This window comes from Callithrix jacchus, chromosome 3 (genome assembly GCF_049354715.1).
Source record: "Callithrix jacchus isolate 240 chromosome 3, calJac240_pri, whole genome shotgun sequence".
Classification (NCBI taxonomy): domain Eukaryota; kingdom Metazoa; phylum Chordata; class Mammalia; order Primates; family Cebidae; genus Callithrix; species Callithrix jacchus.
In genome coordinates, this window is record NC_133504.1 from 167,071,395 (window position 1) to 167,276,727 (window position 205,333).

Below are 205,333 nucleotides of genomic sequence, written 5' to 3' on the forward strand. Positions count from 1 at the left end.
GAGAATGGATCTGGGAGTGCACAGGGAGGATGGAGAGACAACGAGGGGGCAGGTTGACCAGTAGGAGGTCACTGTAGTTGTCAAGCAATGAGCTAATGATGACCTTGGAGTTTAAATCTCTGTGAATGGGGCAGAAAGCACTGCCAGAGAGGCACCACATCTGGAACAGGCTCTACCCCACAGGCTGACTCAGGTACCGTAAAGAAATGCCAGTATCAACCTATCATTTCCCATATAAGCAAATGATTTTAGGAATTATTTGAATAGAAAAGTGAAAATATTTTTGCATAAAACTCCATTTGGCTGAAAAACATGTTTTAATCGTCTGTGTCACATAAACTATATCTGTTTGAGGAAAGTGATAGTCTTCTGTTTTTCTTTAGGAAACATAGGAAAGTACTAGTAAACGGCTCAACACAGTTTTCTGTAATGCTATCTCTTGCCTCCCAAATGCAAACTTCACAGCTGTACTGTAAAATCTACTATAATCTTGGTAATTAAGAAACAAAATACTTTTTTGCCAACTGCCTTTGCAACCCTTAAGCCTAATTCTGTCTCTCAGTATCTATCTGTTTATGCATCCAGCTGTCCATTACGGTAATATCAATCATGGTCATAGCTCATTAGGTATGTTCCAGACACTGTTCCACTTCCAGTCCCATGTGTGACTTCATTTAATTCTTATAACAACCTATGATGCAGGTTAACTGCTGTAAACACTCACCCTGGATTCTCAGTATCTTAACACAAGAAAATTTATTTTTACTCAAGTAACAGTTCAGTGATGTTCGGAAGGCAGCCTTCCACATGGTGATCCAGAGACCCAGGCTCCTCTTGTCTGGTGGCACCATCATCCTCCAGGGCCTCAGAGTCCTCTGAAGTACCCTTGGCCAGCAGATGGGATAAGAGAGAGTATGGAGGGTCACCCAGAAAGTTTTGTTTATTATAAAGTTAGGGGTACAGATGCAGTTTGTTACATGGCTGTATTGCCTAGTGGAGTCTGAGTATTTAGTGTGGCCATCACCTGAATAGTTTACATTGTACCCATTAAGCAGTTTCTCATCTCTCACCGTCCTTCCACCCTCTCACCCTTCCAAGTCTCCAGTGTCTACTATTTTATTCTGTATGTCTATGTGTACACATTATTCAGCTCCCTTTTATGAGAATGTGTAGTATTTGACTTTTGGATTCTGAATTATTTCACTTAGTAGTCTCTAATCCCACCCATGTTTCTGCAAAAGACATGATTTTATTATTTTTTATGGCTGCATAGTATTCCATGGTATGTATACTTCACATTTTCTTTGTCCAATCATCCATTGATGAACACCTTGACCCATGACTTTGCTATGGTGCATAGTTCTGTGATAAACAAATCTTTTTGACATAATGATTTCTTTTGCCTTGGGTAGATACCCAGTAGTAAGATACTGGATCAAATGATAGATCTATTTTTCATTCCTTGAGACAGCTCCATACTGTTTTCCAGGGAGATTATATTAATTTAAATTCTCATCAATCGTGTATAAGCATTCCCATTTCTCTGCATCCTCGCTAACTTTTGTTATATTTGACTTTTTAATAACAGCCATCCTGGCTGGTGTAAGAGGATATCTCATTGTGGCTTTCACTTGCATTTCTCTGATGATTAGTGATGTTGAGCATTTTCGGGTTTTTTTTGTTTTTTTTTAGTAGAGACGGGGTTTCACCGTGTTGACCAGGATGGTCTTGATCCCTTGACCTTGTGATCCACCCGCCTCAGCCTCCCAAAGTGCTGGGATTACAGGCGTGAGCCACTGCGCCCGGAGATGTTGAGCATTTTCAAATGCTTCTGGGCCATTTGTTTGTCTTCTTTTGAAAAATGTCTGTTAACGTCTTTTGCCCCACCCAGAAAATTTTTATGGGCCAGGTCTGGAGGTGACACATCATTCCCCCCACCACCCCCATTCTATTGGCTAGATAATGTAATGACACAGCAAGTCTAACTGCAAGGGAGGCTGGGCTAGAAAGAGCAGTCTGGCTGCGTGGCCAGGAATTGGTTTTAATTGGCTCTTATCAATCTCTGCTGAAGGTCAGGTACTCAATTCTACTTTACACATGGGAACACCAAGGTATAGAAGGTTAAGAAACTTGCTCAGTTAAATTAGCAATAAATGATGGAGCCAAGATTCAAACCCAAGCTGTTAGTCTTCAGACTATGGGCTCCTTACAACTATGTTGAAGATACACCAAGGTCAATTTGAGGTGATGACCACTCACCTACATAAATGAAAAAAGGGAAAAAAAGACAATAATAACTTTCAGCACCCGCAGCGTGCTCCTGTTTACTTGCTTACTCTCAATCTGCTGTTTCCCCTGAAATGTGCCACCAAGAGGGCCAGTAGCTCAGTGAGTCCCACCCTAAGTGCTTGAGAATTTGAGAAGCAGCTTCAGGGATTCTCCAACATGCTCTAGAGCATGTTGTCCTCTTAACAGGAAGCCAACTTGATAGGTAGGTAGGGTCATGGGGGAGGCAGAGGCTAATTGGAAGGAGGGATGGGGCTGGTAGCATAAAGGTTTTCAAAGTAGTCCTTCTTGACACATGTAATTTCTGTCTAGGGGGCTATGTTCAGAATGTCAGAGCAGATCGCTTATTGTAGGTTCTCTCATGGGGCCGGGGCAGGAGAAAGGGCCCTGACGATTTTGTTTCCTCTCTCTTCTCTGTTATCCACTGGTGGTGCGGCTTTGAACAAATCACCGAATCATGTTCTATGGGCAAAATGAGTCATTTAGATGTCAAGACATAGAGGATCTTAGAACCAAAAGTGTCTGATTAAAACTATGGGTTCTCTTTGCACAAAATGCATGTACCCACCTAATTTTGCAGTTTGCAAACTTCCTGATGTGTATCCCGGAACCTCCCATTAAGAAGAGGTGGATTCCAGGCACTTTTCAGCTCTAATGCTCTTGCTTTCCAGAAGCAATACAGAATCGCTCCCCTTGACTCTGCTGCCTCCTATGGAAGGAAGCCCAGGCACCTCTTGCTTCCTGTGTTAGCCTCCCTGTGTGGTTTGCTTGGTGGTAAAGCACAGTCCCTCCCCAGAACCCAGGGCCCCTGGGAGCCCATAGTCACCTGGAACTGTGCCCTCAAAATCCGCTGGCAGCCGGCCTTCTCTGCAGAGGCTTGTGAAAGGGTGAGTCATAGCAGATCGCTTTTCTGATTCACAGGTAGCATTTATTTGACAAAGGACATTTAAGGGGACTTGCTTCCCTTTGTACCATCTAATCTTTAGAAATCACTTGCTTCTTAACTGTCAGCTGAGAGTTTCTGTAGGCAGCAGTCTTTCAGCTGCTCCCTGGGGAGGGAGGAGAGTGCTGGCTGCCAGAGTCCTGGAGCTGTCCTGGGCACAGGAAGTCCACAGCTACTTGTAAAAGGTAAGGGGAACTATGAATACTGTAAGAAACCAGGAGCTTCCAAGTTCAAAGAAAGCCCGGATGTTGTCAAGGTCAGGCTCAGAGGAAAGGAGGTCCAGAGGGAACGTTCCTACTTCCTTCTGAACCTTCAGTAATCCCCTTGAATCTCCAGGGAAAAGCCAGATCTCATGACCTGACATGAAAAGCATGTCAAGTCCCCTAAACTCAGGCATCAATCTGCTTCTCCAGCCCCACGAACCTGTGGCTCTGGTAGCCCCCTCAATGACACCAGATGCAACTCTAGCCTTTCCAGGCACACTCTCTCGTAGCGCTGCTCTTCCGTCAGAGACCGCCCTTTTCCTCCTTTCCATCCCTCTCAAACCAGTCCTTCCTTCAGGCCTGGCTCTAATCCCATGTCTACCTGGAAGCTTTTCTAGACCATTACTCCTATTAATAAACCTAGTTTTGGCCAGGCGCGGTGGCTCACGCCTATAATCCCGGCACTTTGGAAGGCTGAGGTGAGTGGATTGCCGGAGCTCAGGAATTTGAGACCACCCTGGGAAACATGGTGAAACTCTATCTCTACTAAAATACAAAAATTTAGCAGGGCGTGGAGGTATGCACCTGTAATCCTGTAGTCCTAGCTACCTGGGAGGCTGAGGCATGAGAATCGCTTGAGCCCAGGGTGCGGAGGTTTCAGTAAGCCGAGATTGTACCACTGCACACCAGCCTGGGCTACTTAGTGAGATTTTGTCTCAAAAAAACAAAAATCAAACCTAATTCCTCTTTATTGTGTGTCTACCACATGCCAGGTCCTTCACAAGCCTTATCACGTTCAGTTTTCTCAACAAGCTTGCAAGGCAAGTATTATCACTGCTATTTTATAAGTGAGAAGATGATGTTTGAAGGGGTTAATTAAATCTCCTGAGGTCATGTAGCTAATAAATGGCAGAACAGCAACTCTTATCTAATTGACTTCAAAGATACTGTGTAATGCTGCTGCACTCATGCACCCACCCACCCACCCATTCATCATCTGGCCATGCAGCCACCCGTCTGCCTGCCATCCATCCATCCATCCATCTACCCACCCACCTATCCACCCACCTATTCATGCTACCATCCTTTCAACTGGCCATCTACCTATTTACTTGCCCTCCCCCAAAAACCTCCATGTGGCAAGACAGCTCTCGCCCTCCTTCAAAGCACTGTGGCGCTCAGTGTTTGCCGCACCTCCCCTCCACCCCAGTGTTGGCCAGTGAAGCACTTCTCCTTTCTAGTGTAGGCACTGCTTCTTCAACTACACTGGAGGTTCTAAGAACTAGGAACTGGTGTCCCTCACAAAGCCTAGCCCAGCACTTTGGCAACATAGGATGCTCACTGACAACTGGCTAACGACTGAGCACTCACTCTGCTTTTATGGGCAGCCCTGTCCCAGGAGCAAGAGGCAATGTCTTCAGGTGGCCAGGCTTAAATGAAGCCATTCAAGAAACGTCAGCAGATGAAGGGTCTTTTGCCAAAGTCTTGAGCCAGTGCCTCGTGGAACCCAAAGAAACCCCAATTTCAAACTCTTTCAAAACCATGTGACAGGGACACACTGATGTCAAGCAAACCCTGTAGTGAGTGTGGAGCTTTAGCCTTGAGATTGTAATCACAGGAAACAGCGTTCAGTTTCCTAAGAAACCATTATTCTTTTTTTTCCATTCTGCCTGCCTGCTCCTGTGTATTACAATGGAAATCTCTGGTGAGTGGAGTACAAATCCAGAATACTCTTCAACAGCATCCAAAATGGTATTTGTAGAAAGCTCCTAAAGAGCCTGGTTCTATGTGGCACAAAGAAAAGGAATGATAAAAGCAGCAGTTGTCTGAACCCGAATCTGTTCCTGTTCACAGAGATGAACAGACAAGCAGTTGTATCTGCAGTCATCTCTACACACACACACAGTGTATGTCTGTGGTGCATGCAAGGCCGCGGTCCCCACCCACACATCTGCCCGTCTAGACTGAGTTCTCCTCTCTCTAGTTCTGGCCACACTTTGTGCATTATTTTTACCGCACTGTACTATGATCTTTTGTTTACCTGAATACTTCCTCCATTAGACCGAGAACTTCTTGAGAGCAAGAACTCTGTCAGCATCGTCATCATCGTGGTCATCACTGTTATTGTAGTAATAGTTAACATGTGACACTGCCAACTATGTAACAGACATGGGTTTTTTTTCCTGTGTACATCGTTGGACTTCATTCTGCCAAAACAACGCTGTGTTCTTACAGTTCTTCGGTGACATTTTGTTCTCTGAAGTCCCTTGCATAGTTGGGCAAGGTCTATCTTACTTTATTTAATTTTTAAAAAGTTTTATCTAAAGAAGCAGCAGCAACTATTTGGGAGAAATGTTAGAAGTGTTTCTTCCGTTATTGAACGTGTCATCCCAGAGCAGCTTTGAACTGGGTTGTAAAAATGACTGATGCCGTGTCAAAATAATAGCTAGAGTGGGCGGGGAGATGAAAAGACCTGGATTTCAAATGTCTTCTAACATTTCAAATGGCCTGTCCCCTCGCTACTCCGAGCCTCTGTTTTAACACGTGTGACGTGGTTTCTTTGGTGTTGGGAGCAGGGAGAACCTAGGCCCAGTGTCTAGAATGGCATGTGGTACCAAATGAGTATTAAATAAATCGTCATTTTTGTTACCATTATTTTCATGGTCAACACTCTTTGAAATTGGAGGGTCATATAAGCTAAGATTTAGTATGAATGTACATCATGGCAGTTTTTAATTATCTAAAAATTATTAGCCAATGCTCCCCAAGGCAGAGAACTGCTTCTCATAAATTCAGAAAGTGCTTAGTATTAGAACATGAACCTGCTCTCCGAGAGATATAGGGATACTGAAACATGTTGTCACTGGAGGCCTTGGGAGCTTGGTAGGTAGAGGAAAGCAGAAGAAGATAGTCTTGGAAACGTCTCTTTGGTATGTCAACAGGGAGAAGAAACTGTGGGAAGATTTGAGAATGTTCATGACAAAGGTTTCTGATGGGCAGTTGGGTGGATTGCTCAGTGTTTCACCAGCCCAGCATACACTGGCAGCCTGAAGAAGAAAGGTGATGATGAGGCCACCTAGAGCCTAAGGTCTGAGGTGGGCTCCAGGGCTCCTGCCAAGTGCCTTGGGCAGTCACAAGATGGCTACGGGCCTGAGAGATGAGAGGCTGACACAACAATCTTTAATGCCTCACTGCCTTCTTAATACTGGACTTATGGAACAAAGAGTTGGTGGAAAAGATCCAGTCTCCAAGATTCTTTTCTAGGAGACCCACTTGGTAGAAGCCCACTGGAATCTCCTGGGAGTCTGGGTAGCCCTTGTTGTAATGCCGTCAGTCACCATAGCCTTTATCTCAGCCTGCACAGTTTCTCTACCCCTACCTTAAAGTGAACAAGCTCATTCGGGTTGTTTTGTAAGCCTGGGAAGGATGAAGAATTTTTTATTGAGGGTGAAAAACTGGAGAGGCAATTTGAAGCCACAGCCATTGAGTGGCCAAAAATCTCAACAAGATTAGCATACAGGGCTCCCAGGAGGATGGAGTATAAATTCAATTCTGACCTGGTTCCCTGGTGACCAAGAAGGAAACGTGAAGGGGGAGTTCTTGAGATGGCAACCACCAGAGGCACCTCCAAAACATTCCCAATGTTTTGAACGTGAACATACTTGGGTGCTGCTCATATATCCCCTAAGATACGTGGTGGCCTAAGATACATGGCTGCCACACGTTGTTGGGAAGGTATAAGCAGCACCCATTTCTCCCAGTTCAAAACCATGAAGAATATTTCTTCTCATCCCCACCCTCATCCTCCTGTCTTATATCTCCCCCATCTAGCTATTATTTTGACACTCTATTGCCATCTTTACACTTCAGTTCAAAAAGCATACCCCTTTTATTTCTCAGAGAGGACAAGTTGTTTTGCATAAAAGTGGAAAAGTAGGAATGGCTAATATTTCTACCAAATAGCTTTTTTTTAAATGTGCTTTTATCTTGCAATAACACATTCCAAATTGTTCTGATTATTCTGTTCAAAAGGTTTGAATGCTCAAAATGTTTTCAGGAGACCTTCAATCTGAAACCAAACATTTTCCCTCATGCATTTCAATAGGTGTTTGTCTTACATATGGCAAGTCATTGTCAGTGATGAGCATTTAGAATTAATCACTCCTCATGCCTTTACTTAAATCTTCAAGTTGGAAACTACAAGATACTTTATTGAAAATACCAAGAGAAAACATGAGCCGGCTTCATTTCTTGTTGTAACAATGCCAGTTTTCCATAATCTGACCTTCACTTGACACCAGTAGACCAGAACCTTTCTTCAAAGCAGTGTATATATTTTTATAACCTAGATGCTCAAGATGACGACAGAGGATTATCTTCGGTCATTAAAGATGCTGGAACATTCTTTATTACAGAAGGAAAAAATAGCCCCGCGGTTAGTTATGATCCGTGCTTGAAGCTGATTTGAGTTGTCTTTTGTTGTCACAAGGTGTGGGCTCCAACTGTGGATTGTATAGGATTATAAGTACCTATGTTCTTTAGGATCAATATTTAAAAGCAGATTAGCTACATGACTCACACATTCTGCAGTCATATTTTGCAGTAAATTAAAAGTCATGTGTGATCACAAAAAATTCAAATATGCTTACAAAGAGAAAACGATCTGTGTTTTCTTTCCTAAGCAAGCTGTTTTCCCCCGACCAAGGAAAATTTTTGGATACATTGTTTTTGGGATATATAGTATGCTATATTTTCTTATTCCATACTCTTGTTTGTTTTATTTAAGAAAAGTCAATGTTGTTTTTAATCCATACATCCTTTTCTTCTAGAATATGAATAAATAAATGGTTACAAGGAACACTGGCATAGCCACAAAATGCCAATGTCAAAAGCAATCTAGTTTGACAGTAAAGCTTTCATTTAAGCTTTGTCTCTTAAGCACAGAATGTACAATGCTAAATTTAAGACAAAGATGCAAAACTACATGTAATTAAGAGTCGAATTCCAGTTTTGACGTTTGGCTGCTGACAACTTTCAAACCCCATGCCTGCCCTTTCCTTTTGGTTCCACATCTGGACAAGCTGATAAGAAAGCCCCCGTGCGCCAGTGAGAAGTTCAACCCATGAAATGTGCAGTCTGTGTGCAGGGGCCCTCCACTCAGCCCCACACTCTAACTGCAATAAAAGCCCCAAGCTAGTCTCCTTTCCCTGCTTTCTCAAGCCGCTTTGGACTTCCTTAGGTTCCTACTCTGCTCTTTCTGGAAAGCCTCATTACATAACAAACCTTTCTGTACCCTCTTGATATGTATGTGTGGCATCATCACTTTTGACATCTGTTGGGGGGATTCCATCCTGCCTCTGCAGGGTGATGAAAGAGTGTGATCCCATTAACCCATCTTAAATATGCCTTCATATCAATCATTATAATATGAGCAGGAAAAAAGCCACAAAGAAACAGATTAAATCATTCACAGCAATTATCTGGGCGGTAGGATATGGGTGCTTGCTTTCCTCTTCACGTTTCTCTGTATTTTCTAAAATTTCTGCTATAAAAAGCATATTTTTATAAGCAAAAAGCAATGTAACAGGGAAGCGAGTAAAAAGTGTTCTGCCTTAGGAGAAAATAATTAAAATGCTCAAATCATTTTCATTTGTTTTTAAAAATTTACCTAATCCTGAATTACAAATAAAAAAAAAAATCAACCTTACATGACCTATTCTTCCTCTCTCTCTTAAAAAGAAAAAGAAAACAAAGGAAACTTAAGTACAAGTGACTTTTCACTTTTGAGTCAAGTTGTAATCTAATCTTTGAAGCTATTTGGATGTAAGTCAGCATGGGAAAACATATTTCTGCTAAAAATACCATTATCCTCAGGACTTAAAGGCTGAAGCAAACTCATTTAAACCTAGAACTATTTAAAATCTTAATTAAAAAGGTATTAACGTCAGCATCCTGCATGTGGCCATTCCTTGTCTTGCAGATTTTTACCCTAGGAACAGTAGGTCCTGTTCTGTAAATTTCCTTTTAAATAGATTGGGGTGGCAAAAAGACAGAAACTATATAGGCCAGACACACACGACCGCCCAGTAGAAGAGGTTTTATTTCCCACATCTTAGAGGTGAGAGAACTGACATCCAAGGACACATTGCTAAGAATTTGCAGAGAACCAGGCAACCTGACTTGAAAGGCTCACTTCGTTACCCAGCCTCCCTCACCTCTAGAGAACTCTAATTCAACCTGATTTTGGGGGCTCAACAAATAATGATTTGACAAGAGCAATGGTCATCAAACTTGCACCTGCACCAGAATCACCTAGAGAGCTGCCGAAACACAGAATTCTTATCCCAGCACCAGAAATTCTGACTCAGTAGGTCTGGGATGGTATCTGAGAATTATTTCTAACAGGTCCTCAGGTGATGCTGATACTGCTTCCCAGGGACTACACTGAAAACCAGAGAGTGAGAGCAGGAGCCTCAACTCTGGGGCTTTCCAAGGCAGGTAGTTAAAGACCTGGATCCTAGAGGCCCTAGGTATTTATCTAATTTATTTGATGCCTAAGGTTGCCAGAGGGCCTGTGTAGCCACTGGGCCTTCCAGTCTCATAGATGCAGATGTTCACATGCCAGGAAGTTCCCTCCAGAGATGCCAGCTGCCTCCTTTGTCCTCTGTTGGCCAGGAAGCTCCCCTTCGGTGAAGTTTTACTAGGCCAGTGACTCACTTAAGAGCCAGGAAATTTCTTCTCTCGTTTCAGCCCTCAAAAGCCTACATAGAAATAGTACTCTCAAGGGAGATGTTACAAGGCTGGAAAAAGTAAAGAGAGGAACTGAAGTCTACTTAGACCAGTCGTGGGAGACCAGAGGCCTGTCCCGAGGGCTGAGCAGATTGCACTGTGGGTCCCTGGCCACTTGCTAGCTGGGGCAGTAGTCTTGGGCAGTTCGTTGAGCCACCTCATGTGGGAAATGAAGCTTTTCCTTGACTGTCTTTTGGGAAACAATGAGGACTAATTATCGACTGATGCTATTAGTAGGGAGGAGAAACGTGCTTGATCTCTGAGCCACATTACCGCTTTCAGGTCCCAGAGTGGTTTTCCTTAAATAGCTGGAAACTGGCAGGAAATTAAAGAGAGTCTCAAGAATCTGGGGTAAAAGTGTTATTCCAGAGGGTAAAAAGGTTATGTTCTGACAACCAGTTTTATCTGGCATATGCCTTGTTAAGCAGCGCTTAGGAAAATGTCATTGAATAAGCCCCAGATAAATGTGGGACAATCCCAGTTTAGAAACTGAGATTTTAAGAATCCTCTAGTTGGCTGCCTTCATGTTGAATATTCTAAGGTCTCAGTTTTTCCGTTCCCTTTCTATTCTTTCTTATCAAACCTAGAGACAGTGAATTAGTTTGTTTTTCTGTAGAGGTTAACTTTTGGCCCAGTGGAATTCTGGGTAAGTGTTTCACCATCTCAGAAATGGCCAGCTAAGGCTGTTGGGGATTCCTTAGCCCTGGCACATCCACAGGGAAGCCCTTCCCTAGCTACACCAGCAAGATTTCCCACTCCGCCACAGACCAGGGGATGAGTCAAAACTCTGGGTTACAGCCAAACTTAGCATGTACCTGCCACCACACTCGGCAAGTCCCACACAACCTGCTGATGACAGTTGCTTGGGTCTTGCCAAGGGAAAAAACATGTAGATTATAAGTTGGAGTGAGAACAGTGCATGTTAAGTCCTGCCAAGCTGCAGTCATCAGACCACATCTTGCGTGTCATGAATGGAGCTGTGATGAAAAACGAATCAAGTTCCATCATGCTGTATCTATTAGGTACTCATCCCCAGGGCCCTTCTTGTTCCACCGGCTTAAGTTCCTCTGTTATGACCTGAGACTTTGCAGTTTTGACTTACTCTAACACCCAAGTAAGCACCTAGCAGACCAAGCAAGTGCTCCAGGTACTACTGGGAAGCCTGGAAACAGTAACTCAGGAAAAGAAAGAGAAGGATGGGGAAAAAAAGGTAGACAGATGGGAAGGCACAGGCGATGAGAAAAATGTGTGTGTTTGTAAGAACTCTTGCCTTGGGGCTGCAAACAGGAGCCTGATCTTAGCTGTCTGGCACACCTAGGTGGGTCTGCCCAGCACCAGGTGTGAAGTAACCCAGAGAGCCTAAGCACCTCCACCCCTTCTACCAGAGTTCCTTTTTTGCTCTCAGATGGGGTTAGAAGGCCAAGACTGTGCCGTAGAGAAGCTTTCCTTGATTAGATACTATTTGTGTTTATTGATATTGTTGAAGGAGGTTCTTGGTAGTTTCATTTTACTCCAGAAACTCTTTGGAGCAGTAGAAACTACCATTCAAGAACTTGTGAGAAATGCAGAATCTTAGGCCCCACACTAGATCTACTGAATCACCATGTGAATATGAGAAGCTCCCATTATTCTTAGGAACACGGAGGACTAACAGTATTGTTTTAAGACCTAGCTCTCAAATGTGGCTAGACTTTGGATCACTTGGGGAGTTTTAACATATGCTAGACTCCATCCCCAGAGATTCTGATTTGATTTAATTGATAAGGGTTGTGGCCTGGGTATTGGGACTTAAAAATGATTCCAAGAGATATCAGTATGTCATAAAGGTTGAGAACCATAGCCTAAAATACCCTTAGATCTTTCTCCAGATCAGTGTTTCTTAAATTGTAAAGGATATTGAAATAACCTGGAGATCTTACAAAAGTTCGCAATCTCATCCAGTAGGATTGGAGTAACTGAGATTCTTTAGTTCTAATGGGGTTTCTGGTAATGCCAATTATGCTGGTCTAAGGGCTAGATTTTTAGAAGCAAGTCTGTAAGTCATATGAGAGTGACCATCTGAAGGAAAGGCAGTGAAATAAACACAGAAAAAAGGACCCAGGCAGCAGGATATGGAAAAAAGACCTCAGGATTCATAGTTGAGCAGACTTTGGTTCTGATTCTCCCCCTACCACCCATGGAATCTTGAACAAATTACATAATCTTTTCCTTTTCCCTCCCCTCTCCTCCTCTCCTTCTCTCTCTCCCTGCATCCCCCACCCCGTGTCTCTCTCTCTCTTTCTTTTTTTCTTATAGGGCCTTGCTCTGTTGCCCAGGCTGGAGTGCAGTGGCGCAACTGCAGCCTCAACCTTGTGGGTTCAAGCAATCCCCCCACCTCAGCCTACTTAGTAGCTTGGACCACACACACGTACAACCATGCCCTGTTAATTTTTTGTAGAGACAGGGTCTCATTATGTTTCCCGAGCTAGTCTTGAACTTCTGGGCCCCAGTGATCCTCAAATGCTGAGACTATAGGCATGAGCCACCATGTGCAGACACAAAATCTTTCTGATTATCAGTGTCCTCAATTTAAAAATAGGGGTAAGATGCCAAGAGCAGTGGCTCAGGCCTATAATCCCAGCACTTGGGAGGATGAGGCTGGTGGATCACTTGAGGCCAGGAGTTAGAAATCAGCCTGGCCAACATGGCAAAACCCTGTCTTTATTAAAAAATACAAAAATTAGCCAGTTGTGGTGATACACACCTGTAATCTCAGCAATCCCAGCTACTTGGGAGGCTGAGACACAAGAATTACCTGAATCCGGGAGGCAGAGGTTACAGTGAGCCGAGATTGTGCCATTGCACTCCAGCCTGAGGGACAGAGAGACTGTCAAAAAAAAAAACAAAAGCCAGATGCCACTTTAGAAGGCCCAGGCATGCGGATCACCTTAGGTCAGGAGTTCGAGACAAGCCTGACCATTATGATGAAACCCACCTCTACTAAAAATACAAAAATTAGCCAGGTGTGGTGGCAGGCACCTGTAATCCAAGCTACTCAGAAGTCTGAGGCAGGAGAATTGCCTGAACCCAGGAGGTGGAGGTTGCAGTGAGCTGAGATCACGCCATTGCACTCCAGCTTGAGCGACAAGAACAAAACTTCATCTCAAAAAGAAAAAAAGGAGGGGTAAGAATGCTTAATAGAGATATGTAAAGTTATAAAGTGGCCTATTACAGTGTTTCCTGTAGGATAACACCAAAACAAGGAAATAAAATAAATTCTACAACTAGAGTTATACAAACTATAATTCAATAAAACATTCTTGAAATTAAAAAAAAGATTTGAAATTATGTATTGAAAGAGCACACAATAAACCTTAAAATATGAACACAAAACAACAAACAGAAAGATATATTTTAGTTATTACTTGGCTTAAAGAAAAAGAAAAAATATACTTAGAAAATCTAGGCAAAAACAGCAAGTGATTTATAAGGGAAAGGAAATTAGATGACCATCTAATTTTAAGCCAAAGAAAAACAGAACAACATATTTAAGACACACAAGGAAAGAAAATGTGAGCCAAGGATTTTATATGTAACTAAACTTACTTTTAAGAAAAAGAGTACATACAAGCTGTTATCAGACTTAAGAGATTATTGTTCTCCCATGAGCTGAGCCTTTCTTTAGATATCTAAATAGAAAACAAGCTTCAGACAACCAAGATGACTAGGATGACATTGACATAAGTACTGATAGTGGTTATTCAATATAGTTACTTGTAGAACTAAGACTAAAGAGTTAAACGGACTAGGATAGAGTCTCTGCTCTGGCTATAGGCTTTGACAATGTAGACAGTGCAGAAACGAGAAGAACATGTGACACAGACATTTAAAAACTCTTCTGTTGGGGTGAGTTTTGTTATCTTAAGAATATTATATGTGAATTGTTGGATAAAGCAAATAAATGATTATAGATACTTTATCCCATCACCTCTTATATTCTTGAAAAATATGATTATTAGTATGGAGAAAAATTTATACACACACACACACACACACACACACACATAAGCAATTAAGTAAAAACAGAAAGTCTGTACTTGAATTTGAAATTACTTAGAGCACTTGAAATTACTTAGAGTAACAATGACCAACCTGCTAGCAATGATTAGCCCTAACAATCAGATTGTGGCCTTAAAATATTATTTACTACTAAAAGACAAGATGACTTCTTCAAGAATTGACTAATTTCAGGTTTCGGATAGAAAGTGTATAAGATAAACTTGGAACATCTTGTTATACCAGATGGCAAGTAAGCTTTCAGTGATGACTAGAGTTATATCAAAAAAACTTTACCCTTGAAGTGGCTGTCACTGACTGAAGATTGAGAAACTTGAACCTCAGTAAGGATAAAAACTGCACTGGAATGAAACCCATAACATATCATGTTTAAATACATGAGTTCACAATGATATTAAAAAAAAAAACTGACTACCTTTGAAGAATAAGAAACCAACTCATTGCCTTGAAAACGGACAAATAAAGGGCTTTCCATTTAATTGTCAGGATCAAGCAAATCCTGGCTTTCCTGTATGTACCTGTCTTAGTCCATGTTGTTCTGCTATAACAGAATACCTGATACTGGGTAATTTCTAAAGAACAGAAATTTATAGTTCTGGAGGATGGGAAATCCAATATCAAGGTGCTGGCATTTGAAGAGGAGCTTTTTGCTGTGTCATCTGATGGTGACAGTTCTGGAGGCTGGGAAATCCAATATTAAGGTGCTGGCATTTGGAGAGAACCTTTTTGCTGTGTCATCTGATGGTGGAAAGGCAAAGAGTGCTCACCCCTAAAGCCCTTTTAGTAAGGCAATAAACCTACACATGAAGCTGGAGCCCTCACAGCCTAATTACCTCTTAAAGATCCCACCTCCCATACCATTATATTGACAATTAAATTTCTTTATTTCTTTCTTTTGAGACAGAGACTGACTCTGTTGCCCAGGCTGGAGTGTGGTAACATAATCGCAGCTCGCTGCAGCCTCCAATTCCTAGACTCAAGTGATCTTCTCACCTTAGCCTCCTGAGTGGCTAGGACCCTAGGCATGTGCCACTATATCTGGTTAACTTTTTAAAAATTTTTGTTGAGACAGGGACTCACTATGTTGCCCAGCTGGTCTCAAACTCCCAGGCTCAAGTGTATCTCCTGCCTTAGCCTCCCAAGGTGCTGGGATTATAGGCATAGGACACTACACCTGGTCTGGCAATTAAATCTCAACATGAGTTTTGGAGGGTATAAGCATTCAAACTATAGCAGTACTGTCCTAAATTATTCAAATGCAATTTACCAGTTCACAATAATAACATACTAAAAGAGGAAACTTATATGGTTATCTCAATGGATACAGAAAAGTCATTTTTACAAAATTCAACATCAGTTGCTAATAAAAACCCTCAGTGAACTTGGAATAGAAAGGAAATTCCTTAATCTTAAAAAAGGTTGAACAGCCTGCTGCTCAGCTGTAATGGAGAAAGAATGAGTGTTTTCATTCTTAGATTAAGAACTTGTGAGGGATGTCACTCTTAGAACATCTACTCAATGTTTTCTTGGAACTTTTAGCAATGCAAAAAGAGGAAAAAGAAAAGGCATTGATATTGGCAAAGAAGCAGTAAAACTGTCTTTATTAACAGACAATATTATCAGAAAATATTAGATAATTACAAAAAAAGCTACTAGAACTAATAAGTAAGTTTATCAAGATTTCTGGTTATAAGATCAATATAAAAAATCAATTGCATTTCTATATATTAGTAACAATCCAAAATCTAAATTAAATAACAACACTTATAATAGCATCAAAAATATGAAACCTGGGGAAAACTCTGACAAGGGATGTTCAAGACCAGTACACTGACAACAAATGCAGAGATATATCATGACAACGTTGCTAAGTGAAATGGAAAAAGACCTAAATAGAGAGATATACCACGTTCATGGATTGGAAGATTCAGTATTGTTAAACTGTTTAGACTTTCTTGTAGATATTGTCAAACTGCTTCTATAATCATGTGTCAAAAGCTGAGCTAAGAGAGTGCTGAGCTGTCAAGTATCAGATAATTAAGGCAAAAAACTAAAATGAAAGTAAGAGTCAAGACATTCGTCTCTTGCTGTACTATGATAGTATAAGCAAGAGTATAAGTATAAACTGGAGATAGTGCCCCTTCCCTTTAATTTATTTTCCTTATAAAACAGCTCTGGTTGAGGATCAGGTGGATCAGTGCAGTTGTGGGGAACTGTCTCAATGCAAAAGGAGCCCTGTCCCCTAAAAGGCTCCTGATGTACTATGGATCTGGGGACCAGGAGGTGAGAGAAGGAAAGGGGTAGGAGAGAAAAAGTACTGAATACTGGGTTAGTGTGGAGAAAAGCATGAAGTGTCCCTTCTGCCCACCTAGATAAGGAGATCTTGGCAAAGGCACCTGAGGAAGGACTCTGCAGAAAGCCCCAATGGAAGGCTCCTAATAAAGAGGCCTACAGGTATCATGCTACCCATCTTCAAACTATGTCACAAGACTACAGTAACCAAAACTGCATAGTACTGGTACAAGAACAGACGCATAGACCAATGAAACAGAATAGAGAACTCAGAAATAAAACCGTACACCTACAAACGATCTGATCTTTGACAAACCTGACAAAAATGAGCAATGGGGAAAGAATTCCCTATTTAATAAATGGTGCTGGAAAACTGGCTAGCCATATGCAGAAAATTGAAATTGGACTCCTTCTTTACAGCTTATATAAAAATTTACTCAAGATTAATTAAAGTCATAAATGTAAAACCCAAAACTGTGAAAACCCTAGAAGAAAATCTAGGCAATACCATTTAGGATTATAGGCATGGGACAAGATTTCATGACAAAAATGTCAAAAGCAATTGCAGCAAAAGCAAAAATGGACAGATAGGATCTAATTAAACTAAAGACTTTCTGCACAGCAAAATAAACTATCAGCAGTGTAAACAGACATTCTACAGAATGGGAGAAAATTTTGCAATCTATCCATCTGACAAAGGTCTAGTATTCAGAATCTACAAGAAACTTAAACAAATTTACAAGAAAACAAGCAACTCCATTAAAAAGTGGGCAAGGGACCTGAACAGATACTCCTCAAAAGAAGACATACATGTGGCCAAGAAACATATGAAATAAAGCTCAATATCACTGATAATTAAAGAAATGCAAATCAAAACCACAATGAGATCCCATCTTATGCCAGTTAGAATGGAGACTATTAAAAAGTTAAAAAACAACAGATGATGGTGAGATTGTGGAGAAATAGGAATGGTTTTACACTGTTGATGGCAGTGTAATTTAGTTCAACTATTGTGGAAGACAGTGTGGTTATTCCTCAAAGACCTAGAGGCAGAGATGCCATTTGACCTAGGAATCAATTACTGGGTATATACCCAAAGGACTATATAACTTTCTATAATAAAGAGATACTCATGCATATGTTCACTGCAGCATTATTTACAATAGGAAAGACATGGAATGAACCTACATGTCCATCAGTGATGGTCTGGGTAAAGAAAATGTGGCACATATATGCCATGGAATACTATGCAGCCATAAAAAGGAACAAGAGCATGTCCTTTGAAGGGACATGGATGGAGTTGGAAGCCATTATTCTCAGCAAACTGATGAACAGAAAACCAAACACTGCATTTTCTCACTATAAGTGGGAGTTGAACAATGTCAAAACATGGACACATAGTGGAGAGCAACACACACTGGGGCTTGTCAGGAGTGGGAAATGGGGGAGGGAGAGCATCAGGAAGAACAGCTAATGAATGCTGGGCTTAAAACCTAGGTGATGGGATGATCTGTGCACCATGGCAGACATTTACCTAAGAAACAAACCTCACATCCTGCACATGTAGCCCTGATATATAATTAGGTAGGGAATGCAGACATGTGTAAGAGCATGGTTAGCCAGATGGGCCTGAGTCTGTGACTGCAAGTCCCTTCAGAGACTGCAATGCTCTGGCTGTGCACCAAGTCTGATGTTGGGGTGGTCAACGTCCTCCCTTGAGACCTGCCAGGTAAAGCTTTTGTAATTGCCTATAGTAGGACCTGAAAAATCGCATGTAGACTTTTGGCCAGGAGTCAGACTCCGTAATAAAGAGATGTAGATAATCCACAAAAGCCAAAACAACTCAAAAAAGTTGGAGGGCTAAAATTACCTTATGTTAAATTCATAGGCATGAAGTTATCCATAGTATTTCCTGCAGTTATATTCTCTCTCTCATTTCTGACACTGGTAATATTTGTCTTTTCTTTTTTTTCCCCTTAGTAGTCTGGATAGAGGTTTACTAATTATATCGACTGCATTGAAGAACCAAATTTTTGTTTTATTGACACTATTGTTTTTGTTTTCTATTTCATTGATTTCTGCTCTGGTCTTTATTATTTCCTTTATTCTACCTATTTTTGGGTGTATTTTTCTCACTTTTTTCTAGTTTAAAAAATGTGATGACACTTGACACATATCCTTTGAACGAAATTTTAAGTGCATAATACAGTATTGTTGATTATAGCACAATGTTGTGTGGCAGAGCTCTTGAACTTATTTATCTTGCATAACTGAAACTTTACGTTAATTGAAAAACAACTCCTCATTTCACCCTCCCCCATTCCCTGGCAACCGTCACTCTGCTTCTGAATTTGATTATTTTAGATACCTAAGTGGAATCATGCAGTATTTGTCCCTCTGTGACTGGCTTATTTCACATAGTGTAATGTCCTCAAGGTTTACTCATGTCATAGATGGCAGGATTTTCTTCTCTTCTAAGGCTGAATAATATTCCGTTGAATGCATATACCACCTTTCTTCTCTTCACCCATTTAGACTGTTTCCACATCTTGGCTATTAGGAATAATGTTGCAGTGAACATGAATGTTCAAATCTCCTTGAGATCCTGATTTCAATTCTTTTGGATAAATATCCAGAAGTGAGATAGCTGGATCGTATAGTAGTTCCATTTTAACTTTTTGAAGAACCTCCATACTGTTTTCCAAGCAGCTGCACCATTTTACATTCCCACCAACAGCATACAAGGGTTCTAATTTCTCCACATGGTTGCCAAGACTAATCTTTTTTTTTTTTTTTATAACAGACACTTGTCAGGTAGAAGGTGACATTTTACTGTGGTTTTAATTTGCATTTCCCTGATGATTAGTGATGTCAAGTGTCTTTTCTGTTGACCATTTGTATGTCTTCTAGTTTTTTAATGGAAACTAAGATCATTGATGTGAAATCTTTCCCCTTTTCTATAATAATATAGGCATTTATAGTACAAATTTCCTAGGAAATACTGCTTTGGCTGAATTTCAAAAATTTTGATGTTTCATTCCCATTTTCATTCAGTTCAAAATACTTTCGAGTTTCCCTTTTGACTTATTCCTTGACCTGTGGGTTATTTAGCAATCTGTCAGTATCCTCAATAGTTCAAGATTTTTCCAGATATCTTTGTTATCAATTTTTAATATTACTTATTGTAATCAAGGCTCATACTTTATATGGCTTGAATCCTTATTAATTGGTTGAGACTTGTTTTGTGACACAAAATATGTTCTATACTTATAGAAGTTCTGTCTGCACTTGAGATTAATGTATATTTTGCTGTTGTTGGATGGGGTGTTCTATAAATGTAATTAGATGTAGTTGGTTAATAATGTTGTTCTTTTGTATCTAAAATTAGTCAGATTTCAACACCCCTTTTATCAGTTATTGGTGGAATAAGTAAAAAATCCAGAAGAAATAAGAACTATAGATTTTTCTACTTCTAAAAGGAATAAAAAGAAGAGAAAAAACGGATGGAGAAAATAGAAAAGTAACAACATGGTAGATTAAAACTCAATCATATCGATACATTAAATAAAAATATCTAAATGCACAAATTTCAATTAAAAGGCAGAGATTGTCAGACTGGATTAAAAAAGATGAGACCTAACTGTATACTCCTTTCAAGAAATCTCTTTGAATATAAAGGCACAATAAGGTTAAAAGTAAAAGGGTGAGAAAAGATCCATTTTATCAATTATTGGTGGAATACGTAGAAAAATCTAGAAGAAATAAGAACTATAGATTTTTCTACTTGTTCCACTAACAATTGATAAAAGGGTATTGAAATCTGACTAATTATAGATTTGTCTGTTTTTCCTTGCACTTCTAACAGAAACTCTATTATGTTCATAAATGTTTAGATTTGTCTGTTTTTCCTGGCACTTCTAACAGAAACCCTGTTATGTGCATAAATGTTTAGGACTATGCCTTCTTGATGAATTCACCTTTAATGTGATAATGCTTGCTGCTTTGAAATCTCTCCAGTTTACTTTGGATGAGTGGTAGCATGATCTTTTTTCACGCTTTTACTTTTAACTTAATTGTGCCTTTATATTAAAAGGGGTTTCTTGAAGGGAGTATATAGTTAGGTGTCATCTATTCTAACACAATCTGACAATCTCTGCCTTTTTTTTTTAAGGAGTCTTGCTCTGTCACCTAGACTGAAGTGAAGTGGTGTGATCTCAGCTCACTGCAACCTCTGCCTCCTAGGTTCAAGTGATTCTCCTGCCTCAGCCTCCTGAGTAGCTGGGACTACAGGTGCCCGGAACCACACCAGGCAATTTTTGTATTTTTAGTAGAGACGGGGTTTCGCCATATTGGCCAGGCTAGTCTCGAACTCCTGAACTTGTGATTCACCCACCTTGGCCTCCCAAAGTGCTGGGATTACATTCATGAGCAACCATGCTCAGCCAATGTCTGCCTTTTATTTGAAATTTTTGCATTTAGATTTTTAATTTAATGTGATTATTGATATGGTTGAGTTTTAATCTACTATGTTGTTATTTTTCTATTTTCTCCATCTGTTTTTTCTTTCCTTTTTATTCCTTTTTACCATTTTTGAAAACGTATTTTTTAATTCAATTTTATCTCCTTTATCAGTTGTAACTCTTTGTTGTTTTATTTTAGTGGTTGTTTGAAGATTTAAAAAAATATACCTCTTTAACTTATCACAGTCTACCTTCAAGTGATATCATACCATACATATAGAATAAGAACCTTATGGCTGGACTTGGTGTCTCATGCCTGTAATCTCAGCCTTTCTGGAGAATAAGAAAGGTGGATTGCTTGAGCTCAGAAGTTTGAGACCAGCCTGGGCAACATGGCAAAACACTGTCTCTACAAAAAAATACAAAAAATTAACCAGGCATGGTGGCAGGCACCTGTAGTCCCAGCTACTTCTTGGGACACTGAGATGGGTGGATTGTTTGAGCTGAGGAGGTTGAAGCTGCAGTGAGCTGAGATCGCATCACTGCACTCCGGGCTGGGTGGCAGAGCAAGACCTTGTCTCAAACAAAACAAAACAAAACAAAACAAAAACCCTTAAACTATATATTTACATTTCTAATCCTACTTGTTGCACTGTTGTCATACATTGTACTTGTACTTCTATATAAACCTCATGATTTATTATTTTTGTTTTACATTGTTTATTTTTAAAATAGATTTAAATAATAAGAGAAAAAGCCTTTATATTTACCCACATGGTAATTATTCCTAGTGCTCTTCATTCTTTTATGTAAATACAAATTTCCTTTTAGGACCATTTTTCTTCTGCTTGAAGGACTTTGTTTACCATTTTTTTGAGGCATGTCTGCTGGCAATAATATCTTTCAGCTACTGTTATGTGTAAAAAAATCTTTATTTCATATTCATCTTTGAAAGATATTCTCACTGGATAAGGGATCCTAGATTGACAACATTTTTCTTTCATTGCTTTAAAGACATTGCTCTACTGTTTTCTAGCTTGTAATATGTTGTCATCCTTAATCTTGTTTTTCTCAACGGAGTAGAACTTCCTGGGCTGCTTTTAAGATTTTCTCTTTATAACTAGTTTTAGCCAAATTTATTATCACATGTCTTCTTGTAACTTTCTTCATGTTTCTTGTGCTTGGGGCTCAATCTTCTTGGGCATGAGAGTTTTATTTTTCATCAAATTAAGAACATTCTGCCATTACTTTTTGAGATATCCTTCCCTGCTTCCTTTGGAGATTTCAATTACAAGTATATTATGTGGTTTTAAAGGTGACATACATCTGATCGACTATCTTTTTATTATTTTGTTTTCAGTTTTTATCTTTCTGTATTTCATTTTGGATAGTTTCTATTGCAATATCTTCATGATTCACTAATCTTTTCTTCTAAAATGTCTATTCTGATGTTAAAATAAGCAGCTCATTTTCATCTTAGACACTATTTTTTATATAGAAGTTTTTTAATATCTTCTATGTCTGTACTTAACATGGCCAGCATTTCCTTTGGCTTCTTTAATAAATAGGACAAAGTTATAAAAAGTAATATTCTTGTTTATATATTCTGTCAGCTGTGTCATTTACAGTCCCTTTTGATTTATTAATTTTGTTCCTGTCATGAGTCTAATTTTCCTGCTTCTTAGAATGTCTGATAATTTTTTATCAAATGCCAAATATTGTATATTTTACTTTGAGAGCTGGATATATTGTATTCTTATAGTCTTGAGTTATGCTGAAACAGGGTTAAGTTACTTGGCAGACAGTTAATCCTCTTGAGCCTTGCTTTTAAGCTTTGCTAGGTAGGACCAGAACAGCATCTAGTTTACAATTAATATTCCCTCCTGAGGCAAAACCCTTTTGAGTATTCTACCCATGAATGTTGGTAGGAACAGCCACTCTTCTTGGCCTGTGTGAGCTCAAGAGATTACTCCCTCTAATCCTTCTGAGTAATTATTTTTCAGCCTTGGATAGGTTCCTCGCATGCATGTTCTGAGAAAAGCTCCCAGCTGAAAAGCTGAGGGGATCTTTTGCAGATCTTTGGAGTTCCGTCTGCACATCTCTCTCCTCTCTGGCACTCTGTCTTGTGAACTCTTGGAACTCCCAATCCCATCTCTTCAACTCAGCAAGAATACCAGGTTCCTACTGGGTTCTTCCTTCGTATGTTGCATCATGGAAACTCCACAGGCAGCAAGTTAGGGCAATTGTAAGGCTCATCGTCCTTAGTGCTTGATGGCCTGTATCTTGAGAACTATTAGTTTGTAGTCTAGATTTTGAGTTGTTTCAGATAAAGGGTAAATGGGCAAATTTGATTTTGGTTTTTCCATTGTCTTGATCAGCTCAGGCTGCTAGAACAAAATTTAGCAGCAAGGTGGCTTAAACTACAGAAATTTATTTTTCACAGTTCTGGAGGCTGGGAAGCCCAAGATGAATGTGCTGGCATGGTAAAATTTATTCTGAGACCTTTAGTCTTGCTTTACGGTGCTGCCATCTTATTACGGGCTCACATGACCTTTTCTTTGTGTGTAAGAAGAGTGAGAGGGGAGAGAGCTTTAGTCTCTTTCTCTTCTTATAAGGACACAAATTTCATCATGGTGGCTCTACCTTCATGACTTGATTACCTCTCAAAGGCCCTGCTTTCTACACCATCACTTTGGAGGTTAGGGCTTTAACATATGACTTTTTGGAGTGAGGCATAAACATCCAGTCCATCTTGGACAGAAATGGAAATCTATTCAAATGGTGTTTTGAGGAAGACTATCTCTGTAAGATATTAATAGTTTGTGTATATGTGATGCTGAGAAACTGTGAGTTAAATAGAGTTATTCAGGTTATTTATTGCAGGAATTTTCAGAGTCTATAATGGACTAATGTGCAGTATAAATCTACATGAGAAAAATACAGTATAAAACATTTTATTTATTTATTTTTTTATTGATTGATTGACTGAGATAGAGTCTCACTCTGTCACCCAGACTGGAGTGCAGTGGCATGGTTATGGCTCATTACAGCCTTGAACTTCTGGGCTCAAGCAACCCTCCTGCCTCAGCCTCTCAAAGTGTTGGGATTATAGACGTGAGTCTCCATGCCTTACCTCCCAGATTTATTGATCATGAAACCCTCAAAATGGCAGAGCACTTCTGATGGGTCTTATTGTTCTGAGCCTGCTGTTTTGTGCGTTATTTGAATACATACCTATTAATTGTATGTACCTTGATGATAAGAATGGATTCTCTTTTTCTTAGTGAAGTGTTTAGTATTAAATATTCTATATGCATTATCTCATTTAATCTTTAGAGTAACCAGCCCTATTTGGAACTGATTTACATTTTATAGATAAAGAAATAAAAGCGTACAGGTTAGGTAATATTACCAAGGTCACATGGCTAGCAAATAGTGGAGCTGGAATTCAAGTCCATGCCTGGTAGAAGCTGGTAGAACAAAAATATGAAAATATTTATTTGCAACAATAGTGACTATTCCTTTTGTTTTCAGTCCAGGTGCTAGTAATAAGCATAGTTGTCTACAAAGCATGGATATAGAAACTCTCCCCTTCCCTTTCAACTACCTCCCTCACATGGAATAGGTGTCTGCTGGTTACTTAGGAGTGGAGAAAGACCTGAGAATCTGGGAGGTGTCCTCACATAGCGGTTGAGTATTTATGTTGGTAAGAGAAGTCTGGAAGGTGAAGCAAGGTGTTGTTCCTTTTTTCTGGTTGAGGCCACATTGTCTTAGGGCTGAAACACTAGGTTGGCCTTCTGTTGAGGAGAGTATAGTTTCTATTGCTCATACAGTGCTCCATTTCATTTCTGTATTTGGCCACTGTCAAGTTTGGCTGGCAGACTTGGGCTGAATGATGGATGAAAGGTATAGGCCAACACAGGTTTTTTGCCTGGTCGCAGGGCTAGAGGGCTTGCAGCTTACTGACCCTGAGGGAAGTGCTGTGGCCCCCAAAGTCGGTGACCCTCATATTTAATAAGTACAGGTTTAATGACAAAGGTCCTGAATAAACACCATTTGTGGGTAATTAACCTTGCTGATCCCCTGAGTAGAGAGCAGTCATGCCCATGGATGATCAAAGGTTGGTTTCCGGGCAAATTGGTAAACAAGCTATTTAGATAAACTCCTCTACATTCCCTTGTTATCTGCTCTTTGCTATTAGCTCCAGGTAAGAGGATTAGGCTGCCTTCAGCCATAACTCTCCTGAGGCTTTTGCAAAACCTTTCCACCTTCCAAGAAGGTTTGTATTTTTCTATAATTTTTTCCCATGACCCTGACTGATCTCCTACAGGCCACAAGCCTGGCATTATTCAGACCTCTGACAGAGTTGGGGACCACTCTCAGGGTGAAGTTCTATTTGCCATCCTTAGACCCAAATCTTTCTTTCCAGAAATGTCTTCAGTTCTTTCCATTTTCATTAGGCTCTCACACATGAAATACTCATTCACCTAATTTTCTCCTACACTAGGGGAGGAAGCCCATCAACATAAAAAATAGTATGACTCTCTCTCCATCTCTCCTCTGTCTTTCCAGTGCACTGTCCCCACCTAACCCTCCCATGGATCAGTCCATCACCCAATTCTTTGGTGGAGTATCATGAATGTGTTATGGGTGCAAATGAAGTTGTATATCAAAAGTAATTTGTTGCTTTATATTTCAAGAAAACGTTGCAGTGATTCCACTTAAAAAGGAGGAATTATTTTGTCTGAGTAATTAAAATAATCCCTCCCCATGCCAGAAGTAAGTAAAAACAATAAATAGGTAGAAGTCAGAAGAGGACAAGAGGAGAACCAAATTCACTAGATGAGAAAAAAATAGGTGAGTTACCAAACTAACATAGTAATAGCGCAGAGACTACCATAACTCCTCCTGTCTAAGAAGCAACTGACTTTAATTAGACCATATCAGGCTTCCTGAGCCAGTAGGTACCCCTCCCCAGAGATAAGTGATCTAAACCACAGCAGTAGAGTTTATTGCTCAGTCACTTCTGAGGGGATGGCTCATCTACCCATCCCTGTTTATTCTACTCCTTATCAGAACTTACTCTGCAGGCATCAATTACCTAAAAACTTTTTTCCCTTAATCTGACCTAATTTGCCCCCCACCTCCCTCATCCCCAAATTCCTCTCCTTGATAAACTATTCCCTCCTACCTCTTTGGAATTCCCAACCCTCAGTATGAGATCAATAAAATTCTGGGTTTTTCAGTCTCTTTTCTGGAGATCTATTCACAGTCTCACTTAACTACAAGCAGGCTATATCTTGGGAACATGGTTTCTCTGAAGCCTTTTCAAACCTTTTTTTCTCTCCTCCCCCAAAGTGCTTCAGCACCAACCTTATTCCTCAATGCCAATTTTAGAGTGTTATTCCTCCTTCCCTCTTGCAAACCCCTTCTGCTCCTTTGAGGCTCATGCCATCTGGTTACACTGCTCTTCCCCCTCATGCTGCTGTCACCTACTAGTAGTCTCTGGGTCTTTCCTCCTCATTCTCAGGGAAGTGAGCTTGTAACTGTTTTCTTCTTTTCCCTACCCTACTCCTGCTGTCCTCTGTGACTTCAGCATGTATGCTAATGATTCATCTAACACCATGGACTATTGGTTTTTTGACTTCCTCATAGTTTCAATGATATTTTCTTCTACCCTATTTCAGCTATCAGTATGCCTTAGATTTTTGCATCAAGAAAAATGGCACCATCTCCAAAATTTCAAATGCAAATATCACATTCTGACTACCAATATTAACCTTCCAGGTCATATGCCTTCAAAATTACCCTTCTCTTAGAAATGCTTTTACTTTTTTGTTGTAACCTTTAATCCATCCCCCTCTTTATCCATATCCATCACAACCCCCCCTTACCTTTTATTTCTCTTCTTTTATAGTTTACATTCCATGACCCATTGTTATACGTTCTTCCTTGCAAACCTTGACTCTGTCCTGCTGAATGAAATTTGGAGTCCAATAAATAGCACTCTTCTTCCTGCCTGAGTTCTTGAGAAAGAAAATGAAAATCTAGGCTGATGAAAGAAGATATGTATCATCTTTCTTACTGATAAAGTTAATCCCAAGGGATGTGACTTAGTTTAACAGCAAGGACTTTTAAAAACTGAGTTAGTCACAGGCTCCTGAACAACTACAGCCCCTCCCCACCCCCAATTCCATACTATGGGATCTAGACTTGGTAAAGGTCAGGGTCTGGAGGAGCACTGCAGAACAGTTCACTGTGGGCAGCCAGATTCCAAGAAAAAGATGAGAGAATGAGGTTGGCTTTAAAAGCCCACTCTCATATCCTGACCTCATCAGTAATACGATTCATTCTTCTCCAGGGGAGGAGGGAGTGAGGACCAGCTATCAGCCAAAATACTACATTGATAAAGATCTTAAAATACTTGTTAAACTTATTCAAAAAAGTACATTTCATTTAAAATTAGGTGAGCTGTAACCCTTTTATATTTAATTGCAAGTTCTAGTCAGCAAATAAGAAATGAAAGAGAAACAATAGGCATACATATTTGAAAGAAGCATACTTTTCTATTTATAGATAACATACTTTACATCACCCAGGGAAGCTGCGAAAAAGGATAGTAGAAGTAGTAGGTTCAGCAAAGTCTCAGGATACAAGGTCAATTACACCAGTGAGATCCTTCCACATGGAAGGAAACATTAGGACTTGGTGATATTACTTCCAAGGGTGTTAGACCCCTCTTCCTCCATCACACTTCCCCAACTTTCTGTGGTCTTTTTCCTGTCAGCACCAGAACAGTAGAAGTTAGTATTCAAAATACTTTTATATTTTATCTTACTTGTGTGGACCCAGAAAATCTGAGACAGGTTTCAATTAATTTAGAAAGTTTATTTTGTCAAGGTTAAGAATGCGTGCCCATGATACAGCCACAGGAAGTCCTGACGACATGTGCCCAAGGTTGGGATGCATTTTAGGGAGGCATGAGACATCAATCAAGTACATTTAAGGAAGCCATTGGTTTGGTCCAGAAAGGTGGGACAACTCAAGGTGGGGATTAGGGAGGCTTCCAGGCTATAGGTAAATTTAAACATTTCCTGATTGACAATTGGTTGAGTTTGTCTAAAGACTTGGGATCAATAGAAAGGAATGTTTGGATTTGTGGAGACCAGTTTTATCATGTGGATGAAACTTTTTAGCTAGCGGGCTTCACAGAGAATAGGCTCTAAAACGTTTCTTATCAGACTTAAAGTCAATGTTGGTGTTAATGCTGGAGATGTATAATGAGGCAAGTCTGACCCCACTTCCCTTCACGGCCTGAACCAGTCTTTCAGGTTAAAGTATAGACTTCCTGGCTGAAGAGGAAGTCCGTTTAGATGGTTGGGAGATCTTATAATTTTATTTTGGCTTACATGAGATCATTATCAAAACTGCAGAAGAAAATTAGACAGGCAGAACCACCAATTTTATAAAAAAGGTTATTAAAACAATGTGAACTTATTATTTTTATATGTTACGGTTAATACAGTAAACACAATTTAGCTGAGAGGAGATGGATTAATTGCCTGTTATTGCTGTCATAAACTATCACCCACACAGGAGCTTAAGATAATACAACATTATTATCTTACAGTTCTGGAGGTCAAAAGTCCTACAATCAAGGTGTCAGTAGGGATGCATTTCTTCTGGAGGGTCACATGGAGACTCCATTTCCTTCCAGCTTCTAGAGGCTGCCTGTATTTCTCGGCTCATGGCCCCTTCCTCCATTTTTAAAGACAGCTGTGTGACACCTTCATATCCCTCTGTGACTCATACCCTCCTGTTTCCCTGTTTCACTTTTAAGAACACTTCCCATTACCTTGGGCCCACCTAATAATCCATGATAATCTCCCCATCTCAAAATTGTTAATAACATCAGCAAGTCCCTTTTGCCTGTAACGTAACATATTCAGAGTTTTCAGGAATTAGAACATGAATATGTTTGAGGAACCATTATTTTTACTATCATAGGAAGGATAGCACCATTACTTTAAGAAAGAGGTGCTAAGATTCTATTGTTGTAGGGGGTACTGTCTCTTACCATATTTGAAAAGCAATCACATGAATATGCATACATATTGAAGGCCCAGCACAATACTTACCTTGCTCAGAGTAAGTATTCAATATTTGTTAAGTGTATGTATACTACATACCTAAGAAAAAAGTTTTAAGTATAAATAATAGATGAAGAAGTAATTTAAAAACCATTTTCTAATTAATATGACAAAGGCATTGATAATACCTGAAGCCAACTGTTTAAGTTAAAAGGATAATTTTAAGAAGCCACGTGAATGATCAGCAGCATAAAACTCAATCTATCTACTCTGTATGTCAATATTTCTCCCCACCTCCCTCTGAATCTGTCTCACTTCCCCCTACTGTTTTTGTATGTATGTATCTATGTATGTATATTTTTTTGAGACAGAGTCTCACTCTGTCACCCAGGCTGAAGTGCAGTGGCACAACCTTGGCTTACTGCAACTCTCATCTTTCAGGTTGAAGTGATTCTCCTGCCTCAGTCTCCCGAGTAGCTGGGATTGATTACAGGCATGTGCCACCATACCCAGCTAATTTTTCTTTTTCTTTTTTTTTTTTTGTATTTTTAGAGACAGGGTTTAGTAGAAACAGAGATTGGTCTCAAGCTCCTGACCTCAAGTGATCTACCCACCTCGGCCTCCCAAAGTGCTGGGTTTATAGGCATGAGCCACAGTGCCCAGCCTCCCTACTGTTTTATACCTAAATTGGCCAAACTATTGTTCATAAATACTTAAAAATATTTGTGATACTCATTCAATAAATAAGTAAATTTCATTTAAAATTAGGTAAGCTATGACACTTCTGTATTCAATTGCAAGTTCTAGTCAGTGAATAAGGAAAGAAAAAAGCTTACGGATTTGAAAGAAACAACATTTTCTTTATTTATGGATGACACACTATATATGTGGAAAATCCCAAGGAAGCTACAAAAAAGGATAGCAGAAGTAGTAAGTTTAGCAAGGTCTCAGGATACAAGGTCAATAAAAATATAAACTGTATTTTACATCTTAATAACAAACGATTGGAAATAAAAAGAAAATACCATTATTTAAATACAATGGCACCAAAAATGCGAAAGAATGAGTGATAATTTTAACAAAATATGTGCAAGAACTGTACACTGAATACTATAAAATATTACTGAGTAAAATTAAAGCAGATCTAAATAAATGGAGAGAGATACCATGTTTATGGGTTGGAGGACAACATTTGTTAAACATATCAATTATTTCCAAACTGAGCTATAGAGTCAATGCTATCTCAGTAAAAATCAAAGCAGACTTTTCTTTTGATACAGATTAAAAAGTTATTTAGAAATGCAAAGAGGCTAGATAGCCCAATAATTTTGACATATGTAAATAAAGTTAGAGCACTTATACTACCTGATTTCAAGATTTACTATAAAATTACACAAATCAAGACAGTGTAATATTGCAAACAGGGCAGGCAAAAATTCATGGAACAGAATAGAGGGTCTAGAAACCGGCCTGTATATCTGATCAGTTAATTTTATACAAAGGTGCTGATGTAAAAGGGAAAAGACAGTCTCTTCAGCAAATGATTTATATCCATGTGCAAAAACAAAACCTCAGCCCTTAATTTGCATCATATACAAAAATTAACTTGCAAGAAAAGGGATAATAAACCTAAATGTCTGAGTTAATCTTTGAACTTTCTAGAAGAAAACATAGAGAAAAAAACTCTTTGTGACTTGGACTTAAGCAAAGATTTCTTGGAGAGGAAGAAAAAAATATAAACCATAAAAGAAAAAAATAGATAAAATGGACCTCAATAAAATTAAAACTTTTTCTCTTTAAAAAGACCATTAAGAATATTAACTAACTTATAGTTAAGAAAATCAACTATCCTTTAGGCTGGGAGAAAATTTTGCAAACTATATACTGCATCCAGAATAAAAACTTCTTACAACTTTGTTTGTTTTAAGACAAGGTCTCACTCTGTCATTCAGGCTGGAATGCAGCGGCAGGATCATAGCTCAATGCAGCCTTAACTTCCAGGCTCAAAAGATCCTCCCACTTCAGCATCCCACCCCCCATCCCCAGTAGCTGAAACTACAGGTGTGCGCCACCATACCTGGCTAAAGTTTTGTATTTTTTGTAGAGCCGTGATTTTATCACATTGCCCAAGGTGGTCTTGAACTCTTGGGCTCAAGCCATCTGCCTGCTTCAGCCTCCCAAAGTGCTGGGATTTTAGGCACTGAATCTGAGCTACCATGCCCAGCCTCTAACTTAATAAGATAATTGATTTAAAATGGACAAAGTATTTGAACAGATACCTTACAAGAGAATATGTATAAATGGCAAATGGAAAATATGCTCAAAATCATTTGGAAAATACAAAGTAAAACCACTAATATGACAACACCAACTGTTGGTAGTAAAGACTGGGAAACACTGGAACTCATCTCCTGTTGGTGGCAATATAAAACAGTAGAACCACTTCAGAAGAGTCTGGAGGCTTCCTTCAAAGTTAAAAACATGTGCATGCACACAACCCAGAAATCAATACTCCTAAGGTATTTACCCCAGATAAATGAAGATACATGTCTCCATGAAGGCTTGTGCACAAATGTTTACAGTAGCTGTAACCATAATACACCCAAACTGAAAACAACATGAATGTACATTAACAATGGTAAATAAACAAATTGTGAAATACTCATACAATGTAACCCTAGGCAGTAATATAAAGGAATGAACTACTGATCACACAATATGGATGAATCTCAAAACATGTTGAGCAAAAGAAGCCAGACACAAAAAATGATTCCATTTACCTGAAACTAGAAAAATGAATCTAATCTTTGGGAACAGAAGCAGATTAGTGGTGTTGTATGTACGTATGGGGGATTAGATGGGAAGGGGCAAAAAAGGAACTATTTTGGGTGATAGAAATCCATATTGTGTGATCAGTAGTTCATTCCTTTATATTACTGCCTAGGGTTACATTGTATGAGTATTTCACAATTTGTTTATTTACCATTGTTAATGTACATTCATGTTGTTTTCAGTTTGGGTGTATTATGGTTACAGATACTATAAACATTTGTGCACAGCCTTCATGGGGATATATATCTTCATTTATCTGGGGTAAATACCTTAGGAGTTTACCTAAGTTGATTTTTTATACCTTGATGTGGTGGTGGTGACATGGGTATATATATTTGTTAAGCCGTATAGAACTGTACACTTAAAATGCATTTTATTTTACATAAAATTTACATGTAATTTTATTGTACATAAATTATACCTTAATAAAGTTAACTTAAATGAAGAAAAAGGAGTGACTGAAGTATTTACATTTTTTCCTCTGAAAATATTCTTTCCTTTTGGATTTCCAAAGGCAACTCCACAAGTCAACTTGGTGAATATAATATCTGTGTGACACTGGATAGGCAAATTCCTTTATCAGTAAAATGAGTGAATTAGAATAGGTGACTTCATTTGTTCATTCAATAAACATTTACTAATGCCTATTATGGGGCAAACACAATGCTATGTTCTAGAAATATATGGCTGAAAAGAATCCAATTTTGTCCTCAAGAAGTCACAGTCTAGTGGCAGTGAAAGACAAGCTAAATTAATTATAATACATCTTATGTATATGTCGGGGTTGAGGATTCATTAGAAAAGTAGTCTTCCCTGATGATGCAGCACCTGAGATGGGTTTTGATGTACAAGTAAGAGTTAGGCAAAGAGGGAAGAGAAGGCATTCTAAGCAGAGGAAGTTGTATGGGCAAGGGGCCAAAGGCAAAATACGTACCTTGTATTAGGTACTTTGAGTAGTTCAGTTGGTCTGAAATATACAATTTACACCTGTAAGATCATGGTTGTGTCTTGACTAGAAGAGGTTAAAATATACTACTCTAGTTTGAGCAGTGTGTAGACAGGGATTCCACACCAAATAATGATCCTTCTATTATTGCGCATCACCTAAAAGGAAAATAACTGCCGTCAGTTAGGGTCCTTTCTGCTGCAAAGAAAATCCTTTGGGTCTTGTAAAAAAATTGCCCAGAGGTAGATTGGTGCAGCACGATCTGGGGATCAAGAAGGCCAAGAGAGCAGCTTTTCTTTCTCTCTATTCCTAGATTGCAGCAGCTACAGACCCTACATCCTTTCTTTTTCACATCCAGTTTCCCTGAAAGATTAAACCAAAGCTTCCTAATTAAGTTTCACTAGCTCTCATTGGTCTCAGATTGCACACTGGTCCTGAAGCACCCCCCATGGCCAGAGGAACAGTACATGGTGACTACTTGGCTAGATTCCGGAGGTCCTGGGAATGCAAGTCAGCCTCACTGATGCACATGGGGAAGGGGTAGATCTCTAAAGAAAAATCAGGGCATTTGTGGAAGATGGAAGACTAGATACAAAGGAGAAATTATGTTTTACAGAAAACAGATCCCAACAATTTCTGAGTAGGTCAAGGGATACAGACACGTATGGACAAATTTCTGCTTGTATATTCCACATTTAGGACAAGTCAATGAAAACTGCCTTGAGAATAAAGTGCCAAAATCAGAACCATATGGAAAAAGCTATTACTTAATACTATAAGCATTATATGAGTGGGTGAGCAGTCTTATGAGAACAAAGAGAAGGGCATAATTAATTTTTAGGCTCCATGGTATCTTCACAACAGAGAAAAATTTTTGAGGGAAGCCTTAAGAAATGGAGATTTTGGCAGAGACAAAATGAAAAGCCATATCTGGTTGAGAATTAGCATGGAACCTGGTGATGCTGAGGTATCGGATAATGGATCATTGTGGGAACATAAGGAATGAAAAGACCAAGTCGTGAAGAATTTTTCCAGTTATGATACAGAGCCTAGCCTTTATCCTTTAAGCAATGAGAAGTTGTTTTTCAAGCATAGAAGTAGACAACCACATCTGCATTCAGAGAACTATAGGACTTGACTAGACACTTCTTAAGTCAAGAAGGAAGAAGATGAATCGGAGGGAGAGACAAAGCTAAATTCTGAAATAGAAGGCTGAGACAACACAAGCTTAGTGGTCTCTATTTTTCCCTGCAATATAGGAGGAGAGAGCAAATGCTGAGTGTGGGGCGCTGTGAAGTCAAGACAAGCTGAAAATTTCAATCAGTCAGAACAATGCATTACCAAAGCATTCTCAGCAAAAAGATTATTCAATAAACTCTTCCATACTATAAAGTCATAACATATCACATTAGTGGGTGAACTGACATCCTGAAGAACCAAATAGAATTTGCCTATTAGGCTACATTAATGCCAGTGTATCACTGTTTGCTCCAATCCTTGTGATCACTGTCAGAGCAGATGTGAAGGGGGTGTCAGGGGTTGATAGGAGATGGCACAGGAGGATGGAGGAGGAAGCCAAATGAGGGAGCCTAAGGAGGTGTGTTTAAAGATGGAGTGGACAGGTCCATCGTGGTGAGTCACACCTGTAATCCCAGCACTTTGGGAGGCTGAGGCGAGTGGATCACCTGAGGTCAGGAGTTCGAGACCAGGCTGGCCGACATGGTGAAAACCCATCTCTACTAAAAGTACAAAAAATTAGCTGGATGTGATAGCATACGCCTGTAGTCCCTGCTACTTGGGAGGCTGAGGCAACAGAATCTCTTGGACCCAGGAGGTGGAGGTTGCAATGAGACGAGATTGCATCATTGTACTCCAGCCTGGGTGACAGAGCCAGACAGACTAGGTCAAAATAAAAAGTGGGCAAGATAGTCTGATGACCATCAGTGTAGTGTTTTAACAAGTAGCCAAGAGCAGTGCTTGGCAGAGAGGGGTCTGGGGAAGCAGCAAAGTGGGTGGCTGTCAACCAGGTCTAGCTTTGGGATTCAGATTCAGATCTACAGCCTAGAGCCACCTGGTTCAAATGAAAGGATTACTATGGCATGGCCCATTCATTTTATAGACACAGTCTTAAATTATCAGGTTAAATGATAGAAATGCTAATGAAGTTATGTATTCTTCATATATCATCTTCGACCACTTGACCTCAAAACATCATATACAAACTAAGTCAACAATATCTTTCATTTGCTTGATGCTTTGCAGTTTAAAAAGTTACTTACAAATACAGTATTTTCTCATTTGGTCCTACAGGTTCTCACCTACCTGTAAGGTAAACGGAGCAGATACAATAATTTCCTACCATTTGTCACCAGCTCCTCAACCCCAATTACAGATAAGAGACATTAAATTATCTAAGGATTTACAGGAGGACCAAAATTCCCCCATCTGAGGACCACAATTCTCCAGTGTAATGTACTAGACTATTGTATTGCCTGTTTTAAAAAAGCTAATGAATATTCTCCTAAAGAAAAAAGCCAAAGATGGGCATATTTGTATGCATTTGAACCAGATCATTTAAAACTCACTCTCCTCCTAATATTTAGCCATTTTCTCAGAGTAGATAATAGTCATGCGTGTGTACAAACAAAGCATGGCAAAGCATAGGATTATAACTGCATCTCCTTCAAAAGCAATAAAATGGGGTTTGTTAAGAATCAGTCACAGAATAAATTGTTATTCAGCCCTTCGTAAATCAACAAGTGTGTTTCCTAATATATACTGCCAAAATAAAAGACTCATAAAATACATTTGGGTAAAACTTAATAAAATTCTAGGTAATCAATAAGGGTATCAATCTAGATTTAGAGTTTTAGTGAAGTGATCGGCATCTTAAATTTGAAACCAAAATCAAAGAACAATAGTTTTTGGACTTTTTTCCCCATATACTGTAATATTCCATATTACAGAAATGGTAGGTCTTTAGGAAGTAATATAAAATAAGACCCTTTCTTTACAATAAAGCCCAAAATAAGGCTGCTGCCTTGCATAATGTCTGCAGTTCTAGAATGAATGCCTACTTTCTACTTTTAATCTCTCTCAGCTGTTCTGTCCTAGAAGTAAACCTTGTTAAACCAGGCTTCAGTAAAAGTGAACGTGGTTTTGTCTCTTCATTCTCTCGGGTGTCTTCCTTATCTAGTTACAGAGCAACAGAAGCAGGCAACCGGCCTCAGCAATGTCAAGTCTTCTAAGCAAGAGAAGCAACGTTGAGAAGTGAAAAGGGATCACCATAATTTTCTGACTCTCAGAGAGTCAAGCATAAAATATTGTCAGATGGAGACAATTGTATTTGACCTTTCCCAGTAGAGATATTTAAAGAGAGAAATAAAATGAAGAGAAATGTAGAAAAATCCCTGGGGTGTAAAAAGTTACTTAAAACATCATTTGAGCAACTTTTGGATGCCTACTTAAAAGCAATATATTTTTCAAGTGTTCTCACACCCTACCCCACCCCGGCTCTGAGTGAAGAGCAATTTATGAGACAAAACAATACCATATCTAGAGATAAATTTACAAACTGGCATAAAAGAATTATCCAAGAAGCTACATTAGCTCTTGAAGTTTATTACAGTATCTTTAGTTCTTATTGCATATATTATTGCATGCCATTTACAAGTCAGGATTATATGTATATTATATTATATATATATATATAAAATGCTCAATTTAGCAGAAGTTGTGTTTATTGCTTCTCTCTTGAAAATCAGCAGCATGCGATGCAGTATTTGGTGCAGAGTTATTGTTTCAAAAAGTGAGAAACTACTTAGGTTTAACCGAAGAGGGAACATGATCTTTATTGGCTTATATGCAAAGTTTCATTTTGGTTTTATGCAGAGTTTGCATAGTTCATGATTTGTTTCTAATGAAAAACTAGATGTGTTGTCAGTGACTGTGAAGATCAGGTGACAGTAGCAAACAGAAAAATTTGAAGAAGAGGCATAACTTTTAAAGTAGAAAGGTCAGCAAGAACTGCCTGAAACAAAAAATAAAAAGAATTATTATTAGCAAAGTCTATGAAATACGATAAACATCTTTACAATGTAATTTTGACACTAAGCTCTTCAAATTTGTTCTAAATCTTAGTACTAAAACTACAACCTTCCTTCTCTTTTCTGAATATCTTAATGTTAGTACATGTGCAAAATGCTAAAACGTGCTGTAGAAAATAACCTGGATGTTAGCCTCAGTCTTCTTCAAATATCCAAGGTAGCATGAGTTTATAAAAGGTTTAACATTTCAACTTGCTTCTATAAATAAGTGTACATTATGAATCCTAGTCCTGTTATTCTAGTGTAAGGAGTAACTGACTGCAGGAAATCGTTTGGAGATGGAACTAATGTTTATTCAGTTGCAAAATGGATAAACATCCTCTTTTCTTTAAACAAAAATGCAGGCAGCTATTTTAAGGAAAAAGTTATATTTTTATAAAGATAACAGAATAATACAGAAAGCACTATTTAATTGAACCATATTTTAGATATAAATTATACCACTGAAAAGAAATCAGCTTTAAATAATTAACTCGCAATTTAAAACAACCAAAAAGCCCATGTATCTTCACTGTATCATTCAAATATATGCTCTTTAACTCTCTCAAGTAGTTTTTCTTCTATGAAAATAATGCATGGACATGAACCATAAAAAAATGCAACATAAACTCCAATCATTTCCATTAAAATTACCAGGTGTCTGGTTTCCCACATGGTTATAATGGTTTCCTACAATAATCTTGTTTATTACTCCTTCATAAGAAGACTTTTCTCAGGTAATTAAAGCAATCTGAATCCTTAAGTATTATTAGTTCAGAACTTACATGTTTCACCCGAGTTTAAAAATTTGGCTACAAGTAATACGTGTCCTATGCATCAGACACTAAAATGACAGCCTGGCAATCTCTCAGAAACTATTTCCATCCCATCTGAGTGAAACTTATCCTTACTTCAGCTGCAGCCAGTGATGTCACCTCCATCAGGTTCACTGCTCGGAAAGCAAACACGGCAGCTGCCAGCACTGGAAAGGAATGCACACTATTTCAACTGCTGGCCTACTCATCAGCCTGGCACGGTCACCGCTATGCTTTGCCCAAAACCCACTGCAAGGAAGCTCAGAACTAGTGCTTTACACAACCGACCATACCCCCGCATTCTGAGTTAAGGTTTGGTGATGAACGGGAATTGTCTGCTCTAGAGACCAGTGCCTGATAGCTAGACAAACTGAATACCATAGTTTGGAGAAAAAGGAAAAATCAGTGGTCTTAAAAAAGCCATTTTGTAAGTTATTTCTTTCAAACCTACAACTTAAACCTTTTTAAAATGGAATGAAGATCTCATGAGTCTTTTTTTTTTTTTTTTTTTTTTTTTAAGAGACAAGGTCTTGCTCTGTCTCCCAGGCTGGAGTGCAGAGGCATGATCATAGCTCACTGCAGCCTCAAACTTCTAATCACATGCGATCCTCCTGCCTAAGCCCCCAAGTAGCTAGGACTTACAGGTACATGTCACCAGCCCAGTTAATTTTTCTTTATTTTTTGTAGACATGGGGTCTTACTATGTTGCCTAGGCTGGTCTCGAATTACTGAGCACAGGAGATCCTCCTGCATCACCCACCCAAAGTGCTGGGATTACAGGGGTGACCCACTATGCCTGGCCTAATGACTGTCTTACCAATTAAGGTTTATCATGGTGTAGGTATTTCTTACTAATGTAGTAGAGAGGCTTCTGAAAAGTTATATGGATGCTGAATTTTTTTTTTTTTTTTTTTTTTTTGAGACGGAGTTTCACTCTTGTTACCCAGGCTGGAGTGCAATGGCGCGATCTCGGCTCACTGCAACCTCCGCCTCCTGGGTTCAGGCAATTCTCCTGCCTCAGCCTCCTGAGTAGCTGGGATTACAGGCACGCGCCACCATGCCCAGCTAATTTTTTGTATTTTTAGTAGAGACGGGGTTCCACCATGTTGACCAGGATGGTCTCGATCTGTTGACCTCGTGATCCACCCGCCTCGGCCTCCCAAAGTGCTGGGATTACAGGCTTGAGCCAACGTGCCCGGCCGGATGCTGAATTTTTAAATAGATTATGTTTCATATGTACCAAGGAGGTGTCCTAATAGAAACATGGTTTTAAAGCCTTTTCTTAAAAAATATTTTTATAATTTTTTGCTATATTTTTATATACAGCACTGACTTTTCTTAGAGTGTCACAAATGAATATATGTGTAGGGAGGGCTGCTGTGGGGTTGATCCTGACATTTAATTCAATGTTGGCTACAGAAAAAATCCAAACATTATAGGACAACTTAAAGATCAATAATATATATTAAGTAGAAAACAGCATTGGAAGCCAGGCATGGTGGTGCACACCTGTAGTCCCAGCCAACTGGGAAGCTTAGGCAGAAGTGTCTTGAGCTTAGGAGTTTGACAGCTTTGGCAATATGTCAAGAACCTGTGTCTTAAAAAAAATTAAAAACAACCTTTGGGTTATTGTTTCCATTAAATATATGCATATGAAAAAAGAATAATGCTAACATACAAAACTTAAATAACTTACTGTAAAACTCCATGTGAGGGAGCGAGTCATAAACAACAGAAGGACTCATTTAAGAGGCAGGTAACTCTGATATAAGGAGATGGTACTGCTTGGAGCTAACTCTTGACTTATCTCCTTTTCTCTCCATCACCAGTGATGGTAGTGCATTCTCTACCCAACAAATCATTGAAGTCTGGGAAATTAATGGTAAGAAATATTCAAATTACTGGGCACAGTGACCCATGCCTGCAATTCCAGTGCTTTGGGAGTCTGAGATAGGAGGACTGTGTGACCTCAGGAGGTGAAGACCAGACTGAACAACAAAGCGAGACCCTCATCTTCATAAAAAATTAAAAAATAAGCCAGGGATGATGGTGCATGCCTGTAGTCCCAGCTACTTGGGAGGCTGAGGCAGAGGATTGCTTGAGCCCAGGAGTTCTAGGCTGCAGTAAGCTATGATTGTGCCATGCATTCTACCCTGGGTAACAGAGTGAGATCTTGTCGGAAGGAAGGAAGGAAGGAAGGAAGGAAGGAAGGAAGGAAGGAAGGAAGGAAGGAAGGAAGGAAGGAAGGAAGAACAAAAGAAAGAAACATTCAAAATTATTTGGAAGATTGCTTCCTAGTTATACTGCATACCTAATGCAAACACATATTTTTTTTAAATATATTTTTACAATGAGAGTAAGTAATTCTCATACCAATTTTGTGAGTTAAATATTATTAGTAGCCTATTTTACTCATATAGAGAGTGAGGCACAGTGAGTGGGGGTGATACATTCAGAGGCACACAGGTAGAAAGTAGTAAAGCCAACACTCAACCTTGGCTCTGGAGTTTTGCATCTAACCACTATGTGAATACACTATTGAAACTGAAGGTAAGCAGCAACCACTCATCTCTGACATGAAAATCTGTGTGCTTTCCTAAGAACCATAGGCTTTGCTGTCTATCAGAATAGCTTTCCAGAGATGGCATGAAGGATGCTGCTACAGTCATTGTGTGTAAGTCAGGAGCCAGGCTTCTTAATTTCCCCAGAGAGAGGCAGAGTGCAGCCAGAGACTGGGAAGCACAGGCACTTTTCTAGGGAAGAAGAGATTTTGGACAGTCTAGCAAGAAAGCATTAGAAGTCGTTAAGAGAGAAAGATTCTGGAGAAAAAGGATGGTAATGGTAAAAAGTAAAAAGTCAAGTCAGCTGGAGTTACTGAGTACGTAGCAGTAGGTAGAAGAGATCCGTGACAAAGGCTGTACTCCTTAACTGAAATGGAGAAAACACAAATACTTTAAAGTCACTGAGTTTCACGTTTACAAGAATATCAAAGAAAACTATTTCTGTAGACCAACAATTTTTTACAGCTTCCTAATATCTGGAATCATATTTTGTATCATGCAGGCATTTTAGCAGTTAAGGAATATGATTATTTTGTGTATAAGTTAACAGAATTGCTGAAAGCTTGACAGCCTGGCCAAATTTTCTGCTCTAGCAGGAAAGAGTTTTACATAATGGGAAACTGTTTTTCCAAAGGTAGATAGGAAGGGGAAAAAAGGAGCAGTTCACTAATTGACCTCAGCATCCAAAATGCTTCTGTGCTCATAACCTTTATTTATCTTGGTGTCACATCACAGAAGTTCCTCTCCATCTGCTTCATGTTTGGTTTGCCCAGCCCTTCCACAGAACAGATTTGTTTGCCAAGGAGGAAAGATCTACACTTTGGGATATTTTCAACTGAAATTACGCTTCATATAAAATACAGAGACTCTGATATTTTCTTTTGGTCTTATTACTTTAATTCTAAGCAACTCTATTAAGAACATTAAGATAACTTTGCTTTAAACTGTTCTTCAAAAGGCTCTAATTAATTCACAATTAAAGCCAGTGATATTTATGAAAATATTTCTCAAGACTACATAATAACCCACTTGAACAGAAAAAGGTGGTTCCAAAATACTCATACCAGCTGTGTACCAAATAATCAAATAATTTGTATACATTTACATGAAATTGCCCTGTGGTTCTTTATCTGAATTCCTTGGTAAGGAGCTTCCTTCAGTCTAGTTCCATTTCTAGATGTTCCAGAATTCTTCCCTGTAGATTTTCTTAAAGCATTCAAGGAAAATGGGTGAATGCAATAATACAGATGACGTTTCTACCTATTCCTCAGTAACCTTTTTATTAAGTATTGAGCTCACAGAAGAGTACCTGGCTTAGAGCAAATACAGTATTCAACATCATTTATTTCTCTTTTCCTTCAGTTTGCTAAGGGGTGATAAGGTACAGAATGAAAGAATTCAAATTGAAAGAGGGCTCGAAGGCTTTCTAATTCAACATTTCTTTCAAGGGATGAAACCTCTTGACCCTTCATTTAACAGTTAAAGAACCCATTCTAATTTTCAAAAGTTCTAATTATTAGAAAGTATTTTCTTACATTGAGTCTTCCATTTTAACATGCTTTAGTGGCTTTTTAAAATGATACCAAATACTATATACAGTACTCTTCAAATCTTCTGGCATAATCAGAGGAGAGACATTTGGTGAAAAGTCTACAGTCCTTTCACTTGAGGAATGACAGTAGAAAACAAGGCTACTTAGCTTAGAAAACAGAAGACTTTGGGGAGAGATGAAAATGTGAGGGTAGAGAAAACATGATAATTACCTTGGTTTAACAGGAGTGCATTTTAACAAGCCATATTATCCAGAAATGAAATGGGCCAGCAGGTAAGGCAGGGGTTACCCAATACTGAAGTGTCCCAGCAGAGGGTGAGAACGGCTTGTGAGCAATGTTTAGAAAAAGCTAAACCCAATGCCCTTGAGGATTCCTTCTCTTGCTTGATTATATATAGTGCTGCCATTCAGCCAAAAGAAATGAGGGCAGACCCTTATTTCCTAACTCATATTTGTATAGGTTTCTAAAAAATATTGAGAGACAAGGATACTAGGAGTTGTTAAAAGCATTAATCAGCAATATCTCTGATTATACCAGGGTAATTGCTACCAGGGACCTATGCTACCCAGTAACTATAGACCTTTCAGCACTCAAGAATATGTTAAGGCTGGGTGTGGAGGCTCACACCTGGAATCGCAGCACTTTGGGAGGCTGAGGCGGGCAGATCACTTGAGGTCAGGAGTTTCAGATGAACCTGGCCAACATGGTAAAACCCTGTCTCTACTAAAAATACAAAAATTAGCTGGGCATGGTGGCAGGTGCCTGTAATCTCAGCTGTTTGGGAGGCTGAGGCAGGAGAACCACTTGAATCCAGGAGGTGGAGATTGCAGTGAGCCAAGATAATGCCACTGCTCCCCAGCTTGGGTGACAAAATGAGACTGTCTTAAAAAAAAAGAAAGAAAAAAATCCCTGAATATGTCAATATGGTACCTAGAGAATCTTCCTATCATGTTTTTCTTTAACTAAGCTTTATTTCTACAGCAGCCCAGAGAGGTGATTTTATAATGCTATCCATTTAAGGTATGGAAATATCCTACCAACTCTTCTGATCCCTATCTATTGTGAAAACATTGTAATTATTATTTGAATTTCCTGATAATCTCAATTATAAAATAATTTAGTCTATTGTGCACAAGGGAAGCAAAATAATATAATTAAAAAGAAATATATGCCCTATTTATAATCATAAAATTGCCTTGGGTGTGTATCTGTTGTAAGAAATGCTTACTTATTAAATAAAAGATAAAATTGTGGCTTCCTGAAAAAAAGATGAAATAGTTTTTGGTCTGAGAGAATATCTAAAAGGGGAAACTCAGCCACCAGGGCAAGAAGTCAGAGAGTGTTAGTAAAAATGAAAAGATTTCAAATTCATCTGTAAACAGATACAGAAGAGCTGAGGCTTCAGCCATGTAGGGAGGCTTAGCCTCAGTTTGGATATTAGGTGTTGAGATGGGGCATAGAGCAGAATGCTAAGGTAGCCAGGGGAGTCCAGAGTAGAGGGAAGTATATCTACACTCTGCTGCACAGACCGCATGGGTGCTGGGAGACAGTGAGATCTGGCTGGACTGAAAGGGGAGAGGGTAAGGGAAGGGAATATAAGCTTTTCTGGAAGCTGGGAAGAAAGACTAGAAGTAGGTTGGTGTGCAGTTACATAAAAGTATCAAGACTGCAGTTTTTGTTGGTACTTATCTTCAAAGCCAGCTATATCTATATTAATTGTTCATGAATTAGAAATGACAAATAAATTCCAGTTACAGATGATAAATGTTAGGAAGAAAAGGGGCCTTATTACAGAAACAGCATGTGTTTTACAGACAAGCATTTTCCCTTACCAGCAAGAATTTCCAGAGAGTTGTATCCTAGGATTCTGTCCCATAAAAGCAAGAGTTGATCTGTAGCTAAGTATCCAGAGAAAGCTCGAACCATCCACTTAAATGATATGCGAAGTCTATAAGCAAGGAAAAATAAATATTCACCGCTGAAATTTTTCTTATGAAAATACAATATCAGAAAAGCCCAACCAATTCTATTGTTAAGGTAACTCCTTCAAGAGTCTTAGAAATCACCCGGGCATTTAAAACTCAAGTACTTTCTTGAAAGCTGCAAAAGTGCAGTGGTGAGAAACCGTAAGTCCTCAAATTAGTGGTCTTAAAGTATTAAGAGGAAAACTTATACATGCTGGGTCCTCCTTTATTATACAGGTCAGCCTTTATGAAACCCACTTCTACATTCTGTTTTTCAGAGTGTATACTAATTAGCTATCTATGAGCTGACCTCCTGATAGTCTTAACAATTCCAGGCAATCCATAATATTTTGAATTTTTATTCAAAATACTTGAAAGATTGTTCAATGAGTTTATATTTTCTCAATTCAATAAATTATTTTTCTACATTTCAGTCAAATGTCTATGTGGGATAAAAAATAAAATAACAAGTATGTGTATGAAGGAAAAAATAGTTCTAAACATATGAGACATTAGAAATAGGTATCTGATTTCAAACCCTTCATTTTAGTTAGGAGGTTATAGAACTCTGAAATATCAACCAGAAAATTCAATTAAATTCCACTTTTCTAAAAAAATTCTAAGATGTATGAGATCTCACTATTTGCAAGTAGGTTATGTTACAATAACAATTTATCTCTGAGATCAGGAAATGAACTCTTTGGCTTTGGTGCCTTAAGAGATCAACTAGTCCCTCAAATTTCTGTTTTATGTATTAGCATCTAAAATCACTTGACTGTCCCTGAGAGGTGCTGAACTGTTTGCTGGAATTATCATATTTTGACAATAAATATCTGTGCTTAGTCTCTTAAAAGAGAGAAAAGGACCCAGAGGTTGCCTTGGTTGGTGTCATTGTATTAATTATCTTGAAACTAAAAAGGATCCTCAAGTTTCAGAAATTCCTCAATACTGGATAAGTATTGTTCTACTATAACAAAGTACAGGTAGGCACTAGTATTAACTAATTAAACTTTCTGGGTGGTTTTAGAATATCTTTTTATAGATACAAAAGAAACTTTGGGCCACTGGATATTTTAATAACTTACAAAATACATTTGAATTTAATGTCAAAATTATTAACTTCAACTAGCTCCATTTTACTCAAATTCTCATAGTGTTATATTTGAGGAATAGTCCCACACATCCCCACCCACCAATATAGAAATAACACAGCATAGCTTTTTAGAAATAAAGTTGATTGTGCTATAATTTATGTACAGTATTACCCCCTTATCTATGGTTTCACTTTTTGTGATTTCAGTTATCCATAGCCAACTGTGGTCACCCACAGTTCAAAAATATTAAATGAAAAATTCCAGAAATAATTCATATATTTTAAATTGTGTGCTGTTCTGAGTAACCTGAGAAAGCTCGCATGGTCCCACTCCAGCCATGAATTGTCCCTTTGTCCAGTATATCCATGCTGTGTATGCTACCCACCTGTTAGTCACTTAGGAGCCACATTAGTTATCAGGTCCTGGTATCACAGCACCTGTGTTCAAGTAACCCTTTTCTTTTTTTTTTTTTTTTACTCTTGGCTCCAAAGAGTAAAAGTAGTGATGCTTGCATATTTTTATAATTGTTCTATTTTATTATTAGTTATTGTAAATCTCTTGCTGTGCCTAATTATAAACTGAACTTTATCATAGGTATGTATATATAGGGAAAAATATCATGGTGTATATATAAGGTTCAGTACTATCCACAGTTTCAGGCATCCACTGGGGGTCTTAGAATGTATCTCCCACAGATAAAGGGAAACTACTTTATAGTAGAAATTACCCTTACTAGTGTACAGTTCTATATGTTTTATATGAAGAAGAACCAGATGAAAATTGTAGAACTGAAAAATGCAATAATCAAAAGACCACACAAAAACATCTCACTAGATGGATCCAATGATGGAGGAAAAAGCCAGAGAATTTGAGTATAGATCAGTAGAAAATATCCAATCTACATCATACAGAAAAAGGATGAAGAAAAAGTGAAGGGCTGTGTGTGGTGGTGGCTGTAATCTCATTACTCTGGGAGGCCGAGGCAGGAGGGATACTTATTAACAAAGTTGATTTCCTTGACATTAATATAACATTCTGCCGGAATACTTGCAGAATATAAATCTTTTCAGGTGCACATGGAACATTCACCAAAACAGATCATGTTCTGGATCCAAAAACAAACTTCAACATATTTGAAACAACTGAAATCATATGAAGCATGCTGTCTAACTGCAACAGAATTAAAATAGAAATAAATGCCAGAAAGATACATTTCCAAATAGGCAGAAATTAAACAACATACTTTTATACAATCCATATTCAAAGAAAAATCCACAGTTGAAATTATGAAACATTTCTAATTAAATGAAAAAGAAAAAATAACACATCAAAGTTTGTTGAGTGGAGGTAAAAAGGTAATTTGAGGGAAATCTGTAACATTAATGCTAATATTAGAAAAGAAGAAAGGTCCCAAATCAATAATCTAACTTCTACCTTAAACAAGTAGAAAGACAAGAGCAAAATAAAACTAATGCAAGCAAAAAGAAGAAAATAATAAATATAAGAGTAGAAATAAATAAAATTGAAGCAGAAAAACAACAGAGAAAAAGAATCATTGGAACAAAAAACTGATTCCTTCAAAGATGAATAAAATTGATAAACCTGTAGCCAGGAAAATCAAGAAAAAGTGGGAGACAATACAATTACTAATCTCAGGAATGACAAAGATGATGTCACTACTAACCCTATAAATATTTAAAAGGCTAAGCATAGAGAATATTATGAATAACGTTATATGTATAAATATAACCTAGTAAAAGTTATAAACTACTGAAGCTCATTCAAAAAGAAATAGATAACCCAAGTAGTCCTATGTTTATTAAAGAAATTAAATTCAAAATTAAAAACCTTCCAAAAGCTTTAGTTTTTAAAAAATTGATTTCTACTTTGAAATTAAAATTTTTATACTTTCCCTACATAGGAATTTTAATGTTTATAATGTCACTGAAATAAATTTGTTTCTTTTAATGAGTAAAATATATAAATAGGCTAGAAAAATACCATTTTAGTTTCTAGTAATGAACTAAATATCTTCATCCTTAGTAAAGAAAAGCCTAATTATACACCAATGTTCATTTCACAATAAAAAGAAGTCAATTTACTACAAGTTTACTTCTTTTTTAAGCAAAAAAGAAGTCAATTTACTACAAGTTTAAGAACAAAAGTCTTATGCTCAATATAAAATATTTCTGTCACATTCTTGTTTCATAATCTTAATCATGAATAGAATTTTGTTTTTTAATGGCTACAAAGGAAAGAGTATCCGTTCAGTATTATCAATGGATGATATGAGGTATTATTTTATAAAGGCCATCTCTTCTAAGATGGCTGAAATTCAATGGTACTTTACAAAAAGGAGATTATCTGTCCATCTATCTATCTGTCCATCTTGATCGGTATCTCCATCTTTATAATCATGCAATCTTGAAACAATTCTGCAAGGTATGAAGTCTCTTGATTTTTAAGAAAAACAAATTGAATTACCTTAATATAAAGAAATTGAGGCTTTGATAAATTAAAAAACTTCACCAGGATTACAAAGCTTAACAGAAATGGAATTTGAATCTGTATTAAATTTCTACCCACTCAGCTATCTATTTGCTATGGATGCAAGAGTGAAGAAGACAAATAACTACACTATTCTAGCTCCCATTAACTTCTTTTGTGGCCTCAAGGAGTTAGTACTTTTTTCAAATATGCTATACTTAATAGAGGAAAATAGCTGCACAGAGAAGACAGGAAGAAAACACTGATAAATCATTTGGAATTTTCTCTTGCTTTAGACATTGTTATTTTAAAAGAGAGAGAGATAGAACCAATAATATTGAAGTCCAGAGTTACTATACATATTCACTTATACTGAGACCAATGAACAAAATTCAAATTTTAGGAAGGAGAAATCACAGTGTACAACCATTGGTAGGTACCTGATTTTGCAACTTCAACTTTTATAGTTTTCATAGGTTATTCTCTGATAAATTTGGTCTGTACTGACTTAAGTTTACTATGATCACATTTCTCAGGTAGTATTTGTTTCCACAAATGTTTGCTTCAGTTTGGCTAACACCTTTCATTATGAATAGAAATTAGTTCATTTTGGTGATTCTTGTACCAGACACAAAAATCCTACTAAGACTTTATTAGGATTTTGGTAATTCTCTCAAGAATTTTTGGCACAATGTTATTATAATTTACTACTTGATAATTATAGTTTAATTACAGAAATTGTTAGCTTAATTTCTCTGAAAAATTACTACCTCTATGCAAGTGCTCTACAATGAGGCAAAAAGAGCTTCTGTGAAACTATGTATTCTTCAATTAGGAGAGAAAAGTACTCACGGTTGAGCCCCAATTTCTCGTAGATGATAAAAGAGTTGGGGAAGATAAGTTTGAAGAAGAGTTTCAAACAGCAGACAGAGTGACACAATACCCTGGATACAATAATGAATCATAAGAGAAATAGAGATTTTAATATTTAAAAAATAACTATGCCAAAAATTATTCAAATATAAAATGAGAAAGACTATCAACATAAATATTCTTTATACTGTTTAAGAGTCAAAAACAGGAAATGTATCAGTGGATCTCTAACATTGTGTTTAAAGATAAACTTATCCCTTTTTTTTTTTTTTTTGATACTAAGTCTTGCTCTTGTCACCCAGGCTGGAGTGCAATGGTGCAATCTCAGCTCACTGCAACCTCAGCCTCCCCAGTTCAAGTAATTCTCCTGCTTCAGCCTCCCGAGTAGCTGGGATTACAGGCACCTGCCACCAGGCCTGGCTAATTTTTGTATTTTCAGTAGAGATGGCGTTTCACCATGTTGGCAAGGTTGGTCTCGAACTCCTGACCTCAGGCAATCTGCCTGCCTAGGCCTCCCAAAGTACTGGGATTACAGGTATGAGCTCCCTCACAGAGCCAACTTTATCTCTCTTTATGTATACTCACACATAAAGATATGCTAAGGAGACTCCCTTTTTACACAATATGCTCCCCACATAACCCAATATGTAATATTTGGAGATTCCAAGGAAAATATCACCTTACAGAAAACTTGCTACTTTGCAAGCCACATATTATTACTTAGCCCCAGCAAAATTAGTTTTTTTCTGAATGCATTCCAGTTTCCAATTATTTCCCCGGTGCTATATAGCCACCTTCACTCTCCCTCCATATGTCCCTTCCCCTCCAGCTTCACTCACCAGGGAAAATAGTTGCTGCTTTTCTCATTCTTTCTTTGAAATCTATCCCCAAGAAAAGACTAGCAGCTAGCTGCTTGAAATTTGCATCAGAAAGTTATTAAACAAGAATGTTTCATCACTTAGTATATACTTTTTTTTTAAACTAAAATCTACTGTTTTTAAAATGGCATTATTTGTAAAGTACAAAACTTAACCAATTTAAGCAGATGGTTTTTCAAGTACATTTATTATTTGACAACTCTGAATAAAGTCTTTCTTGCAGCTTAGCATTCCTCAGAGTTGATCTTTGTAAGGAAGTTTTAATCCTCTTTTTGAGTTTCTAAAGAAAAAAAGACTGTCATGGTTCCAAATAGTTCAGTCTGGCTGCAAGCCAAAAAAGGAGGGGACTGCCTGTAAGTTTTTATTGCACTGAATTAAAAAAAAAAGGACAGAAGCAAGGCTGGCCCAGTCAATTATCTGAAAAGGATACCTCAGGGCTACCAGCATGGAGAGAGAGAAGAAATACCCAGAGTTGCCCAGTGTCAGGCTTCAGTGCTCTGCACAGGGAGAACACCATAGGTGTGTACTGTGCAGCCAGTTTTTTTTAAGCTCCGAAGCATAAAATGGCATAGAATATGAGAGTAAAAATGTAGTATTTAAAATGAGTATTAGAAAAGAATTATTAATCTTAATTATTGGTCATATTTCTGATTATTCCAGGTTAAATATTTAGGTAAGATAAGAACAAAACAATTCTCTTATAGATAAAAAAACCAAGATAACCGGTGTTGCTTCACTTGTTTATCTGTGACATCCTGGAATTCTGTGATTTGCCAACTTTCACTAGCAATGTATGAGAGCAAAACTAGAGATGGAGGAAGGTGAAATAGGAATACATAGGCTTAGAAGGGGGGATAAAAAACAGCTATTGAATTTAGTAGCAATAATACAGTTGCTTCTTTGGGGAAATTTAGTAGCCCTGACACATATTCCAGTTGAATGTTTCATCTGAAGAAGCAGTCAAGTTACCCACAGTAGGTCCAAAGTGGGGGAAAAAGGCATAACTCAAATAAAATAAATACTGCTTTAGGTTTATGGGAAGGGAAAAAAAAGATATGATAAAAGAACATAAAACAGATTAAAATGTTCAACTTCTAAATATTCTTTTCCTTGATTCTTATATTGTAGGCCAAAGGACCATTTTATTGAATACAAAGAAAATATGTAGTTTATAATTGATAATTAGCCATATACCAAATTGACAAACAAGTGACAAATCAATGTTTGATTTTCATTAACAAAGAATAATAACGATGATAATTATAACAACAATACTAATTTATTCACTGAACACCTGCTAGGAGCAAAGCACTGACTACACTGAGTACTCTGTAGACTTTTCTACAGCACTAGAGATAATAAGAAATCAGAAAAGAAGGTAGGCATTTTGGTTAAGAATAATAATACAGACATTCTAAGTTTTTTCTTTTAATTTGTAAAAGAAAAAATCATTTAAATGTAGTTGACAAGAGTCTTTTGCCTTTTAAATTACTACCAAAATATTTAAATATCAATCTCATCTCTGTCATTTTTCCAACAGAAACACATTGCTTGACATCACAAATTAAAATTTGTTGCTTTAGAATTTGAGAAGACTTTTTCTTAACAGAAAGAAAGAACAGATTATGGTCCAATCTAATTTGATCCAATTTTTCTTATGAACTTACAGAAGGATGAGAAGAGATGGAATGAAGTCTGAAGAAAAAACGCACATACATCTCACGGAATATTTGATACAATTTGGAAGGTTCATGGTACAGAAAACAAAGTGGTGCAACTGTAATAAAAAAATTTATTTATAATATTGCAGAACTACTAAAATTTTGAGATAAATTTGTAAAATATGACATAATAAATCACGATTTTATAGTAATCATACACACTCATAGACAAGTTTAAAATCATACTTTTTTTTCATTTGGAGAGGAGAACATATGCACATGTAAAGTTCAAAGAGCCACTAAACATTTGATTCTAGAAAGTAGTATATTACAAACTACTATAATCCCAATTTAACAGATGGCTAACATGACATTATGGAATTATACAGAAATATGAAACATTCCAAGTAACTTATAAAAACTAGATATGTCAAGTCTCTCCTTTCTAAAATTTAAGTATTAAGAAAATAACAATCAGGTAGCTCGTTTTTACTTTCGCTCACAAAGGATTCAAGCTACATTTCAAAATTTTCAATTTTGGAAGTCAGGTAAGTAAAATAAATGATTTATGACTTTTAGAATCATATATGATCTTCAATTAATTCAATTTGAAAATAAAGATTTTAGTAATAGCTGTACACTGGTCTTTATTGCTATATCCCCACATATATTCATCAACTGAAAACAATCTTTAGGCAGAGAGAATTTATTTCTCTAATGAATGTTGAATTGATTGCACCCAGTTTGTAGCAATTAAGCACAGCTGGGTCAACTCAACCAGACATCCCACAGTTGAACGTCAGAAAGTCCTAATCTTGGATTGGAGGTCTACCTGAGCATGTGATTATTCTACACTGAGAAAGGTGGTCATGCTTTCCATCTTTTTAAGCCTCAAGTGTTTTAGGTAGCACAGAGACAAATTTATAATGCAGATACATACAACTGTGTTACCTAAATATTAATTTTAATTAAAAATGCCTTACAAGGTAATTTCAAACTATGTGTATTGTACAAGTAAGAATTTCTGGGGCGCTATAATCTGTTGGTCATGCTGTGAGGGCAGTAAGCAAAAAGTAAGCAAGGAAATCAGTAGGCCAGTTTAGCTCTCTTCTTTTTGACAAAGTAAAAAAGGAAAAATAATAAAATATTTTAAATGCTTTCAAAGACAAAGGTTCAATTTTCTGGGATAAAGGGCAATGCACAGTACTACTGTTGAATAAGTCATTAAAAATAAGCATTGTAAGTGAGAAATTTTAGTTTTTCCAAAGGGCAAAAGAGAAATCAGTCTTGGGGGTAAATATCTAAGTATATATAAAAGTAACTACTTATATATATAAAGAAAAACATATATACAATATGTAGCATATATAAAATTTTAAAAATACATGCATGTCTATTTCAAAACTAATTTTTAAAATTTATTTTATTATGAAATAAATTACTACTTATAAAAATAGCCCAAATTAGGATATTACATATATTTACAAATAGTAACTCATGCTCTAACTGCAACAATAACCTAAGAAAAAACAGTGTGGTACAAATATATGTCAATATTATAAATCTAAGATGAAGGTTTAGAATTTATTTTCTTTTAAAACATGATGCATTTCTTTCCTCTAATTTTTAGTTGTTATGTGAAAACCTATAATCTGAATCTGAAGATCTTATGGATTCAATATTCCTAATGAAAATTTCCGGTGAATAAATAAAAAGAGAATTTTAAAATAAGCAATTTTCTACAAATATATACACTATAAAATAAATTTACAATTAGTTTTTGTTCAAGATACCACAATTGTTTACATTGAATTCCCTTTTATAGCTATAAAACGGAAAAGTTTTAGTCACTATAGACTTTATGTAAAAAAGATTCTACATGACTTAGTTTTTAATTTTAAGCACCTTTCCCTATTTAGTTCTTCCATAAAAATAAATTTAGCTAATTATCTTTTAAACCAATTAAAGACTATACTGTAGGAATTTATTTATGAACCATAATATACTATACACCTACAATAAAACTTCAGTATTTCGCATAAATAGAAGAGTAGAAGGTATTTTAAATTAGAGTTCCTGAGTAAATTTTTAAATAAATTACTATCATTTTGGTTTCCTTTTTAATGACAGCCTATCATTAAAGATCTGTATCAATGTTTAAAAGAGACAAGTATTATAATTAAAAAAATATATAGTCACTAAAACTGAAGTGGCAAAGTACTAACTAGAGTTCCTTAGGGATGATTTGTGATTATTCTTGTATACTGGTTCTAAATAAGTGGTTGCTGGGAAAGTTTTTGTGGATGCTTAAGATAGTTTCCTAAAATAGTATAAATAAATTCTATATCAAACATTTTGCATCATTGTTAACAAATGCTTTCCCCTTGGGTGTATAAACTGTAGCCTATTTAAATGACCATAAATATGAATAGGCAGAGGCTGAGTCAATGATATATTTTAAATACCAGAAGATCTTTCTAGAAGATTTAAACTTTCATGACATCAAGTACCCTCCAAATCATTAAAGTACAAGTTCTAAAAATGATTTACTTGAAAAATTCTTGCAGTTGTAACTATTAAAGTAGAAAGATAAAAAGGTGAACATTTTTATTAGATGTAAAAATTTGTATTATTAATCTTTTTTGGTTTTCTATTTTAAATTCCTCACATTTATAAGAGAAATATGCTGTAAGATCACTGTAACATTATGTGTTATATTATGAAATTGTGCTTGCCCAAAAGAATAAAGCTGAGTATCCTATAATTCGAGCCTGTAACTAACACCAAATATAGTATAAAGTCCGTAGGTACTTTGAATTTCTTTCATTGAATGATAGTTTTATATTATGTAATTCAACATGACCATCTGATGTTGAACACTGAGGTTTTTTAATAAATAAAAGTGTTTATTGCAGATTCTTGGCACAAAGGCAAAACATAAATGTTTTTCTACCATTAAGGTAGAGTGTAGAAATAAAGGGGACAACAATTTTTAACACTTTATATGTAACACTTATAAATTTAAAAATTAAGTGGCATTAAGATGTAGAGAGTTCTTCCTTTTGCTAACTTTCATAAGTTTCTTGCATTCCTCACTTAATGACACAGGAGGCCCGGGAGGCACTAAGAGCTCTCAAGCCTGCACATGCATCTTCCACGTGCACCTCAGGTGACTGAATGCTCTGATGTAACTGTTGTGCATATCAGTAGCCTGGAGAAATCATGAGCTCAAACTCAGTGTTGTCCCTTCCTTAGGATTCTTTCTCACTTATTATTTTTTAAAAACTCTTGTGAGAATTACTTTAGGAATTTAAACAATCTGATTGTATACCTATTAGAACTGAATATTAATGTGTATCTCTAGTTTCCATTGGACTAAAAAATGATAAACCATAGGACCATTTTCACAGCATGTTCTAATTCTAATTTGTCAAGCAATCATCACCTAACCAATTACGGTTTTATTTTTAAAATTTTAAAATTGGACACATAAAAATACTAAACTCAACATTTTATTTTATTGTTTAGAGATAGGGTCTCGCTATGTTGACCAGGCTGGTCTTGAACTCCTGGCCTCAAGTGATCTTCCCATCTCAGCTTCCCAAAATGTTGGGATTACAAGTATGAGCCACCACTCCTGGCCTACTAAACTCAACATTTTAAAATGTTCATAATAACTTGTGGGTGATTAGAAATAAAGTGGTGTTCTTTTTAATTTTCTAATATGTAATAAAAACATTATTTTTTAAAAATTAAGCCCCTATGGGAAGCTAGCGTGCATTTTACTTTACTTTTTCCTTTATTGTCTTACTACAATAAAACAATTATATTTGTCAGTCATTATTTTTTTAAATTTACAGATAACATTGTATGTTTTTATGGTATACATCATGATGTTTTTAAAGCCCAACTTACCATACATTGAAAATCCATGAAAAGGGATAACACCTAAAAAAAAAAAAAGTATTTCTTTTCAATAAGTAGTAGGCCTACTGATTATTAGGTAAGCTTTACAGGATTAAAACTGAAAATATAAAGGTTTTCTTGTTGCTTCAACTTTGTTCATAAATGTGAGAAAGACTTAGTGATAGTAAACAATAAAAAGATATTTTAATAACTTCAGAAAAGCAAACTAGAGGTTTTAAAACACATATCCAGTTAACATTCTATTGATAATGTTGAGAAATCAAAGCTTTGAATATATATATGTATGTGTGCGCACACACACACACAAACAGGACAAAAACATTACAAGACAGATCACAGAATTAAGTTTAAGAACTAATTATAATGGTCTCAGAAAGTCAAAAGATTATGTCCCTTCTGAAACAACTTCACTGTGTGTATTAGAATTGAATATGCTAAAAGATAAGGGCCTTTTCAAGGCACTTCTTGAAAACATTTGCTTTACAGAAAACACTATGGGTGTTAAGTAAACTAAATGAAAATTAATCATGGGATATGGCTTTAGAAGAAATATTGGCAGAAATATGATACAAATTCAGCACAATCTTTGGCAATAATTATACACAAGTAAAGTACACATCCTTTTCAAAGAAATACTCAAAGCCTAACTTGCTGTGTGGAACATCTTGTCACATTCCAAGTGAAAAATTAGAATTTGTACAGCTTAGTTCAAAACAGAAGTTTTGTAATATGTACCATCATATAGCTAACACTACTAAATCAGGTTGCAAACACGGTACAGAAGAAAGCTGCTAAGTTACTTTTTTGCAAAAATAATATAGAAATGCTCTTTATTCATCTGACGTGCAGAGGCAAAAATGTTGTGCTGGCCAGGGCTTTAGAGGTCTTATAGAGTGAGTTCTAATGAATGAGAGTTCAGTCCCAGTTTAAAACACATCCAGTGATAGGAGGAGCATTAATTCCCAAAGCAACTCATTAGTTTTGAATGGGTTTAATTTGGAAGGAGCTATTTTCTCACAGTAAGACAAACTCTGGCTCCCTGAAATTTCTACTTATTATTCTTAGTTCTGACCACACAGATCACACAGAACAAATCTAATTTATCTTCTATGTGAAAATGTTCAGAAATATTTGAAGACATTGCTCTCTCTCCTGCCCCATCACCATCATGGTTTATTGCTCCAAGACTTTATGAGTTTCTTTAATTTTTCCTTCAATGATGTCATCTTGAACAGCTTCCCTGTTTTTTTTTCTTCTGAACAAGTTACAGTTCACTGCAGTCCTTAAAGTGAGGTGACTAAAACCTATAATCATTTTCCTCCCTACAGACCCAACAGCTAAGACGGTATACTTGGACAGTTGTTTCTGGACCTCAGTAAAGGGCTATGTTTCTATCTTTATTACATTTCTTCTTTGGTGAACCACTCCAGTTGGAGATAATAATCCTAAATTCTTATTCTGTTGGCTAATGCATTCTCTTTCTCCTGGTTCTACAATACTGAAAAATTTAATAAATACACTGTGCCTCATCGAAAGCAATATAACAATGCTGAACATGACAGGGTGAAGACTAGAATTATCAGTAGACACTCCTTTCATATTGATAGCAATTAATCAGCACCCTACTGTGATAAGAGCATGGACTGGATGTAAGACAGACTTGGTTGGGTTCATCCAGTTCTGTTACTTCAGAGAGAGAGAGAGAGAGAGAGAGAGAGAGAGAGAAAGAGAGAGAGAGACAGAGAGAGAGAGAGAGAGAGAGAGTGTGTGTGTGTGTGTGTGTGTTGTGTCTTTGCATCTCGGCTCACTGCAACCTACACCTCCTGGGTTCAAGCAATTCTTGTGCCTCAGCCTCCTAAGAAGCTAGGATTACAGGCACGTCCTACCACATCCAGCTAATAGTTTTTTAACTTCTCTAAGCTTTAGTTTGCTCATCTGTAAATCAGAGATGCTAGATAATCACATATAACATGTAGCTAAGCCATTAATAAATGAATAGTTTGGGGTCTACACTATTTAAATAGCTTAGGCTATTATTTATTAAAAAACAAATGTTAATTGTTGATGTTATGATTTACAAATTAGTTTATACTTCTTTGTTGTTTCTAGAAGCAATTTTATCAACAACAGTATAAGAAGGCCGGGCGAGGTGGTCACGCCTGTAATCCCAGAACTTTGGGAGGCCGAGGTGGGCAGATCAGGAGGTAAGGAGATCAAGACCATCCTGGCCAACATGGTAAAATCCCAGCTCTACTAAAAATACAACAATTAGCTGGATATGGTAGGACGTGCCTGTAATCCCAGCTTCTTAGGAGGCTGAGGCACGAGAATTGCTTGAACCCAGGAGGTGTAGGTTGCAGTGAGCCGAGATCGAGCCACTGCACTCCAGTCTGGCGACAGAGTAAGACTCTGTCTCCAAAAAAAAAAAGAAAAGAAAAGAAAATCCAAATTATTCTGAACTGGTATGCCAGGCCAACCATCTTGAGAATTTTGTGCAGCATTGCTTTAAGCTCACAAGTTAAAATTCTCAGGATCAACCTTTTCCCTAGTCTTCTAGCACACAGATTCATGTTCTCCAACTTTTGCTGAATCTTATGTTGCTTACCAATTTTCCTATTCATCTCTATATGATTAGCCACCCCGTTCTTTCAAAATTTCCTCACTTTTCAAGTGTTTAACACATAATTATAGACTTCACTTTTTCCTCACTAGGAGGTTGATGCCACTGACATGAACTCCTTCCTTTGTTCTTTGTATTTCATCTGTTTTCTCACTCACAGTCCAGAGGAGGATGTATCCTTTTTCTTTTTCACCCAACATCTTCACATGTGCTCTAAATCTTGTTTCCTTGACTTTCACAGTGACTGACAAGCAGCGGTCAGGTTTGCAGCTTGTTTATGTGTGGCCTGTGAGCTAAGAATGACTTTTACATTTTTTAAAGGATTATTTACAAAAACAACAAAGAATAATATGGGACACAGACTGTTTGTGGCCAGCAAAACTTGAAACATTTACCATCTGACTGGTGACAGGCAAAGTCTGCCCAACCCTGCTTTGGCCTCCTGCCCCATTCACCACGCCTTTCTCCTTGCTGCACATGCGTCATTCCACACACATGTGCTGTGTCCTGCTTTGTGCCAGGGACTGTTCTAAGAACTGTAGCTGCCATTTTATTAGGGCCAAAACAACCATAATAACAAGTGAATACATGTCAGACAGTTATAAGTGCTATGAAGAAAAATAATGGAGGGAAGGAGGACAAGGCCAGGTGAGGGCGGAGGAGCCCTGACGTTGTGGAGGTGAGGATCACCTGAGAAGGGTGACCTGGAAGCCTTAGCTTCATGTGATGATTGTCATAAACAGGGTTACCTTTACTCAGGACAGCTGGTCTTCAGCTGGAGCGTGGTGGCATCTGCTCTTTACTCCTCTAACAAAGCAGAGTAGAGGCAAGGGGTGGGTGTATCTTATCAAAGTAATCATATCTTTAGTCTTTCCTATTTCACTGCATCCTTTCAGCCAAGGATATTACAAATATCCTTACACATAATAAGAAGAATAAATAAGAAAGAAGAAGAAAAAATAATAAGGAAAGAAGAAGGAAGAAGAAGGAGAAGTCATCAGTTTTTTTTTCCTGGGCCCTACTTTTCTGTCAAACAAATCTCTAATCTCACTCCTTTTCTGAAAGCCAGGCTTAATCTTTTTTTTTTTTTTTTTTTAAACTATCTATATTCACTTCCTTTACTCTCTTACTATGTATCCTCAAATGCTTGCAAATGGTTTTCCATCCCTATGGATGGAAAACTTCTGATTGCTAAATCCAGGGGTTTCCCTTCTTTGTATGTTATACTTAATGACCTCACAGTCAAGCTTGACTCTACCGACATTGACGACACTGGGCACATCAGGATTCTTGTGCCACAGAAACTTTTGCTCTCCGTTTTTTGTGAGTGCTTGTTTTGTTTTGTTGCTGGCAGTTCCCTCTTCTGCATACTCCTTCGATATAGCTCCAAGACTCTGCACACTTGTTTTTTCTCTCACACTACCAGCATTCTCATTATTAACCCATAATACCAACTTTAAAAGCCCAGTATCCCCCCAGGCTCCTTCTGGTCTCTATTTCTGTAAATAACTCACCATCTCCCTAGTCATTCAGGGAATAAACCTTTGAGTCATCTTTGCTCTCTTGTTCTCCCTTAGCCCTTACACCTAAATGTGATTATGTACCTCTCCTGTCCCTTTTGGATAATGACCGCTTAACTCTTCCATCTTCATTCCTCCTGTGTAGCCCATAAGCACAGCTCTAATTCTGCCAAATTGATCACCACCCCTTCAAGCCTCTGGGTGCTGGACAAGGGCTGTAGGCAATGTTGTCCTCTACCTTTGGCCCTGGCCCTGCCCTACTCCTTCAAGATTTTAAACAATAATCTTCCTAGAAGGATCTCCCTGATAGCCTTGATCCCTCACCCCTAAGCAATTCATTAATCAGTCCTCTTGTTTCAGCTGATTTGGCCTGATTGATTGAGGTACTACTGCTTCTCGCTGTGCAGTTCTGACTCTGCCACTTTCTACCTGTGCACACTTAGGTATGTTACTTAACCTGCTTCCTCATCCAAAGCTGCTTTTAGACTAAGGCAGAAGGGCTTGAGCTGAGGGCCCTACTGTGGCCCTCCTCTGGCTGTACCCCTTACCCAGAACCCATTTTTCTCCCTCCAGACCATATCCCACGCACCCAGGACTCTGAAATTCTGAGCCCAAAGGCTCCTAAGACAACTTCCAGGACCTACATGTTCTCTTTGGTGGGGAAGATAAAAGAAAAGAAGGTATACACCTCCTCATACAAATGTGTACCTTAGGACAGCGAGGTGGCCAAAGGCTGGCTATTTGTGGAAGCTCTGAACAGAGATTGGACCTGCAGACTTCTGTCAATGAAGCCTTTCCAAGGTGTGAAGTGGAGCCATAGATGAGAAGTAGGGGTATATCACATGCTAGGGATGGGTGAAGAGTCTGAGAACTCTGGATTCAGACCTGGCCTTCCAGATGGTTATCAAAGTATAAGTGTCAAGGCAGGTAGAGTAGACTTTATCAGTTTATGAGTCTAATTTATAACTTATAAATATTTTGACTTATGGTAGGTGGGTCTCTATTTGTACTCCTGCTCTGGGCCTTGAAAAGGTTAAAGATAAACTTGTCTTCATCAATTAAGTAGGAACAACACCAATGAAGTGGTGAGGATTAAATATTATAAGATATGTAATATGAGTAGCACAGTATTTGATAAAAAGTCAGTACTTAACTATTGTTGTATTCCTTCTCCTATCTTACTGTCTTTTAATCACTTTTTGATTTTTTTCTCTCCCAGTAGAATAAATCCTTTGAGCATAGAAACTATTTTTTATTTATATATCTCTATCTCCAGAGACCAAGCACAGTGCCCAGAATATAACGGGTACTCATTAAATGCTTGGAGAATGAATATATGCATCTGCAGGGAGTCTACCTCTATCATTTTTTAACCTTCTATTTCCTTCCCTTCTGCCACGATCTGAATCCTGTCCCTAATAAACTCTTACCCATGGTTCTGCAAGAGCCTCCTAATTGGTATGCCTTCCTCCAAACTCTCAGTTCTCTAACCAATTTTTAAAATTGGAGAGCTCAAGTTATCTTTCAAAAATACTAATGAGACCATGAAAAAAATCTCTACATCCATTAAGAATTTTCCTCTATTTATCCATCTACTAAATATTTGCTGAGCTCCTATTCATCTAATTAACCAATATTTAAAAACCTACTCTGTAGCCTGTGGAGATATTAAAATGAATATTACATTGTCCCTGTATTTTTAGAGCTCACACTCTAGCCTTGTAATATAGGCTAAGTGTATACACAGCAAAATTTAAGACCTTTGATCTGGCCTTATACAATCATGATTATTTCCTGCAACCTGAGCTACATCTGCCTCCCCTTTGGCATACTATCCTAACTCCATACACCCTGTGGTATAGTCACACTAGACTATTTATCATCACCAGTATCATTACAGTCTGACAGCTCTGAACTTGATAATTCTGTATCCTACCCAGCCATCAAAACCTTACAAAGGTCAGCTATAACCTCAGACAAACATTTTCTGATCTCTTAATCATAATTAAATGGTCATTCTTCTGCATTCTCATGGCACTTTGTTCATATTTCCAATACTATGATTTCACTGTGTTTTGTATTATAATTAACTGTTTAACAGACTGTTCCAGAGAATAGGAAGTATATTTTATTCATCTGCATATACAACTCATGGTGCCATGTACATAGTCGATGATAGATATATTTGCAGAATGAAGAGATGAGTAAATGCTGAGTACAGGAGCAGCAAGAGAAGTACTGGTCTCTAGCTAGGAGATCAAAGTTCCATTGTGGGCTTAACACGAACCAGCTGGGTAACCTTAGAAACATTATCAAACCTCCTGAGCTTCAGTAACCTGCCTGACACACAAGGGGACTAAGATTGCCTCTCACGTATCATCTAACTCTAAAATTGGATGTTTAAAATTAAGACTAGAGTAAATGTGGAAAAATTTGTGAGATTTGAAGAAAAAAGTGCCTATAAAGATTTTCTGATAGTAAGATTCTTTAACAACTTAAAGGTCCTTTGCCTTCTAGAAAGCAAAAAAATTAAAAACCAGATTAGAAGGTCAATGTTTCCAATGACACTGTAGCCACCAGCTTCAGTTCCAGGGAACACTAGAAGGAGAGCTCAACAAACATCTTTCTTCTTCAAGTCTTTCTCTATATTCTGTGGTTGAGTCTCTTTTTCTTCTTGTGAGCACCCTTCTTTCTTTACCTTCCTCCCCCCTCTGCAGTTTCATGTTATTTACTAATTATAAACTTTTAGCAAATAATTACAAAGTTTGTCTTTGTTACAGGAAACATGTTGATATGTGAAAGAAAAACTCCAAAAAGTAAGTTAATAAATAGAGGTATATTTTGATGCCTTATAAAGTGTAAGTACATATTATTTGTTTCTAAATACTAAATCTCAAAGCAGATTCCTAATATATAAAAACCTTACAGTCTTAATTTAAAAACACTGTTGCCTTCCTCTTTTAAGCCACTGCAAGGCAGAAATATTTCAACAAGTGGTTAAGGTAGTCAGCAATGAAGACCTTTATTATTATTATTATTATTATTATTTTCATTTTATCAAAGTATTTATTAAGGATCTGGTAAGTGTAAGAATATCCCAGTCAGGACAAGGCACTTTCAATAAGGAAGCTTACAATAAATGAATTAGTGAACTACTAAGCAGCAAAAAGGGATGCAAGTATTAAGACAAGTCATGTTTCACAACTTTTACTACATTTCCCCCAACTCCTGAAATCTATAGCTGCTCTTTATGTAGCTAGGCTACAAGCTACTGAAGAAAGAAGTATATTTCATACTGTGTATTATCTTCAGCATCCAGCACAGTGTCTTCTACAAATGACAAGCTCAGTAAATGTTGTTATTGATGGAAATTTGAGCATTTATAAACATAACCAAGGCTTATAAATAAAATATTAAAATATAAAATTAAAATATGGGACAGAAAGCTATTGATAACTCAACGTTGAAAGAATAAATGACCAGTGAAGTCATATAGACATGAATTTGAATCCTGTGTGACGCTGGCCAAGTTACAAACCCTTGCTGAAACCGTGTTTTTCATTTCTCCAAATAGAGATAAACAAGATCAACTTCATTGGGTTGCATGACAAAGCACAATGGAGTTAATTTATTTAAAGTGTACCAGTGCAGTGTTTAGTACACAGCAGATGCTCAATAACCCATAGCTATTTTATGCTCTCAGAAGGGAAAGTGCCACATTTATGTATAGGCTTAAACCTAAGAAAATCTTTTTTTTGTCAGTATTAGATAAAGGTACACTTCAGCTTAGCCAAGATTAGCCCAGGCTTAAGGATCCAAAAAAAGGCTACACAGTCTGCTTTGTTGAAGGACAAGTCAGATTCTGGCAAACAAAATCCAGAGGAATAAGAAGTAGTGAAGAATCCATTAACACTGTAGGGTACATACCACTTAGAACATTTCTTTGATCTTAGAGGTTGTCATGTTCTTGGCTAGTTTTTCAAAATCCTTTCCTTTGCCTCTCATCACTTCAGCCTTTTAAGGGTCAAGTTTCATTCACCTGGCTACCACCCAAGAGCGTGTTTCCAACAGGCATCAGGATGCTTGGGGCACATCTGGTATCTGGGCTTCGAGTTCTTCTACAAGTCTGCTATGAGTAATTATTTTCAGATTCTAGCCTTTCCTTATGCATCTGACGAAAGTCTAAAATGTTAACTGCCTCTTCCACTCAATGTGAATAACTTTATAAAGTGATGATTTACGGGCCTTTGACAAAGCTCAGAATGGCAAACATTGTCAACTAAAATAAATCTTGAACTAGATGAGATATAAATAGTAAATATGACTCAGAAAATACCCCAAATGTTAACATGCTTTCCACTTATTAAATATTTTCTCCTCATTTCCTCATTGTCTCTATTAATACATAGTATTTATTGTTGTACCATAACTTGAACATCTGATTCACTTCAACTTCACCCCAGTTGAAAGCACATTATTACTTAGTACGGTTTATTTGATTCATTTGTTGAAATAATTGTTTCCTCTGTTTATTCTCATTCCACATGTAGCCGACAGGTCAGTAAGAATAGAGATTAGCACAACGATTAAATTGTTTTCTAGTTATTTCCATTATCTTTCTGAATTAGAATGTCACATTATGGTTTTGTTACTTTATGTTAGTAGTTAAAATTCCACAAAACATTGGAACATAACCATATTTAAACATTAATCTGAAAATCTTACTTTAAAATTTTAATGAGGTTTTCCATTTATGTCTAAAGTTATACCTCAAATGAATTTTAGGATATGAGATATTTTAAATTTATTTAATATGGATGACAAACTACATTGCTATTTATTAATTTGACACTTGTAAAATTTAAGGTGATATAGTTTGATATTTTTCTTCTAAGAGCCTCATCTAATCTTTGTTGAAAGGGGCTGCCCAGTGTACTGTAGGATATCAGCATCCCTCTCCCCTGGCTGACAACCAAAAATGTCTTCAGACTGGTGTGTGTGTGCGTGTGTGTGTGTGTGTACGCGCGTGCGCAAGCGCACATGTTGGGAGAATTGCCCCTGGTTGAGAATTACTGTTTTAGAGTCCTGCAGCTCCCCTATCCAATATTCACTGGCAATTAATTGTTTTCTTCTGTCATGTAGGAAACAAATGGTATTATAAATTTATGATGGTTGTTTAACACTTGTAATTAAGTCAGATATATGTGTATTTTTCCTACAAATCTGGTTTCCTTGCTTCTATTCTTATTCCTCTGTATTCTATGTTCATTCTGTTATTCATTCCCTCACTTATTCAATAATGTTTACTGAGCACAGACTTTATGTCATGCATGATTCTAGGTGCTAGATATGTTAGTCACCAAAACTAGTAAGGTCCTTGTTCTCTTGGAGCTTATATTCTAGTGACATTTTTATTCTACACAGTAGAAAGGATGATCATTTAGAAATATTAATCAGGGCTGGGCATGGTGGTTCACACTTGTAATTCCTGAAATTTAGGAAGCTGAGGTGGGCAGATTGCTCGAGCCTTGGTATTTGAGATCAGCCTGGCAACATGGTAAAATGCTGTCTATACAAAAAATACAAAAAAAAAATCAGCCAAACATGGTGGTGTGTGCCTGTAGTTCTAGCTACTTCAAGGCCTGGCTAAGCCTTGAAGGAGTGCCCCAATACCCAGCCAATCTGCAAAGACTGGGAGAGTGTTTTTAATTTTTGGTTCTAGATATTTGATAAAATACCTGTCAAATCACTAGCTAACTGTTACTCTAGTAGAATAGACTTCAGTGAGCATACAGGACAAAAAAATCCAATCTTTATAAAAATAATTTAGCAAAGTCACTAAACAAACACCTAGAACCCACAACAAGCAACAACAATGAATTCTTGGGTAGGGGGACAGGAGACTCTCATTTCCAGTGATACCACAGTCTAATATTCAAAATATTCCATTTTCAAAAATAAAAAAATTACTAGTGTGTGAAGAAATAAGAAAGTATAACCTATTCGCAGGAAAAAAAGTTAATAAAAACTCCCTGAGGAAGCCCAGACATTGGACTTACTAGACAAGACTTTAAACCAACTATCTCCCTAACTGACCTAGCTCCATCTACTTCTTGTTCCTCAGCTTTTATCAGTCTATGCTTTGCTCAAGATTTCCGGTCACAGTGGCCATCTTGGTGAGCTTCAGATCATCAAGCGTATTCCTGCCTTGAGACATACTGTGTACTCTCTTCTGGAACATTCTATTTATTTGCATAGCTTACTCCATGTAGTCTGTCTCTGTTCATATTCCTCCTCAGAGGCACCTTTCCTGTCTACTTAATCTAAAATGGCTACGCCCATCCCAACTTCCTACAATTTCTGCTCCCTTTCATTGTTTATTTCATTACTCTCTGAAATTACTTTCATTCATTCATCCTTTGTTGATTGATTGATGATGGATTGATTTTATGTTCCCCTTACCAGAATGTAAGCTCCTTGGCAGCAGGTATTTTATTTGTATTTGTATCATTTACTGTGGATCACCCTTCTACGACAGTGAGCTAGGCTAAATAAATACTTAAATGAATAAAGATAATTTGTATGTGTTGAATAACAACAAAAAATATAAAAAGCTTATAAAATTCTTGTGAGAAGTCTCCCTCTGTTCAGAAATTTTGCTCACTAGCTATTTAGTAAATCTACTAGAGGAAATCTGTCCACTGGTGATGCTCCAAATGAAGTAAAAAAGCAAAATGTCTGATATCACCATCGCCTGCCATTTTCATCCGAGGGAAAATAATCACAGGAATGTTGGGAATAGTGGTGAGAAAACTTCTGTACCCTCCCCCTCCACCGCCCATAATCACTGGCCTGGTCAGGGACTGAGAGTGTGTTGGAGAGCTGCAGGCTAACCTCTACATGTAGTCCCCAAGACCAAGAAAGCTGGGCCAGTTTTGGTGGCAGTAGTGATAGAGGTGTCCTTAAGATTTCAAAGTAATACTATCTTTGGCAGAAGTTCAAAACAGGATGGGTAGTATAAAAATGCTGCCACGTATTGCCTTGAGTCAAAAAGAAAAAGAGGGACAGAAGATTGACTGGTCTTTGTTTCTTCTTGTTCAGCAACTTCTGAATCATTGCCCAGAGACAAGAGTCCTCCTTGATTCTGGCAAGTTCTAAAACAACCTGAGAGGAGAAATGATTCTGTAGAATTAAATTTATTAACAGCTGTGGGCTTATCTTATTAAGGATTAAACAGTTTTCATTCTGGATGAAAATCTTTCTAGAATCTATTATATACATCCTTTACTTTTTCCTTATATTAACTACTTTTCTTTCTTCCCAAATACACTATAATGAGCTCAGCAACAACTTCCGTGGCAGTAGGGCATCCTGATAAGAATGTTGCTTCTGAAGCCAGACAGCTTGGATTCAAAGCCTGGCTTTGTCACTCACCTGTTGGGCAGGTTAACATTCTATGCCTCAGTTTCTTTATCTGTAAATAGGGATAATATTAGTCCCCTCCTCATAGGTTCTTGTAAGGACTAAATGAATTAATACATGTCATATACTTAACACACTGCCTGGGACATACCACTGCTTGGAAAATGTTTGCTGCTGCTGCTACAAGTACTGTTACAATTATCACTACGGTAAGATTTTTTTTTTTTTTTTTTGCTGTCTTGAGCTCATTATAAAGATGTTAAATTATAATATGCTGCAACCTAGTGATACCTTCTTAAAGGACACAGCATTATTGGCTTTCACATAAAATGGTCCCAAACTGATTTGCTGGAGTGGTCTAATACGCTGTTTTATAGCTCTTGTATTTTCCTTTGTGAAGTCCCCTTTTTACTTCTCACTGTTGTTGGTCATTTTTCATATCTATATCAACCTCTTTCCATGCTTCTATTTTTGCGGGGGGCATAAAAAAGAGTTAATCAATTTGTTAGACATATGTGCTAAGTAAAAGCTAATATATTCTAAGCTAAGTTGAAAAAACTCTTTTATAGATAGAGAGAAGGAACTTGAGTCCACGGACATCTATTTGGGCTATTCATGTCTTTAGGCTATTTTATTTGTTCTCATTTCTTGCTTCTTAGATAAATATAAAAAGTTACTTTAACAGTAAGTTTCTGGGGTAATAGAAATAATAATGGTAATACATAAAGTTAAAATTAACAAACCTCTAATTGAGTTCAAATAAATATTCATTACAGTCCTATTACATGCTAGATACTGAAGGAACAAAAATGAATGATATAGCTCTGAACTACAAGCAGCTTGTAATTAAGAGGAGGAGATAAAGTATAAACAAACAATATCAAGGTAATATAGCTAGGGATACCAAAGATTTCAGACTAGGTACTAAGGGAGTCTAGGGGAAGGGCCCTTAGCCTAACCTGGAGATTCAGGGAAAGCTTCCTGAAAGAGGATCACGCCTGAACAGAGCTTGATGACAGCCAGGTGAAGAAAGGTTAGATGGGCTATTCTAAGCATGGGAACATAAGAAGTGATGAGACAGGAAGCAGCACAGTGCTTTCGTGAGAGTGTATGTAACTGTGGGTATAAATGGTACATAGTTTGACATTGCTGTGATTCCAAAATGAGATGGGAAATGGTGAGAAATGAAGCTAGGAGGTAGACTTTATAAGGATCAGACTCAAGGGGTCCTCAGATGTCATGCTGAGAAGCTTGAATATTACTTTTTAAGAGATGGGAAGCCATTAAGAACACTTCGAGAAAAGTAGCAATTTGTGGATTTTCACTTTAGATGTAAAACTTAGTAAGCAGTGTAAAAGACAGCAAAATTAAAAAGACTGTGGGAAGAGGGACCAGTTAGGTGGTTGTTGCAATTAACAAGCTAGAGATAGTAAGAACTGAAAGGAGACAAGGCAGTAGTGATGGTGTGGAAGAGAGGGTCCCAAATGTATGTGGAAGATAAAATTAGCAGGTCCTGGTGACTTAATTAGATGAGGTGGGGACAAAGTAGAGAGAAATCTAGGATGACCTTGAGTTACTAGAAAGATGATAATTCAATTAACTGAGAGAGAAATAGGTGGGTTTTGGACTTTGTTTTTTAATTTAGTTTCATTTTTTTTGGGGGGGTGGGCATAGGAAGGTAAAATACTGAGTTCAGGCTGGGACATATTAAGCTTGAGGTAATTATGAGAGAGGTCAGAACTGGAGATATTTTAGAGTAATTAACAATAGATAGAATCATAAAAGCAAAGAAGAGCAGAACAAGCGTGAGATAGTAAAAGAGAGAGAAAGGTAGATGGCCCATGAAAGAAACTTAGACTCCATATTAAGAGACACAGGGAGAGAACAGTGCCATGAACGCCAAAGCCATGTATGAGTTTCCGACGTAGCGGTCAGCAAAGTTAAACACACTCATAACAGCTACATTTTCTGAGCACTCACTACATGTCAGGCACTGTGCGGTTTGATATACCATATCTCATTTAATTTGTTATCCACATGGTGCAACGAATCTGAAGTTCAGAGAAGTCATGTAACTTACCCAAGGACATTGGGTAAACTGGCAGAACTGGGATCTGAACCCAGGTCTGCTGGATTACAAAATGTTCTCAACTCTGCTGAAGTAAAAGAACTTCTTTGGGATACAACTTATTATTATCATAAAGACTGCTATATACTGCTTTTCCAAGAAGCATATCTTTACACCTGTCTAGTAATCTCAAAAGAATATTTAATGTCTAATAAGATCATTATACATCTGATCACTTTATAACATCAAAATGAATTATTTCAGTGATACCTTTTAATGATCTTTTTATTTCAGAAATACTACACTGGTCAAAGTATGAGAACAGTGAGGTGTAATACAAGACAGTCCACTCGGCTGAGTAAAGCCCAGCTCCAATAAAGCTAAAAGGAAGATCCTCCTTGGACTAGTTAGTGTTCTTCACAGGAAAACTAAGTACCTTGGACTTAGATCTAAGTATACTCAGCTTTTTCACAAATTTACTATTGGTCCCAGGGAGAAGCAGAGAGAGTATGCATAATTTAGCACAAACTTACCACAAATGTGGAAGAGTTCATTAAATTATACATTCTATGGAAGGTTTATTTTAGATAATAAATGATTATCCATTGGAGAGAGAATAAGAAAGTCACATTTCTATTGTAAAAGTTGTAATTTTCCCACTTCCCACTAGAGGAAGCAATAGCATTACTCTTACCATTTGGTGGGTAAAAGACAGCATATTCTTCCAGTCCTAGTTTTCCTGTAAAAGAAAACCATAGAGGATTTCAATATGGTTAAGTAAATATATCTTTAAAAATCAATTTATTTTGTGAATGTACTAAAAATGGAATTTTAAAAACTATAAGCTGATATATCATTTCATGATATGGAATTAACTTAAAAATTTATTAGCCAATCGTTTGACATTTAGCAAACACTTTCATCAAATAAAGTTAACATGAACCTAAGTACAACAGAAGTGATACAAAACAATTGAAAGACCAAATGCTTTCAAGTTCCTTAAGCACTTATGTATTTATTATGCATAAAATTGTTTTGCTAATTATAAATAAGTCTAATATATTTATTAAAGCAAGTCTTAAGCTTTGTAATACTGTGTTTACATTTTTATGGAATGTGCTGAAAGTTAAAAATTAAATTACTAGCTGTATGGTGGTCATAATTTTCTGAATACCAAAACAGTTCACATGATTTGAGAATGGGGCTGAATATTTGAAATCAGAACTGTCCTAGAAAAGTAAAGTATATTCACAATAATCAAATATTTAAGAGCTTTAAAAAGTATCTTTCCTTCAAAACTCTCTCAAAGTTCTCAGTTTTTTCCACCCTCCACTGAATATCTTTAAATAGCTTTTATCTTGACAGTTTTACTAACAGTTTTGAGTTTATTGAAAAGTCACTTGCATTTTGGTACTGGGCCTTAAAGTAATATTTCTAGTTAAAAATGGTCTTTTTATTCTTATTAGGGGTGGTGGCAGAGATTAAATGAAGAATAAGAAGTGTGAGCAGTTCAGTTTAGGGTGGTGACAAAAAGGATTGATCTTGTGAGCAAGAAGAGAATGGAATAATAAAAAATAGGCAGGTAGGTAAGTAGATAAAATTGATTACTGGGCTAGGTGCTGAGAGGTAAACAGAATATATATGTATGTTTCTTCAACCATGTGGCTGTAGTCCAGAATAAACCATGAAACATTAAGCTATATTTGCTAACTTTTCTAGCCCAGCCTTTAAGTGTTTAGAAGTTCAGAGGAGAGAGAAATGGATGATGGGTTGGTGGACATGATGTAGAGGCTAGTTCTTCAAGGACCTATGATTTCTAAGGTGGTAGAGTGGGAAGCCTTCCATATGCAGGGACTATAGGGAGGCTAGAAGGAACACGGGGTATTGTAGAATAATCAGGGAAGCAAAGTTAGTTAGGTTAAGACAATGTCAACTGATCAAGGGCCTTAAAATCCTGGCTGAGTTTAGAGGTGAGCTCAATAGATAATTAAGTTTACAATCAGTTTTTCAACAGATGACTTAGAGAAACAAACAAAAGGTTTACACAGATTTAATTTAGAAGCAATGGAACTAAGAAAACCTTAAGTTAGGGTAGTCCAACTCCAGCACAAGGTTATGTGGCCTCTCCTAGGGTAGAAGCTGGAGCAATCAGGCAGATAGTTCAGACATAAGAGATACAGGAGAAACAGTTTCTTTCTTCATGGAAACGGCAGAATGACCATACACAATGAAGTCTGAACTTTCAGTGTTGGGTGTTCACCATTTAATAATTATAAAAAAATGTTGGGAAGGGCATTCAGCTGAAGTTAATTCTATTTTCAGATGATGGCAGGATATTGATATTTTATAAGCAGCTAGTGACAAAAAGGAGAAAAAACCCTAAACTAGAAATTAGAGCACTAAGAGCATATAAATTATATCGAAGTTTTAAGTGTGGTGGAGCATTTTGAGAGAAGAAATATAGATGGCTAAAAAGAAGTAGAAAAAGGAAATTTGTGTTATAAACTCATAATTAGAAAGAAAAGTCAACAGATATGGCACAAAAACAGCAATAAAGGGGAGCGCACACAGGGAAGACAGAAAGTAACTTGAAATGCTGCTTCTGGGAACCACTTTCCCATGATTTGTGATAAATTACTTGGGCATCGATTCGAGCTATAAAGGATGATTACAGTCATCTGAGAGAAATCTTAAGTAATTTATAATAGTTTGGCAACAACAATATCTCTAGAAAATAAAACAAACATTCTTGGCATGATTATATAAGTGTTAAATAATACTTTCTTAAAATGATTAAAAATTTACCTCTTATATATGATTTTGGTGGCGAGGCACTGTTGTATGCAAAGTGACTCAACACAGATGTATCCCGGGAAAAACAAAGTAATACCTGAATATAACATTGGAAAAAATAGCAATTAAGCACCATTATAAAACCAGGTAATACATTATTTCCTACTCAGCAGTCATCCTTCAAGTTCAAGTACCGTGCTTTGAGGTGGGAAGAGTGTCCTCTATCGGTACACCTTTGGTAAGCCTTACAGTGGGATGCCAAGTTCTTCCAAAGAATTCTCACTGTTTGCTACCTCAGAAAATGCAAGTTGCTAACTAACAGTTGATTCTTCTATTGTGTTTTCTATCTGGACAAGAGAAACACCTGGGGGAAATTTAACAGATGAAAAATGTATGGGGAAGACTCTGAGTAAGTATTGTGGCAGGGAGCAATTTGGGAAGTGCAGGAAAAGAACTTGACTCATGCTGGGATGCATCAGGCAGTTGGGCATGTCAGGGTGGGAGGGAAGGCAACTCGTGGTACTTAGAAGGGATGGCAGCAGCAATAGAACAAGTGGTTGCCTAATAAAGGGTTGAATCTAGTTGTCCTGACTAGTAGAGTAGAATTTGTCAACTACGTAGAGATGAAAATAGGCAGGGTATAAAGTCAGGATCAAGGATGTCCATTAGGAGGTACTAGATTGAGGACACCAGAATGGAATTTGGAAGCAGGAGCCCAAGACCCTGTAAGACCATTAGTGATAGGAAATCTGGGTTTGGTATTAGAAGACCTAGGATTCTAAAAAAAATTACCAAGATAAGAATTCAAGATGACTGGAAAGCCTGAACAGGGGCATAGAGTCAGGGCTGAACTAGCAGCAGGAGTGAAGGGAGAGGAAAAACTCTTTTGTGTCCAAGACACAAGAATGGAGACCCAGCTTTGGTAAAAGGATAGGTAATGGAAATTGGGCATCAGTCAGGTACAGTGGTGGAATGCATACCGACCACTGCCACTGCTTTATTTTTATTATATTTTAAGTGACTACATAAGTGGTACATGTTTATGATAAATTTAGGAATACAGATTATTGGCTGGGCGTGGTAGCTCATGTCTATAATTCCAGCACTTTGGGAGGCCAAGGCAGGAGGATCACTGAAGCCCAGGAGTTCAAGACCAGCCTAGGCAACATGGTGAAACCCCATCTCTATTTTTAAAAAATTGAAATTAATTTTTAAAATAAAGAAATACAGATAATCAAAAAAGGGGGAAACAGCCATAATCCCATCAGTCTTAATAATTTGATGTATATCCTTTCAGACTGCTTTTTAACATACTCATATATATCATTTTTTTAAACCAAACAGGATTATATGTAGTTTTCTTTCACTATTATAAAATAAATGTTTCCTACACATTTCTATGTTGCAGAATATTCCACTGTATGAAAGAACAATAATTTATTTAACGTGCATTGTTGTTTAACATTTCATTATTTCCACCTTTCCCCAACTACAAACAATACTACAGTGAATTTCCTTATGACTAAATATGTACAACTTTAGTAATTTAAATTCCAAAAACTGGACCACCTGTCTGGTCAAATGCTTTGGGCATTTTTAATTGAATGATGCCTCTCCCAGTTTCTCTATTTACTTCTTCCTAACTCCTATGCGCTGTAAGATTTACCTACACATATTCAACCTGCAATGCCTTTTATTTACTTTTATCCCTCCTGTTTCATTCTGGATGACTTCCTCAGATTTTTTTCGTCAGTTCACTAATTCTCTTCTTCTGCCCCTACTATGCACCAAGCAATGTTCTAAGTTCCTTGTGTTTAGAATATATAAAAGGAAAGGAACAAACAAAATACCTCTTTTATGGAGTTTAATTATGATGGAGCAGAATGTATGTGTAACAAATAAAAAAATAATAAATAATTACATTATATTCTATATAAGGTTGCAAGTGCTATGGAAACAAGATAAAGGAAAACAGAGAAAGAGCAGCTGTCATTTTAAAGACACTGTTCAGAGTAGGCTTCCTTGAAAAGGCGTCAGCTAATCAAAGAGTTGAATGGAATTGAGAAACTTAGCATGTGAATACATGTGCAAGAGCATTCCAGGAGACTTATTAGGAGACTACTGACAGTGGTTTGCACTAAGATGGCAGCAGTGTATGCTGGATTTAGACACACCACCCAGAGATCCTCCGCTAGGAATAAAGGAAATATTATAGCAGCTGGTAGAGCTGTAGCAAATAGTCCTCAGCAGCCAGCTCTTTTCATTGACTATCTCTGCTGAAGAGAGCTATTTTGCTCAAATATCAAGGTTACATCCTTTTCCTGAAATGGCCTATATATAATGAAGATGATGCAAGGGGAAAAGGCCTCAACTTCTCCCCAGCTCAGTATGGGTCTGACAGTTTATCCCACCTTCAGAACGCTCTGCAGCATTGGCTGAGGGTTTCATTTAAACTGTATTGCAGCTAGACTTTTCCTTATGCTCAATCCTTAATTCACTGTACTTCTACATGTGTTGATTCCAAGAGGACTCCCCAATAAACCTTTGGCATGCTCATCTCCATCTAAATTGACTTCTCTGAGAACCCATCATACAACACAGTGAAAGAGGAAAAAGTGGTCAGGTTCTAAATACATTGTGAAGGCAAGGCAAAAGGAATTATGGATAGATTGATGTAATATTTGAGAGAAAGACAGGAGTCAAGGAGAGTCAACATGTGGAAGTCGAAAGTAGAAGGATGTTTGATCTCAGCAGGTGGAACATCTTTAACTGAGACAGGGAAAGTGGTAGGCAGAACAGTTTTGGGAGTGAGATCATGAGTTCATTTTTCAACATGCTAAGTTTGAGATGTCTGCAAGACATCTAAATAGAAAAAATTGAATAGGTAATTGGAGATATGGGTATGGAGTACAGAAGAAAGGTTTAAACTGAAGATATAAATTTGGGAGTTATCAACATATAGATAATACTGAAAGCCACAAAGTAGGTGAGCTTGGTGAAATAATCAAGTGAGTGAGTGTAACTAGAGAAAAGAAGACCAAGAACTGAGACCTGAGGCATTCTAGGGTATTGGGGAAAAAAAAGAGAGAGAAGGAACCAGCCTATACAACTGAGGAGTGAGTAACCAACAGAGGTTGATTTACCATGATGCTCTGTGAGTGCTGGAAGTTGCTGGGAGATGCAGGGTGTACTAGGCAAGGAAAGTTAAGTCAGCTTGTAATCAGAAAGCATTTCTTTTTATGCATTTCTGGTAAACTGCTTAATAAGATCTCAGAAGAAAAAGACCTGAATTTCTACAGTTCTAATAATTTGTTACAAATTGTTCCTCATTCTAAACAAAAATACATGTTCTTATCTGGTTTTGTATTTGTAATATGATATTCTCTTTCTTAATCTACAAAAAACTTAAACAAATTTACAAGAAAAAAACAAACAACCCTATCAAAAAGTGGGTGAAGAATATGAACAAACATTTTTCAAAAGAAGACATTTATGAGGCCAACAAACATATGAAAAAATGCTCATCATCATTTAAAAAGCAAGTACCAAACACTGTGTATGGTGTTTATCATCACTGGTCATTAGAGAAATGCAAATCAAAACCACATTGAGATTTCATCTCACGCCAGTTAGAATGGTGATCATTAAAAAATCAGGAGACAACAGATGCTGGAGAGGATGTGGAGAAATAGAAATGCTTTTACACTGTTGCTGGGAGTGTAAATTAGTTCAACCATTGTGGAAGACAGTGGGCGACTCCTCAAGGATCTAGAAATAGAAATACCATTTGACCCAGCAATTCCATTACTGGGTATATACCCAAAGGATTATAAATCATTCTATTATAAAGACACATGCACACATATGTTTACTGTGGCACTGTTTACAATAGCAAAGACTTGGAACCAACCCAAATGCCCATCAATGATAGACAGGATTAATAAAATGTGGCATATATACACCATGGAGTACTACGCAGCCATAAAACAGGAGGAGTTCATGTCCTTTGCAAGGACATGGATGAAGGTGGAAACCATGATTCTCATCAAACTGACACAAGAACAGAAAACCAAACACTGCATGTTCTCACTCATAAGTGGGTGTTGAACAATGAGAACACATGGACACAGGGAGGGGAATATCACATACTGGGGCCTGTTGGGGGATGGGGGAGGGGCTAGAGGAGGGATAGTAGGGAGTGGAGGATTGGGAGGGATAACATTAGGAGAAATACCTAATGTAGATAACAGGACGATGGATGGAGCAAACCACCATGGTGTATACTACATGTATACTATGTAATAAACCTGCACGATCTGCACATGTACCACAAAACTTAAAGTATATACATTAAAAAAAGAAATACAAAATTAGATTCACAAAAAAAGAAGGCCCTCAAAATTGTATAAGCTTTAGATCCCCAAAATGCAGAATTTGCCACTGTTGACTAGTAAAAGAAGAGGAAAACTAAAAAGAATGTGGTGTCATGAACTTCATATGGAACCAAAAGAGAGCCCGCATAGCCAAGTCAATTCTAAGCAAAGAGAACACAGCGGGGGGCATCACACTACCAGATTTCAAACTATACTACAAGGCTACAGTAATCAAAACAGCATGGTACTGGTACCAAAACAGAGATATAGACCAATGGAACAAAACAGAGGCATCGGAGGCAACACAACTTATCTACAACCATACAATCTTTGATAAACCTGACAAAAACAAGCAATGGAAAAAGGATTCCCTGTTTAACAAATGGTGTTGGGAAAACTGGCTAGCCATGTGCAGAAAGCAGAAACTGGACCCCTTCCTGACACCTTACACTAAAATTAACTCCAGATGGATTAAAGACTTAAACATAAGACCTGGCACCATAAAAACCCTAGAAGGAAATCTAGGCAAAACCATCCAGGACATAGGAGTAGGCAAGGACTTCATGAACAAAACACCAAAAGCATTGGCAACAAAAGCCAAAATAGACAAATGGGACCTAATGAAACTCCACAGCTTCTGCACGGCAAAAGACACAGTCACTAGAGTGCATCGGCAACCAACAGAATGGAAAAAAATTTTTGCAGTTTACCCATTTGACAAAGGGCTGATATCCAGAATTTACAAAGAACTCAAACAGATTTACAGGAAAAAAAACAAACAAGCCCATTCAAAATTGGGCAAAGGATATGAACAGACACTTTACGAAAGAAGACATATATGAGGCCAACAATCATATGAAAAAATGCTCATCATCACTGGTCATCAGAGAGATGCAAATCAAAACCACATTGAGATACCATCTCACGCCAGTTAGAATGGCGATCATTAAAAAATCTGGAGACAACAGATGCTGGAGAGGATGTGGAGAAAAAGGAACACTTTTACACTGTTGGTGGGAGTGTAAAATATGTGGCACATATACACCATGGAATATTATGCAGCAATCAGAAATGATGAGTTTGTGTCGTTTGTAGGGACATGGATGAATCTGGAGAACATCATTCTCAGCAAACTGACACAAGAACAGAAAATGAAATACTGCATATTCTCACTCATAGGTGGGTGATGAAAAATGAGAACACATGGATACGGGGGGGAGTACTAAACACTGGGGTCTATTGGGGGGAAAAGGGGAGGGCCAGTGGTGGGGGGAGCTGGGGAGGGATAGCCTGGGGAGAAATGCCAAATGTGGGTGAAGGGGAGAAAGGAAGCAAAACACACTGCCATGTGTGTACCTATGCAACTGTCTTGCATGTTCTGCACATGTACCCCAAAACCTAAAATGCAATAAAAAATATAAAAAAAAGAATGTGGTGTCTTGAAACCCAAGTGAAGAAACAGCACAACTGAATCAAGTGCTATTGAGAGATTAGTTAAAAGGAGGATGGAGAATTGTTCATTGAATTTAGTTCTTGATGACCTTGACAAGAGTAGTTTCAGCTCAAGTGGTAGAAGCACCATACACAATGTTTGGTACTTGCTTTTTCAAACAAACTTAATCCATTAAAAGATCTTTTCATATCAGTGTATACAGAGCTGCCTCATTCCTTTTCAATTTTTTTTGGTAGAGATAGGGTTTCATTTTGTTGCCCGGGCTGGTCTTGACCTCTTGAGCTCAAGCAATCCTCCTCCCTGAGGCTCCCAAAGTGTTGAGGTTACAGGCATGAGCCACTGCGCTTGACCTGCTGCATTCTTTTTTAAAGAGCTGTATCATGTTTAACTGAATATGTATTACACGATTTATTTAACGAGTTACTCCCCAATATATGAACATTCATTTTCAACTTTATGCTGTTTCTGACAATACCAAAACAATTAGCCTTTTACTGTCTCATTTTACACATATGAGTGTCTGTGTAGAACAAATACATAGAAATAGAATTGCCTGGTCAGAGAGTATATGCATTGAAAAATGTGATGGCTATTTGGCTGTATATGTGTAACCCTTCTTATCTTTTTTCCAGCATTTCTATATGTTTACAGTCTAAAAGGGGTGTGTGTGAGTAAGCTCAATCCCTTATGTTGCCTAATTCTATTTTCCATTACATAGTCTAAATGATTATTACTCATATTTAAAAGAGTAAAGGATTTTAATATTTTACTTGGTAAAGAGGCAGTTAACTGAATCATCTTATTAGTTCTACTGGCTTTCAGTCAAATCCCTTGAATTTTTAAATGTCTATAGTTAGCAATAATGTTGTATTAGTTAACAATAATGTTGTGTCCTTTCTGTTATCTATTACTTTACTTTTCTTATCTTATTTCATTGTTTAGAAATTCCAAAATGATATGTTCTTTCCTTCCTTTAGTGGGACCATCTCTAGTATTTCACTAATAAGTAACATTAACTTACATGAAGATTGCAAATGTTGCTTTCAAATAAATACTATTATGTTGAGAAAATATATTCATACTTGATTTCTAGTGTATAAACAGTTAGTATAAAAATGAATATTATGTTGCACAGCAATGTGAATATACTTACTGCTAAACTGTATCCTTAGAAATGGTTAAGATGGTCAATTTTATGTTGTGATTTGTTTTACTGCAATTAAACATTTAAAAAAATTATCAAATATAATCTCAAAATTTTGGCATTTATTGAAATAATCATGTCAATTTTATTTTTTGACTAATAATAAATATTTTCCAGTAATTCAGAAAAACCATTAGGGTCTAAAAATTATAAATTTGTAAATATTAATCTCTTCTCTTGCCAGATTTTCATGTACCACTGTGGTAGGTAGAATAATGGCCCCCAGAGATGTCCACATCCTAATCCCTGATATTTGTGTGCTACAGTTTGGATGTGGTTTGTCCCCATGAAAACTCCTGTTGAAATTTAATCCCCAATGTGGTAGTGTTGGGAGATGGGGCTAGTGGGAGGTGTCTGGGTCATGGGGGCAGATCCTTTATTAATAGATAAAGGTATCCCTGTGGGACTGACCGAGTTACTGTGAAAGCAGGTTGCTCCTTCTTATGTTTGATCTCTTTGTATCCACCTGCTTCCCCTTCCATTTTGTGCCATGAGTTGAAGCAGCATGAGACCTTCACTAGATGGGCTGTCCGATCTTATACTTTCCAGCCACCAGAATCATAAGCCGAATAAACCTTTCTTTATAAATTACCCAGCCTCAGGTATTCTGGTATAATCACACAAAATGGACTAAGATACTATGGATATGTTACCTTATGTGACAATTGGATTATGCAGATGTGATTAAGTTGAAGATATTTAAATGGGAAGACTATTTAGAATTATCTGGCTGGGCCCAATGTAACATCTCTTTCTTGTGTAACAAACCACAAGGATTGTTACACAAGAAAGAGAGAAGCAGCAGGGTCAAAGTCAGAAAGAGATGTGATGATTCTCTCTGCTGGCTTTGCAGACAGAGGAAGGGGCCACAAGCTAAGGAATATAGGCGCACTCTAGGATCTAGAAAGGGCACAAAAACCCAGATTCTCCTCTGGAGCATCCACAAGCAATACAGCCCTGCCAATGCCTTGATTCAAGCCCAGTGAAACTCATTTCAAGCTCAACTAACTTTATGGCAGCAATAATAAACTAATAGAACCAATCAACAAATACAATGATAACCATATACAATTAGGGTAAAATAATATAACAAGAAAATATACTTAAAATCATCTTTCTACTATTGCCTAGAGGAAAAACAATTCCTAAAAAAAAATTTGTATTAACTTTGCCTTAGTTTAGCAGACTCATAGAAGCACAGTAATTTTAGAAGAAGCTCTATGATTAAATATATCTCCCTAGAGAAGACAAGATATCTGAGACTGCTCTAAGGAAAATATTGGTGACTGTAAGGTGATAGTGCCAGAGGTGCTATGTTAGAGAGTATGTATTGGTGTGCAACTGTGGGATACAAGCAAAGAGCTGCTGACTCTTATTCTAACCTGAGTTGTTTCTGCTTCTAAGATTCTAATTTTTCTATCTGTAAGGAAATGACAGTTCAATTGTAAATCTGCTAGAAAATGGTATGATTATATGAAGATGACAATTCTAATAAAATTAATTTCTAGAAAATCTAAACTGGATTACCTACTAATTAAGTAAAAATTAAACTTTATGGGGATGAAGCTATAGATGACAGTAATTTACTTCATTTAGAAGAGTTATAAGAAACTGAATGTGTTAAGTCTGAACTTTGCTAATATGGCAGAATTACATCCAAATGTCTACATATAACCGTAAAAGATTTACTTTGTCCTAAAGCTTTCTTTTATTTCTAGAAAATACATTTATGGCAACTGTTTCTGAGAAATCAATTATTTTTATAATAAAAAGCACATAAGAAATAACATATCAATTGGGCAATCACTTTAATGTAAAACTATTATACAATTTTTTTTCATTTCTGATACTCTTAAATTTTTATCCTATCAAATTTAGAAAATTTAAAATGGCTAGAACTTCCAGTACTATATTGAATAGGAGTAGTGAGAGAGGGCATCCTTGTCTAGTGCCAGATTTCAAAGGGAATGCTTCCAGTTTTTGCCCATTCAGTATGATATTGGCTGTTGGTTTGTCATAAATAGCTTTTATTATTTTGAGATACATTCTGTCAATACCTAGTTTATTGAGGGTTTTTAGGATAAAGGGCTATTAAATTTTTTCAAAGGCCTTCTCTGCATCAATTGAGATAATCATGTGGTTTTTGTCTTTGGTTCTGTTCATGTGGTGAATTACGTTTATAGACTTGTGTGTGTTGAACCAGCCTTTCATCCCTGGGATGAATCCTACTTGATCATGGTGGATAAGGTTTTTTGATGTGCTGTTGCAATCAGATTGCCAGTATTTTATTGAAGATTTTTGCATCTATGTTCATCATGGATATTGGCCTGAAGTTTTCTTTTCTTGTTGAATCTCTGCCGGGTTTTGGTATCAGGATAATGTTGGTCTCATAAAATGATTTGGGAAGGATTCCCTCTTTTTTGATTATTTGGAATAGTTTCAGAAGGAATGGTACCACTTCCTCTTTGTGTGTCTGGTAGAATTTGGCTGTGAACCTATCTGGACCTGGGCTTTTTTTGGGTGGTAGGCTCTTAATTGCTGCCTCAACTTTAGACCTTGTAATTGGTCTATTCAGGGTTTCAACTTCTTCCTGGTTTAGGCTTGGGAGGAGGCAAGTGCCCAGGAATTTATCCATTTCTTCCAGGTTTACTAGTTTATGTGCATAGAGTTGTTTGTAATAATTTCTCATGATGGTTTGAATTTCTGTGGAATCTGTGGTGATATCCCTTTTATCGTTTGTTATTGCATCTATTTGGTTATTCTCTCATGATCAAGATGGCTTCATCCCAGGGATGCAAGGCTGGTTCAACATCCACAAATCTATAAATGCAATCCATCACATAAATAGAATCAAAGACAAAAATCACATGATTATCTCAATAGATGCAGAGAAGGCCTTCAACAAAATTCAACAGCCCTTTATGCTAAAAACTCTCAATAAGCTAGGCATCAATGGATTGTATCTCAAAATAATAAAAACTATTTCTGACAAACCCACAGCCAATATCATACTGAATGGGCAAAAACTGGAAGCATTCCCTTTAAAATCTGGCACAAGACAAGGATGCTTTCTCTCACCACTCTTACTCAACATAGTATTGGAAGTTCTGGCTAGGGCAATCAGGCAAGAGAAAGAAATAAAGGGTATTTGAATAGGAAGAGAGGATGTCAAATTGTCCCTCTTTGCAGATGACATGATTGTATATTTAGAAGACTCCATCGTCTCAGCCCAAAATCTCCTTAAGCTGATAAGCAACTTCAGCAAAGTCTCAGGGTACTAAATCAATGTGCAAAAATCACAAGCATTTCTATACACCAATAATATACAAACAGAGAGCTAAATCATGAGTGAACTCCCATTCACAATTGCTACAAAGAGAACAAAATACCTAGGAATACAACTAACAAGAGATGTGAAAAATCTCTTTAAGGAGAACTACAAACCACTGCTCAAGGAAATAAGAGATGACCCAAACAGATGGAAAAACATTTCAAGCTCATGATTAGGAAGAATCAATATCGTGAAAATGGCCATACTGTAGAAAGTAATTTATATATTCAACGCTATCCCCATTAAGCTACTAATAACTTTCTTCACAGAATTGGGGGGGAAAACCACCTTAAACTTCATATGGAACCAAAAAAGAGCCCACATAGCCAAGCCAATCCTAAGGAAACAACAACAAAAAAATCTGGATGCATCAGGCTTCAAACTATATTTCAAGGCTACAGTAATCAAAACAGCATGGTACTTGTACCAAAACAGATATATAGACCAATGGAACAGAACAGAGCCCTTGGAAAGAATGCCACACAACTACAACCATCTGATCTTTGACAAACCTGACAAAAACAAGCAATGGGGAAAGGATTCCCTATTTCATAAATGGTATTGGGAAAACTGGCTAGCCACATGCAGAAAGCTGAAACTGGATCCCTTCCTTACACCTTACACAAAAGTTAACTCTAGATGGACTAAAGATTTAAACATGAGGCCTAAGACCATAAAAACTCTAGAAGAAAACCTAGGCAATACCATTCAGGACATAGGCATGGGCAAGGATTTCATGACTAAAACACCAAAAGCAAAGGCAACAAAAGCCAAAATAGACAAATGGGATCTAATTAAACTTAAGAGCTTCTGCACAGCAAAAGAAACTATCAATAGATTGAACCAGCAACTCACAGAATGGGAAAAAATTTTTGCAATCTACCCATCTGACAAAGGACTACTATACAGAATCTATGGAGAACTTAAACAAATTTACAAGAAAAAATAACCACTTCAAAAAGTGGGCAAAAGATATGGACAGACACTTTTCAAAAGAAGACATTTATGCAGCCAACAAACATATGAAAAAAAGCTCATCATCACTGGTCATTAGAGAAATGCGAATCAAAATCACATTGAAATATCACCTCATACAAGTTAGAATGGCAATCATTAAAAAATCAGAAGACAACAGATACTAGAGAGGATGTGGAGAAATAGGAATGCTTTTACAGTGTTGGTGGGGGTATAAGTTAGTGCAACCATTGTGGAAGACAGTGTGGCAATTCCTTAAGGATTTCTAGTAACTTGGAAATTGTTAGGAGAAATACCATTTGACCCAGCAGTCCCATTACTGGGTATATACCCAAAGGATTATAAATCATTTTATTATAAAGATACATGCACACGTATGTTTATTACAGCACTGTTCACAATAGCAAAGACTTGAAACCAACCCAAATGCCCATCGATGAGAGATTGGACAAAGAAAATATGGCACATATATACCATGGAATACTATGCAGCCACAAAAAAGGATGAGTTCATGTCCTTTGCAGGGATATGGATGAAGCTGTAAACCATCATTCTCAGCAAACTGACACAAGAACAGAAACCCAAACACCACATGTTCTCACTCATAAGTGGATGCTGAACAATGAGAACACACAGATACAGGGAGGGGAACATCACACACCCAGGCCTCAGGGGTAGGGGGCTAGGGGAGGAATAGCAGGGTGGGGAGGGATAACATTAGGAGAAATACCTAATGTAGATGACAGGGCAATGGATGCAGCAAACCACCACCATGACATATGTATACCTATGTAACAAATCTGCACAATCTGCACATGTACCCCAGAACTTAAAGTATAATAATTAAAAAAAGAAAAAAAAATTGAAAACTAAACTAAATAAAATGTACAACTCAAAAAAATATGTTTTTATTAGTTAAAACAGATTTCTAATAATTCAGACTAATTGTAAAATAAATAATTAAAAACTATCACCATGAAAGTGTTTTCTTAGTAATTATCCATATAAGGAAAATTTATTTTTATATAATTCCCAAAGAGAGATGCTTAGGTGTTGTAAATTACTCATCTATTTATGTTATGTGGATAGAGATCCACACTAAAGCTTATTTACACAGACGAATGCATAAAGAAAATGTAATATATACTATACAATGGAATATTATTCAGTCATTGTAAAGAAGAAAATGATGTTACATGAGACAACATGGGTGATCCTAGAGGACACTATAGCAAATGAAATAAGGCAGTCACAGAAGAACAAGTATTGCATGATTCTACTATATTAGGTATCTTAAAACAGTCAAACATATAGCAGCAGTTGAATGATGACTGCTGGGCCTAGGGGGAAGAGGGAATATGGAGTTGCTATTCAATCAGTATAATGTTTCCGTTATGGGGGATGATTGAATTCTAGAGATCTGCTGTACAGCACTGTGCCTGTAGTGAATAAAACTATACTGCATACTCCAAAAAGTATTAAGAGGATAGACCTTGTGATAAGTGTTCTTATCACAGCATTTAAAAGAGGCTTAATCATTTCCAAAGTACTAAAAGTAGGAGAAGTCATGAGACCTATGACTGAAAAACTTATGTAAAATCTAAAGCAAATACAATTTGGACTAAAATATTAATAAAAATGGAAATTAAAGGTTAAAGCCTACTCCTATAGCATAGTACTTAATGTTTGTGATATTTTAACACTTTAAATACTGAACACTTTAAAACAATTTCAGAATATTTTGTATGTTCATCTCCTGCCTCATTAACTAGAATGTAAGCCTATCAAAGGTGGTATCATCTACACATAGTATAAGAATCAGTACTTTTTTTTTCTATCAGAGTCAGTGTCATTCATCAACACTCTCAGATGTGTGGGGACATCTGAGAGTGTCAAACCTGTGGATCAATAAACATTTACTGATCCTCATTTTGATTTTTCTCAAAATATGCATCCACTGTTTGTCTGATTCAGTCACTTTGAAGTTTTCTTAGAAGTTTTCTCATTTATAAGTCACTTACATGTGAAAAAGATAAAAAATGAATGTACCCTTAAGGGTTAGTTCTGGCACTATCTGGAGAACTTGTTACTGCTGTCATTTAAAGCAGATACCCTCACTGACTCTGTTTACCAAATGAGGCAGATTTGTTATCTGTAAAGCCCCTTTTATCACCAACAATGATGCTTTGTAGTTATAACTTAAAAATGGCAATCCTCTTATCTCTGGTGACCAAATAGGACCAACTTGTCAAATGTACATTCTCTCTACCCACACACTGAAATAGAGTCGTCATAGATTACTATGAGTCATGCCATTATTGGTCTTCCGCTGATATTATAATTTATGTGTTCATATGTTTGGTATCACAAGTTTCATGATCTGGATCAAAATGGCATAGAAAGGACCAAAAACTTCTAGCAAGTTAGTTAAATTTTTGCCAAATGGTAGATATTTAGTTTATGTGGTTTTGTTTATATCTTTGTGTGACATTAACTAATCTGCTTATGAGTCAGCTCATCAGAAAGGATTCATTACAACTAGCACTAAACTCTAAGGAAATCAAGAGCCCCATAAATGATGGTAAAATATCAATTAGCCTATAATTACTAATATTAAGCTTTTAGAAAAAAAAAGAAAGCTTCCTTCTGAATAATGAAAAAGATAACCCCATCAATGAAAGCAAGTGCATGATGTTAAGGAAAATTTTTACTCAGTATCTACAGTATACAAGGCACTGGAATTAACAATAAGGACCAAAAACACTTAAGAATTTACATGGGAGAGCCAATTATAAAATAATCAAATAAACTATGGTAAGTATTATAAACAAAAAGAATGGATTGTATTACATAGTACTTTAAAAGCACATATTAGATAGCCATGACCTTGTGTGTGTTTGTGTAGATGAGTGAGGTTGGTCAGGGAAGATGTATCTGAGTAAAAGATTATTTCTTTAAGCATGGTTTCCTTTGGTCCTCTGAATATATTTATATTGACTGCTTTGAAGTTTTTGTCTGTTAAGTCCAAAATTGAGTACTGAAGTAAAAATAGAAGTTTACTAGGTATAGAGGGGAAGGTAACAGTCTTGCTTATAAAAGGTCTTACGGCCCTGAGGTAGAAAGGAATATAGAGAACTTAAGTTAAAGATCAGGGTGGTTGAAATATGGAATGCCAGAGTGTCAGGCAGAGAAGTGAACAATCCATTTGGAGAGGTGGGCCAGATAATGCAGGGTCATGTAGACTCTTGTGAATGATTTAGGTCTTTTAGTTTTAATCAAACAAGTGACATGAATTGATTGTTGTTTTTAAAAGACTACTCTGACTTTACTGTGCAACTTGGATTAAAGGTGGGGTGGCCAGCATTCAGCAAGAGAGATAAATAGGAAGGTAAATTTACTTTTCAGTAGTAGTAAAGAAATATAATAAAAGACCCGTAGATTAAAACCAATAAAACTTTCTTTAGGGCAAAACCAATAGAATTTTCCTGTATATCAAATTATAAAACTCTCAACAGATTAAATCCCAGTAACGAATAACCCTTGAGATAAAAGAATTTTAAAATTCACATTTAAAAAGAATAAACAATCTGGAATCAATACTTTTATAGAAAAATTGAATCTTTTTTTATGGCAAATCACAAAAACTTTTTTTATATCTATGATATCTACAGAAAGACAGTTTAGTCTAAACTCTCAGCTTAATGATGGAATATGAAGGCCCATGGAGGTCTGGTGAACTGCCTAAGGTCACAACGATATTTGAAGACAGAACTTCTGAAACATGAGTTAAATAAAAGAAAAAAAATGCCATTCAATATTTATTTCAGCACTTTTGAGATTCTTTCATGGCCTTTGGCTTTTGACAATTTGACTATTATACATCTGGGTATGGATATTTGTGATTATCCTACTTGGAGTTTGTTGAGTTTCTTAGATGTGTAGATTAATGTTTTCCATCAAATTTGAGACACTCAGTCACTCTTTCTTCAGATATTTCTGTTCTTTCTCTCTCCTCTCCTTCTGATACTCCTATAAATTTCTTGGTGAGTATAATGTTGTCATAAACTTCTCTGAGGCTCTGTTACCTTTGTTATTTTCTGTTACTTTGTTATTAACTTCTCTGAGGCTCTGTTTGTTATTTTCTTTGTTCTTCAAATGACATAATTTCTATTGATTCTTCTCTGCTTTTTCAAATATACTTTTGAGTGCTTCCAATAAAATTTTCATTTCAATTATTGTACTTTTCAACTCCAGAATTTCCATTACTTTAAAAATATAGTTTCTATCTCTTTATTGACCTTCTGTATTTGGGGAGACATTGTCATTACACCTTACTTTACCTTTTTTTTCTTTCTTTCTTTTTTTATTTGGACATCTCATCTGTCACCTAGGCTGGAGTGTAGTGGCATAATCACAGCTCACTGCAGCTTTGACCTCCCCGGGCAAAAGTGATCCTCCCATCTCAGCCTCCTGAATAGCTGGGACAACAGACACATGCCACTACACCCAGCTAATTTTTTTTCATTTTGTAGAGACAGGGTTTTGCCATGTTGCCTAGGCTGGTCCCAAATTCTTGGGTTCAAGCGATTCTCCTGCCTCAGCTTCCCAAAATGCTAAGATTACAGGTGTAAGCCACTGCATCTGGCCTTACTTTACTTCTTTGAGCATGGCTTCCTTTCATTCTCTGAATACATTTATAATGGCTGCTTGGAAGTTTTTGTTGGTTAAGTACATCTAGGCCATCTTTCAGGCAGCTGGAGCTTCTGGTTATTATTTGCTCATTTGTTTAGTGACTTGGTTGAAATATTTCATTTAAGTCTGTTTCTCCCATGGTATGAAGCTTCTGATGTACCTCAGAGTATCCAGCCTTGAATGAGCATACATACAATTATCCTTCAATGACACTGATGACACTGGTTTTAGCAGAATTCTTTTTTTTTTTTTTTTTTGAGACAGAGTCTTGCTCTGTCACCCAGGCCAGAGTGCAGTGGTGTGATCTTCGCTCACTACAACTTCCACCTCCCAGGTTCAAGAGATTCTCCTGCCTCAGCCTCCTGAGTAGCTGGGACTACAGGTGCATGCCACCATGCCCAGCTGACTTAGCAGGACTCTTTGACTGTCTCTTCCCCTGATATCTTTGCTGACCTTTCTGTCTTTTTTGATATCACAGCCAGATATTAGGTTTCTCTAATTGCCAGCTGATTATGCTACTGTTTTCAACAATGTCCTCATGCATAAACTGTACCACAGTCTGATTCAATTAAATGTAGACTCCTTTGTGAGGCCATTTTGAGGCCAGTCTTTGAGGTTTGTTCCTATCCCATCAGGACGACTCCTAGCTATCTCTAGTTCTGGTTTTCTCTGATAAACCAGCTGCTATACTTTTAGCTGCTACTCCTCATTCTTAAGTGTTTACCATTAAAATCTTCATTGTTCAGAGACCCATTAGGTTGGAACTTTCCCATACTCCACATAAAGTTAGTTCTTTGAGGAGAGCTTCAGAGTTCCTGTTGTTAAGGTTGCTTCCCAAGCTGGGCAAATTCTCTGAGCCATTGATCCAGCACCCGGTTGGGGACAGTGGCCTACTTCTCTTGGAGTGACATTTCTCCTTTATGAGAAAGACAGTGGGTGAGGGTGGTAGCCTCTGGACTTCTCAGCTTGCCTCTCCCATGTGGAACCTCTCTCCTTTCTATAAACAAAATTAGGTGAAAGAGTTGAGGCCCTAGTTTTTTGGCCTGCTGAGTGGAGTCAGAGCTTTTTGGCCAGATCTCTGCCCTATGGAAAGGAATCCAACAACTTCTTGGTGGTACTCTTTAGAATTTGGTATCTGCAACATGAAGCTGAGGGAGTTAAATATACTAGCCATCTGCCCCTCCTATGGAGATACTATAGCCCTTGACTAGAAGCTGGAGGGAAACGGAGCCCCATCTTCCTGGCCACACAGTGCTGAATTGAAGCTTCGGTCATGCTAATCTGGGGGTGAGGGGAGGCAAAAAGCAGGTCATAACTCAAGGGCCACAAATTATTTTTACTGAGATTTAGCAGCTTTTCTCAAATAAATGTTTTCTTGTTTGATGACTTGTTATGTAACCTTAGGATAATTTCCAGAGACTTTGAATAGTTTTTTTTTTAAATAGTTTTCACTAGTTATGGTTTTTCTGCTGAGGATGGTTCTGTGGAACTTCTCTCAGACCACCATTTAGGTACTGATAATTTCCACTCTGTATCTCTGAAGTACAGAGGTTATTAGCAAACTAGCATTACTGTATAAATAACTTTATTTATATATGCATACCTTGGAGATATTGCAGGTTCAGTTCTAGACCACCATAATAAAGTGAATATCATAACAAAGCAAATAACAAATTTTCTGGTTTCTTAGTATGTATAAAAGTTATGTTTACACTACACTATAGTCCATTAAGTACAATAGCCTATGTCCAAAAAATGTACATGCCATAATTTAAAAATACTTATTGCTAAAAAATGCTAATGACCATCTGAGTCTTCAGCAGGCTGTAATCTTGTTGTTGGTAGATGGTCTTGCCTTCATGTGTATGGCAGCTGCCGGACCTAGGGTGGTGGCTGCTGAACACTGGGACAGCTGTGGCAGTTTCTTAAAATAAGACAACAATAATGTTTGCTGCATTGATAGATTCTTCCTTTCATGAAAGATTTCTCTGTTTGTTGGCACTTTACTCAAGTAGAACTTTCAAATTGGAGTAAATTCTCTTGAACTCTGCTGTTGCTTTACTAAGTTTATGTAACAGTCTAAACACTTTGTTGTCATTTCAACAATGTGTACAGTAGCTTCACGAAGAGTAGAGTCCATCTCAAGAAATTACTTTATTTGTTCATCCTTAAGAAGCAACTGTTCATTCAATTTTTATAATGAGATTGAAGCAATTCAGTGACATATTCAGGCTCTACTTCCAATTCTATTTATTTGTTTTTTCCACCATGGTAACTGTTATTTCCTCCACCAAAGTCTTGAACCCCACAAAGTTATCCATGAAGGTTGGAATCAACTTCTTCCAAACTCCTTTACATGTTGATATTTTGACCTCCTCTCATGAATCATAAATGTTCTTAATGGCATTTAGATTGGTGAATCCTTTTCAGAAGGTTTCAATTTACTTTTCCCAGATCCATCAGAGGAATCACTGTCTATGTCAGCTATATAGCTTTACAAAATGTGTATCTTAAATAAGACTTGAAAGTCAGAATGACCCCCTTATCCATGCACTGCAAATGGATGTTATGTTGGCAGGCATGAAAACAACATTTATCTCCTTGTACATCTGCATCCGAGCTTTTGGTTGACTACATGCATTGTCAATGAGCAGTAATAGTTTGAAAGAAATGTCTTTTTCAGAAGTTTGCAATATTCAATAGACCATGCTGTTAGCAGATGTGCTGTCACCTAGGCTTTCTTGTTCCATTTATAGAGCAGAGGCAGAGTAGATTTAGCATATTTCTAAGGGCTCAAGAATTTCTGAAATGGTAAACAAGCACTGGTTTTAACCTAAAGGTGTCAGCTGCATTAAACCCTAACAAAAGAGTCAGCATAGCCATTGAAACTTTAAAGCCAAGCATTGACTTCTCCTCTCTAGCTATGAAAGTTCTAGATAGCATTTTCTTCCAAAAGGAAAGCTGCTTCATCTACATTGAAAAATCTGTTGTTTAGTGTAGCCCCCTTTATCAATGATCTTTGCTAAATCAGGATAATTTGCTATAGCTGCTACATTACATCAGCACTTGCTGCTTCACCTTGCACTTTTAAGTTACGGAGATGGCATTTTTCCTTCAACTGCATGAACCAATCTTTGCTAGCTTTCAGTTATTCTTCTCCAGTTTCCTCTCCTCTCTCAGCCTTGATAAAATTGAAGAGAGTTAGAGCCTTGCTCTGATTAGGCTTTGGCTTAGAGGAATGTCATGGCTAGTTTGATCTTCTATTCAAACTACTAAAATTTTCTCCATATCAGCAACAAGGCTGCTTTCCTTTTTTATCATTCATGTGTTCATGAGAGTAACACTTTTAATTTCTTTCAAAAACTTTTCCTTTGCATTTAAAACTTGGCTGTTTGGTGCAAGAGGCCTAGCTTTTGGCTTATCTTGGCTGTGGGCATGCTGTCCTCACTAAGCATAATCATTTCTAGCTTTTGATTTAAAGTCAGAGACATGTAACTTTCTTTCAATTGAACATTTCAATGCCACTGTAGGGTTATTATTAGCCTAATTTCAATATTGTTGTGTCTCAGGGCATAGAAAGGCTGGAGGAAAGGGAGAGAAATGGGTAAGAGCTGACTGGTAGAACAATCACAACACTAATATTTATCAATTAAGTTTGCCATCTTAAGAATGCAATTTGTGGCATTCCAAAATAATTACAGTAGTAACATCAAAGATCACTAAGCACAGATTACTAAAACAGATATAATAATAATAATAAAGTTTGAAATATTGTAAGAATTACCAAAACCTGACACAGATATATGAAGCAAGTGCATGCTGTTGAAAAACATTGTGCTGATAGACTTGCTCAATGCACGGTTGCCACAAACCTCAAATTTGTAAAAATAACAATATCTGTGAAGCACAATAAAGGAAAGCACAATAAAGTCAGATATGCCTGTGTATTAAAAAATGTACAGAGTACTAAGAATTAGGTACAGGGCTACATTTTAGCTATATAAGAAAACTTTTAGAAGATTTTTGTATTCTCCAACTTTTAATTAATAACTAACTTTATATTAAAATGAAATTTTAAGTCCACTATTTAAAAAAATAAAAAATTTTAATTATGCACTTGAAATCACAAGAATCTGTTAAAATTGTTTCTGGGTTATTTAAAATTTAAACTTTATAAATAAATCTTATAAAGTCTTTATACTTTAGCTCTTGGAACATATGATAAACCTTCTTGAGAGATTCTTATTTAACTTTAACTTCTCTCTTAAACATATACACCAACAGCATTATCAAACAAAAACCTGCTCATACAAACAGCAGGGACCAATTTACATTTAATCAAGCAGAAATTGCTGCGTAGAATCTAGGTATTTCCTCTATGACATTTGTATTGACATTCATTCAAAATCAAATTATTAATATATATGTGTAATCTTTTAAAGAAAGAATATCATGTCAGCAATTCTATATAAATTACATATTTTCTATTTATGATAAGTGGTTTTATTCTAGTGGAGATGTGAAAAAGTAAGAATCTAAGCATCCACAATATCAGCAAATGAAATGATCTAAGGATAATCATGACACTACAAATTGATTTTGAAATATTATTTATTCAATATCTTTAATTTAAAAAGTATCATGAAAAATGCTTCCTCCAAACATCTTGGAATGACTTAAATATGAATTTGACATCTGATTTAAGCATCTGTGCCAATAACAAAGATAGAAAACTCACCTGCCAATACCTCCTTGTTGTTCCATATATGACAAAAGGAACACATTGGGAACTCTTATTCTCCTATCTAATCCCACAGTAAAAACAATAGATAACCCTTTCCCTCAATGTGATGTACAGAATCAATGCAATCCACGTGAAATTACAAAAAAAAAAAAAATAGGAAACCTTTCCCAAACTTACAACATTTCATCTGACAAGTATGCCATGGATTACAAAAGGATTTAGTCAACGACAGAGATCTCTCCTAAAGTATCATGATTTAGAGAAACTAAAACAAGAACACTATATACTTTAATTTTTAAACTTACCTGATATAAATAATCTTCAAATACAAAATAATAATCATCATTGCTTGCTGTCAACTTCACATCCTATAATTAAAAGTAGACAGTACTGAAAAGAACCCAAATGAATCTGTCTGTAGTACTAAAGCACACACACAGTATTCAGAAGCATTACTGTAATAAATTTATTACTTTGTGATCATAAAGTTCGCAATTAGATTTTAATATTGCTATATAATTACTTGACTAATATATGTGACGTTATTTGACCTCAAATTCCTCATACTTTTTAAGATCCCTTTATTAATTCTTATTAATTATTTATTCTTTCAATTTTATCTCCTTTTAGTCTAATATTTAGATGGCTTAAAGCTAGAAAAGAAAAGCAGATGCAATCACAACATTCAAAAGCAACCATAACAATCTGGCCCCAAATTACTGTTCCAGGCTCACTGTTGAAGTCTACATTCTTGCCATTACTGCAAAGACCAAATATCCTCCTTGCCTTTGTGATTATTCACTTGCAAGTCACCACTTGTTACAGAGAGAGCAGGAACATTGATTTTCTGTATTATGAGTTTACGAGCTAGTTCATTGACTTCCCCTGGATAGTGCATTAGTCCCTGGATAGTGTATTAGTTTCCCTCTTTAAATATATTCCTATTCTCACTTTCTGACTTGAGTCTACCTTGATGATTTCCATGAGCCTCACTATGAGACTTTAGGCACTTGGAGCTCCAACGTCTTAAATGTTTTTTATATATGTAGCACTACCACAGTGCCTAGGACCTAAATACCCAATACACGTTTGACGAGTGAATAAAAATAAAAATGATAAAATTATTAACAGAAATTAATTACATTTTCCCGTGATATAATTCACCAGTTTATAGTACCCCTCCTCCAATAACAAGCAAAAAAATGAACAAAAGTCTAAAAAAATAAACCAAAACACGTGTGTTTCCCCATGATTATCTCTGAATATTGTATCCAGAGTTGGAAGCTGCTGCTTGTGTGCTTCAGTGTAAAGAACATGAAATTCCAACAGATTTAACTAAGATTTGAAGTCCAGTTCCCTACTTTTAGCTGTAAGACTGGTCAGTAACTCTGAGCCTAGATCTCCATATCTGTAAATGGGGATACCACCACCTACTTCAGAAAGGATGGGTAAATGCCTAGCACAGTATCAGATACAGAGTAGATATCCAGAAAACTATTTTAAAAATTCACCAAAAGCCCCTTTACTTACAATAGTGTCCATCTATTTATAAGTAAATATAGAACCCAAACCTTATATGTATCTAAAAACTCCAGACCTACACTACACCACACTTTTAGACCCAATATATAATCAATTCAACAAGTACTGATTGATTGCTTGGGATGAAGGATACGAAAATCAAAACTTCAACAAACAAACAAAAAAGAAGACAAACAAGAAAAGAAGAAAATATTTATTGTCAAGAAGTCTACAATCTCACTGGCAAGATAGTGAAAACATGAGAAAATTACAAAGAAATGTTATAAAAATTCACGGTCAAATAGATCAGTCTACAAAATTCAACCAGGCTGGTGAGCAAAGTAGCAATCAGGGGAGGATGGAAAGAACAATAGATGACTCTGGGGGTAGCAAATGTATGCTAAGTCTGAAAAAACCATAGTGACACAGATTAAGGAGAAAGAAACAGTCCAGGCCTCTATGTCAGAAGACAGCCTGGACAAAAGTAGAGATTATGCATTCTCAACAGGGGTGATATTACTGCCTCTGTGGGCATGAAAACTGGTTCTTGGAGGTCAACAAATTTTACATATGGCAATGGTATGTAGCCATCTAGAGCTCATTCCTACCCACCCAAATCTTATTTTTTGTTATTTACTTTTTCTTATTAGAGAGAAATTAATTAATCTTTCTCTTCAGGAGCATGATAATGAAGAAAGGTTGAAAAACACTAGTATAAATTATCAGATTATAGTAAGAAAATGGTTGAAAACTATAGAAAGTATGGATAAAGGCAAGTTTGTTCACACACACACACACACACACACACAGAATCATTTAATAAATTAGCCTAGGGAGGGTTCAGTGACATTCTGTACTCAGAACATCATCGACTCAGAACATCTAAGACTGTTTCCATCCTCCCCGATTGCTACTTTGCTCAATAGCCTGGTTGAATTTTGTAGACTGTTTGAGCTATTTGACCACGGATTTTCTAACATTGCCTTGTTCCACTCATTCCTTTAACCTTTAAAAGAACTCTACCTTGTTTTCAGTTAAATTTAAAATAAGTCTTTGCTATAGGGAGCTATAACAAAACTGAGTATTTTTTTAATGATGATTCTCTTAACAGCTGACTTGAATAATGTTTGGAGTGATCAGCAGAGCCCAACTAACTCAAGTCAAAAATAACCAGAGACAGACATCTTCCTAAACACATTCATGTTGTGCAAAGGATTGATGCCATCAGAACTTGTATTCAATTTATCAGGCACAAACCACTTTCTTCTTAGAACAGATTTTCTTTACTGAGTCCAACTGAAATTCATTTTGGTGACAAAGAGAACTCTCATGCTAGCACTTCTTACTTTTTCGAGCTTTTTCACGTGTGAGTTTCCTCTCATTTGATTAGAAAAGAGGTTAACGGTTTTACAGGCCAAAAGACCTTTTACAGTTTCGATAAAATAATCCACTGAGCATAATAATTTGACCAAGTCAACAGTAGTACCTGTGATCCAAATCTAGTGAAAAACCTCTGTGAGATTCAAGACTTTCCATCAAAGGACCATATCCTCTAAACTCTCATTTTCCACTTACTGTAGAGCTTAGTGGTTAAGGATACAGTTCTGAAGTCAGATTGGTTAGGTCTAAATCTTGGCTTCACTACTTAATATGTGAATTTAAACAAACTTCTTTCTTAATCTCCATTCCCTCATTTGTAAAATGGCAAAATAACTACTTTCTGTTTTGTTAAAACACACGTGTTGCTATGTTGCTGGTAAGGGAATGATATCAGTTTAACATGAAAGTTGTGTTGGTTCAGATGCAATTTTTCTTAAGCAAGACGAGTCAGAGCAGAGGGAGGAGAATTATAATCAGAGCAGGAAAGAAAGACGTCTTCAGCTCAGCTGCTGCTGCACAGGCATGAAGCTGTATAGCTGCATCTTAAGAACATTAAAAACGGACACTGGCACTGGGGCTCCCTCTCCAGAGAGGCACATTCCCAGCCGGCACATTTCTCTGTTGCTGTTCTTCTTATGCTCACCTTAACAGTAGCCCCAGTGGCCCAGAGCGCCACTTCCACTTGCATTATTTAAGCATTTCTGTTTTATTTGTTTCGTGTATTTTTAATAGTTCCTACCAGACCAGCCTGCCTGAGCTGTCTGATTCTTCTCCCAAGCCACCAATGTTTGCTTTTGTTAGTACTCTGATTATAAAGTTGCAAAAGTTTGAGTGTGTCTACGCCAACCCTGTTTTGCCTATAAGCTGTGTTGTTTTTAATGAATGGTTTTGCAGAATGCAAGTTTTTCCCCAGAAAAACAATGCATTTATCATTCATAGCCTAAATGTTAATATCTGCTACTCTTAGGTAGTTGTATGCATTAAATAATAATCCATGTAAAGGGTCTGGAATACTATATGGCATAGTAAGCATTCATTTGTTACTAAAAGTTATAATTACCCCTGGACATGTTCTACTCAAATTTTCAGGTCCTCAATGTGTAATCTTCTTTTCCCCATTTCTGAGGCCTGAGATAATATGCCTTTCTCCATTATAATTCAAATCTAAATTCAAAATCCAAGACTTTTAAGCTGCCTAAGATTAACTCAGAATTATTTGTATCCTATATTACACTTAAAGTGTTAGCTACACCAGACCAATCTGGTTCAACTTTTATGTAACACAGTTATGAGCTGTTTTTCAGTTGCGATGCACCGCCCCCAAGTTGAAGGTCATGTAACCTGAGCATGCCCAGATGAACCAAGCATGCAACCACAGGTGGAACCTGTGTGATAGGACTAAGGATTGGGGTCTAAATTATGAAGTGGATACCATATGGCAGTATCCAGGATTCAATCAGATCAAGCCCTGGCATCACCGGCAGAATCCAGTCTGCTCAGACCTTTCTGGCTATAAAAACCCAGTGCTTTGGTGTTTGGCTTCCTATTGTGTACTGGAAAATGGACCCTGTTTGGCTCAGTGACAAAAGCATCAACTCAGCTCTCAACTTGATTATCAGATGCTTGCAGGCAAAAACTCAATGTATCTCTACCTTAAAACTTGAGATATACTTAGCCACACGTCTAGAAACTAAAAGAAATTAAAAATTAAAATGTAATTTTTGGTCTTCTTAGCTCGGAAAAAGAAAAAAAATTAAAATGACTTCAATATAAAGAGAATAAAAAACTAGGCCCTAAAGAATAATAAGATAAAAATATTATATTCTGATATTCTTTTCAGTCCTTTTTTGTTTGTGTAGAAACCTTGAACTTACAGAGATAAAAAAATGCTTATTCTCTTATAGGGAAGAAGATTAACAAAGAATGCAAGCTGCAAATTTTGAACACCAAATTTATATTTATACATCTAATGACTTAAAATTATTTTTCAAGGTTAATATATATCATTATGTATATCAAGGTTAATGTATATCAATATGCAAGCTCTGCATATTGAAGAATCTCAATTTTTAATGATATTAATGAAAAGGAAAAAACTAAGTTCACTTTTACTTACTTTATAAATTAGACTGTCCACCAAAAGGTCATGTTGTATCACATTGGTCTTAAGCTGCTCATAATACAAGACATCCTAAATTTAAAAGTAAAACAAATATTAAAGCTCAATCACATTTATAAAGTCAGCCTCAAACTCAAGTAATAATCAATAGTTTTCTAAACACTAAGAAAGACAAGAACTCTCTTTTATTCACTACTATAACCCTCATGCATGACTAATAGTAAATGTTCAATAAACACACCTACTCCCATCACTTAGGATAACATCTGACACCTGGTGAATATTAAGTCAATATTTGCCAAATTAACTATAATTTAATTTTAATAGCAAATACAGTATTTATTAAGTACTTATAAGTGCCAGGCACTATTTTACCTGTGTTACATGAGTTCATTCATTTAATACCAAACCAACAAGATAAAATAGGTCAGTGATTATTATTCCCATTTATGCTTAAGAAACTGAAGCCAAGATAGAAAAGTAACTTGCTATTCAAGGCCATAAAGCTAGAACACAATCATATAGCATATAAAAGAAAAATCAGCTTTTAATATTAGAATATGGTCTCATATGTTTGAGCTCAGGGGTTCAAGGTTACAGTAAGCTGTGATTGAGCCACTGCCCTTCAGCCTGGGTGACAGAATGAGACCCAGTCTCTAAAATAAATGATTTAAAACAAGAATATGGCCCCATAATATTATAAAATCTGATTAACTGCACAATGATGAGATTAGGCTAATGTTTAATATAATAGAGAATAAGAAGTAGAAGAGAAGAAAATGGAAAGTAGAGAGAGTAAGCGAGGAAATGAAGAAGCAGGGAAGGACTAAAGACAGTAATCAAGTTAAGCCTCAGGTTCACAGCTGGTTGGGGCATTAAGGATGAAGGTAGAGATCAATTGAGTAATAATTATGCTAACAAGAGATGGAAACATCTGGTTGTTTAGCTGACCCTTGTATTCCTCCAAATCTCTTCTTTCACCTCTCAGGCACTTTTGCCCTAGCCTCCTCTCAAACCCAAAGGCAATTTAGCATACATGGATCTGTATGGAACTGCCTGACGTTAGAGAAGAATAGTGGGATAGGGTCGTCTGGGACAAGGAGGAATATTTATTGCATATAGCTGCCTTGCCAGGATAAAATCTGACTCTATGTTTCCTGAAATATGATTTCTTAATCATAAAAGATGTTTAATAACAGTTCTTTGGCTTAAGTCAAAGTGAGATTTCCCTACTAATGATCTGGGCACTTACTGGCTACTTTTAGTCATTTAGATTTTAATTACAAAGCCTTAATTGGTTCTTATCGATTTTCCTTTTTTTTTATAAGATGGAGTTTTGCTCTTGTTACCCAGGCTGGAGTGTAATGGCCCGATCTCGGCTCACCACAACCTCCACCTGCTGGGTTCAGGCAATTCTCCTGCCTCAGCCTCCTAAGTAGCTGGGATTACAGGCACACGCCACCATGCACAGCTAATTTCCTGTATTTTTAGTAGACGGGGTTTCACCATGTTGACCAGGATGGTCTCGATCTCTTGACCTCGTGATCCACCCACCTCGGCCTCCCAAAGTGCTGGGATTATAGACTTGAGCCACCGCGCCTGACCGATATTTCCATTTTTTAACTAAAGCAAAATTATTTTACTATTTTTTTATCTTCTATTGCATCTACTGAATCTATCTCTCTGGCTAGAATGTAGGCTCCTTAATGGTAGAAACTGCACCTAATTCACATATCAGTTCCTGCCAGTTGGAGTAAAGGAATGCAAAAGCTATGTTTATGAGTTTGTCTCTTTTTAAAAGTAACTTTAAAATTACAAACTAATATATGACCATTAAAATAAGTGAAACAATCTAAAGTAAAAAAAAAAAAAGTTAGGCATCCTTATTCCTTCCATTCAACATTCCCAAAATAACTAATATTATTTGTATTTGGTATTATATTTGTGGTGTTATTTGTAATTTGTATTCTTTCTTGCTTATACCCATCTCCATGCTTACATGACTATGTAATCATAGTTGAGAGTTTCTGTTGCTTTTTAATATAAAATGGAATCATACTATACTCTTTATCCAGATATTCTAACCCAAAGCTAGACCATGGTTTTCTTTTTTTTAAACAATACACATTTAGAAGTTGCAATTCTCGTCTCTGATAAAATAGACTTTAAAGCAACAAAGATCAAAAGAGACAAAGAAGAACATTACATAATGGTAAAAGGATCAATGATACAAGAAGAGCTAATGATCCTAAATATATACGCACTGAATACAGGAGCATCCAGATACATAAGGCAAGTTCTTAATGAATGAAAAAGAGACTTAGACTCCCACACAATAATAGTGGGAGACTTTAACACTCCATTGTCAATATTAGACAGATCAACAAGACAGAAAATTAACAAGGATATCCAGGACTTGAACTCAGACCTGGACCAAGCAAACCTAATAGACATTTACAGAACTCTCCATCCCAAATCCACAGAATATACATTCTTCTCAGGACCACATCACACACACTCTAAAATTGACCACATAATTGGAAGTAAATCACTGTGCAGCAAATGCAAAAGAACCAAAATCATAACAAACAGTCTCTCAGACCACAGTGCAATCAAGTTAGAACTCAGAATTCAGAAACTAACTCAGAACCGCACAGCTTCATGGAAACTGAACAACTGGCTCTTGAATGTTGACTCGATAAACAATGAAATGAAGGCAGAAATAAAGATGTTCTTCGAAACCAATGAGAATGAAGACACAAAATACCAGAATCTCTGGGACACATTTAAAGCAGTGTCTAGAGAAAAATATATAGCAATAAGTGCCCACATGAGAAGCAAGGAGAGATCCAAAATTGACATCCTATCGTCAAAATTGAAAGAGCTAGAGGAGCAAGATTTAAAAAACCCAAAACCTAGCAAGAGACAAGAAATAACTAAGAACAGAGCAGAACTGAAGGAGATATTGACACAAAAAATTCTTCAAAAAATCAATAAATCCAGGAGCTGGTTTTTCGAAAAGATCAACAAAATAGACCACCAGCCAGATTAATAAAAAAGAAAAGAGAGAATAACCAAATAGATGCAATAAAAAATGATAAAAGGGATATCACCACCAATTCCACAGAAATTCAAACCATCATCAGATATTATTATAAACAACTCTATGCACATAAACTAGTAAACGTGGAAGAAATGGATAAATTCCTGGACACTTGCCTCCTCCCAAGACTAAAACAAGAAGAAGCTGAAACCCTGAACAGAACAATAAGAAGATCTGAAGCTGAGGCAGCAATTAAGAGCCTACCACCCAAAAAAAGCCCAGGTCCAGATGGGTTACAGCCGAATTCTACCAGACACACAAAGAGGAGCTGATACCATTCCTTCTGAAACTATTCCAAATAATCCAAAAAGAGGGAATCCTTCCCAAATCATTTTATGAGACCAACATCATCTTGATACCAAAACCCGGCAGAGACTCAACAAGAAAAGAAAACTTCAGGCCAATATCCATGATGAACATAGACGCAAAAATCTTCAATAAAATAATGGCAAGCTGATTGCAACAGCACATCAAAAAGTTTATCCACCACAAGCAAGTAGGATTCATCCCAGGGATGCAAGCCTGGTTCAACACACACAAGTCTTTAAACGTAATTCACCACACAAACAGAACCAAAACCAAAAACCACATGATTATGTCAATTGATGCAGAGAAGGCCTTTGACAAAATTTAATAGCCCTTTATGCTAAAAACCCTCAATAAACTAGGTATTGACGAAACATATCTCAAAATAATAAAAGCTATTTATGATAAACCAACAGACATTATCATACTGAATGGGCAAAAACTGGAAGCATTCCCTTTGAAATCTGGCACTAGACAAGGATGCCCTCTCTCACCACTCTTATTCAATATAGCACTGGGAGTTCTATCCAGAGCAATAAGGCAAGAAAAAGAAATAAAGGGTATTAAATAGGAAAGGAGGAAGCCAAATTTTCTCTATTTGCAGATGACATGATTGTATATCTAGAAGACCCCATTTTCTCAGCCCAAAAATCTCCTGAAACTGAGAAGCAACTTCAGCAAACTCTCAGGATACAAAATCAATGTGCAAAAATCACAAGCATTCCTATACGCCAATAACAGACTTAAAGAGAGCCAAATCAAGAATGAACTACCATTCACAATTGCTACAAAGAGAATAAAATACCTAGAAATACAACTAACAAAGAATATAAAGGACCTCTTCAAGAAGAACTACAAACCACTGCTCAATGAAATAAGAGAGGACACAAACAGATGGAGAAACATTCCATGTTCATGGTTAGGAAGAATCAATATCGTGAAAATGGCCATACTGCCCAAAGTAATTTATAGATTCAGTGCTACCCCCATCAAGCTACCAATGAACTTCTTCACAGAACTGGAAAAACCACCTTAAACTTTATATGGAACCAAAAGATAGCCCGCATAGCCAAGTCAATTCTAAGCAAAAAGAACACAGCAGGAGGCATCACACTACTGGACTTCAAACTATACTACAAGGCTACAGTAATCAAAACAGCAATGTAATGGTAGCAAAACAACGATATAGACCAATGGAACAGAACAGAGGCCTCGGAGGCAATGCAACATATCTACAACCATCCGATCTTTGACAAACCTGACAAAAACAAGCAATGTGAAAAGGATTCTTTGTTTAATAAATGGTGTTGGGAAAACTGGCTAGCCATGTGCAGAAAGCAGAAACTGGACCCCTTCCTGACACCTTACACTAAAATTTACTCCAGATGGATTAAAGACTTAAACATAAGACCTAACACCATAAAAACCCTAGAAGAAAATCTAGGCAAAACCATTCAGGACATAGGAGTAGGCAAGGACTTCATGAACAAAACACCAAAAGCACTGGCAACAGAAGCCAAAATAGACAAATGGGACCTAATCAAACTCCACAGCTTCTGCATGGCAAAAGAAACAGTCATTAGAGTGAATCAGCAACCAACAGAATGGGAAAAAAATTTTGCATTTTACCCATCTGACAAAGGGCTGATATCCAGAATTTACAAAGAACTAAAACAGATTTACAAGAAAAAAACAAACAAGCCCATTCAAAAGTGGGCCAAGGATATGAACAGACACTTTACAAAAGAAGACATACATTAGGCCAACAAACATATGAAAAAATGCTCATCACTGGTCATTAGAGAAATGTAAATCAAAACTACATTGAGATACCATCTCACGCCAGTTAGAGTGGCAATCATTAAGAAATCTGGAGACAACAGATGCTGGAGAGGATATGGAGAAACAGGAACACTTTTACACTGCTGGTGGAAGTGTAAATTAGTTCAACCATTATGGAAGACAGTGTGGCAATCCCTCAAGGACCTAGAAATAGAAATTCCATTTGACCCAGCATTCCCATTACTGGGTATATATCCAGAGTATTATAAATCGTTCTACTATAAGGACACATGCACACAAATGTTCATTGCAGCACTGTTTACAATAGCAAAAACCTGGAATCAACCCAAATGCCCATCGGTGATAGACTGGACAGGGAAAATATGGCACATATATACCATGGAATATTATGCAGCCATCAAAAACGATGAGTTTGTGTCCTTTGTAGGGACATGGATGAATCTGGAGACCATCATTCTTAGCAAACTGACACAAGAACAGAAAATGAAATACTGCATGTTCTCATTCATAGGTGGGTGTTGAACAATGAGAACACACGGACACAGGGAGGGGAGCACTACACACTGGGGTCTGTTGGGGGGAATAGGGGAAGGACACAGGGGTGGGGAGTTGAGAAGAGATAGCATGGGGAGAAATTCTAGATATAGGTGAAGGGGAGGAAGGCAGCAAATCACACTGCCAAGTGTGTACCTATGAAACTATCTTGCATGTTCTTCACATGTACCCCAAAACCTAAAATGCAATTAAAAAAAAAAGAAAATTCAATAAATGTCAATTTAACTTCTAAAAAAATACACATTTAACTCTTTTTAATAGCTACATGCATTTTAATATTTTTTAAGTTGTGGTATACATGTGTTACAGTTTATATAATCAAATCCCTATAGATGGATTCTCAGGTTGTTTGTCCCTACAAATAATATTGTAATAAATATCCCTATGAACTATGTTTTTATATCTACAGAATAAATTGGCAAAGGCAGGATTATAGGCTGAAGACTGTATGTATCTTAAACTGGGGTACAAATTGCCTGACTAATCTAAAAAAAATCAATTCAAATTCCCACCAGCAACATGAGAACACATTTTATCTATATACTCACCTCTTTTAAACATTTTCATGCATGTGAAATACCTCATTGTTGTATTAATTTGCACTTTCCCCTCATAACATAGGTGGAGAAACTTTCATATATTTACTGGTCATTTGAATTTCCATGTCAATGATTTGCCCTTCGTAACATATACCTATTTTTCTATTAGATTTTCTCTTAATAATTTGTTAGATTCATTGTTCATAAGGAAGATTATATATCATTGTATTGCAAGTAGTTTTTCTTCAAAATAATGTGTTGCTTGTTTTGGTTTATGGTATATATTGACAATTTATTTTAATTTTTAATTTTTGTGGGTATATAGTAGACAGGAGTCTACTTAGGAGTCACATGAGATATTTTGATATAGGTATGCAATGAACATTTGGGCTACTTTCAGATCTTGGCTATTGTGAATAATGCTGCAATAAACATGACAGTGCAGCTATCTTTTCAATGCACTTATTTCCTTTCTTTTAGGTATATATGTAGGAGTGGGATTGCCAGATCATATAGTAGCTCTGTTTTTAATATTTTGAAGAACCTCCAAATTTTTCTCCACAATGGTTTACTAATTTACATTCCCACCAACAGTGAAGGAGGTTTCCATTTTCTCCACATCCTCGCCAGCATATAGTGACAATTTTTAAGAAGTATTCTGTGGCTTTGGGTTTTCTTACTTGCTTTAGGCGAGGCTCCCCCACCACATTTTTATACAAGGATTTTCTAAATTTTATTTCTAAAATTGTCAATTAAATTTTTTTTAATATTTATAATCCACCTGGAATTTATTCTTGCACCTTGTTATCAAAAGGTCTGTTTTCTTTCAGAAGGATGATCAATTATCAGCACCATTTATTAAATAAAGCATGCATTTCCAATTGAAATAAAATGCTAGACCTGGATCTATTCATAGACTCATCATTCATTATTTTTCATAATTTATTGGGCTGTTCTTAAACATTTAATCTCCATAAGAACCTAAGATAATTTCATCTAGTTAAAAATAAAAAAATAATTCTGTAATAAATTTGTTTTGGAAAAATTGACAAATTTTATAATATTAAGAGCTTCCTATTTTTATGAATAATATTAAGGCTCTCCACCCAAGACTATGATTTGGATCTCAGAACTGTGACCCTAGGTGAATTAATAAGCTTTTCTGAGCCTCAGTAAAATGATGAAAATAACAGCAACTTTTCTGTAGGTTGATGTGAGGAATAAATGAATTAATACACAGAATATGCTCAGAATAGTACCTGGTACAGGGTAAATGCTTTGTAAGTGTTAAACATTGTTGCGTTTTATAAAGTACGATAATTTTCTTCATATGGATCCTGTCCTGCTAAATTTATCTTATAGGTATTTTAATGTTTCTACTATTGCAAATGAGGTATTTTTTTCAGTATTACATTTCTAATTCACTACTGATAAGAGAGAAAAACTATTGATCTTTGTATATTTATTTTATATCCCTCTGTAATTTTTAAAATATCTATTAGGTTTTCTAGGTAATACAGTCATAATCATCTGCAAAGATGATGGCTATATCTCTTATTTCCCCAAACATAAACCAACTCATTCCCACATCTTTAGTTAGAACCTCAAAAACTATGACAAATAATACTGGTGAACACTCACTGCCATACTCCCAATTCTAATAAAAAGAGCTTCAACATTTCTGTTTAAACTTATTATTGGTTTGGGGAAATAGTCATATTACTTTTTAGTAGTTCCTTTAAAGATTTGATTACAAATGGCTGCTGAGTATTATTGATGTCATTGGACAACTACTGACATAATTATAACTCCTTAAAATATATTGGTTTTCCCCAATATATCCTTTTTAATGTCTATTAATATATAAAGTAAAATTTAAAAACTTACTGATATTTGCATCTAACAAAGATACTATATACATAATTATTTTTTATATTTTTCCTTAAATTATTCTCTTGAATAACACATCTTATAGCTTAATAATATTAAACTTTTAGTATACATATATATGAATTTTTAAAATTTCATGTATATATATATATATATTTTATTGCACTTTAGGTTCTGGGGTACATGTGCAGAACATGCAGGATTGTTGCATACATACATACATGGCAATGTGGTTTGCTGCCTCCATCCCTGTCACCTATATCTGGCATTTCTTCCCATATTATCCCTCCCCTATTTCCCCCCGACAGAACCCTGTGTGTGATGCTCCCTTCACTGTGTCCATGTGTTCTCATTGTTCAACACCCACCTATGCATGAGAACATGCAGTATTTGATTTTTCTATTCTTGTGTCAGTTTGCTGAGAATGATGGTTTCCAGATTTATCCAGGTCCCTACAAAGGACATGAACTCATCATTTTTTATGGCTGCATAGTATTCCATGGTGTATATGTGCCACATTTTCCTTTTCCAGTCTTTCATCAATGGGCATTTGGGTTGGTTCCAATGCCGCAATGAACATATGTGTGCATGTATCCTTATAATAGAATGATTTATAATCCTTTGGGTACATACCCAGTAATGGGATTGCTGGGTCAAATGGAATTTCTAGGTCCTTGAGGAATTGCCACACTGTCTTCCATAATGGTTGAACTAATTTACAGTCCCACCAACAGTGTAAAAGTGTTTCTATTTCTCCACATCCTCTCCAGCATCTGTTGACTCCAGACTTTTTAATGATCGCCATTCTAACTGGTGTGAGATGGCATCTCAATGTGGTTTTGATTTGCATTTCCCTAATGACCAGTGATGACGAGCATTTTTTCATATGTTTGTTGGCCTCATATATGTCTTCTTTTGAAAAGTGTCTGTTCATATCCTTTGCCCACTTTTGAATGGGTTTGTTTTTTCTTGTAAAAACTTTTATATATTGTATTTAAAAATTTATTGGATGTTTAATATTCCAGGCTAGAAGATAGAAGTATAGCAGTAATCCAGATAGACAAGTTACATAACCTCAGCGAGCTTTAGAATAAATCAAGGCCTTTGTTATCTGGTGACTTAGGCATAAGCTTGAACAGAGTTCTTAGAATTAAGAGCTCAACTGCTCTTTAACAACCATCATGCAGTATATTATATTGACACATGGACAAAATCATATACCTCAAGGTCCCTTTATTTTTCATAACAAAAATTTTATGTGGATTTTAAATTATAAGTTTTCTCACAAATGGATGCTAGTAAATTAAATTAAGTAAAACACATTATTTTCCCACCCAACTAATTATAGTGCTTAAAGGTCTAAAAGTATCTGAACCAGTTAGAGAGCTGGTTGCTGCCTGAATAGCAAGAGTATGCAGTTAATAATTTATATTCATACAAGAATCCCTATTCACCAATCTGAATAACTAAAGATGGTTTCCTGAAAGATTAGACACAATCTAAATGCTATGAATAAATTAATATCTATGACTTTAGACAGATAACAGTGCTTAGATAAAAACCTATTCTCAATTCTAGAGGAAAAAAACATCAGAAATCTGAGACCCAGAAGAGACTTTGAGAAAATATCTAGTTTCTGGGGGCACCAAGATGGCTGAGAGAAGTCAGCACTGGAATGCAGCTCCCAGAGAATGAGACACAGATGGCTAGAGGACTTCACGATTCCAAACAATGTGCTGGGTTTGTTTCTGTGGGACTAATAGGGCTCTGAAAATAGGTCCAGGGAAGGAGCTGAAGGGCAAGAGCCACCAAGGGGGGTAAATCAAGACAGGAGAGGTGTGTCCCCACCTGAAACATGCAGGGGGCTCAGAGGGACAGGGGACTGAGCTGCCTCATTGCTCTGATTTGGATTCTGTGCTTATGTCATCCCTCTTGCAACCCATGGTCCAGGAGAGCCCTGCCAGATGGTGGGGCACCGTGGGTAGTCAATGCAAATGTGAGCAGCAGCTACTGCCAGGCGCGGCAAGTTGTTGCAGGGACCTGGGCAGGAGTTTGGACTAACGCCAGTGGGACAGAACATCCCACAAAGGGAGGCAGAGTTGAAAGCAGGGAAACAGACCATAAGGCCTGGCAGGCCCCACCGCACCAGAACTCAAACCAAACCTTTCGCTAAAGAGCTTGGCAGCAAATACACCAGCTTGACTCCAACCAGGAAGATCCAGCTGGGGAAGGAGAGAGGCCATTGGGAAGGCAGAGCCAATCTCAAAGGCAACAAACTCCAGGGAAGGACCACCCACCCAGCAACCTGAATCTTAGAGAGCCCAGCAACGCCCCCTACAGGCCAAAAAAGATACAGCTCCAACCACAACAGGAAAAAACATCCACCCAGACTCCTCCTGAAATCACCAACTTCATATATTAAAGGGAGATAAATCCACGAAGATGGAAAAAAAAAAAAAAACAGAGCAAAAAGGAATAAACCACCAAAGACCAGAACACCTCTTCTCTCAGGGATCACAACTCCTCACCATCAAGGGAACAAAAAAAGACAGAGAATGAATATAACAAACTTCTCTGAGCTAAAAGAACATGATCTAACCCAATGCAAGGAAACTTAGAACCTTGAAAAAAGGTTAGACAAAATGCTAGCTAGAATAACCAGCTTAGAGAAAAACATAAACGACTTGATGGAGCTGAAAAACACAGCACAAGAACTTTGCAAGGCATACACAAGTTTCAACAGCTGAATCAATCAAACAGAAGAAAGGATATAAGAGACAGAAGATCAAATCAATAAAATAAAATGAGAAGGCAAGATCAGAGAAAAAAGAGTGGGGAAAAAAATGAACAAAGCCTCCAAGAACTATGGAATTATGTGAAAAGACCTAATCTATGCTTGATCGGCGTACCTGAATGTGACGGTGAGAACGAATCCAAGTTGGCAAACACTCTTCAAGATATTATCCAAGAGAATTTTCCTAACCTAACAAGGCAGGACAACATTCAAATCCAGAAAATACAGAGAACATCATGAAGATATTCCTCAAGAAGAGTAACCCCAAAACACATAGTTGTCAGATTCACCAGGATTAAAGAGAAGGAAAAAATCCTAAGGGAAGCCAGACAGAAAGGTCGAGTCATCCACAAAGGAAAGACCATCAGACTCACAGTGGATCTCTCAGAAGAAACTCTGTAAGCTAGAAGGGATTGGGAGCCAATATTCGACATCCTTAAAGAAAAAAACTTGCAACCCAGAATTTCGTATCTGGCCAAACTAAGCTTCATAAATGAAGGAGAAATAAAATCCTTGATGGACAAGCAATTGCTGAGAGATTTTGTTGCTACAAGACCTGCCTTATAAGAGCTACTGAAAAAAGAACTAAACAGAGAAAGGAACAACAAGTACCAGCCACTGCAAAAATGTACCAAATGGTAAAGAACAACAACGCAATGAAGAAGCCACATCAACTAATGGGCAAAACAACCAGCCAGTAACAAAATGGCAGAATCAAATTCAAACAATATTAACGTTGAATGTAAGTGGCCTAAACACCCCAATCAAAAGACACAGACTGGCAAACTGGATAAAAAGTCAAAACCCATCAGTGTGCTGTATTCAGGAGACCGATCTCAAATGCAAAGATTCACCTAGACTCAAAATAAAGAAATGAAAGAAGATTTACAAAGCAAATGGAGAGCAAAAACAAGCAGGAATAGCAATCCTAGTCTCTGATAAAATGGACTTTAAACCAACAAAGGTCAAAAGAGGCAAAGACAAGCATTACATCATGGTAAAAGGATCAATGCAACAAGAAGAGCTAACGAACCTAAATATATATGCACCCAATACAGGAGGACCCAGATACATAAAGCAAGTTCTTAAAGACCTACAAAGAGACTTAGCCTCCCACACAGTAATAGTGGGAGACTATAACACTTCACTGACAATATTGGACAGATTAACGAGACAGAAAGTCAACAAGGATATCCAGGACTTTAACACAGATTTGGACCAAGTGAACCTAACAGACATTTACAGGACACTCCACCCCAAATCCATGGAATACACATTCTTTTAGTACCACATTGCACTTACTCCAAAACTGACCACATAATTGGAAGTAAATCCCTCCTCAGCAAATGCAAAAGAATGGGAATCATAACAAACAGTCTCTCAGACCGTGGTGCAATCAAATTAGAACTCAGCATTAAGAAAAGCACTCAGAACCCTACAATCACAAGGAAACTGAACAACTTGCTCCTGAATGAAGAATGGATAACAAATGACATGAAGGCAGAAATAAAAATGTTCTTTGAAACCAATGAAAATGAAGACACAATGTACCAGATCCTATGGGACACATTTAAAGCAGTGTCTAGAGAGAAATTTATTAGCAATTAATGCCCAAAGGAGAAATAAGCAGAGATCTAAAATCAATATCCTATCATTAAAATTGAAAGACCTAGAGGAGCAAGATCAAAAAAACTCAAAAGCTAGCAGCAAACAAGAAATAATTAAGATCAGAGCAGAACTGAAGGAGATAGAGACACAAAAACTCTTCAAAAAATCAATAAATCCAGGAGGTGGTTTTTTTGAAAGATCAACAAAATAGACCGCTAGCTAGACTAATAAAAAAGAAAAAAGAAGAATCGAATAGATGCAATAAAAAATGATCAAGAGGATATCACCACCAATTCCTTGGAAATAGAAACTAACATCAGAGATTACTACAAACAACTCCCATAAACCAGTAAATCTGGAAGAAAATGATAATTTCCTGGACATTTTTACATTCCCAAGATTAAGCCAAGAAGAAGCTGAAACCCTGAATAGACCAATAACAAGGGCTGAAGTCAAGGCAGCAATTAAGAGGCTACTGACCAAAAAAATTCCAGGTCCAAATGGGGTCACAGCTGAATTCTACAAGAAATACAAAGAGGAGCTGGTACCATTCTTCTTGAAACTATTCCAAATGATACAAAAAGAGGGAATCCTCCCTAACTCTTTCTATGAGACCACCATCATCCTGATACCAAAATCTGGCAGAGACACAACTAAAAAAGAAAACTACAGGCCAATATCCATGATGAACATTGATGCAAAAATCTACAATAAAATACTGGCAAACTGAATCCAACAGCACATCAAAAAGCTTATCCACCCCAATCAAGTAGTCTTCATCCCAGGGATGTAAGGCTGGTTCAACATACACAAATCTATAAACGTAATTCACCACATAAACAGAACCAAAGACAAAAACCACATGATTATCTCAATAGATGTAGGGAAGGCCTTCAACAAAATTCAACAGCCCTTTATGCAAAAAACTCTCAATAAATGAGGTATCAACGAACTGTATCTCAAAACAATAAAAGCTATCTACAACAAACCCACAGCCAATATCATACTGAATGGGCAAACATTAGAAGCATTCCCTTTAAAAACTGGCAGTAGACAAGCATGCCCTCTCTCACCACTCCTATTCAATACAGTATTGGAATTTCTAGCCAGAACAATTAGGCAAGAAAAACAAATAAAGGGCATTCAATTAGGAAAAGAAGAAGTCAAATTGTCCCTATTTGAAGACAACATGATTGTATATATAGAAGATCCCATTATCTCAGCCCAAAACCTCCTTAAGCTGATAAGCAACTTCAGCAAAGACTCAGGATACAAAATCAATGTGCAGAAATCACAAGCATTCCTATACACCAATAACAGACTTAAAGAGAGCCAAATCAAGAATGAACTACCATTCACAATTGCTACAAAGAGAATAAAATACCTAGGAATACAAACTAACAAAAGAGGTAAAACATCTCTTCAAGGAGAACTACAAACCTAATTAAGAAAATAAGAGAGGACACAAACAGATGGAGAAACATTCCATGCTCATGGTTAGGAAGAATTAATATCGTGAAAATGGCCATAATGCCCAAAGTAACTTATAGATTCAATGCTATCCCAATCAAGCTACCATTAACCTTCTTCACAGACTGGGAAAAAACCACCTTAAACTTCATATGGAACCAAGAGAGCCTGCATAGCCAAGACAATCCTAAGCAAAAGGAACAAACCTGGAGGCATCACACTACCAGACTTCAAACTATACTACAAGGCTAAAGTAATCAAAACAGCATGGTACTGGTACCAAAACAGAGATATAGACCAATGGAACAGAACAGAGGCCTAGGAGGCAAAGCCACACATCTACAACCATCTGATCTTTGACAAACCTGACAAAAACAAGCATGGAAAACGATTCCCTGTTTAATAAATGGTGTTGGAAAAACTGGCTAGCCATATGCAGGAAACCAAAACTGGACCCCTTCCTTACACCTTATACAAAAATTAACTTCAGATGGATTAAAGATTTAAACATAAGAACGAACGCCATAAAAATCCTAGAAGAAAACCTAGGCAAAACCATTCAGGACATAGGCACAGGCAAGGACTTAATGACTAAAACACCAAAAGCAATGGCAACAAAAGCCAAAATAGACAAAAGGGATCTAACTAAACTCCAGAGCTTCTACATAGGAAAAGAAACAATCATTAGAGTGAACCAGCAACCAACAGAATGGAAAAAAAATTTCACAATCTACCCATCAGACAAAGGGCTAATATCCAGATTCTACAAAGAACTAAAGCAGATTTACAAGAAAAAAACAAACAAACCCATTCAAAAGTGGGTGAAGGATATGAACAGACACTTTTCAAAAGAAGACAAATATGTGGCCAACAAACAAATGAAAAAATGCTCATAACCACTGGTCATTAGAGAAATGCAAATCAAAATCACATTGAGATACCATCTCATGCCAGTTAGAATAGTGATGATTAAAAAATCTGGAGACAACAGAAGCTGGAGAGGATGTGGAGAAAAAGGAACACTTTTACACTGTTGGTGGGAGTGTAAATTAGTTCAACCATTATGGAAGACAGTGTGGCGAATCCTCAAGGACCTAGAAATAGAAATTCCATTTGACTCAGCAATCCCATTACTGGGTATATACCCAAAGGATTATAAATCATTCTACCTTAAAGACACATGCACAGGTATGTTCACTGCAGCACTGTTTACGATAGCAAAGACCTGGAACCAACCCAAATGCCCATCAATGATAGACTGGACAAGAAATAATATAGCACATATACACCATGGAATACTATGTAGCCATAAAAAATGATGAGTTCATGTCCTTTGTAGAGACATGGATGAAACTAGAAACCATCATTATCAGCAAACTGACACAGGAACAGAAAACCAAACATGGCATGTTTTCATTCATAGGCAGGTGATGAACAATGAGAACACTTGGGCACAGGGAAGGGAACAACACCCACAGGGCTAAGCGTGGGTGTGGAGGGGAGGGGACAGGAGGAACAGTGGTGGAGGTGGGGAAGATGGGGAGGGATAACACCAGGAGAAATGCCTGACATAGGCGATGGGGTTGGGGGGAATAGAGATGCAAACCACCATGGCATGTATGTACCTATGTAACAATCCTGCAGGATGCAGGAAATGCACATGTACCCCAGAGCCCAAATACAAAAAAATAAAAATAAAAAATTTAGTTTGTTTTCTAAATTTTCACATTTTAAAAATAAGATCTGACCAAGTTAAACGTCATAGCTGGTGACCAAAATAGTTTCCATAATTCTCAATTTATGCTATTTGATTTCAATAGTTTTTAGTGTAATTTATCCATATAACATGAGAGAAAAACATTGGTAGAAAAGTCAGAATTACACTATATGCTTACAATCAATGAGACAAATTTTATGTTAATATTTTAATTTATACCATAAAATATTTGAGGATTTATAAAAGTTAATGATTACCAATATAAACAGAACATTTTAAAACACTATCTAGTATAAGCTCTGGTAATGTGTGTGTATATATATATATATATATATATTTAAGAGTAATAAATCATGATTATAAAAAGCAATCTTTGAAAAACAAAGTAGGCCAATTTTTAGCATCAGAGAATATTTTAATTTCAGTATGTTTTTGGTATGTTACACAGATTTACACTGTCTTTAACTTAAGAAGAACAAAAATACTCTGAAAAATGAAAGAACCTGCGGAATATTCCTTACAGTTTATAGCTAATTCTAAGATGAGTAGCCAAAAAAGCAGAGAAGATATTTCAAAGAGAGAACAACATAGTGCAGAGATATTCCGCATGTCTTGTAGAACCACAAACATATTGAGGTACAGATTATGCCTTTTTTTAAGACATCTGATATATTTTTCTTTTAGACATATGATATATTTTTCAGTCTGATGTATATGAAACATTTAATAAGAGTTTTCTAGGCCAAGGTCCCCAGTCCCTAGCATACAGACTGATACCGATCCAGTCTTTGGCCTTATAGGAGCTAGACCAAGAGGTGAGCGGTGGACCAGCAAGCATTACTGCCTGTCAGATCAGCAGTGGCATTAGATTCTCATAGGAGTGTGAACACTATTATGAACTGCACATGAGAAGGATCAATGTTGTGTGCACCTTTTAAGAATCTAACTAATGCCTGATGTGAGGTGGAACAATTTCATCCCAAAATCATTCTCACCCACACCCCTATCAATGGAAAAATTGTTTTTCATGAAATTGATCCCTGGTGCCAAAAAGGTTGAGGACTGCTGCTCTAGGCAACTAGAAATAGAAGTTTTAAGCTTAAACAAAAGCTTGGATTGAAAACAGGGTTAAAGCCATTAGGGAATAGGTGACTTATGGATTAGACAGTTCAGGGAAAATGAATAGAATAAAATCAAAATGGAATTCTGAGAAATACATGCACTTAAGGTTCAACAGAGAAACCCAAATGGAGACTAAATGAAGGAAAACAAGAGAAAGAAGATCTAAGAAAACAGGGTGTACTAAAGTAAAGAACAAGAATATTTCAAAGATCAAGTAGGAACTACTATTAATAATGTAGGTATAAGAACTAAAATATGTCCACTATTCCTTGGTGACTTTAATTAAGGTAGCTGTAATCATGTAATGGGTGTGGATGTATGTCAGACTACAACAGACTGAGTAATTAATGAAATCAAGCAATTAATTTAGTATTAGTTAACTCATATTAATACAATCAAGTGATTAATAAAATTAAGTCTAGCACAGAATTTTGTTTCACAGGTTTAGCTGTGAAAGAAAGGAAAGGGATAGAGAGATAGCTAAGAAAGGCATGAGGTTTAAGATTTAGTTTTGTTTCCAAGATAGAAAAGACCTGAGAACACATGTTATGAGGAGTGAGTAGAAAGAAAGGAAAAGACAGACAAAAAGAATTTTTTTAAGGAGATAGAACATGTACAAACACAGAGAAAAGAAAAAGTGTCTTAAAATGTTTAAAATATAGGAACTTTCAAAGTCTTTAAGCAGAAGAGTTGAGGTACGAGATGTATTAGTCCATTCTTGTGCTGCTATGATGAAATACCTAAGACTGGGTAATTTATAAAGGAAAAAGGTTTAATTAATTCAAGGTTCTGCATGGCTGAGGAAGCCTGAGGAAATTTACAATCATGGTGGAAGGCACCTCTTCACAGGGCCACAGGGGAGAGAATGAGTGACCAGCAAAGGAGGAAGTTCCTTCTAAAACTATCAGATCTCATGAGAACTAACTCATTTTCATGAGAACAAGACAGAGGAAACTGCATCCATGATTCAGTTATGTCCACCTGGTCCCATCCATGACATGTGGGGATTATGGGAACTACATTTCAAGATGAGATTTGGATGGGGACACAGCCAAACCATATCATTCCCTCCAGCCCCTCCCAAATCTCAGATCGTAACAATTCAAAACACAATCATGTTTTGCCAACAGTCCTCCAAAGACTCAACTCATTCCAGTATTAACTATGCTGATGCAACAGGTGGACTCCCATGGCCTTGGGCACCTCTTCCCTGTGGCTTTGCAGTGTATAGCCCCCCTCACGGCTGCTTTCACAGGCTAGCATTGAGTGTCTGCAGCTTCTCCAGGCTCACAGTTCAAGCTGTTAATGAATCTACCATTCCAGAGTCTGGAGGATGGTAGCTCTATTCTCACAGCCCCAGCAGGCAGTGCCCCAGTGGGGACTCTGTATGGGGGCTCCAACCCACATTTCACTTCTATACAGCCCTAGCAGAGGTTCTCCATGAGGGCTCCACCTCTGCAGCACTCTTCTGCCTGGATATCCAGGTGTTTTCATACATCCTTTGAAATCTAAGTGGAGGTTCCCAAACCTCAATTCTTGACTTCTGCTTACTTGCTGGACCATCACCACATGGAAACTGCCAAGGCTTGGAGCTTGCACCCGCTGAAGCAATGGCCTGAGCTGTACCTTGGTTCCTTTTAGTTACAGATGGAGCTGAAGCAGCTGGGACAAAGGGCACCATGTCCTGAGGCTACAACGAGTAGGAGGGCCCTGGGTCTGGCTCAGGAAACCATTTTTCCCTCCTAACCTTTCCAGCTTGTGATAGAAGAGGTTGCTGCAAAGGTCTCTGAAATGCCTTGGAAACATTTTCCCCATTGTCTTGGAAATTAGCATTTGGCTCCTCACTACGTATGCAAATTTCTGCAGCCAGCTTGAATTTCTACCCAGAAAATGAGTTTTTCTTTTCTGCCACATCATCAGGCTGCAAATTTTCCAAACTTTTATGGTATGTCTTGAATGCTTTGGTGCTTAGAAATTTCTTCCACCAAATACCCTAAATCATCTTTCCCAAGTGCAAATTGCAAAAGGAAAATAAATCTTGGGGTCTCCAAATCACAAGCTAAAGGGAAAAGTCAAGCTGGGAACTGGGTCAGGCAAACACCTTTTGTTTCCTAAAAAAGAGGACTATAAGACAAAAAGCTACACACCTCCCCTACATTTTGCCCACAAGAAAATTCTTAGCTTCAAGATCTTTACCCTAAGGTGTTTCCATTAAAACTTCACCATGGCAGTGTAAATTGATGGCTTGTTTTTACAGATTCAATCACTACCACCACCAAGCCCACCCCCCCACTTCCCACCAGACAAATTCATATCTGATTGTTTCCCTGCCCCATTTTTTTCTATGTTATCTTTTTATTAATTGCATTTTAGGTTTTGGGGTACATGTGAAGAACATGCAAGATTGTTGCATAGGTACACACTTGGCAGTGTGATTTGCTGCCTTCCTCCCCATCACCTATATCTGACATTTCTCCCCATGCTATCTCTCCCCAAACTCCCCAGCCCCCATTGTCTCTCCCCTATTTCCCCCCAACAGACCCCAGTGTGTAGTGCTCCCCTTCCTGTGTCCATGTGTTCTCTCATTGTTCAACACCTGCCTATGAGTGAGAACATGCAGTGTTTGATATTCTGCTCTTGTGTCAGTTTGCTGAGACTGATGGTTTCCAGGTTCATCTATGTCCCTACAAAGGACATGAACTCATCGTTTTTGATGGCTGCATAATATTCCATAATGTATATGTGCCACATTTTCCCAATCCAGTCTATCATCGATGGGCATTTGGGTTGATTCCAGGTCTTTGCTATTGTAAACTGTGCTGCAGTGAACATTCGTGTGCATGTGTCCTTATATTAGAATGATTTATAATCCTTTGGATATATACTCAGTAATGGGATTGCTGGGTCAAATGGATTTCTATTTCGAGGTCCTTGAAAAATCGCCACACTGTCTTCCATAATGGTTGAACTAACTTACACTCCCACCAACAGTGTAAAAGTGTTCCTATTTCTCCATATCCCTTACAGCATCTGTTGTCTCCAGATTTTTTAATGATCGCCATTCTAACTGGTGTGAGATGGTATCTCAATGTAGTTTTGATTTGTGTTTCTCTAATGACCAGTGATTATGAGCATTTTTTCATGTTTGTTGGCCTAATGTATGTCTTCTTTTGTAAAGTGTCTGTTCATATCCTTTGCCCATTTTTGAATGGACTTGGTTATTTTCTTGTAAATCTATTTCAGCTCTTTGTAAATTCTGGAAATCAGCCCTTTGTCAGATGGGTAAACTGCAAAATTTTTTTCCCATTCTGTTGGTTGCTGATTCACTCTAATGACTGTTTCTTTTGCCATGCAGAAGCTGTGGAGTTTCATTAGGTCCCATTTGTCTATTTTGGCTTTTGTTGCCAATGCTTTGGGTGTTTTGGTCATGAAGTCCTTGCCTACTCCTATGTCCTGAATGGTTTTGCCTAGATTTTCTTCTAGGGTTTTTATGGTGTTAGGTCTTATGTTTAAGTCTTTAATCCATCTGGAGTAAATTTTAGAGTAAGGTGTCAGGAAGGGGTCCAGTTTCTGCTTTCTGCACATAGCTAGCCAGTTTTCCCCACACCATTTATTACACAGGAAATCCTTGCCCCATTGCTTATTTTTGTCAGGTTTGTCAAAGATCAGATGGTTCTAGATATGTTGCGTTGCCTCCGAAGCCTCTGTTCTGTTCCATTGGTCTATATCTCTGTTTTGGTACCAATAACATGCTGTTTTAATTACTGTAGCCTTGTAGTATAGTTTAAAGTCCAGTAATGTGATGTCTCCCGCTTTGTTCTTTTTGCTTAGAATTGACTTGGCTATGTGGGCTCTCTTTTGGTTCCATATGAAGTTTATGGTGTTTTTTTTCCAATTCTGTGAAGAAGATCATTGGTAGCTTGATGAGAACAGCATTGACTCTGTAAATTACTTTGGGAAGTATGGCCATTTTCATAATATTGATTCTTCCTAACCATGAACATGGAATATTTCTCCATCTGTTTGTGTGCTCTGTTATTTCATTGAGCAGTGGTTTGTAGTTCTCCTTGAAGAGGTCTTTTATGTTCCTTGTTAGTTGTATTCCTAGGTATTTTATTCTCTTTTTAGCAATTGTGAATGGTAGTTCATTCTTGATTTGGCTCTCTTTAAGTCTGTTATTGGTGTATAGGAATGCTTGTGATTTTTGCACATTGATTTTGTATCCTGAGACTTTGCTGAAGTTGCTTATCAGTTTCAGGAGGTTTGGGCTGAGATGATGGGGTCTTCTAGATATACAATCATGTCATCTGCAAATAGAGAAAATTTGACATCCTCCTTTCCTAAATTGAATACCCTTTATTTCTTTTTCTTGCCTGATTGCTCTGGATAGAACTTCCAGTGCTATATTGAATAGGAGTGGTGAGAGAGGGCATCCTTGTCTAGTGCCAGATTTCAAAGGGAATGCTTCCAGTTTTTGCCCATTCAGTATGATATTGGCTGTTGGTTTGTCGAAAATAGATTTTATCATTTTGAGATTCGTTCCGTCAATATGCAATTTACTGAGGGTTTTTAGCATAAAGGGCTGTTGAATTTTGTCAAAGGCTTTCTCTGCATCAATTGAGAGAATCATGTGGTTTTTGTCTTTGGTTCTGTTTATGTGGTGAATTACGTTTATAGACATGTGTATGTTGAACCAGCCTTGCATCCCCGGGCTGAATCCTACTTGATCATGGTGGATAAGCTTTTTGATGTGCTGTTGCAATCAGCTTGCCAGTATTTTATTGAGGATTTTTGCATCTATGTTCATTATGGATATTGGCCTGAAGTTTTCTTTTCTTGTTGAGTCTCTGCTGGGTTTTGGTATCAGGATGATGTTGGTCTCATAAAATGATTTGGGAAGGATTCCCTCTTTTTGGATTATTTGGAATAGTGTCAGAAGGAATGGTAACAGTTCCTCTTTGTGTGTCTGGTAAATTTTGACAGTGAACCCATCTGGACCTGGGCTTTTTTTGTGTGGTAGGCTCTTAATTGCTGCCTCGACTTCAGACCTTGTTATTGCTCTATTCAGGGTTTCAACTTCTTCCTGGTTTTGGCTTGGGAGGAGGCAGTGTCCAGGAATTTATCCATTTCTTCCAGGTTTACTAGTTTATGTATATAGAGTTGTTTGTTACAGTCTCTGATGATGGTTTGAATTTCTGTGGAATCTGTGGTGATACCCCCTTTATTGTTTTTTACTGCTTCAATTTGGTTATTCTCTCTTTTCTTTTTTATTAATCTGGCTAGTGGTCTGTCTATTTTGTTGACCTTTTGAAAAAACAAGCTCCTGAATGTACTGATTTTTTTGAAGTGTTTTTTGTGTCTCTATCTCCTTCAGTTCTGCTCTGATCTCAGTTATTTCTTGTCTTCTGCTAGGTTTTGAGTTTTTTTGATCTTGCTCCTTTAGCTCTTTCAATTTTGATAATAGGGTGTCTATTTTGGATCTCTCCTTCCTTCTCATGTGGGCACTTATTGCTATGTATTTTCCTCTAGAGACTGCTTTAAATGTGTCCCAGAGATTCTGGTATGTTGTATCTTCATTCTCGTTGGTTTTAAAGAACATCTTTATTTCTGCCTTCATTTCATTGTTTATCCAGTCAACAGTCAAGAGCCAGTTGTTCAGTTTCCATGAAGCTGTGCGGTTCTGAGTTAGTTTTTGAATTCTGAGTTCTAACTTGATTGCACTGTGGTCTGAGAGACTGTTTGTTATGATTTTGGTTCTTTTGCATTTGCTGCGAAGTGATTTACTTCCAATTATGTGGTCAGTTTTAGAGTAGGTGTGATGTGGTGCTGAGAACAATGTATATTCTGTGGATTTGGGACGGAGAGTTCTGTAAATGTCTATTAGGTTTGCTTGGTCCAGGTTTGGGTTCAAGTCCTGGATATCCTTGTTAATTTTCTGTTTGGTTGATCTGTCTAATATTGACAATGGGGTGTTAAAGTCTCCCACTATTATTGTGTGGGAGTCTAAGTCTCATTTTCAGTCATTAAGAACTTGCCTTATGTATCTGGGTGCTCCTGTATTCGGTGTGTATATATTTAGGATCATTAGCTCTTCTTGTTGCATTGATCCTTTTACCATTTATAATGTCCTTCTTTGTCTCTTCTGATCTTTGTTGCTTTAAAGTCTATTTTATCAGAGATGAGAATTGCAACTCCTGCTTTTTTTTTTTTTTTTTTTTTTTTTTGCCCTACATTTGCTTGGTAAATCTTCCTGGATCCCTTTATTTTAAGCCTTTGTGTATCCTTGAATGTGAGATGGGTTTCCTGGATACAGAACACCAATGGGTTTTGGCTTTTTATCCAATTTGCCAGTCTGTGTCTTTTGATTGGTGCATTTAGCCCATTTACATTTAGGGTTAATATTGTTATGTGTGAATTTGATACTGCCATTTTGATGCTAGCTGGCTGTTTTGCCCGTTAGTTGATGCAAATTCTTCATTGTGTTGAAGCTTTTTACCGTTTGGTATGTTTTTGGAGTGGCTGGTACTGGTTGTTCCTTTCTATGTGTAGTGCCTCTTTCAGGAGCTCTTGTAAAGCAGGCCTGGTGGTGACAAAAAAGTAATTGCTTGTTTACAAAGGATTTTATTTTTCCTTCACTTATGAAGCTTAGTTTGGCTGGATATGAAATTCTGGGTTGAAAGTTCTTTTCTTTAAGGATGTTGAATATCGGCCCCCACTCTCCTCTGTCTTGTAAGGTTTCTGCCGAGAGATCTGCTGTGAGTCTGATGGGCTTCCCTTTGTGGGTAACCCGACCTTTCCCTCTGGCTTCCCTTAGCATTTTCACTTTCATTTCAACCCTGGTGAATCTGACGATTATGTTCCTTGGGGTTGCTCTTCTTGAGGAGTATCTTTGTGGTGTTCTCTGTATTTCCTGGACTTGAATATTGGCCTGCCTTGCTAGGTTGGGGAAGTTTTCCTGAATAATATCCTGAAGAGTATTTTCCAGCTTGGATTCATTCTCTTCGTCACATTCAGGTACACCTATCAAACGTATATTAGGTCTTTTGACATTGCCCCATATTTCTTGAAGACTTTGTTCATTCCTTTTTACGCTGTTTTCTCTAATCTTTCCTTCTCATTTTATTTCATTGAGTTAATCCTTGACCTCTGATATCCTTTCTTCTGCTTGGTCAGTTCGGCTGTTAAAACTTGTGCATGCTTCGCCAAGTTCTCGTGTTGTGTTTTTCAGCTCCATAAATTCACTTATATTCCTCTCTAAGTTGTGCATTCTCATTAGCATTTCATCAAATCTTTTTTCAAGGTTCTTAGTTTCTTTGCATTGGGTTAGAACATGTTCTTTCTACTTACAGGAGTTTCTCATTACCCACCTTCTAAAGTCTGATTCTGTCATTTCATCACACTCATTCTCCATTCAGCCTTGTTCCCTTGCTGGTGAGGAGTTCTGATCCGTTGGGGGAGGAGAGGTGTTCTGGTTTTGGGTGTTTTCCTCCTTTTTGCACTGGTTTCTGCCCATCTTTGTGGATTTATCCACCTGTCATTTTTATAGTTGCTGATTATCAAATTGGGTCTCTGAGTGGACGTCCAGTTGATGATGAAGTTATTTCTGTTTCTTATTTTTCCTTCTAACAGTCTGGCCCTTCTGCTGCAGGACTATTGAGGTCCACTCAAGGCCCTGCTTGCCTGGGGATCACCTGCAGCAGCTGCAGAACTGTAAGGGTTGCTACCAGTTTCTTCTTCTGCTAGCTTTGTCCCAGAAGGATACCAGCCAAATGTCAGTCTGATCTCTCCTTTATGAGGTGACTCTTTGGATATGTGTGGGTCAGGGAGCTGCTTGAGGAGACAGTCGGTTCTTTATAGGAGTTCGAGTGCTGAGCTGTGAGCTCTGTTGTTCATTCAGCACTGCTGGGCAGGTACATTTAGTTCTGCTGCAGCAGAACTCATAAACCGCTTTTTGTTCCCAGGTCCTCTGTCCCAGGGAGTTAGGGCTTTATTTATAAGTTTCCATTGTGCTGCTGCCTTTTTTTTTTCAGGGCTGCCCTGCCCAGCAAGGAGGCAGCCTAGTCACTGTCTGCCTGCAGAGGCTTTGCTGAGCTGCTGTGGGCTCCGCCCAGCTGCCGTGTTAACTTCCCTGCAGTCCTGTTTATATGGGGGTAGTTAGAACTGCCTCAGCTATGGTGGCCCACCTCTGTATTGGCAGACTCTCTGTGTAATAGCAGGTTGCCTTGGCAATGGTGGGTTGCCTTGGCAATGGCAGGCTGACTCAGCAATGGCAGGCTACCTCCCTAGTGGTGGAGTGCCTCGGTAATGGCGGACACCCCTCCCTCACAGAGCTGGACCGTACCAGGTTCAGCTGTGCTTGCTGTGAAACTCTCAATCCAGGGAGTTTCTGATTGCTGTTCTTTTGTAGGGGTGGGGCCAGCCGAGCCTGATCACCTGGCTCTCTGCCTTGGAGCCTTCTTGTTTTTTTGTTTTTTTTTTTTTTTTTTAGTTGAACACTTGACTCTCTCCCAGGTGTTCCAGCCTGTTGAAAAGGTGCCGGGATCTCTGTGATTTCCCATGTGGTGACTCACTGCGCTGGCTTAGACAGTGGTACTGAGGTTCATGGCGCTCTCTTTGCCCAGGAATCTCCTGGCCTGGCTCCCTGTTCATTCCCCTTTTTAATCTGCTGAATGGGTGACTTCCCGGGGCTCAAATCACTAGCTAAAAGGGCACCCAGACCAGTGTATTTTGTATAGAGAACCACTGCACTGGGGCACCGATAAAGCAGGGGGCAAAGCAGCCATGCCAGGCAAAGCAGCCGAGCTGGCCAAAACAGCCACATTAGTGACCCATGTGGCTCCTCCGCCTGGGAATCTCCTGGTCTGTGGGTAATAAAAATCCATCAGGAAATGCGGCATCCACTCACCCTCTGCACTTTCACTGGGAGCTGCAATCCTGAGCTGTTCCTACCCAGCCATCTTGGATCTTCCCCTATAATGTACCTTCTATGTTATCTTATGTAAAAAACGAGGACTCCTCACATTTTTCCTTGCCCCATTTGTCTATGTCATCTTAGGTTAAAAAAAAATGCAGATTCACTGGGCCAGGCAAAGGCACGAATAACTATTTTCCCCTGTTTCCCTCTTTCATGAAAATTGTATACTTCTCAACATCTCACTGTTTCCCTTTAAACTTGGAGCCCTCAAAATCATGTTTGGAGAAGGCATAGACCTATTTCAAGGGTGCACATTCTTAACTTTGGCAACTAAACCTCCTAAAATAATTGAGACTTGTCTCGTCATTTTTCTCAACTGACATAAGTTACACAGATCTCTAGGGCAGGGACAAATGCTGCCAGTCTCTTTGCTAAGGCATAAGAAGAGCCAGCTTTATTCCAGTTCACAATAAGTTCCTCATCTCCATCTGAGACCACCTTAGCCTGGTCTCCATTGTCTACATCACTATCAACATTTTGGTCAATGCCATTCAACAAGTCTCTAGAAGTTCCAAACTTTCTCACATTTTCCTGTTTTCTTCTGGGCCCTCCAAACTATTTCAACCTCTGCCTGTAACCCAGTTCCAAAGTCACTTCCACATTTTAAGGTACCTATAGCAGCAACCCACTCTGTGTGATACCAATTTACCATGAGTCCATTCACATGCTGTTATGAAGAAATACCCAAAACTGGGTAATTTATAAAGGAAAGAGGTTTAATCGACTCACAGTTCCACATGGCTAGGGAGGCCTCAGGAAACTTACAATCATGGCAGAAGGCACCTCTTCACAAAGAAGCAGGGGAGAGAATGAATGCCCAGAAAAGGGGGAAGCCCCTTATAAAACCAAACCATCAGATTTGATGAGAACTCATTGGCTATCATGAGAACAGAATGGGAGAAACTGTTACCATGATTAAATTATTTCCACCTAGTCCCTCCCACAACATGTGGGAATTATGAGAAGTACAATTCAAGGTAAGATTTGGGTGGGGAAACAGCCAAACCATACCACTAGATTTCAGTTTTTTACAAAGCAGGGTAAAAAAGGATTTATAGGGAACAAGGCTGAAGTTAGAAAGATAAGATAGAAAGTTTTTTTTTTATAGAAATGATGGTATTTTGAAATTAGAGTGGTAGTAATGTGAATATATAGAGAGAGCTGGATTTAAAACATGTTTAGAAGTTAAATCAAGAAGGTATTATTGAGTAATAATAATTATTCAATTATTATTGAGTAATCAAGAAGGCATTATTGAATATAGTTCATGGCCATGGTTCCTTGAAGGACAGTGGTACTAAAACAGGAATTTAGTTCCACTAGGCAGCTGTATTTGAAGTTTAGAAGACAGATCTGAGAAGAAGGTATAGAGATTTGAGGTAATGGGGAACTGAGACTTTGGGAGTGTGTAAGATTTGCTAAGGAATGTATAAAGAAGAGACAGACCCTCAAGAACCCTAACTTGTAAGACAAAAAAGACTCTCCACAAACGAAGAATGCCAGAAAGAGTACTGTGTCACAAAAGCCAAGGAATGTTTCAATAAAAAAGTAGTAAATGAGGTTAAACACATATAAGAGGTAGACATTTCTATTCTATTCTTTTCTTTTCTAAGAGGTAGCAACAAGTATAAGAGGTAGACATTTCTATTCTATTCTTTTCTTTTCTTTTTTGAGACAGTCTTGCTCTATTGCCCAGGCTGGAGTACAGTGGCACCATGTCAGCTCACTGCAACCTCCACCTCCCGGGTTCATGTGATTCTCATGCCTCAGCCTCCCAAATAGCTGGGATTACAGGCACACAGCACCATGCCTGGCTAATTTTTTGTATTTTTAGTAGAGTCAGGGTTTCTTCATGTTGGCCAGGCTGGTCTCAAACTCCCAGCATCAGGTGATCCACCTGCCTCAACTTTCCAAAATTCTGGGATTAAAGCATGAGCCACTATGTCCAGCCTGACATTTCTTCCATTTAAATAGAAGTAGATGAGGACAAGAGCAGGTGCTGATGCAATTCAGTCTACAAGTTTGGTAAGAGAAACTTGAATGAATTTCTAATGATGAATTCTGTTTTCTCAGGTATCAGGAGGTGAAGTATTTTGCTAAGACTGAAGCGAAGGAATGAAGAGAGTGGGGGTCAGAAAGAGGTACTGTGAAGACTAAGGGAGCTGACCACAAAAACCTAGGCAGGTCAGGAAACATTTTGAGCCAAGGTAAGTTTGTAAGAACCTTGCTAAGAAATCACTAAAGAAAATCTTAAATGTTAGTATTAGTCTTGGCTGTTTCATCAGTGAGCAAGTACCTAGAACAAAAATAGAGGAACACTTTCTATTTTAAATTAGAAAACTGAAATTAAAACATTTAAAAATATGAACAATGTTTACTAGATATGGATATTTTGACACATACCTAGAAATGTGTAGAAAAGGAAATATATAAAAGCAATCCTTTTAAACCTATCATATATTTTCTTTAAAAAATAAAAGTTGGATAATATTCTACTGAAAGTATGAAAAGAATTAACTACTAAGAACAGCAGGTATTATATCCAAAGTCTTGGTTTTGAAATAGATTTTAAAGAATAGCTTTATGTATGTGAAATGTAAAATCTTCCATTTATGTCTAACACCTCAACTATGACTACAATTATATGTGCAACTTATTTTAAGTGATTGAAAAGCGATTCAACAAAAAATTCTAATAAGATATTCTTAATAACAAATAGTATTCTTCCTTCTCTCTGTGTGTCCCTCTAATGTATCACCTACAAAAATTATTTTAGAACTGCTATACTTTATTGGGGTCACACTTTTATAGCTGGAATTAACTCTAAGTGATAAAAGATGCTTTAATCAAAAAATTAGATTGCTTTTCTGAAGATACTAATTCCTATTTACAGATCTTGAATAGACTTGTCACTTTGCAATTAGAAAATTCAGATGGCTATTAGCTCCAAAATTCCAGGGTAAAAATTACCTTAAAAACTTTTTTCTTCTTTTTACAAGAAAACATCTACAAGTAGTAAAAACCACCTTTGACTACTGTAAAAAATAATCATCTGGGATTATTATTTTATTATTATCTGGGGTTATTAGGATGATACTTCTGGAAATACTCTAAATTTGATTTTGGAATGGTAGTGATTCCTCTGCAAAGAGACAAAATTTGTTAATCCAATTTCTATACAATTAAGTTGGCAGTACATCTACAAAGTTAAATTAGGACAAAAGTTATATCTTCTTCTACAAGAATTGATATAATCACAAAAAAGGTCCAATCTATACTCAAGCCTATTTTATAAACTATTTTCTTTAAAATATCTCTATAAAAGGCTACCATTATCATTTGTCTAAAACTGCTCTGAAATAAATTACAAGCTTTATTGTTTCAAAAACAAAGTAAGCGATTTTTGACAGAGCTGTCCAGAGGGAGATTTAAAACATCGTATACACAAGTGCACATATACACAGTTTGCAAGGGGTATAGGTAGAGTTTTTATAACAGTATTAACAATATTTGATTTTCTTTAAAAACGTCATTATTAATTATAATTAACTTATAACAATTACATGTAATATGTAACTTATGATTACTTTTATTAATGGTGATCATTTATGTTCCAGATATTGGTTAAAAAGTACATGTACATTATTTCATTTAATTCTGACAATGATTATGTGATATAAATATTATTACCTATATCTAAGTGTGGGTTAACTGAGGTTTGAAGAAATTTAAGTACTTGCTCAATGATATATTTCTAGGAAGCTGTGGGAACTAGAAGTTGACACCATATCCGTATAATTGCAAAATCTATGTTTTTAACCACCAGGCTAGAAAACTACTACAAAATGAATAGAAAACTATTCATTAAAATCTTTTAAATGAATGCCCTCTATGATTAATGAGTTTAAGCAAAAAACAAACAAAAAATCCCCACTAAGAATATTTTAAGAATCAATGTCGTACATAATTTTGCTTTATTGAATCTATTACCCATCTATTGATGATTTCTTTTCATTGTTGTATTTCCTAAAATAAAATATTCTTACATATAGAAAAATAAGATTCTCACTTAATCTGTCAATTTTTAGAACCATAAAAATAGTACATATTTCAAAGGTTCCTGTAGGGACAAAGAATTCATTTACTTGACCTGAGTTGCCTTACTTTATTTCTCCCTAGGCTAACATCCTTATTCTACCACACATCTTCACTGATCTAAATAGTCAGTCTCTGCTTCTCAAAATTGTACTTATTGTTTTGTTGTATATATAAGGTCACATATTTCACTAATTATTAATAACAAAAACTTCTGTATTAAGCAGACAGTTATATGTTTAAATTATATGTTAAATGTTAGAACCTAAAACTACAGTGATTTTGAAAAGTTAAAAAGGGGGTTAACAATAGATTAAGAAACAAGTCTTTTCTATTTTAAATAACTGGTCTTTGAAAAATAAATAGCCCAAAGCTAAAATCTGACGCATCTTTTTTTTTTTTTTTCTTACCTCAGGTTCACTGGAAATATTCAAAATGAGAGCCCACAATTCAGCTCTCAGTGCCGTGGGACTTCCTTGTCTGATGTACTGCTGAGCAGCAGCACTATCTTGTTCTGCTAGAACTGTCAAAAGTATATGAAAATCTCCTTAGAAAACTCATAATAAGAAACATCACTGAAATCTTCAATTACAAATCTTTTGGGAAGCTAACATTCAGTCTTTCTAACATAATTACACCATATCTTGACCGTTTTAAATTTACTCTCTGGATTTCGACATAGCCCTATTTGCAGCCCTCCCAGTTTCAAGCCTTAAGCTCTTCCATCTCCTACCCAGTCTGGGTAGGGAGGGACTAAATGTAAGGACTTTGAGATCACTTTGCTTTAACTATAGCTTCATGATCTGAAACTAGCATTGTGTGTGTGTGTGTGTGTGTGTGTGTGTGTGTGTAGGTAAATTCATAGCTACAGAAACTCCACATTTCTTTTGCATATTCTACTACACCATGAATGTTCTACTATTTGGAAATAGTACGGTATATCAAGTTTCATGGCTAAGAATTACAAGATATAAGAACGTTGGCTATCTATTCTATTAAATGACTTCTTAGTTATTTATCAAAATCAACAGAAAACAGAGATTTTTAAAGACATAGATACAAAGATCTCATAAACTTGTAAAAAGGCCCAAATTATTCTTAAGCAGCTAAGTTCACACAATCAATATGTTATCTTTTGCTTTCATTTTCATTTTTATTTTCTTTAATGGAAATGTCAGCTACTCAGTCTGGAAATAAAGGTCCAAAAAAACCAAAATGAAGCAAAACCAAAAAAATGATGCATCAAAACAACTGCTAACGTTAATCTAATCAGTAGTGTTTTCTTACATTTTCTTCTTACAAAGAAATGGAAAATAATCTCATATTAAATGAAAATGACATGAGCAGAAGAAACAAAGGAATCATGAAATAAAAGAGATGAAACATATTCTTTAATTTGTAATTGCTTTTAATAAAAGTGTCAAACCATACAAATAAAGTCTTCTAAATACATATGATTTAAAAAAATTGAACTAGGGAATTTGATACATGACAATGTAATTGTCATACTAGGTTCTTTCTGACACAAAGACCAATCTATCCTTCATATTTCAAAGACAAAATAGGATTTATAAAAACAAGGAAAAGAATCTTCAAAAGATAGAGAAAAATTATTTCCCAGAACACTAAGACCCACTTTGGTTATTAAGACATACCACTGTGAATGGTCACTGGGAACCATTACAGTTCTATTTTCTCCTGATGCGGGAGCATATTCCCATTAATTCTAATGAGACATGCGTGGGTGCATCAAAGACAGAACCTGCTTCTTTGATTTTGAAATGAAATTCTATAGCCGAATGAATTAAGGTAACATCCCTGAGGAATATGTGTCTCAGGAATAGTGAACCAGCTGTGTACTTCTTTCTCTGACATTTATTGATAAAGCCAAAATGATACATTTTCCCTACTTATAAAGATTCTCATTATATAATCTACATGGTTAAATACTACTCCTCTTTAGGTTTTTTGCTTTTCAGAGATTAAATTTCTCTTGGAGGTTATTTGAGGCAGACACTTACCTAGGACTCTCTCATTTTTCAGAAATAATAACATTTATAATAAAAAGCTTACCTTTTTGTCCAATACGTACATGCTCGTTTTCAAAAAGTTCTAAAAATGTTCAAAGAAAATAAAATTATTAGACACGAGTATGATCAACCACATTTAGAACAAGATTAAGTACATTTTTCTGGTATTGATATGTTCAATGATTTTTAAAGCCAGATGGCTCTATGGAAAACTACCAAGAAAACTACATATCATATGTGTAAAAACATTTTTTCTAAATTGTTTAAACAATTTTTTGTTTAAAATTAAAATGAGCATTTAATCAAACAAAAAAACTGATGAATGAACTTTCCCTTTGTTAAAATATCTCCTCATAACACAAAAATGTTCCTGTTCATTTATCTTTAATTTTTTTCTAAAGGAAAAACAAAACTTACTGACAGCTTAATTTACAAAATCCTACTTCCACTCCTATCTTCCACTGGCTGTCTCATAAAAGCCTTACTACTACATAGGTAAAATCTCACTATACAAATGCCATTTTAAAAGATTCTATGGGGAGATTTTTTTAAAGTACAAATCATAATGGAAAAAGATCATGAACTAGACCATATTACATTAAAAAAAATCTTCTGTTCATCATAAAACACTGTTAAGAGAGTGAAAATGTAAGTAATAGAGAAGAAGAATTTATGTGCTGTACATATATCTGGCAAAAGACTCCTATAGAAATCTATAAAGAACTCCTGGTAGACAAAGATAGATGACTCTCAGACACAAACAGGCAAAAGACTTAAACAGAGGCTCTTCACAAAAGAAGTGACCTGAAGGACCAATAAATAGGAAAAGTTGCTCAACCACAGTAGTTTTCAGGGAAATGCAATTAAAACCACTATAAAATACACAACCTCCACAACAGCTAAAATGAAAAAGACTGACAACTCTAAATGTACAAGATGTGGAGCAAATGAACTTCTCATACAAAGCTAGTGGGAGTAGAACTTGGTACACTGTGGAAAACTCTCCAGCAATATCTACTAACACTGAATATATGTGCATATCCCATGACAATTAGAAATCCACTCTCAGTTATAAACCCTAATGCATACACATGTGCACTAAGAGACATGTACAAGAATATTCACAGCACCACCATTGATAATTGAAAATATAAAGAATTCAAATTACCATCAGCAGGATACTAAATAGTGGTATATTCATACAATAGACTATAATACAGCAATAAGAATGAATGAATTATAATTCTCTACAAAACCGTGGATATTATAAAGAAAAGCAAGAAAAGCCAAACACAGAAGAGTATATACTATATGATTCCATTTCTACAAAGTACAAAAATAAGCAAAACTAATCTATGATGTCAGAAGTCAGAATAGTTTTTACCCATGAGAGTGACAGAATCTGGAAGTGTGCCTAGTGGGGCTTCTGAGATGCTGGTAATAATCTGTTTCTCGGTCTAGCTGGAGGTTACACAAGTGTGTTCACTTTGTAAAAATTCACTGATCTGTATATACATGATTTTTTAGTCTTTTTAAAAAATCCATAAAGCTGTTTTTTCACTAGAGTATTTGAGCCAGAGTGCCTTATTCTTTTATTGTATTCCTAATACCTCCGAAGTAATTAGGAAGTAATTAGTTGAGCAGATTATACAATGACTAAGGAAAGTGTCTGGAATCCCTAACATAAGTCATTATATGTATAAATATATGATTATATGTATAAATATATATATATATATATAGTCTCTATATATGTATATAGTAACAATACAGTTTCATTTTAATCAGCTATGATTTCTGAGGCTTAGTGACCGAAGAGACAATGCTTCAGTGAATACTGTAACAGCATAAGATGGCAGATGTAATATGGCAGCATATTATAGTGGGGCTTAGTTCAGTTAACTTTCAGAAAATAACAAACAGTATATTAAACACACTGGAGATAGTCTTCATATAGAACTCCATAACTATCTTGATAGGCACATCCATCACAAAAGTAGCCCCTAACAACCTGATTTTTTTCCATCCTCCTTGACTAAGGATTAAGCTAAAATTAAGTTTAACTTAATGCTTAGTTAAAATTTCTCTTAAGACTCAAATTATAATCCTTTGTGTTCATTTCAATCAATGTAGTTTATACAGTTTAAGATTTTCTTCTCATAATATGCCAAGAAATGTTTTATATTCATAATTTTCATTCAATGACTAAAGAACAGTTGAATAATCAAGTAAAATTAAGTTGCTAGCCAATTCTCATTTTCTAATAAAAGCAGATATTACTGGATAACAGTGCTTTATTACCCAAAGTAGTAAGAAATAACAATAACCAAAAAGACTTCTTTATAGAATTTAACTAATTTTGCTTTCTAAATGCTATTTTCTGTCCTAAGAATAAGAAGCCTCAAAAGGTCAGAACCAGAATCTCGAACTTATACTCCAATTCTGTGTTTTTCAGAGTGCCCTCAGGACCGTTATGTTAATAGATGCAACTATATTAATAGATCTTGCTTGGAAAAAAATTTGTTAAAATGCTCTTGGAAAAAGCTAAGTTAAAATAATTTACTTAAGACTTCTCATAGTCTTTAAGATAGCAACACACGTTGTATATTTTAAGAAGGTACACAATACAACCCTTCTCAAACCTTATTTGACAAGATTCTCTTTTTCACAGGGCGTCTTATGAGTGCTCTGTAGTATAACACTTCAGGAAGCACTGCACCAACTGAGTATGATGTTTTCTTTTAGAAAGAAAATGTCTATTTAGCAGAACCGTCATCTAATAAGATTCATTATTATGCATACTCAGACAATATCAGAAATATGACCTCCTTCATCATAAAGGCTCATGAAGGAATGCTGACCTTGCTCACTCTATTAACATCTGTCTTATAAATGTATTTCAAAGTAAATGTGTGTGTGTGTATTTAAAATAAATGCAATGCATGTTCATGAGAGTTTGTAAAAATAATGGCTATGACTTTTTTATTATTGTAAATAAAGATTCTATAGTATCATTGTAAAGACTTTTTCTCCTGACTTTTATGTAAAAGCTCATAAGTTCGTAAGAAATGCATTTTAAACATAATAATAATTGAATAACAGTAATGTAAAACATAGGTAACAGACGTTTTAAAGACGAGTAAGAAACCAATTTCTTTAAGTCACACTTAAACCTAATTCTGAATATAAAACTTACCTCTAGCCAAACACAAGTATGAGCAACATTTTCAAACATTAGCATTACATTCCAAATTTAGTCAAAGCAAAAGACACAGACTAAAAAATAAAATAATAATGTATTTTAGGCAAAAAAGTTATATATGACACTACATTTCTTTCAAGTAACACTGTTGCCAGCAATTCACAAGTCAGGCAAAAATCCAAGTCCTATACCACTAAAAACAATTTCACCAGAAAAACACTAATTTGATTCAATTTTTAGCAGCCCTGCTTTGAAAAGTAGAGAAAGAACAATAACCACATCAACTAAGAGATTGTCAACCTCCTTCAAGTAGGCTCAGTTGTTCTTCCATATGCTCCAACCACCCTTTAAATGTAATAACAGCAAATACCACACTGTATTTTATCTGTCACTTACCACCATTTTTCCCCTAAAAGCAGAGATTATGTCTTATGTCTATGTATTCTATGTATATCTCTGTATCCACCAGTCCAGGGACTGAGGCCCTCAGTAGGGTCTCAAACACATTTGTTTTATTATGAGTGAATCAAAGAAGGAAAATCCACACTGTAAGTTTAAAATACAGTATATTAAGTCTTTTAAAGCATAGATACTATGATATTTAGAATAATTTTAAATAATTCTTAAAGATTACTTCAAAAGTGAAAAATAAAAATATAATTCAAGGTTGTGCTACTACTTCCTTTCCTCTTCTTATATGACTATCATTTGCCATGAATAAAAGTATAAGAGATTTTATTTTATAAGATATTTTACATCTTCTTATAAAAGAAGAAAAGGCTGTCAACAGTGGCAGGAGGAAGGCAGCACAGTGTAATAGACTCTGGAGACAAACTGCTTAGTTTTGAATCCTGGCTTTACCAGTTACTAGTTCTGTGACCTTGAGCAAATCACATAACATCTCCACATCTTCAACTTTAAAATGGAGATAGTAATCCTATATCACATTATATAAGAAAATTAAAACCATAATGCAATACCACTATACATTGCCAGACTGACTAAAACAAAGATGAAATACACCAAGCATTAGTAAGGACATACATCAAAACTATGACTCTCATACATTGTTGGTGGAAGTTTTGAATATTTTGAAAATAATAAATTTTAGGCAAAAACAGCTATATATGACACTACATTTCTTTCTAGTGTTACTTGAAAGAAATATAGTGTCATATATTACTAGTTTTGTGACCTTGAGCAAGTCACTTAACATCTCCACATCTTCAACTTTAAAATGGAGATAGTAATCCTATATCACATTATATAAAAAAATTAAAACCATAATGCAATACCACTATACACTGCCAGACTGACTAAAACAAAGATGAAATACACCAAGCATTAGTAAGGACATACATCAAAACTATGACTCTCTAGAAGTGTAAACTGGGACTACCACTTTTTAAAACTCACTGGCAGTTATTTTCTAAAGATGAACATATACAAATAAGAATATGAATGAATGAATATTTCTAGGACCCAGAAAATACACTCTCACTTATATACCCAACAGCAAAATATAGATATGCTCACTAAAAAACACATACTAGAATGATCATAGTAGCCTTATTTGTACTATCCTCAAACTTGAAACTTCCCAAATATTTATCAACTGTAGAATAGATAAACAAATGTGTGGTATATGCATCCAGTGGAACACTGGAAAGCAAATGATCTACAAATACATACAACAATATGGTCGAATGTCACAAATATAATTTGAACAAAAGAAGTCAAACATCACAGAGACACATTGTATGCATCTATTCACATTAAGTTCAAGTATTTGAAAAACTAATCTATGCTGCTAGAAATCAGTTATCTTTGAAATGGGGATTGAAGATTGATAGAGGGCAGAAGGAGGGGTTCTGTTTAGTGTTCTGGGTATTTTAATAGATGTATTCAGTTTGTAAAAATTCAAGTTGTCCTCTTAATTATCTATGTGCTTTTCTATATGCATTATACATTAATAAGATATTTAAAAAATAGAAATAGAAGGAGTTGCTGAGAGGTTAAAATAAGACAATATAGATGCAATATATAGGATGTGCTCAATGGTTATTTCTAATTATATAGTAATAATAATAATTATGTAATATTGCTATTATAATAGTAATAATATCCAACTTGTTTATTTTATAGAGGAAGAAACAAATCCAAAGATATATAGTGACTTGTGCAAGTTACACAGCTAGCCAGTGGCAGAGAAAAGACTGGAATAGTCTCCTAACCCCTATCTAGTATTATTTCCAGGATAATACAGGGCTCCCAAACTTTAAGTCAATTTTTACTTCCTTTTTATTATAGCTAAATACCAATCTAGTTCTTTAATAATTGAATTTATGCACAAAAAGGGAAAAGTTAGGAAAACTGCTTGGATTATTAAGGTTTAAAATACACTATTTTTAAAGGCAAAGTTAACTGAAGCTGTTCACTTAAGTTGATGATACAAAAATAATGTCAGTGATCACTTAACTTGGTGATACAAAAATAAAAATAGATACTGATGGCCAGGAAAGGATGTTGCCAGTAAAGTTCTGACAACAAAATAACACATGTCTAATGACTTTTCGAAATCATTTAAAGACTTTCAAATAAAAAGACAAAATTTAGTTGAACTCTAATAATTACAACATACAGGATTCATTCTATTCAATAAATAACAATAGCCAAGGAGAGGCAAAAGCATGCTTAGTTTTCAGATATAAAAATATTGCTAGATTAATTTGGATATAGCAATATAAACCTTAAGCTCACTCTCATTTATCATTAATTATATGCCACTGGAAAAATACTAACCAGGAGGCACTTGTGTAGAATCATCTATACCCAGTTGTCCTGTATTTAAGCCAAGTTCCACAAAGCATTCTTTCTGAAAAATAACATATGCAGAATTAACATAGATCTCAGACTTTGCTGCACATTGTTAAAAGATCACCTTTGCCTAAACATCAGCTTAAATACAAATCACAATGTAAAATGAGGCTTTGCTTTATTCAAATACCTAAAAAAGAAAAGGACATATTAAACATCTAAATAATAATGCATTAGTCCAAAATTAAGGAGAAGAATAACTAGTTATTACTATATGATATTTATCATTTACATATGAAACAATCATGAATAGAAAAGATATAAGCATTCAGGAAATATTAATATATAATTGGAACGACACAAACATATATTTTTCCAAATAGAGAGCCATCAGCAATACTTTTCTTTCTCCTAGTTTTCCTACCTAAGAAAAATGTTATTTCTTGCCATTTGATCAATGAGTGCTGCCACTGTTTAAAAGAACTGCTTTCCAAAATCATTCTTGATTTTGCCTTTTTAGGTAACAGACTACTCAGTAAAGTAAGGAATGATAATTATTCTTTGAGTAGAAAACTAACTTCAACCTTTCCTGAAACATACACACACACAAACAAACACTCAGTATACGTATCACTTACCAATTTTATCTTCAAAAATCATTGTCTAAAATTACCACTGTGATCCTGTATTTGTGCTTTCTATGATACTGTCCTACACTCAGATCTTAATCAACTAAACACTGAAAATATCCAAAACAACTTAAATTAATTTTTAAGTACAATTGGACCATCAAGTGCTCTGCTAAAATAACAATAAATCAGATTTATTCTCCAGACTTCCTCTCCTTATCTAGTAATGTCTAAGGAAATAATAATGTCTGTCTGGTATTTTTAAATATATAAAAACCTTACATTATTCACATTTTATGCCCTAAGTAATTAAATATTTCTATTAATATTTGCCTCAGTATTTTGTTACTACTCTAATTGTTAAAACCATACTTCCTTGTCCTTTAAAAAATGGAATTAGTTTTAATCCTTACCAATTATCTATTATTATTTAAGTTGGTGATTTATTAACATCCTTTACAAGACCAGTTATTCAGCCTAACATACACATATGGCCGGGCGCGGTGGCTCACGCCTATAATCCCAGCACTTTGCGGGGGCCGAGGCAGGTGGATCACGAGGTCAAGAGATCGAGACCATCCTGGTCAACATGGTGAAACGCTGTCTCCACTAAAAAATACAAAAATTAGCTGGGCATGGTGATGTGCACCTATAGTCCCAGCTACTCAGGAGGCAGAGGCAAGAGAATTGCTTGAACCCAGGAGGCAGAGGTTGCAGTGAGCCGAGATCACGCCATTGCACTCCAGCCTGGGTAACAAGAGCGAAACTCTAGCTCAAAAAAAAAAAAAAAATACACATATACACATTTCATTTTGTATTGATTTTAAATAACTACTATTATATTTCAATTTTTAACTAAACTGTATCTACCTTAAAAAAAGTACTACATCTTATGTTACCAATTTTCAATGACTGAAGAGGTAAAAATTTGTTATTCTTCCATTTTCAATCATTGTTTTCCATTTATTTTAACACATTCTTCTATAATTAAAATCATTTGTAATTCATTTTTTAAAAATAGTCTTCATACTACAAAAAGGACTTAGACCCAATAAATGCTTTAATATTAGGTTCTGTAATTAAAATGGAGAGTTTTGCTTATGCTAGGACATGTTAAAAAGCATAAACAGAACTCTAAACATCCATTTCCTACCTCATTGCTCTGGACTATTTTTAACTCAACGTCAGCAGACATGGACCTAATCTCAGATATCCTTCAAACCTCACCCTAGGTATCACATCTTTGAAAAAGCCTCCTTTAATATTCCAAGCTGAAATAAGCAACTTTCTATGCGTACATATTATCCTTTATCAACCTCTATCCAAGCACACAATCACATCATACTGAAACTGTATTTTTACTGCCCACTTCACCACTAGCCTGCAGCTCTTGAAAGACAAAGACTGTCTCTTATACACATTTGCACTCTGCCTCAATACTTGGCATAGGGCCTGACATAGCAAGGCTGTCCAATAAATATTACTACTTAGCTTTAGTATCAACTAGCTGCCACCACATAATCAAATTAGTAAATAGGAATTTGTCACAACTACACTCTAGAGTTAATAAATCTGTTATAAGGAATTTCTCTTTAATATGTATGAGTCTACATAACATTGTAATTAGGTTTAAGGGCTTTCCATCATAGGATCACGGGACTCACTGAGCCTCACCAAGTTCAATATTTGTACAGGTAGAACTGGGGTCACAGATAAACCACGCATCCTGGAGTCAGAATCATTATATTGCCAAGCTACATGATATAGGCAAGGCAGAAACAACTATCCGTAATGACTGAGGAATAAAAGGACTAACCGTAGCTCTTAGTCATATAGCCACAATTTCTTGAAAATTAGCCACAGGCTTTTTGTTCTCCAATAACTAAGAATGCATGTGCATCCAGTTTAAGGTCCCTTCAGGCAGACAGAATACAAAGTAGTCTTATTCACACAAGAGCTGAATCTTTTCCTAAATTATCCTTTCCCTGCTTTTTTAACTAGCAAACTCCTTCAAGTTGGCTGGCTTCATGCAGCAAAGAGTTTAAGAAATGAAATCAGCTAAAAGACTTTCAAGAACAAAACAGCACTTCCCTGTCTTATACACTCCTCCCCAACACACATGCACACATCATGCACAATCATAATTGGCCCTCTACTCAGGCACAATCACTTTCAGGTTTTTTTTCCAGGTATTTATCACCTTATTTCCATATGAATATAGATTGCTATTTTTAATTCACCAGCTTCAGATACCATCTATTGATTTTACATGGTAAATAAGGATTTTAGCTCATGCACATCCTTACTTCCATCATCCTAATTATATATTAATTCTTAATTAAATCCATCTTAAGAATTTGCATTATTGTGACTATGTAAATATTTCACTGGTGAGGCATGTGGTATTTATCGATGTTTCCATTCTTATACTTATTTCCACACTGTTCATAATTAAACTGTTTTTTCACTTATACAATTTTTTCTAACCATTTACTTCCTTTTCCTAAAGCCACAACAACTCTGAAAAGATCCTCCTTAATATAATTTCACATGTGGTCATGCCTGTGAGATCATCTATAGTTTTGTTGTTTTTCCTGCGGGCCTTCCTCCTGGAACCTTCCAACCTCCTGCTCCTATCTAGGATTGTTGTATTTCAGTCCATTTGTACAGCCTTTGTCCTGGAACTTCTCTTCACTATCATCTCTGGAAATTCTCCTTCTCTTCAGTTGGGATCGTGCTTTCTGGGTCCCGTGTTTTGCTTTTTGTTTATGACCTTGTTTGAAGCACTTCTACCAAGAGCTCCCTAAATAAGAGTAAATATTTTAGATCAGTACATCAGAAAATGTTTACTCCACCTTCACGGTTGTTGGTTACATATAGACTTCCAGGTTGAAATCGCTCAGGTTTTTAAAGACATTACTTCAAAATCTTCTGGCTTCCAGTGTTGCTGCTGAAAGTAAGATGCCACTCTGATTCCTGACACCAACATACTCTGCTTTCCTTTTACAAAAATTTTCAGTTTTCTCATTTTCAAGTGCCTTGTGTGGATCTTCTGTCATCCACAGCACTGGGTACTTGGCAAGCCTTTTCACTGGAGATCCATATCTTTCTTAAATTCTTATAAACTTAATTCTCTTCCCTCTGCTTCCCTTTTCTGGAACTCCTGGTCAGATGTTAATCTTTGTAGATTAATCTTGTAATTTAAGAAATCTTTTCCCTTCTACTTTTCATTTCTTTGACTTTTTACTACATCTTCTGATAAACATTTCCTCAGCTTTGTTTTCAATTCATCTATATGCATTTTTTGGCATACTATATTCTTAATCCAAAAACCTTTTTCATCCTCAAGTGTTTTCTTGCATTAATGAAATTCTGTTGTTTCATGAGTAATATATTTCTGAGAATATTAATGGTTTCTTTAAAGTCTTCTTTTGGGAATAAATGTCCATTTGAAGATGACATTAGCTTTACCTTTCCCATCATTGTTGCCCTAAAAATGTACTGAATCACACACAAAAAAACAATTCTAAGAGAAATTTCCCCACTGTATTACTAGGCAATGTTATTTATTGAAAACGTATGATTCTTGACTGGTAAATGACATCTGAAATGGAACACTGTGAGTGGAGTATAAAAACTGATTGGAAAACACAGGCCTTAGCCACCTGTGTGGTGTCTCTTGAGAGGACTTAGAGGCTATGCTTATGTACATTACAAGAAATGACTCCTATTGTGTATGAGACTTCCCTATGTTGTGCCTATGTGACTTGTCATTTCCGGTTGGATACCTTCCTTGTGAGCGCTGAAGTAGTATTTGGATGGCTGTAAGGACTCTCAGTGATGATCTCCCTGCTAATGGCATGCTAGTATACTATCATGCTATGTTTTCTGTTCTGTTTCATTCACAAGTTTAAGTGAACTGGTGCCAGGTTATTGTCTACTTTATCCTGTGAATGTGAATGTAAATCAGAACCTGAAATGCCTATTAGTGGTCATTCCCTAATTTGGCTATTTGGGTTTTGTTATTGTTGTTGTTATTTGGGTTTGCTTTAGTTTGGTCTCTGCCTCTCATAGTGGAAAAGTTCAAAAGTCTGGGGTTCCTAGACTGGTCATTCCTAATTAGAAATGAAAATTAAACACTGACTGGAAACTCTGTCTGCAAGGATTCGGCATAGAAAGCAGTAGGCTTCACTGTGAGACAACTTTATAGCCAGCCAACCTCTTTTTTGTAAGGGTTCTCTAAAATCCTGTTATTCTTCTCTCTAGCATTCTAGAATTGGTTGAGGGTAAGGAAGAAGGTGGAGGGTGGGGGAGGTAGAGTCGTGGTGGTAAGAATGAGAGTATTAGTCTCACCATCCAGCAGACTTTCACTTAACCCCTGTTTTGAGTAGCTCATACCTGTCCTGCTCTATGTCTGAGGTCTCCTGAGTGTAGAGCCTTTCTGAATCTGGATCTCTAGTGAATACGCCTCTGGTCTTCTGTGGGGGAGGAGGAGTCATCTGAGTATGCATGGTGATGGGAATCTGGGGGACTAACTTCTCCTGATCCAGACTTCCACACAATCTCCATTTTCAGCCCTATGGCTCACCATGGTTTTCTGTGACATGTGGTTATCTCCAATTCTTGAGCATTTCTAAGGTTCTGTGGAGAAAATCATCTTGCTTCTTGCATCAGTCAGTGTCTAGTCAGGAAATAGAAGTCATACCAGAAATGTGAACAGGGAAAAATAGAAAAAGCAAATGCAGACAGCAACTATGACTTCTAGGCTAAAGGAAAGTTTTAAACAAAGAAGAAACTAAGAACTTAGAAAAGGGTCCCTTGGCCTGAAGGCTGAGACGCACATCTATGCAGAGAAGCAGGGTAGCTGCCACATGAAGGCAGGCTAAGGGTAGGGGAAAAACTCATCAAGGAGCAGGTTAGAGCTAGACTATTGAGAACTGCTGAGGTGAGTATCATTGAGCCTCCTGCATTCCAGTCTGCTGGTTCCCACACACAAGACCTAGAAATGGAAGCAGCTTCCTCCAGCTATGGCCTTGCAGTGTCCCTCTAGAACCTTCTATTGACAAACCTAACATCAGGCCTGCTGGCAAAAGGGAAATGTTTACAGGGTCCAGCTCCAGCATAATAAAAAAGAGCAAAAAGGAGGATTTGGAGCTGAAAGATAATAATCTGATGATTGACACACTTGTCATCCATACTTTCTATCTTGTAGAGACATTAGGTTTGATCTTCTTCTCCCCTATCATTTATTATCAGGTCTCTATCTTAATACATTAAAGCCCTGAGTTATAAGTGGCTTCCTAGTTTCACCAAAGACAATATTTATATGCTCTTTATTGTTTTAGGGTGACTTTGAAAAGAAGGAGTGATAATTTCTTAACTCCACCATCAGGAAATCTCCCCCACCTTTCATTTTAAAATGAACTTCCTCACAAAAATATTACCATATCCAGAGCAAAGCTAATCTCTAATTAACTTATGTTCTCCATCTCCCTAAGTGCCTCACCTTGTTACAAGCTCCATATAAGCTGGTCAAATTAAATAAAATGTACTTTCTTAAAAATAGTTTTATAAAACTCACGATTTGTTTCAATCAGTCTTATAGCCATACATCAGGCATCTGAATCCCAACAAGCTGTCTCATAAATCTATGCTGTTTATTAAAATATGGAATAAGCAAAAGCATTTATAGGTCAATATGAGCTCATTTTTAGTCCTATTAGCAAAGCAACTTGCTCTGTCTATACACATATTTGTAATAAAAAAATAAATGTCACTTTATTAATTTGTTTAATGAGTAGATTACCCTATTGCTTTAGATACATGCTGTATTAAAACATTTTTTCTAATGGTTATCTCCTAAATGATGTTAATTTATTTTTAAATTTCTATACTTACCAATTCAGGGATGTCTTTTACTTTCAGTGGAATTTGAATTAAACCCAAATGAGTCCTGAAACTAAGAGAATCACCATTTTCATAATTTGGGTTGCGAAGATTAATTAATACCTTTAAAAACAAATCCAACAAAATTGGTTAGTTTCTTTATAGGATGTTTACACTTATAAAATTAGCAGGGATATTCTTGGTATATCACCACAAAATTAATTACTATTTGGGATGATGCATATACTTTAATTACATTCTAAAATGCTATAAAGTATATTGAAATGTTAAAATATAATGTCATAAATATACTTTAATTGGGATAGTTTTAATATTCCAGTGAATAATCTACAATCTAAAACTCTACAAAGTTAGAGTATGTATATACCTATGTAACAATACTGCAAGATCTGCATAAGGATCCCAGAATTTAAAGTATAATAAAAAAAATTAATTAATTAATTAATTAAAACTTTTCCATTAGGAAAAATAAAAATTGCCTGATTATAACACTTTACCAGAGAAGGAGATAGGGGGAAAAAAAAACTTGCTTGATTGTAATATTTATCAGGAAAAAATTTAGAATCAATTCTAACACATTTAAAAACAGAAATTGACAAGATTTGTAGAAAGATGATGAAGTAAGATTGCAGGGCATCTCTAAACCAAACTCACAAGGAAAAAAAAAATTTGAAAAGCAAAGCTAAAAAAAAAGTCATTTATATAATTTTCAAAACTAAGCAACTAGGCATGGTGGCTCACACCTATAATTCTAGCACTTTGGGAGGCCGAGGCCAGTGGATTGCCTGAGCTCAGGAGTTTGCAACTGGCCTGGGCAACACTGTGAAACCCTGTCTCTATTAAAATACAAAAAATCAGCCGGGCATGGCAGTATGTGCCTATAGTCCCAGATATTTGGGAGGCTGAGGCAAGAGAATTGTTTCAACCCAGGAGGTGAAGGTTGCAGTGAGCTGAGAATATGCCACTGCACTCCAGCCTAGACTATAGAACAAGACTCCATCTCAAAAAAAAAAAAACAAAAAACAAAAAACAGAAAAAGCCAACTTAGATACTGACACACCATTTAATGTAGGAATCTTACTTCTATTAGTATAAATATAGAATATAATTCTAATAAAATAAATATGTTTGCTAGGATCATACAGAAATAATGTTAGTGAAGTACTGTTTACATTGGAAAAATAAGAAACAATTTAACCCATTATAAGAAATTATTTAAATAAAGTATAATGAATTCATATAATAAAATACAGTATAATATGCCTCAATTAATATGGGCAATGACATAAAAAATGTTAATAATATATTATTTTTAAAGTATCATAATGATAGTAATTGCTGTGCAATATAATTGTGGGTTGTTTTATTTCAAAATTTATTCTTGTGCATGCGTTCTTATTTTTCTAACAACATGCATTTTTCTGGAAATAGTAATTTTATAAAATATTTTTAAGTAAAACTCTTGAGAGAAAAAAAGCCATTAAGAATCTAGTGGAAGAGATTATGATGACAGAAACACCATCATATTTGAGGAAGACACTAATGAACTGATAGCTAACAGCTGATAAAATATGTGCTATAATACCAAAAGTTTCCTAAAATTGCAAACACTATATTGAAACTAAAAATATCAATGGTATTTGTTTTAAAAAATAAAAAAAATAGCAAAGAATCTACAATTTTAGCCTAATTATCTAACAGCTCAATTTTAGCCTAATTACATAAATAAGGAATCATACTTCAGGGGAAACTGTAAAACGTGAAAGATAGAAAAAGGAGAAGAAACAGAATACTTGAGTAACAGAAAAATAAAAATATTAGAAATGGAGAAACTGTAATTAAGGGGGTGGCTGGCAAAATGGCTGAATAGGAATGGCTCTGGTCTGCAGCTCCCAGAGAGATCAATGCAGAAGGCAGGTGATTTCTACATTTTCAACTGAGGTACCCAGCACATCTCCTCGGGACTGGGTGGACAGTGGGTCCAGCCCACGGAGGCAAGCCAAAGCAGGGTGGAGCATCGCCATATCCGAGAAGCACAAAACATCGGGGAAGTACCTCCCCTACCCAAGGGAAGCCTTGAGGGGCTGTGCTGTTAGGAATGGTGCATTCTGGCCCAGATACTACGCTTTTCCCATGGTCTTCACAACCTGCAGACCAGGAGATTTCCTCAGGTGCCTATGCCACTAGGACCCTGGGTTTCAAGCACAAAACTGGGTGGCCATTTGGGCAGACACTGAGCTAGCTGCAGTTTTTTTCATGCCCCAGTGGTGCCTGGAATGCCAGTGAGACAGAACTGTTCACTCCCCTAGCAAAGGGGCTGAAGTCAGGGAGCCAAGTGGTCTAGCTCAGCAGATCCCACCCCCACAGAGCCCAGTAAGCTAAGATCCACTGGATGAAATTCTTGCTGCAAGCACAGCAGTCTGAAGTCAACCTGGGACACTCAAGCTTGGTGTGAGGAGGGGCGTCCACCATTACAGAGGCTTGAATAGATGGTTTTCCCCTCACAGTGTAAACAAATCCAGGGGGAAGTTTGAATGGGGCAGAGCCCACTACAGCTTGGCAAAGCCCCTGCAGCCAGATTGTCTCTCTAGATTCCTCCTCTCTAGGCAGGGCATCTCTGAAGGAAAGACAGCAGCCCCAGTCAGGAGCTTAGAGATGAAACTCTCATCTCCCTGGGACAGAGCACCTCAGAGAAGGGGTGGCTATGGGTGGAGCTTCAGCAGACTTACATATTCCTGCCTGCCAGCTCTAAACAACAGCAGATTGCCCAGCATAGTGCTTGAGCTCTGCTAAGGGACAGACCGTCTCCTTAAGTGGGCCTCTGACCCCCAGGCCTCCTGACTGGGAGACACCTCCCAGCAGGGGTCAACAGGCACCTCATACAGGAGATCTCTGGCTGGCATCTATCAGGTGCCCCTCTGGGATAAAGCTTCCAGAGGAAGGAACAGGCAGCAATCTTTGCTGTTCTGCAGCCTCTGCTGGTGACACCCAGGAAAACAGGGTCTGGAGTGAACCTCCAGCAAACTCCAGCAGACCTGCAGCAGAGGGGCCTGTTAGAAGGAAAACTAACAAACAGAAAGGAATAGCATCAACATCAACAAAAAGGACATCCACTCAAAAACCCCATCTAAAGGTCACAACATCAAAGACCAAAAGTAGATAAATCCATGAAGATGAGGAAAAACAAGTGCAAAAAAATTGAGAATTCCAAAAACCAAAATGCCTCTTCTCTTCTAAAGGACCACAACTCCTTGGCAGCAAGGGAACAAAACCGCATGGAGAATGAGTTTGACAAATTGACAGAAGTAGGCATCAGGAGGTGGGTAATAGCAAACTCCTCTGAGCTAAAGGAGCATGTTCTAACCCAATGCAAGGAAGCTAAGAAACTTGAAAAAAGGCTAAACAAATTGTTAACTAGAATAACCAGTTTAGAAAAGAATAAAAATGACCTGATGGAGCTGAAAAACACAGCACAAGAACTTTGTGAAGCATATACAAGTATCAATAGCCAAATCGATCAGGCAGAAGAAAGGATATCAGAGATTGATCAACTTAATGAAATAAAGCATGAAGACAAGATTAGAAAAAAGAATGAAAATGAATGAACAAAGCCTCTAAGATATATGGGACCATGTGAAAAGACCAAACCTATGTTTGACTGGTGTATGTGAAAGTGACGAGGAGAATGGAACCAAGTTGGAAAACTCTTCAGGATATTATCCAGGAGAACTTCCTCAGCCTGACAAGATAAACCAACATTCAAACTGAGGAAATACAGAGAACACCACAAAGATATTCCTCGAGAAGAGGAACCCCAAGACACATAATTCTCAGATTCACCAAGGTTGAAATGAAGGAAAAAATGTTAAGGGCAGCCAGAGAGAAAGGTTGTTTATCCACAAAGGGAAGCCCATCAAGACTCACAGCAGATCTCTCTTTAGAAACACCACAAGCCAGAAGAGAGTGGGGGCCAATATTCAACATCCTTAAAAGAAAAAAACTTTCAATCCAGAATCTCATATCCAGCCAAAAAGCTTCATAAGTGAAGGAGAAACAAAATACTTTATGGACAAGCAAATACTGAGAGATTTTGTCACCACCAAGCCTGACTTACAAGAGCTCCTGAAGGAAGCACTAAATATAAAAAGGAAAAACAGGTACCAGCCACTGCAAAAACATACCAAATTGTAAAGACCATCAACACTATGAAGAAACTGCATTGACTAATGGGCAAAATAACCAGCTAGCATCATGATGACAGGATCAAATTCACACATAACAATATTAACCTTAAATGTAAATGGGCTAAGCCCCAATTAAAAGACACAGACTAGCAAATTGGCTAAAGGGTCAAGACTTCTTGTTGTACAGTATTCAAGAGACCCTCTCATGTGCAAAGACACACACAAAGGCTCAAAATAAAAGGATAGAGGAATACTTACCAAACAAATGGAAAGCAAAAAAAAAAAGGCAGGGGTTGCAATCCTAGTCTCTGATAAAACAGACTTTGGATCAACAAAGATCAAAAAAGACAAAGAAGGACATTATATAATGTAAAGTGATCAATGCAACAAGAAGAGCTAACTATCCTAAATATATGCACCCAAAACAGGAGCATCCAGATTCATAAAGCAAGTTGTTAAGAGACCTACAAAGAGACTTAGACTCCCACACAATAATAATGGAAGACTTTAACACACCACTGTCAGTATTAGACAGATCAACAAGACGGAAAATCAACAAGAATGTTCAGGACTTGAACTCAGCTCTGAACCAAGTGGATCTAATAGACATCTACAGAACTCTCCACCCCAAATCAACAGAATATACACTCGCCACCCCTATTCAACATAGAGTTGGAAGTTCTGGCCAGGGCAATCAGGCAAGAGAAAGAAATAAAGGGTATTAAAATAAGAAGAGAGGAAGTCAAATTGTATTGTCTCTGTTTGCAGATGACACAATAGTATATTTAGAAAATCCTATCTTCTCAGCCCAAAATCTCCTTAGGCTGAAAAAGAACTTCAGCAAAGTCTCAGGATACAAAATCAATGTGCAAAAATCACAAGCATTCCTATACACCAATAATAGAAAAACAGAGAGCCAAACCATGAGTGATCTCCCATTCACAGTTGCAAAAAAGAAAAGAAAATACCTAGGACTACAACTTACAAAGGATGTGAAGGACCTCTTCAAGGAGAACTACAAATCACTACTCAAGGAAATAAGAGAGGACACAAACAATTGGAAAAACATTCCAAGCTCATGGATAGGAAGAATCAATATTGTGAAAATGGCCATATTGCCCAAAGTAATTTATAAATTCAATGCTAGCCCCATCAAGCTACCATTAACTTTCTTTACAGAATTAGAAAAAACAACTTTAAATTTCATATGGAACCAAAAAAGAACCTGTATAACCAAGACAATCTTAAGTAAAAAGAACAAAGCTGGAGGCATCACACTACCTGACTTTATACTACAAGGCTACACTAACCAAAACAGCATGGTCCTAGTACCAAAACAGATATACAGATCAATGGAACAGAACAGAGGCCTCAGAAATAATGCCACACATCTACAACCATCTGATCTTTGACAACCCTGACAAAAATAAAATAAGCCATGGGGAGAGGATCCCCTATTTAATAAATGATGTTGGGAAAACTGGCTAGCCATATGCAGAAAACTGAAACTGGACCTCTTCCTTATACCTTATTAAAAAATTAACTCAAGATGGATTAAAGACTTAAACATAAGACCTAAAACCATAAAAACCCTAGAAGAAAACCTAGGCAATACCATTCGGGATATAGGCATAGGCAAAGACTTCATGACTAAAATGCCAAAAGCAATGGCGACAAAAGTCAAAATAGACAAAATGAAATCTAATTAAACTGAAGAGCATCTGCACAACAAAAGAAACTATCATCAGAGTGACCAGGCAACCTACAGAATGGGAGAAAAGTTTTGCAATCTATCCATATGACAAAGGGCTAATATCCAGAATCTACAAGGAACTTAAACTAATTTACAAGAAAAAAAAAATCAAAAAGTGGATGAAAGATATGAACCGACACTTCTCAAAAGAAGACATCAGTGTGGCCAAAAAACATATGTAAAAAAGCTCAGCATCACTGGTCATTAGAGGAATGCAAATCAAAACCACAATGAGGTCACATCTCATGCCAGGTAGAATGGTGATCATTAAAAAGGGAGGAAACAACAGATGCTGGAGAGGATGTGGAGAAATAGGAACACTTTTACACTGTTGGTGGGAGTGTAAATTAGTTCAACCACTGTGGAAGACAGTGTGGCGATTCCTTAAGGATCTAGAACCAGAAATACCATTTGACCCAGCAATCCCATTACTGGGTATATACCCAAAGGATTATAAATCATTCTACTATAAAGATGTGTGCATACATATATTTATTGCAGCACTATTCACAATAGCAAAGACTTGGAACCAACCGATATGCCCATCAATGACAGACTGGACGAAGAAAATGTGGCACCATGAAATACTATGCAGACATCAAGAAGGATGAGTTCATGTCCTTTGCAGGGACATGGATGAAGCCGGAAACCATCATTCTCAGCAAACTAACACAGGAACAGAAAACCAAACACTGCACATTCTCCCTCATAAGTAGGAGTTGAACAATGAGACTAGAAATCTGGTAGTGACCCTTGGCCAAGATGCAGTGAAATGTACTAACTAGTCAGTTGTAATATGCTATTTAATGACCAAAACTAACTGGAAGGCATTCCACATCTGTTTATTTACATTGTTTATTGAAAACGTAAACTGGGGTTTTCATTTGATATAACAAGTTGGGGTAGAAATGATGCCTCAAAAAACTTGTGTCTTGGCTCCCTAGACCAAGATATCTTGCATGTATCTTGATGGTTTATAACCAAAAATCTAAATGTATCTTGTGTAACTGAGAAAGGCCTGAGAGCTCTGCTGGAAACGTGGATCACTTTGTGTTTGCAGGTTCATTCTTTCTCCTGCTGAAAGAGAGGCACATGTGGGTGGACCCTGAGAAGTCTTGTGAGTGTTGTCGATTATTTGACCCTGTATAAGTGCTGAAGCAGGGAACAAAACAGAATGAAAAGCTCTTGCTCCTGTGGAGCTTCATTGGTCATGGAAAAAGACAGGCAATAAGCAAAATAAATCAATAGTATGTTATATACATCATTAGATGCTGTAGGAAAAAACAAAGCTGGAAAAGGGTATGAGGAATTCCGAGCAAGAGAGCCAGTGAAACCTTTACTAAGAAAGTGATATGTAAGTAAAGACATGAGTAGTGAGCGAACATACAGGTAGATATTTAGGGAAAAATATTTGCAAGCAGATAAAACAAAGAGCAAAGACCCGCAGCTGGAAGAAAGCCAGGGATATGCAAGGAGGCTAAAGTAGTTGGAGTAAGACCAATCGAGAGGAACAGTAGCAGGAGATGAACTCAGACAGCTAATAGGATATCAAACCAAATGGGGTATTTTAGGTCACTGCCATGACTTTGGCTTTAATTTAATAGGTAAAATGAGATGGGAAGCCACTGGATAGCAGAAGAGTGGCTTACTCTGAATTGCATTTAAAGGCCTTCCTCCGGAAGCTGTGCTAAGAACAGATTCTAGGTGGGCAAAGGTAGAAGGAGTAAGACCAGTTGAGAAGCTAGGATGCAGCAGTGGTGGTGGCAAAAACTGGATGTATTCTGGAATATTTCAAAGGTAAAGCTAATAGAATAACATGTAAAGTCCAAGTGAAAGAGTGAAATCAAAGATGAGTGAATTAAAATATGAGTTCTAAGTGTCTACTGAAGGGTTCAACTTGAATATTTGATATGCCTCTGAAACTTAACTAAGCTTATCACCTTCACTAACAGCCCTGTTCCTCCTCCTGTATCCTCTATCTCATGTAACTTCTGCCCAATTACACAACCTAGACGTTTGAAGGTGATCATTATATTTTTTTTCCTCATAGATCCCATATCTGATCAGTTCCCAAATCATCCTTAAAATCTCCATCAAATCTGTCACATTCTTTCCATTTCCAATGTTGTTCTCTTAGTACAGACACTCATCATGTCTTCTGGACTACTAGAACAGGGAAGGGAATAAAAAAGAAAAACATTTACTGAGTACTTATATGTCCCAGGCAGCAGGCTACATGATGTACAGTCCCTATTTTTTCATGAAAATTTTCCTAACTGATTTACCCAGTGCTAATCTTTCCATATTTTCCAAGGGTAGTTTCAAACACAGATCTGATCATGTCATTCCACTGCTTCTATGACTCTGGGGCTTTTTACATGCTAATCCCTCTGCCTGGATATATTTTTACATCATCATTTATTCACATTATTCATTCACTAACATATGTATATTTATCCAATAGAACCTACCTCAAGAAAATCCTTAGGTGCATAAACAGGTCTGAAAAGGCTTAAATCTAGAAGATAGATTAAAACAAAATTTCAGTTTGTTTTAATATATGAAGTCTTATTAAATAAATATTCATCATTCTTTCATATCATGAAGATAGATTAATTCAAACATTTCCTGAGTATCAACTATTTGTCATACACTGTGTTAAGTACAGAGAACACTAAAATGAAAAGACAACCTCTGCCCTTCACGTCCTAGATGACGTATTCTGGAAGAAATTAAGAGCATCCTATTCACAAGCTGTAATTATTTACAACTGAATTAACCAAACAATTTCAATGTAACATAAAGGTTCTATATGAGAATTCTCAAGGTACTTAAAATACGAACAATGCATTCTTAGGAATTCCTCTAATTGTATTAAACTATTCCCCCTTTTGAACTCAAATAACTCATTGCTTCCTCTGTTATGGCATTTATCTCTTACGTAGTCCCCTATATGTGGGGAAGGAGAGGAGAAAAGAGGTTATGTACATATCTGTCTATACAATTACAGGCATCTATCATGGTAAATGAAATATAGTTGTTATTCATTGTATGTTTATAAAATTGACTAGATTTTAAATATTAAAATGAACAAAAATGAATTCTTTAAAACATTTTAAAGTCTTCAAATGTATTTTTCATTATTTATCCTATTTTTAACAATTCAGTGTAATTAAGCTTGCACAATATTCACCTTAATTAAAAGACAAGAATCTAAAAATCCACTGGATAATTTATTATTTTATAAAAATATTTTTAAATGCTGCTTTTAAAAAGGATAAATAAGGCCAGGTGCAGTAGCTCAAACCTGTAATCCCAGCACTTTGGGAGGCTGTGGTGGGAGAATTACTTGAGGTCAGGAGTTCAACAGAGAAAGCCACAGCCAAATAGCAAAACCCCATCTCTACAAAAAATAGAAAAATTAGCCAGGCCTGTAGTTTTAGCCACTCAAGCAGTCGAGGTGAAAGGACCCTCTGAGCCCAGGAGTTTGAGGTTAAAGTGAGCTGTGATCATGCTACTGCCCGGATAACAGAGCAAGACGCTGTCTCTAAAAAACAAACAAACAGCAACAAAAAAGCTGCTCCTGATGTCTCGTTTATTAGTTGCATATGGTGTTAGGCAGTTTGAGTAGGCCAGCCTAACTCTGGTTGTTCAGATGATAGAAAATTAATGAGAAGGAAAATTGCCATCTTTCCAAAATAATTGTTAATTCTGTTATTTTGGATCCACAGTTAAGAAAGCAATTCTTTTTCCACTACTGCATTTTGAAAAAAATTGTTCACATACCTGGTTCATCAGTTCCCATTTCATTCCATTTATTAAGAAGTTCTTTCTGTTCTCCAACTGGCCTCTGGAAAAGGTAATTTTAAAACCGGTTTCATTTTTTGAAGTCTAGCAATACAACTAAAAACAAGAATCAATAACTTATTTCAAGCTTAAATAAACTACTATAACAGGATAAATAATTTCATTAAACGTAGAATTTGGGGGGTAACTGCACTTAAATTATTATTTATTAGGTCATACCTAGTCTCAATGGCTTAGTTAGAACATGGTGCTAACAAGTCCAATAAAAGAAGGTAGGTGATCTGTAAACTGGCCAGTAAATTTCACAATGAAAAACTGCGCCTCAGCCACATACTCGTACTCCCATTCAGCAATCTCAGAAAAGCATCACAAGGGGTGCTGGCCAAGAGAATGTGACTAAGAGTCAGTAGCATCATCTTTCTATATGAAATGCAGTGTGTTATACAACACTACATATTTACACAGTTTTTAATGTAAATGTATCCTTTTTTAAACACCATCCTTCTGCTGCCTTCAGTAATTTTTCCTTGGATATTATCCAAAGTATATCCACTACATCCTGTCCAACAACAGGGAATAAATAGCAGGTAGGGAGAATGATGTGAAACTGGCTCTCTCCTACTTACAAGCAGCTACCAAGAATACAGAATATCCCTCAAGGGTTTTTTCTTTTCTTTCTCCTCTCTTTCTCCTCAATGCTCAATATAGACTTCTGAGTACTATATAAATACTTATTCATTTATAAATGAAAGAAACATCAAATTGGACATGAAGTTCCTCTATTGTGATAATGTCATGTTTGCTGGGTAAGACTCCTTTGTAAGTTAAATTATACATGTTCTTTATAAAATAAGAGTTGATGAGTATTGTTCGACCACCACCACCACCTACAAAGATAGATCAATTTAAACTATATGTTTAAATATAGTTTAAACTATATGTGGATCTAATACTGATATATGTTCAGTATTAGATCTATATAGAATTCCAGTTCTACAGAGAGATGACAAATTATCCTTTTTGTTTCCTATGTTAATACGGAAAGATGGTACCATATTGCCTATTACAAGATCACAGTATACCTGAACTCTATCTGCGATTCAAGGAATATGGCTACTGTGCTAATCAGCCAAAGTAAGTAAACTAAAGGTAATTAAAATCTTTAAAGAATATTCCTAATCTTTACAGCCAAATGTCTAACTCATCTATACTATAGATTCATATTTCTATTTATTTTTAAAGATACAGGTTTGTTACAATAATTATTATAGCACACAAAAAAATAGAAATCTATATGGAATATACTCACATAAATGGCCTTTTACAGATTTTTGTTTCAAAGCAAGTTGATATACTAGTAAAAATAAATAAATAAATGTGCCTAATAGTAATATAATTTCACACTTTCTAGTATTTGATTCACAACGAAATACTTAAACAGAAAAATGTTTAACAGTACCTTTCGTGCCAGTGGGATACTCAGTTCAGTGCACATGCTATTTAAACTCTTCAAAATTCTTTTTTCCCAACTTCCCTAAAACATAAAAAACAATCAATTATCTTTACTAGTAACAATACTAAAACTAATAAAAATATTAAAGATATTGTGAATTACATAGAAATGGTAAGGCTGGTTGAGATTGATTGTCCTTATTCATCAGTTCACTCAACAAATACTGACTGTGGCCTACTATATGCCAGATACTATCCTTTGTGCTGTGAATGAAGCAGTGAATAACAGAAAGCCTCAATCCTCAAATAACTGACATTTTAGCTGAAGATGGGAATGAGGATGATAATAAAACATTATATGGAAAATATCAGATAAAAAGATAAGTTAAATTTAAGCATTTTATAAATGTTTAACACTTAGGAATCCCATTAATGACCTAGTAAAAGACAAAAATTTACAGAAATTATTACATTGCAATTTTTCCAAAAATTACATTTTACCCTTAAATACTTCAGTATGCATATTCTTAGACTAAGAACCTTTTTCTACACATCACAATATCATTATCATACCTAAGAAAATTAATATTTCATGATGTCATACTTAAATTTTCCAGTTGTCTTCAAAATACCTTCTATAGTTTTTTTTAAAAAATCTGAGATCCACTCAAAATTCATGCATTACATTTCACTGGCTGTTATATCTCTTTCAGTGCAGTTCAAATCTAGAATCTTTCTATCCTTTTCTTTTTTATGATACTGACTTTTTAAAAAAGTCCAGGCCACTTATCTTTTAGAATGAGTCACAATCTGGATATTTTTCATGATTTTTCATAGCATTGATTACCTACTTCATTATCCCTTCTATTTCTTATAAAATAGAAATTAAGTTTTAATAGTAATAGGTTTCATTATCCATAAATACCATATTTTAATATACTATTATTTTCAATGACAAGCTAAAATGCCATAATAATGTTTTTTGTCTTTTTATTAATGTGCCTACAGGCCACTTCTGGCTCAACTGAAACCAAAACAAAATAATACCAAAGTCCCCAAATTCAGACCCAATGAGGAAACAAGGAAAGAACTATATATTACTCATAAAGAACAGTAATAATCAGTTAATGAAAGTAAAATAATAATAACAGTTCCCTTATATGGTTGTAACAAAGATTAAAGATATATTAATATCTTTAATAAACTGCCTCAAACAGTGGCACAATATAATAATTATCATTCAGTAAGTGATGGTTTTAACTACAGCTGTCATTATTCATAGCTTCTTCAACATACACATTCAAATACATTACTCTTTATCTGAAATATGCTCTCCAAGCTCAACTCATACCTCCAACATTCTTATTCTAGTCTAAATAAATCATATTTACCTTTTAGGTATCAGCTAAAATATCCATTCCTCCATTATGATTTTTCTCACCTGGTCCCCCACCCAAGATAGCATTAGGTGACTTTGCTTACAGGTTCTCATAGTGCCCTGTCCTTCACCTATTATGCTACAAATCACACTGTGTCTATCACATAATAGATGCTCAATAATTAAACAGATTTCCACTCTAAGCAATGTTGCAAGTATTTTAAGAAATTTTAATGCAATAGCTCAAGCAGTGAATGAACAGAAAAAAAAATTCATCTGAATGATAAATATGTGAAATGTATAAAGCTCAGTTTACTACATTTATAGAAACAGATTTTCAAGAATAAAAGCATACTCAATAAATTACATGAAACAGTCCCCAAATTAACTCTATTTACTGACTTATTTTAATTCCCTCTTTAAATATAAAGGATTCTCTTAGAGCCAAGGCTTATTTGGGTACTTCTTATTTGAGTATGTTGTTAATGAGCAAACATTAATTATAATGATACAACCTACTTTCCACATTCAAAATCTTTACACCTGCCTTATTTAGATAAATCTCATTCACCTTTCTGGTGTCAGATTAAATATCATCTCCTCTAACAAGTCGTCTCTTACCTGCTACTTCCACCCCAAATGGTGGAGGAAACAGATAAGAAAAGCTCAATACAGAAAGCATCATGAAAGTTTGGAGGACTTATACCATTGAAGACGCCATTGTTGTTATGGAAAAAGCTATGAAAGCCATCAAGCCCAAAGCAGTAAATTCCTGCTGGAGAAAACTGTTTCCAGATGTTGTACAGACTTCACAGGATTTACAAGAGAATCAATTTAAAAAAATAATGAAAAAGATTGTAGATACGACAAAAAAAAAAAGGTTGGGAGTGAAGGGCTGCAAGATATGGATTTTAGAGAAATACAACAGCTAATAGACACCAAACCAGAAAGATTAATTAAAAACAACTTGATGGAGATGAGTCCTTCCAGACCAGTGTCAGATGATGAGGAAGAACACATAAAAAAAGCAGTACCAAAAACCAAATTGACAATAGACAACCTGGCAGAAGAGTTATGATTATTCAAGACTGCTTTTGACCTCAGTGCCCATATCATAGAAGGGTCCATTTTGCAATATGGACTGTTGAAACTAAAGCAAACAGTGAAACAGGACTGGTACCATAAAGAAATATTTTTAGAAAAATGAAAAAGTAAAAATGTCAGATGGGAGTTACAATGAATTTCTGTAAAATTACACCAAGTGTGCCTGCCTCTCCTGGATCCCTTCCACCTCCTCTACCTCTTTTGCCTCTGCCAGGCAAGACAGCAAGACCAATCCTTCCTCCAACTCCTCCTCAGCCTACCCTATGTGGAGATGATTAGGATGAAGACATTTATAATGATCCACACACACTTAATTCATAACAAATATAGTTTTTCTTCCTTATAATTTTCTTCATAACATTTTCTTTTCCCTAGCATTTTTTATTGTAAGAATACTGTATATAATATATATAACATGTAAAATATGTGTCAATACACTTCATGTTATCAGTAAGGTTTCTGGTCAACAGTAGGCTATTAAGTAGTTAAGTTCTGGGGCAGTCAAAAAGTTATATGTGAATTTCTGACTGCATGAAGAGTCAGCACCCCTAAACCCCACATTGTTTAAGGGTCAGTATACTATACAAATTTTTAAGACTGCAATACACAATTTTAAAACAGCGTAAAAGGTCAGCTAGCGGAAGACAAGAAATAACTAAGATCAGAGCAGAACTGAAGGAGAGAGAGACACAAAAAACTCTTTAAAAAATCAATAAATCCAGGAGGTGGTTTTTTGAAAAGATCAACAAAATAGACCACTAGCCAGACTAATAAAAAAGAAAGAAGAATCGAATAGATGCAATAAAAAATGATAAAGGGGGTATCACCATCGATTCCACAAAAATACAAACTACCATCAGAGATTACTACAAACAACTCTATGCACATAAATCAGTAAATTAGGAAAAAATGGACCAAGTCCTGGACATTTACACCCTCCCAAGACTAAACCAGGAAGAAATTGAATCCCTAAATAGACCAATAACAAGATCTGAAGTTGACGCAGCAATTAAGAGCCTACCAACCAGAAGAAGTCAAAGCCCAGATGGGTTCACAGCCAAATTCTACCAGACATACAAAGAAGAACTGGTACCATTCCTTCTGAAACTATTCCAAACAATACAAAAAGAGGTAATCCTCCCTAACTCATTTTATGAGACCAATATCATCCTGATACCAAAACCTGGCAGAGACACAACTGAAAAAGAAAACTTCAGGCCAATATCCATGATGAACATCGATGCGACAATCTTCAATAAAATACTGGCAAACCGAATGCAACAGCACATCAAAAAGTTTATCCATCATGACCAAGTAGGCTTCATCCTGGGGATGGCAAGGCTGATCCAACGTATGCAAATTTATAAACGTAATCCATCACATAAACAGAACCAAAGACAAAAACCACATGATCATCTCAATAGATGCAGAGAAGGCCTTCGACAAAATTCTACAGCTCTTTATGCTAAAAACGCTCAATAACTGGGTATCGATGGAACGTATCTCAAGATAATAAAAGATATTTACAACAAACCCACAGCCAACATCATACTGAACAGGCAAAAACTGGAAGCAGTCCCCTTGAAAACTGGCACTAGACGAGGATGCCCTCTCTCACTATTCCTATTCAATATAGTATTGGAAATTCTAGCCAGAGAAATAAGGCAAGAAAATGAAATAAAGGGTATTCAATTAGGAAAAGAAGAAGTCAAATTGTCTCTATTTGCAGACAACATGATTGCATATTTAGCCCCATCATCTTCGCCCAAAATCTCCTTAAGCCAAATAAGCAACTTCAGCAAAGTCTCAGAATACAAAATCAATGTGCAGAAATCACAAGCATTTCTGTACACCAATAACAGATGGAGAGCCAAATCATGAGCAAACTCCCATTCACAATTGCTACAAAGAGAATAAAATACCTAGGAATACAACTAACAAAGCATGTGAAGGACCTCTTCAAGGAGAATTATAAACCACTGCTCGAGGAAATAAGAGAGGACACAAACAGATGGAAAAACATTCCATTCTCATGGTTAGGAAGAATCAATATCATGAAATGACCATACTGCCCAAATTAATTTATAGATTCAATACTATCCCCATCAAGCTACCATTGACCTTCTTCACAGAACTGGAAAAAAAAATCCTTTAAACTTCATATGGAACCAAAAGAGAGCCTGCATATCCAAGACAATCCTAAGCAAAAAGAACAAAGCTGGAGGTATCATGATACAAGCCTACAGTAATCAAAACAGCACGGTACTGGTACCAAAACACAGATATAGACCAATGGGACAGAACAGCGGCCTCAGAAGTAACATCATACATCTACAACCATCTGATCTTTGACAAACCTGACAAAAACAAGCAATGGGGAAAAGATTCCCTGTTTCATAAATGGTATTGGGAAAACTGGCTAGCCATGGGCAGAAAGCTGAAACTGGACCCCTTCCTCACACCTTTCACTAAAATTAACTCCAGATGGATTAAAGATTTAAACATAAGACCTGACACCATAAAAACCCCAGAAGAAAACCTAGGCAATACCACTTAGGACATAGGCATAGGCAAGGTCTTCATGATTAAAACACCAAAAGCAATGGCAACAAAAGCCGAAATAGACAAATGGGATCTAATTAAACTTGAGTTTCTGCACAGCAAAAGAAACAATCATTAGAGTGACTGGCAACCAACAGAATGGGAAAAAATTTTTGCAATCTACCCATCTGACAAAGGGCTAATATCCAGAATCTACAAAGAATGAAGAATATCCTTATTTTGATTTTTAAACCAGTTAAAACGGTAAAAAGTAAAAATAAAATTCCTAGTTTGCCAGCCCTATAAAAATAGGTGGTAGGTTGGATTTGGCCTACAGGCTGTAGTTTGCAGATCCCTGATATAAGCAGGTAACTCCAGAAAGAAAAGAGAGGAGCACCATACATGTACTTATCATTCACGTATGCTCTCAGCAACTAGCAGTAAGCTCTAAGAGTGGACTTATTATTTACCTCTCTATCTCTTATTTTCAGTCATGATTAAAAAAAAAAAAAAAAACCTTTGTGTTTTGTTTCTTACACCTAGTATGCTAAAACTTATATTTGCTCTATAGTGTTTAGAAAGTTTCAATTTCACTAAAAAATATTTAAGCCCAGACTTCTTAGTTTTATTTTCTTTAGTTTAAATCTTTATAACAAAAAAACCCACAATTCTTTCACATATGGATCATTTAACTATTATGCTTTATGACAAATTGATAAATAAATATTAACTGATTTCCAGCCCTAAAAGAGACTACCTAGAGACAGAAATATATATTTCCTCAAATATTTCCATGGTTTTTATTCATACTGCTTCTTTTCACCATCTAATTTTAATGATTTTTTAAATGAAAATAAAAGTTGAAAAATAAAAATCTGCCTAATTTCCACTGTTGTGGAATGTGATGACTCTGCAGAAAATTTTCAAGGGCAGAGGAACCATGATGATAATTGTAGAAGCTGAGTTAGGGGAGTTCTTTAAGGTACCTCTGAAATATTTCATACCAAAAAAGGTTTTAAAAATCCATCTCTTTGGGAGGCCAAGGTGGGTGGATCACGAGGTCAAGAGATCAAGACCATCCTGGCCAACATGGTGAAACCGTATCTCTACTAAAATACAAAAATTATCTGGGTGTGGTGGCGCATGCCTGTAGTCCCAGCTACTCGGGAGGCTGAGGCAGGAGAATTGCTTGAATCCAGGAGATGGAGGTTGCAGTGAGCCAAGACTGTGCCACTGAACGCCAGCCTGGCACCTGGCGACAGAACAAGACTCTGTCTCAAAAAACAAAAAACAACAAAATCCATCTCTGAGGCTATGCTGAAGAATGAAGGTCTACTGACTGTGATGCTCATTAAATGCCTTGGCAGTGGCAGTCAGAGTCCTCAGCTAGCACTGTGAAGACGGCTTACTGACAGGTCCGGGCTGAGGGGAGGTAAATGAGGCCGTGCTGAGATGAAGAACAGTTAAAAGAGCCAGAGCATGTGCTTGAACCTGTTGGCTTCCATTTTAATAACTATTCATAGTTTTTATGTTTAAATTATGTTATTTTGTTATTTTAAAGTTATTCTTAGTTGTTTGCCAACCCATTTTGATAGCAGGTTTATCAGAGTTTTATAACAATACAATTAATAGGTGACAGCCTGCTGTGAGAACAAATATATTTCAAATACACTATCAATAACTCTGGCTTCAAAACCAAAATTTTAAGGAAAGAGAGTGTCAGTTCATTCACATTTTATTCCTTTAATTTCATTCCTTTAATATCCATTAATAGGCCATGAAGAATAGATTGCCACATTACACTTGTATCATATTTTAAGTTTCAGACAATTATGGTAGATGATTTTTTCCCTTCTACCCCATTTTTTTTCCAGAGTTGCCACACTTAAATAGATACGATCCTTGGTTACTGAAAATGAAATGGGAGAATATACAAATACCATTAACATCAATTTAGTGTTCTTACCCAGTCTTTCATAATTAATAATATATACTCCTGACATCAATAATGATCTTTTGCTCTGCATTACATAACTTGGCATGAAAAAATAAAATGAAATGGAACAATAACCCACCTGTGCTTTCCTCATGTATACCAAAGGTTCTTTAAGATGTTCAGGAGGTGCAGCAGGATGACTAGGTAAAGGAAACCTAGGAGCAAAAAGGGGCAGCTAAATATCAGACATTATTGTTTAGTAAGATACTACTTACCTCTGTAGTCCATGTTATAAATGAAACAAAATATTCTTTCTGTTTTCCAAGTAACATTTCATTTTATATTCAAAATATATTGTTTTTATTAAGAAAATTGATTTAGTCAACAAATACTTGCACCATTCTAGGTACTAAGTACAAGGCAGTGATTGAGATAACATTCCCTGTTCTCATGGACCTAATGAAGAAAGTCAATAATTACAAAAACATACAAATAAAGTAATATCAGATTATAATAACTACCCTGAGAAAATGAAAGAAGGGTAATGAGATACAATACATTTGGAGGGCAGTGAAGGCCTCTTAGGGAATTTGATATTTAAACCAAGGCATGAATGTGAAGAAGGAGCCAAGCATGCAAAGATCTAGGGGAAGAATGTTCCAAACAGAGGGACAGCAAGAGCAAGAATTCTGAGGAGAGAGTATTTGGAATGTTTAAGGATCAGAAAAAGCCGGGATCACTGACACATAATGACTGAGGTGCAGAGTGGGATGAAATCACAGATAGAAAAGGCAGTGGGAAGACACAATGGTTCAATGTTTATTTGGAGATTCCAATTCATTTCACAATAATATATAACTCCTCTTGAAATTAGTCAGCAGATTTGTACTGACAGCAAAGCAGTCATGTTCTAATAATCAAGAACCATAGACTGAATTCTCAAGAAATTCCTTGTCCAAAGTGGGACAAAAGCATGTAAAGGGTTAATAATATTTGAAACCACTTGCATCTGTCCTGTAGTCTAGATGTAAAAGGCTCAGCTGTCCATAAGAAACATTGCTGGAATAGAGAAAGGCAACCTATCCCACCTAACCCATAAGACAGTTTCACAAATTAATTATTTCTGGCAAATTATTTTTCCACTAAAATCTACCTTTCCCATACACAAATGATATTTCTTCTCTTATATGCAAGATAGTTTAGAAATTATCTCACATTGTCCAATATATCATTTGCTTCCATTTTTAATGGTAATTATGTCTAAATTTAATAAAACTTATAAATTTAGGATTGAAACTTGAGAGAATTTACTGATGATCTTAATAGTTATTTAATGATCAAAGAAATGTATCCAAACTACAGGTAACAAGAAGAGACAACTTGAAAGTCATTCATATTAAAACCAGAATCAAGTTAGATATTTATTTTTTCAGAAATATTTCATGAAAACCTACTCAATGTAAAAGAGATACGGATACAGAAGTGAACAAAACTGGCTAAAACATCTGCTCTCATGGAGCTTACATTTAGTAATACGCAGAGATAAGCGTTGTCAGATAGGAAAAATGCACAGAAACTTGTGCGGCACACTTGACTCTAGTTTTTCTTGTTTCCCAAGTCCCCCTATATACTTAGATGATCTACCCACTGACAGTAAACTATTTTAGGTAACCATTACTCCTCACCTACATCTGTCTAGCAGGTTCCTAAGTGCTTCCAGACTACTTTCAACCTAATCACCAATTTGCCTGGATTTAGCCAGGCAAGATGGTAGTAATTTTTAATTGTATTAACTTACTTGAAATGTAAAAATACTAATGAAAAATAATAATACAACAAGTATACATAGCAATGTTGATTTTATTACTCACAAAGTAATATAGCTAAACAAAACACTATTACAAAATAGGTGGGAAAACTCACACACTCAGTTCACTATAAACAGCATTCTGAAGTTTCTTCTCCCAACCTGTTTTTTTAAAAAAATAATAAAATATATGAACATGTTAGTTTCTTAAATAAACATATATCATAATTAAATTTATCTCAATAAAACTTTGACATTATATTTATTTGTGAAAGAACTTTGTCAACTGCCAATCTCTATGTAAAGTATTACTAAGGATTATTTCCTATAAACTTACCATATTCCTTAGCTAACTTTGAGTAGCAAAATCATCAACATGATATTTAAAAATAATATCATTACTGCACCATTCTATCGAGTTGGGAGGAACTTTTCCTTTTTCACTATCGAAGTGCCCAATGAATGCTGAAATCTTTGGATGTTGTACTACTAAGGTTGTAAGGAATGTGCCAACGGAACAGCAAAAAACAGGCACCTGATGAAGATGCCTAGTTATAGTTAACTGGTCAGCAAAGTCCTGGATGACAGAAGCAGATTATTGTGAGTTACCAGTAGTCAGACCAGTTAGCTCAGCTGCTATCTGAATCAATGACTTAACATCTCAGTTCCCATATGCAGATGGTTGACTAGGGACCCTCTCTCTCCTCTTGCTCTATGAAAAGTTAGAATTTTCTTTTTATTTTCTGTGAAAGCATAAAAGGAAAAAAAGTCATGACTGAAAAGTAAAATGAAAAATTACCTAACTAAGGAGATATTTTAATACCTTCAGGATGTGTTTACCCTTCAGGATGTTACCAGGAAGGTAAACAGTATGTAAAACCGATTCATTCAAAGGAGTCAGTCATTCTCACAGAGTTCTTGAATTTTTGCCCCATTTTGTTAAAATGTCTAATGGTTCAAATTCTCCCTAAATAGAAACCTATTTGGCCATAGTTTTCACAGTTTTAAATGAGTAATTGGAAGGCTGGGGATAAATATTATTTATTCGGCCTTACAGGGGTATCCAAGGGACAGAATACAGTCATAAGTTCCTAGTTTCTGTTTCTGATTGGCCCAGTAAAGCCCTTTCCTCATCTCTCTTTTCTGCTTATCACTAAAGAAAGAAGCCAAAAACCATGGCTTCTGGCTGCTAAAAGCCTAAAACAAAACAAAACAGAACAATGGCAACAAAGTAAGATGGTTGTACAAGCTTAAGGGCTTAAAGAATTAGGAATAAATAAAACATTTTATTATTTTGCCTTAAGTTATTAGGAAAAAATTACAAACCTGATATTTTAAAGAATTCCTTAATATCTTCTTTCAATGATTCAAGTTTAATTTCGGGTCTCTGAAGACTGGCCTAATTAAAAAAAAAAATAAAGAAATAAAGAAGAAAGGAAAAGACATAAAAAGTAAATCATTTGGGTTGATATTTGGAACAAATGAAATGTTTAAGAAGGATTGTCCAAAAGTGTATACTATTTGAAAAATCCTCTTTGAAGACAGAACTTAGAACTCTAGCTTATAAAAAAGACTTTCTCACTAACTCTTAAAGGATCTGTGATAGTATACTAAAGTCTACTAAAAATACAAAAACTTGCAGATTATGAGTCCTTATCATCTGTATCTAGGGTCTCAAATAAGAAAAATACTCAGATTTTATAAATTCATTGCCTTGATATTATATAAAACATACATGGCACCTGTACCTAATAACTAAAAAACCAGTTGTAAATGAATTTTTACATAGTGCCATGTAATTGGATCTTTGCAGAGTGTCTTCCTCTTTGGGTTGCTTCTCAGTGTAAATGCATTGTGTATATTTGTAGAAAATATATAAAACTACTAATTCATAAATGCACATTATTAAGTATCTTGTCTTCAAGTACATGTTTTCTATTCCACTGGTTTTTCACAATGCGATTTTGACCAAAAATATTATTTTTCGTACTTATAATGGCTGTAATTACTCTCAAAGTGTTGATGTTCTATCACCTAGCTTTCTCAAATTCTAGCAGCATTATTTCTTCAGAATGAATTTCTATTAGGATATTTCAAATAGAGTATTTCAAACCTAAGAAATCAAAAATTGGTCTTATCCTCCACTCACTATCTTCTTCCTTCTCTTATGTTATTTAAAATCTTCATCAATAAAATTACAATTTACCAGATCTTCCAAATTAGAAACTTCAGAGTAATTCTCAATTCCATGCTAACTCTTCCAGATTCAATCAGTTTCTGGAAAGACGGCATTGGTGGCAGTGAGATTTTTTTAAAACCGTCTTGATTTCCACATAAAAACAGACAAAGCAACTCAATAGCAAGGCCAAAATCTCTTGGAAAATATTTACAACAAAACTAGATGATAAGCTATCCCCCAGAAATACAAGCAGCTGAGGATAAACCAACTGCGACAAGACCTGTACAGGAAGAAGCAGAAGAAAGCAATTGCCTATCTGACGTATGTGAAAACATAAGAACCCCAAAGTAGTCAACAAATAAACACTTGAACACATGATGAGTCAACTTTAGAACAGAAGTTAAAACGGGGAGGGGTTTTGCCTAATACAGATATAGCAGGTGATAGCTAAAGAGACTGGAGCAATCTAGTAGCTATAAATTCTTAAAACTGACCAATCAAGCCTCCCTTTCCAAGGTCTGGAAATGTTGATAGACTAATGAAAAAGGAGAATGATAGAAAATGAATTCATTATCTTAAAAACTGGTAAATTTTTAAAAAGGCATTTATGCTGCCTTTTTTATTGGCACTATCCCACAGGATGTTCACACAGTAAGTAAGAGAAACTGCCTCTTTGCAAAAGTATCCCAGCTAATAACTAAAAAAGATATGATGTCATTAGAATATCACAACTTTGGAATCCCCAAGGAATTACTAATCCGAGGGACTGAGCAAAAGCAGCTACTAACATTGCAAAAGAGATAATCAGACATTATGTGGTTTTCAATGAAAACTCTACTGCCTATTGTCAGGACAAAAAGGTAACACCTGAGTCTGATGAAGGCTCTGGGTTCAGCTGTCAACTTATAAGACACACAAAGGACAGAGGAACATGTTGAGCTGTACCATGAATCTGCAATAAGAAAAATCTCCAGGCTATGGGAAATTCTAAGGTCAAATAGCCTAGTTCTTCAGCTGATAAATTGTGAGGAAAAAGAAAGGAAGGAGAGAAAATCTTAGGTTAAAAAAAAGACAAAGACATTTTAAAAAATAGGCAGGACAAAGTTATAGTGTCTAGAGATATATATTTGGCTAATAAAATTATCAAGAAATGCAGAAAACATGAAAACATTCTCAATGTCACTAATCATTAAATAAATGCAAAACAAAACCGCAATGAGATACCATTTCACACCAGTCAGAATGGCTACAATTTAAAAGTCAAAAAATAACATGCTGGTGAGGCTGTGGAGAAAAGGGAACCTTTATACACTGCTGGTGGGAATGTAAATTAGTTCAGCCATTGTAGAAAGCAGTTTGGACATTTCTCAAAGAACTTTAAACAAAACTACCATTTGACCCAGAAATCCCAATTACTGGTATATAACCAAAGGAATATAAATCATTCTACCATAAAGATGCATGTATGCATATGTACATTGCAGCACTATTCGAAATAGCAAAGAAATGGAATCAACCTAAATGCCTATCAACAGTAGATTGGGTAAAGAAAATGTGGTACATATACACCATGGAATACTACACAGCCATAAAAACCAACAAGATCATGTCTAGTGACATGGATGGAGCTGAAGGTCATTATCCTGAGTGAACTAAAAGCAGGAACAGAAAAACAAAACCCACATGTTCCCAATGATAAATGGAAACTAAATATTGAATACACATGGACACAAAGAATGGAACAATAGACACCAGAGCCTACTTGTAGATGGAGGTTAGGAGGAGGATGAGGGATGAAACTACCTATTGGGTATTATGCGTATTATCTGGGTGATGAAATAATCTGTACGCCAAACCCCTGTGACAAACAATTTACTTGTATAACAAACATGTACCCCTGAAACTAAAAGTTAAGAAATAATAATAAAATTTCTAACAGAACAGCTAAAAAAAGGAAGAAGAAGAAAAGAAATGCAGAAAAGTGATTACTATAAACATCATGTTATCAGAAAGGGAGGAGTTTGTCAGAAAGGGAGGGGTTTGTCATTGAGACGTTTCCAGTGTGGCTGGCAAAGTTTCACTTATAGGGTGGTCATTACAAAGTCCTTCACTTATAATAGTACATTATAGATTTGTATCCATAATATAAATATAAATTTACATACTTATGGGATAAAAGTTTAAAAAATGAACAGGAAAAAATGTCCTCCCAATCTATACTTTCTCTCCATTTTAAAGCCCCACATTAAATCTAAGGCAAGTCTTCTTTCTCATTTGAATTACTGCAACAACTTCTAAATTGGGCATCTTGCCACCTTACTTAAATTGTCACCACTTCCACCTGGCATTCTCAAAACTTCCTTCCTCTATTTTTCCTTCTTTCTTAGCGTTTATCACCTTCTATTATACTGTACAATTAATTTAGTTACTATGTTTATTGGTACATCATCTATCTCATTACACTGGAAGTGGTAGGCTCCACTAGGGCAGACATTTCTGCCTTTTTTTTTACTCTGCATCCCAAGTGCCTAGAATAGTTGTTTTCACACAGTAGGTACTCAATAAATGTTTATTGAATGAATGAACCAATTACTCCCTTTTCCAATCTATCTTCCAGTATTTCTTTCTAAAACATTAAGCCTTAACAGGGCATACTTGGTCCTTCACAATGTAGACCCAACTTATCTCTACAAATTCATCAGCTGTTGCTCCAGCAAGTTAACAACATTCTCTTCTCACACCTCCTCCTCACACATACCCTAGTCACCGTGAACTACATTTGCTGATTTCCTACCTGTCAATCCTTTAAGGGCTGTTCATATTTCCTCAGATGGAAGTGCTCTCTCACTACCTTGGCAAACACCTGCTAGCTTCTAAGACATCCTTCAAATATCACCTCCCTTCCCTAGGCCAGGCAGCAAGGATAAAACATTATGTTCCTCTGTTTCAGCAATTATCAGATTACAATGTAATTTTCAGCTCACCGATTTATCTTTCTGACTAGACTATAAATTTAAAGGCAAGGAATGGGTCTTTTTTTTTTTTTTTTCTTGCATCCCAAGTATCACCCTGGCATTAATTATTGCTTAACAAAATTATATTGACCAAACCACATTTTTACTCAATTTCCTCCCCCTACAAAACAAGGAACTTGGAAAAAATTGTGTTTAACTGAAGAGACTGTTTTCCAATTTGTTACCCCTAGAAAAGATTTTTAGAAGCTGCACAAACCCTGCTAATTATTCAAATGCACTAAATCAAAAGTAAATAAGCTGTGTTATACTAAACCTGCATTTGAAAATGATTCAGAGGACAATTTAAAGAACTTTTTTTAAAATGGTTATTTTTTCTAAACATTTTCAGTATTTTAAGGTTGTTAGACCTCCTAGATATACTTTGCACTTAAGCTAATTATAAAAATCTTCAGGTATTTGAGGATCAAAAGCAGGAGAGTGATAATATGATAAGGCACAGTGGTTCTCAAACATGATTTAGTAACAGAACCTGTTTTGTAAATGAAATCCAAACACTATTAGGAATCCTACATAAAACACATTGAAGATGATATTACCAAACAGTAAGAATGATGAGCCTTTCCTCATTTGCTAATGTTATGATTAACATTACAAAGCTACAGCTTTATTCTGATATAGCCTCAATAACCAATTTCTGTGTTTGCTTTGGTGGCTCAGTATAGAGAAAAATACTGATCAAGGAGATGTGTTCACATTTTTAATAGACTTCCTGGCAATCTCAGCACACTCCCAAATTAAACTGATGTAGGAAATTGAAAGAAGCATAGTTGGAAATTGTTATTTTGTGATAAATCCTAATATTTATTACGAATACAAAAATCAGACAAAGAGATTCCAACACTGCTAAAATTATGCATAACATGCTCTTACTACTACATGACGTGGTATGACAAGCTCACTTGTCTTATATCTTAGCAGTATACCATCACTAGGGCCCTGTGCTAAACAGATGCACTTGTGCTTTGCCTGGCCAACCAACCCCAAACACAGCATACCCACTGCCTTAACATTCAGTACTTGAACAACATACCATGAGCACACATGTGCAAGCCCAGATATTTTAAAGGGCCGGTATAGAATTATATCTTTATCATCAAGCATGCATTTCAAGAAGTGTCCCAAACACATGACAAAAGATAATAGAAACAGCTTCTATTTTGAGATCACCCAGAAACAAGTTAATCTGGAAGTACAGTAGTGGATTATGTGCTAAGCACTTGATATCTGGAAGAATATCATTTCTTAGTGTAATTTTTGAATTAAATTTTTTTTTTTTTTTGAGACGGAGTTTTGCTCTTGTTACCCAGGCTGGAGTGCAATGGCGAGATCTCGGCTCACCGCAACCTCCGCCTCCTGGGTTCAGGCAATTCTCCTGCCTCAGCATCCCGAGTAGCTGGGATTACAGGCGCGCGCCACCATGCCCAGCTAATTTTTTTGTGTGTTTTGAGTAGAGACGGGGTTTCACCATGTTGACCAGGATGGTCTCGATCTCTTGACCTCGTGATCCACCCGCCTCGGCCTCCCAAAGTGCTGGGATTACAGGCTTCTTGAGCCACCACGCCCAGCTTGAATTAAATATTTTTAAGTGAATAGAACTTTTCAGAATCCTTAAATACAATAAAACATAGTTTGAAAACCATTTGGGACTAAATGACAGTGGGATTTGGCATCAAAAGATCTGGAATCACCTGTCAGCCTAATTTCCCAGTTTGTTCAAGTCACTTAACCTCTCTGTATGGTACTTTTCTTCTTTAATAAGGAAAATAATACCTTAACTGAGTTAATATGAGTCTCAAATAGAAAAATTTTCAGTTATTTTTAGGCTGTGAAGTCCAATACAAATTAAAGTTGCTGTGCTATAAAATATAGGATGACCCAGATGGCAATGGACTAAATCTTTGAAAAAAATTGTCAGGGAGGTAGGTGAAGGAGGCTGGAAGTGGAGGCTTTTCAAGTATCTATGACAAAAGTTAAGTCTTCTTTAAACTAAATGCTTCTTACTCACTGTAAGAGCTGGTGAAGAATGTCCTCAAAAATATAATCTAGTGAGAGAGGATACAGTATATGTGCAGTTATGGTCCTGCATACATCCTTCATCCATTTAGTTATGCTGATTCTGACATCCTCCACCCTTCTATATACTCCTAGAAACACATGGCCAAACTTCTCTCAACCCCTACACACAAATCCAGTTTCTTTCTGTTTCTACTAGAATAGTCTTAATCCAAAGTACTGGCCACTAGCAATCTTAAATTTCTAATCTTGGTGAATAAAAGGGAACTGAAGAAGCAAAGCAGCTAAAGTAGCAGCTGGGCCAAAGAAGCTAGCTGAGGCTAAATCTCCATTAAGTACAAATGAGGGCATAGAAAGGCCTACAAAAAGGGTTCCAAGGATCTTTAATTCCCTCTAAAGAGACCTCATCCTCTCCACTTTTCACTATGCTACCATGCTAATCCTGAACTTCATCTTTTGTGCCCCATGGAATTGTACCTTTAGAAGTGACTACAGAATTCCTCTATGTTGACTAACGATTTAATGGTTGATTATCCGCTCCAAATGATTTTCTGGCTTCGAAACTCTAACTTTAAAACTCTACTTTCTAAGTTAGAAACTGTCTTCATCCCTACTTAAGTCAATTCCATCTTTGAACTATTCTACTGGAAAATTATTATTTATTATGAGATTAATTCTCCTGAAGATTTACCACCACCACTTCCCTCCCCTTCACCACTGAACCCTGGGGTCACAGAAATAAGCTTAACGTCCCTTCTGTGAGAGCGCTCCAAATTTGAAGATAGCTATTGTGTCTTCCCTGAAGGCTTCTCCTTTTAAAGCCACAGTATATTCCCAGGTTCTTCAAGTTCTCTTCATGTAACAGAGCCTTCTTACCACCCTGGCCATTCCTCTCTGAGCAAGGTCCAGTCCAACTTGTTCTCCACTGTTGTAGTTTCTTAACTGGCCTGTCTATTTCACTCATTCCATGAGACCACTGATATTCAAACTTTTCAGTCTCAGGACCCTCACTCAAAAAGTATTGATGAGGAGCCAGGTATAGTGGCATGCACCTGTGATCCCAGCTACTGGGGAGGTAAAGGCTGGAGGGTCACTTGAACCCAGCTCTTTGAGGCCAACTTGGGCAACATAGTGAGATTGCATCTCAAAAAAATTACTGAGAACCCAAGAATGCTTTTGTTTATGTGTATGGCATCTATTAATATTTGCACTGGAATTTAAAACAAAGACAATTTAAAATAGTTGTTTATTAGAATGACAGTTCTTCAAAATAGTAAACATAAAGTTCATATGATTCAGTAATTATTTCACTTTTGAGTACATTACCAAAGAAATGGCAACAGATACTCAAACAGATACTTGTACACCAATGTTCATAGTAGCATTTTTAACAATAGCCGCCACAGAAGAGAAACTCAATTAAAATATGTTGAATTACTACGTATCTTTATTTCTTGCTAACACTTTTGGATCTTTCTAAAACTGTAGATCAGACCTGTTTCTATAATCCTAGTAGTCCCAGTGGACACACACTAGCCAGGAGTAAGTTCTACTTTCAAATGGAAAGTTTTGGCTCTGCAAAAGCTGACTATGCCTTATACTCAATCTGCTGTATAATTCCAGACCTGCTCTGGTTTCTCTCACCTGAGGATGGATCGCTCACAGGCTTTATTTTGCTGACATCCCCAAGCTGATCATCTCATCCCCTTCTCTTCCAGCATCAGCTGTCTTGTCCCCTCTTCATTTGCATCTTTATTCTTAACCTCCTTTCATGATACACTTTATGCCTGAAAGTGTTCAGTTCACATTTAGTAACCAATTTTCTTTTCTTTCTTTTTTTTTTATTTTTATTTTTTAATTTAACTTTATGTTCTGGGCCTCTCATTTCGACTTGGTCTTACCTAATTCAACTCTGCGTGACCTTCTATAAACAACTCAGTTTTTTCTAAAACCTAAAATAAAACATGAAAAGATGTACTTACAGAAAGCTAACCCACATTTTAGTATTTCTCTTATCCCTTACGTATGTATTTTCTATGGAGACAAGAACTTTCTTATTGTAAAATCCTGTACACTATTACTCATTTCTTCCCTGTTTTAACTTTTCAGGATTAAAGGACAAACAACAGCCAAAATATTTATGGGTAAGGATGACAGCACTCCCTGGTTCACACCAAAGGTAATCAGGGTTCTTGACTTACGACAACAACCTATTAGTTGCATTATTCCTTCTCTCTTCAAAGCCTATCTTCTTTCATGTTCCTTCCTTTTGCAATTCTATTATTTATAATGACAAGCTGAGCAACAAAACATTTTAAATACTTAATGGAATGAAAATAACATTTGGGGTATTACACAACATCCATTTTAAATACAAATAATGCATGATAACATAAAATAACATGGTTGATCTGGTGCTAATCACCCCAGTGTCTAGAAGATGAGTAAGCAAATTCAATTTTTTTTTTTTTTGTAGAGACAGAGTCTCACTCTGTCTCCCAAGCTAAGTGCAGTGGCATGATCTTGGCTCACTGCAACCTCTGCCTCCTAGGTTCAAGCAATTCGCCTGCCTTAGCCTCCCAAGTAGCTGGGACTACAGGTGCATGCCGCCACACCTGACTAATTTCTTTGTATTTTAGTAGAGATGGGGTTTCACGTGTTGCCCAGGCTGGTCTCGAACTCCTAAGCTCAGACAATCCACATACCTCAGCCTCCCAAAGTGCTAAAATTACAGGCATGAGCCACCGCGCCCGGCGAGCAAATTCAATTTTAAGATGCAGGTTGACTTCCTAAAGTAACTCAGAAAATAAAAAATATAGCCCTTTTGTAGAGAATACAAAATTTTACACTCTCTTAAAAATAAAAAAAACTTCAATATATAAAGGGATATATTAAAATACAGTCAATGTTTAAGAGAAGAGCTAATGGTGAGGGGTGGGGAACCTAAAAATCACTTATATTTGGCTTTGAAATATTCTGTGTGATTTTTATATTTCCAACTAAATTGGACAACACTGCTCTAGCACTTTCTGGATATACCCAAACAGATAAAATGAAAGCAGTACAGAAGATGCTGGTGGCAGGAAAATGCCCTCTTGATCAAATTTTAAAAGGCTTGTAACAAACCACTAGTTGTTTAAAAGTATATTATTAAAGCTGATTGTAAAGTTGCCTGTAAAGAGTTATTTCTATTAAATGTCAGTGCCAATGGATATAAACTAAGCCAAAGTTGGCATCACAGATTCTCTTACAAGTCCAAGATTACGTTATTTTTAAAGATGTATAATTATATTATTTTAAAGTATGAATCTGTAATATTGTAGATCCAATACATCTATATTGATTTTACAAATACACCTATATAAAATACAGATCTTAGTTTATTTATCTTAAGAACCAGCCAAACACCTTTTTGAGTTTCTCCTGACTCCTCCTTTATCCTTCTTTCTATTCCCTTGCCCATTTTCTATTACTTCAAGGATTAACCTCCTGATGTTATATGTACAGATCCATAATCCATTATTTGAAATCCTGAAACCTGAAAAGCTTTGCAAACCAAGTTTTTTCCAACTGAATTGGTGGCAAAATATGTCCTGACTTGAACTCATGTGGTGCAAAATCGACAACAGAATATTTAGTCATTTATCACACTTAGTGTAAAAATTCATGCATTTTGTTGCAGAAATATTAACGTATACAATTACAAGGTGCTGCCAGATCCCGATAGGGATATTAAATAACATACAAAATATGCATGCATTACCTTTCTATAATTTAAAAAATAATATAAATTCCTTAATATCTGATCCTTAGATTTTGCACAAGGGATTATGTATGGACTTGTATATACTTATTTATAATACTATCATCTCTTCATGAGGGCAAAAAGGATTAAGATGTGGTTAATAATGAATGCTATTGACTAAATATTAATGCTACAATACAATAAATAGTAATGTCTTATGAAATGTAAAATATACACAGATTTAAAATGCATAGCAAAGTAACAAAGAAAGGGGTGAGTAAACTGTTATAAGTCCTAGCATTATATTACAAGAAAATAGTAAAAGTAATAATTTATATAAAACTATAATCAGGAATAAATGCTATAACTCTAGTGTAGCTACCTAAAGAACAGTAAAACAAGTTAATGAAGAGGAAAATATAATAAAGAATTTGAATAATCCAAAGAAGGCAAAAAAAAGAAAACAGAATATGAAGTAGATCAAATAAGAAATACTAAGATGTGAGTTATAAAACTATATAGTTGAGTAAATTCATTAAATGTAAATAGACTAAATAATACAATTAAAAGACTATTTAAAAAATACAAAGGCCAGGTGCAGTGGCTTATGCCTGCAATCCCAGCACTTTGGGAGGCTACGGCAGGAGGATCACCTGAGGTCAGGACCAGACTGCAGGCCAACATGGTGAAACCCCACCTCTACTTAAAAAAAAAAAAAATACTATAGCTGTCAGTCTGGATTTTTAACACAACTGTATGACATTTTTACAAGGCATACCTTAAATATAGTCACAAAGAAGATGAAAATAAAAGGATAGAAAAAGCCATATCATGTAACCAAAAGAAACCTGATGTAGCTATAACAACACCATACAAAACAGACTTTAAGGCAAGAGCCTCACTAGGGATAAAGAAAGATACTCATAATGATTAAGATGTTAAACCAATAGGAAAATATCATAAGATCAATCCGTATATAACTACCAAAAACCCATAAGCACAAATTTGATAGAATTAAAAGGAGAAACAAACAAATACAAAATCATTGTGGGTGATTTTAACATATTTATTTTAATAGTTGATGGAAAAAAGACAAAAAAGTCAGTAAGATTGTGGAAGAGCTGAACAGCATAATATCCAACTTGGCCTCACTGACATATATAGGTAATCGAATCCAACAATAGCAATATAAACATTCTTTATGAGATCACATGGAACATTCAGCAAAACTGACTATATTCTGGGCTATAATACAAGCCTTAGCAAATTAAGCAAATCAGCAAAGCAAACTTCAGCCTAGAAATCAATAACAAAAATATTTTTTAAAGTATCTTAATTGCTTGGAAATTAAGCAATATGCTTCAAATAGCCCTTGAGTCAAATTTTAGAAGATATTAGAAAATATTTTAAACAAAAGGATAATGAAAATATGACTCATTAGGACTGTGGAATGCAGTCAAAACAATGCTCAGAAGAAAAATTATAATCTTGCACGCATATTTTATAAAAGAGGAAAGACTTCAAATCTACAGCACAAGCTTCCATTTAAAAAACTAGAAAAACAACAGCAAATCAATCTCAAAAAAGTAGGAGGAAATTAATAATAACTGATCTGAAATTAAGAGAAAATTAGTAAACCCCAAAAGTTCATTGGTGAGACTAATAAAATTAACAAGCCCCTAGCAAAATTGTTCAAACACACACACACACACACACACACACGCACATTACCATTATTAGAAATGGTAACAGATTTTTTCAGACATTAAAAATAGAGGTTTATTATCACAACTTTAGGCCAATAATTTATACAATTTAAATAAAAACAAATTCCTTGAAAAATGTAACTTATCAGAACAGACAATAGAAGGCATAGAAAATCCAAATACTTCTATATCTATTAAAATGAAATCTGTATAGGCCAGGCACAGTGGTTCACGCCTGTAATCTCAGCACTTTGGGAGGCTGAGGAGGATGGATCACATAAGAGCAGGAGTTTGAAACCAGCCCGGCCAAATGGCAAAACTCCATATCTATTAAAAATGCAAAAATTAGCCAGAGGTGGTGGCATGTGCCTATAATCCCAGCTACTCAGGAGGCTGAGGAACGAGAATAGCTTGAACCTGGAGAGGGAGGTTGCAGTGAGCCAACACGGTGCCACTGCACTCCGACCTGGGCGACAAAGTGAGACTCTGTCTCAAAAAAAATTTAAAATAAAAATAAATAAATAAATACATCTGTATTAAAAATTTTGCTAACACAATACTGAAGGAAAACAAAGTTGGAGAATTCACACCACCAACCTCAGGACTTATAAAGCTATGCAATCATGCCAGTGTGGTATTGGTGAAAGAATAAACAAATAGGTCAACAGAACAGAACAGAAACCTAGAAATAGATCTGCATAAACATCACCAACTCATTTTTGACAAAAGAGTAAAAGCAATTCAAGAAAGAAAGACAATCTTTTCAGGAAATGGTACTGGAAGATCCACATGCAAAGCATGGGGTAGGAAGAGAAAGACAGGATAGGTGGTAGGGGTGGGGGTGGGGGACAAGAAAAGGAATCTAGAAACAGACTTGAGACCTTTCACAAAAACTAACTTCAAATGAAGCATAGACCTTAATGTAATACACAGAAATATAAGACTTCTAGAAGATAACATAGGAGAAAATCTAAATGATCTTAGGGTTTAGCTATTAATTTCTAGATACAATACCAAATGCACAATCCATAAAATAAAAAATAAAAAACTGATAAATTGAACTTCATTAAAATTAAAAACTTCTGCTCTTAGAAAGATAATGAAGAAAATAAAAAGACAAGCCACAGATTGGAAGAAAATATTTGCAAAACAATTGTACCCAAATATACAATAAATTCTTAAAATTCAATGATAAGAAAACAACCCAATTAAAAAATGGGCAAAAGATCTGAATAGACACCTTACCAAAGAAGACACACAGATGGCAAATAAACATAAAAGGATACTTAATATCATATATCTTTAGTGAAATGTGAATTCAAATAATAAGATATCACAACACATATTAGGATGGCTAAAATCCAAAACAGTGATAGCACCAAATGCTGGGGGGGATGGAGATCAACAGGCACTCTCATTTACTGCTGGTGGTAATGCGAAATGGCACAGCCTCACTGGAAGACAGGTTGTCAGTTTCCGATGGTTAACCACTGTCTTACCACACAATCTATCAGTTGTGCTCTTTGGTATTCACCAAACATAACTGAAAATTTATGTCTAGACAAAAACCTACACATAAAGGTTTATAGCAGTTTTATTCATAACTGCTAAAACTTAGATGTAACCAAGATGTCTATCAACAGGTGAATGCATAAACAAACTATGGTACATCCATACAATAAAATATTTCTAAACAGAAAAATCAGCTATCAAGCCATAAAAATACAGAGAGGAACATTAAATGAATATTGCTAAGTGAAAGAAGATAGTAAAATAACAATATGCCATATAATTCCAACTATATGAAATTCTTAAAGGCGAAACTACAGAGACAGTAAAAAGTGGTTGCTGGAGTCTCAGGCAAAGGGAGGAATGAACAGGTAAGGCACAGGGGATTTCCAGGGCAGTGCAACAATTCTCTATGATACCAGAATTGTGAATACATGAATACAGGACATTATGTATTTGTCAGAACCCATAGTAGTCATATACAGGGGTGAACATCTGGAATTCCAGCTACTTAGGAGACTGAGTCAGAAGGATTCCTTGAACCCAGGAGTTTGAGACCAGCGTAGTGAAATCAACAAAACAACAAACACAGACCTGCACAACAAAGAGTGAACTATAAACTATGAACTTTAGTTAATAATAATGTATCAATATTAGCTCAACCAAAATAAATGTACCACACTAATGCAAGACATTAATAATAGATGAAACTGTGCAAAGGAGAGGGATAAATGGAAACTGTATCTTCTGCTCGATTTTTCTGTACATCTAAAGTCTATTAGTTAAAGAAATATTCTCAAATAAAAAATTCCAGACATAGGTCTTGTTGAAGAATTCTTCCAAACATTTAAAAAATAATAAATCTCATAACATTCTTGTGGCAAGTAGAAATTTTCAAAGGGAGGCAACATTTCCCTACTCATTTTATGAAGCCAGCATAACCCTGATATAAAAGTTGACAAAGATGGTTACAAGAAAGGAAAATTACATACCAATTGTTCTCATGACATTATAGCAATCTTTATATACTAATTATTGGAGTTCTGTTAGCTTCACCGTAGAAAGCCATTACAAAAGAATGTCACCCCCAGCCTAATAATAAGAAAAACAGTACAATATTCAAAAATCATACATTCTGAACCCATCAGAAAACTTAAGCTATGAGACAACCAAGTGAATTAAATTCCAAGGAGTAACAAGCTCCTTCAAGAACAAATGGGATTCCAAACTACTTCACCTTTGGCAGAGCACAGGAGGAATAGGAAGCTACCATACAAGAGCATAAGAAGAAATGAACTAAAATGTTAACTATTATAGACAAGATGTGGACTACCATGTCAGTTTGGAAAAGCTGGGGACCCAAAATGCAACGGGGTATTCACACTCATCTGCATATTCTTTTCCACGTGTCTATGCCAGGTGCCCATACAAAAGATTGAGAGCAGAAAGCTACAAAGAGCACTCTTTTGTGACACAGGTGTGCAAAAAAAGATAGGCTGCCACTGCAGGACAAGCATAAAACTGTACTACCTTGGCCAACCTCTCCTCTCATCTAAAGCAAGGGACTAAAACACTGGGGGAAGGTTCAGAAACCCTCCCATTCTGAAGATGAGGCAGTAATTCATTGCTTCTGTGGGTGGGATAGATACAAAACCCTCAACCTCATAGGAAAATAAGAAAATTATCTTGGGCCCAGGATCTTACAACAATATAAAGCAGAGGTAAACTAGCACTAGGGCAAGGGCAGGTATGGGTCTTTGACACAATACTTGCCACAGATAAAGGCAGAGCTGGGCTGCCAAAGGGATAAGGAAATGGACCATGCCAAAGCTGGGAAAGCACCACACCAAAGATAAAGCACATGGACAGAGTCAGAAGAACAGACGATTCCTGCACCTACCATGAGCCCAGGATCGAATAACAAACAATAGACTTCTGCTGGGGACAAGAGCACAGAGTGAGATCTCCCCTGAGGAACAGGCAAGGAAAGACTGAAGAAAGTCAAGGATGTAGTAGAAACAATGAGAAAAACTCTGTAGTACCCTAAGATCTATGCCAGGCACAAAGTAACAGCAGTCTACCACTGGGTTTTGTTGTTGTTGTTTTTGAGATGGAGTCTCACTCTGTCCCCCAGGCTGGAGTGCAGTGGCATGATCTTGGCTTACTGCAACCTCTGCCTCCTGGGTTCAAGCAATTATCCTGCCACAGCTTCCCGGGTATCTGGGATTACAGGTATGCACCACCACACCTGGCTAATTTTCATATTTTTAGTAGAAATGGGGTTTCACCATGTTGGCCAGGCTGGTCTTGAACTCCTGACCTTAAGTGATCCACCTGCCTTGGCCTCCCAACAACCACTGGTTTTAAAGGAGTTTGAAGCCTGTGGTATACTTAAGGTAATCACAACAATAACAAAACCGATTGCAGCAGCCCATCAAACAGCTTATCCATCACAACCAACTAGGCTTCATCCCAGGGATGCAACACTAGTTCAGCATACACAAGTCTATAAACATAATCCATCACACAAATAGAACAAAAGACAAAAAAAAACACATAATTATCTCAATAGATGCAGAGAAGACCATCAATGAAGTTCAACAGCCCTTTATGCTAAAAACTCTCAATAAACTAGGTATCAATGGGACATATCTCAAAATGATAAAAGCTATTTACAACAAACCCACAGCCAATATCACACTGAATGGGCAAAAACTGGAAGCATCCCCTTTGAAATCCTGACTAGACAAGGATGCCCTCTCTTAACACTCCTATTCAATATAATATTGGAAATTCTAGCCAGAGCAATCAGGAAAGAAAGAGAAGTAAAGGGTATTCAATTAGGAAAAAAGGAAATCAAATTGTCTCCATTTGCAGATGACATAATTGTATAGAAGACCCCATCGTCTCAGCCCCAAATCTCCTCAAGCCAAATAAGCAACTTCAGCAAAGTCTCAGGATACAAAATAAATGTGCAAAAATCACAAGCATTCCTATACACCACTAACAGACAAACAGAGCCAAATCAAGAGCAAATTCCCATTCACACTGCTACAAAGAATAAAATACCTAGGAATACAACTAACAAAGGATGTAAAGGACCTCTTCAAGGAGAAGTACAAACCACTGCTCAAGGAAATAAGAGAGGACACAAACAGATGGAGAAACATTCCACTCTCATGGTTAGGAAGAATCAATATCATGAAAATGGCCATACTGCCCAAATTAATTTATAGATTCAATGCTATCCCCATAAAAATACCAATGACTTTCTTCACAGACCTGGGAAAAAACACTTTAAACTTCATATGGGACCAAAAAAGAGCCTGCATAGCCAAGACAATCCTAAGCAAAAAGAACAAAGCTGGAGGCATCAGGCTGCCAGACTTCAAACTATACTACAAGGCTACAGTAATCAAAACAGCATGATAATGGTACCAAAACAGAGACACAGAACAATGGAACAGAATACAGGCTTCAGAAGCAAACCACACATCTACAACCATCTGATCTTTGACAGACCTGACAAAAACAAGCAATGAGGAAAGGATCCCATGTTTAATAAATGGTGTTGGGAAAACTGGCTAGCCATGTGCAGAAAGCTGAAACTAGATCCCTTCCTCACACCTTACACTAAAATTAACTCCATATGGATTAAGGATTTAAACATAAGACCTGACACCATAAAAAACCCTAGAAGAAAACCTAGGCAATACCATTCAGGACATAGGCATAGGCAAGGATTTCATGACTAAAACACCAAAAGCAATGGCAACAAAAGCCAAAATAGACAAATGGGATCTAATTAAACGTAAGAGTTTCTGCACAGCAAAAGAAACAATCGTTAGAGTGAACCAGCAACCAACAGAATGGGAAAAAAATTTTGCAATCTACCCATCGGACAAAAAGCTAATATCCAGAATCTACAAATAACTAAAACAGATTTATAAAAAGAAGAAAAAAACCCATCCAAAAGTGGGCGAAGGATATGAACAGACACCTTTCAAAAGAAGACATCTATGAGGCCAACAAACATATGAAATAATGCTTATCACCACTTGTCATTAGAGAAATGCAAATCAAAACCACACTGAGGCACCATCTCACACCAGTTAGAATGGCAATCATTAAAAAATCTGGTGACAACAGATGCTGGAGAGGATGTGGAGAAATAGGAACACTTTTACATTGTTGGTGGGAGTGTAAACTACTTCAACCATTGTGGAAGACAGTGTGATGATTTCTCAAGGATCTAGAAATAGAAATTCCATTTGACCCAGCAATCCCATTACTGGGTGTATACCCAAAAAACTATAAATCATTCTATTATAAAGACACATGCACACGTATGTTCATCATGGCACTGTTTACAATAACAAAGACCTGGAACCAACCCAAATACCCATCAATGATAGAATGGACAGGGAAAATATGGCACATATACACCATGGAATACTACACAGCCATAAAAAATGATGAGTTAGTGTCCTTTGTAGGAACATGGATGAATCTGGAAACCATCATTCTCAGCAAACTTACACAAGAACAGAAAATCAAACACCACATGTTCTCACTCATAGCGAGGTGTTGAACAATGATAACACATGGACACAGGGAGGGGAGCATCACACATTGGGGTCTGTTGTGGGGGGATACGGGTGGGACAGTGGGGACTGGGGAGGGTAGGAAGGGGTAATGTGGGGAGAAATGTCATGTATAGGGGATGGGGGATGGAGGCAGCAAAACACCTTGCCATGTATGTACCTATGAAACAATCCTGCATGATCTACACATGTACTCCAGAACCTAAAGTACAATTTAAAAAATAAATAAGTAAATAAAAACCCCAAAGCTAGCTTGATCTTTGTCAATATTGACTGAAGCCCCCACACTCAATAAAGATATAGAAAACTGAAACAAAATTGTCTACCTGACCTAATTGACAATTATGGAGCAGAAATAGCAGAATAAGCATGCTTTTCAAGTACATATAAAACATACAAGATAAAACATATTCTGGATCATAAAAGTAAATAAATTTTAAAAAGCTAAAATCATACATATTTTATTATTTACCATAAGAGAATTAAACCAGAAATCAATCAAAGAAAGATACTGGTAAACAATGCATTTATAAATAACCTATCGGTTATTAGAACTCATAAAAATCACAAGAGAATTTTTTTAAATTTTGAATTGGGTGAAAATGTTAATAGAATATAGCCTAATTTACAGACAAAGATAAAGCAGTACATAGAAATTTAAAGCATTTTATTAGAAGAGAAAAAGTTCTCAAATCAAAAATCTAAATTTTGCCTAAATGACTAAAAAATGCAAATTAAATCCAAAGTAAACAGAAAAAAATAATAAATGGAAAAATCAGAGATATTGAAAACAAGAGCTACTTCTTTGAAAATGTTAATGTAATTAATAAATCTCTAGCCAGATTAATTAGGGAAAAAGATAGAGCACATATTACAATATAGGGAATGAAAGAGGGGCTATCACTACAAATCCTACAGACACTAAAAGAAATATAAGGGAATAAACAATTTTATATGAGCAACTTCATTAAAGTAGATTAAGTATGGCAACTTCTTGAAACATAAAAACTACGAGAGCTTACAGAAAAAGAAATAGATAATCTAAATGGCCTGCATATACTTTTAATTAAAGTTTTAAATTAAAATTTAATTAATTTTTTAAATTAAAATTTAATTAATTTTTTAAATTTAAAATGTGTCTATAAAGAAAACTCTAGGCCCTAGTGACTTTGCTGGGACTCTACCAGATATGTAAGGAGAAAATAGTATTAACTCTATATAAAATTTTCCAGAAAATAGGGAATACTTCCCACCTAATTTTATAAGATCAGCATTACCTGATATCAAAAGCAGAAAAGTGTTACAAGAAAAAAAAAAACTACAAATAAATTTCTTTTTTTTTTTTTTTTTTGAGACAGGGTCTGGCTCTATCACCCAGGCTGGAGTGCAGTGGTGTGATCTCTGCTTACTGCAACCTCTGTCTCCCAGGTTCAAGCCATCCTCCCACCTCAACCTTCCAAATAGCTGGGACTACAAGTGTGCACCACCACATTAGCCAATGTTTGTATTTTTTGTAGAGATAGAGTTTTGCCATGTTTCCCAGGCTAGTCTCGAACTCATGAGTTCAAGTAATCTGCCCACCTTGGCCTCCCAAAGTGCTGGGATTACAGGCATGAGCCATCGTGCCTGGCCACAAACCAATATCTTCCATAAATACAGTTATAAAATCTTCAGTAAAATGTTAGCAAATTGAATCAACAAATTTATAAAAAGGATAATGCATCATAACCAAGTAGAATTTATATCAGGAATACGAAATTGGTGCAACATTCAAAGCCAATCAGTATTACTCATTGTATCAATGTAAGCAGGAAAAATCATAAGAGCATTATCTACAGATATAAGAAAAGTATTTAACAAAGTTCAACATCCATTCATGATAAAAACTCTCAGAAAACTAGAGATAGAATAGAGCTTCCTCAACCTGAAAAAAAAAAGCATCTGCAAAACATTGCACTGGAGGCATTATCCAGTACAATAAGTCAAGAAAAATAAATAAAAGGCATACAGATTGCAAACAAAGAAGTAAAACTGTCTTTAACTGCATATGATTCATATACCTGGAAAAAAGTAAACCACAGAAAAGATACTATAACCAATATGTAAGTTTAGCAAGCTCTCAGGATACATGGTAAATAGATCAATACCAATTGCATTTATGTATGTTAATAATAAACAATCCAAATTAATTCATCCTTTATAATAGCATCAAAAACCATGAAATACTTAAGAGGAAATCTTAACAAAGAGTGTGCAAAATTTGTGTGCTGAAACTACAAAACACTGACAAGAGAAAATAAAAACAATACAAATAAATGAAAAGAAATACTATGTCCATGGGCCAGAAAATTTAATATTGTCAAAAGGTCAATTCTCCCCAAATTGATCTACAGATTCAACATAATCTCTGTCCAATTTTCAACAATTTTTTATGAGTGGATTCTAAAATTTATATAGCAAAGCAAAGGACCTAGAATAGCCAAAATAATTTTGGGAAAAAAAGGAACATAAAGTTACAAAATGCAAGATAGTGTGGTATTGCATGATAAACAAATAGATCAATGGAACAAACAGAGAGCCAGAAATTGTGTGTGTGTGTGTGTGTGTGTGTGTGTGCGCGCGCACGCGCGCGATGGATTGATTTTTGACAAGGTGCCAAGGAAATTAGCAGAGAAAGGATAGGTTTTTCAACAAATCAGTACTGGAAATACTGGATATCCATATGCAAAAAAGAAAAATAAAGGCTTACCTTGAACCATATACAATAATTAACTCAAAATGGATCACAAATCTAAATCTAGAAGCTAAAACTATAGAACATCTAGAACAAACACACCTAGTAGAAACTTTTTTAAGACCTTGAGTTAGGAAAAGATTTTTAGGTAGGGCACAAAAAGCACAAATCATAAAACAACTGATAAAAACGTATGTAATCAAAATTAAGCATTATTCCCTTTCAAATACCCAGTTAAGAACATGTAAAGATAATCCACAGACTGGGCCAGGCACAGTGGCTCATGTCTGTAATCCCAGAACTTTGGGAGGCCGAGGTGGGCGGATCACCTGAGGTCAGGAGTTTGAGACCAGCCAGGCCAACATGGTGAAACCCCAGCTCTACTGAAATTACAAAAAATTAGCTGGGCATGGTGGTGGACGCATGTAATCCTAGCTACTCAGGAGGCTGAGATGGGAGGATCACTTGAACCTGGTAGGCAGAGGTTGCAGTGAGCAGAGATCGCACCACTGCACTCCAGCCTCAGTGACAGGAGACCCAGGCTCAAAAAAAATAAGATAAACCACAGACTGGGAGAAAATATTTACAAGACACATATCTGATAAAGACTTATATAGAAAGAATCCCTACAACTTAACAATAAGACAAACAACACAATTTTTTTCTAATGGGCAGAAGATTTGAACAGACTACTTCACCAAAGAAGACATAAGTACATGAGAAAATATCATTAGTCACTAGAGAAATGCAATAAAAGCTACAATAAAATACTATTAAACTTCTCCAGAATTATAATTAATTAACAAAAATAAAAGACTGGCAGCATCAAGTGCCATCAAGGATGCAAAAACAACTGGAATTCTCAGAATTGTTTGTGAGAATGGAAAATGATACAGCCACTTTGGAAAAGTGTGACAGTTTCTCATAGAATTCAGCATTACACTTACCAAACAACTTAGCAATTCCAACCCTAGGTATTTAGCCAAGAAAAAAAAAAACAAATATCCAAGCAAAATCCTATACCAGAATATATGCATCAGCTTTACTTATAATCTCTAAAACTAGAAAGCAACCCAAATGCCCTTCACACAATGATGGATAAACAAACCGTAGTACATTCAAACACTGAAATATTACTCAGCAATAAAAAGGAACAGAACTACTGAAATACCAATGAAATGAATGAATCTCAAAAGCAATGTTAAATGTCAGAAAGCAGGCACAAAATGTACATACTGTATGATTTCATTTATATTAGAGTCACAAAAAAGCAAAAGATCTCGCTCAATCTCGATCAATCATCCTCAGTGCCTAGCATGTTATAAAATACCCAACAAATGCTAGGTGGTGGACGGATAAACGAGGAATCACTGCAGGGAGGGTAAAGTGCGAGAAAGTGATACACTGACGAGAAAGCAGAAAGGTACCTGGGGGCCCAAGTTCACCCACAGGACAGAAAAAGTGAAGGAAGGCGTGGTCCAAGCCACCTTCAGTGAATCTAGCAGCTTAAAAAATTAGACCCTGTAAATTACTACAAGAACAGATAAATGACTCAGTAAACTAAGCGTTTCTCTGGTCTGAAAAATGGTGTGATGCGCCCCATCCTTCTTTAAAAATCTGTCAACCACTCCTGGGGCTGAGGCAGCAGAGATTGCACTGGACAGGGAAATGGGTTTTTTTTTTTGTTTGTTTGCCTTTTTTTTTTTCGGTCTTTTTTTTTTTTTGAGCACCAGAGCGGAGCTGGAAGGTCATTGGCGAGCTCTGGCTTGGGTGAGGAGGGTGAAGAAGAAGAGACGTCGCCGCGGCCCCGCCCGTCTCCATCCCTTCCCACTGGGCCTCACTTACCCAGGCCTGCCGTTCCAGCTGAGAGTACAAATTGGAGCCCTTGAGCTTTTGGACTATCTGGGCAATAATAAGCGAGAGGTCCGACTCCTCCTGCAACATTGCCCCTGCCCTAGCCCGCCAAGCCGCGGGGACAGGCCGCCGGCAGGGAGCGAACGGGCTACCGTGTCCCACTCAGGGCCAGTGACACTTCTCCGGGACCTTATCACACTGGGACTTCTCCAGCGGGCGTTACCAGGCAACTGCCGAGCCCTGTGTCCGTCCCTCTCGGGTCCCCTCAGCGCCTGAAGGCCCCAGCATCTGCGTTCCGCCTGCAGAAAAAGACCGGGGCGGGGAGAACACATTTCATATTTTTCATTGTTCCTGCCTCGTCTGTGGTTGAAAGGCAAGAACAGAAGCTCATTCCTTCAGAACCACAGCGCCTCTGATGCACAAGGAGGACACGGAGAATTGTGCGTTTTACTATATAAAGGATCATTCTCTTCCCCCTCTCAATTTCTACAGAAAGAGGACTGTGGCACACAATGATACTGCGAATTACACCCAAGAATTGTTAGGCTCTGACGCTAGCTGCGTGAAAGTGCTACAGTTTCCGCCTCTGTAAAATAACTCTCAATTTGCAGTGTGTTGTGATGATTATCTTAAGTAAAAATTGTGAAGGCGCCTAGCACTGTACCATAGCACACCATTTTACTTCATTTTCTCTCGTTTCTCTAGAGTCTTACACCAGGAATAAGTAGACAATCTCATCTCATCTAACAACTACAAATTAACCAAGAGACATTATTGATAGGTTTTCTGCAACGCATGAGCAATTCAAGGATGAATAAGACATTGTCCCAGTCTTCAAGGAATTTACCGTCTAGATTCATCCTCTTCCACGTATTCATTCATTCAAGCATTTATTAATAATTCATTCAGCTTTCAACTTACTGAACATTTACATAAAAGGAACCGTGTTGGCACAAAGGTTTAATAAAATATGGTTCTTGCCTGCAAGGAAATACAAAAAAGATTTTTAGCAGAAATAAAATTAACTGATTTAAATTATTGAAAGACATGTCAAAAGGCTAACAGCACCTCCACTCCCCCCGCCAAAAAGGCCTAGTGAATAATACACACATTAGAATAACCTCACAAAAGTAATCGAAATTAAGTTCAAATGTATATACACATATTTTGTTTGTTTGTTTGTTTAAAACAGAGTCTCACTCTGTTGCCCAGGCTGGAGTGCAGTGGCCTGATCTTGGCTCACTGCAACCTCTGCCTCCCGGGTTCAAGCGATTATTCTGCTTCAGCCTTCTGAGTAGCTGGGTCCACAGGCCCACCTACCACCAGGCCCAGCTAATTATTCTTGTATCTTTAGTAGAGACTGGGTTTTGCCATGTTGGCCAGGGTGGTCTCGAACCACTACTGACCTCAAGTAATCCACCCACCTCAGCCTCCTAAAGTGCTGGGATTACAGGTATAGGCCACAGCACCCAACCTGTATATGCATATTTTAAGTGAAGCAAAAATAGGATTTCAAGAAAATAGACCAAGATTGCTGCAAAGGATACACTAACTAGAAACAAAAGAGATCTTGTTCAATCAAATGCAGGTTCTAATTCAATAGGTCTCTGGTGAGAACTGGTAAACTGCATTTCTGACAAGTCCCAAGAAACTGTGATGCCGATGGTCCAAAGGCTACATTCTGAATAGCAAAGGACTAAAGCAGGAAATAATAAGAATTCAAAGGGCACGGCCCCGGCCTCGATGCACAACACTCTGACATTTATAACACCACCATCCAGAATGCTGGGATGATAAGTACAAATTCTAAATAACACCCTTGGTAAACTTTGTTTATCAAACCAAGTTTAGAAAGAGGCAGGCAGGAAAGAAACAAAGCACTTAAAGGCAATTAATGACAGACTCTATAAAATGCAGTTTTTCTACAAAACATTCTGTCACAACTCAGAATTTCTCAAAGCTGCAGGTGAGTAGATACTGTCAACTCTTGCATCTCAACACTCCGCCCAACTGTGAATCGCCACCACAAACCTTACTTTGAACAAAGGGAGAGAGACAGACAGAGGAGAGAGAGCACTACCATAACAGTTCCTTTGAGATTGAAAGAGATGGAGTAATGAGTTGCCAAAGAGATAAAGATGCTTCAGCTGGAAACAGTAATAGAGCATTGAAGGTAAAGATAAAGCCATAGAGCAGAAGAAAAGGCGTTGTGCTTGGAGTCAGAAAACACTCTGGCTTCCTTCCTAGATCTGAGAAATGTATGAGTCTTTTTCCCCATCAGAGTTTCATTTTCTTCTCCTATCAAGAGTGTAAAATATCCAACTAAGGGAATAGTATGAGGAACAAATATACCAACTATTAGAATATTCATAAATATTAATAAATTAAATATTGAAATAGTGATAAATAAAAATGCCCAGTACTATTGACAAGGGAATGGAAAGTAACTAAATAAACATAGCAACATATGGGAAATTGCCCAGAACAATTCCTTGCACAGATGGAGACTTAAAATAATTTTGTTAAAGAAGAGAACAATTATAAGCTTAAAGCAACAATTACGAAGTTTGGATTTGATTCTGAAAGCATGTCCAAGCAAAAAGAAAAAAAATCCCTTAATCCTAATATTTTTAAATTTTTTTTACCTACATAGAAGCAGATGTGTTGGAGCATAATTTAATTATGCAATGCCCTCTGCTCTCTATTTCCAATTCAATTTAGCAAAACTTTTCCGACCACCTTCTCTAGGCAATAAATGGCAAGGAATACAAAGATGAATAGGAAATGGTCCTTTCTCTAAAGGAATTTCAGTCCCAAAGGAACGAAGCTGCTATATAAAGTGACATAATAGTAAATAGACTACTTCAGTCTCCCACCTGTGTCTGGAAATTTTATTACTTCAAAGTCATTGTCTCATAAAAACTGGAGGTACATATTACCATCTCCATCCCACAAGGTGGAAGTTGGCCTTGAAAATTTGATGGCACATATACACCATGGAATACTACGTAGTCATTGAAAGGAATGAGTTCATGTCCTTTGCAGGGACATGGATAAAGCTGGAAACAATCATTCTCAGCAAACTAACACAGGAACAGAAAACCAAACACCACATGTTCTCACTCATAAGTGGGAGTTGAGCAATGAGAACACATGACACAGGGAGGGCACATCACACACCAGGGCCTGTCGGTGTGTGTGAGGGCAAGGAGAGGGATAGCACTAAGACAAATACTTAATGCACACGGGGCTTAAAACCCAGGTGACGGGTTGATGGGTACAGTAAACCACCACGGCACATAACAAACCTGCATGTTCTGTGCATGTATCCCAGAACTTAAAGTATAATAAAAAAAATGTTTTAAGAAGCATTTTAAAAAAAGAAAATTCTTACTGTACTCTAGGTGGGTAGAGAATAGAAAAACCCTCCATTTCTGACATTTCAGAGTGACTAACAGATGGATAGCAAGAGGGGCTGCAATTTTATCTGAGTGGTTAAAACTATGTAAACAGAGACAAAAATAAAAGAGATGCAGAAGGAAGTCTCGAAATTCTCCCAAATTTAGGACAGAGATGCTTCTGGGCCAACATGTGTAGGGCTCTGGGACCAACCCTGCCTTTCTCAGACCTGCTTGGTTTGATCTATTCTACATATAAATATAATGCTGTGCCAGATTTCACTGAGGAGGGGCAGAGGATGCATTTGAAAACCACTGACGAGTGGCATCACATGGCAAGGCTGTGAAACGAATCAAAAACAACCTGTCAGCCTAACTCAACATTGAGGCACCCTTCAGGGGTACACTGAAACATATCCTTACTTTATTCCCATGAGGGTGGCTTCTATAAACTGTACCATCTACAGTGAAAAAATACTTTCCACTGTTCTTTTAGAAAGAGACTGCTTTTAGCAGGCGATGTCTGCAGAATAAATTCAACTGTACATTGTCAGGAATTCACTTAGAATAAATAAAAATCATGATGTGTTGCATGTATCACACATGTCACAGGCCTCACTGTCTTTGGCCTCACTGTCAAACAAATGAGCTCATATTGATGTCGATTACCTGTCACTGCCCCATGTGCTGGCACAGGATGCCAACCCCTCTTCAGAGTCTCTTCACATTATTTCCAGGAGTCCTCAGGAAGTAATACATGTGTGCTTACAAAGAAGCTGGCTCATGATCTTCTGCTCTGCCTGCCTTGGTGATGCCTGATGCCCTCAAGCCACTGTCCAGTACTAAAGCACCAAAGGTGCTTAAACCCCAAGATTCACAAAGACCTTCATGGGGGGAAAAAAAGCCCCTCTGCTTCTGCTTGCCACCTCTCTTTACAATGGCAGTCATACCTCGTTTCTGAGTCCAGGCTGTGTATCAGCCTGTGCTATCCTCCTCCACTTCCCCATTTCTCATGCCTGTGGTCCCAAACAATTGTATGTGATTGAGGAAGACTGGGTTACTGGCTTCATGAGTAATCTCAGGGACTGTGTTGACTCTATGCAAAACATAAAACTTACAGAAGAAAACCTAACTATGGTTTAAATAATAAGATCTTTGTTATTACCAACAAATCTGGAAGAGAGTCCCAAGGTTGGTTCAGTGTCTCAAAAATGTCAAGTTTCTCAACTCTTTCCGTCTTTTCCATTCTATCACCCTTAATGTATTGGTTTGCCCTCCACGGCTTATTGCTGCAGTCTTGAGATGGCTGCTGCAGTTCCAAATATCTTTTCCACTGTCTTGAAAGGCAGGAAAAAAGTTGAAGCTGGAAACTATCATTCTCAGCAAACTAACACAGGAAAAGAAACCAAACACTGCATGTTCCACTCATAAGTGGAGTTGAACAATAAGAACACATGGACACAGGGAGGGGAACAACACACACCGGGGCCTGTTCGGGGGTTAGGGGGAAAGAGGAAGGATAGCATTAGGATGAATACCTAATGCACACAGGGCTTAAAACCTAGATAATGAGTTGATAGATGCAGCAAACCACCGTGGCACACATATACCTATGGAACAAACCTGCACATTCTGCACAGGTATTCTGGAACTTAAAGTAAAATTAAAAAAAAAGAAAGAAAGAAAGGCAGGAAAGAAGAGGGAAAATTTTTTAAAGTTCTCAATGACTGTGTATACATTTCTGTTTAAGAATATTTTTCCAAGAAGCTCCCAAGAAGACGTCCCCATATGTCTTACTGCCTGAAGCTTTGTCACATGATCCCCCCTAGCTGCAAGAGAATCTGGCAAGAGTTGATCTGATGTTTTATCCTCAATCCAAGGAGAGAGATAAGGGAGTAGAAAAATGTCTGGTTGCTTTTGCCATGTTGTCCAAAATGACTTCCACGTGAGAATGGTGCTGGGATATGAACCCTTGTGAATGATATTTGGGCCACAAATAAACTACTTAAGGGTTAGACAATATCCAGATTACTTACCATTCACACAGAGACATTTGTGTGTAGTTTAGACCAACTATCTAAATTATAGTACTCACTTAGGTGGCGTTTGCTTAGTATCTTGGTGACATTTTAAAAACTGAAAACAAATAAGGTAAACCCATTGCCAAATAAGGCCTATGAGTAGCAGATTACATGACGGGAGCAGAACATTTGCAAATGTCATGGTAAAAAGGACAAAAATTAATGACTTGTGAAGAAAGCAGCTTGCTCATAAATTGCTTTCAACTAAGGCCTCCCTATATCTGTAAGCCACTCTGCTGGTATTGGAGATGATCCCTCTGTGGAGTTGTACAAAAGAAATGAACATTGGATATAGTCTATTCTCTAATACAATCTGTACAACTTGGGGCAAAAGAGGTTTTCTGATAAAAAGTGATGTTCTAGTTTCTCCAGGTACTTCCTCTAGGTTTCAGCTAACAGACAGCAGGAATCACTTGGCCTATTTTCTCCTCAATTCTTTGATCACAGCCCTGTTCTCCTACCTCCTCAAACTACACCTAACACATACATAATTGCACGTGCTCGCTCTCTCTCATGTCCATATATATATATATATATATATACACACACACACATATTTCTACTGCAGAATATTTCCTTTTATACGGTTCCTTCTTACTTTGGGCTTTCCTCCATTGCCTCCTGGGAACTTACATGTCTTTTGCCATTTTTTGATCTTTTTTGTTCTTCCAGTTTTCTTGAAGGCCTAGCAATATGCACGAGACAAGCATACGTAATGAGAATAAGATGGCTGCAATGTTGGTCCTTGAGATCAAATTGAAGATTGCAGTTGGGCCTGTCTCTACCCATTATAGAAGTTAGCAAGTTGTCCACATGGACACAGATGGGGAATTAGGATGAAGTTATAGGCCTGGAAATGTCAGAGGCCCAGTAATCTGGGAGCAGAGCTAATGTGTAGCACAGCAAGGAGCTCTAGTGCATAACTGGCAGGCCCACTGTAGATGCTGTGAATAAGAAAGGGGTCTGGGGCAGGGACCAAGAGCCTGTTACCAAGACTTAAGCCTGAAGCAAACTCCATGTAGTGGACAGAACAACATATGGACCCTGGAATAAAGTGGGTTTGTTAGCAAGGAGAAAGGAGAGTCCTTTTAAACAGGACTCTCAATTAAGTGTTTAATACAAAGGAGAAGATAGAAGAAAAAAGACAAAGACAAGACTAAGACAATGGTCTGGTCTGGTCTTAGCTCAAAATGTCCTTGAGTTCTTGTGCTTTATCTAAAAGATTTATGAGGCTATGTATGTATTCCAAAATATGCTTGTGTTTGTAATATAACAATGTTTTAATAGTGCAACATCCAGAAATTAATGCACCATTTTTATTCTTGGTTTTCAGCATACTCCAGACACACAGCTGTAGGTTCCCATGGGCTACATTCTCTCGCAAGTCCTAGAGACATTGAATCCAGTGGCCCCAGCCATACCCTTCTTGTTAACATGCCCCGTTGCATCTTCCTTCCCTTCCCCGTCTCACTTCCCCACTCCCCTACCAGTGTTTCCTAGAATTACCACTAATATACTCTTTGTACTCAAATTCTTATGTGAGCATCTGCTTCAGGGGAATCCAACCTGTCTAGTACCTAATATGTTGCCTGGAAGGTAACAAGTACTGAAGTTGTGCTGGTTGAAGGAAAGAAAACCCATTTCCAATTTTCTCCAGGAGGGGACTATTTGGCTGGGTCCTTGCAGCTTTAGGCACGACTTTCCAGACCAGTAGAGTCTTCCAAACCTTGCATCGGGAAAGAACAAGGACAAGAGAGGTGTATTACTCAAAGTTCTCAAGAGGAGTCAAACAAAGAGGAGAACACACACACACACACACACACACACACACACACACAAGCAGAGAGAGAGAGAGAGAGAGAGAGAGAGAGAGAGAGAGACTTTAAGCATTTGGCTCATGTGACTGGGAAGGCTAGCAAGTCCAAAGTCTGTAGAGCAGACCAGTGAGCTGAATGTTCAGTTAAAAAAAAAAAAAAAAAAAGGTGATATTGCAGTCTTGAATCCGAAATCCATAGGACAGACCAGCAGGCTGAAAAGTCAGGCAGAATTTCTATTTTCCAGCTTTGAGGAAGAATTCCTTCTTCTCTAGAAAACCTCAGTTTTTGCTATTAAGGCCCTCAACGGATTAGATGAGGCCCACTCACATTATGGAGGGTCATTTGTTTTACTTAAAGTCAACTGACTGTAAATGTTTCTCATAGCTACAAAAATACCTTTATAGCAACACCTAGATGACTGACCAAACAACCGGGCACCATAGCCTGGCCAAGTTGACACACAATATTAACCATCCTAGCAGATACAACAGGTTCATGACATAGCCCTTTACCTGGCCATACCTGGCCCTTGTCCTGGTCATACCTTCATCCCCAAGTCTCGTTTTACTCTGGCCCCTCCCTTCATCTCCCTGACATCTGGACTGTCTCTACAACAATTCCATTTTGATTTTTGGTTTGATGGATCTCTATGGCTCACTACCCCGCAGTGTTGTTCTTCTGGCTGTGACTTCTCTGCTGAATTGGACTCCACTCTTAGAGATTGACTTCTTGAGCAGGGTCCACAGTCCCTTCCAGGATGCTCCCTGCAGGAATTCCAATCCAGCGGTTTGTTGTATAGATCCTCAAACAAGGCATGAGATTCTTTCCAGATTCCCCAAACAAAGTGAAGTTGAGTTCATGGAACTACACATAAAAGATATGTCAAATAGCACTTTTCTTAAGGAAAAAGAAAGGTGGCAAAATCACACCACAGCCCCTGGGGGGAAGGGGAGGGGCAGCTGTGATTTACCACCAGTATTATTGCCAGAGCATTTTTTAATGACATTACTTACTGTCAAAGCATACTAGAAACACTTTAAAAGAGCACCACTGACACATTATATCAGTTAAATAAATGTTTCCATCTCAACTGACTCATTCACTGGAACAACTTCATTTGACAATACAAACAAAGAAAGAGGACAGGAAAGGTGGAGGCTTAAAAAGTATATTTTTTTGGTATTCAGGGTGAGTAAAGATGTAACATTTTTATAAATTTTAAGAATTATTTTTATGTTCCTGAAACAAAAACCATCAAAATTAGGACAAACTTGGGAAGTCAAAAATTTCATCTTCTTTTGACAAGAGTGAAATGTGTCCTTTTGAATAGCAAAATTAAAAGAATTGCTTCAAGTCACACAAGATGGAGGCAGAGTTGAGACAGTTTGTCCTGTGATTTTCCACTATCTTAGTGTGTGAATTGTCACTGTCTCTTTTCTTTCCCTATTTTTTTTTTTTTTTTGGTTGCTCCCTGCACAGATCCAAAGAAAGGACCTAATGTATCTCATTTAACTCTTGCAACACCTCACAAGGTAGTGGTTATTTTCTCTGATTTTTGCAGACTAGAAAACAAACACTTGAAAGGTAGATAACTTGCCAAAGTCACCAAAAAGTCCGGAATAGCAGCTGAGGCTTGAATGCAGCTTGCTCACATTTCTTCTCTGGGACAAATCAGAGTAATTTTTGCCTCAAAAATGTTCAGGTTTCCCTTTTCTCCAATAAGCCCAACATGGTGACTACATTGACAATTCCAGAAGTTTTCAGAACTACTCCTTTCTAACAATGGCAATATTTAAATTTGATAACTTCTATAGACTAAAAAGCTTATAAAGTGTAAAAGAGGAGACTATTTCCTTTTATTCATTGTGCATTCTGCATATCTCTGTAAAATCTTCCTCTGGACATCTAATATCTTCTACATTATTAATTTCTAGATATTAGAAGAATAAGATTTTATTAAATCTTAGAGATGCAATCTTAAAAATGTCAGAAACATGATTAATAAGAAAAAAAAAGAATATGAAACTTTCTTTCAAAAAGAATACTATTCTTTTTGAAAAAAATATAATATTTTCTCTAATAAATGGATAGACCTAAGGGTCATTTTTGCTATTTCTCACTTCAAAGATAACAATAAAATTCAGAGAATTGTTAGTTTTGTATCAGAGAGCAATTATTTCTTCAAGCTATTTCTTGATTTAAATAAGTCTTATCAGACTTTGAAGTACCTTTGCATTTACCTGAGAGACTATTGTTTCCTTGGAAGGATAGTTGTGAGTCGAACTTTTTTCTTTAGTAACTAAATGACCTTGTCAGAGAGACTGGGATATTGTTATGTTTAAAAAAATTATTTGGAGGAATCTGATTTAAATGTAAATGGGATTCATTTTGAGGCTCTGCAGAGTGGAGATCATTTGAGTGGAAGAGAGCAGTGATCATGAGCTTGGAGCTTATGATCAGGTAGACACAGATTAGATGCTGCCATGGTCTAGATGCTTATCCCCTCCAAAACTCATGTTGAAATTTGATCCCCAATGTTCGAGGTGGAGCCCAGTGGGGAGGTGTCTGGGTCTGGGGGTAGATCCCTCATGAAGAGATTAATTCCCTCTCTCGAGGGTGAGGAGTTCTCTCTTTATTGATTCTCATGAAAGCTAGTTGTTGCTTCCTCTGTTACCAAGTGATCTCTGCACATACCCACTCCCCTTCTGGTCTTCACCAGATGCAAATGCCCAATCTTGAACTTTCTAGCCATCAGAATTGTGAGTTAAATAACCCTTTTTTTTTTTTTCTTATTTTTTGAGATGGAGTCTCACTCTGTCACTGAGGCTGGAGTGCAATGGCACCATCTTGGCTCACTGCCTCCCAGGTTCAAGGGATTCTCCTGCCTCAGCCTCCTGAGTAGCTGGGATTACAGGCACCTGCCATCATGCTGGCCTGATTTTTGTATTTTTGTAGAGGCAGGGTTTCACCGTGTTGGCCAGGTTGACCTTGAACTCCTGACTTCAGGTGATCCACCTGCCTCGGCCTCCCAAAATTCTGGGATTATAAGCGTGAGCCACTGCACCCTGACTAACTTTTTTTTTTAATTACCCAGCCTCAGCTTTTCTTTTATAGCAACGCAAAACAGACTAAGACAGATACTCAAGATGTTACCAGTTGTATGATCTTGGGTATTTTTCTATGGCTCTTTACACCTCAGCTTTCTCATATATAAGATGTGGATAATAATACTTCCTGCCTTATAATGTTATTATCAGAATTAAATGAAACACTGAGTATCAAGTGCTTAGAAGCATACCCGGTTTTTGGTAAGCCTGGGTGAATGTTTAAACCAATGCTTCTCAAACTTTGGTGAGTTTTACAATCATCTAGAGAACTTGATAAATATATGAAAACTAGGGGCCTAGTCTATTTCAGGGAGCTTGAGATTTTGGACTCCATTAGATTTCTAAGTGGATACAGTGTCATTATCTAGGTGATACTGACGTATATCAAAGATTAAGAACTGCTGGTTTAAACAGCAACAATAAATACTTGTTCATCTTTTAAATATTCCAGGCATTGTGTTTAATGCCAACAACACAAAGAAGTATGTATCAGTTAGGGCTCAGTTACAAAAAACAAACACTACCCTAGCTTTCTTAAACAGAAAGAAATTTGATCCAGACCACTAAACACAAGATAGTTGGAAGGTCTTGGGAGCAAGTTCTCCACTTGCTTTCCAAAAATAATTCTCAGAATCACACTGCCAAGGTGGCCCACCAAGGCAGCTGCTATCTCCACCATGATCAGGGCAGCAGGAATCAGAAGACAGCCATCAGGAACTGTTGAGCTTGAGGATACACTGCCTTAGCTGCCACCTACTGATCAAGAGACTACCTCAACCACCGCAACTCGCTCAATACCCTCGGAGCTAGTAACTGGATACTGCCATGCTGCTGCAGAAAACCCAGCACCTCCACAACTGCTTGTTCCAGCCACACCTGCAGCAGCTGAAGATGGCCCCTGCCTCACTTCCACCTTCCAAATCTTACGTGAGGTCATCAAATTGGGGGAATTAATTTACATTTGGAGACAGGAAGGTAATTTTTTAAATTTTATAAATTTTTAATATTTATTATTTACACATGATAATTATACATGTTTATGGGGTACAGTATGATGTTTCAATACATGTGTGCATTGCATAATGATACAATCCAGGTAGCTAGCATGTTCATCACCTCAAAGTTTGTGGTGATAACTTTCAAGATCCTCTTTTTTTAGCTATTTTGAAATATGCAATGCAAATGCCCATCAATCAACAAGTGGATAAAGAAACTGTAGTGTACACACACACACACACACATATGTGTACACTATATTTGCAGCAACCTGGATGGGACTGGAGACTACTATTCTAAGTGAAGTAACTCAGGAATGGAAAACCAAGCATCGTATGTTCTCACTCATAAGTGGGAGCTAAGCTGTGAGGATGCAAAGGCATAGGAATGACACAAGGGACTTTGGTGACTCAGGGAGAAAGGCTGTGAAGAGGGTAAGGGATAAAAGGCTACAAATTGAGTTCAGTGTATACTGCTTGGGAGATGGGTACCCCCAAATCTTACAAATCACCACTGAAGAACTTATGTAACCAAATACCACCTGTTCCCCAAAAGCCTATGGAAATAATTAAGAAAAAAAAGAAATATACAATGTATTGTTATCTGCTATAGTCACCTTACTATGCAATAGAAATCCAGAACTCTTTCTTCCTTTGGAACTGTAACTTGGTACCTGTTCACTAACTTTTCACCATCCTCTTGACCCCCTCCCGTCCTTGGCCTCTGGTAACCACTATTCGACTCTCTAATTCTGTGAGATCAACTTGTTTTAGAGTCTACATATGCATGAAATCATGTGGTGTTTGTCTTTCCGTGCTTGGCTTATTTCTCTTAACATTATGTCCTCCAGGTAATTCCGTGTTGCCACAAGTGACAGGATTTCATTCCTCTTCATAGCTGAAGAATATTCCCTTGTGTGTATATGCCAAATTTTTTTTCTTTTTGTTTTTACTCGGGTAACAAGTTATCAGGGTTTAAAATTCTTTTTTTTTTTTTTTGAAAGAAAGAAAAAAAGGAGTGAAGGAGAGGAAGAAAGAGGAAGAAAAAGAGGGAGAGAAAACAGGAATGTAGCTTTATTCTAAAAATGGGTATTAATGATGGCCGATCAATATTTTGTGTATTTAAGGTGGAGAATGTATATTTTGTGTATTTAAAATGGAGAGCTCTATAAATATTTATTGAGTTTACTTGTTCCAGATCTGAGTTCAAGTCCTGGATATCCTTATTAATTTTCTGTCTCGTTGAGTCTAAATCTCTTTATGGGTCTTATGTATCTGGGTGTTAGGATCATTAGCTCTTATTGTTGCATTGATCCTTTTACCACTTTATCTTTGTTGCTTTGAAATCTATTTTATCAGATGTGAGAATTGCAACTCCTGCTTTTTATTTATTTATTTATTTTTGCTCTCCATTTGGTTGGTAAATCTTTCTCCATCCCTTTAAGTCTTTGTGTATCTTTGGATGTGAAATGGGTCTGGATGTAGCATATCATTAGGTTTTGGCTGTATCTTTTGATTGGGGGATTTAGTCAACTTAAATTTAGGGTTACTGCTATTTGATGTTAACTGGCTATTTTATCCATTCGTTGATGTAAATTCTTCTTTATGTTGATGCTCTTTGCTTTTTGGAATATTTTTAGAAAGGCTAATACTAGTTGTTCCTTTTTATGTATAATGTTTCTTTCAGAAGTTCTTGTAAAGCCGGCCTGGTGGTAATAAAATCTCTGAGTACTTGCTTGTTCATAAAATTTTTTATTTTTCCTTCAATTGTGAAGCTTAGTTTGGCAGGATATGAAATTCTGGGCTGAAAGTTCTGTTCTTTAAGGATGTTGAATATCAGCCCCAACTCTCTTCTGGCTTGTAGGGTTTCTACTGAGAAATCTGCTGTAAGTCTAATAGGCTTCCCTTTGTGGGTAACCTGACCTTTCTCTCTGGCTGCCCTTAGTATTTTCTCCTTCGTTTCAACCCTGGTGAACCTAATGATTATGTGCCTTGGGGTTGCTCTTCTTGAGGAATATCTTTTTGGTGTTCTCTGTATTACCTGGGGTTGAATAGTGTGCTGCATTGCTAGATTTGGAAAGCTTTCCTGAATAATATCCTGAAGAGTGTTTTCCAGATTGGATTCATTCTGTTCATCATATTCAGGTACACCTATCAAACGTAAATTAGGTCTTTTCACATAGTCCCATATTTCTTGGAGAATTTGCCCATTCCTTTTTATCCTTTTTTCTCTATTCTTGTCTTCTCGTTTTATTTCATTAAGTAGGTCTTCGACCTCTGATATCCTTTCTTCTGCTTGATCAATTTGGCTATTCAAACTGGTGCATATTTTGCTAAGTTTTTGTGTTGTGTTTTTCAACTCCGTTAGTTCATTTATATTCCTCTCTATATTGTCTATTCTTGTTAGCATTTCGTCAAACCTTTTTTCAAAGTTCTTCGTTTCTTTACATTGGGTTAGAACAAGTTCTTTTAACTCCCAGAAGTTTCTTATCATCCACCTTCTGAAGCCTACTTCTGATAATGGAACACAGTCCTTCTCCATCAGGGCTTGTTCCATTGCTGATGAGGAACTGTAATCCCCTGTAGAGGGAGAGGGGTTCTGATTTTGGGTATTCTCAGCCTTTTTAGGCTGGTTTCTTCCCTTTGTTATAAATTTATCCATCTGTCGTCTTTACAATTACTGCCTTTCTAGTTGGGTTTCTGAGTGGACGCCCAGTTTATTGATTCCCAGCACTGGAATCTGAGCAACCCACTGCACCGGCCAAAACAGCAACGATAAGACTGCCTGGGAATCTCCTCCTGTTTACTCTGCACGAAGAGCTGCTGCGCTGAGGTGCCGGCAAAACTGCTGCGCCGGCCACGAGAGTTGTGCTGGTGACCCGTGGGGTCCCTCCACTGGGAATCTTCTGGTCCGTGAGCGACGAAAATTCGTCTGAAAGTGTGGCGTCCTCTCGTTCTCTGTGCTTTCGCTGGGAGCTACAATCCCGAACGGTTAGCGATCAGCCATCTTGGATCTCAAATTTTTTTATTCATTCATCTACTGACAGACTATTAGGTTGATTCCATTTCCCAGCTGTGGTGAATAATCACAAAGTAAACACGGGAGTGCAGATATCTGAAAGGGAACATTGAAAGCTCTCTGGCAGTACAGAACCATGCACTGGAAGGAGGTTGGAAGGGATTCTGAGTGTCAGTCTACCATATTCACCATAGATGATTGTATTAATCTGCAAGGGCTGCCGTAACAAAATACCACAGCCTGGGTGGCTTAAGCAACAGAAATTATTTCTCATAGTTCTGGAGGCTAGAAGTATAAGATTGTGATGCTATTGGGTTTGGTTTCTCCTCAGTCCTCTCTCCTTGCCTACAGACAGCTGCCTTCTTAATGTATCCTCACATGATCTTTCTCCTGTGGGCACACACACTCCAGGTGTCTCTTTTATGAGGACACCATTCCTATTGGATTAGGGTCCCACTCTCATGAACTCATTTAACTTTAATTACTTCTTCAGAGGCCTTGTTTCCAAATAGTCATATTGGGGGTTGGGGCTTCAATATATGAATCTTTGGAGGACATAATTCAGTCCATAGAAATGAGTAAAACAGACTTCTGCCCTGGAAGAATTTGCTTCAGGAGAAAAGATTATAAACACATGGATACAGTTGCAGGTGCTAAATGCCACAACTGAGGTACATAGACATTATGGTGAAAACAGCACTACATGTAGGTGAACCTTTTGTGGTGAGTTATATTTTTCCATACAGAGCTTATAAGTAGAATTCTTCACCCTTTTTAATTCTTCTTTTCCATTCTAGATATATGGTTCTAATACATGCTCAAGTGTTTAATAGTGAAAAGAAATGTTACAAGATATACCTGTAAGTGGTTGCTGAAATTCTACACAAATTTTCACTCCTTTGACTTCAAGAGTAACCTAGCTATGGAAGGAAAGCAAGATAGCTTTTGTCACTAGCACCCTGTTTATTAATTGAAAAATACATAATAAGAGGTAACGGGATTGAACATTCATTGATAAATATATGTATTTCTCCTTTAGGCCTTATCTCAGAATCATCTAGACTTTATAGCTACTGTGGTCTGATTGTTTGTGTCTTCTTAAAATTCGAATATTGAAATCTAACCCTCAAGATGCTAGTATTAAGAGATGGGGCCTTTGGGCCGGGTGTGGTGGCTCACGCCTATAATCCCAGCACTTTGGGAGGCTGAGACGGGTGGATCACAAGGTCAAGAGATCGAGACCATCCTGGTCAACAAGGTGAAACCCCGTCTCTACTAAAAATACAAAAATTAGCTGGGCATGGTGGTGCATGCCTGTAGTCCCAGCTAGTCGGGAGGCTGAGGCAGGAGAATTGCTTGAACCCAAGAGGCGGAGGTTGCGGTGAGCCGAGATCATGCCATTGCACTCCAGTCTGGGTAACAAGAGCAAAACTAAGATGGGGTCTTTGGGAGATGATTAGGTTATGAGGGCTCTGCCTTCAAGAATGAGATTCATATATGAAAGAGGCCCCAGATAGACATTGTTCTTTATAACATGTGAGGATGCAGCTGGAAGGTGCTATCTATGAATCAGAAAGTGGACTGTCATCAGAAACCAAATCTGCTGGCATCTTGATCTTGGATTTCACAGCCTCCAGAGCCATAAGTAATAAATTTCCGTTACTTACATATTACCCAGTCTAAGGTATTTTGTTATAGCAGCTTGCATTGAGTAAACCAACAGCTGAAGAAACTATGTGACTTACTGTGGCTCACGTGGAAGAAAATGGGAGAACTTGGATTTGAATCACGGCCATCTGTTTCCTATGACTCTTATTTATTGTGCCAGAAAATCTTATCCTTTGTCCTTCTGACTTACCCAGGATTCTAACTCTCAAAGGTCATTGCAGGAAGCATCCCAATCCTGCAGTTCAAACCTTTGTCCAGTAGCTGACTTTTTTCCCTTGAATTTATTTCTATTTTTTAATCTTTTTGCTGTCCTTTGAATATTTAAAAATCATTTAATGCTAGTTTTACTTTTTACATCCTTTCATGCACTGGCTCTGCTTATTTTATTCAGTCTTGGTTGTTTTTTTTTTTTTTCCAATTTCTCTATTTGTCTTATGCTTGTAGGACTTTCTTTCCATATAACCCTAGGTGGCAACTTTGAACTTAGTGTTCATTCTAGAGGACAGAGATCTAATTAAGGCCATGTGCTTTAGATGCTCAAATATTCACTTAACACATATTTATTGGGTGTCTTTCGTGTGCCATGCTCTGTCCTAAACACTGGAGATTCAGCAGCAAACAAGTTGGCCAAGGAACCTAATCTGATTCTGCTTCTACCTCATGGAAGAAATGAACTGTAAACACATAACTGGATTTTTTTAAGGTGACCAGCTGAGATAACCATAGTAATTTTGAAGAAAATGAAACATGATGATGGGGTAAAGGTGTTCAATATATGGCCTAGTGGTCAGGGATTGTCTCCGAGATGGTGACATTTAACAAGGTTGGGCCAAGCTACATTAAATTATTTCCAGCATCCAAATAATGCACACATAAAGGTACTTACTGCTTGTGTGAACAAATAAAAAACAAAGGAAACAAAGCCCAAGGTGCTAGTGATTAAAATTTAGGTAGCTATGAGCAGTAAAGCTTCGGAAGGCTGATACAGAAATGTGGACAAAAACAGACCTTTCTCATTTGGTACAATCTCCTGCTTTAGTAGGTCTTTTTCTCCCCTGTTTTCTGGGCACCAGGGATTTCTTTGCAAATCTCCCAAACAGATGTGTGTGAATTCTTAAAACTAAAAGTGATGTGTGGATACTCCTTCCTAATAGTAATCAGTAGAGCTCACAGCTTAGTGTTTGAGAGACCCTGCCATTATACTGAAATTTTTAAAATGCTGGCTTCTGATTAAAAGCTGCAGCTAGATTGCTTCAGCCCTTTCTTTTACATGATATTTTCCCTTCAACTAATTTTTTATTATATGAGTTTGGCTATTTCATATCCAACTAACCTGTGTTTATTTATTAAGCTATTTATCATCAGAATCTGTGGCTTAAATTTTCAGTTATAGTCTGTAGTAATAAATTATTCTTTGATGATAATACAGATTTGACTGGGTCGATGACTAGAAATCTGGATCATTAAATATTCAGGCAGTCCTATGATATTTACAAATAGATATATACTTGTCATTATGTGGCTAAAATACCCAGACAATTGACTGGTTTAGTTTTTTGGGTTTTGGTTTTGTTTTTATTCAATTTTCCTCCAGAGGATTCAGGGCAGATAAATCTTAGAATTTTAAGTGCTCGATTTTCATGGCAGATTACAAATTTCTACAATCAGCATAAGTCATCAGCTTTTCTCAGGAAGAATAGTTACTCCAGGGACTAGGATCTTGGTTTCTCAGTCAGTATTCCCAGGAATTCTTTTATCTTAATCTTGCATGTAACCTTTGCTCCTTAAAATGAGCTTCTGAATTTTAAACACAAAATGAAAATACTGAGGAAAACATAAAACAAATAGACTGTTAAGATTTTAATGGCTTTATCATTCAGCTAAGCGTTTTCCTTCCTTGTGAGGCCAAGCAAAACAAAAGGGAGCTAAATGAAAAAATCAAACTTTTAGAGACTAACACATCATCTAAGATCATTTCCCATGATCTCATGAAGATTGGGAAAAGAACTGCTAAGTCTCCTGTCCTCTTCCTGAATGAAATTTACTCTGAAGGAACCATGCTAGTCAATATTCCCTAGGTTTGAAGTGTCTGGAATAAATGTCTTTCCGGAGCCACCAAAGGCTTCTGAGCAGATAGAATGGTGTCTTGTGATATGGCAGACAGAGACCTGGACTTGGGTTAAGGGGATTGGACTCTCATGTCAGCTCTGCTCCAAATCAGGGGTATAACCCTTTGGGTCTCTGTCTCATTTGAAAATACGATCTGGTTAGACAAGATGATCTTTCAAGATCTTCCATCAAAAATCTGTGACGGGCTGGGCGTAATGGCTCATGCCTGTAATCCCAGCACTTTGGGAGGATCACTGGAGCCTGACTTTGAGACTAGCCTGGGCACCACGGCAAAACTACATCTCTGCAAACAATACCAAAAAAAAAAAAAAAAAAATTAGCTGAGCATAGTAGCACAGCTGTAGACCCAGCTACTCAGGAGGCTGAGGTGGGAGGATCACTTGAGTCCAGGAGGTCAAAGTTGCAGTGAGCCATAATTGTGCCACTGTATTCCAGCCTGGGTGACAGAGCAAGACCCTATCTCAATAAAATAAAGTAAATTCATAAGATAAAATAAAATCTATAATGGTGTAAAGCTAACAAGAAGTCTAGCAGCTCAACAATACCATATTGTAAGAAAGGAGATATTTGCTAATGTGATGGAAGAACCCATTATTAAAAAGCATCAGTTGACATTTCTAGTATTCTGCTATCTATTAAGTGTCATAAATATAATTACAATATAAAAGATTAATGCAGGGCCAGGCAAGGTGGCTCATGCCTGTAATCCTAGCACTTTGGGAGGTCAAGTCAGGCAGATCACAAGGTCAGGAGTTAGAGATCAGCCTTGCCAACACAGTGAAACCCCATCTTCACTGACAATACAAAAATTAGCCAGGCATGGTGGTGGGTGCCTGTAATCCCAGGTACTCAAGAGGCTGAGGCAGATGAATTGCTTGAACCTGGGTGGCGGAGGTTGCAGTAAGCTGAGATTGCACCACTGCACTCCAGTCTGGGCGACAGAGCAAGACTCCATCTCAGTAAAAAAAAAAAAAGATTAATGCAAGTAATAATGATTAACCTAGGGAAAGAAGGTAATGATTATACAGATGAAAACAACAAATTAATAGGCACTGGAGTAGTAACATTTCCTTCTACTCAGACTTAATTCTGTTACCTTTATGGAGCAATAACAACAAAAGCATCCTATGCTCAGCCTGCAGATCTAAATAACAACATATCTCAAGAGACTTTCTTGGTCAACTAAACATTTAGTCCTCACATTTTGTTCCTTATTAAAGCATTTGGATCTTGTGGATCTGACTAATCAGAATGATATATAATTTCTTGTTCTCAATTTTCTTATCTGTAAAATAAGGGGTTTCACCATAATAACACTAAGATTCCCTAAATCTCTAAAATTCTGAGATTTTATATTTTTGGATGACGTGAAAATCTGGACTCAAAATTAAATTCAACCAATATAAGGAGTGTATGCTACCAGCTATGCAGACCTGGAAAGAGAAATACCTCGCCAGGAAGCAAAATGGCTTCCTAAATATGAAATTATTTCAAGGATATAAAATAAGACACTTCTAAGTGCTATGTTTTCCCTTCCCTCCAGAAAATCTCTCCTGCTGCCTTACTTTTAGAATTAGAGATTCATCTGTTTAACTTATCTTCTGATAAAATACAAATGGCTCTGGAAAGGTCATACATTGAACATTATCAGCCATTCTTTCCTTTGTTTGAATGACTTTTTTTTTATTTGACCCTGTCTTCTTCCAAAAAGGATTAGAAGCTGCTTATTAGGAATGAGTTAAGCAAATGCATTTCTGAGATCAGAGCTCACGAAAGTCCCCGGGAGCCAGGGAAGAATGTGAGAAGCAGGACGGCACCAAGAAAAGCTCTATGTAAATTTCAAAGGGCTGTAAAAGCATTAGAGATCATTACTAATAACAGGGAAAGACTGGATGCTTAAAGACAAACCTGGTCTATTTCCCAGTGACTTCAACAGGTTAAATTATTCTTCATTCTTTTTATGGGGCTTAGTGTTCCTTGTCTAATTCTTTGGACACTTTGTTAAACAGAAATCTATTCATAATTTGCTCTTTACCTTCCTCATGTTGTTTTCTTATTTCCTGAATGGAACAAAATTTTATTAGTCACAGTTCTGCCTAGAACCATACTTACAGTCTCATGATCTTCCCCACTTCCTGGAAATGCAAAGATCCTTTCTCTCTCTTTGCATAAATAGGTATCTATTAAGCTCAGGAAGGAAAAAATG

General features: G+C 36.8%; 1 protein-coding gene across 5 annotated transcripts; it reads right to left on the reverse strand.

Annotated features, from left to right (window-relative positions):
* Window positions 1-29,958: 29,958 nt before the first annotated feature.
* On the reverse strand, window positions 29,959-185,112 carry TBC1D19 (TBC1 domain family member 19). 5 transcript variants are annotated; one of them, XR_013533519.1, is made up of 21 exons: window positions 184,904-185,112; window positions 162,860-162,932; window positions 161,650-161,695; window positions 159,866-159,941; window positions 152,775-152,849; window positions 151,295-151,358; window positions 149,980-150,026; window positions 141,563-141,673; window positions 135,021-135,093; window positions 129,060-129,098; window positions 127,397-127,509; window positions 97,008-97,082; window positions 92,296-92,358; window positions 71,231-71,315; window positions 69,120-69,164; window positions 54,784-54,816; window positions 50,875-50,984; window positions 48,309-48,400; window positions 43,744-43,859; window positions 32,234-33,055; window positions 29,959-31,633 (listed from the first exon to the last, which is right to left on the reverse strand). XR_013533519.1 is itself a non-coding variant. In XM_002745929.6 (21 exons), exons 1-21 carry the CDS (start codon window positions 185,000-185,002, stop codon window positions 36,853-36,855), a joined length of 1,581 nt encoding a protein of 526 aa, XP_002745975.3. In that variant the 5' UTR covers window positions 185,003-185,112; the 3' UTR covers window positions 36,478-36,852. The 5 variants fall into 5 exon arrangements, 3 of the variants coding, with proteins under 3 accessions (XP_002745975.3, XP_035149816.3, XP_035149818.3); XR_013533518.1 differs by lacking the exon at window positions 29,959-31,633 and having other exon boundaries at window positions 32,308-32,499; window positions 32,886-33,055; XM_002745929.6 differs by lacking the exons at window positions 29,959-31,633; window positions 32,234-33,055 and adding exons at window positions 36,478-36,927; window positions 37,894-37,964.
* Window positions 185,113-205,333: the final 20,221 nt, after the last annotated feature.

Excerpts from the sequence above, each read along its gene's own strand:
- TBC1D19 (XM_002745929.6), bottom strand. The coding sequence starts at position 185,002 with ATGTTGCAGGAGGAGTCGGACCTCTCGCTTATTATTGCCCAGATAGTC. Across the intron at positions 159,942-161,649 it reads GTTTATAGTGAACTGAGTGT|GTTTCCTTTACCTAGTCATC; the intron begins GTGAGTTTTCCC and ends TTTTGCTCCTAG. Across the intron at positions 69,165-71,230 it reads ACCAAAATCATATATAAGAG|GAAAACTAGGACTGGAAGAA; the intron begins GTAAATTTTTAA and ends TTTCTTTTACAG.